The 220369-nt window shown below is 40.7% G+C and overlaps 1 protein-coding gene and 1 long non-coding RNA gene across 8 annotated transcripts; both read right to left on the bottom strand.

Moving 5' to 3' along the window:
* Positions 1-27374: 27374 nt before the first annotated feature.
* On the bottom strand, positions 27375-153926 carry Arhgap21 (Rho GTPase activating protein 21). 7 transcript variants are annotated; one of them, XM_027405333.2, is made up of 26 exons: positions 153801-153926; positions 151613-152017; positions 99591-99770; positions 96857-96881; positions 71804-71896; positions 70003-70081; positions 67429-67483; positions 62937-62966; positions 59862-61752; positions 50562-50720; positions 50337-50439; positions 47620-47656; positions 45253-45378; positions 43030-43314; positions 40402-40466; positions 40187-40326; positions 39561-39703; positions 39137-39292; positions 38970-39048; positions 38330-38403; positions 38163-38252; positions 36201-36326; positions 35976-36017; positions 35575-35680; positions 33651-33682; positions 27375-29862 (listed from the first exon to the last, which is right to left on the bottom strand). In XM_027405333.2, the coding sequence occupies exons 2-26, from the start codon at positions 151691-151693 to the stop codon at positions 28189-28191; spliced, it is 5871 nt and encodes a 1956-aa protein (XP_027261134.1). In that variant the 5' UTR covers positions 151694-152017; positions 153801-153926; the 3' UTR covers positions 27375-28188. The 7 variants fall into 7 exon arrangements, with proteins under 7 accessions (XP_027261134.1, XP_027261133.1, XP_027261132.1 ...); XM_027405332.2 differs by lacking the exon at positions 153801-153926 and adding an exon at positions 152795-152928; XM_027405331.2 differs by lacking the exon at positions 153801-153926 and adding an exon at positions 152791-152925.
* A 55637-nt stretch (positions 153927-209563) lies between these two features.
* On the bottom strand, positions 209564-211647 carry LOC113834632. The gene is made up of 3 exons (XR_003483311.1): positions 211251-211647; positions 210374-210441; positions 209564-209830 (listed from the first exon to the last, which is right to left on the bottom strand). It is a non-coding gene; the product is annotated as an uncharacterized LOC113834632 (long non-coding RNA).
* Positions 211648-220369: the final 8722 nt, after the last annotated feature.

The following is a 220369-nucleotide window of genomic DNA, read 5'->3' as shown; positions in this document are numbered from 1 at the left end:
TTTTTTAATTTCTAGTAAAGGTAAAAAGAAGATGTCTTTATCACTGGGTTCGTTTTGTTTTGTTTGTTAGTTTGTTTTCTTTGGTTCCCAATTTTGAATTTTGAAATTGTTATTTTATGTATATGGATATTCTGTCCAGGTGTGTGTCTGTATACCACATTCATTCTTGGTGCCTGTGGTCAGAGAGTTGTGTGGGATCCCCTGGAACTGGAGTTACAGCTGGTTGTGAGCCTCCATGTGGGGGCTGGGAATCAAACCTGGGTCCTCTGCAAGAGCAGCCACTGCTCTCAATAACTCCCCAGCCTGGAGTTCTCCGTTTTGAGAGAAATACTGTTGGTCTAAAGGAAATGTCCATGCAGCACAGCCCATGGTTTCATTTACAAAGAAAAGACAGAAGACGGAGGAGAGGGCTCAGTCAGTAAAGAGCTTGCCTGCCAGCACCAGGATTCTGAGTTTGCTCCCCAGAACCCACAAAAACAGCTGACAGAATGGTATGCCCTCATATTACAGCACTGGGGGTGAGAGAGACAGGCAGGTCCTTAGAGACTGGCTGGTCAGCAAATCTAGCCTACCCGTGAGTTCCAGGCCAGTGAGATAATTGAGGAACAGCACCCAAGATTGACCTCTGGCTGTGTCCTTCATGCATGCACATACATAAATATAGACACACACACACAAAAAAATAACTGGAAAGGAGTTATTAATAACAAAAATTCCCAGATTCCACAAACAACCTTAGGAACCTGCTCATCATTTTGTTGGTTAGCTGTCAACAGTGGACACTGTCACACTTTACAACACCCAAGCTTCACGCTTCCTGAATATCATGCCTTCATCAGAAATACCTTCTAAAACCTCTACTCACAACAGTTGTGGCAGCCACAAGTTCAGTAGTGCTTAGGGAAGTATTTCGGCATATACAATCCCAGAATTCCCATCCCATCCAGCAGTCCCACAATCTTGACAAGAGTTCATAGACAACACCAGCTACTAGGATTATAATTGTTTTATGTAACTAATAGCTAACTAATTCATGCTGGTGTCCTTGGTCCTGTTTATGGCCATGCTGAGAATTTTTGTTTACGCATCTAACCAACAGATTGGGCTTAATTTGACATCAGTCTTCTCAGAGCTCTGGCATTGTCTGGCAGCTCATGGTCCCTTTGAGCCAGTCAGTGTCAGACAGGCAGGAGCAGATTCCCTGGGCTAGAGACCTCTCAAGGATGACCTAAACCATCTTGCTGCTTGCCTCTTCCAAACATCAAGTGTGTGTGGGGGGGGGGAGGGGATGGGAGGGGTCCTTCTCTCTTCCTGTGAGGAACAGGGCCTACTTGCACACAGGCTGCCCATAATCAGCAGCAGGCAGAAATGTGTTGGCTCAACACTCATTTTGAAGTCTGACTCTATCAAAGATGGAGTTTTACCCCTTCACCCTTAGCTGAGTTAAGATCCCTTCCTCTTTGGGTTGGTTCCTCATCTCACTGACCACAAACCCAACACACCCTTCATCGACTAACCACAATCAAGCCTAATGGTTAGCACCCAAGACCAAATGGTTTCTACTTCACATGAGTTTTCTTTAAACAAGACAATCACTCTGAAGCCCAAGGAAAATGGTGAGAACTGTAATAAAGGTATGCCCCCCCTCCCGCCCCGCCCGCCCCGCCCCAGAGCCTCTTGTACCTCCTACCAACCTGCTGGCTGAGCTTCGTTCTGTGCCACTCACCATCACCCTGGCCCCACCCCCATCAGCTCTCAAAGGCCCGTCAATAAAAAATTTCTTCTCTTTCCTGTAGTTTGTGTTTAAGTTCTTGTTGTACACACCTATATACCCAAACCTAACAGGGTCTCCTAGACAGTGGCTGTTTGGTTCAAGGGCACTCCAGTATAAAGATCTCAGGGTCAAACTAGAATCCAAACAACAAAGGTCACAACTACACCTTGGTTATTTTAACATCCAAAGTGGGTGAAGGGTGGCAGCAAGAACAGCTGGCTTCTCCAGTTAACTTATAAGTTGATATGTGCTAAAGAATCATTTATGGTTGTCATTAACCTATTCAATCTCCGAAATCGGACAAAGATTCTTAGAAATAAGCTTCATGGACCCGGTGAGATGATTCATCTGATAAAGGTGCCGTGAAAACCTGATGCCCTGAGTTTAATACCCATAACAGGCATAAAGGAAGAAGGCACAAACTGGATCAACAACAGTTGTTCTCTGACCTCTACTATGTACTATGAGACCTTTTTACATTTGCTGAACAACACACAAGTCCACTGAGGGGTTCTGGGGGCTGGGAAGGTGGCACTGTGACCAGATACCATACTGCTATATCCTGGTTGTACAAATTTGAGCACAGTTTGGTATTCTCATCTGTTAACACTGTACAGTGATGGGATTTGACTTTTAGGACTGTGGGATTAAATATGGCACAACATTAAGACAGAGCCTCCTGACATATCCTGAGCACTCGGTAAAAGTCAGGCTTATCATCAACATCATTTCAATGATAACTGTGGCACTGTTTGACCCCTAAGAAGTTTCTAGTCTAATCAGGAGGTGGGGGTGAATTCCAGGGAGGACAAGTCACTCACTGATGGGGCAGTCAGGGGACTCAGAGTCATACTAACAGATGCTGCAGAGTTCTTTTCTGTGGCTTCAGGGAGCTGGTGCTATTTGGCCCTCCGGGGACAATACAAAACTTTAACATATTGGATTGGCATCAAAGGAGCTGCTTGACTGGTACATTGCACATGACCCTTTGCACCAGCATGGAGAAGCAGTGATACTGTGGGAATCTTGGCTGCAATAACGTAGTTCTACAAAGATAAATCCTCAGGGCAGGAGTTCCCAGCTCAGTCTACTCTGCACCCCCAGTATTGCCCATCTCTGAGAAGAGTGCCAGAAGCTAGACCCCGGAGGAGGGGGAGTCAGCCACTGGGTACTGGAGCATGTCGCATACTCCATCTTGGAACCAGGTTTGTAGGTGAATGGCTCTCTTCCTGCATGTCCCTATAGTGCTAACCAGCTTCCTTGGTGCTCTGTAAATGCTAAGATACTGGAGCAACCCAACTGCCTTTTGGAGGACACCGAAGATGGAAAAACTGTCAGCCAATAGCAAGGAAGCTAGTTTCTGTACACCTGACAATAGCACCAGCCAAGAAAAGACCACTAGCCAGGTTCACTGTTCAGCCCCTGATCTTCACTGCAGAATAGATGACAGGTGTGTCTGAGCCTTGACCCTTTTAAACAGAGGTCCACTTTTTGAAAAACATCACAACACATGACACTCTCAATGTTTGAGTCTGAGTCCTGGTCTGGATGCGTTTTCATTTGTGACTGAGTTCTGCCAATGATATGTGCTATGACAGACATCTGGCTTTGCAGTTGAATTAAAAATAAATAAAACTCATGTTCTGAGTAAGCTTACAATTATGTGTTGGGCCACACTCCTGGGTCCTGCCCCAACAACAGTTCATGCTGCCCAGCTTAGAAGTAGAGGCTCACTCAACAATCCCAAATCAGGTGGGTTAAGTGATGCTCCACACACACATTCTGTCCCCAAACGGCAGAGACACTATACTGCATACCTTAAATTCACACAAAATGCTTAATGTTTAATTGCCTAAGCGTTCCAGGGATTCCTTAGACCATGAGTCTGTGAACACAGTGGCAGTAATGGCCATCTATTGTCTATTATGAGCCAGGCATGATACTATAGGGGCTTAAATTCATTGCCTTTCCAGCCTCACCCATGGATTCCCTGCCCACTGCCCTCCCTTCCCATCTCAGTGCACCCAGGCTCCTTCCAGTGGGGAGGAGCTTGGCTGTTTGGCATGGGGACTCTGTGCTCATGTTGCCTCTTTGGAAGGCAGTGCTGTTGATAGGTGTTTTCCATTCCTTGATAAAAGAAACAAGCACACCGAAGAAAAGCAGCCACTGTAGGGGTTGTTAGGTTTCAAGTTCTGGAATCTTCCCCATCAGAAGAAAGACAGGTGATAAGAGTCTACTCACCAGGCTGACATTGTCCTCAGCTGTTAATTGTTGGGAGGAAAATGAGCTGGGTATAAATTTAGGCTCACAACACAACCCTCCCAAAAGCACATGTTGGCATCTGAAACTCCAAGGTGCTGGGCAGGGACCTCTTGCCGGGACTGGTTCTCCCTGCTGTAGCCAACATCTCTGGGCCCTATCGGACATGGGGTTCCCCTGGCTGGTGGCGGTCATCTGGTGAAATGCTGTTGGTAAGTGCCTCCAGAAAGGGATTCTGTGGTGTTAGCTTTGAAATTTGCCAGCTATAACTTTGTGAAGTGACATTACAGGCCCCCAGATAGTATTTAAAATGAAAGGATTCTTAATTTTGTTGCATGTATGTTCCCCTTTTAAACTGTTCTGTATGAGGTGAAGTCCTTAGGGGTGTATCCACCCACTCACCAGTGCAATACAGTCCCTGGCCAGATGTCTGTCATAACACACATCACTGGCAGAACTCAGTTGCAAATGAAAATGCATCCAGACTAGGACTTGGACTCAAACATTGAGAGTACCATGTGTTGTGACATTTTGCAAAAAGTGGACCTCTGTTTAAAAGGGTCAAACAAAACAAATGCCATCTGCCCTGTTTTCACCCATCACAAGAGACTAGATTGCTTAAAGGTGAAATTAATTTGGCTTCTGGTATCTGATAATTACAAACACGATTTTCATTTCTTAAATGCCCAGCTGGTCTTACCAGGCAGGGACCATCCTTAAGCAGGCTTCTAGCAAGCACCCTGACTCACTAAATACCACTTTGACTTTCACTGATGACAAGAAAACGCTCTCCACAGATCCTCCACGTTGCTCCATTTCTCTGCTTCTTCAATAAGCCTATATCCTTGTATACTTTTGTCATGAAGCCTGATAAGTTGTTAGCCATGGAAATCCAGCCTCTGGGCACTTGTGAGAGCAGGGCTGGGAAAGGGGAGTTGGAACCAGGACAATAAAAGATAGAGAAAACAACGAGGTGCACCCCAAAAGTGGCAGAACCCAAGAAATCCTGGTGCAAGATATTGGAAGCTCAGGGGGGCAGCTTCTCAAAGTTGCAAGGCTCGAGTGCTCAGAAGGGAGGGGGAAAAGGTATTTTCTCAACCCCTCAGGTCACTCTTACAGGGACAACAGGGCTGGAAAGTACCATCTATTCCTAGAAAAGCCAGAGGCAAATACAGATGTCATTACTGCCACACTAGTTCCCACAGGAAGGGCTTGGTTCAGCCATCATTTGTGGGTAATTGTGAGCACCCCACCTCAGCTTCTCAACTGCATTATTTTACCTACTTATTTACTTAGAAACAGAGATTCCATATACAGCCCAGGCTGTCATCAAACTCCTATCTTCCAGCCTCCAGAATGCTCTGATTGCAGCTGGAGTGTGACCACATCCCGCCCAACTTTATAAAGTCAGAATTTATAAACACCTTCTGTATTATACTCTTGGTGCCTTGGAGAGTTGGCTTAGGATTTGCTATACCTGGTGCTTTCTTTGCGATGCCGGTTCACAGCATTTAGGTGCCTTTGCAGGTGGAATTAAGACCCGGCCTTAATGAAGGCACAGACCTGGGTTCTCCTTCATCTCCTGAATATTCCTAATACTTAAGAGAAGACATTTTAAATGTGTTAGTACCGAAGACTGCACTGTGTGGTCAGCAGCATTGTAATGATGTGTCCTACACAGTGCCTCCCTGTCTCTGTATAACAAGGTTATAAATGTGCAGAACAAAAGGCATCCTAACCTAATGGGGAGAGGGGCCCCTACAGATGTGCAGGATATGGGAGAAGGCAGGGAAACCTGTCTCAGCTGCAACTGTGTGGTTTCTAGGCCAGCTCTCTTTCGGAAAAGTCCATGTTCACACCCGATGTCAGCTTGAGGAAGCCAAGCCACAAGAACATCTTCCCTGCCTGGGAAGGGAGGCAGGGAGTACAAGTTTCCAGAACAAATACATGATTTGCAACAGTCGTAATCAGACTGCTTTCGTCTTCACAACTGAATAGGACCAGGCCTGCAATCCCATACTGGATAAAGAATGTCCTGCCAGTGACACCTGAGTGGGAGGGGGAAAGGGAGGGGATTAACTTCCCTTTTGTCTAAGATGCCTCAAAGAAGACTTTTCTAAAACAAGTTAGGTATTCCTGCCCCAGGGGTGCAATGTGGCTTCAGCTTGCCCTTCAGTCACAGTGCCGACCATTCTTCTGAGACAAGCCCATGCCACAAGCAGCTTCCTCTGCCTGTAATGTCCTCCTCATCTAGACCCTCATCTGCTTCCTAGTGATCCCTCTAGCCTTGACTCATGTGTTGCCCGCTCCAGGAAGTCTGGATTTTGGTCCCTGTTAGAAGCACTCCTCTTCCATACCAGTTAGGTTGGCATGTTTGAGACGTCGATCAATATTTTCAAAGTACAGAAATGAGGTATATATACAATGGACAGAGGAAGAGCTGAGAACAGGACCTGCTGTAAATCCTTCAGCCCTGTGACATTCTGCTGTTGGGTGACTTGCATGTTTCCTACGAGAGTCTACACTATTAGGCAAAGATTGCTTATTGCTGCCCCCTGGTGTTCATGTCTGGAACTTGGAGCACCTTGCTCGTCAGAGTCTCAACTTCTTTACTTGGAACTTTTGCTATAACTACAAAAGTGTTTAACTGACCAGCTTATGCTGCCAGGACACTGGATGAAAGTGTGAGGCAGGTGACACTTGTCTCAGGGTCACCTTCTGTAGAATACTCACTGCCTTCTATCATTCCTATTGGAGAGGGGTGAGGTTAAGTAAGACAGAAAATTATTGTTCCCTCCAAGTCCTTTAGGCCTTTAAGCACAGGTTGACAATTAAAGAATAGAGTCTATGATTATGAAATCCTAAGGGTCAGAGACCGCCTGCAAGGAATCCTATAACAGGCAATGCCTTCGAAGGCAAGAATTGTGCAGGAAATGTGACCCAGGTCCTCCAGCCACTGCGTTTAGTTCTGCTCATCATAAGCTTGCTGCTCTTTTATGTGTACCTGTAGAATTCCCAGAATTTTTGTTGCCCATTGTACAATTGCTAGAAATTGTAAACTCTTATGTTTAAAAAACAGCAATAATGGAAGCATGCCATGGAAGTTACAGATAAAACTCAGTAGTACAGCACTTGCCTAGCATTTTCAAGATCCTGGGTTTAATCCTAAGTATCACACGTGCACACCTGTCCACATGCACATGGGGATGCACACACATGCAAACATGCCACAGGAATTGAGGGGCCATGACTCAAGGGAGATAAGCCAAGCAATGATTTTGCTCAGAAAAATCTAGTTAATAAGCAGTAAGCCGGGCAGTGGTGGCTCACACTTTTAATCCCAGCACTCAGGAAGCAGAGGCAGGTGGATCTCTGAGTTTGAAACCAGCCTGGTTTATTGAGTTTCAGGACAGCCAGGGTTAAATACACAGAAACCCTGTGATGCAATCTATGTACATTTGGTGCTAAGCCTCAGCAGAGTCCAGCTGACACTCTCAGCCTCGACACTTTTCGACTGAGTACCTGCATCTATTACACTGTTGTGGCTGCTGTACATACCTAACATAACTTAGGGGCATAAATGGTATTTTGGCTCACAGTTTCAGAGGTCTCATGGTCCCTGGCTCCACTGGTCTGGGTCCATGATGACACAGAGCATCATGGCAGCAGGAGCAAGTAGAGAAGGTCTGTCAGGAAACAGCAAGAAAGAAAAGACAAGGAACTGGGGAGAACTTCTGAACCCACACCTTCCTCTAGCTAGCTCTGCCACCTGAAGCCTCCCTGAACCTCCCAAAACAGTGTCACCAGCTGGGATCCCAGTGTTCAAAGCATGAACCTCTGGGAGGTCAAGCCATAGTATCATGACATCAAGTCCCCAGAGGCACCTGGCTGGCAGCTCATTCAGAAGCCCCAAGCTTTCCCTAGATGTGCAAGTGCTAAATCCCTTCTCTAATATCATCTGTGCAATTGGCATTTGAGGTCGGAGGGCAAGTTTAAATGTCACACCTCTACCTGCTAGATTCAACAGGTCATGCCGCTTCCAGGAAATGTGAATTCACTGGGAACCTAAGTCTTGCTGCTGTTTGCTGTCTGTCTGTCTCTCCAGCTCTGACTCTGCCTGCTCTAGACTGTCTCCATACATGAATGCATCACATCACCTTCTCAGTGTCATAGCTCTCATCTGGTGGTGGCCCTTACTCTCCCCAGAAGCCATCTACAGCAAAGGGAGTGTGCTATTAAAATTGGAGAAATTGTCTCCCGTTTCACCAGCCAAGCCCCATAGGAGATATTTAGTGATTCCTGGAGATACTGTGGCTCCTTTGGCTGTCATCTGCTCAGCAGGGCTTTCTGATTTACTAAATTCCATGAACTACTCAGGACACAGGACGTGGCAGGGGCAGGGATATGGAGGAGGATTGAGATCTTCTGATTTTACTTGAAAAATGTTTTGGGCCTTCACATCTACCTGGCTCTGAGAGCCCTGGTTATTTTTGGTTTGGTTTGGTTTGGTTGTTTTGGGGGGAGAGGTATCTGACATTGGTTCATAGAGGATACTAGTGGCATAGTACCTAAAGGCCACTATCTCTGAGGACAGCCCCTGTTTACCTCAATACAAGTTGCCCTGTTTCATTCTGGATTGTGAGAAGAAATAAAGATCTATAAATTGAGATGTATTGGCATATAAGGTCTGGCATCTCAGCCAACTCAGGATGGGAAGAGCAAGCAAAGGCATGATTTTCAGCAGTAGTTCCAAGTGAGAAGTAACTGAACTTTTAAAAACTCAACCAAGAATAAAGAAGAGCCAGCCAGTAACACATGAATAGTGCACAGCTGCCCTGACCACCAGAGGTACACACCCCCAACCTGATGTACAAGGTGCCTGAGAAATGTCCCTCTTAGCAGGATCAGGGCCACTTGGACTTGGAGCATCCACTGGAAAGAACATGAATTTATTTCTCCCAGGCCTGTCCAGGTAATCGCCACTAAACTCCAAGCTGAGAAGCCTTGACCTTGATTTCCAAGTGCTCCTTGCCCCAAGGATTGTGGCTTGGAGACTGTGAAGAGCCAGTGTCCTTCTCATGTCCCTAGAAGCTCCTATAGAAATAGAAATAACAGCTGAAGCTAGGCCATGACCTTTGTCCCTTCTGCCCCACAGACTGCTCCAGTTTGCTGGCCCTGGGCTAGTTTGCTGGCACTAGCTTCCAAGTAGAGTGTTCATTTTACTATGTTCAGGATTGTTGATTTCAAGTAGCCTATCTTACTGTGAAAGCAGAAGTTCATGTACTTGATTGGGTTCTGTACTGCTAAATTTCAGTCTCCACAGTATTTTATACATTGGACTAGAAAGAACATCCTAACTCTATCCCAGAGGACCCAAGTTTGGTTCCCAGAACTCGTGGGTTGGTTCCCAACCACTTGCCATTTGAGATCTGGAGGGGGCGTGGTCTGAAGCCTCTGGCCTCCGTCAGCACTGGCATTCTTCTACACACATCCACACACAGACACAGACACAATTGAAAATAAGATAAATTTTTTTAAAAAAGAAAGAAACCTAATACCAATGAGATGGTATAGAACAAAGCAGTATTGGGTTGTGACAGCAGAGGTCTCCTGAGTGAATTTAGCACCCACGTACGACAGACTTCAGAGACTTCATTCTTCCCAATGAGATGACCTCAGTGTAGATCCAGTGAGCAATCCCTCACCCTCAAATTTGCCAAAAGTTTTATCTTGGGCTTCCCCCATACATCACTGTGAAAAATAAACTCTTGTAGTTTGTGAGCCACCCAGTCCACGGCAGCTCATCTACATAGTCATGGTGATCAAAGGCGATGGAGTATGCCATGATAAAATCTCACACAGCCATAGGAATATAGGGATTTAAAAACTGGCTCCACTTGACATAAATGAGTCTTGGGGTCAAGCTTTAATGAATGTACATGTACACAAACACACAAGGCATTTATAGCTCATTGTCCACAAAGTTGGGAGTGAGTCCCGGAAAAAATAGAAATAGAAAATCACTGAGGTCCTTTCACACCGTTGCCCAAACGTGATCCCATTTAAGGGTGACCTGCTTCTACTTTTATGTGAATGGCTGGATACAATGCTTTGCTTTTCTCTCAGTTGTAACTGTGAGTTTGAGTCAATGTGGTGTTGGCATCTGAAGCTTGATCTTCTTGACTGGCACTTGGTCAAGATGACATGATTCTGAATTTTGGACACCATGGTATATGTTTACATTGTTAGACCCCCAAAAACTCAAGTATCCGGGGTCCCAGGCCAGGTTCACGGTCACCCCAATCACCAGGCGGATTCGAGAGCTTGCTGCAAACTGCATGAGGCTTTATTGTAATTTAACGAGCTAACCCCATGTTAGCTCGGGTCTTTCACCCACCTGCCATGGCGGACAGCTAGAAAAGACGGTTTGAAGCCGCTGCGTACAGATCTTTATAGGGCAGCGTAAGGGGAGTGTATAGGGGTACGCACAGGCTCACGATTGGTGTGCTTCCAGGCATGGAGGGCTTGTCCCGTGTTGATTGGTCAACTGGTTGTTATGGCCCATAGGCCCTCCCAGGGTGGTTGCTATGCTCTCTACGTCATTGCTGTGCGCTTGTCCTGTGCGCTTGTCCGTAAAGCACACCCAGGGTCGTAAGCATAGCGCCACCAGCTGACTTCTAATTGGCTCCTTGTCACGAGACAGGCATCTGACCTCTAAGTGACCAAGGCAGGTTTATGGCAAGCACGTGTTCGGCTGTTATGGTTGCCAAAAGGGAAGCCGGTTCCTTCAACATTACATTTTGGGGTCTAAGGTAGAGGGATTGTCAGTCTATAGAATTTTCTAAGAGGCAGCACTAGTTTACAGTCCAGCACAGGAAAGTCCAGTTCTCTGCTATGAACATTGGGTATTTACAGTATTTAACTTTAGCCACGCTGGTGGCTGTGATGCCCTTCATCATAGGCATACAGTCCACTTGCTTGTTCTTTTCTTGTGTCTTGTGTTTGTTATCTGTTACTGTGAAACATATAGCCACAGACCACAAAAGTCTCTAAGACCCTTGAGTCCAGACATGGTTTAGCAGGGATATTGGATCAGGATTTGCGGGACTGACGGTGTCGATTGGGATTGCATCAGTCCTAAAATCTAGACCTGGGGATTCTGCTCTGCTTCCATGTTCAATTGGTTGTTTCAGGATTCTGTTCTTTGTAGGCTGTTGACCATGGCTGCCTTCACTTCCTTGGCACATGGTCTTCCCAGCATAGCCATGGCCTCATCAAAGCTAGCATGTGTATAGCGTACTGTGGTCCCTGGGACTGGAGCATGTCTATAGCATACTGTGGTCTCTGGGACTGACCTCCAGCTCACCGAAATATAAAGGTGAAGAAAAGAATGCAGCAAGGGATAGTGTGGGCTAGCACCACAGAAGGTTACATCTTACCTAATCTAGTGGAGACGAGACACCCCCCACTCCCAACACTGAGGTAAGGTGTTGCTCACAAATTTCTCTCTGAGACAAGATTAGATGAGGCAGCGAATGCTGTTATGTGGGGACAATGGAGCCACCCTAAATCACTCCACTGTAATGCTCTGTTTTAATATCTTCCCTTCTCATCTCTCGCCACCCTTTCCTTCTCCAAGCTCTGGTAATTTTTAGTCTGGCTTCTTTTACCCTAACTATTCTTGGCTCCATGCATGTTATTGTGTGTATCAGTAGTTCAGTTCTTCATATGACCAAATAGTATTTCATTGCAGGGATATGCTGTAATTAGTTATCGATTGCCTATTGGTGGTAGACAAAGGAGTGATTTCCTGGTTCGGGTTTGACAAGCAAGTTTACTGTGGATATTTATAGAGAAGTCTTTTTCATGGACTTAGCCTTTCATTCCTCCTGGGCAAACAGTGAGGTGTGCCCTGCCTGTGTCATTCAGGAATGCCACATTTAATATTTGGAGGAGGCTCCAGATAGCTTTTCAAATGTGTGCATTGTGTGTTCCCATCAGCAGGACTGTGTGTGCCCCTGTCCCTCCACAGCCTCACCAATACTTGGCAAAGTCCATCATCTAAATTTTTTAGCCATGCTCATGAGTACAGAGAGGTTGGTCTTGGTCAATTTTGGTTTGTTTGTGTCTTGGTTTGCTTTCTCTTGCTGTGATAAAAAAAACCATGACCAAGAGAAAGTTGCAGAGAAAGGGGTGTATTTATATAGCTTGCAATTGTCATCATCATGAAGGAAAGTCAGGGCAGGAACTGAAGCAGAGGCCCTGGAGGAGTGCTGCTTACTGGCTTGTTCTCCATGGCTTGCTCAGCTACCTTCCTTATATATCCCAGGACCACCTGTCCATGGACAGATCTGTCCACAGTGGGCTGGGGCCTCCAGTATCAACAACTAATCCAGAAAATGCCCATAGACTTGTTTACAGGCCAATCTGATGGAGGTATTTCCCCTTCACAGACAATTCTAGCTTGTGTCACGTTGACAGAAGAATAACTAGGTCAGTTAGTTACCACTGAAGAGAGAATCCCTTGTGTGCTTATTTGCAGCCCACATATCCTTTTTGCATGTAGATATTGTATTCAGAATGTGATATTTCCCCTTTATAGATAGGAAAGATACTCACTGACTCAGCAAAGCATGGCTCCCTAGCAGTACACCAAAAACAGTTCTTGTGGCGTCCCACTGATGCACATTGCATAAAACAAACCATAGCATTTCTTCGAGTGTCATGCTTGGTCCTCCCTTCTATTATCTTACTGTCAGTCACCCTTAGATCCCTGTGTCCTTCCCTAGTGTCCCTCTACTTCAAGACATCTTTTCTTCTTCTAGTTTTCTCATGAGAGGAAACAATGCACAAGATTTGTCTGAGTCTGGCTTATTTCCTGTAGGTAACCTTTAGTTGCATCCGCTTTTCCTAAAAAATTGGTTGATTTTGTTCTTTGTGGCTGAAAAACACTCCATTGTGAGTATATACCATAGGTTTTACATATTTGTCTTTTACTAGACACCTAGAATGACCTGTGGTGATACCTTGCTTGTACAAATGAAGCATGTCTAAAGATCAGAGGGTCAGAGCTTGACACTAGCTAACAGACAAGAAGTGAGATGGCTGGATGGAGAAAGGAATATAGGTGTGAGGAAACAGTAACTCAGTCTCTTTTCAGCTGGGATGTTGGTGAGGTAGGGTATGGCTGTGGCTTGCTCTTTCATCTTTCTGATCTTCAGACACACTTTATTTGTACAAACAAGATATCACCACACTGATCCTATCTCTAATATAGCATAAACAATGCCATGATAAATATGGTATTGAGTTATCTCTATCACATGCTGGCTCTCATTGCTTTGAGTATACTTAAGATCAGTATAACCAGATCATATAGTGGTTCTTATTTATTTGTGTGGTACCAATGGAGGCTAGATGAGGGCATTGGATACCCTGGAACTGGAGTTACAGATGGTTGTGAGCCTCCATGTAAGTGCTGGGAATTGAACTCACCTCCTCTAGAAGAGCAGCCAGTTTTAGTGGTTTGTTTGGTTTCTTAGGAATTTCTACTCTGTTCTCATGGTGAATGGGCTGATACTCATTGATGTGTAAGTGTTCTTCACCCTCACAATCTCACTACCTTTGTTGCTGTTTATTTTCTTCACCACCATTCTGCCTGATGTGGTATGGTATTTGCATTTCCCTGATGGCTAGGGATGCTCCACATGTTTACACGTTCTGGTCATTTCCACTACTTTAAAAATTTTTTAAATTGACTGAATTATTCTCTTGAGTATTTAAGTACTTTGGATCTTCTGGATGTTGGCCTGTTGCCAAATAAATAAATAGCTAGCTATGATTTCTTTCATTCTGTAGGTTGTATCTTCATTCTGTCCATTGTTTCCTTGGCAGTGCAGGAGCCCTTTGACTTGAGATTAACCTAAGTGTTATTCCCTGCTCTTGCTTTACTAAGCCAATGGAGTCCTACTCAGGAAACCACTCCTGCCAATATCTTTATGTTGTTCCTCCTACATATTTTGCTAGAAATTTTCATGTTTCATGTCTTGTAGATCCATTTTGAGTTGATTTCCATACAGAGTGAGATATGTATTGGGACATCTAGTTTTCCCAGCACCATGGTTAAAGATGATGTCCCTTCTCCAATGTATGCATCCAATGTTCTCTGCTCTAGCTACAGTCTCTTTGTTCCACAAATCTGGATACAACCACTGAATGCTGCTTGTGTTGTTCTGGCTTCATGATGTGTTTGATCACTGTTACTCAGGATTGCTTGGGCTATTTGGGGTTATCTGGACTTCTATAAGAATTTTAGGATATTGTTTTCTAATTGTGTGGCAAATGTTGTAGGAATTAGGTGGGCATTGCATCAGATATGATCACTTTCATTAGTGCCCATTTTACCAACACCAGTTTTCTCTATCCCTGGACACTGGAGTCCCTTCTCTTTTCTAAGGTCTTCAATTTCTCCAGTGTTTTGAAGGTTTCATTGTAGGGGTCTTTTACCTCCTCAGCTAGTTTTACTCCTCTTTTTGCCTGTTTGTCTGGGTTTGAAGGCTATTTAAAATCATAGCTTTCTGTATTTCTTTCTCTATAGATTCCATATTCATATGCAAGAAAGCTACTGATTTTTGCATGTTGATTTTGTATTCTGGTACTTTGCTGAATTTTAATCAGAAACGAGACTTTTGGGAACATTTTTAGAGTTTCCTGAGTATAGAATCATATCATGTGTTAAAAATAATAATTTGGCCTAATCCTTTCCATTATTTTCTATCCCTTTTATTTCTGTGTTTGCTCTGGCTAAGTCTTCAAGTACTATGTTAAAGAAGAGTAGATACAGGATACAGACCCTCTTGTCTTGTTCCTTACTTTAGAAAAAATGCTTTACTTTTCCACATTTAGTATGACATTGGCTATAGGTTTGTTGTATACTGTCTATTAAGATATGATTCTATTTTAGTTTTCATTGATGGTTTTATCATAAGGAGTTATTGAAGTTTATCAAAGGCCCTTTATCTATTCAAATGATCCTTGGTTTCTATTTGTGCTATAATATGACTACTGATATTGCAAATATTGAGTCATCTTGGTTAATTTGGTTAAAGGTTTATTATAGTTTTTCTTTTTGCTGTTGTGACAAATAGCATGACCAAGAGTAACTTAGGAGAGGAGTGTGTACATGGGTAAGTGCATGTGTGCCACAGACATACAGAGAGAGCAGAGGACAACCTGTTTGGGATCAAACACAGGCCAGCAGGTTTGGCAGCAAGTGTCTTTACCTGCCAAGCCATCTAACCAGTCTAACTTGCTCACTTTTAATAATTAATCTTCGTAGATTCATTCTTCTTTCTTGAACAGAATTGGTATCACCAATGATCCCTTCTTTGTTCCTGTTGTCAGCAGTGAAACTTTCCAAGATTTTGCCATTAGGTTCAAGATTTCGTGCTAAATAATCTCTATACAGTTAAATCATTATAAAAACATACTAAATTCCTAGTACCAACTTTTTCCCCTTCCCATTCATAAATAGATATTGAAATATATTACAGTAGTAGAGCACTTGTCTCACATGCATGAATCACTAGGTTCAGTCTCCAGTACTCCCGTCCTCCACCCCATGTATGGGATTTATTCTAGTTAGCTGTGTCAACTTGACACAATGTAGATTCATCACCTGAGAGGAACATCTTGATTGAGGAATTGCCTAGCTGAGGTTGGCTTGTGGGCATGTCTGTAGGAGGTTTTCTTGGTTATTAATATAGAAGGACCTAACCCACTGTGGGCAGTACCATCTGTAGGCAGGTGGTCTTTGGCTGTATAAGAAAGCTAGGTATGTTTGAGCCTGAAAGTCAGCCAGCAAGTTTCTTCCATGGACCTTGGCTCTAGGTTCCTGCCTACAGTTGGCTGCCAAAGCCCATGGAATAAAAATGGCTTTCTGCTAGGCCATCTTCTGCTGAGGAATTAGCATAGAAAAGAGCAAGCATTGCCTTGAAGAGGTGGTACTACACTCCAGACCTCATGTCTTCACAATGGGAAATGTTACCAGAGAAGTAGCCGTTTTAACTTGTAACAACAGTGTAGAGGATGGACAAGGAGTGGCTGTGGGAGTCAATATATGATGTCACTAACATCAGTGAGAAGCTTCCAGAAGTTTAGTCACCAAAAATGCTAGACAGACTGGGTTAAGTGAAATCTAGCCCACATCTACAAAGCCAGTGTTGGCAGTGAGAAAGCTATGGACAACAAAACAGGAGTTCTAGAATGCAACACCTGAATGGCAGTACTGGCCAAACTTCTGGCTTAGAAAACTACTATAAGATGAATCTAAAATTAGCCTGACATGATTTGTGTTAAGGGCTTGGTCATCAGCTGATCTTTAGAGAGGGGACTGGATCATGAGACTTCTGACATTTTCTGTGGTTTGATCCATTGATAAGGCATAGCTGAAAGAATTAGAAGGAGGCATGGTCTAGTTGCAGGTAGGTCACTGGGGTGGGAGTGTGCTTTCTGCTCACTGTGCACAGTTTCACTCTGCTGTGCCCTTCTGTAATAATATACCACCTCACCAGGGGCTGCTGCAAAAAGGGAGCCAAATTCATACTAAAACTTCTGAAACCATAAGCCAAAGTAAATCTTTTTTCATTTAAGTTGTTTCTCTCAGGTGTTTTTATCAAACCAAATGAAAGTTATTAACACACATATTTTGGTTGCTATTCAGAAAAATGTATTGTGTGTGAATGGAGGTCATAAGGACAACCTGTGGGACTATGCAGGTCCTAGGAATTGAACTAGGGTTACCAAGCTTGGCAGCAAGTACCCACCTTTACCTGCCTTACTGCCTCACTGGTTGTTTAAAGGAAAAAAAAATTAGCGTCAATCAAACAATTGTTTGAATTTCAGATAGGAACTAAGGTGTGCACTATGTTCTGTAGGACTTATGACAACTATGTTTTAAGTGTCTAGGACTTTAATTAGCAGAAAATGAAATTGTGTGTAAATCAAGGAATTTTTTTCTGCAGGAGGTTAGCATCTCTGAACTCTTGTCCTAAAGTCAGCTGTCCTGTGAGAAACTGAGGCCACTTATGGAAATGGCCCAAGTCAGCTATTAAAAGCACGTTTAAGTCACAGAGTAAGAAAAAGTGTTTAAATAATCTTAGTTCTGCATGTTCTCGGTTCTCTTGACACACTTCTCCAGTAAATACTCTCATTTTGGAAAAATCTTATTTCTAAGTAAGAACATGTCTCTTAAATCCTCAAGTGACTAGCTTTTATTCAGGTAATAATACTAACCCGACATTCCCGTTTTCCTTTGTGTTCTTAGCATATCTTATAGGGGGGTAGATATTTCTACATTTTCTAAGTTCTAAAGTTCAAACTTTTCTGTCCCTAGACATATAGACTTAGAAAAATGACTGACCCTTTTCCCACATGGCCTCATCTGAAGCACTGTATGTATGTCTCTCTCACCCAGGACTATGGGCAGCTGCACATGACAGAAATGTGCAGAACCAAAAGAGATGTCCATTCCTCTGTTGTGTGCATGCAGTTGAGAGGTAGGGATATTTGGGGTGGCAGTCCATGGTACATGAACTTGGGGTCCATTGTGCAAGGCTTTCATTCATAGGTTGCTTAAAGTTCAAGAGTCTTGGACCATAGTCAGTCTATGCCATGGAGAAAGTGAGTCCAAGCTCATGCGCCGATTTTCCAGAAACTGGTGGGAAGTTCCCCTCCTGTGGACAGCAAGCAAGAACTCAGTGTGTGGCCACAGCCAGCTGTCTGGAAGCTAAGCTAGGCATTGAAGTTTGTCATATTAACTAAAGCATTACTCATCTGCATAAAATCTAGTCACCTGAAGATTTTGGATGCTATGCTTCTTAGAAATAAGATTTTGTTTTCCAAAGTGAGTGAGCCTGCTGGTGAAGCACATAAAGAAAACCAAACACACAGGATACAGGATAAATACTGTTTAAACACATGCTTTTCCTTATTACACAGCACAAGGAGACAATCACAACTCCACACCAAATTGATTGAGTAGCGTTGAAAACTCAAGGGGCTGATGTGAATGATACTACTGCCACCTGCATATTGTCACTCTGTGTTAGTTGCTGTCACAAGACAAGGAGTGGTGGTGACAGGCATTTTAGATTAGGAGCCTCAGAAAACTCCACTCCTTTCCATGGCCCCTTCCTATATCTCTCCTTAGAATATAGGAGAACATATTCCTATATGTATCTTTAGAGATGGGGTTGTGTGGGCTGAGAGGCCAAAAGTCTGCCCTCTCTATTCAAAGAGATTTCAGTCCAGCCAAGCATCAGGGCAGTGCTTTGGGACCAATAATTGTGCCAGTTGGGAGGCACAGGCTGGAGGGGCCGAGTGAACTGGACTGGGCACTTGTGACAGGCGCTGCCAGAACTTCTGGCTGTAGAACAGTTTGGGCTTATTTTAATACAACATCTTCTTATTCACTCTGAACACTGTCTTACGGCCACAGGCCAGCAATCAGTCTGCTGAGACCACATGAGATGGAAATAATGAGATATAGGGTGGATTGGAAAAGCAATCAGCTGCAGCTGGAGGCATGATTGTAAAATGTTATAATGTCCACATTACTGGTTGTAGGGGGTGGGGGAGACATCAAGGGCAGAGCTTACTAACCCTGAGCTGGAAGTGGTCCTCAGCCTGCCCCTCCCTTTCAGTTGGACAGGGAGTCTGGGAGAGGAAACAGCCTAAATTGTGTGACTTAAGAGTTTTTGTTTGCATGGTGTCTGCTACGGTTAGTTAGAAGGATGGAAGGATTACTAGCCTGCAGTGTTCAAAAAGTATACTAGAAGCTGGGTGGTGGTGGCGGCAGCGGCACAGAACACCTTTAATCCCAGCACTCAGGAGGCAAAGGCAGGCGGATCTGAGTTTGACATCAGCCTGGTCTTCTACAGAGTGAGTTCTAGGACAGCCAGAGCAACAGAGAGAAACTCTGTCTTGAAAAACACAACAACAAAAAAACTATACTAGAAATATGGCACCTATTTTAAAATGACACTGAGATGAATGCATTTTTTCATGCCTGTCACCCCAGCACTCAGAAGTGGAGGCAGGATTAGGAGTTTAAGGCTATACTCAGCTACTGAGTGAGTTGGAAGCCAACCTGGTTTATGTGAGACCCTGACTCAAAAACCACAAAGTCACGTTATGCTGAGATTGGCACACACGGAGGGCCTGGTTTGAGTATTTTTTTTTTCCTGCTACTAAATATCTCCACTCACTCCATGAAATCCACCAGCAAGGAGATTATTTTCCTCATCTCTGCTTTGACAGGGGACAAATCCCTTTAAGTGATATTTCCCAAAGTAGGGCTGGGAAATGTCTGTCAATCATCAACCCTGAAGGGCGGCTGGAACCTGTGAGCAAAGCCAGGCTTTCCTCATTACTCTGTAGCTAGAGTCCTTTGGGAGCTACATTAGGTCTTCAGAGCAAATTGCTTATGGAAAATGGGGAGGAAATTATGAGATATTTCTCCTAAGAACTTACGAGCAGGATAAACTTAAAATGTTATAAGATGTCAACATGCCATAAAGGAAACTTTAACGCAGGCTTCAAGACAACTTGGCCAAAATGAACAGATAATGAACAATTTGTAAGCCAAGGCTCTTCTCTGGCTGCTTGAGACCAAAGAGAGGCTGGGGTTTGGAGTCGGCAACAATATTTAGCCTAAAAATACAGATGAATAAAGCCAAGGTTAGTAGTTTCTTGTAACAAAGTAACTGCAGAAGAATGAAATGTTAAAGTCACCTGGCTTCACAGCAGCTCTGAGTAGCTTTAGTTATTGATGAACTCCTTGGTTCTTAATGTAAACATTCCTTTAAAAAAATCTTTCCTGGGAATCCTATGTGATTTGGGGCTGCCGTGAACCTCATACTCATTTCCCAGGTCACAAGAAAAATTGTTCATTCAAATGCCTGCACAAATCCTCCTGCCTGTTGGTCTGCAGAAGCAGCTGCCTCTGGGTATCTCTAACACCATTTGCGTACATTGAGCTCAATATGGTACGACAAATACCATACGACAAATGCTGATCATGGGAAAAGTGGAAACTGGGTATGTGCTTTGGGAGAAAACGGTCTCTATTAGCAAGAGTCAGATAAAACAATCAGACCCACGAGAGCTGGATTACCTCAATAACACCACCACACATGAACTCTGGGAGGAATTATTACTCCCCTCAGGATCCATGTGAGGAAAGGCACTGTTTGGATTTGTGGACAGGTCGTCTGCTTCTGGGATTCCTGCTAAGATAAAAAATGGTTTCCTTTTACAGAAGCTGTAAATAAGACAAGTGGTATTTCAGAGTTGATGAGGTTATTTAGAAAAAGGTGTTACTTTTAGACAAAGTTGAAATGAGTGAGATTTGAAACTTGCTGAACAGATTCAACTGCAGATTAGACAGAGTTAAAAGTGAGGCAGCAAAGTGGACAGGAACTGTGAGGAAGTCAGGCAGAGTGCAGCGCTGGGAGAAAGCCGGAACAAAAGGGGAGGGGTGGGGATGAGGTGGGAAGGAGAGCTCAGTCAGCACATTTTAAAGGCATTCCCCATGGAGAAGACAGTGTGAGGAGGGGAGATGATACTAGAAAGCCAGAACCGGTAAGATCCTACTGCCACGGAAGTGTCAGCAGGATGATGAAATGAAACCCTACACACATGGCACCAAAGCCTCAGAATGCTGACAAAGCGAGGATCTCAAAACTACCCGAGGATTTTAAAAGGCAGTCAGTCATATACAAAGTGAGTCAGTACAGCAACACCAGAGGAGACAATGGCATCTCCAGATGAACAGAAAATACTGCTTCAACCTGTTATTGTACTGCCAGCAATACAGTTCTTTCAAGGATGAAAAGCAAAATAATTCTACCCAAAGATAAATAGAAACTATGGATATTTAATGACCAGTGATTTTCACTGAAGGAACTTCTAAAAGGTGTAATTCAGGTTCCATAAAAATGATCTTAGAATGTCATCCTGGATTATAAGAAGCAGTGGTCAGTGACTTGCCAGTAAGTAAATCTAAGTATGGCCTAACTACCAAAAGGAACATTGTTCACATCATGGAGTAAAAAATAAACACAAACTTCTGGAAGATGTTAGTATAGAATTGGAGGGGAGCAGCGTGTGTCTGCAGTGCTTGAGAGCAAAGCTCAACTATTTGAAGACATCTATTGTAGTATTCATATTAATTTCTTCTTTTAAAATTTATTTTTAAGTGTGTGTATGTACATGTGCATTTGAGTGCAAGTGCCCAAAGAGACCAGAAGAGGGCATCAGATCCCCGGGAGCTGAAGTTACAGGTATTTGTGAGCCACCCTATGCAGGTGCTGAGAACCGAACCCAGGTCCTTTGCAAGTGCAGTACATAATCACTGAGCAATGTTTCTAGTCCCAAATATTGTATTTTCTAGATTTACTAAAAGGATAGGAATAGGAGAGTGGAAAGAGAAAAATCTCAATCCAAGTGAAAATAAAAGTCGAGGAAAAAAAATCCTAAAAGCAAACAGCCAGTGGATAGATGATGGAGCAATCAGGAAGAGCAATAAACGGATAAAGATTGATCACTGAAGTTGAAAGACACTTTATCAGATCACTTAAAAAACATAACAGAACATAAGGGAACACAGCTATTTATAAGGATAATAGAGAAAGGTTAAAGATTAAAGAACGGAAAAACAGACTAAGGATGAAAAATATACAAACCAGAACAAGGCTAATTTCGTTAAATGGATACCAGATCAAGTACAAAATAGACTCTAACTCGATAGAAAAAGATTAGAGTTTAGTCATGCAATCCCAAGTGTCATTAGCTAGCCAGGAGGTCACAGTAATTTGGAACTTATAAAAAAAACAAGAAAAAAAAAAAAACACCACCAAGAAGAAAAGTGCCATGTCTTGCATGGCTACAAGAACTGACCTAATAGGGGACATTATTATATACAGCTGAGCCAGGAGGTGGGGTTTTATGCAGCTGAACAGAGGCAGGTTTGGGTAATCTCAGTAGGAGCAGTCTCTGCAGGGAAGCAGCCTTTGGGGCTGTAAACATCTGGAGGTGTGTGTGTGGGAGCTAGAGTGGACATTTTCTGCACACACTGTTAACATTCACACTCAGATCCGGAGAAGCTTTGCAGCTCCCATAGGGATGAGGCACATTAGGATCCTTGACATGGCTGCACCCAGTGTCAAAAGCGCACATTGTCACAGAGGACATCACTGCCTCCTCCAGAAAGGAAAGAAGTGGAGGATAGTAACCATCATGACAGCAGCCTTGCTCAGACGTGGCGTGTCTGCTGTAAAAGAAGAGTGCAATGTCTTTCCATCACAGACAGAATATTGTAGGTGACTATACACTAACCTCAAAGAATTAGGACCATGCAGACCACATATTCTACCACAAGGAATTTCAGAAAATACTGCAAAATGATACACTATAAAAATGTCGTGTCTGGACATTTAAAAACATTTCTAAAGCCATCTAGGAGAGTGAGAAGGGGAGAAGAGGAGGGGTGAGGAGGACATGATGGAGCAGGGAGGTTGAGTTGGGGGAAGAACAGAAGACAGCAAGATAAGAGATACTATAATAGAGGGAGACATCATAGGTTTAAAGAGAAATCAGGCACTAGGGAGATGTCTGGAGAGCTAAAAAGGTGACATCAACTAACAATCTAAGCAACGGAGGAGAGGCTACCTTAAATGCCCTCCCCTGATAATGCGATTGATGACTGTCTTATATGCCTTCATCCAGCAGCTGGTGGAAGTAGAAGCAGACACCCATAGCTAAACCTTGAACTTAACTGGAATCCAGTTGCAGAGAAGGAGAACTGGAGCAAAGGGGTCCAGACCAGGCTAGTGAAACCCACAGAAACACCTGACCTGAACAAGGGAGAGCTCTTGGTCCCCAGACTGATAGCTGGGAAACCAGCATGGGACTGATCCAGACCTCCTGAATGTGGGTGTCAGTGAGGAGACCTCGGAAATCTATGGGGCCCCTTGTAGTGGATTAGTACTTATCCCTAGCATAGGAATGGACTTTGGGAGCCCATCCCATATGGTGGGATACTCCCTGAGCCTAGACACAAGGGGGTCTAGGGTCTAGGCCTAGGCCCTATCCCAAAGGATTTGACAGACTCTGAAGACCCCCTATGAAAGGCCTCACCCTCCCTGGGGAGCAGAAAGGTATGGGATAGGTAGGGTGTTAGCTGGAGGGGGGGCAGGGGGGAAGGGGAAGGAGAGGGAACTGGGATTGACATGTAAAATAATCTTTCTAATTCAAATAAAAAATTAATAAAAAATAGACTACATAAAACTTGGTTGATACAGCCTATAAACATAAGATTATAAACTCTATTGTATTTTTAGTCTTTTCAAATCTAATAAATGAACGTAACCATCCAACTTGAGAAATTAAAGAACAAAAACTATTCCTCCAATAGAAGGGAACAAGATAATGTCCTGAATTAGAAAACTCAATGCAAGTCCATAGCAGCCACAGTGGCTTGGCTTAGAAGCAATGGGAAGAAAAACTTCCCCATCAAGATTTATAAAGTATGTATTATGAGCAGGGACTTGAGTAGAGCCAGAGAGAAGGTACTGAGCCCCAGTCACACATATCTGGAAATGACAGAAGGCAGAATATGACACTGGATCAGTGGAAAATGGTGTATTCAGCCCTAGGAATTGGCACCCCAGGACAAAAACCATTAGTTCCCATCACATGTTCTTCAAAATCATACAACTTACACCAAAATCCTTTAAAATATGTAATGGCTCAGCAAGTAAAGGTGCTTGCTACCAAGCCTGGTGACCAGAGTTCCGTTCTCTGCACCCATAGTGAGAGAGCCATGAAAGCTGTCCTCTAGCCTCTACACCTGTGCTATGATGGCACATTTGTACCCACCTCACACAATAATAAATACAACCTACAAATATTTTAAAAGGGGGGGCTGAGAGATGGCTCAGAGGTTAAGAGCAGTAGCTGCTCTTCCAAAGGTCCTGAGTTCAATTCCCTGCAATGACATGGTGGCTCAAAACCATTTATGATGAAATCTGGTGCTCTCTTCTGGCTTGCAGGCACACATGTAGGCAGAACACTGTATATATATAGATGATTTTTTAAAAAATTCAAAAAGAAAAACCTTGTGTTACCCAATGCTAGTGTTTGAGAATACTGTGTTATGTATCCAGGCCTTGGAGGCATGATCCTTGGGTGAGGCATTGCTTCGGTAGTTATATTTTCAACAAGTGTCTTTCCCCACTGCGCCATCACCTACCAGAGGTGTCTACTAGAAAGTTAACTAGGTCAAGAGGAATCAACCTCAGAAGATAATGATGGCTTTAAGAAGTGACTTCAAGCTGTTTGCTGTAAAGTGAGGTCAGCCCCCAGCTTGGCCCCTTCTACATATGGCTAGTGTCCTTCCCACTTCTCTGGTATGCTATAACACAGTATAAGGAGTAAGCCTTCTCAGTATGCTGGAAACTTACTCTTAGTCCTCTAGAATTACAAGTTAAAAATAGGCATCCTTAGGGCTGGAGAGATGGCTAAGAGTTTAAGAGCACTGGCTGTTCTTCCAAAGGTCCTGAGTTCAATTTCCAGCAACCACATGATGGTTCACAACCATGCAGAATGAATCTGGTGCCCTCTTCTGGTCTGCAGGGACACATGCAGACAGAACACTGTATACATAATAAATAAATAATCTTAAAAAAAAATAGGTATCCTTATATTCAGCCTCAGTCATTTTTTGTGGCAATACAAATCAATAGGCAATAAATTATATGATGATCCTACATTAAAAATGTTGACTGGCCTTGGTGGCATATGCCTTTAATCCTAGCACTTGGGAGATAGATGTCTGAGTTTGAGTTTAGCCTGGTCTATATAGGGAGTCTAGGATAGCCAAAGCTAAAAACTTTGGTGTGTATATGCATATCCAGGTATTCAATCATTCTACACTAGTAATGGCACTAACTGTAACTGTAACTGAGTTGTATATTCCATCTACAGATTACACTTGAAAAACCTATAAGCCAGTCTTATGATATAAGCACCAACATGCAAAACCAAAAAAGACTGAAAGCAAAGGAATGAAAAATATATAAATACAGTTATATTGATGTAGTGGAAATAATTTAAAACAAAGACCTTTGGGAGAGATCAGGACTTTCTGTAAGGATGAAAAGCTTAATGCATCACAATAGACAAACAAGTTCTTATGTTTACTTGGTAACCAAATCTCATAACATTCAGTTGATAGACACAGATCTGCAGTCATTAAACTCTTATCACCTTCCATCCAGGTTCTGAATAATCCGGTAGGAAGCAGATCCATAAAGAAAGTAGTGAGCCAGACATGCCTTCAATCCTAGCACTCAGGAGGCAGAGGCAGGTTCAAGGCCAGACTGGTCTAGATGAGTTCCAGGATAGCCAGGGATACACAAGTGAAACCTTGTCTTGAAAAACCAAAAGAAAGTAATGAACTTGACCTAATCTAATAAAAGCCCAGTATTCTTCCCAAGTAGCAAAGGAATTTTTTTTTTTTTATGACAAAATAGGGCTAATGGGATGGCTCAGAGGGTAGAGATGAACTGATATCCTGGTTCAACCTTGGATCCTACAGGGAAGTAAGAATGACTCCTGAGAGTTGTCCTTTGACCTCCATGAGTGGCCAATGGCATGTGGGCCATGGCTTGTGCATGCCTGCACACACACACACACACACACACACACACACACACACACACACACACACACTTTAAAGCAGTGACATATGAATTCACAATTTATGTCTCATTTTTGAATGGCTCAGAGCTGAGCTCTGCTTAGAGACCATGTAGATCGCTGGCAGCAATCAGTAAGTAAAGTCTACAGTTGTTTGGAAGTAAAGCTGATCCACATGGAAATAACACACAGGTTCTGGAAAAACAAACCTAGGATGGAAACCAAAAAAATATTTAAGGTTTTCTTTATTATATTTTGATTTGTGTACATGTGCACACACATGTCGGGACCATTTCTCCTCTTCCACCATGTAGGTTTCAGGGATGGAACTCAGGTTGAGCTTGGGGCCAAACACCCCTATCTACTGACCCATCTTTCTGGCCAACATTTGTAAGTTAATAATAAAAATAGAATCCAAAGGTCTAAAATGCATGTTAGAAAATGAAAGAATGGAATCCTGGACAAAATTAACAATCTAAGCAATTACATTAGGGATTTTGAAAATACACAACCAACTTAACCCAAAAACATAATTAATCCAAGGGCAGATTGAAATACAATCATTTGAGCCTTGATTTCAAAATGCCCAAATAATGGTTTTGACAGTTTTAATAATATACTGACTTTTACTTTTGCTATGTAAACTACAAAAAAAAAGAGTGTTTACTTCAGACCTTTACTGACAGCATGTTTCATTTGAGAAAAATCCCATCCAGCCCGGCATGGTGGCAAACACCTGTAGTCTCAACACTGGAAAAGCAGAGGCAGGCGGACCTCTGTGTTTCTGACCAGCCTGGTTTACATAGCAAGTTCTAGGACAGCCAGGGTTATATAGTGAAACCATGTCTAAAACAAGAAAGAAAATCACATCACTGATGACAGTTACTTATGGCACTGCCCCCGCTGCACCATCTGTGGCCATACCTACCAGCATAGTGTCTGATGACTACATTACACAAGTGTAATGTAGTCAGGTCAAGGCATTTGCATACTGAGTATGCATTAATACAAATACTTTTCCTTTCCTGTAACGAGAGAACCCAGCTCCCATGGTATGTTGAATCTAAAGTTTTATAGACACAGAATTTTGTGATACAGAAGATTTTAAAGCTTTTTTCATAAAGAAGTGTTTCGGGTCTGACAGCATTGAGAATCTGTGGCTCCAGAGATTTTGGAGGTCATCAAATCTTAACACATTTAGGTTTTATGGAAGCAGTATGTATGCCACACTGGGAAGAACTGCTGTCACTGTTTGTGAGGAGCTAACTCAGAAGTTACAGTCTAACATTCTACATATCTGGGAAGTACAGTCTCGGACAAACTGTTAAAGCCTTTGCTTCCCACCCACCAGAGCCTTCACTGGATGCTCCTCGAGGAAAGGTGAGCAGCAACTCTGCTGAGGCTGGAGTTCCTGAGTGCAACCGGCCAGCTGCCAGCAGCATTTCCAAGAGCTCATAACCCCCACAGCAGGAAAGAGGAAAGGGGGCAGGACTGTGCAAACACAGAGGCTAATGTTTAAAAGACATGGCTAGATAGTATAGAAATGGGCGGCATTTTAAAATAGAGTAAGCTCCCAACAGTGCAAAGTTCACCAAAACATTTTTTATTTCCAGTGTTTAATTGGGTATGCACACAGGCATGACACAGGTTTGAATGTAAGTCCTCATGCAGAATTATATTCTCAGTAAGAAGCCAGTTCCATCCAGGATCCACTATCTACACACCTATGTTACAACATTTATATCAAATCTGGTATCTGAAGAAAAGATACATAGAATATGTTCATTTAAGTTATTACGTATTTTACAGAAAGATTAAAAATTCAAGTCACACAAAACTCAAAAACTGTATTAAAAGCTTGAATATAAAACTCAGTTCCTTCTGGAATGACTAGAGAATGGAAGTTCTGTATGTACCCACCTGTGTTAAAACTGGTAAATGTAATGAAATTTGTTACGGATAAAACGCATTCATTTATTCAATGCAAGTTATCTAATTTCAACAGTATGGCACCCTAAAAATCAAATGTACTTTTGTCATGAGGCACTTTTGTTAGTGAGGAACCAAAAGAACAACTCTTCTGCATGAGCCAGTGAGTTTTCTTCAGTAATTTGGGGAATATACTATGTAGTAAGTTGCAACAAACACCTTGCTTATTTGTATACAACTATCTGATATACTTTTGTGTGTGTGTGTGTGTGTGTGTGTGTGTGTGTGTGTGTGTGTGTGTTCTTCTGGCTGTAGCAATGCACTGTAAAGCTATTTCACAGTGCAAAATGGTGAATCCAGCCCAAACCAAGGCTGCATAATAACAATTCTGGTACGAGAAAAATATTTACAGAGTTATTGGACTGTGTAACAGTATTTTCTTCTTGTTCATAGTAGATAGACCCAGCTTATAGACACGGAGGAGACTCTGTTTTAGTGCCGGGACTCTCAGACAGTTTGTGAGGGTGAGTGTTGGCTGCAGAACTAGCATTTTGGCTCGTGTTCTGGAAGCTTTCTCCGTTTATTTGGTCAGGTGACTGTGGTGGTGTGGAAACAGGGGGTCCGCTGGTTGAAGCCAAGGTGCTAGCAGCACCCCTGGCTTCGGGCTGCTGAGAGAATGGTGCATGGGTGCTGGCGGATGTGCCCAGCACGCTGGGGCTCTCGGCTTGTGAGTGGCAGCCTTCGCCTCGGCTCAGGTCGGAGGTGCTGGTGCGGATGCGCTCCCTGGCCAGCCAGTCTGAGATGGAGAGGTCCTGGGCCGAGCATTTGGGTTTTAGCCGATTCACAGCTGAAAGTTCGGACTCCTTGTCTGCATTCTGCTCATGTGCTTTCCAGAAACTTAGGACGCTGATTTCAGTAGCATCTCTGTGCCCTCCGAGTGTGTGTCTGCGTTTGATGTTTTTCCTTTTTGCTGTCTCGGCAGTAGGTTTTTGATTCCCAACTCCGAACATGTCGTCAGCAGGTGCCCTGGGTCTCAGTTTTAAGCGATCTGCTATCTTTGTTTTCCAAGTGGCCTCCTGCTTTTCGGATTCACTTCTGCTGGGTGTCAAGAGGCTCCCTGTTGACTTGCCCTTCTTCATGACATCAAACACTTTGGCCAGGGCAGGAGCTTCTTTCTCAGTCCTGGAGTCTCCAGGGCTCCCACTATCTGACTTGAAGCGAGCAGACTTCTTCCTGGACAGCGTGTCACATTCGATCAGCCTGTGGGAACTGAACTGCTGCCTACGGCTGTCTAAACTTGGTGTGAGGCTTCCCTCAGTGCAGCTGGCTTCACTGCCTTCTGAGTTCCTGCGGCTCACCCTGGCAACCTCCTGTAGCTTCCCTCGGAACAGCCTGTCTGAAGTCAGGGCGGTGGGGAACACTGGGAACTCGCTCTCACTGTCCGTCTCCACCGGTCGCCCTTCGCTCACCAGTTCGCTCCTCTCGTCGTCGGCCTCGTCCCCCTTGCTCTCTGCTACAGACTGCACCTCGGGGCTCAGGCGGCTGGAGTCCAGGCTGGTCAAGTAGGTAGCTGATGATGTGGTAGAATAATCCGAGGTGATGGTGCCGGTATTGGCCAAAAACTCACTGTGCTTGGTTTCTGGACTGTTTGATTTTTTAGTGGAGGACCTCACCAGTGAAGCCTGGGAAGATGTGCTAAGCAGAGTGCCCGTGTCAGACCCTGTTTCTTCGCTGTGGGGCTTCTGTGTCAGAAGGGATCTGGGGCTCTCCTTGAGCATGGCCAGGCGACAGCTGAGAGTTGGTGACCTGTTGCGTTTGGAGCTGTGCGGTGGGGAGGGTTCTTCAGATGGCGTCTTCTTCTCCTTCGCTGTACCTGTGTCTTTCTTGGCATTACTGTCTTTGGCAATGACAGCCCTCTGCTTTCTGCCCGATGTCTCACTTTCTCTTTTGGACTCTTCTTTAATCTCATTGTGACTCTGTTCCATATTCTCCTTCTTAAAAAACACGCTGTCCAGCTCATCTTCGGAGCTGCTGGGCTGGGCTTTCTCTTTGGGCTTTTTCCTCTTACGACTAGCAGCTGCGAAGATGGAGGACACAAGCAGCTCCCTGCTATACTGATCCTTCCCCGATCCCCAAGAGCCCTAGGAAACAAGCAGAAAAATGAGGCTGTGAACACTGTCCAGGGTCTGGTCAGGGCTGGCTTGTCCCCAGATATTTCTACCAAAGCTCCAGATGCATCTACAACATAGCCTTTATTTTTTATTTATTTTATTTTTGTTTTTTCGAGACAAGGTTTCTCTGTGTAGCTTTTTTTTTTTTTTTTTGGAGACCAGGCTGGCCTCGAACTCACAGAGACCCACCTGCCTCGGCCTCCTGAGTGCTGGGATTAAAGGCGTGTGCCACCAGTGCCCGAACTTAGCCTTTATTTTTTAATACTCCCTTTTGAACTTGTATCCATGTTAGTTTTTTTTATTTAATCACCAATCCCATCTCTTGCCACATCACACAAGATTCATCTCTCTGGCAGGGAAATATTTCATGCTTAGATACTGATGATTCCCAATTCTCATTAATTTCCCCACATCCATAATGCTCAAATATTCCCACTTCCTTTATCTGGTCTACAACTAGAAGAGTTAAGCAGTATGTGTGATGGTGAGCACACCTGTAATCACACTACTCAGGAAGCTGTCAGGAAGAGGACAAGTTCCAAGGCTGCCTCAACTACAAAATGGGATTCTGCCTCAAACACCCAAAAGGGAAAATATGTAAATGGCATTCTGACAGTTTAATATTCAGATATGTTTAGGCTTGCATGGCTTGCATGCAATTTTCTAATTGTGGAAAATATGGTACAGGCACTGTACCTGAGGCACTCATTCAGCTAAGGGGAGTCTGGCTCCCATTAGCTCACCAAGACTGGATCTTCAGGGATTTGCCTTGGGTAAATCAGGTTAGTAAAGGCTTCATTCATCTCGTGTAACAGCAAAGTATAAAATTCAAATGACATAAGGTTATTCAAAAAAAGTTGTAAATCCTTGCCACAAAACACTCCAGTGCACTGTTATTGTAAGAGTCGCTTGCTATGTATCCAAAGTTCTGATGACAACTATTTAATTAGTTTATTCAGAATGTCTGCCTGCTAAGTAAATGGTTAGCAGGCAGGTGAATAAGTCCTTTTTTTTTATAACACAAGCTTCAGTAAAGACAGCCTAGCAGAAGGTATTTGGAGTAATGGATCAGAAAATGTGTCTCTCTTTTAAAAATCTTGAATAAACTAGACTGCTATCCTAAGGTCTTTTGAAAGACTGTTGTTGTATTGAAAAGGACAAATCACAGATCAGTAGGCTTATGCTGTTATACGATACAAAGGATTTCTCAGCTACCCAGTGCATTCCTATGGGTTATTCTGCTTTCCTCCAAGTTCTCCTTAACTTTGGTGGACCACAGCTGAAACTCGGCTGAGTGGGGGGAACTGGTCTCCTGTCTCTAGCCTGCTCTGCATGGCACGAGAAGGGATGAATTCACTTTCAAATATCAATTTTACTGTTTGTAGAAGCACCTTGATTGTATCATCTTTAAAATTCTCTAATTCTGTATGTTGGGGAAAATGACTTTGCTTTTTTACAATTTGGAAACAGTGCAAATTCAAGTATTTGTTACAGGCACGGTACAAAACAATGCGTGATGAACATACAGGAAAAGGGGTGTATGTCTAGTGAGAGGAGGTAGGAATTTCAAGCATGTCTTTCTGATTTTGTCTGTAGTTGGGTACAGTGTTGCACTTTAGGAAGCTGAGGCTGGAAGATTGTGTCCCAGGCTAGCTTAGACTACATTGTGAGACCCTCTTTCAAACAAAATGCTGGCAAAAGAGGTTTAGGATGTGTTCTGGATCCAGAAAGACTAGGAAGACATGGCAACTGAATGTAAGCAATGATTTCTGATTATTCCTGAACAAAGGGTTAAAAGAATACTCAGGTAATTAGGGAAATTAATCAGCTTGTATTAGTACCTTGACTATGATGATTTGGCTGTGATTATGTAGTAGAATGTTCTTGGTCATGAGAGACAGTGGGAGACAGGGACTGCATTATTTAGGGTGGTGTCATCTGTACTATAATTAGCTAGATAAATCTGTGTGGCTGCACATGGTACAAGCACATGTGCACACATACACACCCAGAGTCACACATGAATTTACTACAAAGTGAGTTCCAGGACAGCTAGGCTTGCTACACAGAGAAACACTGTCTCGAAAAACAAACAAACAAACAAAAAAGGCTTGTAAATATGTTTAAACAAACAAAACCCCCAGTGGATGTGCTCACTAGCTTTAACTGTGAACTAGGCAGAGTGTAGACTCACCTGAAAAGAGTCTCATTTGAGGGGTTGCTCATATCAGATTGTGGTATGGGCAAGTGTGTGGGGGAACTGTTGTGACTGCTAACTGAGTTGTGATGGCTTGGATACTGAGCAGCACCATCTCTAGGCAGATGGTCCAGACTCTACAAGAAAGCTAGCTAAAAGCATAAGCCCTTGAGTGAGCCAGCAAGGAGTGTTCTTCTGTGGTTTCTGCTTCATGCTGCTGCCTTGCGTTCTTGCCCTGACTTCCTGTGACCTGAAAGTAGAGGGTGAGATAAACTCTTTCTTCCCCCAAGTTGCTTTAGGTCATGGTATTTGTCACAGCAACAGCAAGGAAACTGTAAGAGTTGGTGAGACGCGACTAGGTTGGTAAAATCACCTGCCAACCTGAGTTCAATCCCTTGGACTCAAAGTGGAGAGCAGCAGTCCAGTACATGTCCTCTGACTGTTACATGTGCACTGTAACATGCACTCATGCTTGAAAACTATTATTCTAGTACCCTTCCATGCATGGACATCTTTTTTAAATAATTCTTTTTTTATTTTCATTTATTATGTATACAGTGTTCTATCTGCATTTTTCCTGCAGGCCAGAACGATGGGGGAAGTCCTGTGTATATGTTTGTCTTATTAGTTGATAAATAAAGCACTGTTGGCCAACAGGGAAGCAAGTTAAGTGGGACTAGGAGAGAAGGAGGATTCTGGGAAATGTAGGAAAGAGAACAATTGCCATGTGATCCCCGGGAAGAGAGGACACATAAGGCTGGCGTCCTTGATAATTCCTTATAAAAATATATAGATTAGTAGTTATGGTTGATAATTAAGACTAAGTTAGTAAATAAGAAATCCTAGTCATTGGCCAGCAGCATTGTAACTAATATAAAACTCTGTATGTTATTTGGGGGCCCTAACGTGGTGACGTAAGTCAGGCGGCTGGCGGAAAGAGCCAGTAGAGGGCACCAGATCTCATTATAGATGGTTGTGAGCCACCATGTGATTGCTGGGAATTGAACTCAGGACCTCTGGAAGAGCAGTCAGTACTCTTAACCTCTGAGCCATCTCTCCAGTCCCATGGACATCTTTTTAAAAATTATTTTTATCCCTCATTTCTCACAGACTCGAAGATCACTCCTTAACTGTGTCTTTTTTTGTTTTTTTTTAATGACCCATTGAGTCCAATTTGTGCTGGAAGACTTTGTGTGTGTGTGTGTTTTGAGACAGAGTCTCACTATAATAGCAATGCCCATGCTAGAATGGGTTATCTTCCTGTGTCAGGTCTGTGCCATCATCATGGCTTAAAGAGATTCTCCCTGCTTTTATGTTAGTAAATTATTGACAATATAATAAACAAGTCATCACTGTCTGCATCATGCTAACCTGTTTCCACATCAGCAATCTTCCAGCTCACAATCATGTATTTTTCAACCTTTTTCTATTCCAAATTAGCTTCTCCACATGCTGGACTTTACTGCTCTCACTCCAGTATGGACTACTATTGTATGTTAATGATAAAAGCCCTCATGCCAAGACACCATGAAGTGTTTTCAAACTGTACAAAACAACTTACCTTAGATTTTGTTGAGTCACTAGTAGCTGAATCTGTGGGAAGTAAATAAAATGTGGTTAGTGGGAGCCAAGCTTCACCACTTTGAACAAACAATGCAAAACTTATGAAGAGGACAGGCACAGAACAAAATGTGAAAGCAAAACTCAAAACAATAGAACACAGTGGATAGTCAGAGCTCACAAAGATGCAAGCTGCACCACAGAAAGCCACCGCCATGAAAGGATGCTGTGAATTGTAGGCAGAACCAGCTCAATGATAGGAATGGCAAAGGAGCCCTGTGCTAAACAAAAACAGAAATACTAGTGTTTATTTTTCTAAATAGTAAATCTAGCAATAACGAAGCTTGAAGACCTTTAAAAATTATGTCCCACATCTTGTATCTGAAACTGATACACAATGCAGGACTTTCCAGACTGCCGGCTGCCCTAGCTACAGATCAAAACACTCACACTGGTGTTATGTGTTGATTTTTGTCAGACTGTCAGATTGGAATTTGTATACGCATATCCCAGATGTGAGTGGATATGATGGAGGCATTAGGGTGACCTTGTTACCAGGTCACTTTTGGTTTTGTTAGATGATGTTCATTTTTGTGCTCGACCCCAGTTTTACATCTGTGCAGTCAGGGATCCTTTTGGTTAGTTTGGTTAAATTGCTACCAGGTTTGTAAGTATCTATTAACAAATGCTATTATGGAAATGGAAAAATGAAGACCATAATTTTGCTGTCTGGCAAAAACTCAGATTATACAATTACAAAGAGGGTAGGAAGGGGCCAGCATGATGAAGAATAAATATCAATTTTAGAATTTTATCTTTGAACTTTTGGGAAAATTATTTTCAAAATTAATGAGCTGGGCCCCGTGCCACGCCCCTTTCAACACATGGCTAAATGCTTTATGACTTTAAGAACCGGTGGACCATACCATGCTATTTCTCCTCAGGGTCCGCTTCAGAAATAACAAGAGACAGCAGAGAAACTTTTAAGAGAGTAGTAGTGATCTGTTTACAATATTCTTAAGAGAGACTTTCTACCACAGATCAACTATGTTTGCATTTACAAGAACCGGGGATTTCTGCAGACAAGGCAGCTACAGTGTGGACAGCAGTCCTCCTTCTTCCTACAGTTCCAGCTGTCCATCAGGGACATCACAGAATCCACTAGTGACATCACCGTGTGATAGACTCCTCCCACTTCGCCTGTGTAACACCAGTGTAGATTTGCCTGTGTTAGTAAGTGCTGGAAAAAAACCCTTTAGAGCCAAAACAAGAACTAGAGACAAAGGGAGAACATTTTGTGAAACAGCATGCCAGATTAGCGCAACAGTCGGCAGGAGACTTTTTCATCAACAGCCTACCAAATACTAATACTTAACCGAGCGTTAGGGTGGCAGTAGGAGAAAGAAGAAAATCAAGGTCAAGGAGAGTGACTTTGACTGCAACGTCTCTAGTGACAGATGACACACTGCATTGAGAGAAGCAGCTTAGGATGTATAGCTGCTGCTCTCACAGAACTGGCCCCAAACAAGAACTACGCATTCAGTCTAACCATACTTTCTGCCATCACAGCAACCACATATTCAGTAGCATGTATCTGTTTTACCTTGTGATGACTATTACATGGAAACTGTGAATAATAATAATAAAAAAAAAACAGAACAAAACAGTGGTTTGCATGCTCATTGCTCTCATCTTTCCATTCTGACAAACATCACAACTCCATGCACTGTCAATGGCATTATAATCACTGGAAGGTAAGTGAGGTCAATCAGAAAAGGCAGATTGCAGCTTTTATTAGTAGAAAGGAAAAAGAGGAAGGAAAAGAAAAGAACTTATAGTGGATTGTTACTCATGGCTGATTCGCTGTTTCATGTTATAGGAATGTCAAATAACCTAGAGGTCAGCACTGCCCATACAAGAGTTACCTGATACATCTCCAGGGAGCACGCCTGTCCTTCCAATGTTGGTGAGTAAATGATCTATGTTTGGTACTGGCTGGGAGTCTACTGTGTTCTCCTCCTGCACTGTTGTCTATGGTTAACAAACAAAGAGCTCTTCATCATTTCTTCAAAGACAACTTTCAAACAACATCTAGTAAAAGACATTATTATATGGCGCACGAGCTTAATGCTGCATTGGTTAGACATCACTAGTGGTAAAGCACCATAGTTATATTCTTATCAGATCAGCAACCGAGGCACTAGAGACCTGCTTCCGGGTGCAAAGCTGACAACAGCACACAAAGCGGAAGATCAAGACTGCCGTGGCATCAAGGAGCCTGTGTCCCACATGAAAACAGCTGAGCACGCGCGCTGACAATACTTACAAGAGGTTCTTCAGCACCCTCTTCTGTGAAAAACCAGTCATGCTAAAATTTAAAATAAAAAGGTGAGAATAATTAAATAACCCTCTACACATATTTCTATCTTGGGGAAACAGCACAGAAATAAGGGAAATGTCATAGGGGAAGAAAGGTAGAAGCAGGTTTGTCCTACCAGTTCTCAGCTGTGATGAAAGAGAACTTTCAGGAGGAGATGCCATGTGAACTTACATGCTGGATGAGAGTCTCTACGATTTTGTACTGGTCAGGCATATGTGTGACCATGTGGGTCATGTTGTCTTCTGATGTTCTCACTAGAGTTGGACCAAAAACGATGGCTAGGTTTCTTGGTTCCATCTGAGGAAAAGGAAGAAAGTGAAAAATTAGATTAAACCTCCACTTCAGGTCTGGCATTTTGTTGCTGAAATTTATTACTGGAAAGTTCTTTTTGATGAAGAAAATACAAAGAATGGATGAAGAAAAGTAAATGCTTCCTAGTTAAGGTTTTCATGAGCAAATTTTCAAATGCTAATTGGTATTTGTGTTTTTCCAAGAAGTCTTTGATTAGTTTTAAACCAAATCAACTGTTTTTAGTTAGCAAAGATGGATTGGATGGGGGAAAAGTCAAATTAAAAAATAAGGAACTCTGTCTCCTGGCAATTGGAAGGAAGAGACAAAGGACCAATCTTAGAACTTACCAGGTATGAAAAAATTCATGATTCCGGATGCCACATTACTAGATTATTTGGGAGGCACTGACATGTTCATTAATTTACCAGACAAGGAGCCTATAACTTATTTCTTCTACTAAAGCAAATGTCACTCATCTTTTAAGCAGTGTCATGAGCTATCATACCATATGGAAGAAAAATAAACTCTTATTAAATTTAGAATTTTCCTAGAATGTTGACTTACTAGAATATAAATAAATATATATTCTAGTAAGTCAACATTCTAGGAAAATCCGGGCACTGGCTATGTCTCCTTCTGGAATGTTCAGTTATTTTATTCTAATCCCTGTGCTGGTAAGAGTGGCCCAAAGTCCAAAAATCCACCCCCAAAAAATGCTTCACAGGCATTTAGTAGATTCCTGTCTATGGCTTCATTTAAGTCTTTAGACTAATGACATACTTTTAATATTTATGTACAGAAACATGTTTGTCCTATGTGAGTAGCTTTTAGCTAGTTCTTATATATAAGATGACACTTAGCCTAGAGTTGTTTTTTTGGTTCCTTAAGTTCCAAAAATTGAGGTTAAAAAATGTTAAGGAACCAGGTGTTGGTGGTACATGCCTTTAATCCCAGCACTCGGGAGGCAGAGGCAGGCGGATCTCTGTGAGTTCGAGGCCAGCCTGGTCTCCAGAGCGAGTGCCAGGATAGGCTCCAAAGCTACACAGAGAAACCCTGTCTCGAAAAAACAAAAAACAAACAAACAAACAAACAAAAAAGTTAAGGAAATACAGTACCATATAGTCTTTAAGATTCAGTATTAATCCATTAAAAACTCCAAGAAGCCAAGTGTGGTGCCTATGCCTATGGCTCCAGTGTTGGCAGGAGGAGGCAAGAGGATAGATGTTTAAGTATATGTAGGCTCCATAGCCAGCCTGAGCTACCTGAGATCCCTTCCCAAAAAAATTTCTAAATGAGCAAGATTTTAAGACACAATTGACTTCTAAAAGAAAAAAAAAAAATCTGAGCCAGGTATTGTGGCTCACACTTTTAATTCCAGTACCTGGGAGGCAGAGATGAGATTTCTGAGTTTGAGGCTAGCCTGGTCTACATAGCAAATTCCAGGACAGCTACACTACATAAAGACCTGTATCAAAATGAACAGAACAACTGATCAAGAAAGCCTGAACATGAACTGAATATCTGATAATAGTTAGGACAGTATTTGTGGGTATGTGGTGTTCATAGGAAGAAAGTCATCCTATCTGTTTAATAGGAAACTAAAGAAATCATTACTTTTCAGTGTTTCATCTGGTACCCGTTGGCTGGTTTACCATGCATGTGTGTCACCTATTTAAGGTAGTGACATATAAAATGAAGCATTTCTAAATGAAGTGCCCCTTTGGGTCTTCAGAAGGACCCAGCCAGTGCAGTCTGACACACTCTTAGGCTTCCTACGAGTACTCAGAAAAGAATGGTGAAGGCCAACGCTCAGATGAAAGAGTGGATTTCAAAAGGCTGTACCTTATTTTTTTCTGAATTTTCTGCCACTGTCTTCAGATGAGCCGAAAGAAACTTAAGTGTTTCGTAATGATGTTCAGGCAGATCGTGAATCTGGAACATATTATTTTCAGAATGGATTTAAATGCTGTATTTGAATTGCACCTCCCCAAATGAAAAGGAATACCTACTAGTCTTTTTAATGTTCTCAGCCGATCTACGGGGTCTTCCTTACGATTGGCCTCAATGAAGTCAGCATATTTATCTGGCAGCAGTAGGAACAAGACAACAGGGCTTAATTTTAAACCAAGATTTACAATGTGTAATTTTTTTTATCTATCTTTGAAATATAAATCTCTGAAATTTACATGCTAGAGATGGTTCTTAATGGTCTCAAACCTTTCCAAAAAACAGCAAGATCTCTCAATGGGACTTCTTTGCAGCTACTGTCTGGCATTCACTAAGCCTGTCCATTACACCCACCTCACAACAGTATCTAGCACAGAGTCGATTAACTACATCTTATGTCCAAAGAATTTTGACTGAAAAAATAATAACATTTTTAGCTTGATGACAAACATAGGTCAACAAAGATCTTACTTTCATTTTACTAAAGTGTATTGACTTTTTGCAAATGACTTTTCACCAATATTTATGAAGACTACAAATGAAAAAACCCAGTTTTCAATTGTGGTTTTCATTAAATTTAGACCTAAGATACATGCCAGTTCCATTATCCCTCATATTTTCCTGGTTTGATTTATTATGCCCTGGTTCCCAGCACAGACTGTGAGCCTCTTTCTCTGGCATGGTCTGTGGGAGCTAACTCACCATTTGTGAAGAGAGGCTCAGGAAGCTTTCTGAAGAAGGATTTTAGTAAACTGCTTATCACATTCAGATCTCGCCATTTCTAGATATGCAGAAGAGAAACAGTATTTTTGTGGACAATATATTGAAAGAAAAAAATGGATCAGTTATTCAAACAGAAATGAACGTACGTCATCTTGTATATCAATGTCAGCCATCCCCTTGTTGAGTTCTTCCTGCATGCTTGAAATGGCCGCATTGTTCCCAGGAACTCTGTAAATACCTGTATATTCAAGACCCCTTTCTTCAACTAACTTGCAACATATGTCAACGATTAATGGAATATACTGCAAAACAAGAAACCAGCATTTTATTTAACACAGTACAGAAGTTTGAAAATGAATTCCTACTGGCCATTTCTGATTAATGTATTAACTCTGAACTAGAGTAGTGATTTAGATAGAAAGCTTAAAGATAAAAATTACTCAACCCACAGTCATACTAAGGGAGGAAAGCGCTTACAAAATGAGCAGGCAGCCCCTTTATCTAAAGGCCTATGAACCCAGGCCCTGCTATGATAGCCACTGACTAATCCGTATTGTTGGGGTCTCCTACCCGGTTGGTGTGGGCAGGCGGGCAGTCATCCAGCCTAACTCCAAAGGTCCCTGTGGCAGCTGGCTTCTTCTCAAATGTCTTCCTCACAATACTTGGAATGCCTCTTCTCCAAGTGCCTTTGTCTTTGGGTGGACTGGTATCATCTTTTGATTGTTATTGAAAATAAAATGTCATTATAAAAATGGAAAAAGACTGTTTAAATCACTTTACAAGCCTAATTCATCAATTCGTACATTAACTGCAGTCCTCTAGAACAGCCTACACTTAGCACATTATTCTCTTTCCCTTCTGTCATGCCTCTCTGACCTGTCCACATAACCTGTCAGATACAGTTAGACTTTTTCACCCTTTCAGAAAGAAGCAGAACCAGAGTCCTCAGTTTTGTTTTATAGTAATACATTTGGCCATTCACATCTGTAAAGATATGACTGTGTGCTCTCTTTCCTTTCCATGGATTAGAGAGACGGATGGCTTGAGCCTCACCTTGAAGGAAAAGGCCCAATGAGTTTGGACCATATTTACCATGAGCTTTGAGCTAGCTGACCTTGGGTCTGCTGGTAAAAATAGCATTGTGAAGCAGGAACACATACTCACGATCCAGCTTAAGCCTTGTTACAGTCAGTTACCTTTACTGAGAAGCTTCCTCTCTGACTCCTCCTTTGGAGAATGTGGGCTTTGAGTCTTTGGCTCTGATTTGGCACCGAGCAAAGTTTGCCTGATGCTAAGACTCTGGCGAGGTGTTTTTGGCAACTGTTCTGTTTTGCTGCTGGGAGAAATGAACAATTCTTAACAACTGCATATTTGACATCTAAATTAACCATAGGTATGGTGAGATCCTCACCTCATCAGACTGTTATATTCTTTGATTCTTCGACTAATTAGATCTCTGTTGGTAACTCCAGTGTCCTACAGAATAAGCAGAAGGTGACATTATAAAGTATGTTATTAGACTATTAGAGGCAGAGGGTGATCCCTGGGTTTGAGGCTAGCTATTATATCACTTTGTTTATTAATACAAATGCTATGAACTTATTCCCAATGGAGCTGTCATCCATGTGACAGATGGTCCAAGTGCCTCATGGCTCCTGAAAGTAAGTTTGCTGTATATTTTCTGTACATATGCAACACTTAGGGTAGTTTTTAAGTAACAATGACTCAGTATGTACTGAATTAATATGCTATGTAAAATGCATGACTGGGGAAGCACAAAACCGGTTTCTTCTCTAACACCAGAGCAAATCATCGGCATTCAATAATAATAAACACCATTTAGTAAAAGATGGAAAAATACACCAGCATTTATTAATGATTAACTTGTAGGAATAGTGAATTAGGAGTCAGATGGCATCAAGAGACACAGATCTTCTGCTTTGTCCTTTGTTTGTCCCAAGGTGAACCCAGAACTGAGTAAGCAGGGATAACTATTTGTAGCAACTGCAATTACACACTGGCATGTGTCTGCAAACATTTTTTAAAATGTCTTATTTTGAGTGTAATGAAATATATACATCCACACAGGCAGGAATGAAGATACTTGAAGAGACACTGCTCTTTTTGGCTATCAGATTATTGAAACAATGGTTCTTAAAAAGTTGGAATTTTCCCAGTAATCTCATGCTAAAAGAAGTAAAGACTAACATCATGCTTCGTGTCAGTAAGAGGGGCCTTGTCTCCCAAAGAGATTTTACTCAGTTTTGTAACTTGTCAAACCTGAGCCATAATGATGATGGTCAGGACCACACCCTGATCAGGATTGCTTAGCTACTCACGCCCTTCTGTACTCTATTTAAACATAACTCTCATGCAGGATTCCCAAGGATGGAGTGGAGGCCACTGGGCCTCTTTGTCTCTTCTTCCCAATGTACCCACTTTTCATTATTACTTTGCCTGGGCTTAGGAAGACAAACTGCATGTTTTCTTTCCTATGAAGGCTCTAGATTTTAATTTTTCATATGTGTGCATGTATGAGTGTGAATATGATCATGGAATTAGGGGAATGGAGGCTACTTGCAGAAAGAAGGGGACTAGGAAGATAGGAGGTGAAGGAGATGGATCAACAAAGACAGAGTTCATAAGCAAATGCAGTAGTGGACTCACACCTTTTAATCCCAGTGCTCGGGAAGCAGAGGCAGACAGACCGCTTGAGTTTCAGGCTAGCCTGATCTACAGAGAGTTCCAGGAAGGCCAGGGCTACACAGAGAAACCCTGGCTGGAAAAAAAAAAAAAAAAAAAAGAGGAAGAAAGAAAAAGAAAATGCCATAATGTATCCAATTACTTCACATACTTATTAAAAAACTGAAAAAATAGCCAGGTGGTGATGGCACACACCTTTAATCCCAGCACCCAGGAGGCAGAGGCAAGGAGGACCTCTGTCCTGGTCTACACAGCTAGTTTCAGAAAGGCAAGGTCTACACAGAGAAACCTTGTCTCAAAAAAAATCAAAAACAAAAACCCCAAAATAACTAACAGCTGAAATCTCCCTATACACAATTCAGTTGACACTCTGCAGTGAGCAGCTACAGAGCAAAGGCCAGGCAAGGCAGGAGACACAGTGGCACAGGAGGTTGTCCTCCGGGTACAAGCCTTTCAGTGTCAACTGGATGATGAAAATGAATGGAGGAAAATCTTACATGAGGCTGTACAGTTGATGCTGGTGTTCACGAGTACTGTGAGCAATACGCACAAAAAAGCATGAAGACTGTGCAAGAAAAACTGTGCTAATGATATGGTGTGTGTGTTTGTGTATAGGGAGGGAGTAAACGTTTGACCTTCACTGTATTGAAAAATACCCTGACTATTAAAATTCTTACTGCAAAAGCAACTACTTGACGATGTAAGCCAGAAACTCTCAAACATACAAAGCATTATTCCTTATTAAAAAAAAAAAAAACAAAAAACCCTCTGGCTTATACCATGATTGTTATAACACATGCTTCCTTAGAAACCCATGAGCATACCAAAATATATATTTTTACCTATACAATTGTATAAAAAAAAAAATCGTATCTTTACCTTTACATAGCAACTTGTTTTTGTAAGTGTTTTTACTGTAGCCTATCCCACAACAATACTAACTTCAATATCCCAGACAGGCTTGTAGTAATTTGGTCAAAAAGATTCCTGCAGGTTCTATGCCATATGTAAGAAGCTGAAGCAACCACAGACATTGGCATCCATGGAGGGTGTCCTGACCCTCACAGATATCAGGGACAACACTCATGATCAGAAGGTAACATGGGGCTCCTGTCTGTGGTTTGTTGTGTCTGAAAAGATATGAAGAATGTGAATATCCTATTTTTCTTATTTAGTAATAGTACTTTTTCAATAAGTAAAAATAATGCAGGTATACTTGAGTTTTCCTTTTTAATGACTGAAAATAGTGTATCGTGTTTTTTTTATATATAAAAAATAATCTATCCGACGCTTTTAATAAGTGTCAAGTTTTACCTCCATCCTTTGAAAAACATACCTCTTCGTTAAGGTTGCTACTTTCCTGGATAGTCTTGATCCATGATAGCATGTCGTCTCTGTCTTCAGCTTGAAACAGGCATTCACAGTCGGATGTGGTAAGCCGAAACACATTCCTCCTCTTGGTCTCACTGTACGAGATATCTATCAGGCAGGCATTGACACTGATGGGCTGTTCTTCCTCTGATGGCGTTGTCTGCTCTCTTCTGTCTTTGTACAGGTAAAGTGAATGGCCCCGAAGTACAACATACATCTGTTTCCATGGCCTAATGCTGCCACCAACACGCTAGAAAACAGTAAGTGATCCATGTCTGTGAATATGCAATACGAGGCTAGAACTCTGTGACAGAATCAGGACTAAGTACCGCCTTTCAGATGCATACTTATGTGCCTGGAATGGCAGATGCCTCCTTTACTTGAATACACATGAAGAGAGGAAAGATTAAAAAAAAAATTTCAGGTTGGTTCAGTTGGAAAAGGAGCCTGTTGCCAAGCCTGTTGAGTTCTTTCCAAGAGACCCACATAGTACAAGAGACCTGACTCCCACATGCTGTCTTCTGACCTCAACATGCTTGCCTTGGCATAAGGACAATCACACAATACATACTCACACTGATAAATTTAAGTGCAACTGAGCATGGTGACTCATGTCCCAGTACACAGGAGGCAAAGGCTCTGATGTGAGGGCAGCAGAGTCTACTTAGCAAGTCCCAAGCTACACAGTGAGATCCCACCTAAATAAATGAAAATTTAAAATGTAGTACTTTTTCAAAACACTAGAGTTGGCCCAGGTGGTATGGGTGCAGGTTAGCAAGCCCAAGGGCAGGAGAACTAGGCCCGTCCCTGGCTGCCTGCTGTACTGGGTGAGCTAGCCAAGGCAGTGCTGGAGAGCTCTTGGCGGGGGAGGGGGGTAATAATGAGGGAAAGCTGGCAGGCTGATCAACCCAGCTACCTCCCAGGCCCAGAACCAGGGCTCACCCCAATATCTGTGAACCGCTATAGCACGTGAAGGGGCCAGACCTGCAGATTCAAAGCTGCAGGATCTATAGTGTAGCAGAAACGAGAGGCCTTGAACCAGACTAATGACTCTGAGGGAACACTCGCAAGGAAAGCTATGGACTACAGGGTAAATAAACCGTATGAATCACTGTCACACTACAGCTTCCATGCTGAGATTTTTCTTTTTCTTTCCTTTTACATTTTATTGGAGGGGGTTGCAAGGGTAGAGGGTGGATATGAAGGTACAGGGAGATAAATAGGATTGGGATGTATAACATGATATCCACAAAGAATCAATAAAAGTTTTTAAATAGTAATTTTTTAAAATGTCACATATATATCAATTAGGAAATGTATCTGCACCAACTTCAGATGGGAAGACAAAAAACGAACAACTAAACCCAATAAAATACATGCTACAGAAATGCATTAAACCTGGCCAATCATGGGGACACAAAAATGGTAAAGAAATTTTCATAATTAAAAGAAATCCATTAATATTCTTTTTCCCTTCTGGTGCTGGGGAGTGAATCCAAAGTATTGTCCAAGTGCTCTACATTTGAGCTGTATTTCTGGCCAGAAAAAAACCAAAAACAAAGGGAAAACAAAAAACCATAATACAAGTAAAAATCAAGGATTAGAACAGGGACATGATAAACACCCCAGATGGGAGTGTTCCTGAAACACATACTGACAGGAAATGACATCACCAAAGTCATCAGCTTTGCATGGTAAAGCAGGAGCTTCCATATCCAAGTATGTTTGCAAATTTAAATAATACTTATGCAGAGATTTTATTGTGTTGGATTCTACTTACTGAAGCACATGTTCATACTATTATATTTGTTTATGTAATTCAGGGGTTATTAAAAGAAGTGAAACAAAAAAAGGAAATTGAAAAGAATTAGGCTAAATATTATTAGATGACTAATAAGGAGAATTGTAATTGTTATTCAGTGACTTAAATGCCTCTCTGATAACAAATTCTGGTAAATCAGAGAAGTGGGTTTCTCCTTAGACCCCGATTTCCTGTTCACACTGGCACTCTGTGAGGTAGTATACTCCACAGGTAAATTGGTGTTCAAAGATGAGAAGCAAAAAACTACCCCACTGACCACATTTTCCTTTCTTAGGAATGCCTGGGTGCCATACAACTTTCACATGTGTATGAGCTTTTCTTATCAAGACTATTTCTGACATCACATGAGCTAAGAAAGTGCACTACCTTGCCCTTGTCAGTGATAAGTGGTCGGAACTGGAGCCACCCTTCTTTGGCAGCGTCACTGAAGACCTCAGAGGAAGAGTCCTTTCTGGATCCAGAGTCCTCTGATGATTTTTGGCCATCCGTAATCTACAGAAAGGGCCAAGGACAGTAAATTTAAACAGTTACACATGGAAACTTCGTTGGCAAAACATCATATTTAATGTTCTAAGTAAAAAGCTATGGAAAGTCCTAGGGTTAGAAGTCACACTAGAAACACTTATAGCCAGACTCCTCCCCTGCTCCCCCTCCTTTTAAAAAGTGAATAGGCTTCCATTGTTTTTGAAAACACACACACACACACACACACACACACACACACACACGCAGGGATGGGATGTCAAACAAGAAGCCAGATGTAGTGAGTGGTACACCTCTGTGACCTCAGCACTCAAGAGGCTGCAATAGGATCTCAAGCTGTACAAATAATGAATCTACATCTAGTCTATGGAGTTTAGGACCAGCCTGGGGTACAAAGTGAGTTCAAAGCTGGCCTATTCTACGCAATGAGATCCTGCTTTACAACAAAATGAAACAAAAAATCGGAGACAGACTTGAGGAAATCAGCCATTCATGAGTTGTGCTTCTGGAGAATGAGCTCTGTGAGATTGGATATTGAAGGACTAAGCTGTTGGCATCACAGCTATGCCTCTTCACAGTGAAGGACACAGCCATAAAAGGTCAGAGAGAGGCAAAGTTCAGGAGGAATGCATGGCTGATGAACACATATTCATCGTTTTAATAATTTACAGTCCATGGAAGAGCAACAGCTAAGGAAAGGTTATTCTGGTCTTCTGTCTGTGGTAGAAGGGGAAAGGAAAGCCTGAAAGTGATGAATAAGGCCACCTGTTACCTGGAGAATGGTTTCTAAAGGGACAAGCATGAAGAGACGAGTGACCGGAGAGAAAGGGACTGATGCAATAAGGGAAGACAAGAAGGAGCAATGAAGCACTCAGCCAATGGCTTACAGACAGAGTAGACTGGTCTGACTTCTGAGCATGAAACAGAAGAAACAGGGAAAAGCTCTAGAGTTGAGCAAATGGGAGAACAGAAGTGAACTTAATGAGCTGGAGAGAAGGGAAAACCCACCTAAGTGTAGTCAAGAGCTATGTGAACCTAGAGCTGCTTACTGAACATGTGGATGAAGATGGCAGGGTAGATAGCAGGTTACAACGGCTGCTGTTCTGGGGGGAAGCTGAGGCTACAACAGACTCTGTGAGGCCTCTAAATTAATCAATGAGGGAATCAGTGTACAGAAACAGAGGTTGAAACTATCCTTAGGCTTTCCAGATTTTTGTTTTGTTTTTGTTTTTTTGAGGCAGGGTCTCTCTGTGACTTTGGAGACTGTCCTGGAACTAGCCCTTGTAGACCAGGCTGATCTCGAACTCAGAGATCCCCCCGAGTGAGGCATTCCAGATTTTTAATTGTGCAGAAGACTCAGATGTACTCTTAGAAGTCCAGGGAAGAGATGATGAAGTGAAAGCAGCAAATGGAGATACTTCACTGTGTAACTATTCCTGAAAAGTTGCACTAAGTTACAAACCCAGGTAACTATCATCTGTGAAGCTGAGTGTCCTCACTGGCAACCTTGGCCCACTTATCATTCTCATGTATGTGAACTAAGGAGAAGAGACCATGTACATGTTTTTCAAGAAGATTTAGTATAAAGTACCAAACAGGAGCAGTAGAGAGAGGCACAGACTGCAGAAGTTTTCTGTTTAACAACAATAGTAGGTGATGACTACTAGGCATGACAGTGAACCTGCATGGGAAGATGGCCTCTACGGAAGAGGACGGGCTAGAGAAAGCGAGTGTGGATTGATGGGCACCACAGAAGTCTGGGTGCCTTCTGGCTTTCACCAGGGCCATGTTCTAAGCAGAAAGACTTTAAGGTAAGAGCAAGAAAGGAACTATGCAGCCGCAACCATTTCCAGGGGTGGTAAATAAGAACACCCCTGTCTAGTCATTCCTGATTTTTCAGTGAAGTCTGGGGAAGGGTAAAGGAGACAGTACAGATGTGGCTACAAGCAGCAGGTAGAGTATGAGGAGAGAAAATAAAACACAGAAGGACTGCTGGACAGTTTGATTTGGGCCTTGAGTTGTTAATGAGAAAACTCAGCTCAATGTATATACGGCATTGCATACCTGATGAATATGTTTAGAAATGAAAAACATTTATTCATATACCTTTCAAATGCAGTGGATGTGGATTAAAAATTTACACATTTAAATTTAAATACAAAATACATATTTTCTTTGATGGGCTAAAAGAAACTAAGGTAAGTAAAACATTTATCATGTACTTGGTATACAGTAATATCAAATACTAACCTTGATTCCCTTCAGGCTAGACACGTGCTTAAAGGATCTGTTGGGAAAGTAAATAAATATGTGTAATAAATATAAAACTCTTGGTGTAATAATTAACTATTGCAACTAAATTTCCATTAATGAGTTGACATTTCATCCCCACCATGTGATCACTATATTCATTGTTCAATGCGTGAACAGCTAAGTTATAAATATGTACATTTTCACTTCACTGACAGCAGCTTTCTTAGCTTTATTTTGCCAGGTCAGCTGTTTCTGCCTTTTTTGCTTCACGTGTGCAACTTTTTAATATCGAAGGAAAAGCTGCTCGAGCTAACCACTGGCCTGTTGACCTACAGCTAGCAGCCAACTACAGCTCATCTTCCCTACGCAGCTAGTGAAAACCCTGGGCCTTGAATGTAGCATCCAAGGAGCTGTAAGGTGATGCCAGTCACACCCTGTGCCCGCCACCTGTAGGTGGCAGGTGGTCTTGATTCGCACAGATAAGCACTGGGGGAACCTGTAATGTTAAGCTCACAGGGTTGGTCCTTCAAAGGAAAGAATGCAAAGCCTGATTGCTGCCCAGAAGGAGGAAACAGACATGCATTGTAGCCTACTGACCTTTACATACTCTGTGCAGTATGAGACTTGCTGGCACTGGACCCTCCCTCCTCCTCTAGACCGTTGTAAACTTGTTTTCCTCAGTCAATCTATAGGACCTATTTTTATGGATGGTATCCTACTGTACTTTAACAAATAGTTTCAATGTAGTCATGTCTGACCTTTATGGAGCTAATGTTTATCAAAGAGATTTATGAACGCTTTGTTGTGCACCCAGGATTGAGTTAATTATCACCAGAAAAGTTTTCACTAAATTGTGCTGTGCTTAAACATGCCTAAAATAAACCACTAGGAGTCAGACTCAAAGTCTGAACCAACACTGGCTACTGAGTCATACTGAACCAGATTTCTTACCTATGGATCATCTCCTGGCAGGCCCATGAAGGCCAGAGATGCCCACCAAACCCACCCCGTGCCGCCCCAGGCCCACACCCCCTGCACATGCTCCTCCATCCACATGGAAGGCTTTCAGTTTCAGGAGAGAAACAAATTCTGTCAATAATTAAACTTTTAAGGATGTGACTAAATGTATCTTTGTTCTCTCACAAAAACCACCTCAAATAAGGAGGTAATTAGAAACAGGTCTACAAACTCCATCCTGAAAAGTATCAGGAGACACTGAAACTGTTTAACTGGATAGAAAAAGGTTTAAACTCTTGGAGGGAGCCTGTCTCACAATTTATGTCCAATTCTGGGACAAATGCTATAACATTAGCCCCAGTGTCTGTGTTACTTTGTAGTATCTATTTCTCAATAAATAACAACAGTGGTAATAATAAAGACAATTCAAAAGAAAAAGAAACCCAGTTTCAAGATATGGAAGATTATAAAACCAAACACAGAAATGAGGGGAATTTTGAATTATCAAAGAATTGATGCAAAATATACTAACTACTCTCAAGTAAAGGTAAAAACACATAAAGAAGAGCAGCTAAAAGCCAATAGAGAGGATGCCATTAGCTACATAATTCAAACGACATTGAAGTTCACTGTCCTCTGAGAGAAAGGCAACTCCCCTCCCCCCCCTTCACACATGGGACACAAGGTGGAGCTGTGACCAACTCACAGGCCACCACATAGCACCAGGGAGGGGAGAAAAGTGAGGAGGTGCCACTGCTTGCGGGCATGTGAAGGGAGACAATTTCATCCTGAGTGTGGCCATGGTAAGTTGTCCATGCTCTGATAACTAACCCCACACATGCTCATGCAAGTCTCCCTAATTAACTTCAGTGGAACACACAGACACAGAAGTAGAGTGGGGTTGGGTGGAGAGGGAGTTTAGCAGGAGGTGGAGGGGACAAGGGAAAGCACTGGGGAGTTATTGTCTAAGACATTGTATATGCATGAAATAAATGAGGACACACACACAGTGCTGCCATCTTTGAAGAAAGCTGTGTGGGGAGGAGCCTCCATTGTGGCAGCCGCTGACACAGTTTAGTGAAAAGCTCAAACAGCTCACACATCCAACCTGGTATCATTAGGCACATTCCTACTGAGCTGGAACATTGTGCCCTGGCCGTATCTCACTGGAACTGCTCTTAAGTGACTAGTCCTAGAAGAACTAATTGAATTAGAATATAAATGACAATCTGATGAACGTGTAGGAGGATATTAAACAAGGTTACATAAGAATTGCTCGTTGATAAAAGGTTCAATGCTATGAAAGCTGTCAACATTTCTTAAACTAATCTATGAACCAGACAGTGTGTCAGTGCAAAAATCCACATGAAAAATAACTAGAAAATCTTGTTTGAAGGTTCCAATAATAAAGACCAGCAAACTTTTGAAAAAGCATAATAATGAGTAATAGCCCTACCTCATTATAAAACCATTATAAAACTACTATAGCCACAAGTGGGAAAAGCATCTTAAATCTATAACATATAAAAGAATATTGCGCTCTCTCTCTCTCTCTCTCTCTCTCTCTCTCTCTCTCTCTATATATATATATATATATATATATATATATATATATTCTAAAATCAACTGGCTGTTACTTTGATACAATTGATTTGCATTTCTAATGTCAAAGTTAAAAATGAGATAGCCTTAAAAGCTAAACTCATAATGAATACAATTCATATAAAAACATTTAAAATAACATGTCTGAGACTCACAATTTTGCATCTTCTCTATAATCATCGAGCCCTTCATCATAGGATTTTGATCTTTCTGTCTTTGAATTGTGCTGGCCATCCAAGCTGGGAGGTCCAACAGATTCTGCAATGAAAACCCAGCATTCATACTTTTCAAGTGGTTTGCCACATTCTTTCAATGGAAAAAAAAAAAATCAGTTTGCCATGTATTGTAAGGTACAGCATGCAGAATCACTTTAAACATACCTTGGTCATGGGAGAGCTGACGTCGAATCAAAGGAGCAGAAGTTGTGAGGCTGGGAGGAACTGTTGCTATGGAGGGGACCTGGGAGGTAGAGGCTGAGATAACAGCAGAAGCAGGGATGTGTGCGATATCATGATCAATGCTAGGACTGGTTGGTTCGTCTGGAAGAAAGGAAAACAATTACTGGAATCTTAAAAACTTAATAGTCGACTTTTGTTGCTAAAAGGGCCAAATAGAGGTTTTATCAGTCATCAAGCCACCAATAGATGACATAGTTGTCCATTAAAATTCACCTTACACAATCACTACTCTAGTAATGCCAATAACTCTACAAATACAAGAAAAATATTTTTCCTATGTGTAAATGAAAACAAGCATTAGCAAAATGTGTAGGTTATTCAGAACCCAATGGACCAAAGCAAATAATCAGACACTGTGTAAAAAAATTACTTTTCAAGTCCATGCATCCACCCCCATACGTGTTTTTAATTTTTGTAGGAATATCACAAAAAGTTCAGTCTGTAACAGCCAGACATTCTATTTGGCATTTTTATGTAAATCACAAAAAAGTTCCTTCCCAGACAGGTGTCAGTCATGATCATCCCATTAGCTTTGTGCAGATGGACTTGTAAAAACAGGAAATTCTGTGTTGTGAGTTTTCACCATCTGTCAAATGAATTTGTATGCATGCATGACAGCTAACATTAATGGTACTTATTATGTGCTAGTACATGTAAATGGTTTGCATACCCTACTTCCTGTAAAACAAATGAAACCCTGAAACATATGACTTCACAGGCTAAGAGCAAGACAGAAGAATTCAATGGGGTCATCCAAACCAAGCCTCACGCTCGTGATGCTCAGCACCTGTCTTCCTACTAGTGAGCAATAACTTCATTCTAAATTCTTACTCTTGTATAAAAAAAAAAAAAGAGAGAGAGAGAAAAGAAAGAAAGAAATCAATGATTTAAATTCTAATGTTTTAGGCCAAATGTAATTTAGTAAGAGGCCAGAGCTATAAAGCGTAAGATTAGATGTCCCATAACTGAATCCTTTACAATAAACTATAATTATATAAAGCAGAATTTTGATTACTTGTTTCAGAAGGTCAAATACTAATTCTGAGAAAATTCTGGCAACCATCTATCATTTTAATAATCAGTATGTTAGCACTCGGGAGGCAGAGGCAGGCGGATCTCTGTGAGTTCGAGGCCAGCCTGGTCTCCAGAGCGAGTGCCAGAATTGGCTCCAAAGCTACACAGAGAAACCCTGTCTGGGAGGGGGGGGGATTAGTATGTTAGCAAGAAGAACTAATGTTTGAAAATTGTAACATTTCTATTTTATGACTAAAAGCAATAAATCCTTTAAATAAATAGAGAGTAAATGAAACAAAAAGTTAATTCTCTGCAAAGAGAAGCAAGACTGACAAACCCATAGTCACACTAAAAGAAAACAAGTGAAGGCCCAATTAAGAGATGACAATGCCATTACAACAGAATTTTTAAATTTTTTGTTTGCAGATGGCATGATCATTATGATTAATATTATACTGTCAACTTTATTGGACTTGGAATTGCCATGGAAACACACTTTCTGGGTATGTCTATGGTGGTATTTCCAGAAAGGTATAACTAGAGGGAAGACCCACCTTAAATTAAATGAGGGCAACACAATTGATGGGGAGGTATCTCAAACTGAATAAAGTAAACACTTGAGTACCAGCTTTCCCCTCCTCCCCCTCCCTCTCTGCTTCCCCAGATACAATGTGACCAGCTGTCATGAAGACTCAATCAAAATACACTTAGGACATAGGTTGAGGATGTAACTCAGTTGGTAAAGTGCTTGCCTAATATGTAGGAAGACCCTGGTTAGATCCCCAGCTCTTTGGTTTAGAAGATTTTCTCTGTCTAACTCAGTCCCACTGGACCCGTTTTCTCTCCACCCAGCGGGTCCTGAAGCCACTTAATGAAATAACCACTCTGAGACTTAATATCAGTAACTAAGCCATTGTTACTAGTTCTCTCTATTATTAACCCATTTCTATTAATCTGTGTATCTCTACGTGGCCTTGGCTTACTGGTGATGCCTGGGGCTCTTCCTGGCTGCTACATGGCATCTGTCTTTTCCTTTTCCCTGTCTCTTTGTTCAGAATTCCCACCTAGCTAAATTCTGCCTGTCCATTGGCCGAAACAGCTTTATTCACCAATAAAAGAAACCTATAGTCACAGCATACAAAAGGACATCCTCCCATCACTTTATGAAACCAAGAATGGTGGCACACACCTCTCTTATCCCAGCACCCAGGAGATGAAGACAGGAGAATAAGAAGTTCAAGGCCATTCTCAGCTACACAGAGTTATAGCTCATCCAGGACTCCAGCTGAGTCCCCATCTTTGAAATAAAACTCAAGAGCAACAACAAAACCTGTTATTACATTATTACAAGTAATATATTTGGCCCACTGCAGGATACAAAAATAGCCATCAACATACAAAGCAGTAGCGTTTCTATACACTAATCAGTAGTTTTTGGACCATCTGAAAAACTCATGAAAATAATCACATTTGCAATTAATTACAAAAAAAAAAACCCTCACAGAATCTTAAAAAGAAGCAAATGATAACTGTACAGAAATCACTGATACAAGAATTCAAGAAACAACTACAAGGATACCTTGTGCTCATGCATGGTTAGAATAATTATTAAAATTGTTAAAATATCCATGCTACCTAAGCAATCTACAGACTTCAATTGATCACTCCCTAGCAAAATACCAATAAAAAGCTTCACAGGTGAGACCCTCCCATTTACAGCCAAATGACCAGGTATCAAGACCACTTTATGAGGGATGGGCGGTTTCTTCAAGATGCTGCTGCTGGAAAAAGGTATCAACACCCAGAAAATATCAGACCCAATTCAAATGGTCGACAGACTCAAATGTAAGACTTGCATGTATAAAACTACAAGGATTTGTTTCTTTTAATAAGATACCAAAAGAACAGGTAGGTAACAAATGCAAAAATGGACAAATGGGATTATATCAAAATTAGAAGGAAATAACCTAGTCAAGAGAACATATAAAACGATAGGCAATATTTACAAACATCTGACAAGGGCTTAAAAATATCCAGAATGTGTTAGGACTCAATAGCTGCCATCATTCCTAAAATAAACCGATTTTAGAATGAGCAAAAGATCTGAATGGACACCCACATTTCTAAGAAGACATGCACACCCTGCCAGAGGCCTATCAACGAACACCAGCAGGAAACACAAACCACAACTGCACTGAGCTATCACCTCACTCCAGCCATTACCTGGAAGACTCAGGTGACAAGTGCTTCAATGATGTGCAAGGGAATCCTCACATGCTGTCAATGGGAACACGAAGTACAGTATGAAGGTTCTGTACAGAATTAAAAACAGAACTCCCATGCTACCCAGCAGTCCTACTGCTGGGTATATATCCAAGAGAAGTGGCATCAGTATATTGGAGAGACATCTGAATTCCCAGGCACATCTCAAGAGCTTACATGGCATCAACTCAAGTGTCCACGGATGGGAGCAAGACACAAGTAAAATGTAGAAAATATATACAACAGAATACCATGCAATGATTTTTTTTTTCTTAAGGATCATTTGAAATGTGGGAAAATCTGGGGCTCATTGGAGGTGGGAGCATTTTGCTAAGTGAAGGAAGTCAGGATGGAAGAGTCAAGTGCTGTATGATTTCACACACATGTGGTTCCCAGAGGCCAGAGAAGGGGTGGAGGGTTAAGAGGTTGGGCAACAGGTACAAAGTTTGAACTACACAGGAGGAATAAATTCTGGAATTTTACAGCACCACTGGAAAAGCATTAACAATAAATTACGTTCTCAAAATAGTTACAAAGAGGTTTTGAATGCACATACTGTAAAGAAATAATAAAGGTGGGAGGTGAAAATGCTAATCACCTCATCTCATCATTGTATAATATGTATGATCAAATATCACCTTATATTCTATCCCATAAGCATTTATAACTGTCAACGAAACAAGGGAGCCAGTATCCTGGCACATGCAGTGTTCAATCCCAGAACTCGGGAGACAGAGGCAGATGGATCTCTGTGATTCTGAGGCCAGCCTGGTCTACATAGTGAGTTCTAGGAAAGCCAGAGTTACCTAGTGAGACCCTGTCTTGAAAAAATTAGGGAGGGAGGGAGGGAGGGATGGAGATGAAATAAAGGACTAGAGAGATGATTCAGTGGTTAAGAGTACTGGATGCTCTTCTAGAAGAGCCAGTTTCCATTGCCAGCACCCCATACACATAATAAATGTTTTAAAAAATGAAACTGTAAAGAATTTTATCTTTCTTCCACCCTTGGCAAATGTATGTCTCCTCTTAGTATCTGTTACAGTAGGATGGGGGTGGGGGGGGGCTTCAGCCTTCTGAAACAAACTCAGTTGTGACACAGCTACTTAAAAAGTTATTCAAATATAGCAAATACCATTTCTTTTTATTTAAATCAGCAGAGGTAAGAAGAGATACAAAACTCAATTTCTTGATGGGAGATGTCCTTCTGTATGCTGTGAATATACATTTCTTTTACTGGTTGATGAATAAAGCTGTTTCCGCCAATGAACAGGCAGCATTGAGCCAGGCAGGAAATCCAAACAGGAACAGAGAAAGGTAGTAGCTGGAGTTAGAGAGATGCCATGTGGCTGCCAAGGAAGCAAGAGGTCCAGGCATCACCGGTAAAACAAGACCACATGGAGATACACAGATTAATAGAAATGGGTTAATAATTAAGACAGAAATAGTCAATAAGAATGAGCCATCGGCCAAACAGCTTATAATTAATATAAGCTTCTGTGTGTTTATTTGGGACTAAATGAATTTGGGAACAGGCAGGACAGAAACTTCAGTCCACAATTTCTCATTTTTATTGAGACAGGTCTATGTTGCCTGGGCTGGGCTCAGCCATCCTGTCTCTTGAGTACCTGCTGTTACTCAGTTCCTGTTTTATAAATGATTATCATTTTACATTTTCTATTCGCATGTAAAGTAATCTAAAGATTTACTCAAGACTTATGTAGTCTTCTAAAGTACATAACAGATTTGCAAACTACTGCTAATAACTAATATTCTTGATTTAAAAATGAAATGTTGAATTTTTCTACATGTTGTAGTATAAGATTAATGTTAAATGGGTAACAACACGAGTTTTCTTCCTGTAAGATAGTGGTTCTCAACCTTCCACCCTTTAATACAGTTCCTCGTGTTGTGGTGACCCAACTCATAAAATTATTTTCATTGCTACTTCATAACTGTAAATTTTGCTACTGTTGTAAATGTAAAAACAACTAATATGCAACCCCTGTGAAAGGGGACCCCCAAAGCAGTCATGACACACAAATTGAGAACCACTGCTGTAAGACATTAGTTCTGTCTGACACAGCTAAATAAGTGAACTGGCTCTACATTGATATTTTGGGGAAAAGACAAGGCACTTGGTATTTGAGAGCACTAATCTATAATGTTTTCAAGTAACAAAAAGTATTATTAAAATAACAGGACCACCGGGCGTTGGTGGCGCACGCCTTTAATCCCAGCACTCGGGAGGCAGAGGCAGGCGGATCTCTGTGATTTCGAGACCATCCTGGTCTACAAGAGCTAGTTCCAGGACAGTCTCCAAAGCCACAGAGAAACCCTGTCTCCAAAAACCAAAAAAAAAAAAAAAAAAAGAACCAGGACCATTGGGTTTTATGGCACAAAAACCAGTCTTAATTTTTTCTTGTTGCTTAACATTTGAATAAAGTAGCATACAACATGTCCGTATACACCAAAATGTGTCTTATAATATACCCACCTATTAGACAATATAAATAAAAAAGAATCTATTATTAAATATTTTTGAGATATCATACTAAACCTAGGAAATTCTTAGCATGGACTAATGACCTGAAACATGTTACAGTAAAAAGACAAACTTGTTTTCCCATGTAAGCTAACATTTTATGGTTTCTTTGGCTGCTGAACTGTCTCTCAGTAAGTAACACAATCTAATGGAATCTGTTCTGGGGAAGCTGTTTGGGGAACACTGCACGCTTTCTCTTCTCTCTACTCGGATCTTGTTATCTTTCCTACTATCCCTAGGATACCCATCAGCAATGAAAAACATGTAGGATCAAATTTACAGGCCATCAATAAGTACCGAGGTTTTATGAATTTAAAAAAGAACAAAAAGTTTTTCAACTTATACTTAACACAACAAGGTCTTAGGAATTTAATGTTTCAATAATGAATTTTTAATCAAAAAGCTGAAAGCATCGCAAGGAAACCGGTAATAAGTACAGTAAGTAAAAAGAAAGCTTATTTTCTAAAAATCAGACTATTAAAATTATATTCCTTTCAGTGTTACTGCTTCAAGCAGCAGTAAATATTATAAAAGCTGGAATATGAGGTAAAAAGCTCAGGAGGTGCCGAGCTGCCCACCTCAGGGAGGCTGCTCATATGATGGACAGTTTCCACAGGGAGAGAGGCATCTCAGCCTCCACTCCTTGTGCTGTGAAGTAGCACCACAGGGACCACAGGCTATGTGTGAAGTAGGTAAGAAGGCTTCAGTGCACTGTTACACTGTAACTTTGGGAAGTGCCTAAAACAAATGTGCTTATTTAGTAGGAATTATGAGAAAGGCTCTAGTAAGTACTCAAAATCAATGGAAAGGAGTCAGTGAGCACATTTATTCTTTCTTAAAAGGACCGATTTTGTTGTTTTGTTTTTTGAGGCAGGGTTTCCCTGTATGGCCCTGGCTGTTCTAGAACTAACTCCGTAGACCAGTTTGAACTAAAATTCAGAGATCCACCTGCCTATGACTCCTGAGTGCTGGGATAAAAGTGTGCACCACCACCACCACCCAGCTTGATTTTTGTTTTGTTTGTGCATCCACGTGAGTATATTTCACACGTGTACAGGTAACATGGAGGCCATCAGTTGGATCCCCTGAAACTGGAGTTACAGGCAGTTGTGAGCCACCTGGTATGGGTGAACTGGGAACTGAACTCAGGTCTCTGGAAGATCAGGAAGCACTTTTAATTGCTGAGCCATCAGTCCAGCCCTGAGCACTTTATTCTTAATGAACAATCAAATAAGATGATCTGTTTTCATTAATCTGCTTATATACAGAATTATGTAGATGACTACTCTATATTTTAGTTAATGGCTGCTTTTTAATAAAATAGTGGATTTTCATTTTATCTCTGCACTTTATGTGATTAGAAAGATTAAATATTAACAGATAATAGCCAGCACTTAAAAACAAAACTATTCCAATGTCATCTGACTCTAACATTCTCATTAGGAAGAGAGAAGATGTAATACTGTCACTCTGGTAAGATCTTTGTGGCCTATGAAATGTAGCTTCAGGCTATAGGACTTCTCTCTCTCTCTCTCTCTCTCTCTCTCTCTCTCTCTCTCTCTCTCTCTCTCTCTCTCTCTCATACACACACACAAACACCACACCCCATTGTAGTTCTCAGTTACTATGTAGATGAGGTGTTAAATTCTATGTACAACAGGAACCATTCAATAAGCTTGGCAGTAAGGATACAAACATGCATGTGGGTATAATTTTGGTGAAAACACTCCTCACAATAAAAATCCTATTTATAAAAATTTGAACATTATGTAGACTCCTCCTTTTAAGCTGATTTGGGTACTTCCACCTGACAGTACAATTGTTCAACAGCTTAACTTTTCTGTAGAAAGGAAAAAATAAATTGGCAAACATTACATCACAAAGCCACAGAGAGCCTTTCACAATCTTGTAAGACAATGCCTTGGTGGAAAAGCAAGGCCCCTGTACACACAAACACACAGTCCCTCTTTACAGTGCGCTTCTTAGAAAACACTGCCCCTGGAGTGTTTCTGATGCTGAATCAAGCTAGCCTACAGCTCTCATTTCTAAGTTCTCTTATGGAAGTAGTTTGTACTCTGTACTCTAGACATCTCGTCTATAAAAATGAAGACACTATTAACTATTAAGTATATCTATCATGACGGTGCCTGTAGATTATGTTTTAGGACTGCACAATAATTATGACAGAATTTCCTTCCTTCCGCTTCCCTCCTTCATTTTCTATACATTCAATCGTCATTGCAAGTATCATTCAGCTACTATTTTGATGGCTATTTCCTGAGTGAGCGCCTCTTTCCTCCAGGCAGTGTTCTAGGCATAGGGAACGATGAATGGCATGAACTCTCAGAGTGTGTGTTCTCCTTTGACAGAGAGATGTACAATCAGAAGTACAAATGCAGATGTGACTGGACACATCTGTGGCTCTTTTAGATACAATGCAGGAACGCCTGAATAGGCTAGGGATATCTGAGCAGGTAGTGAAACACACCATGGCAGAGGGGTCTGTGGTTACCTGTGGCTGTGTGTCTGACATACTGTGGGATAAGAAGGAAGCAGGGAGGCACACAGAAGACCTGAATGAGAGCGAGAGCAGAGAGGTGAGCTGGAGCAGGAAAGCAGCCTTGCCAGCCACAGCAGACTCATATTTTAAGTCTATTTTGGGTGAGATGGGAGGAAAACACAAGGTTGTAACCAGGTGTGAGGATAGCACTGGGGTAAAAGCAGAGGTAATGACTGCCCTCAAAGGCAGCAGTTTCACAAAAGGCCCACCCCAGTGTCATGACAACTCAGTAGCTCCTCATCAAGAAGTCGTTGTCCCTCCCCGCTCCCCGTCACCCTGTACCCCCAGCCCCAGCAACTGTTTACTGCTGACGTAATGGGTAGGGCCTGTCTGCGTTTTGATTCAGATGGATCGACAACTAGGTATAATTGGCCTGCTGATTCTCTTGACCATAGATGGTAGGAACTGATTAAAATCAAAACTAAGAAGAAAATATGAGAACCTGTAAGCCCATTTGGCAAGCAGATGGGTAGAACTGTATGTTCAAATCCAGCCTGGGCTAGACACTGAAACCCTGTCTCAAATAAACACTGGATATATTTACTTTTAAAGGAAAATGTCTAATAGAAATAATTTTAAGCAGGAGAAAAGCAAATGGCTTTGACTGAAGAACAGCTTACATATTTAGAGTGGGGTGCTGTGGCTTAGTGGGGAAGCACTTGTCTAGCAGGGCCTAGCAGAAGGCCCTGGGTTTGATCCCAGCAGTGAAAATAAACAAGTAAACAACACTTCGAAATGCCGTGAAAGCACAGATTAAGATGTCTGTGCCTGAGGAACATAAACCCTACTTTTCTGAAAACATCTTTACATATGGACACTATGCAGTGCCTCTGAATGAGCTTACCTATAAACGGGATGGAAGCCAGGGAATCACCAGGTGGACTGGTGCTTGAAGCCTTCCTTTCCTCCATCCTTTTTATATGGACCTCTCTGCGAGCATCGTTAGGCAGCCAGCAGGTGGTGTCCGACCCAGTGTCCTGGTCATTCACTGCCAAGATGTAAGACTGATGTCTTAAAGGCTGTGGTGTTTGGCGACCAGATGGAGGTTTATCCCTTAGGATGACAGATTCTTTATTATCTAGCACATCTGGCTGCTGCATTTCAGCCTCCTGTAAGTTTAAATCTCCATTCCTTGGGCTGGTGGATAATTCTAAATCTGATGTTCCTAAATTCTCACTAAGCTGAGGCTCGGTCTTAGCGGAAGTTCCCGGTAAACATGGGGACATCTCAGCTTCCAACTGGTGATCCAGGGTGCTTTCAGGTCTGAACCATGTCTGCTGACTCAGTGGGCTGTGCTGATGCAGATGATTGACTGGCCTCTGGTCTTTGGTGGAAACCAGTGAGTGCTGGCTGAAGGATGGTTTGGAGACAGGTGTAGAAGGTGCTTTCAGAGAATTGCTTCGGACTTTCACAAGTGGGGACCTGTCTTGTGAAATACCCCGTGGCAGTGACATCCCACTAGAGGTTGGAAAATTTCTGTTGGAATGTGGTGGTCTTGGGTCTGGTGGGATTTTTTTAAACTGTGAAACAGGTCCCGCTCCTCTACCGCTCAGTCGCCTGTTATCAGAATTAACAACAGGGGCCACAGTCAAATTTGAACCTCGGAAAGGTTTGTGAATTTCCTGCGGCCTGGGTCTTTCATAAATACCTCGTCTATCATCTTGCTCAGTGAACCCACTCCACTTGTAGGTCTGTTTCCGTTCCCCATTTGAGTCAGGTATTTGACTTTGAGAACTGACACTGGCTGTGGTTTCACCCTGTCCCTCGATGTAATCCCATGAACGAGTTCTATGGTTGCTAAAACTAACAGGCGGGGAGGTTAGCGCTCCTTGAGATGCGCTTCTTGGGCAATACTTCATCAGCACAGAATCTTCCAGTCTTTCCTGAGATACACTGCGCTGCCGGATCTGAACAGACTGGGGCACTCGATCGTGAGAGGTGCTTCGACGTCGTACCTGCAAAGTAGTGCGGGTGGGTACCACCTGGTTATAGTCTGCTGCACTCTGAGATGCAGCTCTTAAGCTGTCCAACCTTTCTTGAATTGTCCGACAACCTATGTGCAATCTCCTATTATCAATGTATTCTTTATAAGTCTTATAATTTTTCCAGTCTATGTGCTGATGGGAGTTTGGGGAATAGTGATTGACAGACACAGAAGGAGAATCCACAGCTTGAGGTCGACTACCTGAGACTCCTTCTGAATGTCCACTGTAATTTCCAGATTTAAGTAAAATTCCAGAAGGTTCCAATGATCTGGAGCCTGTAGTCTGATGAATCAGATGGGCAGTGGGAACTGATGGTGGCGATGTGGTTCTTGATGCTGCTTTTGAAGAGGTCTGCTCGTTTACACCATACCTTACTTCTTCAGTTCTATGTGAAGGACCTGAATGGTTGTTTCTATTGGATAACAAGTCTACAACCTTCTCAGAAGGCACAATGACAGTCCTCACACTTTCATTGCAAACACACACTGCTGTGTTTGATTTTGCAACATCTGTTGGTGATGGAGGCACTTGTATTTCCATTCTATAGGCCCTGCCAGGTTGTGTCAGGACTGGTGTACTGGTTTGCTGTTTGTTCGGTAATGAGTCTGGAGGAGATATTTCAACTGGTTGTGCCGTGGCTGAAGGAGTGGGTGACAACCAGGGATAGCAAACTGGTGGAGGTTCAGGTATGTTACGGGCATTGCCACTGTAAGCTTCGTTGCCTTTTAGGTAGGCATCTTGAGAATATGCCTGTATGGAAATCAGAGAAAAGTGTCACAATAATTTTCAGGTTTGTAGTTCACTGTCTAAGTAAGCCCTAGCTTAATCCTGAAGGACATACACTATGGCATGCATGCAAAGCACAGCACAGCACAGGGCACATTCTTAACAATTATTCTTAGAGAAATTGAATAAAGTATAGAACGTGTCATACATACAAACTGCAATTACTAATTTTTCCAAAAGGTTCATGAGACATATCATATTGCTTCCAACCAACCAAACATTGCATGCTATTTCTAAAAATCTCTCCATTTAAGCTTTAAGATTTTTTAGCCTAATGGATCTCAGCAAAAGAAGATTCTAAATGCTTATAAGGGAAGAAAGTCAAAATATTAAAAGTCTTACCCAAATACATTATTATTTAACATAGTAATACTATGACAAATTAAACATCTAATGAAATGGCTTGTCAATTAACTATAAAGAATTAAAAAAATAATCCATCTTGAAAAATTAAGCCCCTAAATAGTCATGTTAAATATTTCCATATTTAAACTCAGTGAATGTGCATGTTTAAGAAATTAAGTAGCACATATTAAAGCAAAAAAAAATATGAAAGAGAATCTATCTTTCTGAATATAAACTTTTTAAGTTAAGCAAACATTACTGGATAAATTGGTCTCTTTTACTTAAGACATTTCAATTAATAACAAGCATGCATGCAGCTCTTATATTTTAATTTATAAAATTATCTAGTAATACTTTTGAAAATTTAAGAACTGAAATTAATTAGATAGACTCCACACAAATAGAGCTCATGGATGCCACATGGGACTATGCTCAGCTCCAAAGCAGTAAGGTGTGGTGTCTATTATCCCTGATCAAATGAGCTTAACTCCTGGCTAGCAGCACATCCTGCCTTCACACTACACAGACTGCAAAGCTCAAGTGCAGCTACCAAGTAACAGCAAAGGATTAGGGAGAGGGAGAGGTACTTTAAAAAATATAGATGCAGATAAATATGCTTTAACATTAGTTATAGAGGGTACAAACAAAAACAAACAAAGAGGAGGAAGGAAAACCATATATCACATACACTCTCTGCAAATTAGTATGATTAAGCAAACTTACAATTTTAATAGACTGGCTGGTTACAAATCTCTATAAAACACAACTTAAAAACAACGAAATGGCTACTGCGAATCTCTTACCAGTGCTGTGACATCCTTTGTAAATTGTAGCTAGCAGAAAATAGGAAAACATAGTAGAAGCTGCTTACTGATATAAAGACAGAATCATGTTGTCATATTGATGCTGGAAACAGCAAGCTAAAAATACATCTATACTGATTTCTCTGGATGGTACCAAGAGAGGTAGAGGGCAGTGGAGCGTAAGAATAACTTTCGTATCCACCTGAGCATCTCATTCTCAAGCTCTTATCTGGTTCTTATTGGATCTGTTGCTACTCTTGGAAGCAGAATACATCTGGTGACATGTATCCCTGACAAGTATTTTCTCCAATACACACCGCTACCTGATAATGTGCCACGCAGCTTCCCTTCAACATGAGCAGCATTGCTGCCTCTCTTTTCCCATGAGCGCCTTCATCTCTGCTTCCAGAAGACTAAGTGAATGCTCTAGTACGCATTTAAAATAGTGCAACCTCCTCCTTTCCTGGTAGATGAGTGCATAACCACAAGCTGTCAGCTGACTACAGACGACTTCACCGTATGACTGGAGGAAACACTGTTTGGTTTAAATAGATTTTTCACTCAAAAATTAAGATCTTTCAACACAATGTCTCTGACAGTATTTTATTCACCTATGAAATAACTATTGACTAGACATAAAAATATCACTTCTAGAGTATAATTTGAAGTTGTAATGAGAATTACAAAACACAGTGTGGAATACAGCGAGAAATCAAAGCTAAATCTATAAACACACACATATACCGTAATTTTTTCATAGCATAAACACTGCCAATATGAACATGACATATGTATCTGGACATAACAAGCCTGGCTTTTTCATTCTAATTTTAAAAAAGAAAGAAAGAAAGAAAGAGTCTAAGAAAGCATTGTGGACTGTCCTGCAGTATTTCCTGCAGTGGGTTTGTGTAATCTCATGGGCCGCCTGGAAAGGAGGGCAGGTCCCTACAGCCAGCAATGTCAGGGAAGCTGGGGAGCTCTGGCAAACCTCTACTGCACTAGAACACATTGTACTTAAAGAGAACATACTCATACTTACTCCCCATAGAGCCCATTTTTACCCTCACAGGTTTTGCACATGCTTGGAAAGGCCATTCTGTAATAATTTAAAGTTAACTCATTTATTCAAATTTGAGGAGGAACAGTATCTATAAAATACTTTAAATTTTTATATTCTTCACATATAACTAAAATTTCCATACAGAAATTCTAGACACTAAATCTGGGAACAAATGGGTCTCCCCAGTTAACCACCCATAGAGAAATAACTGTATTCCTAAGATCACTATACTCAAGAACAAATCAGGGCTGTAGATGGCAATCCCAAGAAGCATAAATATATGGCACTAATTAGTCCTAAGGAATACCGGGGAAGCAAGTTAGGAATGGACAATTCACAACTACCATTTTTTTTTTTCCTTCCAGGCCATCTACATACTGCTTTGGGCTCCATAAAAAAAGAAGTATTCATAAGAACAGGCCATTTGGATGGGATCAAAATATGCAACTTTTTTGAGGCACATGAACACTGAATATAAGGATATGATTTTTCCATTCTGTGAAGAGAATTGGTAATTCTTTTTTTTTTTTTTTTTGAGAATTGGTAATTCTAACTTGCTCACATCTACAACTGTGTTGTGCTTCCTCTCATGTACTTGGTTACACAGCACCAAATTTTTCACTGAGTAATCTTGGTCCGACACATCACTGCTTTAAGTACTCATCAGAGAACCTTTACGTTATCAGCAGGCACCAATTAAATGGCACAAAATACCCCTTAAGCAAAACAAAGCAGTATGTTCTTATATAATGGTATCAATTTATATTCTTTTATGATAATACTAAGTCTGTATGGAAAAAAAATTACCTGAAACTATATGATTACTGCTATCAATATCATTATGAATTGCTTATTTAGCTATTCAGTTTTATTTTTCTTTTAAAACCCCAATGGAGTCTTCAAAATTAAAAACAAATTTAAACTCAATGTAAATACTTATATAAGGCTTCAAGGTCCCTTGTGAAATAGTTTAGCCCCAGGATCTACACTAAAACACAATATCTTTCTATGTATGGTTAAAACAAAACCTTTGGTTCTCTTTGCATATTTATAATAGCTCCAAAAATGATGCTTGTGGTAATCTCAATGAAAATGGCTCCCACAGGCCCACTGGGAGTGGCACTATCAGGAGCTGTGGCCTTGTTGGAGGAAGTGTGTCACTGGGGGTGGGCTTTGAGGTTTCAAATGCTCAACTCAGGCCCAGTGTCACTCTCATTTCCTGCTGCCTGCTGATCCGGATGTAGAACTCTGAGCTACTCTCCAGCACCATGTCTGCGTGCTTGTCATGATGATAAAGAACCAAACCTCTGAACTATAAGCCAGTCCCAAATAAATTAAGTGTTTTCTTTTATAGGAGTTGCCATGGTCATGGTGTCTCATCATAGCAACAGACCCCTAACTAAGACAATGCTTGCCTATAATCCCCTAAAATTATGCTTCAGAAAAGAAGTAGCCATGGCCTACTGTCCTTCACATGTGCATTATGATATACATATACCCTTTTGATTTCCTAATGATCTGAAACAAGAGTTAAGGCTAAGTATAAAGGTAGGTTTTTCTTTTATCACTAAGGGTACATGCTTTTAAATTTATGATTGAAGTAATTTTTAAAATGTTTTAAGAGAAATTTCAGGTTTTAGTCTACCACAATCTTTGTTGCTGAGCCCAGACCTATACGCCCATGCCATCCTATGTTTACAATGCTTTGCACTTTACTTTTATTATGTACTTAATGTAAAGAATTATACAGCAGTATGACCTAGCTTTCCTCTGATGATTTTTGGTTAGTTGGTTGGTTTTTGTTGTTTGGATATTTGTTTGTTTGTGACAGGGTTTCTCTGTGTAACAGCCTTGGCTGTCCTGGAACTTGCTTTGTAGACCAGGCTGGCCTGGAACTCAGAGATCTGCCTGCCTCTGACTCCCCAGGGCTGATATTAAAGGTGTGCGCTACCAGACCCAGTCCTCCTCTGATCTTATTAGGAAGTTGTTCACACAGTTGCATGAAATTGTTGGCCATTCTTCATCTATCACACAATAGACAGTGACAGAATTCTGCATTCAATTCCAAACTTAGAAATTCAGGACAATACCAGCCACATTGTTCCACCAGTACCTGCTGCTGGTGAGGAAAAGTAACTAAAACTCATGACAGTTCAGCTTTTAAGTCGAGTCTACCTACAAGTTTTCAGATTCTAGGCTTACTGAATTTATAGCGCACCCTGTAGCACTGGTGTCAGCAGAGTGTTAGAGAAAAATCCTCTATGTCTAGTCTAGTTCCTAGAAGCATTGGTCTCACACACTGATAGGAGTTATTCTGTCACTACACTACCTATGCCTTTCTGATTGAGTCTCCCCAGCCCCTAGTCCACACACTTAGGAAGAATATTCTGTAATCAATAATGAGTCATCCCTAAGGAAAGCATCATGTCTTGAGGACACTTGGGGTTGATCTCCATGAATTTCAGTTCATTCATATTTTATATGTTAGCAAAGATGATGAATCATTCAGGTGTCATTATTGACTTTTTTGCTTTAAAAAACCAAAACAATACTGTTTAGGAGTCTGTTGAACTAAACTCAAGTTATATTCCCTGTTTTATTGAGTTTAGCTGTAAGTAAAAAACAAATCACCAAGAAGAGGTCATCTTCACTAGTGGCCTGTGTGTAAATGAAGTGTCGCTGACCTGCCAAGTCCACAAAACCATTGTTTTGAGTGATATTTACATCTTTATTATCCTTTTACCTTAAGTAATATTTACACTTAGGTGTTAAACAGTCCCTTACATATACTTCTTTCTAACAATCAGGAAAATGTTTTAGACTAAACGCTTATGTTTGTACTCACACTGTTTCATTTCCTCAAATGTATTTTCTACTAAGCTGTAGAGTTCATTCACAATGAATACTTCTAAGAAATGAGTTGGTCCTATTAACAAAACTACTATGTTAACTTAAAACAGTAACATTTAATAACAAAATTTAGTATCTACTTTCTTGAAACTCTTATTCACATATTAAAAAACAAAAACTCTCATACCTAAGGATATGCATATACGCTCTGACCTTTGGCCTTGGGGTCAAAGGACACCCTACAATGCAACTTAGCTTAACTGTTCAGGAATTTCATCCTAAATGGTAACATTAGCAGTCTACTGTGAAATTAGAGGTTGGGGAATTAGCCCAAGGTCCTGAGTTCAGCCCTCAGCTCCAGAGGAGTTCACTGTGGAATTATAAAACAATCCTATGAAACTTAATTCCAAATAATGGACAACAGTCTCTCTTTTTCTTATAAAATGTTCAGAAATCCAAATCCTGCTAAGTGAATCAGGAGGTTGTTTTATTCTGGAATCTTTTTCTACACAACTCACCTTCCTTTCAAAATCAGCTTAATATTCATGTCTACGAAACAATTTCTATTTGGAGAAAACTTACCACTTGGAGAATATCTTCATCCTTTGGCATAACACTGAGCTCCAGTGTAGTGTCACTGAAAATGAGCACAACACTGTTAGTGGAGGCAGGAGGCTGAGCAACAAACTCTATCTCAGAATGCTTTAAGAGCATTTTAAATCATTACTTCCAAAACAAACCATATGAAAACAAAGTTGTTAGTACAGAGGTAAGTGACATACAAAAGAGGGCACCACCATGTAAGTTTGCACAGTTTATATTCAAGTGAGTTCTCTTTATAATGTGCTGCTAATTCAGAAATAAAAAGTTACTTAATAAATAGTTTTAGGACAAAACCTGTAAGAATATCAAAGTATGATTCTTCATTGCTTATTTAAGCCGTAAGACAAATTATAGGTTTTTGTTATCAACAAAATTCATCAAAAACTCTTTTAGTAACTTGTTTGATGTTTTTGTAAGTTCTGGGCACTAAGTTTCTGGGGTATAGCTTACTATACCCCAGAAATTTAACATTTCAAACAGATTTAAACATCCTAATTTTGAAAATTCCATCTTAGCCTCAGAATTGACAACATCAGCTCACCATCATCTTTACTAGAATAATTCCAATTTCAGCGTCTCAACTATTTTTTTTTTACCCCTAAGATTTAATCTGAGAACTTTACAGGTGCAGCTCAAAGCCCTTCATGCTGGCACTGCAGGTCTCTGGTAGCTGCAATGGAGAAGGCTCCCTGAGTTTGCACAGGGCAGTAGGAGACCATTTGCCAAGCCCTGGTTTGAGTTGCAGCACACTAAAAAGCAAGGGAGGAAGGAGCGAACTCAAGAGGGAAACTGAACTGAACCCTGTGACATGGCCCGGATTCATATTTAGATATATTAAGAATAGTGTGGGGGGGGCATCTCAATATAACAATTATCCTAGCTTCCCTTTAATACCCTCAGAGACTAATACATAATCCCAACATAAAATGGGAAAAAGTTCAAAATCCAATAATTTGCCCGTGTCTGTTTATGTTGATAAATTTCAGGAGGCTGGTTAACCAATGAGCCACAGGTGCAAACACATCTAACAACACAGGGAAGCCCTTGCACTTCAGTGTTACAGGTGGCTAAACATATACAATGTACAGAGAAGTCCCCTGCAGTGACAGTCCTACATTAACACACTGCAGACAACTACTATACAACTTTCAAAAGAAAGTAACATCATAAGCGGCTTTTCTCTCATTATCAAATTGCTTGTGACTGAAAATTTAAGACTGCCATTCTCATGTTACTCTGAAAGATCTGCCCCCCTAAGTGCCCATAATAGAGGGATTATGTGGAACTGGGAAAACAGAGATTAGGTTATGTACTGGTATGCTGGTGTAGTTGTGATCTTGGTTGCTGGAAAGGAAGAATGTGCACATCTCTCCTGCTGTTCTGCAGAGGCTTTGCTGCCATCACCTAACATTACATTCATGCCCTGGCTTCTCTAGGAATTTCATTAAATATTAAAACAGCAAAGAGAATACTCTGAGATCAATTAATCATGATCATGTCATTTCATTGTAAAAACATCAAAATCCATTAGGACATCAGTGTAAATAATTTAAACTATAGCACAAACTGCTTAGGATAGTGGGGAGATAGCACCAGTGCTTGCTAAGTGGATCTTCAGAACCCACCTAAAAATTCCAACAGTGGTGACACAAGACTGTAATTCCAATGGGGTGGGGGGAATCTCTAGACAGCCAGTCTAATCTACTTGGTGAGCTCCAGGGAATGAGAGTGTCTCAAATGAGATGGATGGTGTTCCTGAGGAAGAAGACCCTGCCACTGCCAAGTTGTCTTTGATTGAGACCTCTCTCTCTCTCTCTCTTTCTCTCTCTCTCTCTCTCTCTCTCTCTCTCTGTTTAGAAAATAAAGAATTTCAACTGAGTTATAAACCGGTGAATAAAGCTAAAAGGAACCATTCAATAACCCCAAAATTATGGATTTGAATTGAAGAAGAACCTCTTAGAACAAAGATAGGATTGGATACCAGAGCCAGACACATGGCATATGCTTGACAGAAACTCAATATTGTGACCTCTTTGACTTTGGGTTTAAAAAAAAAAAAAACGCTATTTAAAATTTTCTAAGTGTGTGGATGAAAGAAAGAAAAACTAAATTGTCTTTGTGGTCCTACAAATACTTATTCTATAAATATCTATTTACCTCAAAATTTTAATCGTTCTGTAGATTACGGGCAAAAGGATTTAAAAAGAGTATCTTGCTGTGGTTGTTAAAACACTTGAAGGAATATAAGTCAAAGATTTTATTCAGTAAGACTGTTAGGTAAAATATATTAAAAATATGTATCTCAGAATTTTTTTTAAAGAAAACCAAGTGTGCATTATTTCTACAATGTGTGCTCTCAAACCCTGTGAACATTACAAATTTGCAGGCCCACTAAGTAATAGTGGGCTAATGCCTGACAACAGCAGATGCATTATCCACTGAATGGGGGAGTTCTATGTCATCCCAGTCAAGAGCACAAGAGCACAGCACTGCATGAAACTGACTTGCTCTATAAGGTTTTAACCAAAATTAATCCGTTTTCAAGAATCTTACCTGTTCTGAATGAGAGCAATTACTTGGGAATAGGTCTTTCCTATGACACTTTCTCCATTGACTTTTATAATCCGGTCACCTTCAAAGAATAATTACAAAGAATAATAAAAAAGATGGACAGATGGATGGAAGGAAGGAAGGAAGGAAGGAAGGAAGGAAGGAAGGAAGGAAGGAAGGCAAGCAACATATTAAGAACTCCTGAAAGAATCTGTTTTGAATAACTGTGAAGTAATTCCCAAGACTGTTCCCACCTCTTTACTATTTTGATGGTGCTGGGATCAAACTGCTCACTGCCTGAGCTCTACCTCCAGACCCAATATGCCCTTATTTGTAAAGTATTTATAAAATGTGTTTAAGTACCTGTTAAAAAATAAGCCTATCTTCTCATCCAACTTCTCAATGTTGTAAGAATTCTGATACTGATGAACTTAAACTGCAATAACATTTCCCCCAGGTGAGTACTGCTCCTATCCTGTTGCCCTGTCGGCTAGAAAGACGCTAAAAAGACTCAGGGAAGCCAGGTGGTGGTGTCGCATGCCTTTAATCCCAGTCTTTAATTGTGGCACTCAGGAGGCAGAGCCAGGCAGATCTTTGTGACTTCCAGGCTAGCCTGGTCTACAGAGCAAGTTTCAGGACAGCTCCAAAGCTACAGAGAAACCCTGTCTAGAAAAACCAAAATAATAATTTAAAAAAAAGACTCAAAGAACTGCCAGCTACACTTCCACTTGCCCATCAGGTTTCAAATGCTGACTGTTAACATTTCAACAGTATCATCTGATTTTATCCACTGAGTTACTGTATTCTTTCAATCTACGTATCTGGCTAGTTGATGATTGTACTATAAAGCTTGAATATGGATGCATTTTTTTTTTTACTTTGTATCTATTAATTTACTCTTTATTTTAATGGGGAAAAGTACTAGATTACTCAGAAAAACAGGAATAGAAAGGTAATAAAGGACAAAGGACAGAGGAATGGGAAATAGAAATATGTTACCTCCAACTTATTTTTCTCAAAATTGTGACACTTAGAATATGATAGTGATGCATTCTAATGGTATTCCCTATGTGTAGATACTAATATGCATGCTATACATGTTAATGGTATTAGAATGAGGGTTACTTTAAATATGATGGTAAGGATAATTATAATGCATCCTAGTTAATCTTAGTAGTGGTGCTCATTACTGATTTGTGGCTGAAAATACACTTTATTCAAAGGGACTAAAAAAAGTTATTAGAAGCTGCCAATTTCTACTTTAAATTGTTCTATGCCTAAAAACAATAAAAATATTATATAGTATTTGCTAATCTTTGACCTTGAGTTAATTTTATTAAATTCACAAATCAAATTAACAGGATATAATATCAAGCAGCTATTAAATCTACCTCAATAGACCACTCCCACTGATACCTAGAAATGAAGGGACTTGCAGGTACTCAGGAAAGCTCAGCCATCCTGTATGCTACCTGCCTGATAGGGCACTTCCAGACCTGGAGATCAAAGATTACTTCAATTACACTAGAGAAGTATCTTCATCAGTTTGTTATTTTGTAATCCTTTTGTTAAAATTCAACTGTAAATTTAAGAGGGACTGCAAGTCTGTGTCTTAACTAAAAGTTCTCATACTTTATGTCTGTTCAGCGACATCCGTTGAGTTTCAAGATGTAACTCATCTCAGAAACAGTAATAACAGATGAGAAGAGGGAGAGAAAAAGTACATAGAAGACCAGAAAAAAAAATACAGGAAAAATGTTTAAGAAAAAGTAAAATGAATTTACGAGACACTGATGACTAGCACCTGTGCACAGTCCAGCCTCAGAGGCAGGTCCCCCTTCCTTCACTTGTTTAACAAATATGGTATCCATCGGCTCCAGGCGGTTTCTTTGCTTTCCTAGGAAAGAAAAAAAGCCCAAGACATGATTTTACTTTACAGTATTCTTTAAATAAACTCTCAAACATAAAATGACAGTTAATTAAAATGAGAGTAGAGATAAAGTATTAAACACAACCTGAATTTGGTTGCTAACCTGAGACTGTAGGGATTTTCATTAAATGAGCATGTATTTGCTTCTTCCATAACACAATGAAAACCAAATAGGTGGTTTCCGTTTACTGAGTATATTCTGTGTATTCATGACTACATTATATGCCATGCATACCTCACAGCTCCTAGATCCCATAGTTAATTAATATAATGACCACAGAGAACAAAGAGGACCAAAGTTTTGAAGGGATTAAAGATCTTTCAAGGTCACAGAGCTAACAAATGCCAAAGCTTGTTACACTACAATGCCCAGACTACTGCTTTCTAATACTGAATGGTGCTAAACACTGAAGACATTCCTTTCTTCTAAGAGATAATGGAGGGTGGAGACATAAATAAATAACAAGATAATATAAAAATTGACTAAAGACAGATATGACATACATTGGTGACAATGAGAACATCATCAACCTGAATACAGTCAGTATAGTGGTTTGAAAGAAAATGGCCCAAAAGAGAGTGGCATTATTGGGAGGTGTGGCCTTGTTGAAGTGGGTATGGCCTTATTGGAGGAAGTGTGTCACTGTGGGGGAGGGCTTTGAGGTCTCATTTGCTCAAGCTTCCTCAGTGTGACAGTCAACTTCCTGTTGCCCGCAAGATGTAGGACTCTCAGCTTCAGCAGCATATCTGTCTGCATGCCACCATGCTCCCTGACATGATGTTAATGGACTGAACCTCTGAAACTGTAAGATGCCACCTGGATTAAATTTCTAAGAGTTGCTATCGTCCTGGTGTCTTTTCATAGCAATAAAAACCCTAACTAGGATAGTCAGTATTTCACAAGCTGTGGTCCACAGATCCACTGTATGGAAACCCATAGTACTTATGAAAAATGAATGTTCTAGGGTCCAAAGAGAATTTTGTTTTGTTAGTAAGTTTCCCAGGTGACCCTAATACTCACTAGAATGTGAGAATAATAGTTTCCATTAACTAGATGTCAAGGAAAGTGTTGGAGAAGAGAGAACAGACCAGCTGAGTGATAACCACCATGATAAGCACTTTGGAATGCAAACAAAAGCAAAACTCCACAGTTTTCAAGGTCCAGACCAGTGTAGCATCAGCATCACCTGGGGCTGAGCTAGCAAGGCTGGTCTGTAGACTGGCACCAGACAGTCTGAGGTCAGTTCCCAAACTTGAGAACCACTAAAGTAGAAGACACAGACATTTAAAGATGAATGTAACTGAGTAACAAGGCACATACATGCATAGGGTAATCTAATGCTACTTACTACACGGCAACACTGGGGAGAAGAGGGTGCCACATATGAGAATCCTAAATTATTACCAAATGAAACTGAATACTATCATGTGTCCACAAAGGAAGCTCAAAGACATTTCTCTATAACAGACCATCAATCAGTTGCTCCTGTTCACAGCTAACTCTGTAATTGAAAGAAACCCTCTAAAATAGTAACTGATCACTCAACTACCTAAGCCATCCTACTATCATGGCAACCATTTATCTTTCAGAAGTCAGTAGGCATGGACTCGATTCCCTTTCTCATAAGATCAAAGGAGACTAGGCACAGTCTCCTTTGGTCCCTTTCTCACTTGAAATTTTCTGCTCTTGTGTTCACAGAAAATTACATATTTGCTTCTTTATTTGCTGTATGTGTCACCCATGAAGAATATGGGCAGGAAATGTATCATTTTTCCTAATATCCACAGCCCCTAGAACAATGGTTGGCACGGAGCTGGCATCTAATAAGAAATTACTAAGTCGACGAATAAATGTATTACTTAGTTTAACTCTTACAAGCTTTGGAGACAGACATTGTAATCCAAAGACTGTCATATGACTGAGCAAGAATGAGAAACTAAGCATTCAGCAGGGGCAGGGTAGAGATTTGCACTCAGGAATGAACTCAAATGTGGCACCTCAGTAACTAACATTAATCCAGTTGTCCATCTTTATTGACACGGCCCACTTACAATTACAATCACGAGCCTAACAGTTTGTCAGTGACAAACCATATGCAATTGTGGCTAAACCATATAGCACTAGTTGTATAAAGGTCATGCTATCTACCACATCTTTAGCTGTTTTTTCTTTGTAGTTAGTGCTGGGATGAAACCTAGGGCTTGCGTTTTAGGTGAGAGCTTTGCCAATGAGTTACATCCACATCTGAGTCTGTGCAAATACACACTACAACACTAACTCAATGACAAAAATCACCTAGGGACAATTTCTTATAATGTACTGCCACTTTATGTGACACACAGCTGCAATTCATAAGAAAAAAAAGTATATTTCAATTTAAGTCATTCAAAATGCAAACACTGAATTCTAATCAAGAAGCTAATTTAGCAAGATCCCTTTGTGACCAACCCAACATTTACAACAGTTCAAATTAGAGGAAAACCACTTATCCTTTTGGCTAAAGATCTGAGGGTTTAATATTTTGTTTTATGAAGACATTGCTTTCACGGGAAGGTAGAGACATTTGCTTTCTTATTGATGGTCTTCACATCTATCTCATTTAGAAATATAAAATATAGACACTATAGAGATGGCTGGGCAGTTAAGAGCACCAGCTGCTCTTTCAGAGGACCCAGGTTCGATTCCCAGCACCCCCATGGCAGCTCACAACCATCTGTAACTCCAGTTCCAGGGGACCTGATCCTTTCTACTGGCTTCCTTGGGCACAAGGCACAAATATGGTAAACAGATTTAATGCAGGCAAACACCTATACACATAAAATAATAAAAAAGCTTGCTGCAAATATGTATTAAATGGAAATGACTACATTCTACAAAATAATAAAAAGTTAGCTGGGTAACAAAGTGGTGACACCTAAAAATTCTGGTAGAAAAGTTTACTTACACAGAGGAGCGATGCCCAAAATAATTTGATCCTCCTAATGTCTACAAAAGCAATACTACTTTTGCAATGGCTTCTTCTGTAAAGTCAATTTGCTATTAACAAGTCTGTCATCAAACTATGTCTAAAGACCTATGGAGGTAGAATGGATTAAAAGAGAGGCCAACCATATCAATAAACCATAACGTATACTGAGAAGGAATCTGCTCCTAAATTCTACCTGAATCTAATCTAATCCCTCTTACAAAAAAGAAAACTGCTCTTCAAGTATCCCTTAAATATAAGCAGTAGAAATGTACATGTCTTCAAATTCTATGATCAGACTTTATATTTTCAGTTAAGACATTTGCCTCATTAATTTTAACAGCACACACACACACACACACACACACAATCAAACTTAAAATGTATATCAAGCCAGGCATGGTGGTACATATTTATCATTTAAACACTCAGAAGGTGAAGGCATTGGGATCATGAGCTTGAAGCCAGTCTAGCTATAGAGGAAAACCTTGTCTCAAATGAATGAATGAATGCATGCATGCATGTTAAGGAGACTGCTCAGTGGATAGAGTGCTTCTTGCTGACATGAGTACCTGAGTTTGGATCTCCACCACCCATGTAAAAGGCAAGCACAGTAGCATATACTTATAAGCAGCCCTAGATAGCCAGGTTTCTAGAGCTCACCGGTTGGCCAGCCAGCTGTAACAGTGAGCTCCAAGTTCAGTGTAGTATATCTCAAAACAAAACAAAACAAAACGGAAAATGATAGAGGATGACATGCAAAGTTATTTGCATTTCTGTATGAGTAGGTGTACCTACATTCATACATGCACGCTGTGTATATACCACACATACACCAAAAAATAAGACAGTAAGTAAATAAAATGTGTGCCATTAATCTCATAGGTCATTAGTTCTTGTAGATCCGTTTCCTGAGATTTAATAATCCAACAGGGAGAATGACTCCTCTTGCTTCCAGACAGCAGCCTCGGTGATTCTTAGAAAGTCACTTCCACTTCACTGCCTTTACTTCCCCATTTCTTGACTTTTTAAGACACATAGAACACATTTTAAAGGTCAAGTATCTTATTCTGGAGTCTTTCCATTGACCTTTGAAAAGTACTTAATTAGCATAGCCATAGAACTACATCTTTGTCTTTGTAGAAAAATAAGCAAATGAATGAAACTTATATGGGTGCAAAATGCTAAAAGAAGTGGCCACACTTGATTAAGAAGACATGAAAAGCACATGTGAACTGACTCAAAGCTCAGGATTACATTTGAGATCAGAGCACATAAACTTTATAATAATGTGATCAATTGCAGCTTAAGTAAAAGGAATTAATATAAAAGTAGAGGGGTCCATCCAAGTCTCAATGTGTGGGGGAGTCTGATTCAATGCTCAGGGTAATGGAGTACTCAGGAAACACTTAGGCCCTACACCAGAACATATGGTTTAAACCCCCCACCTTTACCATTTACCATTTACCATTTACTTTTCAATTCAGATACCAAATTTTGCAATATGTGATACATGTTCTAACTAATGACTATTAGTTATTGGTATTAATGTCAAATTTAACTGAGCATTCTATTTTATCTAGCACTTTTATTTCCAAGTGATTTTTTTTTCTTTACATAACTTGCTTACATGTGCCAGTTTGCTCATCTGTAATGTGGTAACAACAATAATTATGCCTACCTGACAAAGTTGCTGTGAGGACTAACATGAAGATATTAAATATATGACTATGCTCATTTGGTTACAAACCAAGTTTACAGACAAGGTTTACACACAGATCAAGACAAACTCTGGGAGAAGGCATCAAACTTGTATTCCTGAAGGTAATCAGAAAACACTGGCTCAGAAATTGTCCATTAAACTCAACTGTCAATTAGTAGGAAGCTGAAAAGCACAGCCCAAGGAAAACAGAAATGAAAGAGAACAGGGCATAACTGTACAAGCACAAAATGTCCCAGTATCTGTTGTGAACTAGACTCCCATCTCCAAAGAGATTGGTGGATTAGACTAAGGAGGACATCTCTAGAGTCAAGAGAGACGACTTTAAATCTATAATGAACTTCTTCGGAGAATGCTCCAATTGAAATCACCTGCAGCATTTAGATTACCTGAAATTTTTTTAAGTATAAATCACACAGAGCAAACAAACTATAAAGAAACAACCTTTGGCCTATGCCAGTGTGGTGGTTTGAAAGAAAATGGCCCCCCCAAAGGGAGTGGCACTATTAGAAGGTGTGGCCTTGTTGAAGTAGGTGTGGCCTTCTTGGAGGAAATGTGTCACTGTGGGGTGGGCTTTGAGGTCTCTTGTGCTCACGCTTTATTTAGTGTCACACAAGTCCACTTCCTGCTGCCTTCTGATCAAGATGTAGCCAGCATCATGTCTGCTTGTACACTGCCATCCTCCCCACCATGATAAAGGAATGAACCTCTGAAACTGTAAATGAGCCACCCCAATTAAATGTTTTCCATTAACTAAGACAGCCAGTTACAAAAAAAGACCACAAATGATCCACAGAGTAACAGATCCTGACAACCAAGGAATCATATAGTTCCAGAACAAAGTAAATGTACCTATGGTCAGACTAAAAAAAACGTATTGTCACATAAGCACAAATATGTATATATACTTACATTCACATTGCCCCCCAGAAATATAGCAAACAAAAGCAAATAAATGGTATTGTATCAAACTAAAATGATTTTGCATAGAAATATAAAAATACTGCATATTACACATCTGAAAAAAGTTGATAATCAAAATATTAAGGAACAACAAAAATTAAATAGCAAAAAAAGAAAATTAACCCAATTGAGCCGAAAACCAGGCTGCAAAGAAGGGGAGGGAGAATAAAAACACTGAAACATTTAAAAAAAAAAAAAGAAAGAAAATGGGCAATAGATGCAAATAGATATGTCTCAGCAGACATACAGGTGGTCAACACATAGTGAAGAAAAAAAAAAAGTTCCACATTACTAAGTAGCAAAGAAATGTAAAACTACAATGAGCTAGAACTCCATCCCAAGCACAGTGGCTACCATGAAAGAGAAACAAAATAAAAAATAAAAACAAACAAAGTGCTGGCAAGGACTAGAAAAAGGGAAGCCCTGAACACTGGTGGCAATGTAAAGTGACACAGCTGTTTTAGGGTTTCTGCTACTGTGATAAAGCACCATGGCCAAAGCAACTCTAGAAGAAAAGGGTTTCTTTGGGCTTACAACCCTCAGGTCACACTATTGATGTCAAGTCACACTCCTATCACTGAAGAAAATCAAGGCAAGAACTGGGGCAGAGACCAAAGAGGGGCACTACTGACTGGTTTCCTCACTATGGCTTCCTCAACTGCTTTCTTATACAACTCAGGACCACCTGTCAGTGTTGTTACTGTCCACAGTGGGGCTGGGCTCTTCCACATCAATCATTAATCAAGAAAATGCCAGGCAGAACTGTTATGAAGGCATTTTCTCAACTAACACCCCTCTCCCAATCTGAATATATAGCTGAACAGATCCACTATGAACTCACTGATTTTGAATATATGGGCAGATCATTTTTCACCCAGAGAACCTGAGCTGGACCTGACCTGAATGTCTCCTCCCTGAGGACTAGTTCTCATGATACCAAAATATGTCACACAAGCTTCCCAAAGGGAGGAAGCAACCAACAGTCTTACCCAGCTATGTATGATGCCTATGAGCCATAGCAACCACCATGGCAACGATAAACCTAAAAGTGCAATAGTGGCATGCATACCCTGACAGTAACCAACAGCTTTCTAACTGATCAACAAGAGGGAAGGAAGTCTTGCCTGGTACTAGGGCTAGTGAAGTCATAGATCTTGGAAAACCTAGAATTGCCACTTTACTAAGTAGGCGTAATCCCTAACTACATATTAAATATTTATCCTTATACCCACAGAGAAGGGTAGTCCTCACCCTTCATCAAGGAGATTGTGTCTCCTAGCAATGTCAGAGAAGCTGTACCCATGAAGTCACATTGACACAAAAGCCTAAACGTGAGCTGAACAAGGGCAATACTAACAGACATGCTAACGTGGAGAGGGAAACTCAAGTTCTCAGTCACAGACAAAGATTTACAGGCAACAACTATGAAATGCTGAGAGTTGGAGAACCAGTTCCCCCAACTGGTTATCCAATATCAAAAGGTCAGTCTTGGAAACTTATACACACAAGTCACATAGGACAGGCTGAGCAGGTTGTACTTACATGTTTAGGAACACACACACACACACACACACACACACACACACACACACACACACACACACCCCAAAACCAGTAACAACTACTACTACTAAAGCAAAAGAATCCATGGATATGAGAGAGACTAGGGAGGTGGGGATATAGGAGATGTTGAAGGGGGAAAAAGAGAAAGGGAAAAATGATGTAATTATAATCTCAAAAGACAAATTTTTAAAAATAAAAATACTTGTAAGGTTTAATTTTTAAAATAAATCTAAATTCCTTTTATGTTCTCATTTTCCTTACATGGTTTTTAATTATAAATAAAATTTAAGACTGGGAATTGGCAAAAGAACTAGCTCACTGGTTGTTCTCTCAAGGAAACAGTGGAGCCTCAGGCATTGTCTGATTCTACTGAAATATGAACTTCTTCACTAGGTTGTTTTTCAAAACTAAGATCAATACAAATAATAAATAACTGTAACACTTGTAAGTACAAATTATTTGAGACCAATAGAACATAGCAGATTATTGTTCAAATTAACAAAAAAAAAAAAAAGAGGAAAAGGAGTCTCTCTTCCCAAATGACTCTATCATGTGTCAAGTTGACATAAAAACTAACCAACACAACAACCACTATGGAAAACAGTATAAAGTGTCTTCAAATAACTAAATGAATGAATAAAAAAATCCACCAGACCTAGCAATCCCATTGCCGGTTATACAGCCAAAGGAAATGATCAGTGGAAAGATGCCCAGGCTGTGTGTCCATGGAACCACCACCTCTAGCTCTGTAGCTCAAGTTGCCCAGGAATGCACTGTCACCAGGCTGATCTCAAACTCACAGCAACTCTTCTGTCTTAGATTCTCAAGGCTGAGATTACAGGCACGAGTCACTACATCCAGCTATAAAAGCCATCTTAAGATCCTAAAAAAGACACACTAGCTAATGTTTTAAAATATACATATCATATAATCAAACATTAAAATACTGTAGCTAATTTGTTAGCCTCTTTTTCTTCTTTTGTGGTAAGGGCAAAAACAAATGGGGGGGGGACTTATTAAATCGAGGTGTTCTCCAAATTCTATTCAACACGGTCATTCTCAGAATACTAGTTGGTACATTCAAGTTTTCCCTTCCAATCTGCAGATCTGACAACTTTAAGAGTTCCTGGTCTCAAGTGACAATAATCTCAGGATGGAACTGGATGGGACCTGTCATGTTTCAATCACAGTTACATATACTAGAAACAAATATATAGTCCCTTCACAAAAGCTGACCTTTAAAAAAAAATGGAGAAAAAAATTTTAAAAACTTAAAAATCCCAGATGTCAATTCATTCGTTAACACTGTAAATACTTGGGCAGGCATAGTTGAAAGATAAGAACTTTAGTGTTAACTTACAGGCAAATCAGCAAAATGCTTCAGTGAGTATCCACAGTACAGAGTACTCTGTATAGCTTCTCATGTGTGCCCAGCACAAACCAGCCTTTTATCTTCTTAAGTATCCACTTAACATGAAGGACTGACACAGCCCCCAAAACCATGAGACAAATACAAGGTCTCATATGTAAAAATCACAAGACAAACATATGTTAAGTTATCCGTCCTATGGATCTACTCAGCTACAGATTCAAATTCCATTTGTTAATAGTAGATACAGTCAGATTTCACGGGTTAATAGTCAATCTGATCAGCTATGTATTCAAATTCCATGAGCTAATAGTGGATCTTCTCAGCTATACATCCAAATTCCGTGAGTTTACAGTGAATCTGTTCAGTTATATGTTAAAATTCAGCGAGTTTATAGCAGATTTGCTCAGCTATATATTTTCAAATTCTCTGAGTTCATAGAAGAGAAAAAACATGCCACTTGAAAATCTCAAAAGCACAGAATGGTACCTGGCATGTAACAGATGCTCAATAAATATTTTCTGTCTGATTCAAAATGTCATCCTAGAAAATGCCTACAGTAAAACAGCCTGAAGCATTTCTGAGGTTTGTTTGCTGTCCTGACCAGCATAGGAACAGGGTAGGCAATGAGTAGTGTAAGTATAGCACCACTAGATGTCAGGCACGAGTCAAAAACTGTTGGCAGAAACACGGTGAGAGCATGTTATCAACCCAACAAACATTCACCCAGTCTCATACTGATTCTCTTATAATGAACAAAACAGGCCTGATATTGCCTTTCAAAGTATCTGAAGTTCACATAATGTTAGATTTCCCCCGAAGTTTTATAAATCATGTAGCATGCCTAGAGTCACAGCCCTGTTATTCTTGCTATGCTGGGTTGTGATTGCTCTGGCCACCCAAATTGTTACACACCCTTAATCATAAGCAACAACTTTCCATCTCTGAATTTGCCACTGCTCAACTCCTTGTTCAACTAGTAAGCTTGCTCCTCAATCTTGTCAAGACCTTCCTTTGTACCCTCTCTACGGTCAAGCCTACCAGTCTCCCTCAGGAATCTTTTTAAGACATTCCAACAAAACTCACCAGCAACTTCAACCTCCCTCCCCCCCCCACCCCACCCTTTCAACGTACCCAATTTGTCCATCCAACTACAGAGCATGTCAATCACACACCAGCTCTGCCCCCAGTTCCTGCCTTCCTAATACAACTCAATGGAGCTGAGCCACACAGTGAATTGCTTTCTAAGTTCAAGCAAATTCCTGACAACGCTCAGGAAAGGATCTTGCTGTATTCCAACTCCTGTTTCCTCAAGGCTGCTCTTTCAAATGTCTGGTAATTTTAACCTGCTCTCCCTGCAGCTCAGGTCACACTGGATCTGCCTCCTGTTTCCTGCACTTGTGCTTCTCTGGCCTCTTTTAATACTCAACTTTCATTTTGAGGGGTTTTCTTCCTGTGTCCCGTCTCAAGCAAGGACTTAGTCCTCACAGCCTTCTTCAGGGCCTTGATCCACAGCTAACACTTCTCATGTAGTTGACTCCAGTCAACTACACATTATCTCCCAAAGTTCCCTTTCTCTACTTCCAGGTGGCTGTGACTGGTGTTGGTGTCCCTCTGTCCTACTCACACTTTTTGCCAGTGCTGTCTGTGTGCACTGATCTTCAGTCACTTGTATTGCAGGGTTTTCTAAGACGAACATCCCAGGACAGGCATACAAACTCACTGCCATGACACTGCTCTCCCTGGGCATGTACTGATGCTTATCTAATGTTCCAATGCAGGAACAACTGCTTTCCTCATCCTCTGTCACTCTACTGTTGTCTGTAACTTCACTGATGTGTTATTTATCAGAAAGTATCTTTTTGGCCACCGTTGTAATGCACTACAAATGAAAACTTTTTCATGACATGTTAGAATCATCACCCCTTAACTAACAATCGCCAACTCTGGCTGTCCTCAGATCTGATTTCTTTCTAATTTTCTTGCTCTGGCCGTCATTAGATGTCACCTTCCTTGGTCGCATCTTTAGCCTGTGACTCCATGCTCTTGAGATGGTTTCACTATGCTCAGAACCTAATTCCACCGTATCTGCTCCTGATGCCTAACCAGCCGCTCCTCCTCAAGTACTCCAGACTAGGTGCTCTAAGACTCATCCCAAAAGCACCGTATCCCAAGCTGAACCCCACTCCCAGGCACAGGAAGAAGCTTCTCTTCTAGCATCCTTTGGTTAATGGAGTTTTCATCCATTCAATCTTACTCAACCTAGAAAAGCTAAGCATGACTCTCCACATATCAGTCACCCACAACTAATACACACAATCCTTCTTCCCCCAAGTTAGGCAAATATTACCTCAAAATGTCTCAGAAATTTCTTTTGACATACTATTTTTACTTCTTTCTCATTAAGTTTCATTTGTCCACCAACAGTCTAACAAATGTTCTACCTAAGCACCAAAAATGATTTATTTTGCCACAATCCTGTAACAATTGTACATAGTTTCTTTTTGTACTTTAAGAATTATTTTATAGTTCCGTCTTCCAACAGACTACAAGTTTCTTGGAATCAGAGTGTCATCTGTGTGGGTCTGTATGCTTCCAATAAATGCATAGCAGAAACTATTCTGAGTTGGAAGGAAGAAAAAAAAAAAGAAGACTCAAAAATCCTTGCCCTACATTTCAACTGAGAGGGAAGAAAAAGTAGAGAAGAAATTAGTATGAGGTGATGTTATGGAGAACACCACAGGGAAAGAGAGTATGAAAGGCTGGGCTGTTTTTATTAAACGGTTGAGGAAGTCCACTGTATCAGGTGACATCTGATCAACACTGTGAGGGAAGTGAGGTTAGAGGCCACGTTGCTTCCTTCCACGCAATCAGCTTAGTGTCTGGCTCATGGTACAGACTGAACAGATGTTTGCTAAATGAATAAAAAAAAAACAAAACAAATTTATTTCTTAGTTTAATGTACTCAGCATTTAGCTGCACATATTTCTGTTCTGATTTTATGCCAAAGATGAAAAGTTATGTGCTCAATGTCAGAAGCAGGGACTGTAATTCCCACAATTAACTTTTATGAAGTTAGGAATCCCACACTTTCTATGCAGGCTAGCTGGAAAGCATTTAGAAACAAGAACAGGGTAATCAGCCGGGTGGTATCTGTGAACCAGGTCACAAGTTACAGAACAGCTAGGAAAAGACAGCTCAAAATCCCCTAATTATACAGCTGCCCGAGGCGGCCTTCCTAAGATCGAGATCTGCAGAGCAGAGCCATGCTCAGAGGCTGCACAGCCTCTGGGTGAACGTCTCTTCTTTTACAGTTATATCCCTCTGCCCAGTACCTCCGATTAGTTCTTGAAAGCTATCTTTCATATTTAACAAAGCATTTAGAATTCTTAAAGAGATTTTGAAATCATATCTTATTTATTGACTACAAATAACTTCATGTATTATGTTTTTCAAGTCTTAAAATCTACTCCTAAAAGGTGGATTTCTGACATCTACTTTAATCCAGCTGAATTTCCTTCATCATAGATTACCAATCATTACTTTTAAGTAAAATCAAGACTTTCTTTTTAAATTTCTCACCTACCAGTTTATTTTACAGAGTATGTATAAATTTCTATGTAAGCCCAAGATTGCTTATTTTTATTATTTTCTCATATACATACTTAGTTTTTTGAAATGTGTTTTCTAATTCACAAAGTGCCACTAACCCTTGAGTTACAAAGACTACGGGGAATAAGAAGGGAGAGACAGAACTAGTTTTCTCTCCCAGTAGCAGACACAGACTGGTGCGCTAAACTCTACAGCATGGACAACAGTCACTTAAGAACAGCAAGATCATAGCTATCACAGCAGGTGTCACTGTCCTTCCCTTTATTCAATAGTCACTGGTGCATATAAGCTCCTACTATGTACATTTACTGAAAATTCAGCCATCTGAATTTTCAGCCATCAGTTATCTTTCATAAACTGTGCTCTGAGAATACATAGAAATCGTTTCAAAAGCACACTGATGCTAAGTGGAGTGGATCTGTAGTTAGTCCCTGCCTTGGTAGGCTGAGAAAGGAGTATCACTTGAGCCTAGGAGTTCAAAAGTGCCAAGTCAACATCAAGAGATTCTGATAGTTTACAAAAAGAGAGTGGGGGGGGGGAGAAGGAAAGAGGGTAGGAGACAGGCACTAAGGGAGAGAGGAGAGGAAGCTCATACTGAACAACTAAGTGTTCTACTTTGCATAATCTCAAGACCAATTTTTGCTTCTTATTTCCTATTATCAAACCTGTGCTAGTGCCACAGTTTCTCTGAACAGGTAAACCAAGAGGCAGGAATCCTCACCTAATTTAGCACAAACATGAGCAATCAACAGGTTGTCTCTATGATTTTCTCAGGGATTTTCCAGTTTATTACTAATGAACATATCCTCAATCTTCTACTAATTGTGATACATTTCCTACAAAGTAGCTCTTCAAAAAATTAAAACTGGGGGCTGGAGAGATGGCTCAGAGGTTAAGAGCACCAGCTGCTCTTCCAGAGGTCCTGAGTTCAATTCCCAGCAACCACATGGTGGCTCACAACCATCTGTTATGAGATCTGGTGCCCTCTTCTGGTGTGCAGATATATACATGAAAGTAGAATGTTATAAATATAATAAATAAATAAAAATCTTTTTAAAAAATTAAAACTGGCTATCACTTTTCTGTTAGCTTATTTCCAACAAAATTATAAAAATCTAGTTATATTTATTTTTAAAAATGAAAGTATTTAACTGAGGCCCCAGAAAGAACCACAGACAGTGATGAGATGTGAGGAGGAAAATGTCAGAGTCCCAAGAAGCTTCATTGACCCCACCTGACATTAGATCCTTAGCTATGCTGTTAGGAAATGGCTGAGCATTAGAGGTACAAAGAAAAACCTTAAGAGCATGTGTGTGTGTGTGTGTGATATACGTGCATGTGTCTGCGTATCATGTGCATGTGTCTATGTCATGTGTGCCTATGTGTGTGTGTCTTTGTCATGTGTGTCTGTCTCATGTGTGCCTATGCCATGTGTGTATGTATCATGTGTGTGTGTCTGTGTTGTGTGTGCATGTGTCTGTGTGTTTACCTCCAAAAAGGTATGACCAAATTATGATGTCTCAGTAGCAATAGCAGAAGCCAAGTAAGACTAGAGTGATATCTCCAAGATTACTGAACAATGTACAAAGCAAAAATGGGGCCAAAACAAAAGAATTTCATTAAATAAAAACTGAATTTCAACACAGCACAACAATGATATGCAGGCAGTAGAGAGATGAGTAGAGTTATCATGCTAACTATAAAAGAATGAAAATATATATTACTTAGCATAGCAAGCATGAAGGAGAAACAGCTTTTTTAATCTCAAAAAAGGAATTTGTAAGAAAGTCTAAATCAACAGATTCTTACCACAAAGATTACACAAGGGGCCAGAGAGAGAGTTCAGCAGTTAAGAACACTGTCTGCTCTTCCAGAGGACAGGGGTTTAATTCCCAACACCTACACAGCAGTTCACACCATCTGCAACTCTAGTTTCAGGGGATCTAATGACCTCTTCTGTCCTCTAAGGCTACCAGGCATGAAAGTGATGCACAGACATACATGCTGGCAAAACAAACACCCATACACTCATAAATAAATAAATAAATAAATAAATAAATAAATAAATAAATAAGTAAATAAGATTAAGCAAAAAAATTAAAAAATTTACTAGTTATAAATAAATAAAGGTTTCTAAATATGTACAGTTTGCTAGCTGGCTTCATGGTCAACTCTTTCTCCCATGGACCACCATGGGAAAGCTAGACAAGGCAAAGAGCCATGGTTTCCACAGACTGGGGCAGGAAGCAAGGTGGTCAGGACCAGCCAACAAGGACAGCCTGGAAAGCATCACACGCCTTCAGCTGGGACGGAGACAAAGAAGCCCAGGCTGTGAAGCATGAAGATACTATGCTCGCATTTCCCTCTCAGAACCTCCTGCAGGAAGCAGCTCTCCAGCCATCAGATCTACTGCCAGATCCACACTGAGCCAGCATGTCCCCACTGCTGCCCAAAGCAGGGCTCTTTAGGAAGACTGCCCCCAATTCATCCACTGCTTGCTGGCCTAGCTGAAACATCCATGGATCCAGACTCAAGTCTGGGGCTTCACCTAACAAATCTTCCCTTCACTTTTCTCCTTTAGAGCCAGATCAGTATCACACAGTCCCTTCCCAGTCCTCTTTGCTTATTTGACTACCATAGTCATTCCCTCTACTAACTCTTTTGCACAAATCATCCCATTTTGCTGGCTGCTGTTCTGTATCTGCTAATCACTATGCACAGTCACTGAGTAGAGAAGCAAGAATCCTCAAGTACAGACCAAATAAAGCTAATGCACAACAGTATGAACAAGCTTGATTTGCTTCAGCAACACAAGCTTTGTTTAACCTAACATCTAAAAATCCAATCAATATATATACATTCACTACATCAAAAGATGACCAGAGCAAAAAGCAAAGGATTATTTCAAAAAATGCAGACCAACTAGTCTACAATCTTCAACATGCCAAAGATTTTGTTTTGTTTTAGGTTTTTGTTTGTTTGTTTGTTTGCTTGCTTACATTCTTTTTTGAGATAGGGTCTCATTGTATAGCCATGGCTGGCCAGAGATACACCTGCCTCTGCCTCCTGAAGGCAAGTATTCTTAAACATTTAAACTTTCTAAGTAATACATACACAATAAAAATTCTAGCAACTGAAAACCCAATTCTAAAACTTTCATGATACTACATAATAAATGAAAATAGCCAGGAATTTTTTTTTCTACTTGTGGGTTTAATATGGAGCTTCATGCATGCTAGCAAGGTATCTTGAACAAATGGAAGACTACGCTGTAGGATAGAACCACTCATTAAGCCACAGCAATCAAAAGCATCGTTTTCTTGAAACAAAATGACCAATGGAACAGAATAACATGGAAGATACACTGCAAAGAATCAGAGAGTAAATATTTCTGGCTTTGTAAGTACCTATGGTCTCTGTCATGTTCTTTTTTCTTCTATATTTAAGAAAAAAAAAAAGCCTTAAAAATAAAATTCTTGGTTTGGAAGCTATATGATAAAAAGCCACAGGCTAACTCCCAAGATAGAGCAAAGTCCAGGGCAGACCAGCACCACGACAGACAACTTTATGAGCAAGGTTGTTTCCGCTACACAGCAATTGAAAAGGTACAGACTTTACACTAAACACTGTGGAAATCAAAATAAATATCGTAAGAAAAAACTCATCGTGGTCCCAAACCACACACAAAAATAATGATGGGCAAACTGAAGTTTGATTGTGATTGATGGGACAAAAAAAGCACCTTAGAAACACCTTCATGTCCATGGAGAGTAACAAAAATCCTAAGGAGAACTCAAAGTATTAAAAAATATCAGCCAGGCAATGGTGGCATACACCTTTAGTCCCAACATTTGGGAGGAAGAGGCAGGCAGATCTCAGTGAATTCCAGGCCAAGGCGTCTGGTCTACAGAGCGAGTTCCAGAACAGGCTCCAAAGTTACACAGAGAAACCCTGTCTCAAAAGACCAAAAAAAAAAAAAAAAAAAAAAAATAAAAAAGCAAAACAACACAAAATATCACCCATTCAGACTGTATTAAAATAAGAACATCAGAATTAGTAAGAATTTGAAAAACAAGATCAATGGATATCCACTATACATAATGTAGCTAACAAATTCCTTACTTGAAAAGAATACCTACAGTCTAGACCAGGCTGGTGAAACCCACAGAAACAGCTGACCTGAACATCGGGGAACTCTTGCTCCCCAAACTGATAGCTGGGATAACAACCTGGTACTGATCCAGACCCCAGGAATGTGGGTTTCAGTGAGGAAACCTTGGAAATCTACGTGACCTCCTGTAGTAGTTCAGTACTTATCCCTAGCATAGGTGTGGACTTTGGGAGCCCATTCCACATAAAGGAATACTCCCTGAGCCAAGACACACGGGGGTGGGCCTAGGCCCTATCCCAAAGGATATGATAGACTCTGATGACCCCCCTATGGAAGGCCTCACCCTCCATGGGGAGCAGAAAGGATATGTGATAGGTAGGGTTTTAGAGGGGGGGGGGGGTTAACAACTGCACAGGAAACTGGCAGTAACCTGTGCCTATACCTATGACTCAACAACACCACTCCTATATATGCATGCCTTTGGATTCAAAGCCAGTAAAAGAAGGTTCAGAGCTGTGTTGTTCAAAACATTCCAACACTACTGTCTATAATGGGTAGAGTGACGCACATTCTTTAAATCATCTATGAGATATAACTGCAACTTAAAACAAGATAAAATACTTTAAGTGCAAGGTTCAAATAGCTCAACAAATGTATATCCTAGATAAGCACCAGCATAATTTGAATATAGTATTGCCTTGGGGCAAAGACACTGCTTGGTCTAGGGACTTGCCAAGTATAAAACCATGGTTTCCACAAGCAGCACTTGGAAAAAAAAAAAAAAAAATTCTAATTTTTTGTTTTCTCCCCAGTCATTCAAACTAGCACATGAGTTAGGTCTGTCTTTCCTTTAAGTCTGTATTAGAAGAATCAGACAGTATATACTTTTTTATGCTTGCCTTTTTCACCCACTGAAATGCTTTTAACAACAGAAACATGGGTAACAAAATAAAAAGTAGATGAACTAAATACTACTCAAGAACTCTTGTTCATCAGCTGTACTATCATGAGAATTAAGAGACAGCATGCCCAATAAGAAATTAAACTTTTCTTATTTTAGCCCCTTATCTAAAAAAGGTCAAAAAAGTGAGAAAAACCTCAAACAAGGAAATGAGAAAAAAAAAAAAACACAAAATGAGAAAAAAATAAATGCAAACCACGCATTAAGTGTGTAGAATTCACATATAAAGGACTACTACTACCACAGAACAAAAACATAAGCCCATTTTAGAAATGGGCAACAAGGGCTGGAGAGAGAGTTTGGTGGTTAAGAGCACTGGCTGCTCTTCCAGAGGATATGGGTTTGGTTCCCAGCACTCACATGGTGGCTCACAACCTGTAACTCTAATCACAGAAATCCAACACCCTGTTCTGACTTCCTCACTTACCAGGAACAAACATGGTGCACAGACATACACTGCATATACAAATAATAACAAAATGATAGTTTTAAAAATAAATGATGAGCAATGGACATCAGCAGATTATTTCTCCAAGTAGGTTACACAAATGGACAATATCTAAAAGCATTAATCAATTTAAGAAATGCAAATCAAAACCATGATGAAATTTCATTTACACCAATTAAGTTAGTTCTAATACAAAAACAAAAAATAACACTTGTGGAGAATACAGAAATGGAGACCCTCCTGCATTACATGGAAATATGGAAATGCTAAAGCCACCGTGGAAAAGAGTATGAGCCAGCAACCATTTGTAAAGAGACAGAAAGATACAGATATGAAATATGATTCCAGTCATAAAAAGTTAAGCGCTAATACATATATATAGAAATGAACCTCTCACATGTCTTTCATCCTGTACCTAACTGCCACTGAGTTGTTAACTTGAAAGTGCTAAATTTTATTATAATTTATGATAAAAAATGGTAGTTATGCCTTCTAGAACTCAGGAGGCAGAACAGAAGAATCTCTGTGAGTTCAAGGCCATCCTGGTTTATATAGTATCTACTATATAGTGTATTCTACTATATACCACAATTTACCTATTTATACGTCAATGAATATTTTGGTCAAATTCAGTGTTTATTTTGAAAAGACAGTTATTAATATTTCTATAGAAGTACTTTTTGATCATGTCTAATTTAAGTCCATACCTAGGACTTCCCTATCATCTCATAAAAATAAATAACAAAAACATTCCACATACCAAAATGTAACTGAACCAAAATGAAAAGTAAATTCAGACATTAAGATAATAAATATGGGGAGGGGGGCTGGGAAGAAAGGAGGGAGGGGAAGCTGTGGTTGGGACGTAAAATAAATAAATTTTAAAAACTAAGGAAAAAAGATAATAGGTAAGCCTTGTTAGTAAGCAGAGGTTCAAGAAACAAAAATCAATAACATGCTAGCCTGTAAAAATGAAGAAATGCTATGCTGTGCAAGCCAAAACTGCACCTGAAGTTGAACAATCTGTTAATAGTGTGTGCAATTCAAGAGAACATAACTGTCTTTTTTCTACACTTTCAAGTGTGAATTCCATAAACCTTAATCTCTGAGAGGCCATGGCAGATATTGAGAGGAAACTCCAGAACCCAGCTCCTCTACCTCCTGCTAATCACTTCCATGTCAAGTCTCAATTACAGCATGTAAACTAGAAGCAGTAATTGTATCCACCCTGGAAAGCTGTGGTGAGGATTAAAGACAAACCCCTGAACAGAGCTGTCGCCACCACCGCTGCCCCCTCTATCACTGCGGTCACCATCATGACCGTCTATCTCTCCTACTTCTAAGACATGCTCAACACTAAGACAACTATGGTTGTTCTACTAAGAAGCACATAAAATTAACAGAAAATATGCAACTAATTAACACCTATCCTGTTAAGGTAGTTAAAAACAACCCAATTAAGCATGTATCCTATAGCCTTCAGCTAAGGGCTCCACTGAGCCCAGTCAGAATAACTGCACTTGAAAAGAAATGTATTTCTCAAACTCACCGCCAAATCTCTAGCTTCTGACCTGGCCAGAAAGAAAAACTTCTTGCAACACAATTTCAGGTCCATATTTTAGTCACATTATTCTAAAAGAATGTGTTTTCAGCAAATTAATTTTAAAGTCTATGTCGTGACCCGGCATGTCTCCAGCATAAAACAGACTCCAGCATAAAACAGACTCCATTTTCTCAGCTTTCCAAGCCTTTTTTTTTTTTCCATCTCTAAAAATGCATTTCACTAAAGCACACTTGTTTCTGAACTTTGATAGCATTGAGGTGCATCTACATGGAATGATTAACTGGTCCAATCCAATCCCCTCCCTGGTGATTTAGAAGTACCAAGAGAAAGAAGGCAGAAAGAAAGCATGGTGAAGGCCGGACTGTCTCTGTAAGCTCATGGACAGAGTCTAACCAACATTTCCTGGATGGACTCTCACATCAGCCTTAAACTCAAGGGCTTCAGTGGTGGTGGTTCCAATCTAAGGTTCTGTTGCTGTATCACTCTGGCATGCCTAGTGCCAACAAACACCTTCCTTTGTATCTGGCCTGTCCTGGGTCTTGTCACTGTTGGAACACACTATACTATAGAGCTACTTGGTCAGAAATAATCAAATCACAAATGTCACAACTAAGACATTTACACAATTCCCTCCTGACCCCATTATCAGCACTCTAGAACAATGGAAATACAAGGGAACTAAGAAAAGGAAATAGCAGCAACAGCCAACCTTATTCTCATGTGATCATGGGAGTATTTACTCTGAATTTTAAAGGACAATTGGAGCATCAACATGATATCAATTGTTCAAAACAGTTACTCTCTCCAAAATAGACTCTGCTTACATGGGTCTTTTCTTGTATTACATCACTATACAGAAAATTCAAGAATGAAAAATAACTTTTGTTTTGTTTTTCAAGACATGTTTTCCCTACGTAATCTCCCTGGCAGTCCTGGAACTGGCTCTGTAGACCAGGCTGACATCCAACTCCGAGATCCGTATGCCTCTGCCTCCAGAATACTAGGATTAAAGGTGTGCACCATCACTACCCAGCTGAAAAATAATTTTTTAAAACATAAAATAACATCCAATATATAAAAAAAGGCTGGGTAATTTAATTATTAGAAAATTAAATGCCAAAAGAGATTTTACTAAATGGCCAAAAGGGAAAGTATCAAGCAAAGCCTTCAGTTGTTTTACAGAACTTTGGCACTATAGCAGGGTCTCTTAGGCATTGCAATACAATTCTGGCAGTACCTCTTCTCCAGTGATGCCACACTCTGATTCTGGTCACTACCCTGGAGGCTGGGATTCTAATACACCCAACAAAACTCACATGAAATAGTTTTGTACAGACTCGGAAATACATTCTAAAAGGAAACAAAACAATAAAAATCATAACATTCCACTGAATTCAAATAGCAATAATACACAAGCTGCCTCTGATGAGGGTGCAACTAAAATCACATCTATAGATAATTGTTCAGGAGCCGGAGTTTTTTAATATGGAATATGACCCAAGGGACAGCTAGTTTAGCTCAAGTGATATTACTAGGCTTAGGCTGAGAGGGCATTGTGTAGCCTGTGAGCACACTGGGGAGGACACACACAAGCCCTGGAATGTGAAAGCACAATTGGCAGGCAGAGCACTGGGAACTCCACAGGCTCAGGGGAATGTTTTAGGACCATAGCTAAACAGCTATTCAGAATGTCATAGAGTGTAAAGTTTCCTTCTAGAAAGTATCTAGGGCTCCCTCTCATCTTAATGTAAATGTTTTATCTTTAGGTGTTCACAAACAGGAAACAAGTTTCCTTTATCTTAACCTTCTCCATGCAGGCTTCACAAGGTTGGTTTCAAAACACACTATATATTTAGCTAATTAACTCTAATAACACTCTATATATTTACCTAATAATTCTTGGCCCTAACTTTGAGAATATTTGTTTTAAGATATAAATACTTTTGAGCTGGGTAGTGTGGTGGTGGTACACTCCTTTAGTCCCCTTGGGATTAAAGCACTTGGGAGGCAGAGGCAGGAAGATCTCTGTGAGTTTGAGGTCAGCCTGGTCTACAAGAATTCTAGGACAGCCAGAACTGTTACACAGAGAAACCCTGTCTCAAAAACAGCTGACCTGAACATCCGGGAACTCTTGCCCCGCAGTCTAATAGCTGGAATACCAGCATGGGACTGATCCAGACCCCAGGAACATGGGTTTCTGTGAGGAAACCTCAGAAATCTATGGAACCTCCTGTAGAAGCCCAGTATTTATCCCTAGCATAGGTGTGGGCTTTGGGAGCCCATTGCATAAAGAGGAATACTCCCTTAGCCAAGGAACACGGGGGTGGGCCTAGGCCCTATCCCAAAGGATGCAAAAGACTCTGATGACACCCTATGGAAGGCCTCACCATCCAGGGAGAGCAGAAAGGATATGTGACAGATAAGGTTTTAGTTGGGGGTGGTAGGGGAGGACAGGTGGGAGAAGGGAACTGGGATTGTCATGTAAAACAATCCTGTTTCTAATTCAAATAAAAAAAGCTGGAAAAAAAAAAAAAGAGTACCTGAGATAATTGATTTGAAAGTCCAGCTCTGCCACTCACTAACCATGTGATCTGCATGAGCTATTTTAGCTGTTTTATCTACAAAAGAGGACTATTACCTCATCTTCATGCTGACCAGATCCCTAACACACTCTGATGACTGGCTGGATTAAGCATTCAAGTGCCTGCTGGTGGCACACTCCCTCCCCCTCCCCAAACCAAGCAGTTCTCTTTCAAAGTATATGTCTAGTGTGTAACAGACTGGCCTCTTCGGGTGCTCTCAACCCTTCCCATGCTCTCCTCAGGGATAAAAGGTCCATACCTTCTGTACTTTCTCAGTTACTTCTTACTGGTAGGATATCAGAGCATTCTGGCCTCACCTATGAAATACCAGCAGCACTACTGAGATAACAAACTTGTCCACAGGCATTCAAGTGTGACTAAGGCACTGTTTCTCCATCCTGAGAAACCCTTTAAAACAGTGGCTCTCAACCTGTGGATTGCAACCCCTTTGGGGGTCAAATGACCCTTTCATAGGGGTCACCTAAATCCATCTGCACATCAGATATTTACATCATGATTCATACCAGCAGCAAAATTACAGTTAAGAAGTAGCAACCAAAAAAAAAAAAAATTGATGGTGGGGTTGAGACAGGGTTTCTCTGTGTAGTCCTGGCTGTCCTGGAACTCACTCTATAGAACAGGCTGGCCTCAAACTCACAGAAATCTGCCTCTCAAGTGCTGGGATTAAAGGCGTGTGCCACCACCACCCAGCTAACAACAAAAATAACTTTATGGTTGGGGGTCACCACAACATGGGAAGGGTTGGAGCATTAGGAAGGTTGAGAACCACTGCTTTAAAGGGATGTATCCTAGGAATGTAAAATCATTGGGAAAATAGCCATTTGGAGCTATGCTGCTGAAGCATTCTCTTTGTTTTCCAGAACAAGGACATGCAAGATATTCTGTCCTCAGACTTCAATGCAAACAAGATTTTTTTTTTTTAAACAGATGATGTGTATCCCTATTACTATTCTTACTTGATTCTTTGGCTCTTATGAAGTGTAAAAGCATATCCACGTTTTCTTTGATAATGACATTGGTCCCACAGCACAAATTTATGTACACTTTATCTTCTGTCAATTTGTTTTTACCCCCAAACATATCAGTTTCTTTGAGAATTCCATGTGTTTAAGTCATAATAACCACTCCCATACTCTTCCCAGAACGACTCCCCTTTTCCTGCCCATCCAACGTTGTGCCTTTTTTAATAAACTTATTTCTTACTATATAATTACACCATGGTATTTCTGTATATGGACAACCCCCTGTTCTGAATGAGAGTAGGTAGAAAACGGGGAGACTGTCCATCATTTGCATGTTACTATTCCTCTCCAAGTTTCTTTCTCTAAGACTTGGCCCTAGAGGTGTTTAAATTTATTCTTCCCATTCACAGTACTTAAGCTGCATCCAATTAGTTTAGTAGGCTGTGGCAGATGCATAACTATCCACACACAGCTTTCTGGTTATATTTTTCTAGAAGCATGCATTTCCCCTATAACAAGCAGGGAATTCTAGATGCTCCGTGTACCATATCTGCTTCCGTACATCAACCTGGGAAATGACAGGAAGATGAGGGAGAACTCAAATGCCCTTTGCTCATACTGGTGCTTGTGTTGTCAGCTGCCAATTTCTATCACAGCAAGAGCATTTGGGACTCATCCTAAACCCTAGTGCTTAACAGATGGTGACAAGAGAGCCCCATCTTGCACAGGGTGACATCTATGATTCCTTTTACCTTGCCTATACCTTCAGATTATCTTGGACAATACTGAAAGAAATGTTTTCCTTTTCAAGTTAACCCTAGGACCCCAAAGCAGGCTGGCAAGATACAGACATGACAAAGATCCAATAAGGCTAACTGGACTGTCCATGGAATAGATATATACAAATAAAATTACTCAGCTCCCCCGCCCCCCAAAAAAGTAGTACTGTTAGTACCCATACATACAGAAAAAAAGTCAGGCAAAAGACACAGAAAGAATATTCTATATTGTTCTACTTGACAAGAAATTGCAAAAATGCAAGATTGCAAAAATTCTTTATTGACAAAAAGCCAAATAAGCTACAAAAGAATACATAGGAACTTTCTAAAATGATGGAATGCTTATTTTTTAAATCATATCTTAATGGGAATTGAAGGTTAATGGGTTATACATTTAATAAGTCTCACACAATGTTACACTTATATTTGGTGGGAATATGGTTTTATTGGTAAAAGCATAAAAAACTTAAACTGGTGGTAAGAAAACATCAGACAAAACCAAGTGGATGAATGTCCTACAAGACAAAACCCAACAATGCTGAGGTCACAAGACACAAAAAGAACAAAGGAGAGAAATAAAGAGTGGGGGTTTTAGGGCAGTATTATAACTAGGTGCAAAGTGGTATTCTAGAACAAAAACAAAAAATCAACAGGGAAGCTCATGCCTGTAGCTAATACACTAATACCCTATCAATGTTAATTTCTTAGTTTTGCTCTTGTATCACAGCTATGTATAAAACAAGCATTCAGTCCCTGGAGTTAGAAACTGCAGCTGTGAGCCACTGATGTGGGTTCTAGGAACTGAAATCAGGTTCTCCAGTAACTACTTTTACCTGGTGAGCCATCTCTCCAACCCCAGAAATAAAGTTTTTATGAATCTATTTTATTGCATGTAAATTTAACTCATTAAAGGTTATTGAAAAGGAAAAGAAAACCAAATCAGAATTATTAAGAAATAATCCCCTTTTGTCCTGGATCTTTTACAAAGCCGAAGCCACCTTGATAAAACACATGTTCCTGCCCGAAAGGACCACTAAGTTTACAAAAGCCCTTGACAGAAATAAAAACCCTACACAGTATCCTTAGAATTGCGCCGCATAAATGAGGGCACTAGTGCTCAAATCATAACAGTCATGTGATGGAGTAGTTCACAAAGCCCTAAATGACAGCAAAAACAACAAAATCCCATGATTCTCATACCTAAAAGCTGCTTTACTCTTGAAATCACTTCAGTTAATGCCACCCCCAGGACATCAAGAATTCACAGGGGAACGTTTAGAGAAAAAGTAAAGAATTTATAGCCTACCTCCTCTGTTTCCATTCTCTTCATCCTACAAAATAAAACAAAACACACATTTCAGCATCAAGAGTAAACTCTCATCTGATCACAGCTGAACTTAAAGCCAATTATTGATATATATAATAAACACCAATTAGAGTCTTCCTAAGCATCTTTATCAGTAGGCTGGAGTTTCCACAAGAAAAAAAGGCTGTGATTAAAGTCAAGTTAGGGGCAAGAAATCACCTGAGTTCTGAAATGCTGTGTGAGGGTTGGGTATGATCATGGAGCTATTTAGGTGGAGTCACCACACAAGCGGTTGAAGAGGTGGGAATGGAACAAGAGCTAGGAATGATCATTATTTGCTGTATTACAGTCACTTTCAGCAAGTTCTCATGGGCTAATCGCTACATGTTTAAGTTCTTGTACTCAATTTGGAAGTTCGTCTGTTTGGTGTCTTTAAGCTCTTGCTGCCATGCTGCCTATGTCTAGCTGAGAAATTAGAAAAGCAAATTTTAAAAGCTAGCATGAAAACACATTGAGGCAAGTACTTGCTGAGCCTTGACCGAATCAAAGCTACCATGCATTGTAGAAAAGAAATTGGAGCTTTGGCTGAAGGCTGGTGATTTATTACATAACTCTTGACCTTTATTTTGGCTGCCCAAACATTGTTTTTCTTCTTCTGGTTATAAGCTCTATTCTGAGACTAATCGTTGCCAGCTAAGTGGCATAATAGAGACATTGTTTTCATCAGTCATATACTTTCTAAAAACTACACAGCACTAAAAATTACTTTAAATTCTTTTAAGATTGGGAGTATAGCTCACTGATTCAGTAATGACACTGACTTAGCAAGTGTCATGTGTTAAGGCCCTAGGTTTACTCCTCAGACACACACACACACACACACACACACACACACACACACACACACACATACACACAAGGTCTTTGAGTGAATTGATAAAATTTCAATATGAAAGTGGAAAGTAATCTGTATTTCCAAGGGAAAGCATATAAAAACAGACCTATTTGCATGGATATCTGCATCAAACCCCAGCACTGCATGGCTATACCGAGCATTACTGTCCATTAGTTCACATTCCAAATGTTTCATGCCACACAGTCATCATACAACCTGTGAACAAGGCACTGTAGGTGTCTAACAAGTGCAGTGCTCAAGGTCAGAGCTAACGTGGGACAGAAAAGGGGATCAGACCCAGGTTCTTTAGACTCCAGAAATACTTTCTAATATAGGTATATTTTTAACCTGCATTAAGCCAATTATTGTATAGAAATTATATTACCTATATGCTTCTTGTGATCGAAATGAAACAGACAAAAATTATACATCTAGGGAATATGTAAGTAGCATTACCAGAGCTTTTAAAATCAATAGATTCTTAAAGTAGCTAGATAGAAGCTGTACAGACATTTTAGGAAACCTAGCAGTAATTATTCATAACCCTTAAAAGATATTCAGTGTCTTTAAAAGGTTACTTCCTATTGTTTATGGTTGGGATTGGAAGGAGGTGTTCAGGCTTGGATACCTTTCAGATGACTTTAGGGTTTAGTTAACATAGATAGTTAGGATGTGACATAGCAGATTGTTGTATCTTCTGATATTTTACCTGTATGATTGTTAATTTTGGATACTTTAAACTGTTAAGTTTTAATCCTCTTTTAGACTAAAAGGGGAATTGTAGGGGAAGCTGTAGCCACGCCTACTTAGGGGCTGGCTACAGGTATGCCTGACCACGCTTGTGAGGGCGTGGTCAGAGTGACGTAGTGTGACTGCGTTTGCTCTTTCGCTTTCTCTTTGCTTCTTGCTGTACAGACCTCTACCACGCCGGCTGGCTAGGTTGCTCTGTAAGTTAGGCTTTTCCCTATTAAATACCCTTATATTTCTACCTGACTCTGTATTGGTAAATTCCCACTATAAGTTATCCCACAATACATTTGCCTAGAAAGAGGTATTTAGGAAAAATGAAGTCTGGAGACAGAAGCAGGCAGACATCTGTGAGTTTGAGGTTAGTCAGAGTTACATAGTGAGGATACATCTCAAAAACTAGAGTGTGATCTCCAGATACAATGGGACAATATCTTTGCATGTCTTTAATCCATACATTGGCCAAGTTCAAACTCCAGGCCCACTCTATTTATAGGACTTAACTCAGTTTTCATGTCTGTTACATGGGGGCTAATGCCACTTGCTCCATGCCTCTGCCTTGGATGAAGTAAGCTCACACTAATAATGGTAGTAAGAAAATGGTTATTTATATACATCACCTGCAGCTAAAACCGTCACACAGTAACCCTTTCAGACAGGAGGAGTGCTCTCTACTGAAGTATATCATGCAGTTTATTCTGATCACCATGTTTTAAAATTCTGACTTACCATCATATGATACATCCGAAAGTTAGCAGTCTCTATTCTTATTAATTTTCTATAACCAACAGCACATTTTAACCAACAATTGCCATAGTCTGCCCAGAGGATACACAATCTTTCTAGATAGCGGGAAGTTACATATCACAAAGAGTAAAATGAAGCTTAGAAATCACTGGAACATAGATCTACAGTTTGGAATCAGTATATTTCAGAAACTAAAGCTTTTGTTACAGGTTTAAAAACTACATAAAAAAGTTTTGTTTTGTTTTTTTTTAAAAAAGCAAATATACTACTTATTTTAAGATAGAAAAGAGGAAAGGGGAAAGGTAAGAAGGGGAAGAAGCCCAGAGGAGATGGGAATTTTCTTACCTTGTATGAAAACTGAATTGCAGACTCTGGGGGATAAACGATGAAGTGTCTTAATGTAAAACCAAATCCTTGAGATGTTCTCTTCAACATAACTGTTTTGGGACCAGGCCAAGAGAACGGTTCATCTTCAGATGGTGACACAGTTTCACTCTGTTCTTTTCCATCTTTATTTTTTGACACCTAAAGTGCAAAGATATGCAACAGTTAACTACAGAATACAACATACTTAGTTTAGAAAAAAAAATTATGTACAAACATAATGCCTGAGTATAAATATGAACTTAGTGGAGAAGACATATATTTACTGTTAGAGTTAGATGCATTAGAGTCACCCAAAACCACAAAGATGTGCATGCATGGATGTATGCATGCATGAATGTATACCCACATGTGTGGGCACCTCTACATTCATGCCAAAGGTGCCTGGTGTCTTCTACCATTCTCTGACTTATATCCTTTGAGAAGGGGTCTCTTGCTGAACCTGCAGCTTGTGGTGTTTGGCAGACAGCAAGCCCCAGCAATCCTCCTCTGAATGACCCACTCACTGATGGTGCTAAAGGTGAATGCAGAACCTCTCCCAGCTTGTCAATAGGTGCTGGGACCTAAACACTGGTCCTTAAGCTTGCACATCAATGCTCTTCACCTCTGAGCCATCTCTCCACTGCATCCCCAAACTAAAACTACCAAAAAATTATATTGTGGAAAGTTGATGAGCAAGAGAGAATTCTTGAAAATTATTTACACAATGATTAAAACTAAAAACTTCATAAAAGGCATAGAAGAGGACACTGAGGAAATCCCACACACACAAAGGGCAAAGAGGAGAAACAATGAAAAGAGACACAGAACTCTCAGAAAGGAAAGAGACTAAGCCTTTTCAAATAGTTCAAAGCAACAAATCCTAGAAAAATAGCAGAAAAGGCCTCAGTTCGAAGCCCAAATTCCATATGCACAGAGATCACAATCCTTCCAAGATTCTGGCTTTTGAGGTCCCTTGACCTCTGCTCTTCAGCCTTTGCCTGACCAAGACTAGAAATCCTTTACAGATTAAAACCCAAACCCCCACTCATTACATCATTCCCTTTTGTACCCTAAGTCTTAATTCTTACACTGTGCCTCAACAACCCCAAGTCTTCACGATCCTCTTAAAGTGGCTTTAATTTACTCCCTTACCTTTGATCCTTTAAAACTCCTCACTGTCACCAACTGGCCCAGGAGGAATCAGTATTGCCTCCTCGTAGCCTTGCCTTTCTAGATGAACACAGGTGGACAGAAACAAAGCCAAGCTGGTGGTGTTCTCTTTAACATCTGGACCACTAACCTCCAGAGACCCTACAGTGCTGTCAGTCAAGATACATTACATCTTGTGTCCTCATCCTAAGAGGCTATTTCATCCCTTTTCCCTCATCTTCATTGACAGCCAATGACCCTGCCAGGCTTTCATAGAGAAAACAGAGATACAAAGAGAACATAATCTCCTGACATTTACCTACCCACTGTGCCCATGTTTTCCTGACCTCTCTGATAATGATAATGACTTAAAGTATACTTCTCCTAGGACCTTACAGCTTTATAATGGCCCTATCTCCTACATTCCCTAAGACTTCTGTCATGAAGGCATGCTGGACTCTGTCAAAGGCTTTTTTTATCTATTGAGATGATCATGTGATTTTTCTCTTTAAGTCCATTTATGAAGTTTATGACATTTATTGTCTTGAATATGTTGAACCATCCCTACACTTCAGGATTAAAGCCAACTTGGTAATAGTGTATACTCTTGTGACGTAAGTCTGTTTTCTGTTTGCAATCTATTTTATTGAACATTTTTGAGTCTATATTCATCAGGGATATGTGCCTGTAGTTTTCTTTTTCTGTTGCCTCTTTACCTGGTTTTGGTATGAGGGTGATATAGACTCATAGGAGAATTTTGAGAGCTCTCCTTTTCTCTCTCTCTCTCTCTCTCTCTCTCTCTCTCTCTCTCTCTCTCTCTCTACAGTTTTAGGATTGTCTGTAGGTCTTCTTTGAAAATCTGGTAGAAATCTGTTCTGAATGTATCTGATCTTGAACTTTTTTGTAGCTGGAAGGCTTTTTATTTCTATTTCAATCTCCTCAGTTTTGTGTATGTTTAGTTTCTAACTTCTTGGTTTAATTTTGGTGGTTTGACTGATCTAGAAATTCATCATTTCTTTCAGGTTTTCCAGCTAATGGAGTACAAGTTTTTAAAATACTCTATTACAATATTTTCAATTTCTTTGGTGTTTACTGTATTGTTTCCTTATTCATTTCTGAGTCCATTAATTAGGTTCCCCTCCTCTCTTTCTTTCTCTCTCTCTCTCTTAGTTAGTTGGGCCAAGGATCTGTCAATCTTGTTTATCTTCTCAAAGAACCAGCTCTTAGGTAAGCTGATTCTTTGTATTATTTTCTTTGTTCCTATTTCATTGATTTCTGCACAGATTTTTATTATTTCTTGCTATTGACTAGGTTTGGATTTGGTTTGTTCTTGATTTTCCAAAGTTTTGAGTTGTATCATTAATTCACTTATTTGCAGTCTTCTTGATTTTTTAAATTAGGCACTTAGAGTTACAAATTTTCTTTATAGGACAGCTTTCAATGAGTCATTATATTATATTTTCATTTTTCATTTAGTTTAAGGTAAATTTCTATTTCTTTCTTGGACCCATTTATCATTCAGGAATAAGTTGATTAATCTCCATGAGTTTGTGTATTTGCTAGAGATTTGTTTGCTGTCAATTTTAAGTTTTATTGCATTGTGGTCAGGCAGGATGAAGTAGTTACTTGGCTTTTTAACTTTGTAAAGATTTGTTTTGTGCCCCAAGATATGGTTTATTTTAGAAAAGCTCCCATGTGCTGGTGGGTAGAATGTGTATTCGTTGGTGTTTGGGTGAAATATTCTGTGGATCTGTTAATCCACTTGATGTATGATGCCAATTAATCCTGATGCTTCTATTTTTTGTCCAGATGACCTGTCTTTTAGAGAAAGTTGGGTATTCAGATCACCTACTAATGGATTGATGTTAATCTTTGTCTTTAAATCAGTAGTACCTTTTAAAAATGAAATTAATTGCACAAGAGTTTAGTGCATATATGTTTTGGATAGTAATGTAACTATTCTCTTGATTAGAATGAAGTTTTAGTTAGAAGTCTAATCTGTCAGATGTTAGAAGACATATTTGCTTCCTGGCCTGATTTGATTGGAGTACTTTTGTCCATCCTTTTACTCTATGCCCATTTTTACAACTAAGATGTTTCTTTGTAAACAACAGATAGGTAGATTTTGTTTCTTGATCCATTCAGTCTGTGTCTTTTGATTGGAGAATTATTAATATGTAAAGTTGTTATTATTGAAATGTGTATTAATTGTGGTCATCGTGTTAAGAATCTATCTCTGAAGAAGAAATTTCCTATACTTATGTTCTATTTTCAAAAAAAGAAAGAAAGAAATGGATTTCATCAAAATCTGTTGTTTCAAACATGTAAGAGAATGAAAAGACAACTTGTTGAGAGGGGAAAGTATCTAAAAATGGATCATCAAGAACTGATATATGGAACATAAAAATGACTCCAGAAATCCAATAATTTTTAAAAAGTGGACAGAAGATCAGAGCATATCTTTCTAAAGAAGGTAAGAAATGCTCAACATTATAACTGATCAGGAAATGCACACTGGACCACAATGGAACATCAAGACCTATTTACTGTAAAGACCAGCCAGTGTTGGCTATGAGGCAACTGGACCTCTTACACACTGCTAATGGAAATCTAAAATGGTACAAATATTTTGGAAAACAATATTACGGTTTCATAAACAGTTAAATATGTATCTTTCATGTGTCACAGCCATTTGCTCAAGAGAAACTCAGATTTTTTGAATGTCAATTTCCAGGGTTACACAAGGAGAGAAAAACATATGGCAATAACTGACCAGTTAGTCTCTGTTTTTTTTGTTTGTTTGTTTGTTTGTTTTTGTTTTTTTTTTTGAGGGGGCGGGCGGCATTATGGTGCATATCAAATGGCCTGTTTGGAAATGTGGTTATCACCCTCCAGATGTCAGACGGCCATGTAGTTTTGCAGTTTGGCTCTATAGAACATCAACCTGACCGACTCCCTTCTGATTCTTGGTCTAGTCTGTTTGTAGTTTAGTGCAGGAGCTTAACTTACATAGTGGCCGCGCCGGCGCGCGCGTGTGTGTGTGTGTGTGTGTGGTGTGTGTGTGTGTGTGTGTACATATCTACATATACATATCTACTATCTATTTCAAGTTCCCCATCCCTCTAGAAACCTCAAATCCATGGAGGGGAAATAAACTAACAGCAATTAATTTTTAATATACAAAGTATCTGCAGGTGACTTCAGAGTTCTTCATTCAAAAAGCTAAAAACAGGAAGGAAAAGGTTAGCTGCTTGTCCAAGATCTAGTTTCTATTACTACTAATTTCTGACCCCATGTTTCTTCCAGAGCTCTTATTTGCTTTGATGCCTTTTCCTAACTGCATTTGACACATAAGTATGTGATTTAAAACTACAAAGAAAAATAAAATTGAAGAGCATTAGAAAGGTTGCTTATTATATGGTGTTTACACAGAAAGGAGCTACCATCATTAAACATGCTATTCCTACTGTCATTTAAGTCTCTGTGGCAGGTGCATGAGAGATGACCGGTTGTGATCCTAATTTGTATTGCCCTAATAGCCAGTGATAATGAACACCTTCTTTATATGTTTAATTGCCCTGATATATAATTTTCACAAACAAAAACCCTCTTGAATTTTAGTATAAGTGAACTATTTCACCTTACACATGAGCACACAGAGGCTAACTTATAAAATGACTTTTCTCAGAGTGTGGGTGGCTACAATCTGAGCAAGAATTAAAACCATGGTTTCTAAGATGGACAAGGCAAATCCCAGCATTGCAGGTTGGAGAAGGGGCTGATGCAGGAAGACTAAATTTGAGGACAACCTGGGATACATAGCAAGGCCTTATCTCAAGAAACTTGCAAAATCAAATAAAGGATTCCTGACTCCCAGGCTAGGATGCATTCTGTGTCCATGTCTCTCATCATCTCTTCTATCTTGTAATCTGTGTGGGTTTGTTCTTCAGTCTAAGTTAGGATTTTCCTTTCCTTTAGAACTCTAGTACTCCGGAACTGATGTGAGCATTAAATTCACATCTACAATATTCTTTTGATAGCCTCACAAACCCAGATACATTCAAGTTTTCTTTTCAACCACACAGGAACCTCTACTGGATCATGTTTCCTCCTCTTTAAGTTTCTGATTGGCTTCGTTACATCTTCTTTACACAAAAGAAAAGATGGATAAGTGTAAGTGATTTCACTTTGCCCTCCAAACTGACTTTTTTTTTTTTTTTTAGCAGCACACAGCTCAGTTGTTTCAATTATTCCATCCACCCAGAACAACACATCCAAGCCCTTCTCGTCTCTGACCTTTCCCCTGTAGGAAAGAAGGGAAGGTTACATTTTCATTGGCCTGTATACAAAGAGGAGATAAAAAGAAAGACACAGGAGTGCCTCCTTCACTCCTACATACCCACCGTGCCTTTGATCTTCTGCATTTAGTAACACGGGCAAACCGTGGGCTGTGAGGAGAGAAGACATCGCTCACAGATTAAGGATACTCTGGTCTGCATCTCCCCTGTACATTTCACTTCCCAACCACAAGAGCCTAACTGTCCATTAACTACCTAAGAGTGAAAGAAGGTAAGAAGTGGCTGGATATCAGAGATTAAATTCCTGTGAACTAAGAACTGCCATTTCATTCCCTTAAAAGACTTTATGACAAGGCCACTTGATTGAACAATAGCTCAAAATTAAAAGAAACTAAAGTATAACAAATAGCCCTACAAAAATTAGGGTAGTCAGATAAAACAAAACAAAAGAAGTCTGAGTATAAGGGGGAAACACCAATGAAAACAATAATTAAAGTAATTGTTCAAAAAAATGGGAAATGGCATAATGGAACTTTCCAAAATAATGGGAAATTCTAAGGATTGTGGTAAACATTTTACACAAGTAAATCTGCCACAAATCAATGAAATGCAAACTTACAGTACATGATTTTTTTTTTTTTTTTTTTTTTTGTAAATCGCTGTGGTGACTGCTTAGGTTTGCCTAGAACATGGAAGGCTCTGGGATCAATGACAGAAGAAAAGGAGAGGCGGGAGGAAAAAAGGAGATAGGTTTGTCTTACAAGTGAATGTAACAGGACAGAATGCTTACATACATAAGTATACATGTCTCCTTTTATAGTTATTTGTACTTAATATATAATGAAGTCAGCTTCCTAGTACATCCCAGAATGCATTCCTGAGAAAGCATTTTGCATTATATTTGTCTTAAGAGGCTCTCCAGAAATTCTGCAATATGTCTACAGTTCTACTGACTCGTTCTCTTGCAACTCTTACATAGGTCATACAATGACTTAAAGACAGAGCTTGTTTAGAGAGCCAGATCTTTTTCACAGTCATCCAACCTCTTTTGGTGATTTTACTTGCTGAGAAAACACCAAACAGTGGTTTTCTTTTTATGTCCTTGAATTATTAACTTTATGGTTGCAACTTTCATCTGGCTCAATGTTATTTTGTTGATGTTTCTAGGATATGGCATAGGGGGGACACGGACTCTGAAGCAGACTCTTTGATCTGGATCCTTGTTTATGGCTGTAAACTGCGGTCCGAAAGCTGCTTAAAGCATGTCTATGCCTAGACTGACTGGCTCTGAAGATGATAATGTAAGTTATGCTGCACCAGCTAAAACCTTTTGAGTATTTATATGACAGGAGAAGTAGAAAATGCCCTACTTCATGTAACAGGTCTCGGGAAAACCAGAGAGAGCACTAGAAATACTGTACTTCAGACACTGTGCAAGGTGTATGTATACACAGTGTTAGATCTTATCCTAAAAAAGGGTTTTTTTAAATACACTCTAGCCCAACCATTTTGGATAAAGAATAGTCAAGCTATATAAACAACTATGTCATATGCCTATTTGTGTCACTATTATCTATATATTGCAGGGATATTTTTTTAAGTTTTTTAGACAGGGTCTCATGTAGCCCAAGGTGGCCTTGAACTTGTTATGCCCCAGAGGATGACTTTAAACCCCTGATCCTCGACCTCCCAAGTGCTGAGACCGCAGACAAACATTACCATCTCTAACTTTTTTTTAATGAGTTGAAAGTATGTAATACTTGAAATTTCACCTTGTAAAGTACACAATAAACTTCTTTTGTAAAATAAAATCACAAGTGTCACTAAAGACAGAAACAGCTTACTGTGAAAATGTACTAAAGTATCACTGTTCGGATACTAAGATCAAGTGTAAAAACATGATATTGTCTAAGAACAACAAAACCTGATTATCTACAATTTTTATTGACTTTTTTTTTTCTGTGTTGGATAGTAAACTTATGGCCTCAAACATGCTTGGTAAGTACTGTAAGACACAGTCCACACTGTCAGTCAAATCTTGCATATCATGAGTATGACAGAGAAATGGATTTACAGTGGTTGAGTAGTTTCTCACAACCAGACAGCTAGTAAGCGGTGAGCTAGACCACTTTCTCTGATACACACCATTAGCAGAAATGGAATAATAATATGGTGTTGGATAATTAGATATTACTTATCTCTAAAATAATTTCTCTAGAGTCATGCCAGAGAAATATCCTGATATTCTGAACTGATGTTTGTTTTTTGTTTGGTTGGTTTTTGGTCTATTGGTTTAGATCCTAAGTTGGTTAAAAGACTATCTGTGCATCCCAAGTGTGCTGCAGTCTTACCATGAAGTTTGCTGGTAAATCCTTTTTTTTTTTTTTCTAATTTAAAATCTTTTTTGTTTGATTGTTAGTTTATATTGGGGGGGGGTAGCGTTCCTGAGAGAAAGCAGAGTTGAGTGAGTCCAGTTAGTGGACAGCCTTGGGTGTCATTCTTTAGATGCCATCCATTGTTTCTAAGACAGAGTCCTTTCACTGGTCTGGAACATACCAGGCAAGGCTGGCTAGCCAGAGAGCCCGAACGGAACCCCCCACCTGTCTCTGCCTCCCCAGAGCTGGGATTATAGCTGTTTGCCACCATGCCTGTTTTTGGACATGGGTACAGGGAATCAAACTCAGATCTTCATTCTTGCACATTAGCATTGTACTTTCTCCTGCCCTAAAGACTTTTTTGCCAATCCAGGTTGAAAACAAGGGGACCTGCTTTGATACTACGTTATCTTGCTGTACCTGCGCATATTTTTCTAAACAATGACACTGCTTAGAACTGTTAATATAACCAAAGAAATGAACTCATAGCTTGTAGACCATGTAACTTTTTTTTTCTTTTCTGAGACAGGGTTTCTCTGTGTAGCTTTGGAGCCTATCCTGGCACTCGCTCTGGAGACCAGACTGGCCTCGAACTCACAGAGATCCACCTGCCTCTGCCTCCTGAGTGCTGGGATTAAAGGCGTGCGCCACCAACGCCCGACCTCAAAGAGACCACTTTTTCTGTAACTATTTTTTAAGATTTTATTTATTACGAATACAGAGTTCTACCTGCATGTGTACCTGCAGGACAGAAGGGGGCACCAGATCTCGTTATAGACGGTTGTGAGCTACCATGTAGTTGCTGGGAATTGAACTCAAGACCTCTGGAAGAGCAGTCAATGCTCATAACCTCTAAACCATCTCTCCAGCCCCCGACCATGTAACTTCTATCTGTAATACTGCAAAGGAAATCCTTGAGAGTCAGTAGTTTTACAAACAGCTCAATCTTAAATTTATCATTTAGATGGACATTTGTTAACCTGTAAACCTCACCTGCCCAAAGACCAAGTAACTTCCTGGAATCTGGGAGTTGTGGTTCTTGAAAACAAAACAAAGCCCCATGGCAAAGTATAGTGGCCTATGAGTTTTGTCCACAAAAGTCCCAACAACACATGCCTTGGGGCCACTCAGCTGTAAAGTTTCCAGGAATGGTCCTAACCAAATCCCATCTTGGTCAGTATTTAATATTTTAATAAAAAGCTTGCTTAACGTGGTCAAAATAGTAGAACTGGCTTTTCTCTGGAGAATCTCAGAATTAACAGCAGCACCACTCATGCACCTGGCTTGGGAACCTGCCTTGCTGTGGTCCTTCCTTCCTGCACAGCTTCTGCAGTTTCACTGATGGATGGTAGGCTTGCTAGTCTGCCTTCTATCCAGCTTCTGCTTTGTACTGTATTTATAACCCAAACAGCCCCCCTTCCTCTGACCTCCCCGCATGTCTCCTGCTCCCTCGTTCTCTGTTTTTAGATCCCAATTTTTCAAAGAGATTCCTAAATAACCACACTTTGATACTTCATATTTACAGAATAACAAAAGAGCCCAAAAATGCAGCAAGATTACGAGGTACCCAGGAATGCTTCACAAGTAGGTTAGCACTACCTGCAGATGCTGAAAGTTGTTTCATTAATGTACAGACATAGCATTTTGTAACAACATTATCATCTTACAGCATAACAGGAGGGTGTCATGTCACCCAATATGCCTCATATACAACGGTCCCTCCAGCTTTTTCTAGGCATATTCTTTGAATTGTTTTATTGGTAGTAATGACACATTCCAATTATGTGTTCCTGTCTTCCTTGGACCTCTTTGTGACAAACAATACATATTTCCATGATAACACAGGCAATCTGATTTGCCTTTCTAAAAAAGAAAGTTGGGCAGGCCAGGCGGCTCAGCAGGCAAAGTGTTTGACACAAAGCCCCTGACCTGAATTCTGGCCCAGGAACCCAAGTAAATGTAGACAGAAAGAACCAACTCCACAAAATTGTCTTCTGACCTCCACATGTGTGTGCGCTAACCTTCTCCCTTCAATCACAAATACATAGTGAAAAATACATAAATTTTTAAAAAATAAAAGTAAAAGATAAAGCCTGGAACAAAAATATTTCACCTGTCCTCTAGCATTTGTGTAACTATTCTTATAATTTAAAAAGAATTTCTCTCACCAGGCAGCAGTGGAGAACGCCTTTAACCTCAGCATTCTGGAGGCAGAGGCAGGTGGATCTCTGTGAGTTCGAGGCCAGCCTGGTCTAGAAAGTGAGTTCCAAGGACATCCAGGGCTGTTACACAGATAAACCCTGTCTCAGAAGGAAAAAGAAAAATTTTTTCTCTCTCTTTCCAAAATACAAATGACTGCATCTACAATATGCTTTCATCCAATTCTTCTTTAATATCTTCTGGCATTAGTTTGTGTTATTAAAAATACTCATTAAAGTAAGGATGCAAGGACATGAGATTTAGGTGGTCAACACACACACACACACACACACACACACACACACACACACACACACACACACACACACACGCAGGGTCTCATGGCAGCTAACCAGTCAATGCCTACGCTGTTCATTGATTTCTATCATTAGATACTGTTTCATTATATTTATCCACTCTCCAATAAACAGAAATGGGGTATCCAGTTATTTCACTAATAAAATTTTTAAATGTTCTTCAGAACATCTGTCTACATGTAAGGAAATGCATTAATTGTGTTGTGGTTTCTTCATGGTATTTACATCGTATTTTTATGAGTTCTTTAAGGTACTTACACATGTTTAATAGTATTTACATCTTTTTAATGAATGTGGCTGGTATAGAATGTCTCTATAGTATAATATTAACATGCACTGAATTTGAAACATGTGAGCTGGGTTCTGGCCACCAACATCTACTACAGCTGGTCTGTCCTTCCATCTTCCACCCAGACAGGCACAACAAAAGGATGGCACTTCTCTCTGGACATGTGTGGCATTTGCTCAGAACTTTATTCAAAGATTTATTTAAACTCTCCTTAGTACTGCAGCAGAAGTTGAAACTGTCCACTATTATTTTAGTAATGGTTTATGGCTTAAGCTAGTACAAAACAAAAGGTATTTTGGATAATGTAAGCACACTAAGGGGCTGTCTCCTAAGGAACTGAAGGCCCTAATTCTACTTACAAAAGACGAAGTGTTTCTACTTTGAAGATATGTTACTGCAATAAAAATTCAAACATTAGTCATGATTAAACACAAGGGCATGGAACCTCAGAAGTTCAATGAACAGCTGCTATATAACTAGAACTTTATCGCATTTGAAAAAGAATATTATTCTCATTGAGATGTATACTTTAGGTATCTTATTTTTAACAGGATTAAACAACTTAGAAACAAAATTTTCTAGAAATTTTGGGTCTATGTCCAAACATATACAGGCATCAGTAATTGGATTCAAGTAGACCATAAGGACAAACAAACAAAGAGGAAAGGGTGGCAATAGGAATGGGCCTAAAATATGCTGTATACATGTACAAAACTGTCAATGAATAAATTATTTCCAATTCTAAGAATTTATCAGTTTGATTGACGACTATCTGCTAAGCTTACTAGGAACAGGTTTATAATGAATAAGTTCTTAAGGAGTACTAACTAGAGTGACCAAATCTAATGCATGCTTAAAACAGGAAAAACAATCTGGTAACACAATAATTATTGGCTTCCTCCTCAACAAATCATCTTGCGGTACACAAGCTTTTCTGCTCAATTGCTTTTCCTTTCCTACTTTTTAACAAGTGCGAAACCTCCAAAGGGCAGGGAGAAGTCTAAAGACCACATTTGGAACATGCCAGCACTGACACCACATCACAGCACTAGATCAGTGTAGACACTGGCAGTTTACTACAATTTCTGTTGGCACAAGTAGTTCTCCCCTTATTTTCAAAGCCTCACCAATTACACTGAGCATTAACAGTCCATCACCTTCAAGCATGCTGCCAAAACCAGGCACCACAATTTTACTTCCATTCTTTATTTGCATCTAACTTTAAGTATTTCCTGACCATAAGATACAATAACAGAATGATAATGTCATGTAATAACTGATTGAAACATTCCATCCTGAAAGGAAGCTCTTTAAACAGGAAGGTGAAAAACTCAAAATAGCTTCAGGAAGTCCCTGAAACTGACTAGATTCACTAGGCCCCTCCCTGCCAAAGAAAGCAATGAAAGCTGAAAGTCCCTCTCAGACTAAAGGAAGCTAAACTGAAAAGAAGGCTCCCTTATGAGAACCGAGCTGTCAAGACCCAGAGAAGCTGAGTTGTAATGCAGATTCTCAGATAGAAAAGCAGCAAAGACTCTGAGATCAGCCCAGCTAACTGGCAGAAACAGAACCAGCCCAGCTGCCTGGACCAGAGTCACTTGGAAAGGATACTTTCCAACCTGTTGAGCTGCCTGCAGGCTATGCAGTGTGCTCCAGGTTCTCAGCTTTTGTGAGCTGTTACCACGCTGGCTGGGTGGGCCTTGGTAATTAGCTGCCTTTGAGTCATTTCTGCTACTGTAAGTAACCCCTCACCTACATTCCTGTAAGTAACCTCAATAAAACTCATTGGTTCACCAAGTTGGACTTTGGTGGTATCCTGACTTTGATCTGTCATGGGCTCCCTATCAGGGGTGAGGAGACCTGTGTTGTTTCTCCCCAGGAAAAGTTTTGTCCACAAGGGTAGTTAGTTCAACCAACAAATTGTTCTTTTCTAACTATAACACTGTGATACACTAGCTTCTCCATTATGATGTTAGCCTCTTCCTAAAGTATCTATGAGACTTTCAAATTCTAAGGAAAAACATTCAATGTCTGAAGTATCACTCTGCTAAGGATTTCATAGGAAGCTACCTCAGTATCTGAAGTTCAACTAACCCTCTCTCATGAATAATGCTCTTCAAAAGCTCAGCTTTCTCTCTGCTGATCTACTCCCCCATCTCTCTTTGATCCAAATGACAGTAACAAATTGAAATTGGAAACTAGTAAAATGTTTAGGAGCTAGGTATATGACTGGGTAGCATTGGTCAAGCCCTGAGTTCTAGCTCCATAATCATAAACAAACAAACAAACCCAATATCCAACAGCAACAAAAAGGAATGATTATGACTAAGCTACTAAAGTCATGAGTGTGAAACATTTTCCAGGTATGGGACGATGGCCAAGGTATAATGCTAAAGAAAATAAGATATAAGGCTTAACTTCACAAATGATCAAAATTATTTTAAATTCCTCTTCTCTCTCTAACACACACACACACACACACACACACACACACACACACACACACACACATACAATTTTACTGAGCAATCTCAAGACTTTCTATATAATGACATCTTTCACCTCAAGCTGCAATGGCATGAAGTTTATCCCTGCTAAGTTGCATCAGTTTTGAAATCTTTTTCTGTGTTACCTGAGTATTCTTTCCTTAGCACAAATTTCCAATGGAAGAGTTCAATATGCCTACCTCCCCCAGTTGTTCACTGCAGAGAGAGCCAGCATACTGGAATTTCATCTTTATACACTATTCTTTAAAACATAGAGCCACTCCCTCAAGAGCCCCGGTCTTATTCCAGTGCCCCAAACAACAAAATCTTAACAGAAAGTCAAAATCTGAACTACGTTTATGTGGATCGATGAAAGGTTATATAAAACAAGAGTGATATAAAAGAAAACAATTACTTTAAGACTTTGTTCAGAGTCAGGTGGTGGTGGCCCACACCTTTAATCCCAGAACTCTATGAGTTTGAGGCCAATTTGGTCCCTGGTCTACAAAGCTACAAAACAAAACCCTGTCTCAAAAGACCAAAAAAGAAAAAAAAAAGACTTTGTTCAGGAAGTGCTCCATTTACATATTTCATATTTTCTCATGACATATGATAAGTGCATATAGCATTATATTACATGAAAAAGAAACAGCTGGGCTTCAGAAACACCTCAACCAATGAAGGTTACCATGTTTCAAAGTCAGCCAGCCTGAATCCAGACACAGATGACAGAAGGCGAGAACAGACTCCTCTGATCTCTACATGTGTGCTCAAATGCATACACACAAACATGAACAAATACCACCAGAACCAGAAACCAAAAAAATGCAGACATGTATATTTTTACATATATTCTGTTAAAGAAGTAAAACTAGTAGATACCAAAAGGGGGATACTTTCAAATTGTTCTTATTTTGTGATGTGTATAACATGCTTGCTTCTTCTCAAGCTAAGAATGGAATCTTTTCAGATTAAAAACAGATCTCCTTACAGTTTAGGTAGACATGTATCATCAAATTAGAAGTCAAGCTTCATTTTTATTTCATCCTACCTACCAAAGAAATAATGCAGTCCCCTCTGTGAAGACTTACGCAGGAGGACACATATATAAGCCCAGTGTACCAAACACAGTGGGCTGGGTCCTCCTATACCAATCACTAATCAAGAATTAATAAGAAAATACCCTGAAGGCATGTCCACAGGCCAATCTGATGGATGCAATTCGTCAATTGAGGTTCTCTCCTCACAGGTGACTCTAGTTTCTGTGAAGCTGATGAAAAACTAACCTCTTTAGAGAAAACTAAGTCAAAACTGATATATATATATATATATATATAGTCATTTTTCATATGAAAATATACACTTTATATGTCTCTTTCCATATAAGCATATATGCATATATTATCTTTAAAACTCTATAGTATCTCATCACATGAATAAAACATACTCTGTTCATTTACACTTCTTTTTTAAATTAGATATATACACGATTGCTGCAGAATATTATTTTAAGATGTGTTACATTTGTTTATGCTCTGGAACATTTGTTTAACAATGTAAAGATGTGTTGTGGCTTTTGTTTGTGCTGCATTTGTTTAACTCTGTGAAGCTGTGTTGTCTAAAACAACTGATGGTCTAATAAAGAGCTGAACAGTCAATAACAAGGCAGGAGAAAGGATAGGTAGGGCTGGCAGGCAGAGAGTATAAACAGAAGGAGAAATCTAGAAGGAAGGAGCAAGACAGAACGAGGAGAGGCGGGTGTCAGGGGCCAGCCACCCCACCAGTCAGCCAGCCAACCTGTCAGCCACAGAAGAGGGAAAGTAAGATACATAGAAATAAGAAAAGGAAAAAGCCCAGAGGCAAAAGGTAGTCCGGGATAATTTAAGTTAAGAAAGGCTGTTTAGAAACAAGCCAAGCTAAGGCCAGGCATTCATAAGAAAAAATAAGCACCTCTGTGTGTGATTTATTTAGGAGCTGGGTGGTGGGCCCCCAAAAGAGCAAAGAGTGAAGTGTCAAAGAACAAAAAAAAAGAAAGAAAGAAAAAGAAAAAAGAAAACCAAAACAAAAAAACTATAAACAATATTTTGGCATTCCAACATGGGAGTAGAGTAAAAGAAAATCCAATAATACACTGTTCACTATCTTTTTTCTTTTCTTTTTTTTGGCTTCTTGGAACTCACTCTGTAGACCAGGCTGGCCTCAAATTCAGAGATCCATCTGCCTCTGCCTCTGCCTCTACCTCTGAAAGGATTAAAGGTGTACAGGGCCACAATGGGCTACATCCACTATCTTTTTTACTAAAGACTATTTTATTTTTAATTAGGTGCATATGTGTGTCTGTGTATGTGGCTTTGTACACATGTTAGTGCCAGTATGAGTGTTGGTAACTGCACAGTTCAGAAGAGAGGGTGGAGGATCCCCTGAACCTGGAGTTGCAGGTATTTTTGAGCTGCCCTACCTGGGTACTAGGAAATGAATCTGGTTCCTCTGTAAGAGCAGTAAGCCCATGTCTCAAGTCTGGTCATTTTTATACAATCAGTGAACCTCTCTTACTATTACACTACTACCTCTTTGTAGGCCAGTGTCTACAAACACACACACACACACACACACACACACACACACACACACAACAAAAACAAAAACAAAAAAACAAACAACCATGAGAATCACATTAGGGTAAATCCCCGAGAACAGGCTTCTTGTTAATATATTAACATTTCAAAGTACTAAGCATAAGATAGAGAACAAAACCCATCCACAGCAGGACATTGTTGTGTTCCAATTAGCACTGGAATTTTCTTAAATTTTATAAAAATTTCTAAAATGAAAATGGCTTTCACTGACTTAATTTTTTGTTTCTTTCATTACTAGCAAAGCTAAGCACCTTAAACTCTTCCTAGATATAAATATAAATAATATTAAAAAGCAGAAAAGAATGTGCAGTATCCTCTTAAGAGAGAAGTATGTGGTGTCACTGAAATTCAGAATGCAGTTCTCATTGACAGGAATGTCTTAAATCCTGGTAGCAGAAAACAAAACAAAACAAAATCCCCGAGGGCTGGAAAGAGCTCCAGATACACAGAGGTTATCATCAAAGATAGCAGACCTTTGGGTTCACAGAGGAGATAATGCCCTAACCAAGGTAGGCTGGAAATGTTTTATAATCTGATTAGTCACAGCACTGGGATGCAAGCACCCTAAATTGGTAGAAACAGCAGAGCAGGTTGACCTTGGAGCAGTTAACTAGAATTGCAAGGTTCCCTGGAGGGGAGACACACCTTTAAGATGGAGCAAGGAGGCTGTAGTCCCACCCCCCCCCTTCTTCCTTCTCCCTCCTTCCTTCTCTGTCTTTTTGCAAGCATATGTGGTGTACGTGTGCATACACGTCACATGAGAGGGGGGTATATGTGTGATATGCATGCATGTGTGAGCACACTTGTATCGGAGGCCTGAGGTTGATGTCAGGTGATGAGGCAAGATGTCTCATTTGAACATGGCGAACACCAATTTGGTTGGCTGTCTCTTCTAGTGCACTGGAATTAGTGAGAATTAGTGGCTGCTATACCACACCTGGCTTTATATGGGTTCTGGGGACTTAAATTCCAGCCCTCATGCTTTCATGACAAGTGCCTCATACACTGAGACAATTTCCCAAGATCCCTGCTGTCCTACTTCCATTGTGGAAATACACAATTCCTTCCTGCACTTTCAAAGGTTGTTTTAGGGTCAAACTCACTAAAAACTCAGCCAAGTAAAATGTTCCAAATGCAGGAGGTATTTATTTTACAATTGGGTCATGAAAAGCTATAATTAAATATTGAGAAAGTATTTTAAACACATGTGAGCACCGTAACAAAGCTCGATATTTATGAGAACCTTGATGGAAATCTTTTAGAAAGCATTGAAGGGTTTCCATAATTCTACAATACAACTGCCTTTCAATGGACTATGTTTCTAGAAACAACATTATAGAACAGATTGTTTTAATAGATTACAAAGAAAATTGCTTCCAAAACCCAGAAATGACCCAACAATCATCAAGAAGTAAAGATACAGAAATTGGAAACTCAGAAACATCTACAAGAAGATGTTAAGATCAAACTAGGGGCCTTGAGAATAATGAGCTACACCTAATCCATCACAGCTTTTAAGAAAGTTGCATATTATATGCAAGGAATATCTTCAGGTATCTTAAAGAATATATCAAACTCATGACAATACAAATGCAACATACCAAGAATTTGACTGTATACAAATTTAGAAGCATGTCTCATTCACAGTAAATAGCCAAGGATGGCACCACTGTTCTGCTTCGTTAACAGAGACCTAGCTCCTGCTCCTGGGTGCTCTGAATCCATAGGACATGTCTTGAAATACTGGTCAGTCAGGACAGCTCCAAAACCAAATGCTAGATTTTTGTTATGTTGATGTGCTATTCCTGTCAAAGTCTGGGAGCCGCTGGATAAGGTCCTGTGAGACAGGGACATGCTAGTCACGAATGCAGGTTCTGAAGTGCCTGTAAGGTACATGTGAGAGGCTTTACAGTTAAAACTGAACCTGTGTTCAGGAGTTGTAGGGACGGTCAGCCTAGAATGTGGAAATTAATGCAATGCAGCAGATAAAAGCCACAGAATGAATGCAAAATAGGGACATTTTTCAGCACATTTTTCTGATGAGATTATATACCGCTTCATTCAAAATAGGGCTTAGATAATTTAAAAATTGTTTCTTATGAAAGAAGAGCAAGAGTTGTCATACATACATACATACATACATACATACATACATTATTGTTTGTTGTTATTGTTGTTTTTTAGACAGGATCTTACATAACCCAGGTTGGCCAGGAACTGGCTGGGACTGAGAATGACCTGGAACTCCTGATCCTTATGCTTTGCCTCTGGAGTGTTGGATTATAGGCCTGCATTGCCACCAGCCCAGTTTCAGATGGTATAGGGTTGGGATCAGCGCCTCCCTCCAGCATGTTAGACTGACATTTCACCAATTCACCCGAATCCCCAACTAATCCCACTTTTTGAAACTTGATTCTCATTCATTTGGGGGGTGGGCAGAGCAAAAACCTTGTATGCACCTCTTTTGGGGGAGGGTCTACAACTGATCTAGAATTCACTAATCAGAGAAAACTGGCTGGCCAATGAGCCTCAGAGATCTGTCTGTCCCTGCCTCCACAGCACCAGGACTACAAGTGTGCACCACCATAAGTGTGCACAACCACACCCATTTTCACATGGATTCTGGGTAATCAAACCAGGTCTTAATTCTTGTGAAGATAGGCACTTTATCAAGTGAGTCAGCTTCCAGTCCTAGCCGATTTTTAACAGTGCTAATTCACACTTTGGATCTATTCTCTTGAAAACTCTTTATATCCAAAATAGACGCTGTCTGTGTAGAAAATAGTTAATATTAGTGAATGGTTAGTTCTTCATTCTTAAAAATTACTGAAAAAAATGCAAAGTCTTATAATTCATATTAACTTGCTTTGTTTACTCAAAAAGAAACTACTAAAAGGAAGTAAAAATTAGATGACATTATGCCACTATATGAGTTTTAACACCATATTCCAAGTTAGTTTATTTTTCTTTCTAAAAATAAAATATAAAATATATAGTCCAGGCTGGGATAGACCGGCTATCTTCTTGACTGCTAGAATCACAAGTATGCACTGCCACGCCTGGCTTTAACAAAATATTTTGACTGGTTACTATGATTTGTAGTAAGATGAACATAAACGCCAACTCCATCCTAATCAGAAGAGTTAGCACAGCAGACATGAGTGCTGCTTGCAAGGAGGCCCTAGATTACCGTAATGCTGTTTAGATTTTAGGAATGTCCCCATCGATCCCTAGTTGATGAGAGGCTTACTTTGCCTAAAATGTGTAGTGAAAACAATGGTTTCCGATAAGCACTTGCTTGCTTTCTAGGAGTCTAGAATTTTGGTGTATTCAAGGCAGAAGGTGACTAGCCTGCAGTTTAAAACAAAAATCCCACTTTGAATGAGTTTCCTTGGTGCACTTTTCTTTCACATGCCCTGTAACAATCTGTTGCTGAAGCAATTAAGCACATCCTGTGTGACTTCACCATTGGAAGACTCTTGGAAGCCGGTGTGTAGTTCCCACCAATCTTTGTCCCAGATGCCTTCCTTTTCTCTGCTGATTTGCTTTGTGTCCCACCTCTGTGATATATCTACTAGAGCTCAGTACTACAGACAGATCTGTGAGCCACCTCACAAACAATGGGATGTGGGGATGATTTCCAACACATCCCCCAACTCTGCAATGGATTCTAATCAATCTCCTCACCTTCTGGCATTCCTGTCCATGTGCAGACTCCTCCCTTGAATGTGGGCTGGACCTACTGATTAGCTCCTGAGAATGGGATTCCATAAACGTGATGGAATGTCCCTGCCAAGGTTAGATTCTAAAACACAGCAACCACTGTCTTGTCCACTCTCTGCCTCTCTCTCCCTTACATCCTCTTACGAAACAGGTTGCTGTGTGGTACACTTCACTCTCTCTGGAAAGGGTCATGCACAAAACATAAAACTGAAAGTGCCTTCCTCCCTCAGCAGCCAGCTTAAGAACCAAAGTATGTGCACTGTGTGAGGGAGGGGGTGTTAGGTGACGTCCTAGAAAGATGGCTCTTGCTGTTCTTGCCTAGGACCTGGGTTTGGTTCCCAGCACCCATAGGACAGCTCACAGCCATCCCTAACTCCAGTTGCAGGGAATCTGACACCTTCTTTTGGCTTCCACGGGTGCCAGGCATGCATGAGATTCACACACGTACATGCACACAAACACACACATTAAAAATATTTTTTTTCTTTGTAAAATATGTATTAAAATAAAATTACCTCCAAAAAAAAAAAAAAAAAAAAACAAACTCTGGTGCTCAGCTCCATAGCCTCTGAAGAACTGAAATCAACCATCAAGAACAGGATCCCTCCCCAGGCAAACCAAGAGCCAGGCTGAATGAGTGTGGTGTGGCCGATGCTGCCCACAACCCTAGACTATGCTTCTATTTCTATCCCTCGAAGACACTGAGATAATAAATGTTCTCCCAACCACTAAGTTGGAGGGGTAATCTACCACTCACGAATAGACAATTAACATTCTACAACACAAACAACCCAAACTCAGATAGTATCTACTACGAAGCAATGGCTTCCAGACAGGGATCAGCAGACAAAGGGCAGTGAATCCTGAGAGGACAAAGGGAGCCCTATGACCCTAGCTAGCTTCTGCACACAGTTTGTAAGACCTCGGCACAGGGCTGGGATCCCAGCAGGGAAGAGTGAGTTCACAGGAAGGACCGAGGGCTAAACAACAGGCCAGAGAGAGCAGGGGATTCTGCCCCAGAAGCCCAGTCTTCTAACAAGCCAGTGTTAGCCTGCCTGAATGAAGGAAGCACCTCTTAAAAGGATAAGTGACCAGTCCCTGAAAAGCACACAGGACCAGGAACACAGTCTGCTCCCACCAGGGAGAAAGGGAACATGACCATGACGTTGGTAGCAGTACACCAAGTAAAATGCTTAAGAGTATTGCCCACTAACATGGGGTGAATCTTCTCCCAGTTGAAAGTAATCTGGTCCACCTAATAAAGGTTAGAAACATGACCAACAAAGACAAAGAGGAAAGGGTTCTTATTCCCTAAGAACTGCAGACCCTGGCCAGTGTCCCCTGGGGTATGAGACGTGTTAGCTGTAGAGTAGTGGGAACCGTAGAACAAATGGAAGGTTCACATATACAACCAGGCAGGGTCTAAGAAGCTTGGACAAAGTGACACTTCATATTAAACAGACGTGCCAGAACTGCTGTGGCTGACCATGATGCTCAGGAACTGAACATCTAGGACTAGGCCAATGCATCAGAAAAGAAAACAAACCAGCTAGCAGGAATTCACAGAGAGGTCAGAGAACACTCCATTTACCAAGGCAGCATCAGTTTGCCAAGGTGCTGTGTGCTCTCTCCAAGTCAGCACTAAGAATAAAGATACAGCCTTGTGATGGAGCAACAGGGATGGGATGGCATCATCCCAGAAAACAGCAGGGGCCTAGCAATGGCTTTTAACCTTCACTTCAAGATGAAATTCAGGAATGAGTGTCCCAGTGAAAATGGTACCAAAGGGGCTGAGTCAGAAATGATAGAGAAGGGCAATAAAACATTGTTCCTAAATATGACCCAACCTTAGCTGCCACCTGCCTCCAAAGAGTGGGGGAAATGTCACAGGAGAGGCAGCTCTCACTAAGTTACAGGACTGCTTTGAGGAGAGGATGGATCAGCCACAGGAAGATAGATGGGAAGCCACACTTGTCACTTGGGCTGTGGAGAAAGGGAAAACAAAGGTATGCATGGAGAAAGATGGAAAGAAATGAGAAAGACCTGCTGTCTTTGTGTCCTATGCCCTCTTTTCTCTCCCATGTTCTGATGAATGACTTAAGCCAAACCTTCTCTCAATACTCTGCCAACTGTTCATCAGTTTTTAAATGTGTTACTTTTTAAACATTCTGAATGTGGCTTTTTTTATTTTAAAGCCTGATGAGTTGTTGAGCCCAATTTTCTTCAACTAAGAGAAAATACAGGATGAAACAGACACATACTGCATTTAGACAGAAACATCCTCAGGCCTTTTGCTGAGTCCATGGCTGCTGCATTTCCTTGTGTTTGTGTTCTCTAATGCACCAAGTGAAGTTCACTCCAGGAACTTTCCCATTAATCCTATGAACCCAAGGCCACTAGGAGAAGCAACCTCATCAACTATGATTTAATCATTAACCATGGCACATAGCAGAATTAAAAAGTCATTTCTCAAACATACATACAGTAGTACATAAATCATATCTTATTTTGTTAGAATTAGAATTAAGAAGTCCTAATCACCAAATTAGTTTAACAGGTGCTACAACCTGTAATCACAACACTCAGCTGAGTCTGACTCTCAGTAAAGCCTGCTTTGCATCACCCCTGCTGTGGCAACCTAGGCAAGAGACTAAACCCCCTACTCCATTGGTTTCCTCATGTGCAAAAACAGGAATGTGACAGTTACGCCATCACTGTGGGGTTATCAGAAGTACTAAACAAGGTTAAATATCTAAAATACCTGGGATCTATTTTCAATCACTCTGAAGATACTGAACTAAAATTTCTTGTGGCCTTTACAGCATTGTGCAGGCTTCCTATGATGGGGCTCCTCTCAGAGCTAACTATAGAACAGTGCTTTTTCCTCCTCCTTCTCCTGAGACCAATAGCTGTGGGAGCTTCAGTCCTGAAACTGAGGTCAACAATCCTTAAACACCTACTAGTTAAATACACAGCCTTTCAGCTTGAACTTCTCTTAACAGTTATGATGAGACCTCTGTTCTTCCATCCCCATGTCGCCTGCAAGTCCTCCCTGTGTTCATCCTACATCTGTCCCACCCACTGGTGTGTTTTTCATATGAAGGCCATCTGTATGGAAGTGAGCAGCAAACAGAAGGAGCAGACAGAAGACTCCAGATGCATACCTACAAAGCTATGAACAGGGCTGTTCTGGAGACAGGCTAAGGAGTATAAACCTACAGCACTATGTCCATTATGAAACAAAACCTTCAGGATCTTTGCCTCAAGTCCCTCTGGGGCTCCAAAATTAAAGTAGTAACAATGAAATACCTTCTATGTTAGTGAAACTCAAAACATGAAAAACTGGGGTTATTGCTTTTCTTGGAGGAGTATATTGGATTTGGGGGGTAGGAGGGTACTGGTACTGGGGGGTAAGGGGTAAGAGATCTCATATACAAACTTCCTGTAGCTAAAATGACTCTCACCTCCTGATGCCTCTGCCTCCACCTCCCAAGTGCTGGAATTACAAGCATGTGCCACAACACCCAGTTTATGCAGCACTGGTGATTAGGACTCCTGCCTGCTGCTAAGCAAGAACTGTATCAACTGAGCTACAGCCATGGTGGTGAAGGATACTCAACAATTTATTATAGCTAAGATATAGAAACAGGGGTGTTTTAGGGTTTCTATTGCTGTGAAGAGATACCATGATCACAGCAACTCTTGGAAAACATAATTGGAGCTGGTTTATAGATCAGAAGTTTAATCCATTATCATCATGGGTGGGGCCGGCACGACAACATTCGGATAGATGCTAGAGAAGGAGCTGACAGTTCTATCTACATCTGGATCCACAGCGGCAAGAAGAGACGTGAGCCACTTGGCCTGGCTTGAGCTTCTGAAATCTCAAAGCCTGCCTGCCCCCAACGACACACTTTTTCCAACAATGCCACACCTCCTAACAGTGCCACTCCCTATGGTCCTATGTGAGCCATTTTTATTAAAACCACCAGAGGTGACTAGAGAAATGTTAGTCAACAACACGCTAGCCACACAAGCACAAGGGCCAGAGTTCAATCTCCAGAACCCACACAAAAATGCCAGGCATGGAGCCGGGCGTTAGTGGAGCACGCCTTTAATCCCAGCACTTGGGAGGCAGAGGCAGGCGGATCTCTGTGAGTTCGAGGCCAGCCTGGTCTCCAGAGCGAGTGCCAGGATAGGCTCCAAAGCTACACAGAGAAACCCTGTCTCGGAAGAAAAAAAAAAAAAAATGCCAGGCTTGGTAGCCTGTGCTTTTAATCCCAGTTCTGAGGAAGCAGAAACAGGCAGATCCCTGAGGCCTACCCTAATCAGTAAACCTCAGACCCTATCCTTAAAAAAAAAACCTAGGTGCCTGGAGTGGTGGCATACACATTTAATCCCAGCACTCTGTAGGCAGAGGCATGGATCTCTGTAAATTCAAGGCCAGTATGGTCTACATAGCCAGTTCCAGAACATCCAGGGCCACACAGAGAGACCCCGTCTTAAGAACAAACATCGCTAGTGGGTGCTATCTAAGAAATAACACCTAAGGTTGTCCTCTGGTCTCCACATGCATGCACACACAGATATACACACACTTGTATACAGACACACCTGAAAACATACAAAGAAGCTGTTTAAATGCCCACAAATGCAATTAAAATATATAGATTTTTCTAGCTAGAATATTAGTTATTAAAAACAAAGCCTTGGGGACTAGAGAGATGGCTCAGCAGTTAAGAATCCTTGTTGCTCTTGCTGAGGACCTAAATTTGGTTCCCAGCACCTATACAGGGCAGCTCACAACCACCTTTAACTTAGCTCCAGGGGAATCCTACATCCTTTCCTGGCCTCCATGAGTACCCAACATGTTCTCATACACATGCATACATACACATGAACAAATTAAAAAAAAAAAAAATAAAGCCTTTAAAATGAGGGTAGGTGTTCATAATATGACTCTAATTTGTAAAAACTATGAACTACTCAAACTACTCAAAAGTACTTGGAAAACACTAGCTATATACTGTGGTTATATCTTGCTTGTACAAATAAAGCCTGTCTGAGGGTCAGAGAATGGAGCTTGCCACTAGCTAACCATAGAGGTCTAGAGGTCTGTATAGGCAGACAGGAAGTAAGATAGCTGGGCAGAAACAGATGTAAGCAGGGAGAAACAGGACATCGCTCTCTTGTCTACTGAGATGCTAAGGAGGTAAGGAGTGCTATGGCTTGCTCCTTCTCTCTGATCTCTCAGCATTTCCCTCTATAGCTGACTCCAGCTTTTTATTATCTAGACCAATTAAGAACTCCATTTACAGTATACATATCAAATATGAGTAGTAATGATAGCTAATTACTGAAATGTAAATCAATTTTAACTATATTTCAAAGTTTTTACAAGTGATCATTCAACTTACATAGAATTTTAATTTCCAATATAAATCTCATGTGATAAGCCAGAATAAATTAACAATAACAATAAGAACACATCAAATGTAATATGCCAAGCACTGTGCTAAACACTGAACCAAGCTCCCCTGTTTTAATCTTCATGGTGATCCCTGATGTACACACTATTTGAGATATGCAAAGTTAGCAGACTATGACCGTCACAGAACCACAATTACCTCTGCCTTCAGTATTCTTGGACACTAAACTTGGCATTCTACTCTACTATCCTGTCTTCCTATAACAGTGATATATGCAGCAACTAACATGACCTTAATCAGAATTCTCAGTGTGCCAAACAGACCAGCATTCTGCCCTATGGTGGCATTTCCTGATTCCTAGTTTATCATTCCTTTGTTTCCCTCTTTTCTCATCCACCATCTCATTTACTCCCTTTCTTCCTCATCCTTCACACATCTTCCCTGTCAGTACCACATGCTTTTTATTCAGCAACAATCCTGGACACAGCTTAGCTTCAATGGTGAAATAAAGGGAACCAAACACTACCCTACATCTACTATAAATCAGAAGTCACACACTGGAAGCCTAGAGCCACATTTGCCCACCGTATATATTTGTTTCAGATCCTACTGTTTTGAAAGTTTTTAATAACTCATCAATATTTAAAAGATATGGCAAGTTCATATACAAATCTAAAAATTTAGCTTCTTTTAAAATAAAGTGTCTTGAGAGACTAGAGACAATGCTTTTACAAAGGACCTGGGCATGGTTCCCAGCACCAACATTGGCTCACAACCATCCATGACTCCAATTCTAGGAGATCCAACCATGATGTGGACTATTACTTTAACTATATAAATATGTGTTATGTTTGTTTATGTTGCAGAATATTATTTTAACTATGTAAAGGTGTGTTACATTTGTTTATGCTGTATTTGTTTAACTATGTACAGATGTTACATTTGTTTTACCTTGCCTGCCTAAGGCACCTGATGGGTCTAATAAAAAGCTGAACAGCCAATAACTAGACAGTAGAGGGAAGAGTTGGCCGGCAAAAAAGAATACATAGGAGGAGGAATGGAGGCTCTAAAAAAGAAGAGAGAACAAGGGGGGAGGGCAGGGTGGATGCCAGGGGCCAGCCAACCAGGCAGCTGCCAGACAGACACGGAGGAAGCAGGAAAATAGGGCATACAGAATGAAAGAAATATGAAGTAAGAACTGAGGCAAAACGTAGATGAAGAGAAACAGGTTCAAAATACGTTATAAGAGCTGGTGGTACAAACCTAAACTAAAGCCAACCATTCATAATTAATAGTAAGTGTCCGTGTCATGGTTTGGGGGCTGTCAGTCCAAGAAAGCCTGCACCACAGTCCCCTCTTCTGAGCTCTGCCAGCACCAGCTATGTAATACACATACACACATGCAGGTAGTATCTGTCAACACAGGGTTCAGCATAGGTGCTATCTCCAAGAGCTTGCTCTCCTGTTTTTTGTAGTCTCTAATGCCTGCCTCTATGCAGGTCTCTTTGGATCCTCCTGCCTCTGCATCCAAGTGCTGGGATTGCAGGTATGTGCCATCACACCCAACCAGTCTCTTTGCTGCTTTTTTTTTTTTTTTTTTTTTGACTCCTTTCATACTTCAATTGTCTGGCCTCAAAGGTACTACATCTGTGACTTCTATTAAATACTTTTAAGTAGCCTGGCAGTGGTGGCACATGCCTTTAATCCCAGCACTCCGAGAGGCATGCAAATCTCTGTGAGTTCAAGGTTAGCCTGGTCTACAAAGTGAGTTCCAGGACAGCCAAGGCTACAAAGAGGAACCTGTCTCACAAACAAAATGCTTAGTCATTGGAGATGGTGTCCCATACCATTTTGCTTATGCTACAGTCTGTAAACTCTCTGAGAGATGCTACTAGCTAAATGGCCAATGTCAAATCAAACAGGGAAGACAGCAACAGCAACACTCAGGCCAAGGCACACACAAAGTACTCAGTTTCAGCAGCTGCATCAACTCATCCCAGGGCATCCATGGCCTAGTTAAGGTTCCTCTTGGGTTAGCTAGGGCCACGTAGCTACAGACTTTAAACAACAAAGTTTCCTGGTGAGACTACAGGGCTTAGCAATAGTTATAGAGCAAGTATAAAGCACACAGCTCAAGTGTCAGCTTGGTTAGGCTCCTGATATCATGAATTTTAAATGTTAAGATAATTGCAATATCTATCTTGTTTTATTCTCTTAGTAGCCATGTAAAACCCATATTTTTATGGTAATGTAAATCCATTAGGGAGAGTACTAGAAAGTGCATTGAGGAATCAATCTTAGCATTGAAGAAACACACTAAATGACCTTCTCTACCTCTAATTCCTCTGATCTATTGGTCTGTCGCATCCAAGCTAAACTATGAAACCATTTTCCAGGCCAGGAAAAAAAAATAGGACATATAGAAAAGAACTGAGACCCAAATGTCCTGCTTGGAACTAATTTCAAGTCTTCCAACCTAGGATGTTTGTGTCTGGCCTGTGGAAGAACTGAGACATAGCTGGGGTGTGGCTGAGTCTTCTGTGTTTTAAAAGCCATTAGGCTGAGCATGTACAACATGATTTACGACTTATTGAAGCAGTTTTTACCTGCTAAGAGTGTTGATGGGGCTGCACAGAGAACCGTTTGCTTCTTAGAGAACACTCAAGAGCCGATAGCTAGTCTAAGAAATATTCCCAGCAAGTTTTCTCTACTGCAAAACAATAGTTTTGATAAAAGCCTGGCTCGTAACATGAAAGGTTCAGAAAGGAACTTCATTCAATACCACTGTGAAAGAAATCTAGAGCCATATTTTTTTTTGTAAATAAAAAGCTTGCTAAAGGGCAGCTCATTCCAGACTCCTACTACATTATTAGCACAATACTAAACTCCTTGGAAAAGCTGTGATGTTCACCTTCTTTTACAACTGTATTAGTTTTGTGTTAAGTAATTCATTCCCACTTCCCCTCCCCCATTAGGTAATGCTCTACAAACAGCATCATCTGTGCTACTTCAGTGAACTGAAGTCTCTCAGATCATCAGATTTACCATATGCCATATTTTTTAAAAAACTAATTAATCAAAAACCAGCAAAAGATGACTATAACTAGGCAATGTTCTCGTATCAAGCATTTCCACTCTGCCCTACAGTTACAGCAGCCTCAAATTAAAAAGCAAACATATGTATCCATCAGACAAACCTGGCCACTCCATGCACAGTAGAGATTGCAGAGTAAACCCCAGTTGTGGTTGATCATGCAGTCCAGTAGCCTAAACTGGGCCATGTCTGCCTATGGTGCAGTCTCCATCCTCTGACTCAGCTTTTGTCAGCAAGCAGAGCTCCCTCTGCAGTGAAGTGTTCAGAAGTCCTTCCCCTCCCTTTCCTGTCTGAGCAACGTCAGGAGCCGGCCAAGCCTCATCACCCTCCCAAACACTAGGATATTATTACATCACGCAGGAAAGCCTGTCTCATAGCAGTCTTAGTCTGTATTTAGCATCACTTCGTTTTTTTTTTTAACAATTGTTGTTTTCTTCTTTGGGAGAATTATGAGCTGGCATTTAAGAAAGTGGTGCAATAAGCTAACCATATTATCTCCATTCCATAGCAAACCAATTCCAACACAAGAATCCATGACTTTTGTACCCCATCCTTCTCAGCAGTACTTTACACTGCTAACAGCACCTTCCATATCTCTCACCTTAGGCAGCACATTGACACTTGTGTGTACTATTTGTGTAATTCCTTGACTAGCAAGAGGCCAGGTAGGAAGTGAAAAGCAGGGATTCAAGTCACACAGATTCAGCTTCCTTGATGGCTGCTTGCTACAAGTGCAACAAGGAGCAAATGGTTTAACCTTTGAACTCCAAATCATTGGTTTGTAAAATGAGTAACACCTGCATGGGCCTTTTAGCATGAACAACCATGGCAAGATTAAAACAGAAGGCACCTAATCATTCTTATTAATAGGTCTAAGGCTGGTTTCCCTTCTTATCTAAGTTAGAATTCTCTCCTTGACCCACTTTCTCCTTTCTTATGCTCTCCCTAGATGATGTCATCCCCCAGGCTCATGACTATGAATTACTCTCAACCCTCTCCAATGCCACCCTTTCTCCCAAGCTCCAATTTGCATGACTGAGCCCTTGCTAAGCCTGGGTATACTACATGCCCCAAACAGAGCTCATTATCCTACCTCTCCCAACCTCCCAGCACCAATAATCTCCTAATCTACATAACGACAGGGCAATTCAAGCCCATGGTTACCAAAACAGAAAACAGTCATCCTAGAGTCCCTTCTCTCTACCCAGCTACCAAATCTGTCACTTCTAAAATGCTGTCCCTTTCTTACTCCGCTGCCTCCCGCTGAATAAGCTTTCTTTTAGGTTGGTTTCTCAACCACTCTGTCACACCTCTCTGAAATCCTGCTCCACGGGATTAACAAAAGAACATTTTAAAGCAAAGTTAAACACAGGACTACACAGGCTACATCACGTCCACCCTTGCGTTTTGTCAGGATGCAACACCGTTCTCAAAGTATGTTCCCACTTATTCTATAGGACATGGAATGTGAATTAGGGCTGGGTTAAAACAATCACCAGCTGGTCATATAAGCTTGCTTACAAACTGCACAAACTCAGAAATGAGATGATAAGACTCACAAGAAGAAAAAAAAAACAAAAAACAAACAACAACAACAACAAAAAAAAAAACCCAAAATCCGAAGTAAACAGTAAGCTAGAGGAGATGCAAGAGAATGTGGTAATCACTAAAAATAGGAGGGAGTTTTCAATGTACACACCATACACTCTTAAGAATTCCAGAGAGCAGAAAGAATAATATGTACAAGGAGCTAATTCATTATGCTTTCCCAAAATAAAACCATTTTAAATTGCAAGGGAATGCCTTCCGAATGGTCATCACTGTGGTGATGAATGAGCACTGTCCCCACATCAGCTCTTGTGTCTGAACACTTGGTCCCCACCTGGTGGTGCTGTTTGAGGAGGTTGTGAGACCTTTGAGAGATGGATTCTTGATGGAAGAATGCATCACTGGAGGCAGGCTCTCAAAGTTTATATCCGTGCCTCACTTCCAATTTGCTTTCTGCTTAGTGTTTTTAGTGAAAGGTGAAATTGCTCAACATCTGGTTCTGGCTATCTGCTGCCACGCCTCCACCACCATCATGGTCTCCCTGCCATGAACTGTAAACTGAAATAAACTGTTTCTTCCATAAGTCACTTTTGGTCATGGTGTTTATCACAGCAATGAAAAATAACCAATATAGCCAAGCTGAGGCAGAAAGAGCAAATACTTAGGAAAATAAAATTAAATGGCCATTTGACTTTTCCACAACAAAAACAAATCTGCAGCACCATATTTAAGACATTTCCAGAAAGAAAATGAGTCCAGGAACAACTGCCCAGGCTAGAAACATTGCGGTATCAACAGACAAACTTGTGAGACCCTGGAGAATTCTGTGTCCTACGACTTTCCCACAGAACCTAACAGAAAACAAACTCTAGACTGTCAAAATGACTAAAGCAACCAGGTATGGTGGCTCACATCTGTAACTAAGGGAGCATGACACCAAGGCCAGCCTGGGCTACATAGTAAATCATATGCCAGTGCTGGCTACAAAGACCCCATATCAAAACAAAACCCTAAAGAAGCAACAGGGGAACAGAGAATCAACACTAAACAAGAGTTTAAAGGGGAAAAGTGGGTATGTAATTTCTCATATTTGACAAGACAGATGTACAACTGAAAAAAGTGGAGGGGTGGTAGAGAAAGAATAGGGAAAAATGGTAACTTCTCAGTAATTACATCCCTCAAGCACTACTTCTTTTCCCCCAGATAGTGGTGTACTTTGCTTGGGATAAAATTAAATGAGTACTCTGGGGGTAAAGGGAACAGAATGTAATACCAAAGAAGTTAAATAAAAATTCCTAACACTGCCAGGTGTGGTGGAGCACACCTTTAAACCCAGCACTCCATAGGCAGAGGCAAGAGGATCTCTGTGAGTTCTAGACCAGCCTAATCAATCGAGTTCCAAGAAAACCAAGGCTACTAAATGAAACTATTTCAAACAACAGCAATACCCTCCAAACCCTGAATTTGAAAGTATTACTTATCATCTCATTATCTTAAAAAAATATAGTAAGTAAATATATAGTAAAATATAACACTCCTATAGTTTAATAACAATACTATAGCAATATTATTACCACTGTACTGGTTTGGATAAGTATACAGGACATGATCGTGTATGTTTGTATGAAAAGCCTCAAGTCAACTCATTAGGAAAGAACATCTCTAACAGCAAATGAGGTCTTGAAATACTGTATCTACTGAAAGATACCAGGACATTCTGAAACAATGGTTGATTCCAGATCTACAGCACACAAAACTGAACTACTGAGCTAGAAAATCAGAAAATCACCAGTGGTAATTGTTTTTGTGTCTAAAGGATTTAGGAGAAAACTAAAATGGTCACCAATGACCAAAAAAACCACAAAACCTCAAAATACAATAAGCTTTGGAAGAAATATAATGTGCTCACATCTACCTGCTAATGATGGATCACCTGGAAGGCAATATCCACACACTCACATTATCTCTAAGGCAATCAATACCAATTTGTCTTAAAAAAAAAAAAAGATAAAGAAAGGACGTCATAAAGTATCATGCGACTACTGCATAGGTTTTCTCAAACAGTGGTTGATCTGTATCTTTAATTACATAGTGGCTATCCTAAATTTCAAACAGCCCTGAAAATGGAAAACATTTTAACACATTGGTAGTAAACCCTGACCTGAGCTGACCACAGGATGAGACTGTGTTGATCCCATGAAGTGCAAATACTCACACAGTTCACAGCCAGAATCTGGTCATCTAATCCTTCCAAGATCTGAGAAGGTCTGAATTCTGAAACAACTAAGGATTTTGAGAAGGAGTTACAGATCCACTCAATACTAAAAATAAGGAAAACGACAGCAGGAGTCCAGAGGGAGAGAAAGCATAATAGCAATGGAAGAAAAGCCATCAAAAACAAGACTTGGGACTGGAAAAATATGTTACCTGAGGTCAGTGAGTTCAGACAAAGTTTCTCAGGCAGTGGAATCTGAGGCAGGCTTGAATAAAGTGTGGGATTTACATAGATGAAAAGGCATGAGTCAGGTATTTCAGCACAATAAGCATGAACAGACATGCTTTTGGATTTTGGATTTTGGATGTCTCATGAGTTCAAGGAACCTCAGATATGCCACTTGCTGCAAAGACAAGGTGGAGAGCTCTAAGGACCTTTAGTCCCACCAAAGGAGGCTAGTTTAGGTCAGGTTCAAATTCGACAAGGGCTTTCCTTAAGAAAACATCATTACCAATTTACCACTCTGAAGAAATGAGTAGAAATGAGACAGCTATAGATCTGTGTGGGCTTAGCTGTGTTCATTAAGGCCTCTGAACCCGAGTTTCCACGTTGAAAATGCATAGTCATGCATACCTTCCCGGAATGCTGTGAGGATTAAATGCTTGAGTGTTGAAATCTTCAGCAAGTGTTAATGCTCTTTCTTCACCACTATAAAATTATCTACAAACGTTTTGTCTCATAGCATATTTCTAGGAAACAGATATTACAGTCTAGGGCTTACAAAGAACTAACCAGTACTCAGAGACTAAACAAACATTGTAGCTAGCAAATGTCAACAGCATAAATGCCTACAGCACAGCAGGAATGAGTATTAAATGGTTGTGAAATACTCAAAACTGGAAAGAGATTACATACAGCATGCTAGAAAGCAGACCAACTAATACTGTTTTTATGTATACATTTATAGGGAAAAAAGGGCATAAACTATATGGCTATTTAACAACGGTCCACTTCACCCTTTGCAAAGACTTAATTCCATAGGGGCTAGAAAGACAACTTATTGATTAAGAGTACTTCCTGCTCTTCCAGAGGACTTGAGTTTAAGCAACCATAGTGGACAGCTCACAACATACTCTAATTCCAGTTCCAGGGGATCCAACACCCTCTTCTGGCCTCCTTAACACCTGCACACATCACACACGCACGCACGCACGCACGCACTTTTTAAAAGTCTTTAATGTAATTACTCCAACTATTTAAAATCCGTTCTCAAAGTCTGTATTTTTACCTGAAGACAAAACAATCTAACTTGTATCCCATCTGCTAAAAGCTTAAGTAACTTGGCAAGAAAGCTTCTAAAACTGTGCAAAACTAATCAGACCAAAGTAAATTTATTTTTAATGACTGTGCCTGTTCCATTTACAGAAAAGCAAAACAGCCACTCATGAGTCCCCAGCAGATTACAGGTTATAAACTAGCAGTGAAAAGAGATGGGCAGGAATAAGGTTAAGTAATTGAAGAGACCAAAACTAGAATTTATTAAAATAATTGAAATGGAGCCATCTATGGTTTAGCTTACTAGAAAGGAAAAACTGAAGAAAAAAAAACAAACCTACCATTTAATATTACAGTTTCTCAGTCCTCAAAACACTCTCAGTGAGCTCTAACAGATGATCCAGGTTGACAAAACAACCAAACAAAAACCACTGGCTCACTACTACTAGTCGCTAGGAGTTTTTAAAAAGTCAGAAATCGGATGCAGACTATAGCAGAGATTCCTTGCACAGTGCCCTTGTGAGCCAAAAACAGGTCTGAGCTGGCATGGAACGCAGCAAAGACTTGTTTAAACACTAAAGCCTGTTCCTTGCATCATCTCATCACTGGAAGACGGGACAGTGAAAACCTCATTTGGAAATTAATTTATGTATTACTGTGTATCTTTCATAAATTCTTGGTGTGCTCTGGACATTAGTCATTCTCCCACATTTGCTTCTGTCATGTCCTCTCTGCTTGCAACTCTGTCACCAGTTCTACTCTGGGAAGGAAACAGGAATTCAAACAGATACTTGGTGTAGTATGTTCACAATGGCGTTATTCACTGCCTAAGAAACCATAAACAAGTGAATGCATAAAAACTATGGTATGCTCCCATAGCCTGATACCACTCACCATAGAAGGAAACGGAGCTCTAACATAGCACACAGTGTGGGGGACGCACAAAAGCACTGTGCTGCATGAAGTAGCCAGACAGGAATAGACAAATGCACAAATGTATCAAGGATTGGCAAATGGGTAACCCTGAAATAGAAGCGAGGTGGGCAGGGGCTGGGGAGAGAAGGTAGGGTTTTTTTCACTTTGGTGTGATGAAAAAGCCCTGGAAATAAATAGTGATGATTACACAAATTATGAATACCCTTAATACACCAAGTTATGTGCTTAAAAATGGTTATGTGCTTAAAGTATGATCTCTTCTTTAAACCGAAAACCACTGAGTCCACTTAGGACTGCCTGTGTGTGTATTCGTGTAGAACCGTCTACTGGATGCAACCCTGGAGAAAACTGACTCTTTTCCCAACAGTCATCAATTGGTAATAGCCCATCAGACAGGGGTGGGACTTCATGACCCCTCCCCTAGCCATGCTGCACATGAAGATGGGAGGGGAAAGAGTTGGGGCGAGGGATGAGATGAACTGAAAAAGAGGGAATGAAGGATGTACTTGATCAAAGCACATATGCATGTATGAATATTAAATATTTTTAAAATAAAAAAATACATATTAAATCTTAAGTCCTCCAGCCACTAAAAAGCACAAAATTACTGGGCATAACTAATGAAAACATTATAGAGTTTTTCTACAAAGACTCTGACGCTATAGCACTTAGAATAGTTAACAGATCAATTCCACTTTTTAAAAACTATATTCAGAGTTTACTTATTTCCACCTCCAAAACAGTCAAGGGTCATACAAAATTAAGTTGCCTGACAATAGGAACTCCAGTCTCATTATCTAAAATACTATCAGTTTCTTACAACTGAACTAACTACCTATAGCATATGTAATTTTTCAATTGTTATATAGCTTTAATTTGATTTTTAATATGACTACAATTAAGGAAATAAAAGAAATTCTAAAAAATATATATTTTTTTTCTAGAGAATTCCAAAACTTGATACATTTTGCCAGACTATTAGGATATAAGAACCCAGTTGATATGTAAGAGATACAAATTAACTACAAGACCTAGCTTCAGTTTCCTGAGAGCTACAGTGACTCCCTTGACTCTTCTTTCTTTAAAAAGGAAACATTCTTAAGATTAGAATTTAAGAATAATAGCAGCTAAATAATTTTCATTTTCTTCTTTTTGAAAATACTTATTTTTAAATACAGGACGCACAGCCAAGTACTAGGTGAGGACTTGGCACTTATCCAACAGTTTAGTTGCATTCTTTAGCTCCTGCACAGTCTTTTTTCACCATTTTGCATTTTACTGTCATATTTAGCATGTTTTTTTTCTTTTTTGTGCATGTACATGTGTACATACATGCATGTGTTCAGATCTATGTGAGTGCATGGAAAGAGGGCTCTTGCCCCTATGTGTGCATATGTGGGGCCAAAGGTTGACCTCAAGTAGAAAGGGATGAAGGAAGAAATTCAGATATTGAGGCAGGATCTCCCACCTGATGCCAGAGCTCCCTCACGGGCATTGTTTAGCTAACCAGCTTACTCCCAAAACCACAAGTCTCCACTCCTCCTCCTGAGAACTGTGAATACAGGTAGAGGCCACTATGCCCAGCCAGCATATACATGAGTGGCAGGGGTGGGGGACCCAAAACTCTGTCCTAATACTCTAATACTTGCAAGGCAAGTGCTGTACCTACTGAGCCATCTCCCAGCCAAATATTTACTGTTTTGAGTATATACAGTTACATGCAGTTCTTGAGCCCATGCTTGATTTCCCAAGCTCATGCACCTATACCATTCACACACGTGAAGATACAAAACATTCCCATTTCCCTGAAAGTTTCCTACATGCCTCCTAGTGATGCCCTGACCTTCATGCACAAAAGCAAACTCAGTTTTGTATTCTATCACCATGTAATAGTTCTGCAATCATAGTGTTGGGCCCTCCTGTCAGTCTGTCCACTTGTTCTGTTCAGGACATTTTCATATCCATCCATCTTGTTGCTGTGTAACCACAGGGATGGACAGGTGAGTTCCTACCAGCTTGGCATGAGTAAGCCCTTACGAACACTCCTGTGGCCATTTGTTTTCTTCCTTTGGGTCATTATCTAAGAATGAAAACTCTGGCTCATACGGTGGGTATGTAATGACGTTTATAGGAAGCTACCAAGGCTTTGGTCTAAGTTTGCTGTTTCAGAGGGCAGTCGGCACTGTATCAGGGCTTGTTACTGCACAGCCTCACCATCATTTCATGTTGCCAAACTTTTTTCTCTTCAAATTCACTTTGCTGAGGGGTAATTCACAGAACAAAATGTACCCATTAAATGCACAACTGATCATGGCAAATATGTATATATGTATGTACACACACATACACATATGTTTGCACAGCCACCACTACCACACAACACCTGGTTACCTCAGGTTCCTTCAGGCCTCTGCAATCAATCTTCCCTTATGTGACCGCCAATAGTCTACTCTCCATCACTAGAGATTATTTTCCCCAGTTCTAGGATTTCCTATAACTGGAACTGTGAAAGTGTGTACATATATATATATGTACACACACACACACACACACACACACACACACACTCTTTCACTTCTAGCTTCTCTTACTTTTTGAGATATATCTATGTGGTTGTGGTTGCAAGTATCAGCTCAATCTCAGTGCTAAATTGTACTCTACTATATAATATGTTAAAATTTATTTTCTGGCTAGGCAGTGGTGGTGCACACCTTTAATCCCAGCACTGGGAGGAAGAGGAAGGCGGATCTCTGTGACTTCAAGGCCAGCTTGGTGTACAGAGTGAGTGTCAGGATGGGTGTCAAAGCTACACAGAGAAAACCTGTCTAGAAAAGCATACATTTTTTTCTGGTTTATCCATTGGTAGCCACATGGGCAATTTCAAATTTGAAGATGTTAGCTGTTAAGAATGTAAACAGCTAAAAAGAGACATGTGCTACATGCCTGTAAATTCAGATTTGAAAGGCTGAGGCAGAAGGATTGTCGTGAGTTCAAGGCTATATTCTGGGCAATATTAACAAACAGTAGGCTAGCAAGGGCCTGATTCTGGCTCAAAATAACAAAAAATAATTATCTAAGGAGTGAGTTACGTAGTGAATGAGTGCCTGAATTTCTGACATTTGCCAAAATACCTTCCTCCATGGCTGTGTCACCATAACATGACAGATACAATATGTGAGAGTTCAGTTGCTCATCACTGACCAATTGTTGATATTCTGCCTTTTAATTCTGACCATTCTAATGGGTATGCAAAGTTGCTACACTAAAATCCTTCATTCCTATGTGGTAATAAGGAATAACTGGAAAATGAAATTTAAAGGTAATGGCAACAGGGCTAGAGAGATGGCTCAGTGGTTAAAAGCGCTGGATGTTCTTCTAGATGATCAGGGTTCAATTCCCAGCACCCACTTAGCAGCTCACAACTGTCTGTAACTCCAGTTTCAGGGCTCTAACACCCTCACACAGACATGCAGGCAACACACCAATGGACATAAAAGTAAGTTTTTAAAAAGTTAATGGCAACGGCAATATTATTTTAATGCTCAAAGAGAACCTGAATCTAGATGTCCCCACCTTGTTCTATCAGAGGTGACAGCAGCAAATTTTATTTTGACAAAGAATAGCAAATGCTACAAACTAGTTTGCCCCCCCTCCAATTACTAATAATGGTGAACATGTCTGCATGTGTTTTTCATTTAACTTGTCTTGTGAAGTTTAGTTTTTGCCAATTTTTAAAACTGGGATGTCTGATCAATGAGTCCTAAGCATTTTCTATACAGATTCCAGAAACAATCCTTCATCCAAAACAGTTTCTGAGAGCCTCTCCTCCCCATCTCTGGGTTCAGGAAACATTTCAGGGTTTGTTTATTTATTTATTTATTCATTCACTCATTCATTCATCTATTTATTTATTTGTGGTTTTTCAGGGCAGGGTTTCTCTGTGTAGCTTTGGATATCATGGAACTCACTCTATAGATCACGCTGGCATCAAACTCACAGAAACCCATCTGCCTCTGCCTCCAGAGTGCTGGGATTAAAGGCATGTGTAACGATAAATCTTTCCACCAAGCTGCCCAAGCCCTGCCACCACGTGGGTGCCCCAAGTTACACACAGAGACTTAATATTAATTACAATGCTGCTGGCCAATGACTTCCCGGGAAGATGGGCATCGAAGAAACTCATTACGGAGTTTTCCTTCAACATGGTAAGGTTAGCCATTTGGGCAACAAACTGCTCTTGTCTGGACTGTTTGTTGCTGTATAAACTGGACATGCAGGACCCACAAGAAAGTGACTGCTGAACTTACAAAACAAGAACAGTCCTGAAGGGTTCCTACCTCATGGAGAAGTCTGCTAGATACACTGTGGCCTATGGGCTGAATAGAATGGATGCCCCAACATTACAGAGGAAATTCAGGTGACTGTCCAGATAGCAAGATGTCTCTATCAGATCTAGAGTTTATATATTATCCTTCTGTGGTCTTTGATGGAGTTGAAGACAGATAGTTATGATTATAGTTTTCTTTAGTTATTATAAAAGATAAGTTACATATAAGACTTTAGACTCACAAAGATAGGAGAGATGATAGAATATTTTCTTTAAATCTTGCTAAATGTTAATGGACTAAATATCGTAACTATACTTCTTACTTGATAACTGTTTTGTTATATATTTTACTATGTTAATGTCAAATGTCTTCTTTTTATTTAGACACAAAAGAGGAGATGATGGGGAAAGTCCTTCTGTGTATGTTTAACTTATTGGTTGTTGAATAAAGTACTGTTGGCCAATAGGGAAGCAAGTTAGACAGGACTAGGAGTCAAGGAGAATTCTGGGAAATGTAGTAAAGAGAAGTCTTGTAATCCAGACAGGAAGTGACATAGCAGGCAGACTCAGAATATAAGCAGGGACAAGCAGGAAATCGCTCTCCTTCCTCCTCCTGTCTTCTCTGGGAGCCGCCATGTGAGCCTTACAAGAGAGGACGCATGCTGCCTGTGTCCTCTATCAGATAAGTCTTTATAAAATATACAGATTAATAATTATGGTTGATACTTCAGACAGAGATAGCAGATAAGAAATCCTAGTCATTGGCCAGCAGCATCGTACCTAATATAAGTCTCTGTGTGTTATTTCGGGTGACCACATGGCAGCGGAGCTCGGGCAGTTTGGCGGAAAGATCATTACAGGCATGTGTCATCATGTGTATCTAGAAAACATTTTAATGGCATTTGCAAGAACAGAAGTTTTCAATTTTGATAAAACAGAAGTAGTCACTATTTTTCTCTTTTAGTTAATGCTTTTTGTGTCATTTCCCAGAAACCTTTGCCAATTCTACTGCTTTACTGAAGCTTTATAGTCAGCTTTTATATTCAGATCAGTGATCAATGTTTGATTAACTTTTCTGTCCAATGAGACATAAAAAGGGATGCTCTTTGTTTGTTTGTATGTCCACTTGTTGAAAACACTATCCTTTCCCCACTGCATTTGGATGGATGGACAAAAAGGTCTCCCTACTCTCTATTCACTTTCATTCTTGCATACTATATTAATTTTATATTGTCTTGATACTTGATACTTTTAAAAGGTTGGTATGGTAAAATACACTTACAGTCCCAGCAGAGGCAGGTGGATCACTGTGAGTTAGAGGCAGGCCTGGCCTCCAGAGTGAGTTCTAGGACATCCAGGGCTATATAGAGAGACCCTGTCTCAAAAACAAGCAAACAACAACCAAAAAGCCTGATAGAATTTTAACTGTAACTAAATTTGAATCTAATTGAGCAGTTTGTGGGTAGCTGTGTTTAGTTCCCCTTCAAACATTAAAATAAAGCTCACTTTTTAGTCTTATTGTCCAGCTGTTGCTGGCATACAGAAATAAAACCTACTCCATAGCCACTTTGAATCCCTAAGATGAAACTGTTACTAGTTCATTCTAGTGGTGTTTGGGTGTCAAAGATATAAATGCATTCTAAGAAGTAATTTATTCCTCTTTCCTTCCTTCCTTAGAGTTCCTCTGTAGACTTACACAGCAGTGTGACCCTGAATGTAAATACTGATGATCACACACAAAGTACGACTACTGTTTTTCCTAAGGATGCTTTTCATCAAATTCAGCAAGTTTCATTATATTCTTGGTTTTCTGACTTACACTGTACCAAATACTTTGTGTCTACTGAGATAATCCTAAGGACACTCTCATTTTGTTACTAATTCATTTTTGATAATGAACTTTCAGTTCTAGAATAACTCCAACTTACTTGTGGCATGTTATTATCCTTGTCACTCTATTGCTAGATCTGATTTGCTAATATTCTTAAAGAATTTAAACATGACAGTTGTTAATACAAATTCCTTTTTTTATTTTTTATCTGGACAGGTCTACAATGGCCTCAAAAAATAGAGATCAGAAAAGTTCTCTCTACCTGTAGTTTTTAAGTTTGTAAAAAAAAAAAATGGTTTACAGAATCTTTTCTTTCTTAAACATGTGATGTTTAATATATAAGCTATATAGATATATGCCTTAAATATAATGATGCACCAAATGGATTTAGAACCTTCTATTTGGAAAAGTTTATGATTTCACATGCAATTACTTTAACACATGGCACTGTTAAGATTTCTTCATTTCTCCTTGTGTCCATTTCATTAATTTGTCCCTCTTAAGGAACTGGACTATTTCATTTGCCAAGTTCACTGGCATAAATTAATTTGTGAAATTCCCTTTTTTATTATCTCTGTAGGCTCTAAGCAATGACCCTATTTTATTCATAATATTGGTACTCCATCCCTCTTAGTTAATATACAAAATAACTTCTAAATTTCAAATCCTATTAAGAGACTAAGAGTTTTATTTAGTCTATGGTCAATTAAGAGCCAACTAGAAAAGACATACCATCTTCCTGTCAATAACTGCCTAACACTGTTCAACACAGCATGGTGCATGCACTTTCTAAATCCTATGTTTGAGGACTCCTTGTGCTCTCCAAGTGCACACACATATTTTAGGTCATTAAATAACTGTCTACCTTCTTCTAGAACTATCAGTTAATCCAAACATACCGTTTGAATAATCTGCTTAAAAGTCAAAATTAGAAAAGATGATTACAGAGGCTGTCACTCTTGACAGCAGCAATCAAAGGCCAAACAGAAACAAATGATTCTTAGGTTTTTGCAGAGCTAGGGAAGAACCTGTATTCCCATGTGCCTACAGCAGAAACTTTCTGGTAGCCACAAAGTGTGGTTATGTGACTATCATCACTGAGAGATAATTTGAGTCATATATCCCTAGGAAGACTCTCACGAAACTTATAATTGTGCCTATTATTCTTGGTTTAATCACCTGAACTCTTGCCTAAGGCATCAGTGGTACTCTAGGCAGCAAAGACTCGTGAGAGTCACAAATGGTAGCAGTTAAAATATTCACAGTTCTGAACTATCTGGACATCTTGAAAACTACAACCTTGTATGGGGCTATTCCTGAGAGCTGTTTTTAAACAGCTTCATTTAAAAGTCAACCAGAGAAGCTAGGGTTTTCCACTGATTCTCAGTAGTAAGAGAAATTTGTTCACTACTTCCATCCATCATCAATATATTCATACCTGCTTTGTGTTGTCTCTTGGCAAACAGAGCTGCTGAAAGACTGAGTCTAAGCTAAACTCTGCATCTGAGAAGAAATGCACCCTCCCAGATGCAATCACAGTCAAAGACATCAATTTCTCAAAAGCTCTTAATCCTTAAACATGCTCTCCACGGCTCTCCTTTGAGATGCCTATCAACCCTGATTACATTTTCTTCATTTGGGAACGGGTCTCACTCTGCCCTATCCTCTTTGTCAGTGGCTGTGCGCCTTCTCCTTCACATTCACTGTCTTCAAGAAACCCCCACTTCTTTTTCAGAATTGCAACTGGACACTGCAATTAGTTTGCATTGTGTTTGCATCATATTATCCAATGCTGGCCACTATGAGTCAGCCTGAAAGACCAGACTGATTCAAAGGACAGAATCAGAAGAGCTGCTGGCTGAAGTGAAAGGGGGACGGATTTACAGGGGAAATTATCTCACTAATGAACACTTCATTATTGAAGATTTATGTTGTAACGATTTCTGTCACTCACAATGTGTACTCAGGTATACAGCCGTGTGTGCAGCATGTGCGTGCATGTGTGTGCATGTGTGCATGTGGGTGTGCATATATATTCTTCCACTGTAACCTTTTCTGTTCTTGCTGAAAATTAATAAAAACAACTGCTTACAATTTATCCTAGCAATAATTTTTTAAACACAACCTTGTGCAAATTAAACCAAATAAATTATTTTTATAATAAAGCAAAAAACTAACAGTTGTAGCTGCACTGAGCCAAGAAGCAGAATTCTACCACTTTAAAGTGTTTAACTTTTGATTATGAGACAACAGATATTTTTCAAAAGTACACTAGCTATCACTTACACCTGTTGAATTTTAAAGTGTGTTTTGTTTTGCTGCCTTGAGCCCCTGGGTTCAACTTATGCTAATGCCTCAGCTTCCAAGCTAGCCGCAGTAGAGATGTGCAGACCATGCCTGGCTCTCCTGACAGTCTCCTGTGTCTGAAAAGACACCTCTTCAGGAGAGCAGCAACACAGACATAATGCTTGACTGCAAGAGAAGAGGCTACAATACAATTTCAGTCTTGAAGATTAACTAAAACTTCCTGGAAAAGTCTGTGACTATGATCTAGGCTTCTGCCATTCTCAAACTTGGATGATCACTGGGGGACCACAAAACCATTCAACAGTTAAAGGTTTGGAGTGAATTCCAGGGCTTTCCACTCATTACATTAATTAGACTAGAAATCAAAGTCACTCAAATGATCACCCAACACAGCTGACTGAATATCCTCCCACTAGAACATCTCTAACTGAAAGCTCATTCCTACCTCTGCCAAGAAAACAAACTTAATTTCTGTTAACTTCTTATTAGAATGGGCTCATTTACCTACGATCATCTAGTTCTACCTTCACAGACATAGAAAATAAATCTAATCTTAGTTCTACATTACAGACTTCGAAATTCCTTTTAGCCTATACTATTTAGGTTTCTTGTCCTTCAAATGCAATTTGGGTATGTTCCATCCATATAAACTATGAACAAAGATATGATATATTATAAAATGATTTTTTTAAAAAAACTATAGTACAAATATGAAATTTTTAAGATTAAAAAAGAAAAACAAAATTTCTAATCATGATCCACTACTACATTTCACTAAATCACAGTTCTGGCCCCAGGACCATATTCGAAATAATCCTTTAAAAAACTACCGGCACTGGGATCAAGAATGTTCTGGGAGATGATGGGCCTCACAGAAGTCTCCAGTATCTCAGCGTTTGGTTTCTGCCTTTGTTTCCTTTCTGGGTTTCTCTTGCTTCAAGGATTAAGGAACAAACTGGAATGCCAAGGAAGAAATCCAGGACATGAGCTCAGCCCATAACTTTAGCAATGCTCACCAGAATTTGCAAGCATACACCTGGAGACAATTCTAGGCTTTTTATTTTCCTGACTCTATTTTTCTCTTTGTTTTCAAACCTGTTGAGACCCACGAATGAATAAATGAAATAAAAAGCCATTTCCTAAAAGCTTTTAATAAAGATCCATTTAAAAATGGGTGCCTCAAGCATTTCCTTCCCTCACCTCACATACCAATCCCTATTATTTCCAGAAACCAATATTCAGAGGCCAGAAGAGAAAGTAGGCCTCACCAATCAAGCTCACACAGACTATCTGCAGTACAGATATATCAGAAGATACTTTTGCATCCAAAAACCTTACCAGAAGAGACTTTTTAAAGTGCCTATAAGTCCAAGATCATACTAGTGAAACTATATCCAGAATAAACTTCCAAATGTACTAAACGCATCTGATATCTAATAATCAACATGCTATTAAGAATTTAAGTCCTCATAAGCTATGTTAATGATGAATGCAGTGAAAAGAAAGCCAGGAAGTCAAGACACTATGTGCTCATTAGGTTATAAGAAGTACAGAGCATGCCTGGCACTACCCACAGCTACACCAGATGTCCATCCAGGGCTGAGATAAGCAACAGGGCAAAAGGCAGTAAGTAACTGAGCCAGAATCCAAACATACCCAATATCAAACAGAAGGCCGGAGAGCATCCAGACACTGGGGGAAAGTAAATAAAAGTCCTTAACTTAGCCTTTTTTATAGAAATGGACTACAGTTTGCTCTGGTCTGTCTAACTATGTTCCCATAAACAAATGAATATTCAGAAATACCAAATTTTAAACCTATTTTTAATTCTAGCTTGAGAACGGAAGTTTTTATATTAACTAGAAAACAAACAAAAAATTCAATCATTCATGTGAAGTTTTTAAAGCTATAGTACAGTTTATCCGTGTGTGTGTGTGTGTGTGTGTGTGTGAGAGAGAGAGAGAGAGAGAGAGAGAGAGAGAGAGAGAGAGAGAGGAAGAGAGGGAGGAAGAGAGAGAGAGAGTGAGAAAGATAGATGGGGGCTATGCGTACCATGGTACACATGTGGAGGTGAGAAAACCACCCTGGAAAAATCAGTTTTCTCTTTCCACCACGGGTTACACACTTTGAGTTCAGGCTGCCAGACTTACACAGCAAGTGCCTTTACCCCAGAGCCATCTTCCAGGCCCACTTTCAGATTACTTTAAAAGCATAAAATGTTGTCTTCCATTATTTCAATGTGAAATAAACTATTTGGTATAATACTCATTTTGATGAGACTACTTCAAACTACAAAATGATTTTCATGAAAATAATCTAAAATGGGACTTTTGCATGAAGATGTCTATGCAAGTTCATCTCCATGGACAACTTGACTGGATTTAGAGTCACCATGGAAATACACTCCTGGGTATGTTCATGAGGACATTCCCAGAAAACTTGAATTGAGGAGGGACTGAATGTGGGTGTCAGCACTTCATGAGCTGGAATCCTAGAGAGGACAGAACTGAGACAAGCTGAGCAACCAGCGGCAGCAGCCTGGATTCCTGACTGCTGAAACAATGTGGCCAGCACCTTGTGTCTTTGCACAATGCTTTCCAAACTCCCACGATGAACTACATCCTGGTGAACTCTAAGCCAAAATAAACCAGTCTTTCCTGAGGCTACTTCATGTCAGGTGTTTTATCACAGAAACTATAAAAGTAACTAACACAAAGTCTTTCTACTCCAAAGACCGTACAGAAGGCTATTTATAATAGTTTCACACATTTAATTCCTTAAGGTCAATTAAAAACAGATAAATACTAGGACAGTTTTTAAATACAGTAACCTTTCATTTTAGTAATCTAATCACATCAACCAGAAAGAAAAACAAGTGCCTACCATATGGTCCTTCTGTAACAGAAAATAGCTGCATTCAATAACAGCATCTGTGCATCTAACAGCACTAGCACTGCCCATCCTTACATCAGCAAGCATACTGTTAATATAATAAGATGACAAAGCTCTTCACAGTACAAAGAACAAAAGAGAGTATTACCTTTGCCGTAGATTACCTGACCCGTAGTTGCTCAAATTAAACCATGAAATCAAAGCACAACAGACTTCAAAATATTTTAAAAAGAGATAAATGCTAAGGAACACTAATAATTTATAGAGAAGTTTCCTTTGTTGTTGGCTCTTATCTAGTGTAAGACCTTGCTTAATGCATTCAAATCCAGACTCACATGTGATGTTCTGAGTGATACATGCTTCTGCTACCGCACTATTCTCAATCGTGGGTAGGCTTCACCTTCAGTCCTAATGTTCTACACAGAGATTTTGGCAGAGTGGCATTCTGGCTTTGGATCTTTGTATATGGAGGAACACTTACAGTTAAATAATGGTACTTTCTTATACCATAACTAGTTATAATCTATCCCCGGACTTCCCAGAACAAAGCATATGCCACTGAAAGGCTGCTCATGTACCTACTGCTTACAGTATGGGTTTGCTAGGAACCTGAATAAAATTTCACAAGACTGGTAACATGTAACCGATTTTTAAAAAATCAGTAAGTAGCAGTGTGGAATTTAAAAGGATAAAAACTTAGCGTCTCTGCAGTCTCATTAAAATTAACAGCTGTTAAATTTGCCTGATTATATTAAAAACAAAAATATGAAGTATCAGTCATATGCTAGATAATCATTTCACTAGAAACATTGTTATTATAGTCATATTACGTTTTTTTCTATTGCTGGGGTTCAAACTGCTAGTCTGTTGTCAAACCCAGTGGCGCAAATTATTTCCTTGATTTGTACTACATATTGTCCTGGTTACTGTAACTTGGTAACCAACTTCCCAAAGGTAAGAAAGATACAAAGAAAAAAAAAATGGCTCAAACATCTCAGCAGCAATCCTGATGGAAACGGAAGGGAATTTAAGGAGTGAGGAGGCCTCCTGAAGAACAAGCACTTCCTACCCCAAGGTTAACACATTGTATTTACATAGTACATGGCTAAGAACAAACTCCACAACACTGTGGAATTCCTCTGGTCTTCATTCATCTAAAAAATATATCATAACACAAGGAGTACAGGAACAAAACAGCCAAACTCTGCACTCAGAATATTTATATTCTGTATGTATTATCTGTCTAAAAAAAGAGTAAGATCGTGTAGTTAAACATGTCCACTGGAGACAGGAAATGCAGAGATAAATAAAGCTAGGAAAGGGGCCATGCGTATCAAATGGAGGAGGATTGGTGTTCACCAACCTGGGTGCATGGCAATGCTTCGCTGGGAGGGCGGCCTGTAAACACAAACTGGAGACAAGAGCAAGCCTTGAGTGAAGAGATGGGGGAAGAGCATTGCAAAAGGAGGGGAATGGCAAGTGGAAGGCTCGAGGCTGCCAGGATTCCTCTCCGTATGCAGAGGAGCAAAAGTCTCGGGAAGCCAGCACAAAATGAAGAGAAGAGTAACAGGAAGTGAGGGCAGAAGGCGAAAGGGGAAAGCCCCGAAGGTCACTAAAAGAACTCTGTCCTTTAATTTTTAAGGAAACTAAAGGCCATTAAAGGAATTTGAGTGAAATGACATGATTTGATTTATAAATGCTCTGCTCGGCTTACAACAGAGAGAAACACCGGCTTAGCAAACCGAGAAATCAATCAAGCACATACACATATCATGTATGTGCTGAAAAAAAGACACCAATCATCCCAGAGCCTGCAGAGCAGGGCTGCCATCGCCAGTGACGAGCATGCCCACAGAGAGCAGATGGGGAAGGAAGGTGAGCAGCGGGAGGCAGAGAATCTCCGCTTTGGCTCTGCAGTTGCCTGCTTACTCTCCAAGTGCAGATGGATGCGGAGTGCTCCGGTCAGTAGGATGCAGGCATCTGAACTCTAGAGCTAAAGGGAAGCCTGGCATGGTGGCATATACCTGTAATCCCAGGCTGGGGAGGCAGAGGCAGGAAGACTGTAAATCTAAGACTACCCTGGCTTTACAGTGAGATCTTGTCTCAAAAACAATAGAGAAAAAGCAGACTTCCTGATATAGGCCTGTAATACCAGAAGTTGGGTGATGGGATCAGGAAGATCACAAGTTCAAGGTTACCCTCAGCTACATATCTAGTTTGAGACTACCCTGGATCAAAACCATGAAAAGTAGGAGGGTCAAACTGAGTCCTGAAATGCACATAGGTAAGAGAGTTGAAGAAATTTGAAAGAGAGAGAGAAGGAAGGAATAATGGGGTAGAATAAACAAGATAATAATCAGTATACTAAACTCTCAGTGAACAGTCAATGAAATCCAGTGAACTCATTCATCCATTCAACAAACACTGAGCATTCATTAAGTGTCAGACACTGGAAATCAACATGATCTGTGCTCTTATGGAGGCTGCAGTCCAAAGAAGACAGAGATGGCCAGAGCTATAAGCACTTGTTCCCAATAAAGTACAGCATGTTTTGGACTAATGCACTAGGGGCAACTAGTCAGTCTTGGAGAGTCAAGGCAGACTTCCCTAGGAATCATGTAAAAGAAAAGCCTGGGGGGCTAAGTGAAAATCAGATAAAGAAGGCAGTATGGAAAGGGAGAGGAGAGTGTCTGCAAGGTGAAAGAGACACCTGTGAGGAGGTGAAGGTAAAAGGCTTGCCTGCCCCACAATCTCTGAGTTTAATTATAGGAACTATGAAAAGAGGTGAGAAAGCAGACCGGTGACTCTGACTACTTAAGTCACTTAAGACTCAGCTCTGGAAGAAGACAGGGACAAGCTAACCTACTGGGAAGGCTCCTGGAGAAACCTGTTTCTGTGGTTCATCAAAGAGAAAGTGATCCCAACTCAGGTAGTGGCAGTAGCAATCTGGAATGGAGACTTGGCAGAAATTTAGATACAAGAAACAAAGATGATCAAGAATAACCACCTAGTTGTTGACTAAGACAAGTAAATAGATAGCAAGCAGCAGACAGACAGACTGCTGTGGGGTATCTTGAAACACGGCTCAAAACTAAACAAAGCGGTTATGTAGGTCTGGAAGGCCACCGTAAAATCTGGAATAGGGTTATAGGCCGGGAGTCACTTCTATACAGATTAAAGTCACAGGAAAACATAAAATAAAGCCTGGGAATGAAAGCAGAGGATAGAAGACTAGAAAGAGACCAGTTCTGGCTTAATCCAGTCTGACCTGGGCAAACAGTAAAAGTATCTGAAGAAGAAGAGGGGGAAGAGAAGAAGAAAGCAAAAACAGAAAGAGCCAGAGAGGGAACAAGGGAGTCTATGACAAAAACAAAATGAGCCCTATTATAAAGACAATCAAAGCAAGACTTCACACAAACTTCCTACTCAAAACACACACTATCATAGTGTTTGCACTATTCCATTATCAACAAGCTAGTATTTTTCATCAGCTACAAATACATTACAACTACAGGATAATCTCAGCCTAAGGAAAAAAAAAAAAAGCAAGACACAGAGGGAACTAATGAAATTAACAGTACCAATTAAGTTCTTAATAATGAACCTGCCAAAATGCCCATTACTATAGAATACCAGGGGCTACAGACTAAAAGGTGAAATTAGTGTTTAAGAAGAAAAGGGAAGATCAATGTTTTGGGGGGGGGGCCTAAACCTTGAAGACTAAAACTAAGTAATATGTAAGAAGAATGATCTCATCACAAAATATTTAAAGGAGAGTCTATGTAAAACAAACTGCAAGCCAAAGTTAGTTTCTCTCCCCCCACACACACACAAAGAGACACACATATATACACACCACACACACACACACCATGGTTCAGGGTGATTAAAACCATTACTAAAAACCATATCTTTAAAGCCTACTCTGGTGGCTTCTGCCTATAATCCCACTACTTGGAAGGTTGACATAGGATGACAGCTTTGAGTTTGGGGCCATCCTGGGCTATATAACTGGGACCTGATAAAAAGGGAACGAAAGTGGAAAGACTTTTTAGATGCATAGAGTAAGTTTGTGTAAGTAAGACAGTATAGAACACAACCTGTACTGTCCTTACTGTGTAACACCAAGAAACTTTCTGAATTGTTATTCTTGAAGTTATGAGAACTACTGGTTATCTGCTTTTTGGTCTTCTAATATAGTCTTGAGGAAGGGTGCCCAAATTAATATACTTATCAACACAAGTGGATTATATCATTTAATAGGAACATGAAATCTCTGTTTTAAGCAAAGTAACTGACCTTATCCATAGAACATGGAATGAGCTAATTAGATATAGTATAAAAGAAATGCCAATTAAATTACTAAATTGGCTTCTTCTATCTCACAAAGTTAAGCATTTTGGTCAATTAACAAACAGCATTACTACCAGGACACATGTATTTGTTTCCCAGTTAGTCAAAAATGCACATCGGTTTACTATTCAAACACATCCAGGAATATAACTACTATTTCTTCTTTTTTTTTTTTTTTAATTTTAGACTGACAGTATTACAGAATAGAGTATTTCCAATAAAACTAAAAACAAATATTAAGTACATTAGTCAGTGACAAACATTTGTCAAACCAAACAATAACAACTCCCTTTCTAGTTTTCACAAATATTCACAGGCTGTAACCAGAATTTCAGAGAGATCCACATCACAGCTAACTGCAGACAATAATCACAGTCCCCTCACTTCCCACCTGCCGCTCTGAAAATGCTTTCTGAAACACAAAGAATTGAAGACTATTCTTTAAAGAGCCAAAACATATTAATTTAATACAAAATGCAAGTCCTCTTTAAATGAGCAAAATACACACAATATTGTTTCTTCATTCCCAACTGGAAACAATAATCACACAAGCAAAAAAAAAAAAAAGCCCAAATGGAAACAAAATTTGCAGCCCTTAAATAAACACACACACACACACACACACACACACACACACACACACACACACACACAACCACTGTCAATAAAAGCCAGCATGCAACTAACTAGTACACACTGCTTTATAGACAAGTACAAGGTGTGTCTAAATTCTTGGCTTGAGAGCAACCCTTAAACAATAACAACAACACATGCATATGTGTATTATCAAATAAACGTTAGTTCTAGCAAACACAATGCAAGCAGCATGTTAATTAATGTGTTCACAAGACAATGACAAATAAGGCTTTAGGACTACAGCATATATTATTACGTAACTATGATACCCATTAAGCAATCACCAGGTTGTATGTAGGTCTTCCAAAAGGCATCATTATGGTTTACTGCGATCAGGGAAGATTGTGGTGTCAGACTTACTCATGCTTTACCTGAAAGCAGGTGTTTACTGGTATCAGAACGTAGAATATCTGTTCGAGATGTAAACCTGAGGCTCTGACCAATAAACTGTGTGGTAACACACAGAATGTCCCCTCTGTACAAACTTTCTATTCCCACATGAAGTAAATTGTCTGAAGCATGTTTTCTGCATGCTTTATGGACCAAAACTGAACTGACTAAAAACCCAAATTCACATGCTTAGAACTAGTGGTATTCCAAAGACCAAGTGAAAATTTACAATAGAGGCAAAAGAAACAGTAAGCTAGTGAGGGCTCACTGGAGAAGTTGCTATTGTCATCACTGACATCTCAATGAAGACACAGGCACCTCTAAAATGAAGCTTAAAGAATAACAATGTTCAGGGCCTTTACCAAACAAATACAGAAACTATACAAAACAAAGCACAATAAATAGATCCATCATAGAAATAAACTCCACATACACCAACTCAAATACAAGGAGAATAAAGAACAGGAGAAGACAACCGGGCATATGGATGCCTTTTATAAATGAATAGATTTTCTACAAATTCTGTTTGGCTGGTTCAAAGAAAAAAGAAGGAAGGAAGGAAGGAAGGAAGGAAGGAAGGAAGGAAGGAAGGAAGGAAGGAAGGAAGGAAAAACTAGGGAACCTGGAGTAGTCTTCACAGTTAGCCGTTCTCCGAACTTCAATGCAAGCCACCTGACGCCCAGAGCAGCCCACAGAACTATGGAGCAGTATAAGGGCCCACAGAGCATAAATAAAAGAACAGCAGAGCCAGGAGATTTTCAGGAGCTTGGAATTTCAACACTACAGGCGTTTTCCAAGACTGAGCCGAAACTGCCGTTGGGATAGCCAAAGCTGCTATCCACACCACTAGCAGCTAGGATCCCCTCCTATCAGAGTCAAAAACATTGGCTTCCAGGTGAGGCAAGACACACCAGCTGCCCTCTCCACTGGGGATGTAACACATACAAGAGTTACATAAAGCCACCTCAGAGCAGCTCGAGCTCCAAAACATTGAAGGAAAAATGGATGCCGAACGGTCTGTCCTCAGGCTTCTCAACCATCGTGGATGGAAGAATGCCCTTGCCCCAAAGGGTAACCAAGATACAGGCATTTAAGACAGAGGCTTGTTCCCGCTAATTAATCACTAAAGTCACTAGAAACAAAAGTTCACCAGGTTTCACCTCCCTCCTGATCAACTGGGACGCTGTTACCAAGCAGCTGAACGCCCCCAAGAAGCCCCATCGTGAGGCCCAGTGGCAGACAACCCCACTCTCTTAGGACTCTCACAGACATAAGCCACCGCCCAGCTAGCTGGCTTACCTCACAGGCAGAGGCGGCCCCACAGGCCTTGAGTTTGTCACCATCTCCCTCAGGCAGACCAGTCCAATGAGTGGCCATCATTTCATTTCAAACTGTAAAGCGACAAATCCTTTGGAGTCCACATTGGAGAGGTGCCACTACACACCAAAAGGGGACCAATTCCACAGCAGGTTCTGAGGCAATGCAGGGTAGGGACTGGTCAAACAACGTGCGAGATCAGAAAGATTTGCAGCTTGAAGCCCCTTCAAATGCCCTCTTCATTTCTCCAGACTTAAAAGTACAGGGGCGACAGGTAGGGTGGAGGCCAAGTGCAGAGAAAAAGAGGTCCACTTCCGAGCGGCGCTACTCCGAGGCCAGAGAAAAATCCTAGTGGGTTGTTCTGGCGTCAGCTTTCGGAGATCCTTCCTAGAACAGAGAGAAGTTAATGAAGGACGTGAACTTTCCCCAGGCGCCGATCTTTAGCCCTGCCACAAACCAAGTTCCCCCTCTCCCACAATCCGAAGGATTACTCAGTCCACGAAGGTGAACCACGCAAAGAAACAATCCTCGCATATAACACATTTAAAAAAGGAAAGAAAAAGCCTGAACGCAGGGAAGAGAACGAGAGCAAGACCTCAGAACTGCCCTGGTGGCTGTGTCAAACACGCCCGGCTGCTATGAAGCCTTCAAGAGAAGAAAAAAAAAAAAATTCCCGGTTCAAGTGCATTTTAATTGCTGCATTTCCTGGGCAGTGGCGAGGCAGTGTGCGCATTCTGCACCACCCGGATACCTACTCTTAAGCGAAGTTTTCTCCGCACCGGGTTAGACTCGCAGACGCCCTCCAACTCCCCAACAAACAAACAAAAAGCCAGCTCCGACCCAGGCGGGCGTGGGCTCGGCGGCGTCTGCGGCGGCCGTCCGGGCCGCGGGTGACTCCGGCCGCCAGTGGCAGCCTGCCCTGCGCCCCGGCCCGCGCCCCCGAGGAGGCGGCTGTTTTCCTTGGCCCGCGGCGGGGCTGGGTGGGGAGGCGTGCGGCCGCGGCTGGGACGCGGCGCCGCTCCCGCTCCAGCTCCGGGGCATGCTTTGGGAGAGCCGCGGCCCCGGCAACTCTTAGCTCGCCTCTGCGGCCCCCCGACCCCGGCTCGCCCTCCCGGGTGGCCACCTGAAGAAGAGGGAAAAGCGCAAAGCAAACCACCCACCTACCACTATTTCCTCCGCCCCTTCCTGAGGCGGGTCGCCGGCGCGGGCTCCCGGGAAGCGCGGCCCGGGCGCGTGCGGGTAGCAAGGGCTCCGCTCGGCGGCTCGGCCCGCGGCGGGGCGCGCTAGGCCGCGGCTCGGTTAATATTCATGAGGCGCCGCCCCTCCTCCGCGGCCCGCCGGACCCGGGCGCCCGCCGCCCGCCTTTGTGCCCCGGCCTCGCTCGCTGCGCACACGCGGGTGCGGCCTCCGCGGGCCCGCGCCTCAGCCCCGGGCGGTGAGAGACGGCCACGCAGCGGAGGACACGAGCTAGGGGGTCCGCTCCCAAGCAGAGCCACGACCTGCCCCGGCCGGCCCCGGGCTCTCGGCGCCGCGGGAGGGCGTGGGGCGGGGCGGTGGCCGCCGGACTCTCCCCTCGCCTGGCCGGGCCGGCCGGGGTCCCCCGCTCCCGCGATCGCCGAGCGCGAGACTGTCCCGGCCGGCGGGCGCGCGAGCTGCTTCCCGGGGGCGGACTGCTCGCGCCTTCCTTCTGGATCCACCTCCTCCTACCCCACCTCCTTCCCCTCCCCTCCCGGGGGACGCTCGGGGGCGAGGAGTTTTTGGTCTGCAGTCACCCGGCCTGGGAAGCCAAGCTGGAGGAGGAAGACGGGCCAGGACAGGGGTGGTGCTCGCCAGGCCCCCGAAACCTGGACACCCGCGAGCCCTCTCGTCCCCGCACCCCGTCTCCGGGCACACAACCCCGGCCGCTTCCCGAGCGCCGCTCCCGGAGCCCGCTCAGCCCTGCAGCTGTCTGAGGGACCGAGGGCCCCGGACAGCGGGGACAGGTTTTGGGGGGACGGTGGCCCCTTTTCTGCAGCGGGTGGGGCTAGAGGCTACGGGATGTGGGGCTTCCAGATAAGGGAGTGTCTCCACCCGCCCCGCTGCAAGGTAGCTTCCTGCGGTGAGCAGGGACTCGGTGGTGGCGGCTACGTGTCGTTCAGATTTTTTGTGGTTGCTATTTTATTTTCTTAACCTGTGGAGCGGCAGAGCGATTAGGCGCGGCTAGCGGAACCGAGCGACGGCGGCTGCTCGTACTCCAAACTCCCGTCACCACCACCCAGCCGCCTGCACCGCGACCGCTGCTCCACACCCGACTCCCGGCCCTGCACCCAGACCCCCCAAAGGCTAGCTCCGCCCTGTTGCGCCTCACAACATCTCCCGCTGCAAACTGCCCAATCCGGAGACGCTGCGAGATAATGTGAGCCAATCAGAGGCTACTGGCTCAACCCTTCTGCCCCGCCCCTCAGCCTCCCCTTCCCACCCCCACCCCTTCTCGGGAGGTGGCTCACCAGCTCTGATCCTTAGAGGAGCCTCTAGCTGCGGCGGTAGCGTTTGGCACCTCGTCACCCTCGTCCTCTTCTGCACACCCCTCCTCCTCCCGGTCTCTGTCCTACTGCTGATGCTGTTGAGGGTCATTTTGATCCTCAGTTCGGCAGAGGACTGCCAGCTTTTGTGCCTGATCAACTGTCACCACCATCCCGAGAGAACAGAACAAAAACAAGACATTGTGGCACGTGTTACCTTTTTCTTCTTAGCTACGAATGTCTTCTAAAGACTCCTCCCCGTTCCACACCCACTGCCTAGGGTCCTGTTTCTTTTCCAGGTTTAAAGCACTCTGGAGCTGGTAGAGAAGAACCTGAGCCTTAGTTTATATAGTTCCTTGCAAAGCAAGACAAAATTTACAGCCAAACCCTCACACTTAGAGAAATTAACTAGACAGAAATTAACTAGATCATTTCCAGTAACCATGAGATATGCAAAGTCTAACTGCCCCTGACAAAAATAATTAACCATTAGCCAAGGATAAGAAAGGAGGGGGGGTGGGAAAGAAAAGAAAGGAAGAAAGAAGGAAAGAAGAGAGAGAAAGAAAGGAAGAAAGAAAGTAGAGCCTACTACTCAGCCGTTTACTCCGTTGCAGCCCACCATTCTATAGCAGATACAGTTCTACCCTGCTATTGGATAAATCAACAAAAACTGAATAGAAATATAACATTCAAGAGGTTTGTCTCTAGTGGGCTTAGAGAATAAGAGGAAAGGGGCAAAAGTTCACATCCTCTGCTTACAGATGCAAATGTGCATGCGTGGTACATCAGAGTGCCTAACAGCTGAGGCTATCTTTTTATCTAAGGTTTTGCAGGAGAAGATCTTCACAAATTATGGTTTTGAGAAAGGGTTTCCATTTGGTACTAGAAAATAAAAGGTTGGCCGTAAAAGGAAATAACATCCAATATGGAATTATGGGGACCTAACATACCCTACATATGCGGCATTTCTGCCAAAGGAAGTAACATGCCAGAACCAAGATTGTATCCAGGAGCCTGAGAGATGGATGACTCAGCAGTTAAGAGAGTTTGGTTCCCAGCACCCACACCAGCCAGCTCACAGAAAGCTACCTGTAACTCCAGCTCCAGAAGTACACAACACCTCTGGTCTCTGAGGGCACTTATACTTACTACACAGACCCACATACACATACACACAATTTAAAATAAAGTCTTTGTAAAATACTATAGTCTATCTTCCTCATTTTTCATGTAACTTGAGGAAAATTCTTGTTTGTGTGCAAGTACTAGAGCTACCAACATCTCTTTAGCTCTGTCTCCTGGTAGGAACTACTCTAAGAATTCCATGTACCTCTTCATGAGATTGCTATGTGATGGAGGCAGAAGTCAAATCCAGAGAGTCTGGCTCCAGAATCCATTCTTTTATATACAGCTCTATCCTACCTCGAACATCCTTCACAATGATAATAACCATATTAGCTAACATTTAATGTCCTATGTGCTAATTGTTGTGGTCTGTAAGTACCAATTTAATCCTATTCCTAGGACAGGTATTATCATGGTGTCTAAAAAAAAATGGGAATCTTTTTCATCACTTTATGAATTACATCATGTGTGGCGTGTGTATCAGACTTACTGGATGAAGACTACATGGCTAGGATTTGGGAAACACACTTCTGAATCCCCACTAGAACCTGTGAGTATAGCTATAAAGAGATTTTGAAAATATAAAAGCATATGTTGGCTATAGAATATTAAAGTATGTTGAGCAGTGGTGGCTCATGCCTTTAATCCTAGCACTTGGGAGGCAGAGACAAGCAGATCTCTTGTGAGTTTGAGATCAGCCTGGTCTACAGAGCTAGTTCCAGACAACCAGGGCTATGCAGAGAAACCTGTCTCAAAAAAAAAAAAAAAAATTAAAGTACAAAATCATTGTGTATTAACTATTACACCATTAAGTTATTGTGAAGCAAGGCTTCATCATGCTTCCTCAACGGAATTTCACTCTTTCACTGACAATGGGAATCCATTTGCTAATTAAGAGTTAGGCCTATTCCTGCCTGAAGACGTGAATAAGTGATTCTTCTCCCATTTAGATTCCTTCTGTATAACGAAAGGGCACAGGCACACTTGGCTCATCTGGAAAGTGGCAACCAACAGCCAGTCACTCACCACCACTCCACAAGCTATTAGAGTAAGAGGTACAGGATGCAAGCCCTTGGAATTCTCAGCTGCCCATCTTGGTGTTTCACTCATTAACACCTCCACCAGAGGGAGGGCAAGGGAAAGAAAAATGAGCCAAACTTCAATCCTGTGGCTACTTGTTAAAAGCTCTCCAGAGAGACTTGATGAAACAGTGTTTGGGAGTCATTGTAACTGAGAGGGCACTGGAATCAACTACAGGTTTCATGGATTTCACAGTTGATACCTGGACACTTGTTTATCCCAAGTCTCTTGGATAAGTGATAACCAACAGGAATTCTAGCTTTGTTTACATGAAAGACTGATCCTTTCCTCTCCACAGCATGTCGAATGTGTAATTTCTTATCATCTAACTTGAGTTTCATACTATCACTGTATTAAAAACTAAAGGCCAACTCATAAACTATAATTCTTGCAGTATGAGCAAGACTTTTTTTAAAGATTACAGCTATATACTCAAAATATAAGTTTTGGCTCTGTGGATGGTATAGTAATACTGTTTGGTGAACCAGTATCAGGGAAGAATGTCAAAGCCAGAAATAGAATCAGTGTCCTGTCCTGGTCTGGTCTGAGGTCATTCTGTGACAACCTATGGATGATTTCTACTCTGAATACAGAAGCTGCCAAGTCTAAGAGGCACAAGTGTTTGCCAGAGAATTCTACAAGTGAAATTTGTAATTCAGTATGAAGCACTTGCAAAATAATGTGTCTGAGATACTTGAGACCAAATGCCATCAGAGGAGCAGCTTCCTTTGTTAATGAGGAAAACACTGTGTGCTGTATTTCTTATTCATACAGTTTCAAAAAGGATATGCTATCTACTAGCATTTCTTTGAAAAGACACTTTCGTGTTAAATTGAATAGCTACAGGAATCTCACCTCACTCACAAGGCATTTAACTGTTGTAATCAAGAGACAGGGTGGTTCTCCAAAGTAAGGAAATCCTATGGCCCTTCATCACAACCCTTTCAAACAAATACTGTAAATTATGGTCTGCATTTGCTGTATGTATTATTTTCTTACTCATGTTACAGGTGATCTAGTTTTTTTCCATTAATTTCTGAACTTGGAAGTAATAGTCTTTAGTTTCTTATATCCAGTGACCAGCAAAGCGTTACATGCTAATTTTGAATAATCTCTTTTCTCTCAGCTTATTTTTTCCCCAATTCTGTAACAGAATATGAGTATTCATTTTGCAGCTTTAATTCAGATTCCCATAATGCCTTCCTGATCTTTGTCACACAGAAATCAGTGTTCAATTACTCAACAAATAAATCATCAAGGTGGTATTGTTATGATTGTTATTATTTGTATTTCTAAGGTTTGAACCCGTGACCTCACACACACAAGGCAAGTGTTCTACCACTGAGTCTGTATTACTATTATTGATAAATGGTTTTATCTCAAATTCCTAGCTGATCACTAATTATCCAGATCATGGTGCATGTGGCTGAAGAGAATAAATTCAAAGATGGATTCATAAAGAGATAGGCACCATGTGTCTCAAGCTTCACACATGCCAGGTTTTAGCTCTGTACCTAACTTCATCTCTGACAACTGACTCTTGAGCTCACAACACCATGCTAAAAACTAGTATCACTTTCATTTGGGTGGTAATTAATTTGGGTGTTATAAAATCTCAGCTCACAGTTTTTCCAGAATCATATATCCAACATTTTCTTCTGGACTCAAGTTATTTTCAGCAGTCAAATTTGTGGTATTCCAATATAGTGCTACAATGAATCAGCATCATTAAGACTATTTTTGCATTTTAAGAATAATAGGACTAAATACATTTATGCACAACTTTTATTTTGTCCTAGGAATCGTGACTTTCATTTAGAAATATTCTATTTTTAAAAATATGAGACCAGTTTTTAAAATGTTTCCACCCACTCACCTAAATCTGAGCTGGAACATGCTGTGCAAACACTGTGCAGTCTGGGTGGAAACACTCGTTACAGTAGAAGTGAAGTGTGTTTTATCAACTTGGAAGAGAGAGCTACATTCCAGCTATTCTATTCTAACTAGGAGACTGCCAGCAGTTGATTTTTTAATATGGCAGGCCCAATCCAGAGTAACCCAAGTTTTTCATCATAGCTAAAAAAGAAAGATAAAAAAAAAAAAAATGGGCCTAGCGATTCCTTTCATTGTCATTGGGCAATATTGGGAAAGACATCCCAAGACCCCTCCATTCCTTGCATCAGTGAAAACTTTAGTTGTCTTTCCATACTCCTCAGTTCCATAGATTAGGTACCTTTATTACTAAAATTGCCTGCATTCCTTACTAATCTAAAAGATAACTAACTAAAGATTCTTCCTTCGGATAGGAAAACATTGCAAAGTAGTATATGGCAATCCACATAGGGGTTTAAGAAGGATAGATTGAGACTTGCATAATGTTCCCCCCTAAAGATTATTTCAATTATATTTAAATACATAATAGGTTTTGTTTTCTTTGCACAAAAGAGACAAGGTCTATTATGTAGCTCTCACTGTAAACTAGACTGGCCTCGAACTAACAGAGATCTACCTGCCTCTGCCTCTGCCTCCCAAGAGCTGGGATTAAAGGTGTTCTCCAACACATCAGATCAATTGTATTTTAATTTCTAAAAGATTCACAGCACAAATAAATAAATAAATAAATAAATACTCGACTATGCAGTGTTGACTTCATACTTTACAAATCTATTCTCTGGCCTTCTTTCAAAAGCTCCTTATTGGTTGAATCCAACAGAAATCCCGAGCTACTCAGAGAATTTTCATCTACTCTGAGGTCTGTTTATATACAAATGGAAAAGGTAGCGTGTGAGTCCTCATCCAAGGTGAATGGAGAGGCAGACATGCTGGCCTTTAATCCCAGCACTAAGGGAGACTTAGTTTAAGACTAAGACAAGTCCAAGGCCAACCTGGAGGGCTACTTAGGGAGTTACAGGCCTACCTGGGTTACTTTTTTTTTTTTTCTTAATGGAAACATTTACATAGTCATTATGGGAATGAAGGTGAATAAAGGAGTAGGCAGATTTTCTTTCCTGGCTGCCTGAGGATCTACCATCATCAGTGGTAACTGTCTAGATAGAGAGGTTCGAGATCAGTTTCTTCAAAGGAAACAAATGGTCATCAGTGTCTTTCACTCTGAGAAGGTAATGGCTCCTATGACAAAAAATTGCAGGGGAACTATCCAAAATGTACAAGAGTATACCCAATGTCGTTTTGTACTGGTTTAGAACTCATTTTAGTTGTTGCAAAACAAGTGACATTGGTATTGATGATTCTTTGGATTGTGCAAAGAAACCTGAGCCCAAACAGCCTTGCAAGACGTGCCCTGAATGAGACAAAACGGACCTCACAAAATCAAGTGCAAGAGCAGGCGGCATGATGTCGGGACTGCAAATGGGCAAACAGCAGGAGCAAAAACTCTGCAGTGGCTGGATCTGCAGGGATGGGGCAGATTTATCAGAAGACTAATAAACTGTAAAAAACTCCAAAAATAGAGTATATTCTTAAGAGAGAGAGAGAATAATATATTATAGAACATTAACTCCAGTAACTGAAGAAAAGTAGACAAATATTTCATAACCTAGCGGAAATGATATATTAAAAGTGAATGGAGAAAATATAAAGGCACCAGAACAGTGTAGATAATAAATTGAGAGGGAAGAACCCTATCATCATAGACATAAAGAGGGAGTCCGCAATAGCGGTAAGAAATATCCAGTAGAATTCAGTGTGGTGGAGTGGGAGGCATTTGGTATGTAGGATTCAGGGTTGGTCTGGTTGTTATTGTTTCCCATATGAAACCCAAAGGAAAAGAAGAGATATAAAGTGAACAGGCTGGAGATTAAAATCATGCCAGAGGATCAAGCAAAAAGATTTTGAGTTCAAGACCAGCCTGAGACAGGCAGTAGAGGTGCGCACCTTTGATCCCAGCGCTCAAAAGGCAGAGGCAAGTGGATCTCTGTGAGTTCGAGGCCAACCTGGACTACAGAGCGAGTTCCCGGACAGCTGGGGCTGTTACACAGAAAAACCCTGTCTTGGGGGCTTGGGGGGAGACCAACATGAACTATATAGTCAGGAATAGAGAAAGGGGAAATAAAAAAGAACAGGAGGGAAGTATTGTGAGACAAAACTTTTCCTGGGGAGAAACACACATGTCTACTCACTCCAGATGGGAAAGCCACAGCAAACCAAAACACAAATGCCACCCAAATTCAACTTGGTGAACCAATGAGTTTTATTGAAGTTACTTTCAGGAATACAGGTGAGGGGTTACTTAGGAGCAGAAATGACTCAAAGGCAGCTGCATCACCAAGGCCCACACCAGCATGGTGACAGCTCACAAAAGCTGGGAGCCCAGAGCACACTGCACAGCCTGCAGGCAGCTCAACAGCTTGGTGAGTGTCCCTTCCCAGTGACTCATTTGGTTTAAACCTCTTCCAGGTAGCTGGTCTGCTCTTAGAGTCTTCTTTGCAGTTTGGCTGTCTAAAAGTCATCTTTTCAGCCTTTCTTCACGCCTCTGAGGGACTCTCAACTTTTATTACTTACTCTGGTGGGGCATGTGGGGTGCGGAGTGTCTAGTGAATCTGGTCAGTTTCAAGGACTTCCTGAAGCTATTTTGAACAGTTTGCCTTCCTCTTTAAAGTACTTTCCTGCATGATAGCTAGAATGTTTCTGTATCTGAGGAAACTATTCACAACAGAAGTGGGGAGTGTGAGAAAAATAAATATAAGAAATAAATGATAAAAGTGTAATTTAGAGAAATAAAGATCTTTGGCAAAGAGTTTGCATTAACGAAAAGTAGAAATCTTTCCAGAAGTAAAATGGGCTTAGAGCTGAGTGTCTCCCAGTATCTGTACCATCTTTCTATAATTAATAGCATTTTATTGGGGCAACAAGTTAGGCTTTATTTCTCAGCCTTCCTCCTAAGTGTGGGTTATATGATTCCATGAAATATGGGCAGGAATGACTGTGAGTCACTCCAGAATTCTCCCCTTAAAGGGCATCCCAACTTCACAGTGGCTGAAGATAGGTTATCAAGTTTAGCATATAAAAATAAAAGGCAGGGGTCAGAGTTTGGACTCAGCGGGTAGAAACCTTGGCTGGCATACACAGTACTCTGCTTCAATCTCTAGTGCTAAATACAACTAGTCATGGTGGCATATTCCAGTAATCCCAGCACGTTGAAAAGTGGAGGCAGGATGATTGGGTTCAATTTCATCTTTGAACATAAGTTTTAAGACTAGTTCGTGTTACATGAAACCCTCATTCGATAATAAATAATATATATAAATAGCACCCAGTTCTATTTTATTTTCAAATAAAGAGCAAATAAAAATGTAGTGTAGATAGCAATAGGCAGTGGTAGCACATGGCTTTAATCCCAGCACTCAGGAGGCAGAGGCAGGTGGACCTCTGAGTTCAAGGCCAGCCTGCTCTACAGAGTGAATTCCAGGACAGCCAGCGCTACAATGAGAAACCTTGTCTCAAAAAACAAAACAACCAAACAAAAACAAAAACAAAAACAAAACATAGTATAGATCTCAAAATATAATCTTCTAGTATAAACCTGATATAATAACTGAAATAGCACAAATTTATTTGATCTTTATATGAAATTTACATCAAACTGAGTGTCCAGTATTTTGTCTAGGGACCCTCTCAGAGACAGTGAGACCTGTAACTAAATGCTTGTGCAGGGTGGACTTAACAACCTGAGTTTATCTGCTGGAACTCTGCTAGAAGGAAAGAACAAACTCCCAAAGCTGTCCTCTGACTTTCACATAATAATGGCACATATGCATGGATGCATGCACCAGCTAGTAATAAATAAAATAAAACAAGGCTTGGCAAACAACAGACCTTCCATTTGTTTTGACTGGCAAGTTTTGCAGGAAGGAAGACTCACTCATTTGCAGCATTGTTCATCATGGAAACACTATGACAGTAAGTAAGTAGATTCATCAGTCCTTATGAACTACAAGCCTAACATACTTTCTATCTAGCTCTTTCCAAAAAAAATCAACTGTTGACCTTTAACTGGAAGGAGAAGGTGACTGGCTGCAGAATTCTCAGTATTGCTCATGAATTACTTATGGAAGAAGTTTTTAAGAGAAACAAAAAAAGAAACTGACTCAAAAGATCAAAACCATGTAGCCGTTTCCTATTTAAAAGCAGTAGAAGGACATTTTGAATGTGTAAGTTCAGGAAATATATCAGGTTTCCCTAAAGTAATGACATATGACAGTGTAATTTACTAATGGATTCTGTTACATAAATGAGGGTTGGAGGTGACAATGGCATACCTGTGGTCATCACTATGCTATTACAGAATGCAGATACTATAAATCTTGAGTGGAAAATCACTGCCAAAAAAAGTAATAATAATACTGCAATAACATACTACAGCAGGACAAAAACAAGGGTGTTTGAGAGGTAGGAGATGAAAGATGAAGAAATGTTACTGATATGAATTTCTTCATTGGCCACAGAGAACTGTGGAAATGACATTAAGTTATTTAAGCTGTTTTAAATCCTAATACTTAGACACAAAGTGGAAAGGCAAACCACAGACTCAAGAGACATATGCAACTCAAAGAGAATTTATATTCAGATGTGGAAAGAGCTCCTGGAGACCAGTAGGTAAAATAGGAAAGACCAATAGTTTGCAAAAGAGCAAATACCTCTGACCCTGAGTCTTAAGAAAGGTGTTCCATGCCACTGTGGCCAGGATAATGCCAATCATAAAGACGAGGCCTTCTGAAACCCATCACACTGTGTTGGTGAGGAAAGCGCTGATTTCACAGCATGTGGCAATTCAATATCATCAAAAGGTAATGCTGGTTGCTCAGGTCTCTGTTCTAAACTGTCTGCAAAATCTGAGGCCACTGATCTCCACCTTGATATCCAGCAGGGGTCTCCAATGCAAAATTCCCCAATCTGCTTTCCCCACATAAGAGGCAATTCTGTCCCTCCAGTTGCTTCAAATCTACAACTTATGAGGTTCCCTGAACCCCTCTTCCTCTGTCATCCTACAGCCACATCAGTCAGCTCTGACTTTCAATTATACCCAGTATCTGTCACCTTCACAGCTGTCACCCTAACCCCAGCCAGGCCATCTATCACCTGGATTAAAATGACAGCCTTTAATTAGGCCTCTGGCTTCTGCCCTTATCTTTACCAGAATCTACAGGAGCCAGGAAAAGCCTCTGGGAACTCAAATCAGAATGTGACACTTCTTTGCTTAAAGCCCTCCAATGGTGTCCCTTTTTTTTTTTTTTTTTTTTTTTTTGTTAAGATAAAAAGCCTAAAAAATCACCTCTAGTGTGTACCGATCTGCTTGCTGTCATTTCTCAAGCACTGGGGGCTTGCTCCCATCACAACTGCAGCTCACCTATTGTTCATACCTGCCATCTCCCCAAAATGGAGTAGGCTTCCCTCACACAGGCACGGGCCTCCTCTCTTCATTCAGGTTTTTTACTTAAAGGTCATTTTTAAAGAGGTTTTCATTAGCCATTGTACTTAAAATGGCACCTTAGCTACCTCCACAGGTCCCACCTCAGCTGTGCAGTTAGTCCTCTCTCCACCTTATTAGATTTCAATTGTAGCAGGTACCTTAGGTGGGCAACATAAATAAAGAAGTGGCTTACTTGGGCTCATGGTTCCACAGTCCGTGTTGGCCAGGCATCTGACTGTTGTGTGTCTGTACAGTGTGGAGGTAGCTAAGGTGCCGTTTAAGATCCAAACTATAACCCTGCCCTTTGTGTTTCTCAAAGCATGTGTTGTTAGCTGGTGTTGTGTATTTATTTTTTCTTCTTAGACAGTAAGCCTCAGAGGAGCTGCAAGCAAGTCTCTTTTATGGATTGTGATCTCCTTGGTGCCTACAACAGATCCTGGTTTGTACAAGATACTCAATAAACCATGTGTTGAAAACTGAATGAATAACTACTTCAGGGAAAAGGGGGTTTTAAATATAATGCCTAAAAGGTTGAGCATTCTCAAATCCTATTAGCAAAACATTATGCAGCTACATATTCATTCAGAAAAAAATGTATCTTATCTACATAAGCAGATTTATATAAAATATCCCCTTCTATATAAGTACTCCTTCCATAGGCAATATGGATAAAACCAACTTTATTTAGGCAATGCAAATTTAGTTAACAATCAAAGCCAATAAATAAAGTAATATATATATTTATATATACCAATTTATAATAAAATGGATCCTGAATGTAAAAGGGAATTGTATAATACACACATTCATTAAAAGTACAAAAATTATGGGCAGGTTCATATTGGCTTCAAACAGGAAGAGGAAAGGTTTAAAAAACAGTGAGAAATAGGAAACATATTTCTGGGCATGTCTATGAGGAAGTGTCTAGGTTTGGGTTAATTGACAACAGAAGATCTACCCTAAATATGGGTGGCATCATCGCATGGGTTGATGTCCAAGTGAGATGTATACCAGCATTCTTCTTGCTGTTTACTGACTGTAGACACAACGTGACCATCTACTCAAGGACATGGTGTGTCCTCCACCATGATGGATTGTACCCTGACTGTGAGCCAAGATAAACCTTTCCCCACTTAAATGACTTCTGTCTGATTGTTTATCCTAACAACAAGAAAGGTGACTAATTCAGAAAACTGGTCCAGGGGAGTCTGGCCATGGCTGAGATAAACCTGACCATGTATGTAGTGCTTAGGCCTGAGGAACTGGTTTGTGGGAAGAATGTGGAAGAGTTTGGAATCGGGGGAACTCACCTTTCAGATCAGGTGGACGTTGAACTTACAGGGATCCTCCTGCACTGACTCTGAATGCTAGGATTATAGATGTCAGCCACCAAGACATGCTGAATTGAAACTTTTACATTAAGAGATAAATAAGACCTAACACTTTGAAACTTTAATTAAAATGCAACACTTGGTTTCTTATTTTCTTAGAGAAGAACTATAAATCCAGTGGGTGGGTAGTTGAAGTGAGTACTGAGGCAATATTAAAACAAAACAAAACAAAACAAACAGACAAACAAAAGGCCAGGGCCCAGCTCTCAGAGGACCAAGTAGGCAACATTAGGTAGGTGAGTTCCAGGGAGAATGGTCTCTGTAATATGCTCTCCACTACTGGCTAGTTGTGTTGGTCCCATGCCATTGCCACCATTAACTAGGGAAACCCACACAGGGTAATTTCTCCTAAAGCCTCTGTCTGCAGATTTGTTGGCTATCTTGAGACAGTTATGTTGCTCTAGATGATGGCAACTAGAATCATGGGAGTAATTACTAATTCTAAAGGGTGTTTACCAACATTCTTTATATAAATATTATTCTTGATCATTGCAATGTATAGAAATAAAGACTATGCACACTTAATCCTCACATCCATGATGATGGCTTCTGAGAAAAGCAGGAGAGGAAAGAAAGGGGGGAAAAAAGCAAAGGCTACACATTGGCAAAGTTGTGAGAAAATAAACTGTTGGTAGGAATATGAAATGGTGTAGCTGCCAGGGAAACCACCATGGTTGGCTCTCAAAAATGTAAAACTAGAATTACCATGTGACTGGAAATCTTCCCCTGTGAGCTGCACCCCAAAGAATTGAAAACAATGATTTAAAGGAATATCTAAGCACCCATGTTCATAACAGCATTGCTTACAACAGCCCAAACACAGAAAACTCCAATTGATGAATGAATACATAAAAAGCCATTCTCACACACAAAGGGTGAGAGAGAGAGATGCTTTTCATCATAAAAGAAAAGGTATTCTGAAACATGGCCAAAAGCAGATGAAGTATTTTTAAATGAAATAAACAACCCACAAAAGGACAAATGGTACCACTATCTCTTTTAGAGGTTCTAGTAATGAAATTCTTAGACCAGTGAGCAGGAGGGAGATGCCCACAGTGGGTGAGAAGGGTGGGTTCATTTCATAGGTACAGTTCCAGGTTTGCCAGATGAAAAGCTGTGGAGGAGATGGAGGACGGTGACACACAACAGTGTGATTATATAGCCACTGAAAATGGTTTAAAATGAAAGATTTAGGGAATGTGCATTTTATCACAATAAAAATGACAAATAATGGCTTTTTAAAGAAAATTATTGTTAAACCCAAGTTGATCCCCTATGCACCATTTGTTGAAAGCTGTATTTTCTCCAACGTATATTTTTCATATCTTTGTCAAAAATCAGCTGCATAGCTATGTGGGCTTGTATTTGAGTTCTTGATTCTCTCCCATTAATCTTTGTGTCTCTTTCTGCCTGTTCCATGTAACATGATAAATAAATGACCCCAAAAGACTGATACTGGGGTACAAGGTTCAATCTGAAGATCAGAAAAGCAAAGCAGCCAGGCGCTAGCTCTCACTGTACCTCAGACTGAAAGGCAATTCTGGTTTCACCAAACCTCAGACATCTGTCTCTCCTCAGCGTGGCTGGAGAATCCTGAGACTTCAGGGTCTTCCTATCCTCAGTGTGGCTGGAGAATGAACCCCTAATACTAACTACTGAAGACCCTGCTCCTATCTTTTATACCTCTCTAGTGCTTGGATTAAAGGCACCTGAGATCATCTTTGTGTGAGCTGTTTCTCTTTAGGACTAGGTCAATTTTGTGTATATCTTTGTGGCCTTGGACTCACCAAGATCTCTCTACCTCTTAATCCTGAGTCTTAGGATTAAAGGTATGAACCACCACCACTTAGCTTCTGGCTGCAGGGATTAAAGGTGTGTATCACTACTCCCTTACCCCTACAGCTTGAAGCTGGCTTTGCTTTCCAATCCTCAGACAAACTTTAATAAATCATAAATAATGTATCACCACAGTTCCATGATGGTTTGTTTTTTGTTTACTTGCTTACTTGAATTTTCAAGACAGGGTTTCTTTGTGTAACTCTGGCTCTCCTGGACCTTTTTTTGTAGACCAGGCTGGCTTCAAATTTACGGAGATCCATGCAAAGTACTCTAATGTACAATGTTAAATTTGCATTATTATGTAGAAGGCATGTGTTTCAAAGTTTCATGAAACTTTAGGGTTTGCTTCAATAGAGGTATTTAAACTCAAATACATAAGATAATCTTTGTGCCCAGTTATCTTTCTTTTTGACCCTGGGTGTAGTTAGTACCCTACCTTATGGCACTGGGCTTTTTCCATGCAGCTCCTAGCTATCTGTGGATAGGGAAGGTCCTCTTCATTCCTGACAAATACTTGGTAAGCTTCTCAATCTGAAACAGCCAGTAATTCTGCAACTCAAAAGGTCTTAGGAGATTTGATTCAGATTCCTGAATGCCTAAACACCTGCAAGGCTCACTTTCTCTGCTACTTCAAGCTCCTTTTATCATTTCAAGGAATGAGAAGAAAGTTTTGATTATCCATTCAAAACCAAAGCTATAAACAATGTTTATCTGTATTTAAGGTTCTTTTAAGGTTTGTAGTAAGTTAATATTTTAAGCATATACAACGTATGTATATTAATTTTTAAAAATGTAACATTTTATTTATTTATTTATCTATTTGTGTGTGTGTTGCCAGCCCCAAATTTATATATCTTTAAACTATGCCCTTAAATCATAAGAATGTTGAAAGTTCTTTCATAAGTGACAAGGCAAGGATAATGAAGTCATGAGTGACACAAGAATCACCTTAGAGCGGTGGTTCTTAACCTTTGGGTTGTGACCTCTTTGGGGAGGTTGAACAAACTTTCACAGAGGTCACCTAAGTCCATCTGCATATCAGATATTTACATTACCATTCATAGACAGTAGCAAAATTACAGTTATGAAGTAACAATGAAAATAATTTTATGGTCAGGGGGTCACCACAACATGAGGAACTGTATTAAGGAGTTAAAGCATTAGGAAGGTTGAGAACCACTGCCTTAGAGCAATCCTTAAAAAGATGATGGCAAATCATATATTTTACAACAAATAGGATGTAGAACTCCACACTTAGTTTGATTACATATGCAAAGCTACTCAGTAAGGAATGGACATTTGGGTTAAATGGTTATACAAAAGCATTAGTAAAAACATTATGTGGTTGTTAAAATGAATTGGATAGAGATTTGTGGATTTGTTTGCAAGCCATGGAATTACACAATAAATATTGATTATATGTATCTGTGTATAGTTTACATATCCTTGTTGATAGACATTCATTATCAGTAAAGTTATAAAGTAACTGAAGAATTGGACTAGATGCCAGGTGGTGGGGTTTAGATTTACTTTATATTCTATTTGAAGAATTTTAACATTATATGTAATAAAAACAACATTTAACGTTTTAATTCATCATTAAAAGAAACTTAAGACGTTTGAATGTTTGGGATATTTCTTATTCCTGGTCAATGTGATGAAAAGCATTCAGAGCCTGGTGTTAATAACATCTGAATATAGGTAGAAATGTTGTGTCAAATTCAGAGTTTAAGACTCTCTCTCTCTCTCTCTCTCTCTCTCTCTCTCCTTTTTCCCCCTCTCTCTGTGTACCACCAGCCTCTTCTACTCTTCTAGCTTGATTTTCCATCAAGATCTCATTCACCAAGGCAGGCCTTGAACTTGTGGTCTTCCTGTCTCGGCCTCTCGAGTGGCTGAGATTCCAGGCCTATGCCATCAGATCCAGCTCTTCTCTGTGTCTCTAAACAAATTGTCAGAGCAAGTGAACATCAATGAACACAAAGTGAGTGCAACACTGGCTGCTACTGAAGTAAGAAAACTAAACTCGTGCTACCTTTAGTATATTTACATAGCTATGCTTGAAAGATCTGATTTCAAAAGATTTCAAGGCTTCTGCGATGACAAAAAGGAAGAGATTAAGAAAGAATTAATGAAGGAGAAAGAGTCAACAACAGAAGAGAAACAATGGGAAAGTCTTCAACATCATAAGCTCTGACATTCCACATTATTCTGGGCTATGGTGTCCTCGAGATTTTTTTTCAATTTATATTTGCAAGTGCTAGCATGTTGATCCAGTTGTACATCTGTTAATTTTCATTTTATATTTAGTATTAAATGTCAGGTAATAACACTGCTTTAGGGTATAAGCACGGTTATATATCAAGTGAGCCAAAAACACAATTATTATATAAGTTATACTCATTTGGGAAGGAATTTCTGTGATCTAAATTCTTGGCATGGCACTTTTGTTTGTATTTATAAGCTGTTTGGGGTAGGGGATGACTCTCAGCTGGCACAGAACGGAATCCTTTTGTCTTCTCAGATGTCTCTTTACCATAATAACTCATGGAGAGCACAAACTGAAATGCTGAACAAAAGTATAGAATTATTTTCTATAAAACCTCTTAAGCTGTCATTCAATAATGCTGAAAATTTGCAATGGATACATCTAGTCCTTAAAACAATTAGTATTTTATAACAGACATACATTCATTCAGATATTACTATGCTGCATAAAGAAGACTAAAACCAAATGGCCTACAGAGAGGCTGCTTCTAAAGAATAAAGCTGTTTGAAAATTATTTTGGTATTAGGTAAATCAGCTTGAAGAAATGAACAGATAAAATTTTTAAAATATGGCTTTCCAATCTCCCTAGAAGGAATGAATGTTGCATCTTGAGGACAGAGGGACTCATTCACACAGGAAATGTTCCAGTGTCTATAAGGTCAGAAGGGCAAGAAGCTTTTATCAATGTGTAAACAGATTTTACAAATTATGACATTGATGTGGTAAAACATTGAGTTAGTTGCCCAAATGCAAAAACTTATATTGTTTTGATCTCACTTTTCTTAATGACGCATCTGCAACAAAGTCTTGAGGTGACCATTGAGATTGGTGGACAAAAGAGATCCTTGCTGATCACATACCATGAACACCCAGGTTGGCCCAAATCTGTTAATCAAAACTGACTGCTGTTAATCAAAATTGCCTGCCCTACTTATTATAATATAAGCTGCAGGAACTAGTGACTACTGGTTATAAAAATGGCCTCAAGTCTTCACTCTTCCTTCTGTTTCTGTCCTTTCCAATGTGACCTTGCAGTTTTTACTGTTAAGAGGTGGTTTCAATGTTTTCATCCACTGCATTTAGGCTGCTTGTCACTTATTCTACCAAAGGAAGTTAACAGTGTGCCAACTCTGAGCTTAAGCTTTAAGAAGCCCTATGTGGATGCTGGAGAGATGACTCAGTGGTTGAGATCAGGTACTGTTCTTGCAGAGAACCTGAGTTCAGTTCCCCATACCCACCTTGGGATGCTTACAATGTAAAATCCTGGTGGCTTCTCAGCTCTCCCTTGAGACCATCCCACCACCTTGTGAACAAGCCAGGAGTTGCCTAATGCTGGATGAAACACTACACAAAATGAGATCAGTTGCATTAGCTCAAACCATTCTACATCAGGAGTCTGCTACCTCTCCATCAGCTGACTAAAGCTAGCCCAGCCAAGATCTGCTAAGCATGGTGCAACTCAGCAAAACCACCACAGCCCTGTAGACTAGGGAACTAGATAGTCACCCAATATAAATGGTCACTGAATATTAGGTAACTAAGTTTTGGGGTTGTTTTATTACAGAGCAATGGCTAACCAGCTCATGAAATAAATATCTTCCAAATATTCCATTCCAAGGCAAAACCTCTTTCAACTGATTATTCTAGAGTGGTATTCTATTTTTTACCACCCTCTCACATCAGACTGTTTCTCTCTTTTTGTTTTGCTTATTGTCTTGTGCTAGAAATGGAACCCACAGCTTTTTCTGTGCTAGGCTCACTACTACTGATCTACTTGCCTAATCCTCACCTTTTGGAAAGTGGGTCTCACTGAAAGCTCATCTCAAACTGGCAGTCTCCCACCTCTACCTCCTTGTTACAGGTGTGCACGTTGCCATGCCTGGCTTTATGAAAGGTTTCTAACAAATAGTCTACCTATGCTTCACTCTCTGTTATTTTCTTTCATTTCTCCGCAATTCCTACTAAAATGTCCTTTGCTAAGAAAATTAAAATTCTTTTAATTGCCAAGAAGGGAGTTAATGAGATAAAGCTGAGAATAGAAGTGTGTGTGTGTGGGGTGGTGGTGGTGGTGGTGGTAGAAGGCACAGGACCTTTTACAAATACCAAACTAAAGAGTGTAGACTATATTTAGTAGACAGTTAGGTGTCTCTAAAGGTTCTGAAGCATGTGATCGAAGGAATGCCATGACCAAGGTCTGTCCATGGAGATTAGTCACGTAGAAGCATAGAAGGAGGAAGAATCCAGGCCTGGGGCCAAGGACAGAGAGGGTCACAGAGACCTGCAACAGAGAGAGGATGGGATAGCTCTGTCTGTGGAGGAGCCTGCCTTAAGGTTCAGGAGTGGAAATGCAAGAGAAGTATGTGCAGTTGGAATCCACCCAACTGTGGTCTCATAGGTTGTAAACACAGTGTGTGCAGGACTGTATCACACACATTGATTTTGAAGTTCTAGATCAGCCAGCTCATTGGCAAGCTGAACCTGGATGTCTAGACAACATGAAAATGAAACGTGAATACATACATATGTTGTTTTGTTTTAACATATGTATAGTTCATTCTTGAAGCAAGCTTCCCCTTTCAGAAATATTTTTCTAATTTGATTCTTGGTTCTTCTTCTTTGAATAGTCATTTAAAACAAAAGCTCCAAAATGTAAATTGAAATGGTACTACATGGACTCAGAAAAGAATTTGCTTTTAGGATATAATGGTATTTAATCTTCCCTACCCATGGATAGAGATGCTCTTTCTAGCAGTCTGTCTTAGTTTGCCACTTGGGGTGGAGTTTTACAATTTTTTAAAATTTCTTTCAGATTTATTTAATGTTGTATGAACAGATTGATTGCATGTATGTCTGTGTACCTGGTCCTTGCAGAGGTCAAAAGAGGGCATCAGATCCCCCCTGAACCTGGAGTGATAGATAGTTGTGAGCTTCAATGTAGATGCTGGGAATTGAACCCAGGTCCTTTACAAGAATAGCAAGTGTTCTTAACTGCTGAGCCATTTCTACAGCCCCAGTTTTACAATTTTTAGTCATTCTTACATAGTCCTTGTATGCTGTGTAGCTTAGGCTGGCCTTGAACTCATGGTAATCCTCTTGTCTTAAGCCTTTTGAACACTGGTGTTACAGGTACATACCCATGCCCAACACCTTTCCTCCCTCCCTTCCTCCCTTCACTCCTTTTCTCTTACACTTTATCTCTCTCTCTCTCTGTGTGTGTGTGTGTGTGTGTGCATGAACATGTGTATCTACTATACCACACATGTGGATGCCAGAGGACAGCTTTCAGGAGTTGGTTCGCTCCCCACCATGTAAGTCCCAGGGATCAAACTCAGATCTTGGCATCAAGCACTTTTTTGCCCACTGAGCCCCTCTTACCTGCCCCTGCCTTTATTTATTATTAGGTGTTTTAAAACTCATCTTGATTTGAAATTGAAATAGTTGCTGTATATTTTTGAACTATTTCTTTATATGGAGGAAAATGATTAATTTTACATCTTTGTTTAATAAATAGTGTTGAATTCTCTAACCCCCACAGATTATTTCTCCTTTCTGTTTTATGGATCAGTCCCTTTTCTTTACTTATTTAAAGACTGAAAGACCTGAGTAAAGACCAGGCACAGACACACTGCATCTTAAGTTGGTTTCTCTTTTTCTTTTTGGTTACTTTTGGGGTATGTGTATTTGTTTGTTTGTTTGTTTGTTTTTGAGATATGTCTAGCTAGTCTAGGCTGTCCTTGAATTCAGCATCTTCCTACCTTTGCCTCCATAGTGCTGGGATTATAGACTGTCATCATGTGCAACCAGATATTATATTTTCTTAATTCTTGCTTATTCATGAAAGTCATTGTGTTGTTTTCAAATACAAACAACTTTTAACTCTGTTTTTGGGGTTTTTTTTGCCTTTTATATATTCTTATTTTTGTCTATTTTGTTTTCCAAATTACTTCTACTCTTTTTCTCAAACATAATGTTCTTCTCCTTCTTCAAATCTTCTTCTCTGTCTCCTTTTGAAAAATGTTGTTATTCATGGAGAGAGTATCTTGTGGCATTCTAGTAAAGATGTCAGTAAGATTCCTGAAATTCTTCAGAGTTCTGTAGAGATCATTCCTTTCCACTGGTTTCATACTACTGTTATTCATAGACTGTTATTCTTGGGTTAGAGAGAGAGAGAGAGAGAGAGAGAGAGAGAGAGAGAGAGAGAGAATGTCTATGTGGTACTAGAACTGAACTCAGGGCCTCCTGTCTACTAGGCAAATACTCTATAACCAAGCTACACCCCAGACTAGTATAGGTCTATAGATTCTATAGGCACCTAGCACAATGCCTGATACAGAACAAATGCTCAATATTTCTCATTAATATTGGTCAAGTACACCCAACATTATGAGTTATATATATTCCAACTTCCCTTGTCACTACTTTTCTTTCTCCTTTGCTATAATTCTATGGTTATTTCTGTGCATAATTGGGGAAACTAAATTTGCAAAGAGAAGTCACTTTTGAGCATTAACAGCATTGCATCAAAGCTGAGTGATGGCTAGAATAAAACTTCTCAATGGTACACTTTCCAAAATGGAATTGGATGATTAGTACCTGAGAGACAGAGAATATGGCAGACAAATATGATTTTGTGACCCTGAATAAAGACTCCTGTTACCCAGAGCCCTCTTCCTCATGGGCACCATAAAGAAAACTTCAGCCACTCTGAGGTGTTTGTTTTATTAGTAGAAGTGACAGTAAGGAAGGCTGATATGCAAAATCACCTTCTAACAGTAAATCCTATTATATTTTGGGTTGTTTTGGTTGCTGTCATTTTTACCATTTTCTAGTTTATGTTAATTGACACATAGCCTCTGTCTGTGACCAATTCCAATCATGTATTTTATACTGCTGTTCCATGAAGAAATAATACAGTATTATACTTAACGTCTCCCCCAGGTTCAAAGGTCATGACTCCTTGCAGGGAGAGAGTTATGGTCTGGAAAAACTTGCTGTTGGATCTAGGACAACCATTGAAGGGTTGCATAAGTCTTTGTCAACCCCAAGTTGTTCTGCAGGTGTTTTGCTATGTTGACACAGCCCCCGCTTGCTGTTTTATTTATTGCCTTCTCTTTGGGAGGAAATTGTAGAGAAAACAGGATTCTGGCCAACTATTTATCTATTTAGCAATTGACCTTCTCAGGAAAGTAGAAAGAAGCCAGGCGTTGGGATGAGATGCAGGGATGAATGAAACAGACCCACCTTCTAAACAGACTGAGAAGTGTAAAAAAGGTGGCTAGAGGAGAATAATTTGTGCCAGAGACACTCTGGAGACCCCGAGGGAATGGTGAAAGGCAAGTCAATTAATTTTAATAAAGTCAATTGTTAAAGTCCAGACATGCTAAAAGCTCTGCAGGAGAGACACAGAGGAGAAGCCAAAAATGGTGCCTGCCCATATGAGTTGGAGCTTAAGCTGCAAAGGAAACAACAAGCAACTTTAACATAAAGCAAGCCGTACAAAGCAGCAACAGCCCTCATGACACCATTTCACAGCTTGAAATAACGATTACTTATACCAAAACATTTTACTTCTCAAAAAAATGCCTTTTTTTTTTTTAATAAACAGTTAAAATTTGTTCTTGAGGACAGCATCTGGTGAGTGCAGTGAAAAGAGTTCTAAAGAAAAATTTAACCGATCTGGGAACAAATAAAGGTTAGGGGAAACATAAATAGTCTCTGTCCAGCTGTCTGTCCCTGCGTCTGTGGATGGCCACGAAGGCTGAGCATATAGGGGATAGTCTTCTTTCTGATATGAAAAGCATATTTGTGTCCCATGGAATGAGAGGTATGCATGGCATGAGAGCAAGACCCAAGGTCACTGCAGGGCTGGCAGGGAGCTGTTCTCTTCCGTGGTGATCATAGCAGGCTGGCCACTTAAATCCACTGCTTGTAGGGATCACCACCCCCAGGGGGCTTAGTTATCCTTAAGACCCACTTGTTTCCCATTTTAACTGTTCTCTCCTGTTGTGTGACATTTCATTGTGGTCTTGAATCCATTGGTCTCGTCCAGTGCCGTAGTAGCATTTGTTTTGGGTTTTCTTTCAACTTTTAGCTCTAAGGTGAAGAAAAGGCTCAGAAACACATCACTTTTTATAAACACCTACATTTAAAGTCTAGCTAAACAACAAATATGATAGCTTATAGAGTGAAAATTTAAAGCCGGCTTTGCTGTTAAACAATCCTTTTGCACACTGTGGGAAAGTATTGCTCTCATTGTTAATAAAAAAGCTGATTGGCCTATAGCTAGGCAGGATTTTCAGGGCAGAAAGAATGCTGGGAGGAAAAAGGGCAGAATCTGGGGAATCTTGAGAGATGCAGAGAGAAACAGGATGAAAGAAAGTACTGTGATGTGGGAGAGAGTAGATAAGAAATATGGACGTCTTTAATCCCAGCACTTGGGAGGCAGAGGCAGGCAGATCTCTGTGAGTTCGAGGCCAGCCTGGTCTCTAGAGTGAGTGGCAAGATAGGCTCCAAAGCTACACAGAGAAACCCTGTCTCAAAAAAAACAACAAAAAGAAGGAAATATGGGTTAATTTAAAATGTAAGAGTTAGCTACTAACAAGTCTGAGCTATTAGCTAAGCATTTATAATTAACATTAAATCTTTGTGGCATTTATTTGGAAGCAGCTGCCAAGACAAAGAGAAACTCCACCTACATGGCTTTTAAAAAATAATAAATGCATATTTATTTATAAAATATCTGTTTAGAGTTCAAAAACAAAATACAGAAAATATCAGTCATCATCTGTCTTAGCTACTTTTCTGTTGCTGTGACAAAATGCCATGACCAACTTATAAAACTTCTCGAAGAAAATATTTAATTGGGTGTATGGTTTCAGAGAGTTAGAAACCACAATAGCAGAGCAAAGGCATGGAGCTGAGAGCTCACCTACTAATTCAAAAGTAAGAGGCACAAAGAGAACACTAGGAATGGCACGAATCTTTTGAAACCTCTAAGTCCACCTGTGGTGGTGGCAAAAATCTTCTCTAACAAATTCTTCCTAGATTGTTCCACCAAAGGTGATTAAATATTCAAACATATGAGCCTATGGGGCCATTCTCATTCAAGCTACCACATCCCACTTCCTGGCTCCCATAGGCTTTTGGCCATATCATCATGTAAAGTTACTTTAGTCCGGTTTCTAAATTCCCTATAGTCTTTCAGTCTCATTACTACTTAAAAGTCCAAAGTTTCTTCTGAGACTCAAAGCAATTCCTTAACTGTCACCTCTGTATAACCAAAAGACAGACTACATTCTTCCAACACACAATGGCACAGAATGCCCTTTACCTTTCCAAAAGGCGGGAATGAAGGAATATCAAGGAAATGATGAATAAAAACGAGATCAAAACCCCACAAGAAAACTCCAAATTCTATAGCTTTACAACTAATGTCATAAGGATTAGATAGCTCTTCCCTTCCAGCTTTGTGGCCTTCAGCACACTTCTCTCTCTACAGCTGGCTCTATCCCCTGTATGTAGCTCTCCCTGGCAGATATTCCATGGCTCTGGAATCTCCAACATATTTGGTTCTCCAGTGCAATCTAGGTTTTACCTTCACAGATTTATCCAGGCCTTCATGCAAGGACTCCCTTGTAACATGCCTGGCCTCAGTGGATTTCCTTAATGGCAGAGGAAGATTCCACAATCCCTTTATTCTTATATTCTTCATGACTTTAAAGCCGTAATCATGTGTACAACATTGCCAGGTTTGATTACAAATGTGATACCTTGGCATCCTTGAATCACATTCATGGCAGCTTTGATTTGTTGTTGCTTTTTAGGATCGTAAAATTACTTAGGCCTCTTCTTTCACAAGTTGTAAGCTTAACAGGATAAGGTCTTGTTCTGAGGGTATCCCTCCCTTTGTCCCAGTGCCACTTAGGCTTGATCTCATCTCTTTCAGCACAAGCTTTGACTTCAATATTAAATTTCCTAGTGTCTCTTTTGTTTCAAACCACATATTTTGTATTTCCTTTTGCTCCACCTTCTTTCTTTTTTTTTTTCATTAGTAGACCTGCATAAGAGTTATTACTAATTACCACACAATGAAGTCAATACTAGATTGTCCTGAAATCTCCTCTGCCAAAGAAATTAGTTCATTACTTTTCAATTTAGACACAGGAAAATTCTTCAGAAAAGGGCAGAAGGCAATCACATTCTTTGCCAAAATATCACAAGAACAGTCTCTAGTATAGTTGCTATTATTATTCCTATCTGAATTCTCTTGATCTGGGCTTCCAAGGTCCACATAGCTCTCAGTACTTTTGTCTTCCAAAATCCCCTAATTTAAGCCATGCTTAAAGGATTCGATCACTTTCCCAGTCTAAAGCCCTAAATATCTTCCATATTCCTCCAAAAAACAGCATGATCAGGCCCTGTCCTAATAATAGCTTCCCTGTGGTATCAACTTCTGTCTTAATTACTTTTCTATTGTTGTGAAGAAACACCATGGCCAAGGAAACAAGGTAAAATAAAGTGTTTATTGGGCTTATAGTTTCAGTGGGTTAGGTAGAATCCATGGTGACAGGCAAAAGCATGGTAGTAGAAACAGTTGAGAATTCACATCTTGATCCACAAGCACAAGGCAGACAGAGAACACACTGGTAATGTCAGGAGTCTTTTGAAACCTCAAAGCCCACACTCAGTGACACAGCTCCTCCAAGAAGGTCACACCTCCTATCCTTCCCAAATGGTTCCATCAACAACCATCACACTTGGAAAGAAGGATCTTCAATTGAGGAAGTACCTCTGTGATATTGGTCTTTGGGGGTATTTTCTTGATTAGTGATTGATGTGGGAGGACCCAGCCTGCTGTGAGCAGTGCTTATAGCTTAGAGGTAGTCCTGGGTTGTATAAGAAAATAGAATAAGTAAGGTATAAAAAACAAGCAAGTAAGCAGCATTCCTGGCCTGAGTTCCTGCTCTGACTTTTAATGATGGTTGGTGATCAGGATGTGTAAGCCAAATAAACCCTTTCTTTCCCAAATTAGTTTTGTTTACTGTTTTGTCACAGCAATAGAAAGCAAACTAGAGCAGTTACTGCTTTCTTTAACTTACTATACTGTTGTTTTTGTTTTTAATTTGATCAATATTATGTGTACATTAGTAGTTCTTTTTTTTTTTACTAATTAGTAATATTCCATTATATGACTATACCATGACATGTGTAAACATTCAACTGCTAACTTATATTGCTATTGTTCAGTATTTCAGTATTCAGTATTTTTTCTAATAAAGTCAAATATTGCCACAAATATCCTTGTACAAGTATTTTGTGATTGTGTTGTATTTTTCTTGAATAAATACCTAGAAGAATTATCAAATCATAAAATATGTATATGTTTAGCTTTATATAAAATCTTGTAGCTTTTCAAAGTGGCATACAATGTTCTGCTTCTATGAGAGTTCTGCCAGGTCTATAGTAACATCAACATTTGATGTTGCCAGTTTTATTTTACATTTGTGTATTTGCATGCATGTTCATGTGTGTGTAAGTGCACACAGGAACAGATACATGAGTTCATGGAGGCCACAGATCAACCTCCAGTGTTGTTCCTCTTCATGTGTTGTCCTCCTTGTTTTTATGAGATAGGATTTCTCATTGATCTGGCACTGGCTGATTAAGTTAGATATACTGACTAGTTTTATGTCAACTTGACATAACCTATAGTCATCTGAGAGGAGAAAACTTATGAGTAAACCAATTGTTGGAAAAACTTTCCTTTGTTTCACTAAATTATATTGAGACCATTGTAAAGTTCATATTTTTGTAATGTTGACCTATTTCTGAACTTTTTTTTCTATAGGATTTTCTACATAGACTGTTATGTCATTTGTGAACAAGGTTTCTTATATGATATTTTTCATTTTTTAAAAGGATTTTATACTTGTATACAATTCAATACAATGCATCTTGATCCTATTCACACCCTTTTATTTTCCCTCCAAAGCCTTCTGGATCCCTTTTCTGGATTTCCCTCACAACTTTCCAACCTCTGAGGAGGGGGTATTTTTATTTTCCTTCCTTCCTTCCCTTCCTTCCTTCCTTCCTTCCTTCCTTCCTTCCTTCCTTCCTTCCTTCCTTCTCTCCTTCCTTCCCTCACTTCCTCCTCCTTTATTTCCATTCATTCCGTGGGGTATCACTATGTAGACAAGTCTTCAGTTTGGCCTAGAACTCATAGAGATTGGCCTGCCTCTGCCTCACAATTGCTGGGGTTAAAGGTGTGTACCACCACAGCCAGCCTTTCAAGACCTTAAAAACAAAACAAAATAAAAAAACTTCACAGAGTCCAATTAGTGCTACCCAAACACCCATGGGTGTAGGGCCATTCACTGACGCCAGGGCCCACACCCCTGAAGAACTCTGATTCTTCCTGTCTTTAACAGCTTTCACTAGCAAAAAAAAAAAAAAAAAAAAATACCCTGCGCTAGGGGTAGGGCTTTTGAAGCCACTCCCCAATACTGATTTTCAGTAGCTGCTGTGAGTTCAAGGGTGCAACAGCCCGCCATGTTGTGCTGGTTAAATTTATGTCAACTTGAAACGAGTTAATAGTAATCTGAGAGTGGAAACCTCAATTGAGAAAATGGCTACATAAGATCGGGCTGTGGGCCAGTTTGTAGAGCATTTTCTCAAACGATTGAATGGGGAGGGCTCAGCCCACTGTGCGTGACGCCATCTCCGGACTGGTGGTTTTGGGTTCTATAAGAAAGCAGGCTTTTAGTAAGCAGCACTCCTCCATAGTCTCATATCAGCTCTGCCTCCAAGATCCTGCCCTGTTTGTGTTCCTGTCCTGGTGAAGTTTAAGTTCCTCTCCTGTATGAGTTCCTGTTTTTTGTTTTTGTTTTTGTTTTTTGTTTTTTGATGATGAACAATGATACAGAAGTGTAAGCCAAATAAACACTCTCCTTCCCAACTTGCTTTGCGGTCATGGTGTTTTGTCGCAACACTAACCCTAGCTATGACACATATCCAGAAAACACTTTCACACCAGTTCTTCCAGGTCTTTGGCTTTGATAATCTTTTTGCTCCCTTCTTCTGTGGTGTATCTACAAGGTTCTATTTGCCCCTTTTCAAGACGATGCTTTCTCCCACCCTTGAACAGGTTATAAACTACACTATGATACTAAATGTGAGGATTTAGGCATTATGCTGGCCTGCCCCTGCCACCTGGCAGAATGCATTCAGGCAGTCCCCTGGTAAACATGCAGGTGCAAAGGACCCCTTAAAAAAAAGATCCCTGCCCACTTATGTTCTCTTTCTGCTCTCATTCCCGATGTTCCTGTAGGGCACACAGGACTTTTCCTGTCTCCATCTTCTCTTCTGTCGTCTCTCAGTCTCTGTGTCTCTTTTTTCTTTCCTTCCCCCCTCTCGCCCACTTCTAATAAAACTTCTCTTTAAGCTCTGTCTGTCTGGCATTGTTTGTCCCTCTGCCTCAGTCACCCTTGCCTGCTATGGAATCCGCCGAGGTTCACCACACCCTTTGTCATACCATTATCATAACACTAAATAGCAGTTTATTTTTTAAACAAGTATATACTGCTTAACACCTGAAAAGTAAATGAAATACTCTTTTTATTTCTCCATCTTTGACTTCGATTAAATACATAGGAATTCCCTTACTTTTTTCCATTATTATTTTAATGTCGTATGCAAAACCACTTAAGATTAATAACATTTTATGAGTGTACTATTGTCAGGACTTGAGTGTGAAATGCCTTCCACAATCTTACATGTTTGGACATTTGGTCCCCAGGTTGTGCTTCTATTTTGGGAGGTCATAGAACCTTTGGGATGCTGGCAATGGTGATTGTTTTGGAGCAGGCCATGGAGATTGTACTCACCTGACTATCTCAAGTTCTCTGATTCACCAAGATGTAAATAGTCATCTGCTATATAATCCCAGCACCAAGAACTCTGCCATGCCTTCCCCGCATTGGATTTCCTCCCCTCCTTATGTTTTTTTTCTGCAGATGTTTCATTGATGAGGAATGAAACCAATACAACTCTAATGTCCCAAAGCCCAGAGCAGCAGACCCAGGCCCACAAGGTTGTCAGATACTCAACCTGGAAGGCATAGGCTGTAGTAAGAAATACATTGAAGAACCAGGGGAAGTCTATCTTATTGATTAACATTTCCATTCTTAACAAAGGAGAGGGACTTCGGAGGTGGTTAAGCTGATAGGTGTGGCCACCTCCTAAATAAAGAACTAAGATATACCAATATGTGCCATTATCAACTTGCAAAACTTCTAGGCAAATAAACAGAAGTATGAACAAGCTCATAAATGCTCTACTTGTAGAATCTATTGTTAGAATCTGTGAGTGGACTACTGGGTCTACTGATTTCTCTAATGGGCAGTTTCTACAAAGAAAGAACTAACTCGACCACAATCCAGGATCATTAAAATGCTTTCTATTAGTCTAAAGGGGCTGGTTCATTTAGTTCAGACAAGAGTGGCAATGATTATCCTGGAAGGCCTAGTGTTTACAACCCCCCCCCCCCACACACACACACAAAGAGGCAGCCACTTTGAAAGGGAGAAAGCTCTTTATAACACAGTTAATAAAGGTGAGGGCATGTTAGGACATGTGGGCTTGGTTGACCATCAGCTCTCACTGCAAGCATAATGCTAACACACTAAAGTTTGGGTTGGCCAGGTTCTTCTTTAAGGGTCCCTGGCTGGATATGTTGATGCCTTTCACTGGGGCTCAAATTTATTTTGTAAATTGATACCATTTTTTTTCCCAAAGAAAACAAGGACAAATTTGAGAGCATTTCCATGGATATTCCCTGTCCTTTGCCAAAAAGTAATGAGACAGGCTTCTCCAGGCTCGGTTCCATTTTGGGCAAATTGCAAATATGTGACATTTTAGGAATCTTGGGCTGCTTTGCTCTTCACACCCATTTAATCACAGTTTGGTGACTGGGGTTGATGGAATAAAGAGGTTCTGTCCCTTCACTGCAGTTCTGTTTCTGGGATTTTGTAGCAACGATGCTTTCAGAAGGGAATGGAAAAAAAGAAACCTTAGCAACTCAGAGGCCAGATGACTTGAAGCTGGCTCAGGCATTCTGGACTCATCTCCATGACTTTTTCAATCTTATTTTATTTTATTGTTCTAAATTATAAACAGACCTATGTGGATTCTTCTTTTGTATCTTTGTATTTGAGGTAGAACCAGGTTGGGGTATTTCCCATGCTATAAATTTATTTAGCCTTTAGAAATGTAATGGGACAGCCAGACTCCATGATTGTTAAAGCCTGAGAACCACAACTGGAAATAAGTAGATCTATTGATTATTGATGTCTTTTCTTTCCCTTCTGAGACTGAGTAGAACTATTTTTCACCTTAAGCTTCATCCTCTAGGCTGTATGAGCGCTTTAGAAAAGGAAAATGTAGATCCAGAGGTCTTGAGTCACGTGGTAGCTACCATGTTAACTTGCATGATAAATGCCAGGGCAAGACACTCAGTATAATGCCTGTAACCAGTGACATTTACAGAATTGGCCAAATGTATACAGAAGCATAGCTGGGAACTGATGCCACTACACTACATAGACTAGGCAGACTTTAAACTTACACTGGTCTCCCTACCTCTCTTCCCCAAATGCTGGAATTACAAGAGTGGAACATCATACCTGGCTTTTTCCCCTTGGTATTTTTAATTTATTAACTTTTCAAATTCAATCATAATAAACCTATGGTATTTACCCAAGACACAGATCTTTTCAAAATATATGTAACATGAAAAATATGTTATGAATGCTTACCAAGTTGGAATGTAGTAGTTAATTTTGGAGTGCCTTTACAAGACCATGTGAAGAAGTATGCTGCCTGGGAAGAGAAACTTACCTCAGGCTCTGCTAATGCCAGAGCTCTCCCACAGTTAGCAAGGCCTTTTAATGTATCTGCTGGAGGTATCACAATCACCCAGAAATAAAGTCACAAAGCTATGCCCACTTAATTTTTGATAAAGGCAAAATTGTAGATTGGAAAAAAAAAAAGCCTGTTCACTAAATGGTGCTGGCAAAAGTGCATTTCTGCCTTCAGGAGAATGAAATTAGATTCTTATCTTTCACCTTGTAAAAAAAACCTATTCAGAACGGATCAAAGACTTTAAAACCTTGAACTATTAGAAGAAAACATGGCATGCCTTTAAGATATTAGGGTAGGCAAGAGCATTTTGAATAGAACCCCAATGGCATAGGCACTGACTCCAAACACCAACAGGTGGGACTACATGAAAACAAAACATTTTTGTGGAAGAAACACTCAGTAGAACAAACCAACAGTCTACAGAATGTGAGGATGTCCCCACCAGTCACACTTTACACAAAGGGCTAACGTCCAGAATTTACAAAGAATTGAAGAAAGTAAATACCAAGGAAATAACAAATCAACAAATAGGCTAACAAACTGAATAGGCAAGTATCCAAAACAAGAAACACACATGGCCAATAGCTATTTTTTTTTTTAAATTTCAATATCCCTACCCATCAGGAAAGTGTAAATTAAAACTTCGTTGAAATTCTACTTCACCCCAGTCAGACTGGCTACTGTCCACAAATCTGACAACTGATGTTGGAAATGATGAGCTGACAGAAAAGAACCGTTGTTAACTGGGAGTTGGGGTGCAAATTAATACTGTCATTATAGAAATCAGTTTAGAAAGTTCTCAAAAAAATAAAAATACAACTACCATATGACTCAGTTATTCCACTTCTGGGTATATACCCAAGAACTCCATACCTTATGGTAGGCATATTTGTGTCCTGAGGTTATCGTTGCTCTATTCACTATAGAAGGATATGGAAGCAACATAGTTGTCTATCAACAGATGAATGGACAATGGAAATTATGTATATATTATATATGAATGCTACTTAGCTCTAAAGAAAGCAAACTACTAATTTTTCAGGAAAATGGATGGACTTAAAATGCATATTACTTGAGGTCACAGAATCTCAGAAAAGAAACTGACATTCTCCCTCATATGTGGAATTTAGCCAACAATGTATTTACATATGTAAACAAATGTATGTGTGGATACAGTATAACATGAATGCAGGCAGTGAACATTAGTCATGAAAAAAGAGATAAAACTAATTGTTTTTCTAGTTCTAACTCTGCCATGGATTTTTTTTTTTCGTTTTGGTGGTGGATAGTGCATAAAAATATATTTGCTAATCAAAGTATAGAATCCCATGCGAAGCTCCACAGCCTCTGGTTTGAATGGCTATTATGTATAGAGAAGTTCATTGAGTTTGGAGTCTTTGGGTCTGCTTAATTTCAATGTGTGATGTTTTTCGTTTGCATTTTTTTTTTTTTACATAATGGAGTTGAAAATAAATTTTTAAATATTTTAAAAATAGTATTTCCTGAGACTTTTGCTCTTAAAAAAATAGGAATGGATGGCGGAGGCCATAGTTTTAAGAACCTCACTAGAATCTATCCTCCCTTTTTGCTTTAAGTATGCTGAGATTTGGGGGGAAGAGATCATAGTTACAGTGACGTTGATCCTGGCATTGCCTTGATTGGCTAAAGCCAAGGAGAACAATGTTTCTTTGTTGCCATAAGAACTGTTGAAATGGATGTCATTAAATTTAGGTCAGTGATATGGACATCATTAGATTTGGGTCAGTAAGACATAATGACATATGATGAAACTTCTTTTTTGTTTTTGCTTTTGCTTTTTTTTGTTTTGTTTTGTTTTGTCTTTCAAGACAGGGTTTCTCTGTGTAGCCCTGGCTGTCCTGGAACCCACTCTGTAGACTAGGCTGGCCTCCAACTCAGAGATCTGCCTATCTCTGCTTCCTGAGTGTAGATGGAGGTTCTGTTCTGCCTGGCCCGGTAGCTCCCTAGTCCCAAATAAATACACAGAGTCTTATATTAATTATAAACTGTTTGGCTGATGGCTTAGGCTTCTTACTAGCTAGCTCTCTCTAAATTATTAACCCATAACCATTAATCTATGTATTTTCTTATCTTACTGAAGAATGCCCGGCATCCTATCTTCCCGGCAGCTACATGGCACTCTTCTCTGCCTCTTCTCCCCAGAATTCTCCTCATCTGGTAGCCCCGCCTATACTTCCTGCCTGGCTACTGGCCAATCAGTGTTTTATTTACCACAATAAGAGAAGCATATATTAACAGCACACAGAAGTATATCTCCCATCACCTGAGTGAGATTAAAGGTGTGCACCAGCTCTGCCCAGCAAAGCTTCTTTATGTTTTTAGTTTTGATTATGTGTATGTATGTACATATGTGTGTGGTGTCCAGAGACTAGAAGATGATATCAGATTTTTTTTGGTGCGGGAGTTACCAGCAGTTATGATCTACCTGACTTGGGTGCTGACAACTGAACTACTTCAGCCCCAGTGAAGCTGCTGAGATGCAAGTTTCTTTGACTTGATCTTATATATTCAGTGGGATGCAGACGCTGCTATATATTCCACTATAAGTGGAATGACCTTAGTGCAAAGCTGGGGCACTGAGGAGAAGGAGAAATTTAAAGATGTCACATTGACAATCGGCACTAACCACCACCATACATTGGTGGTGCGTGCCTTTAATTCGAGCGCGCAGGAGGCAGAGGCAGGTGGATCTCTGTGAGTTCGAAGCCAGCCTGGCCTACAGAGCAAGTTCCAGGACAGGCTCCAAAACAATACAGAGAAACCCAACAAACAAAAATAAATAAAAATAAAAAACAAACTAATAAAAACAAAACCAAAAAACAACCCCCCCCAAAAAAAACAACCAAACAAAAAACTCTTTAATGACTTTTTTCCACTCCTGAGTATTGAATCCAGGGACTTGCATTCATCAGGAAAGCACTGTGCCATGCATCCCTAGCCTTCTAAGGTATTTTGTGGACTGGGTTAGAGAATGCATGTAAAGAACTCAACATAGAATCTTGTCCATAGTCCATTTTCAATGACTGGTAGCTGAGCCGGCTGCTAATGTTGTAGTTTAAAACTGTCAGACCTGTCCAAATGCTGTCTATCTCTCAGCACTTAGACACACCCACATACTTTACTGATGATCTTTCTCCCTTCCTCCCCCCCACTTTCCTATATTTTTCAAATTGCCTCGCATTGACTATCCAATTTAGGGGGGAAAGTGAATCACTATTGGTAATTTATAGAAAATCCCAGGGCTAGAGCTGAAGCTCAGTGGGAGGGCATTCACCTCACATGTGCATGTACGAGACCCTGGGCTCAAACCCTAGTGCATGGACAAAAAGAAAACTTGGTTGGTTTTTCTATTGCAGTTTTACAATAAGAAATTAATATTTTCCAGTCTTTTTACCCTTGTGGTTGATTCTGGTTTCAAGTCTTTAATAAGTAGAAGAAATCTGGGTGTAAAGGTGCCTGCCTGTAATTTTATCACTTAGGAAGCCGAGGCAGAAAGATTGTGAGTTCAAGGACAGTCCAGGTTACATAGTGAGATCCTGTCAAAATTTTAAAGAAAGGAAGGGAGAGAAGGTGGGATGGAGGGAGGGGGGGAGAGATGTGGGGAGAGACAGAAAATTTTTCAATCATTATTAAATCATTAAATTTCTGATTCATCGCTATTTCTATGAGAATCTAAAAAATCAAAATGCTTGCTTTGCTTGCACTTTTTATTTATTTAAGTTTTTGGTGGGGAGGGGTTCAAGACAGGATTTCTCTGTGGCTTTGGAGGCTGTCCTGGAACTAGCTCTTGTAGACCAGGCTGGTCTCGAACTCACAGAGATCCACTGGCCTCTGCCTTCTGAGTGCTGGGATTAAAGGCGTGTGCCACCACTGCCTGCCCCCCCCCTTTTTGAGCACTTTTAACTTATTTTTTAAAAGTTATTTTAATTAATTAAATGTGTTGTTAGATAATTTCTTATTCATACTCTTACCCCACACTTCTATGTCCCCACCACTCTTTCCCATTATACCACTTCCCACAAACCTCTCTCTCTCTCTCTCTCTCTCTCTCTCTCTCCTCAAGTACTTATCTGGTTTGTTTTGTGACTGAGTTTAAACATGATGTCTATGTGTCCATTGCTTTGGCACTATCCAGTGGAGCCCAGTGGACTCAGTAGTGAGCATCCAAAAAAAGACAGCTACTCCCCTGTCCTAGAATCTATCAACAGTTCAGATAGGGCTTCTTGAACCCCTCCATCCTGACTGTTGATAGGGACAGTCTTGTAGGCCCAATGTAGGTAACCAAAGTTACTGAGTTTGTGATTGCCAAGGTTGTATTGATCTTAGAAGACAGAGTTTCACAGTCCTTCAACACTAGCTTCTGGCTCTTATACATTCCCCCCCCTCCCCACACGTACACAGTTTGCTGAAATGGTCCCTGAGCCTTAGTGGGTGGTGTAAATGTCTCATTTAGCAATGAGACCATAACTACCACTTAATTTCAACTTCTTGGGCAACCATGAATCTCTTTATTCTCTCTCATTTGCTGCAAGGAGAGGTTCTCTGATAGAGGCTGGGGGTGGCTTTTACGTATTGGTACAAGTTTACACATTTTAGAAGGCAGTTTGATGCTATGTCAATTTAGTTAAAAAAAAAAAAAAAACAATGAAAAGTTCTTCCATCTGGGCCTACACCTGCCCATCAGTTTCCTTTTGAAAACGAGGGAGGGGGAAGACATTCTTTTTTTCTTGAGTTCATCATAATGAATTATCATAGACAATGGCAGAATTGTTATATAATACTGCTACAGGGTCGTAGGTTTTTTCCTCATTACTTTCCTGTCCTGACGATGGGCCCTTGTTTAACAGCTTTCAAAATGGAGCAAATGTTTCCTAGAAATGGTGCCTATGGACTTGGTAGAGAACTGGTCTATCTTTGAGCCCAGGTGGCAGGACTGTAGCAACCAACTGTTTATCACTCAGCACACACACTGTGTGTTCCCAGAGGCATTTCCATGCCTCCTGGCAGGCCACTGCAAAGCCTTTTCAGCCGGTGCTGGCCTGGCAGGTGCATCAGCATATTGAGACCTTTCATTGGATGGATGTTCCCATCAGGTGGCCACTAGTACTTTACAATTGGAATCTGTTGGAGTCCAGTGCACTTGAGCTACTTTGCATTATACTGCTATGACAAGGATTGACTTCATGGACTCTTAAAGCTATTGCATGAAATTAACTTTGAAATTAGAAGTATCTGTTTTACAGTGGCCTTTTGGTCTTAATTCTCCATCTCAAACCACAGCTGATGTTTTAAGGGACCCACCAGAGCTCCCAAAAGAGGCTCTGATGCTGTCATCCTTTCATTCAGACATGTAGACATGTACAGGCCACTTGCTATTTTGAAATATATGTTTGTGAGTGACCAGAATATGTTCTTGTGGATTCCATGTTGTTTCTCTTTACATGGATAGTTTAGGAGGCCAAACATTTCCCCCAAATCAGTGTGTAGCATTGTTTTGATAGCAGCAGACTGGTTTCAACAAACATTTCTACAATGATTAGATTTCATAGATAACTCACCCAAAATAGTTAGCATACTGAAGAAGTATGTTTCACCTGCTGCTGTGGTTAAATTGGCTTTGAGTAGTTAGGATGGAGCAAATGATGGATTTCAGAACTACCTCTGGGAAATGTCACCTAAGTTCCAAAAAGCAAAGCATAAATTTTCAGAATGTAACCCATGAGGAAGTTGGTATACTTTATATATTTCAATCAGCATTGATGTCTGAACCTTAGCATTGACTCAAATATTATTTAACATAACTCAGCTTGTGGGCAGCACTACAGAATAAGATAACAGGCTCTAAAAAATCTTTAAAAAATTCTAAATGTAGCCTATGCTTGTAGATGAAGGACGATCAAATCTACTGAAGAAGGCATTCTAAAACTGATAGCCAAAAGTAATATCTTACCAGAGATATAAATGCTAAGGTTGATGTAGGCCTAGAAAAGACGCAGTGGGTCAAGATGAATTGTATCATCCATTGTACTTTTTCACTTTGAAAGCATGAAGAGATCCAGTAGTGAGTCATAACTGTTACTTCCAAGCTAGATCAATTTTGAAGAGAGCCTATTGCTGAGACTAGCTGATGGATGTCATGTGTAATGGGAAACATTTGCTTTCTGGCTAGTTCAGGCCATTTAGGTAGACAGTAATGAGTTGCAGCTGAAGGGTGGGGACCCGCTAAAAAGAACTATACTTTCTCTTTGCCAAATATAATGAATAAAGTATGTATTCCAACTGCTCCACTATTGATAGTCATTCAAGAAAGATTTTTGTGATGTGACTATTTCTCAGAAAATAAAACCCGCTGGAAAATCATTGGAGAGGATTATTGCAGCTCAATAAACAGTATGGAAGCAAAGGAAAAATAATCAAGATTTATCTCCATAGAAACCTGGGACAGAAATTAAAACAAAGGATAAATATGACCTAAGTACAAGCATGTCAGTTGATGATGAACTCCATGCTAATTAGGATGGAATGGTTTGTATTTTAGTTATAAATGAGACCTGAATTTTAGAGCCTTAAGACAGCAAGGCTATTTGGTGCTTCAAGGAGGCAGTGTTGTCCTGTGTCTCTGGTATTTCTATAACCAACAAGGGACCCATAGCACCTAGTACCAACAATGATAGTATGCCCTCTATTAAGAGTCACACATTATTTTATTATTATTTTTATCTACCATACAAAATAATGGGTTTTGCTATGACATTTTCATAGATGTATATCATTTACCTTGCCAATATTTGTACCATAATATTTGCCTTGTGTCCTTCCTGCCTCTTCTTTGTCCTCTTCCCCCAAGATACAGATCTCATATATAATATAGATTCCATGTATGGGAGAACACAAGCACTATTTATCTTCTTGTGTCTGGCCTGTTTAGTTCAACATCATGATTGAAGGGACCAGCTCCCCATTTCAGCAGCCATGACAGTAACATGTGCTCGCTATGACCTTATCTTAGTCACTAGAGGTTAGGTGCCTGCCTCGTGACAAGGAACCAATCAGAAGTTAGCTGGTGGCGCTATGCTTTATGACCCTGGATGTACTTTACAGACAAGCGCACAGCAATGACACACAGAGCATAGCAACCACCCTGGGAGGGCCTATGGGCCATAACAACCAGTTGACCAATCAGCACAGGGCAAGCCCTCCAGGCCTGGAGGCACACCAATCCTGAGCCTGTGCATACCCCTAGACACTCCCCTTACGCTGCCCTACAAGATCTCTCGGCAGCCGGTTCAAACTGTCTTTTGTAGCCAACCTCCATGGTGGGTGGACAAAAGACCCAAGCTAACATGGGGTTAGCTCGTTAAATTACAATAAAGCCTCATGCAGTTTGCAGCAAGCTCTCAAATCTTCCTGGTGATTGGGGTGACCTTGGTCGTGGCCTGGGACCCCAGATACCTGAGTTTTTCGGGGGTCTAACATGATCACCATTTCCACCCTTTTGAAGAAAAAAATGAAAAAGACAGGTAGACTGCAAAGGAAACTCTTAAACTAGGTGTGTCAATGTGCACTTTGGTAGTTGAGGCAGGTGATATAAAATCTGTTCTCAGTAAGTATTTGCTAACTGTATCAATGAATGACCGGTGTAGGGTGAATCTGGAAGTTGTGGTAATATTGACAAATAGCTATCTATACAGATTAACATGCTGTTGACATATGGCCTGGGATGATGAATCCAAATAGAGGAACATGAGAGGGGCCTTTAGCAACTCCACTTCTAAACTCAAGTTCCCTCTTGGCAAACAGTTACAGGAGACACAAACAAGCCAGCAGTAGGAACTATGATGAGTTATTGGCAGTCTCTTTTGGGAAGGTATCCCCATTTGCTGTTCTGCAGAGGCCCTGCCAGAGACACTAGCATTTCTTTCTCATGAGGGCTGGCACTGTGCAGTCCATGTGCCAGGGTAGTCAAACAATCTCGCATGAAGGGCAGCACGTTGATGGTGGGCTGTGCCAGCACAGGGAAACAGTGCTGCCTTTGAGAGACACAAAGAGCCACTGTCCTTGCCTCTTTCTCATCTCCAAAAACTGTTCGAGTCCAAAACTCTTGGTGGTGATAACAACAGCTCCTGGAAGAGGCAGCAGGAGGTTCTGGTCATGTCACCTGTTAAATTGTAGTCAAAACCAGCCAACAGAACAGGGCCCACAAGATTAGGGCCACCCAGCCTCCTTATTTGCCTGGACTGTAATCTGAAAGAAAAATAAGTTCCCTTAAAAACAGAATGTCCTTCTCTCCCCGAATCTGTGTGTTCTGAACTGCTCCGTTCTCATCCGCAGGGTGAGTCAGGTGCTGTATGCCAGGACGTGTATCTTGGTAGTGTTTAACTACATGCTAGTGTTTTCCACAATGCACTTCTGAATCTAGTTCATGTAAAAGCCTTGGGAATTATTTAAGAAGGGAGTGAATGGCCATCTGTAAATGAGTTCTACACTACAAAGGAGTGGAGGTTGAAATGGCTGACAACTGAGGTCTTTCCCAGGATCTGCAATTAGGAAACCATGTAGTTCATCTAGTCTGTGGTCACTGGTGGCCACAGACCTAAATGGCTTAAATGTGCACAGCACTTCCATGGGTTCAAGTACAGAGGACAGGCACTGTTAGGAGAGAAAGCAAAATGCATAGAATTGCTGTTAAGAAAATCTACTTACCAAACCTAAACTGGGTACTTGCTGGGTTCAGCACCAGCTGGAGACAAAGAGAGCTCACTTTGTTTTCAAATGAGTAGTGGTGAAAACAGACACTCACTTAGGATGTGTAATAAGATGGAGCTAGTACCATGGTACTTGGGTGGTAGCTATGTGGGGAGAGTTAACTCTGTCTGGAGGCAACATAGAAGAAGCTCTACTGAATGAGACCACACGTTAGTTTAAGCTTCAGGGTAAATTAGCAGAGAGGAAGGCATGAAGGGAAGACATTTCAGGTGTTATGGGAAGCAAATGTAGACAATGAGCTACCTGCAGAGAGCTGGTGAGATGATGGTAGGCTTGAAGGGCTGCAGGCACTTCCTTGGTGTCAAAGGCTTAGGAGCACAAAAGACTGGTCCCAGAACTAGATGGTGACTAGACTATGAGAACCTCCCCATTCATAGAGAACAGGAAAGGAAAGAGATCAGGATGCTGGACTTCCTAGTCTCTTCCCAGGGGTCTTTATCCAAGCATGGCAGAAGAGGTACTGACGGCTCCTATGTGTCAAGGCTACAGGCATCTCAAAGACACAGGAGAACACTCTTACCTCTGCCCCTGCTGTACACTAGGAAATCAGTCCTCAGATTCTTCATTTGTGGACTGACCAATCACAGATGGAAGACATTTTTAAAAATCTGAACACAGACACTTTTCTTGCATAATTTTACAAATAATATGAAATGCTAAAATGTATATACCAGTTCTACTTTATCACGTTTTATGAGCAACCTAGAGATGACTTGAAATATGCAGAAAGGTATATACAAATTATATTTTGCTGTATATAAGAGGGTTGAACATTGATAGATGTTGGTATTCTCAAGAGGTCCTGGAACCATCCTGGTAGATATTAAAGGATGGCATCTATGTAAGACACTGAAATTATGCCCTGGAATATGGATGGAAAATCCCCAATAGGGTCTGAAATTAAATTTCCTGGTAGCCCAGGGGATTATGACTTAGAGAAAAGGTGATTTTTTTAAAAGAAATTACATATATATACATATATATATGTATATCCAATGACCTGTATGTGTAGTATGTATATATGATATATGTATACATAGACCATGTGCATATACTATATATGTACATATAGGACACACATATATAAGTTAGGTATGTGTTTTATATAAGTACATGTATGTGTCTATATATGCACACATACATATACATACATGCCATTGGGTATATATACACATATACACATGAATACTATACATGCATGTCATTGGATACATATTTATGTATACATACATATAATACATACATGTTGTGACTATTCTTGGTTGTCAACTTGATTTCATAAAGAATTAACTAAAACCCAAGTGGCTGGATACCTGTGAAGGATTTTTTTTTTCTTAATTAAATCATTTTAAGTAGGAAGACCCACTTTTATTTATTTACTTATTTATTTTAAAGATTTAATTATTTATTTTATGTATATGTATGTTTTGTCTGTGTGTATGTCTGCACATCAGAAGAGGGCATCATATTCCATGGGACTAGTTAATGATGGTTGTGAGCTGCCATGAAGGTGTTGGGAATTGAGCCCAGAACCTCTAGAAAAGCAGCTAGTGCTCTTAACCACTAAACCATCTCTCTAGCCCCAGAAAGAACCACTTTGGCAGGAGGGGTTTGAAACAGGGTTTCACTGTGTCTTGGCTGTCCTGGAACTAGTTCTATAGACCATGTTGGCCTCAAACTCATAGAGGTCCATCTGCCTCTGCCTCCCAAGTGCTGGGATTAAAGTTGTGCACTACCACCACCTAGTAAAGACTATTTTGTAATCTGGATCTTTTGACATGGAAAGATCCACCTTTAATCTAGCCAACACCTTCTGATGGCAGCCTATGTAAAGGACATGGAAGAAGGAAGCTTGCTCTCTTTGCCTGATTGCTCTCATGTTCACTGACAAGTCTATTCCTTCCTTAGCATTAGAGCTTACTTTGGGATTCTGGTGTTTGCTGAAGACCAATTGAGACATCTAGCCTCGTGGACTAGTTAATAACTACTGGATTCTTAGATCTTCTATTGGTAGACAGCCATTGTTGGACTAGTTGAACCACACAGTCTGTAAACATTCTAATAAATTCCATATATAAATATATATTCATTCTATAAGTTCTGTTCCTCTAGAGAACCCTGACTAATACATATATGTAAAAGAAAACATACAAACATATACATACACACACTTTTTTTTAAAAAAAAAAGATTTACTTATTTATCATGTATACAGTGCATGCCAGAAGAGGATACCAGATCCCATTACAGATGGTTGTGAGTCACCATGTGGTTGCTGGGAATTGAACTCAGGACCTCCGGAAGAACAGTCAGTGTTCTTAACACCTGAGCCATCTCTCCAGCCCCATACACACATACTTTTATAATAGGATTTATGGTTTAGATTTATTCCCACTAGATGTATCATTTCATTTAGGCCTCATGATAATCTTGCATATGGACTACTATTATCCCTCCCATTTTCAAAGAGAAAGAGGCTTATTTTGGCTTGTTGTTTGAAGAAATGTGGTTTGGAAGGCATGGTGTCAGGCGCTTCTATGGCTGCTGGTTCTATGTATAACAACTGTTTGCCATATTTCAGTAGACCAGGAAGCAGAGAAAGGGAAAGTCCAGTGCTCAGTTGGATTTCTCCATTTTCTCTTTGTATCCAGTTTTCGGCTTTCATGGGTTGGTGCAATCCACACCCAGGGCGGGTTTTCCCTCCTTAGTTACCCCCACATTGGAATGACTTCACAGACGTGCCCAGAGGTGTGTCTCCTAGGTGACTCTGAATCCATTGAAGTTGATAGTGAAGATTAACCATCAAAAGTACACATCTTGTTAATTCACACCCAAACCAATCTCTTTAACGTTCCAAGGTCAGTTTGGTCAACAAATCAAATTCCAAGACAGTCAGGGCTCTGTACACAGAGAAAACCTGTACACAGAGAAAACAAAAAAGGAAAACCTGTCTTGAAATACAAAACAAAACCTACAACATTCCACCCCCCCCCCCCATTCTCAAGGGCTCATAGCCATCTCATAATGCAAGAAGCATTTAGTTCATTGGAAAAATCCCCAGTCTTAACAGTTTTAACAATGGCCAAAAGCTCAAATCTCTTCTAAGACTCAAGCTAATCTTAGCTGTGAGCAACTGTAAATTGAAAATTAAATCATATACTTCCAATATACAGTGGCAAAGCGAACGTACCCAAGAGGAGACATAGCAGCATAGCAAGCATAGGTTAAAACACTGTAGCTCCACATTCAGTATCTCTGTCTGGGTTCTACCAGCCATAGTTAGGTAGCCCTCCCACTGAAGCTCTGTTTTCTAGGCTGCATGTAGCCTCTCTAATCAGTCTATTCCACTCCATGCTGGCAGCTTCCCTCATAGACACCCATGTTGCCAGTATCTTTTTTTTTTTTTTTTTTTTTTTTTTTTTGAGACAGGGTTTCCTCTCTGACTTATTTGGAACTCACTCTGTAGACCAGGCTGGTCTGGAACTCAGAGATTCACCTGTCTCTGCTCCTGAATGCTGGGATTAAAGATGTGCACCACTACTGCCTGGCTATTTCCAATTTTTTAAGGTCTCCATTGAAATTCAGGATTTTCTTTCATAGTTCCATGCACAGCCCACTGAGGACTTGCATTCGGGGAATCTAACTTTACTGCAATGTCACTGGATCTCAGTGGCTTGCTGCTGCAAGCTTCCATGATTCTCTCACTTGCATGCCTACAAAACCAATGCAATGTGGATGCCACCAGCAAGTTCTGCCACTAGTTCAAATATAGCCTGTTCTCTTTGCATCACAGTGGCAATAGCCTCCTTGTGCCTTAGTAAATGAGCCTAGGAAAATACTTCCCTAGACAATTTTTAAATGGTACCCCAAAGTTTCTACTTTTTCTTGTTAGCTTCTTTCAAATCAATTGCCTTATTACACCCTGGAACTCTTCATGGGACATACAGACACCTTCCCTATTATGTAGTTGACATTTCTTGGACCTCACCTTATTAATTAAGAAAGTTTGGCCTTTAGTTTAGGCTTGTCCCCCAACTAGCTCTTATATCTTAAGTTAACCTGTTTCTATTAATCTACATTCTGCTACATGGCTTGGTTACCTCTTCTTTGTACAGTATGTCCAACTTCTTCAGAGTTTTCCCCCAGTGTCTCCTGCATGCCTAAAATCCCAGAGATCCTCTCTTTCCCAGGAAGTCCCACCTATTCTCTTCTGCCTAGCTATTGGCTATTCAGCTCTTTATTAAACTAATCACAAGGTGCCTTTAAGCAGAGACACATCTTTACAGTTACAAAAAGATTATCCTGCAACACTATTGTCCTGATACGAAGTCAAAGGTTTCTCCATAATGGTGCTGATCTGTTTAACAATTATAGTCACCCTTTCTGAAATTGTCTTACCCTAAATTTTAACTATGTTCATTTTTCACATCTCCATGTTCTACTTTCTGATCTCTCTCAGTGTAAGCTGGGTGAATGCTGTAAGTAAAAACCACACTAAATGGTTATGCTAAATGTTACACTAAACCAGCCTAAATATTATGCAGTTTTGAAATTACCTCTGTCTAACAAGATAGTCCATTGCTTCTGGATTCAGCCTCATTCAGGTTTTCAGGAAATAGAATATAGACTCTTTGCCAGAATATAACATGAATTCCCCATTCCCAGTAGAATCCTTGTTCCCCTCAGAAACCTAATGAGCTCAGCCTCCACTTTACATTCCCATTGGCTTTCTTGCCTTCCAGGCTAAGGTCATCATGGCCTACTAGACTCTGCTTGTAGGATACCAGGACTTCTCTAGGTCACAGCTCCAGCTCTTTCACATTCCCTCCACAAGCCAGCTCTAAAGGCCTGGGAATCATAGGATAACATAACAACAACCCCACTTCTCTCTACCAGTTTTTGCATTGGTCACTTAAAACAAACAAACAATAGCAACAACAAAAACAAGACTAAACAACAACAACAACAACAGAACAAACCAAAGCAAAAAACTTTCTGACCAAATACCCAGCAAGAAGCAGCTTGATGGAGGAGTGGCAGAGAAAGCATGGTGGTAGGTGGCACAGTGGAGGCAGGTGTGTGTGGCAAATTGCTTGCTCACATTTCAGGATCAGAGGGCAGAGAAATGAGGGTGTACTCTTATTTCTGTTTTATGGTAATAAAAAATGGATATTATACAAAGAATGAGAACAAAAACCAACAATATTTGTCAAACACCTCATTTTATAACCAAGACAACTAAGATTTGGGGAGCAGTGGGTAAGTTTGGCTTTGTTGTCTCCACTGGCCTAGAACTCCCGATCCTCCCACCTCTGCCTCCCTAGTGGTGAAATTTCAGGTTGTGCACCATCACTGCCCAGCTCCAACTTGCATTTTTTTAACCTTAATACCACCCCCCCCCAGGTTTAAAAAGGCAGGTACTGTTGAAAGGTGAAGTCAATTTTTATTTTTAGTGCTTAAGATTGAACCCAGATATGTTTTTCATCTGAGCTATATACCTAGCCCAAATATTGCTTATCGCTTTTGTTTTTTAATAACAAATTTGTTACCCAGGCTGGCCCTTGGCTGAGTTCAAACAATCCTCCTGCCGAAGCCTCTCCAGTAGTGAGACTACAGCTATTTAAAACTTTAATTACAGTCTAAGATGATGGGCATGCATAGTGTAAAAAAGGCCAGGCCTGATCTAACAGAGTGTGTTAATTGTGTTCATTATTGATGTGATCAAATACCAGACAAAAATCAATTTCAGTGAAGGAAGGTTTATTTGGGCTTATAGTTTGAGGGGATACAAGGTCCACTGGCAGGAGTGTGGGGTAGCTGGTCACATGGTGTCCACAGTCAAGAAGAAGGGAGAAATAAATGCTGGTGCTGTTTACTTTTCTATTTTATTCAGTCCACTGTATCCCAACCCATCATTGGTGCTGTATGTCTTCTCTCTGAGGTGGACCATTTCTGGAAACACTCACCAATACACCCAAAAGCATGTTTCCATGGTGATTCTAAATCCAGTCACGTTGTCAATCATGACTAACCATCACAGGGGTTAACTTGTTCTTAAAATTTCTTGTACCCCAAATGTTCATAACAGCAGCAGATAAGAAAGAGGGAGTCTTCTGGAAGGATGGCCACTGCAGCAGCAGCAGCAAGACAGGAGCCTAAGGGCATTAGCCTAAGAACATTGCCAGCAAAACCACTGCCTGGAACAGTGAATTGAGCTAGCTAGTGGTCCAGAGGCATCCCGGTTACACGCAGACTCTTCAGCTCTGCTCTGAACCTTTTTCGTATTGTGGAAGAAACTACTACTTCTAAGAGTTCCAGTCCTGCCAAGAACTCTCACCCCTGTAATCTCACTTAATTGTAATGAGAATACCACGAGTAGGTGTTTCCCACTTCTCTAGACAGGAAATTGAAGATCAAGGCGTTTAAATACTTGCCAGTCCCTGAGAGCCAGAAGTCGGGAGGGTTAAGATTAAAAAGCTGGTCTTTTCTGGGCCGCACACATTTGCCTTGGCCCTTGGCCCTTGACAACCCCCTCCTCATTCATCTTCCTCCTACTCTCTCTCACACTTGGTCCTTTGCTACCACCACTAAATTGAACCAGCAAGGTAAACATGATTTGAAAGAAAAAGGTGTGAAATAAATGTTCTCTGAGTAAAAAAGAAATGAGGGACTGGACCTCATAGGGTTGAGCAGCAGCAGCACTGGGTCCTGTTTTTAGGGTCAAGTGCACAAGCATTTTGACCCAGTGCTGTTCTGGAGTGAAAGGGAAGGGAGGGCTCGCTGCACTTCCCGGGAGACTGTTTGGGAGGCGGGGAGTCCTCAGTGAGCTAAGTTTGAACATGAGGACCGGTTCCTTTGTAGCCCATCTGCTGCTTTGAATCCTGTGTTTGTGTTGCCGACGACTGCCACGGAAGTGTTTCATTTCATTTATTTATTGTTCATATCCCAATGACAGGCACGAAAGTGAGGCTTTAATTTTTCTTTTTTCACACACACGATTCTTATCTTAACAACTTGGTTTTGCTGATATGTGTGTTTAAAAATCATGGAGCTAATATAACCGCAAGTGGGGAGGGTCAGACTTCTGCTGTCTCTAAAATTCAAATATTTGGATGGGACACAGAGGTCTGATGCCAAGGACATGCTGATCCGCGACTGAGGGTCTCAAACACCAGAGTCCCAGTCCCATCCCGACTGTCGCAGGGATGCTCTGTTTAATCTCTTTCATCTGCCTCGCAGCTTCCAAAGCCACAATTATTTTGAAACCACACAAGGGGCTGGTAGCGTGAAGCCTGCTCCCTGAGAGTGGTTGGCGGCTGGGCCCAGAGATCCCTGCGGACTCTTTGTTTGGTGAGCACAGGATTCTCTCTGGCCAGCTGAAGGCCTTTTCTTTGTGTCCTGATTGACAGACATGAATTAAATATCACCCCACTGGGCTCTCTGATTGGTGAATGATGACGTACCACAAGAATGTCTTGGGAAAATGGCGTTTCATTGGGGGATGGGGGGGAGAGAAGACCAGAAAGGCAGGCCTTTCCCCCTAATCCTGAACTTGACAAAACAGACCTTGATTCTGAGCTCTGCAGGTTTGTTTTTTGTTTTTTGTTTTAAATTTTGTCTGGTTCTGCTTTGTTCAGGCTCTTGAAATGGTTGATCCTGGAATGGCCTAAGAGAGGATGGAAGCCAATGGAAGTGAAAATTTAGGAGAGAGAAAAAGAATTGCTTGCTTTGACTGCTGTTTCTGCAGATGTGCTTTCTGGTTCTGTTCTCAGGCCAGTCTGGCATTGTCCCCGAGGCTCACCCCCCCCCCCGCCCCCGCCCCCCCATTTATCAGCCATGCAATTAGTATTCCCAAGGGCAGTTCTGTGTGCTACAAAGTCCACACTGCTCCCAGCACACCCTGCACAGCCCTGGGCAGAATCAGCTCTGCACACACAATGGTCTGGCTTTGAACAGGGAGACACACTGGGGTGAGAATGCTCAAAATAAAATGGGAGGGCAAAGAAAGCCATTGAAGAACTGTAGCAGCTTGTAACCGGCTAGATGGAGAGAACGAGTGTGTGATGACCTGAGCAAGTGCATCATTCAGTCTGGGAGCCAGTAAGGGCTTTAGGAGTGTGCAAAATAACATGGTTTAGCCGACTTCATTGTTTAACCCCCCCCCACTCCCCCAGCAAAAACAATAAACTAAAATGGAGTTTGAACTAGGAGGATTACTTGAGGCCCATAGTTTGAGACCAACCTAAGCAACAAACCAAGACCCCATCTCTGAAACAAAACAAAAAGTTGAAAAATTTTAAAGAGCATAAATGAAAGGCTGGAGAGATAATCCAGTTACTCAAATCATGAAGACACAGGTGCGATCCCTACAACTCACATAAAAAATTAAAATAAATAAATTGCCATGTGTCTGAGGTTGGAATGCAAAATGAAACACCAAAAAAAAAAAAAAAACCCTAATTTAAAAAGTGAAAAAAAAATGTCATGTGTGAAAGCTCAAGCTTGTAATCTTATCACTGGAGAGTCTACGACAAGCAGGTCCCTAGAGCTCACTCACTGGCCAGCCAGCCTTGCCTACTTGGTGATTTACAGGCCAGTGAGAGTCCCTGTCTCCCAACAAAATGATGGACAGTACCAGAGGACTGATATCTGAAGTTATCCTCTGGCCTCAACCTGTGTGCATGTGTGAACGATTGCATATGTACCTCTCATACAGTACACGCACAAGCTTCGATTGGGAGTAGCCAGCTAAATTTTATGTTTTGTGAATATTTTCTAGTGCATCTAACATGTACTTGGGTGTGAAATCAGGCTGGATTCCTTGGCCTGCCAGACAGATGATATTTATAGAGGACAACATAAGGGCAAATCTCTTGTCCAGCATTCAATAAATACTGCAGCTGTTTTGCCTTCAAGTGTGATGCAAAGTTTCCTCTCTTAAATTGAGAATAAGGGAGAAGGATTTGAATATTGATTGGACTGGAACAGTAAAGGAGATGCATTGCTTCCATAAAAATGTTTGCTTAGCTGGTCAGGGAGAGGCTTCTTAATAGGTCTAAAAGGGTAATGTCAGCACTAGGCTGGGGACAAGGGACAGGCTCATAACTCTCAACTAGAACAACTTATAGGGCTTGCTCAAATGAATGGGACGACCCTGTTCAGGGAAGAGAAGGAAATATAATCCAAGTGCAGCAGCCACAGGCAAACAGGGAATGGTGGGGTATGGCAAATTGAGAAGCACACCACACCCCGGTATCTGGAAATCAGGTCAGCTTGCAAAACAGGTCAGAATTTTGGAAAGAAATTTGGCCAGTGTGTTGGGACCATTGGATGATAAGGATGCTTGAACTCAGGAGTTCCTTCAATCCTGAGGCTGAATTGGAGACATACCCAAACTGGAATGCTTTGGGATCCAGGGATGCAGTCAGGTGACTGAGGCTGATAGAGAAGGGACATATGGGGACACAGAGCTATGGAGCCAATCACCCTAGTCTTTGACTGCCAGAGGTGCGTGTTTCTTCTGGGAGGAGAGTGAGAGTGTTTGTGTTCATGGATACTGTAATCTGGATGATGTTCTTATTCAACTGTGTAGTTGGAATGAACTGTTGGTGGTGAGTAAATGATGGGTGCTGGATGTTAGTGTGGCTGTTCCAGCTCCATGGAGCATTCCCTACAGGGGAATGAAATGGGAGGAAAAACAAACCTGCTTTTCCAGGAAATCAGCAGCTTGCTGAGCTGCAGCATGGTGCACCTCACACTCTCTTCTCCATTTCTTTTCTTTCCTAAAGCACACAATGTTGCTGGGATGGTTTATTAGCTCCATGGGGGTGCTTTTTTGCTGTTTTTATTTTTTCCCCTCATGAATTCCACAAATTTAGTCCCAATGTCTTGGATTTGATTACTGCCTTAAAATGCCACAGAAGGGAACAAGGATTTTTCATTGTAAGAGAAGTGATCTGGGCAAGGATTGAGTGTACTTGTTGGCTAGGGCCAAGCCTAACTCTTAGTGAGGTGGGATTAGGAGGTGGGGGCTTTCAGGAGGCTAGAGGATCTGATGTGTTTTGGATGTGACTCTTAAGTACTCATAGGATATGTTTGCCACTCAGGGACACAGTGGTAGTGATGGAGCCTCTTTCCAGGGACAGGGGCAGCATAAAGTCCTTATATCATTGGGGACACTGGAAAGGAAGAAAGCAGATTTTGTGGGACTTTCAGTCCTCATGACAGCAAGCCCTTCTGTTTTTCTCTGTCTCCTGTTTGACAGTGTGATCTCCCTTCTCAAATGTACTCTTACCATTATGCCTTTGTTTGCAGTGAGGTCCTTCCCAGGGTCCAGCATTCTGGTATCAAGTGTCCCCCCCCCCCCTTTTTTTTTCTTGCTTTTTTTTTTTGAGACAAGGTCTTATTTGGTAGACCTGGCTGTCCTGAAACTGACCATATGTACCAGACTGGCCTTGTACTCATGGAGAGCTGCCTGCCTCTGCCTCTCAAGTACTGAGATTATAGGCATGAACAACCACACCCAACCCTGGTAACATGCCTTAAATCTACAGAACTGCAAATTAACTAAAGCTTTTTTTTTTTTTTAAATAAAGTTATTCAGCCTCAGGCATTTTATTTTACCAATAAAAAAAGAGATGAATACATGAGTGATTAGGTCATGAGGACCAAGCCCTCATAAATATTAATATTCTTACAAAAGATTATCGAGGAAGCATCCTTGCCCCTATGTCACAAGAGAGCACCAGGACATGTATGCATAACCAGAACATGCCTGAATCTGCAGCACCTTAACCTGGGACTTTCCAGCCACTTTAACTATGAGATATATTGTGTTGTTTATAGGCCATTAGATGCATAGTACTTTCTTATAACTGTCCTAATGGACTGTAATGCTCAATTACCCCTTTGATATTCCTATCTGAAAATACAGCCATATTCTGAATATTGGGGTCAGTTCTTCAAAATTTGAATATGAGAGGAAGAGGAAAGAGAATTCAGCCTATGATACTAAGTCATGTTCTCTGGGTCTTCCTGAACACATTTACCTAAGAATCTATGACAGTGGTAGAATAGTTTTAGCATAAAATATATATCAACGGGGCTAGGGAGATGGCTTGGGGGATAAAATACTTACTATGCAAGCATGAGGACAAGAGTTTGAACCTTCAGTATCCATGTAAATACCAGGCAGGTATGGTCACCCACGTTAATCCCAGTCCTTGGGAGGCAAAGATGGGATATCTAGAGCAGGCTGGATAATTAGACTAGCCAAATAGGCAAGCTGCTATTCTACCCAGTGAGTTCTGGACCATTTTTATTGGACTACAATGCATCATATGTAATTAAAATTCAGCAACCCCATTCAGGATGAATTAATAGAGTTCTGGTCGTGACACAAATATTACATTCCTTCCCAGTCTGATAGCTTGTTTACCAATTTGAACCTTCCAACACTAGGTGCTAAGGCTGTTGCCATGAGTGCGAGACTGTTTTCTCGGGCTGGAGGAACAAATGCTGGAGGAATTCTCCTTGAACATGAGCTTCTAAAGAAGAAAGGGGATTGTCCCAGATGGGATGGGGAGTTTTAATTTCACATTCAGTCTAGGAATAGCCAAAGAATCCTGCTTGGTTCATGGGCCTCCCCATAAAGGTTTATGGAAAGGTGAGGCCATGAGTGGAATGTGAGTCCCGCCCCAGAGGATTCCAGTATTGGTTTGTTGGTTATGGCCCCTGAAGACAAACTCTTTCTCTCAGCATACTTTTTCCTTAGCTAATACTGTGTCACAGTCATAGCAGCCATGAACTTGTTCTGTGTAAGGTGTACCTTCAAGTCAATCTACAACAGAAGGAAGGTTGTGGGTAAGAGCTAGAAGACTTGAAGAATGGAATCCTGTAATATCAAAAGCACAAGGTTAGGATGATTCTTTATTACAGTAAAGTACGCAGAGTGTAACATTGGTCATTTAAGGGGCTGGAGAGAGTATTCAGTTGTTAAGAGCACCTGCTGTTCTTCCAGGGACTTGAGTTCAGTCTCTAGTACCTACATCAGTTGCCTTGTGACCACCTGTAACTGTAGTTCTATGAGATCCAACACCCTTTTCTGGCCCCCAAAGTCACCTTCACTCAGTGGTACACACACACACACACACACACACACACACACACACACACACACACATGCCATTTAACTGTATTTTAAGTATACACTTTTGAGGTATCAAGTTCATTCACAGGGGAAGGGAGGTGGCTCAGTGGGTAAGAAAACTTACTGTAAGCATGAAGATCTGAGTTCAGACCCCCAACAACCATGTTAAAAGCCAGCTGTTATGGAATATTCCTTTATACTGTGTGAAGATGTGGAGGCAGGAGGTGGAACTTCTGGACAGATCTTTGGGAAGAAGAAAGTTAAGATTGACATCAGGACATAAAGGAACAAGACATGCAGGAGTAGAGGTAAAAGCCACGAGCCATGTGGCTGCATGCAGATGAATAGAAATGGGTTAATTTAAGTTATAAGAGCTAGTGGGGCAAGCCTAAGATAAAGGTCAAGCTTTCATAATTAATAATAAGATTGTGTCGTGATTTGGGAGCTGGTGGTTCAAAAAAGCCTGCTATTGCCAGATAGCCTTGATGGACAGCAGCACCCTCTTAGCCCTGTGAGAGATACTGCCTCAAGGGAACAAGATGAAGTGGAGTAGAAGAGGACCATCTACTGGCCTTCACATGTCAGGACTGTGTACCTACAAATACGTATGGACACACACACACACACACACACACACATTCACACTTAGGCACAATTAACATGACCATCTGTAGAACTATTTCATCTTCTCCAGTTGAAACTCTGTAGCTGTTAAACACTGTTTCCCCACTCTCCCAGGGCCCTGCCCCAAGGCAAACATCATCGTCTTTCCATCTCTATAAGTAATATGTAAGTGGAATCATTTAATGTTTGTCATTTTGTGACTAGCTCATCTCATTTCCTATAACATCTTGAGGAGTAATTCCTATTGTGGTATGTGTCAGAAGTTCCATACTTTGACAGAACAATACTACATTGTGTGTCTAATCACGGGCTGTCCATCTATTTATCCATCAGTAGATACTTGGGGTGCTTCTGCCTCTTGGTTATGTGAATAGTGTTTTTATAACATGGATGCACACACATCTATTCAACTCAACTCCCTACTTACAATTTGCAGTATAGGTGTGTGTGTGTGTGTGTGTGTGTGTGTGTGTGTGTGTGTGTGTGTTTGCTTATATAAAGAAATGGGATTAATGGGTGTCTGATTTGGAAAGCCAGGCTTCTCAGCTGATCTTTAAGCCCAGGAGAGTAATAAGAACAAATAGACATTCAGAGCCCTGGAACTGAGGACACACCCGGAACAGGAAGTTGGGATAAAAAGATCCAAGTCCAAGGAAGGAATCTGCTCTGGCATTCTGACGCCACCAGCATTCTGCAATACTGTTTATTGGGAAGCATTTTTGCTTTTAGTTTGTGTGTGCCGGTCTACTCACAGCTCTGTGCTCCTATCTGCACTGTGCTACCAGATACCAAGCTTCCTTAGTCAGGGGCTCTGCTTCAAATACCTTAGGGGTCCCAATAGCACCCGGTACCATTTCTGGGGCATAGCTTGAAGTCCATAAATATTTACTAAACAGATGAACCCAACAGAAAACATTAGAGAAACAGACCTGCTTACTCATTTCCTGGAGTTCTTTGGGGAAGGCACTATGCTCATGTGGACTTACATGTATTAATAGTAGCTGCATAATCAGAGGAAGTAATAATATCATTGTGGAAAATAAAGCAAAACCTCTGAATACAGGCAGCTACGGGCCTTCTGGCATGTTTTAGATATCAAGGATAATCTAAAATGAGCTTTGGGACAAGGCTAGCAAAAGAATAAAGTTCAGAAAGCTGTCGAACAGAAGCCCATGAATGAGATACTATTTAGCTTGTAGACAAGACTGTGAAAGCAAAAAGCAAATACTCGAAAGGAATTCTAAAGGAAAAGGAAGGGGACTTAATAGACTCTAATGACAGGCCCAGGACAAATGAGCTTAAGAGTCAAAATTCTATATGACAGAACTGTTGAGTTTACAAATGTGAGCTTTCCAACAACAGAGTGGCCAGCCTGTTACCATAGGGTGCTTCCTTGTCTATGTGCAGTGCACAGTGAAATGCACATCAGATTCCAAAGAGCCAACACAGTTTTCTCCCCACCAAGTCTCCTAGTCCCAGGGACAACATCCTCTCTTATCCCTCTGAGGGTATTAACACAAGACTCTCAGAAAAAAATACCTTCTGCTTACTCTTTGGGATATTAGCTTTTCTCAAAGATTGACTGTTCTCAGCTGTGAGCTCATGTTCATCATGGAGTCTCCTTGAAGCCTGTCTGTGATTGCTTTGCATGCTTCCCAGCCTTCTCAAGCACTACTGATTTACCTTGTCAGACCGTGTAGCAACAGTCTTTTGGGTATGAGAGGTCTCCATTTACTTTCTGGGTAGTTCTAAGGCACCAGCCTTAGTTTGTTTCCTTCCTGTCACTGTGACAAACACCACAGCCAAAAGCCACCTGGGAAGGAAAAGACTTGTTGGCTTATAGGTTCCAGTTCCCCATTAGGGGAAGCCAACGAGGAACTCAAGGCAGGAACTTGGAGGTAGGATCTGAATCACAGCCCATGAATGAACACTGCTCATTGGCTTTCTCTCCATGACTTGCTCAGCTTGAATTCTTATATCACCCAGGACCAGTTGCCCAAGAATGGCCTTACTCACAGTGGGCTGGAACTTTGCACGTATATCCCCCACAGGTTTGACTGCAGACTGATCTGATGGGGATGTTTTCTCACTTGGGGTTCCCTATTCTCAAATGAATCCAGATTGTGTGAAGTAGACAAAAAAACAAAACAAAACAAAACAAAACAAAAAACAACTAATCAACAAAATATTCTTCAGAAGTTTACAGTCACTCTGACCCCCTGAGGGCAGCACCTCTGTTTGGTAAGTAGAGGTCAGAGGATATCCAATATGATGTTCCTGATGTACTTTGGAAATCAATAACCCCCATTTTTTCCTGTGGGTTCCCTTCTTACTCACACTGCCACCCACAACTTGTGGTTGGAGGCTCAGAGCAATCCAGACTGAATCTTCTTTTCTACAACAGGCCTTTGCTGTTTGTAAAGACACAATACTGTAAATGAGAGAACTGTAAACTTGTAGATTTCCTCTCTCTACCAATAGAGTAGACTGTCATGAGAACACTGTAGATTTTTGAAAAGAGCTTCCTCTATTGATCCAATCCTGCTTGCCTTCTCTTCCTGAGAAATTCATTCTTTCTGACCCACAAGAATATGCCTTGCTGTTCTCCAGCTGTATTGTAAGTTTATCATTTTAAACACATAATCTCTTTTGTCAATTTTAGGCATCTGTGCCCAGTTAACCATCTTAATCTAATCCCCTGTCCCTCCCAATTCTAAGTGTTATAATTCTTTAAGTGCAAGACAGAAAACACAGTCATAAATGAGCTCATTTAAAAGGCATGATTTTTTTCTGTTTCAGCACAGGCTTGAAAGCCAAGATTGTTCACAATATCAGCATCAGTCACCGTGATACCAAGCTCTTCCAACATTTGGAATATATGTAGCATATATACCTATGCAATATAACTCTTATAAATAGGTATGCATGGATATAATACTGATATATGCATAAGGTAAACTCTCCAAGTCACTTTGACTGTCTCTTGAATACTCTACCAAATTTCCATATGATTATGTCAGTAATGAAGTCAACTATAGCCTGCTGGTTACCTTCTTCTTCTCTTTGGATGTTGGTTTTTCTCATTTTGTATAATGATCTTTGCAAGTGTTCCAGACACACCATCAGGGAGTCCCAGATGCCTGCTAAAGTAAACTAATTTTCATTCTTCTTAAAATAACTCACGGATGTATTTTTAGAAATCTAATAGTATTTCTAAGTATTTTGTAAAAGACTTACCTTATTTTCATTTGTGTGTGTGCCTGTGCATGTGTGTATATGAGCATGTGTGGCTACCTGTGGAGGCCAGGATAGAGCAATGGTTTCTCTGGCCCTGAAGTTACAGGTGGTAGTGAGCCACCTGACATGGGTCCTCTGGGAGAGCAGGAAGTGCTCTTAACCACAGCTCCATGTCACCTGCTGCTCAAAGCGCTTTTTTAAGAAAAGGAGTAATCCAGTTGTTCAGGAGGCTGAGGAAGGAGGATGGCTCCACCCAGGAGTTTCAGGCCAGCAATGAATCGAGATGCTATCAGATCAAAGAACATTAATGTTAAGAAAGCAGAAAATTCTTCCTGGCATTTATTCTGTTCTCAAAATCTATCTAGTCCAACATATTTTCCTTTGATATTTTCCTCCATAATTAAAATAATTAGAACAATGTTATAAGACAAAGTCTCACTCTATAGCACAGGCTGGCTTTTTGACGCATGTCAGCCTCTGGAATGCTGGGATTACAGATGTGTTCTACCATGAGTGGATCTTCCTTATTTTCTTGCAAAGCTGGGGACCAAATCCATGGACTCGTCTTACTATAAGCACTCTACCTCTGAGCTACATCTTTAGTCTTTTCTTCTTCTATAATCTAAAATAATGTGCTTTTACCTTCATTTTGGACTTGTTATTTCTGAAATGTAAAGACCTGTTGTCACACACGAGGCTATACTGTTCTCACATCACGGCTCTCCTACCTCTCACTCTTCCTAATTGACACAGTACTTTGGGGGCAAATCAGTAGAGTTTATATTACTAAGACTATGCAAATTATTTTCTTTTTTGATCCAAGGTAAACAGCACAACATGATTATGTTCTTTTATTTGTTCACATTTCCAAAGTGTCCCTAGAATTACTAACCCCAGTATCTTTTTCTTAGCTTGTATAACCATCAACATTAATTGGTCTCATAGTTCTGTGGTATGCCCTTTGGTTCTGTCTACCATACAGTCAAGTGTATCAGGGTTTGTTGCTGCTGCTGCTGCTGTTGGTTTGTATCTGAGCACTCTCCCCCCTGGAGCCTTTTCTCATGTGGAATAGAGACTGGTGCCTGTCTATGCTTCCTTCACAGCCTTGGCTTCCTTCCATTTGTAGATCTTCTCAGTTTTCAAAGAGCAATATTCAACATTTTAAAACAAGCTTTTCTGAAAGGTAAAATACTGAGCATTTAAGTATCTAAAATGATGCACCCACATGGCAGCTCACAACAGTCTGTAACTCCAACTCCAGGGGATCTAATACCTTCACACAGACATACAGGCAGGCAGAACACCAATGCATATAAAAATAAAAATAAATAAATCACTGGGTGTTGGTGGCAGCGAATGCCTTTAACCCTAGCATTCAGGAGGCAGAGGCAGACTGATCTCTATTTGCTTGAGGCTAGCCCAGTCTATGGAATGAGTTCCAGGACATCCAGGGCTACACAGAGAAACCATGTCTTGGCACAGCAGTGGGGGGGGGGTCATTTTTAAAAAGAGATGTTAGCATATCACCCATCTTAAAATTTAAATTTTTATTTTTTATTTGTGATATTTTATTAGATTTATGTTAAACCCATTGTATGTAACCAAAACTCTAAAGGGCTCTCAGAGTGAGTCTCTGAAGCTAGAGATGGCCATCATTTTCTGTCCAAGGAGTTTTGCAGAGTCACACATCAGAACCATGAAAAGAACTAGAGCACACAATTTCTCTCTTCTTTATAAATTTAACTCCTTCCTTCTGGTAGAAAATGATGCAAACAATATGGACTCCAGACTTCCCTTCTGGCTCAAGGTCCAATACTCTACTGATGTCTCCATTTCTCCTTGATTGATAAGAAATAAATATTCATTATTTACATAACTGGTCTGAGCAAGGAATATGGATTTATGAGTTGTTTTGGGTGACTGCTTATAAATCTGATTAGGAAGCTATGTCACCTATGTTTGTATTCTGTCTACACTACTTGTTAGTCATATGACTTTGTACAAGGTAATCTCTCATGTCTCCTCTGCCTCATCTGTGAAATGAGGGTGCAATAGGAACCAGCTCTTGAGGATACATTAAAACAAAATAATGCTCACCAGTTTTAAGTAGTATGTGTGCTTATCATGACTATTGCTGTTACCTTAAGTGACAAGTTGTTGGGAATGTTACTTTGGTTTTCAATAAGCCCATTGCAGGCAAAACAAACCAGAACAGCTGGAATATTAGACATGTGGCTTATTCATTAGTAACTAGGCTTCAAGTAGGGCATAAAGGGCTTTTCTGAAGATGTATATGTTGTCAGTGTTTGCAGGGTGAAGTTGGAGCTCGCCTAACAAAGCCCCACTCTCTACATGGGTACAGGATGGGTCAAGAGCCTCACATGAATGCACGGCATCCCCACGTTTCCTCTTGTCTTCAGGAAGTCTTCTTCCTCATCTGGTTCCTTCTCTATAAATAGATGAGAAATACTTGGGAGGATGTAACTAATGTGGGGTTGGGTGAGAAACTCTGCCTAATTGACCTGTCACTCTCATCCCTTGCCCAATAGTGAGGGCAGATAGAGAGCAAAGGGTGGGATGGGAGTGGGGATGGGTAGGGGAGGTGGGACCTGTACTCCTGGGCAGAGGTCTGAGACACAGCAGACACACAGTTGCCCTAACCTTGACTTCTCTCCCAAAGGAGGACCTGTGATGTTCTGGAAAGATCCCCAGATCCAGAGTATCCTTAGAGTTCTAGTGTAAAGCAGATTTAGTGTATGTAAAATTTGGCATAATCTGCAGTCCTTCTACTCTCATTTCTTTCTTTCTTATTCCTTCCCTGTTATTTTCTAATTATGCATAATTACAAGTCCATAACTGTATCTTCAACTTCTGGTAACAAGGGGGATCCTGTCCAGGCCACACCAGAATGCACAGGCCTTGTGAGATTATACCATAGGTATATGGAGACACAGAGATTATATGGCTCACTGTGGGAGGAGCTGCCCAAAGAAAGATTTTCCAGGGCTGTCTTAAATGACCCCTGATAACTGTTTGGCAATAGAATCACGGACATCTGATTTAAATTTAACAGTATTTACTAAGCCCTGGCCTGTGTAGTACAGAGGATATAAAGGAAGAAGAAAAGACTGCAATTTTTCTAAATGACGCCCCCCCCCCACAAATAATACAGAACTAAACCAATTTATGGACCTTGGTCTAGAAGTTTGTTATGTTGAATTCAGAGGAGGAAGGGAGACTGATGCTTGATTTGCATACCTGCACTGCAGAGCCTTGGACTTGATGGCACTGTCTTCACTTGTTGCAGCTGACTTGGGCTGGGGCAGTGACTGTCAGTGAGAGGAAGGGTCTGGGACTTGTGGGAATGTACACTGATGTGTCTTCAGGAGCCAAAAGCTTTTGGAATATGGTGCTGTTCAGTAAAGGGTTGTTTTCTCATCCTCTTGGGGAAACAAAACAGCAAAGGCAGAGTGGCAGCAGGTACAACTTCTTCCTAGAATGTTTTCCATTTCAGGCTCAGCTGTGAGTGGATTTTCACTTTGAAGATTTGCTGGAGGTAGGGCCTCAGTTTTGTAGTGTATGTCTTCTCTGGGGCACAGAGTCTCTTCTTGTCCACACCTGATCCTGAACCCCACGGCCCCATTTTGCTCAGGGGGGGGGGACCACTGTTTTAAGCATCAGTAAAATACTCAGCCCATCTATATACTTCAAGTTCTCTGAAGCTATACTAAAATCAACCATTTAGAATGGTGATAAATGGAACTGAAGGCTATTTATAAGCCATGACTTTTTTTCACCCTTTCGATTGTATAAGAATTAGAATGCAAGCTTTGCCATGCTTGCTCCTGCTTCTTTCTTCTGCTTGTACACTTGGCCCTGGTGTGATCAACAGTCGACTAATTTGATTGGGCATTCTCCCATACAGGAATATTCCTAGTTTCTATTTCACAGATAAATGAGTCTATGCTTTCTTTGTCTAGGCTCATTCTTCAGTTTTACAGTACCTCTGTGACTCTTGGGCATATATGGTAGATATATCTGAGAGATGCCTAGTTGGTGTTTCCTGTGGCTCTGCCTATAAATCTTTAAAGTGTTGGCTTTTTGCTCTTCTGCTTTGGCTCTCTTGGAAATTGTCACCTTGGAACTTGCAACAAGGCACTAAGCAAAGGCACTGGCCCTTGGATACTCTCATGAGCTGGTATTGCCCACTGCTGTTTGCAGGCACTGGCTGGCACTGCTACTTCAGAGCTGCTGTGCCAACAATGTACTGAGACAGCCAAAGCACGTTGATGGGCCTGCAAATGAAGCTGCTGCCCACAGGGTGCATTCTTTCACTCCTTCTGGGCAACTACCCCCAGAGTGGGTACTGGTCTGATGGCTGTAGCTGCTTGCTGCTTCCTGGGGCTTTAGCTTCATAGTGTCTGTGGCTCCCTGTGCAGAGACAGCCTAATAAAATCAGGGCTAAACCTTCTTGTAGCCATCAGGGTATATTCTTACACTCCAGGCCAATGAAGTATTGCTCTATACTCCCATGGTTCCAGAGAGAGCGTCCCATACTAACAGTAGTCTCTATTTTAACTAGCCTGCTTCTCTTCCCCAGGTAAGATCCTGAAGCCTGCTCACTGAGGATGAACTGGCTTTGGTCGAGTTCCCCCACCCCCACTCCCACCCCTGTGCCTCTAGATTCTATCCCAATGAGCATGATGTTGAACTAAACCATTGAATAATTGCCTAGGGGAGTAGCAGTTCCTCAAGACATCAATCTACTTCCAAATCTCCTTCTGAATTCCAGGCATAAACACAGTTCCCAAATCTATTTCATTGCAAGGAATTATATCAGTGTGGTTAATAGAGGACTTTCAAGAATAAAATCAATTTCATTAGGATAAAATAACATGAGTAAAATGAACTGGAGAAAAAGGCAAGCTATCCCATCTCCACATATTACACAATACTTTTTCCTGTATATTTTAGTAGATGGAAATGGGCATTAAATGGCCTAGACACATGGTTAGACACCTGTAAAAATGACATGATTAGTTTCAAATGCTACTATTTGCAGTCTGCTGGAAGTGACATCCCCAGCAGCTACCTAAGCTTATGTTGAAAATTGTTGAACAGTAGGTATCCTTATGACAAGTGAAAAAGTGTTCAACTTTTTAGATTTCTATTTTTGAGTGGGTCACAGGGAGTGTGTCCAAAATGTTTAAGGATCTCCAATGTAGATTTCTGTAAAAATGATTTAAAGAAGGGATTATTTTCTATGGATGTGTTTCACATTTTACTTTATACATTTGTTTAAGCTTGCTTCCCATTGGGAAACCTGAAAGAGAATAATTATCTTAGAGAAGTAAGTTAAATTAGGCCTAGCATGGTGGTGCATGCCTGTAATTGTAGCTCTTGAAGGTAGACACAGGAGGATCCCATGTTTGAGGTCAGTTCACCCATGCCTTTGTTCTGTTGCTGTGAAGAGACACAAGGGCCAAGACAACTCTTATGAAAGAAACCATTTAATAGGGGGCTTGCTCACAGTTTCAGAGGTTTAGCCCATTGTCTTCATGGTGGGGAGCATGGTGGTATGCATGGTGCTGGAGAAGAAGCTGAGAGCTACATCATGATCCATAGGCAGAGAGAGCCTAGGCCTGGCAAGGGCTTTGGAACTTCAAAGTCCACCCTCAGTGACATACTTCCTCCAACAAAGCCACACCTCCTAACCCTTGGAAAGAGTTCTACTCCCTTGTGACTAAGCTTTCCAATATATGAGCCTATGGGAGCCATTCTTATTCAAATATATGAATCCATAGGAGCTATTCTTTTTGTTGTTGTTGTTTGTTTTTTTTTGTTTTGTTTTTGTTTTTCGAGACAGGGTTTCTCTGTGTAGCTTTGGAGCCTATCCTGGCACTCGCTCTGGAAACCAGGCTGGCCTTAAACTCACTGAGATCTGCCTGCCTCTGCCTCCCGAGTGCTGGGATTAAAGGCGTGCACCACCAACGCCCGGCGGAGCTATTCTTATTTAAACTACAAAAACCCTCCTTCCCTCTATTTTTTTGATTATTTTTTTCAAGACAGAGTTTCTCTGTGAAGGCCTGGCTGTCCTTTGTAGATAAGGCTGACCTCAAACTCAGAGATCTGCCTGCTTCTGCTTCCTGAGTTGGGATCAAAGGCGTGAGCCACAGCTGCCTGGCCCCTCCTTGCTTTTATATGTAGTTCAGTTTCCTGCTCTGGAGATACTTAGGAGGGCAGGCAGACTGCCACTCAAGAGGCCTGTTCTGCAGGGGACCATCTCAGCACCTGTTTTGAAGTCAAACCCAATCTCAAGCTCAGCGGCCTCCTCCTTTTTTGCTCTGTTAAAAATAAGTGGCAGAGTCGGGCGGTGGTGGCGCACACCTTTAATCCTAGCACTTGGGAGGTAGAAGTAGGCAGATCTCTGTGAGATTAAAGCTAGCCTGGTCTACAGGGCAAGTTCCAGAACAGCCAGGGATACACAGAGAAACCCCGTCTTGAAAAACAAACAAATAAACAAGTGGCAGAGCCCAGGATTACTTGGTAAGGAGGCTGCATGGGAAGGGGAGCACAATTAGCCCTCCATGTGGTTTTCTTCATTGCCTCTCCTCCAAGCTGCAAAGATGAAAGGAAGAACTGTGGGTAAGACAGGAAACTTGGTTACCAAGAGCTTGCTAACGAAGGTGGCTCATGGGGATATACATTCCACTTCCATCCTTACACTTTGAATTGCTGGTGGTCAGAATAAGCCACCTTTGGGTCTGGAGGCAGAGAGGCACTTGGAACATAACTGGAGAGAACTGGAGTCTTCGGCATCCGTGGCCAAAGAGGCCAAAGACGGCAATCTCTTCAGAAGCAGCTACCATCAGTGGGCCATTATGCTAGCATCCGAGAAAACTGAATAAAGCCTTTACTGTCTAAGCACTGTGAGGAAGCTGAGTATATGCCCCAGAAAGGCCTCAGACCATGAGAAGATGCTTGGAAGTCGGCAAGTTCATTAATACCTCACCCTGGTCATGAGCACCAGTCCCATTTAAAATGAAAACAAGAATCCTCCATCTATATGTTTACACTCCCCTAAGTGATGTTTTTCATGACGTCTTCTCTAAATTTACTGCCAATTTTTTTAAATGTGTGACTCTTTGATATTTATCCTGATGAGAATACACTCATAATTTGATTCATACACATATACATAGGGATACGTACACATGTATGTCTTGTGGCCAGTGTTTCTACCTGGACAAAATACCCAAGAAGACAACCAAAAGGCTTGACCTACTTTGCTTTCTATTGGTGTGACTTGGGGATGGGGATGGAAGGGTTTATTTCATCTTACACTTCTGCCTCACATTCCCAGGGGGAGCCAAGGTAACAACTCCAGCTGGGCAGAAACCCAGCATCTGGACCTAAAGCAGAGGCCATGGAGGAACGATGTTTACTCACTCGCTTTCCATGGCCTGCTCAGTTTGCTTTTTTATCTAACCAAAGGGCCGCCTGCTGAGGGGTGGCACTTCCCTTCCATGTCACTGCCTTAGTCAAGAACATGCCCTGAACTTGTACCTCCAGGCCAATCGGATGGAGACAATCCTGCAACTGTAGTTCCTTCTTCCCAGATGACTCCAGCTTATGTCAAATTGACAAGAAACTACCACTGTGCTGAATGTGGTGGCTCCCAGACCCAGAGACCACTGTCATTTTGCTCTGTAGTATCTGGTCTCCTGGGTCATGAGGCAGAATATCACAGCAGGGAGCACATAGCAAGCATACGAGTTTACCTGATGGTGAACAGGAGGCAGAAAGAGCAACACAGGAAGGGACTAGCAACCAGATCTGTCCTTCAAAGAGACACCCTAGTGGGACCTCAGTTGGCCTCTCCTTCCTAATAACCCACGAATGAAATTAGTGCCATCATGATCTGATCACCTCTCAGTCAACTAGCAGCTGGGGACCAAGCCGTCAATTCCTTTTGAGAAGACACTTCATTATCTTGAGTGTAACAACCGCCAATTCTTCAGCTAGCATTATTGTCAACAGAAGCTGTGGGCACTGTGCCTAAGAAGAAATTCCCAGTGTTCCCAAGGCAGCCATTGCTAACCCATGCCTCAGTCTCATCCTCAGAGGTGGTAGCTGTAGGTTGTTCTCTGAAGTCACAGCCTGGTCTTCCTGGACACACATTTCAAGCCCTGAGAACCAGTATCTCCTGTTCCATGATTTAAGTGTGAGACTCCTGCTAGAGGCTCTGAAGGAAATGTGGGAAAGGACCACCTAGGTTTCAGAGGCACTTGTACATTAGGCTTCTGGTTAGGCTGGTGTCAGATGACCCGGTGGGACGTCCTCTAGAGGCTGTTTATACAGGGACATCATGTGGCCCCAGAGATGCTGGCACCAAGACTGCATTGTGTAGTAAACTCTGCTGCCTGAGACCAAAACCACACCTGGCCAAGTAATTCCCATTCCCTGCTTTGGGTCAGAAAAGTTGTGAATGAGGATTCTTTGTACAGACTGGAAACTGCTTCCCCTGAAATCTCACCTCTGAATATCCCAGGGTTACATACAGCAAAGAGACCTTCTATTTATTTACTTGTTGTTCTTGGCCAAGTGGAAGGAGGAATGTTGGAAAGCACAGGACATTCCCGGAGAGAAGCAGGGCCCTGCCATGGTATGTGGCTCACAGAGTTCCTTTCTGAGTGAATTCCTACAGCCCAGAAACTGGCCCGGGCACAAGTGTTCACAGCTGCATGTAGGATGTTGCAGAGGACACAATGGCTGCTGTGTGTGCTAGCGGACAAACATTCCCACACAGGCCCGTGCCTGGGAAACAATGGGGCAACAAACAGTCTGCAACACAATGCATTCATTTCCTGCAGTACCAGTGGGCTTCACTGGCCAGCTCCACCTGACCAAGAGACCCTTCACCAGGGACCATGACTTTAGAAGCTCCCTTTCTATTGGGAGTTAAAGACGTGTCTAGAAAGAGACATGGAAAGTGATTAGGTTTTTTTCTTTTTCTTTTTTTCCCTACAGCACAAGATACAATTAAACCCGTATTTTTTTTTAACACCCATATAAAATTACGTGGTAAAAATTCTGTAGAGATATTAGAAGCTGTTTCAATTTTAAGTCCTTCTGACACTAAATACTCAGGATTCACCATTACTTCCCAAACATGCTAGCAGGAGGCACCCTGGGCTTCTGTGTTGCTCAGCAAGTTGCTGGCTGCTCCCTGATTCTCCTCCCTGCCCTGTCTATGAGTTTCTGTGGTCATGTAGGTGAAGGTTCTACGGAGAACTGGTGTTAGAAGAGGCTCCCTGATATAACAATGCTAATAAGCATGGGCTGAGCACTTGTGTTGCTAGTCCAGTGGTGATTCCTGGAATCGTCGTAAGAACCTGGTGAGTGGGTACCATTATCACTCCCTGGTGATTTAGCCAAACTCACAGCTCAGGAGCCTTGTGAAATACCCACCAGAGCCTCCCAGGAAAGCCCTTTAGTGAGGCGCATTCTGCTAGTATGGGTGAGATGCATCCTGAGACTGTGATGACATGGTCAGGTCTGCCATTGCCATTAGAGAGTTCTGGGGTTATAATCAGACAGGAAAGAAGTCTCCAAGAGTCTTGTTGGGTGTTCTTTTAAGAATTAGTCTGAGACAAGGCTGCACTGGGACTTGTGGTCCCAACAAGCCTATTTACTCCCAAAACAAACCCTGAAAGTCATGTGCCAAGGGAACTGCTGGCTGGCCAACTCGCCATATTGCTGTCTTCTCTTGAACAGCTAACATACATCAAAAATGTTCTAGATGTTGCAAGAATCTTGGCGGGGCCCAACAGTGACAGTAGGAAAAGAGGAAGCAGGATGGAGGGAACAATGCAGGGACAGATACAGTCTTTGGAGTGGGAACTGTCACGGGAGGCTGAGGAGTATGAATCACTGTTTCCTGACTAATACCACCCATAGGGGTTTAAGATTGAGCCAGGATTCAAACTGAGGTCTACTCTGTGACTCTTAAAAAAGCAAACTCAGTGAGCACCATGCTTTACACATAGAATGTAAACAGCACATGGGCCACATTTAAAATCTAAGCTCCCAAGGAGTGAACTTGGTTAAGTTGCTGAGAATCCTAGAGTCTCCCAATGCCTGTGGTTGGCAGGGATGTAATGGGAAAAATACCAAAGATAAGATTCCTCCTATTCTGAAACTTGTATTTAAACCTGGGGCTATACAATAGACACCAGCCTGCCCTGATGGGCATGGTGCAGACCTTCCCCTTGTAACTCTGGTGTAAGTGTAAGAACAGAGAAAAACAATTTCCAGGAAGATCTACCTGGGATGGTGGTAACTCAGAAGCACACAAAGAGACCTGTGAATCGGGAGAAAGTGAAAAGCATCCAGTGGCCAAATACCATTCATGCCAGAGGTCAAGGCAGTGGCAAGGGAGCACCCTGATCACAGGCAGCAAACTGGTCTGTGTGGTTGGGCTGTAGACCGTGTACCAACAAGCAATGAGAATGACCTCATGAAGACAAACCAACTTTTACAACATTCCTGTCATACCTGAAGGTAGGGGCTGTCTGTCATTTGAGACACTGAAGACTCTTCCCTGGTTTGATAGGTAGGAGATGAGGCTAGTTGTAGGCAAAACAAAGAAATTCCTTGCTTGCTTTCCCAGAAGACCACAGTTAGCCATCACCAGTGATCCTGAGGCTGTTAACTGAGAGACATAAATCATCTCAGGAGGATGAGAGGGCTCTACTGAATTCCAAGCATGGTGTTGGGCTTCAAGGACATGACTGGCATGATTTTTTTTTTTTTAAACAAATGTTTTGTCACCATAGTTCTGAAAGAAAACCTACATTCACAACATTGCTGAAAATCTCCCCAGGTACAGTAAATAATCAATACGTGTTTCATGCATGTTAAAAGGAGCAAATAGTCCCTGGGCTTATTCGTCCCTGTTACTGATTTAAGGGGAGAAATAGGCATCCATTTATTGGTCTTCTCACTCTGTTGGATAGGAGCTGGGGCAGACTTGCTATTGTCTTACTCCTATGTAGACATGGAGTCGGTCAGCTTTCCATAGCTGTGGGGAAATAGCTAAGAAAACAACCAAGGAGAAAAAAAGACTGATTTGTGATCATGGTTTCAAAGGTGTCAGTCCCTGGTCACTGGGCCCTTGCCTTGGACCTAGGGCTACATCATAAATCATGGTGGTAGTGGCAGCTTACTTCACAGCAGGCCAGGAAGTAGGAGAGAAGTAATACCCAATATCCACATTCAGGAGTGTGACCCCAAAGACCTAACTTCATCCAAGCAGACCCAACCTCTTACAGGCTCTTCTACCTCCCAATAGCAATGTAGACTGGGGACCAAGCCTCTGGCACATGAGAGCTTGGGGGAACATTTAAGACTATGCCATAACATGTGTACAACGGTGTTGTATGGTTACTGAATTTCATTTGACTTATTGAGACCGGGTCTCACTGTGTAGCCCAGACTGACTGTGAGATTTCAGTCCTCTGTCTTGCTTCTGTGGTATCTACAACCACAATCAGCCACATTGTGAACATCACTGACTAACACTTTGGAAGACCATAGCAGGCCAAACTCAGCTAGTTCTTATCTGCACAAGTCATAGGCAAGGACTGCTGGGGCAGAGGAAGTTGAGGCCCACTGGGAGGGAGGGAGGCCTAATCCTTCTGCTCTAGACCCACTAGAAAGGATCCAAGATAGTTCAAAGGGGACTTGAGCAAGGAAAGTGTTTGTGTTACAGTAGGAGGTGGAGAGATTAAACAGTGTCTCACTAACTCAGGGTGGTCTATAACTTGTCATCCTCCTGCCTTGGCTTCCCTCACAGTGGGATTATATATAGGTATGGGCCACCAGGCCTGGTGCAAAGGTCTGCATTTTAATAAAAAAGCAACCCTATTTTTGTTGTAGGGCAGAATTAACAGAACTGTCTGTTTCTGGGGCAGAGGCTTTTATTTAGAGTAAAGTAAGCCAGGCCAGTAAGTCAGTTTTTCAAATAAATCAATTCAATCATATCAAAATATGTATTGGGTGCTTAATATACGTAATATCTCTGGAGAATGTTGATATTCTTTTCCTAAGGAGCATTTCTTAGCATCAGATGGTTAAAATTCAGGAATTGTTTTTTTTAGAAATGGCTGTATGTTTTGTTCTTTATTGCTATCCCTTTGTTTTCTTCTAATCTTGTTGTCTTCAATATCAGCTTGGCTATGCTGTGGGAAGACAAGTGATGCCTGGGGTAAGGACATGTATGTGGCCTGCAGTGTCTTCAGCAGTGTTAGAGCATCCAAGGAACACGGAGGATACTGTCAAACGAGGTTTAGAGGTAGTGGAACAGACAAGCTTCC

This window comes from Cricetulus griseus, chromosome 3 (assembly GCF_003668045.3).
Source record: "Cricetulus griseus strain 17A/GY chromosome 3, alternate assembly CriGri-PICRH-1.0, whole genome shotgun sequence".
Taxonomy (NCBI): domain Eukaryota; kingdom Metazoa; phylum Chordata; class Mammalia; order Rodentia; family Cricetidae; genus Cricetulus; species Cricetulus griseus.
The sequence above is the reverse complement of the archived record's forward strand: the minus strand, read 5'-3'. Positions and strand labels throughout refer to the sequence as shown.

What these genes read in the sequence shown, in the direction of transcription:
- Arhgap21 (XM_027405333.2), bottom strand. Translation starts at nt 151,693, where the DNA reads ATGATGGCCACTCATTGGACTGGTCTGCCTGAGGGAGATGGTGACAAA. An exon ending in CTAGCCTGAAGGGAATCAAG is followed by an intron (nt 45,379 to 47,619) that starts GTTAGTATTTGA and finishes CCCTTTCTGTAG; the next exon opens with ATTACGGATGGCCAAAAATC. An exon ending in CGCCTGCCCACACCAACCGG is followed by an intron (nt 39,293 to 39,560) that starts GTAGGAGACCCC and finishes CTTGTTTTGCAG; the next exon opens with TATATTCCATTAATCGTTGA.